The following is a 218,249-nucleotide window of genomic DNA, read 5'->3' on the forward strand; positions in this document are numbered from 1 at the left end:
ACCAGTGATGGCCAACCTATGACACGCGTGTCAGCACTGACACGCCTAGCCATTTTTGCTGACACGCTGCCGCATGCAGATTGATTGGATGACTAATGTCTTTTGTGGCCAAATTTGGTGTGATTTGGTCCAGTGGTTTTGTTGTTTACTCCATGGGAATTATGCACATCACATGTGGTAGAGTCTCACTTATCCAACGTTCTGGATTATCCAACGCATTTTTGGAGTCAATGTTTTCAATACATCATGATATTTTGGTGCTAAATTTGTACATACAGTAATTACTACATAGCATTACTGCGTATTGAACTACTTTTTCTGTCAAATTTGTTGTGTAACATGATGTTTTGGTGCTTAATTTGTAAAATCATAACCTAATTTGATGTTTAATAGGCTTTTCCTTAATGCCTCCTTATTATCCAGCATATTCGCTTATCCAACATTCTGCCAGCCCGTTTATGTTGGATAAGTGAGACTCTACTGTACCATAGATTGTTGTACATGGAAATAATGGTAGTAAATAGTTTTTGATTTATTAAATACAGTTATATATTACAACTAGCTGTGCCTGGCCACGCGTTGCTGTGGCGAAGTATGATGGTATGGGAAATAAAGTATTGAGGAATTGGTGGTAGTTAAAGTAAAGGGTCCCCTGGGCTGAGTGGGTTGCTAGGAGACCAAGTGGGCGGAGGTTAGCCTTCTAACTGGCAGCAATTGGATAAAAACAATTTTTCCTCTCCCTCTAATTAGGACTTTATTTTTCTTTTCTTTTTGTTGTATCAACCTAGAGGCATGGATGAGGGGTTGTGCTGTCAATTTTTGAGGTTGTGGGGCGTTTACTTTTGTTGTTTTGTCCGCTGCCGTGATGCCATCACTCTTTTATATATATAGATTATATATTGTTATTTAAACTATATATATTGTGAAATTATGGGTTTTTTCCCCTCAAAGTGACACACCACCCAAGTCATGCTAGGTTTTTTGGTGAATTTTGACACACCAAGTGCAAAAGGTTGCCCATCATTGATCTAGACACTATACTCCTTTTCGCCCTCTATTTGTGCCTCTTCAAATTCCACAGCACTGCTGGTCACAGCAGACCTTCAGTTAGAGGTTTGTGGACTTATGTATAAAACTACTGAGGGGCTGAAGTGTGTCCTTGCCTGATCTACATGGTGGAGGCGCTTGGCCTGTTCCGCCTGGCAGAGGGCGCCCCGCCATGTTATGGCGCCTCTTGGCCGGGCCTCCTTTCAGGGAGAGGGAAGTAGACGAAGCCTGAGGGATCCCATTCACTGGCGCGCTTTCTTCTAGGCCTCCTCCTCCTCCGAAAGATTTTCGCGCCCTGTGGCTCCGCCTCCTCCTCACAAACAAACAAAAAAAAAGAAGTCTTGTTATGAAACTCCCGAGGAGGCGCGCCTTTCCCGCGCCTTTGAGGGAAACACAAACGCCTGAGAAGGAGAAGGAGGAGGAGGAGGCCGCGGTTGAGGTGAGCAGCACTGACCGGGCTTTCCTTCTGCGGGGGAGCCCCGCCCCGAGGAAGGAGGCCTGGCCTTCGCGCTTTCTTGGGGAGGGGGCTCCCAAGTGGGGAAAAGCCGTAGGAAGGCCTCCCGCCTGCCCCATACATCGTATTGTCTGAGGGGAGGCTTCAGACGTTACCAAGGGCCCTCTCGTGCACGTGAAAACGATAGGGATCCAATTTCCTCACTCTTTGGGGGTTATGTACTTAGAACTTTATTTTGTTTTTGTTCCCTTCAGGCAGTTATGACAGTTGAGAACAGGCACTAGAACAGGCCTGGGCAAACTTGGCCTATACAGGTGTTTTGGACTTCAACTCCCACCATTCCTAACAGCCTCAGGCCCCTTCCTTTTCCCCCTCAGCCGCTTAAGCGGCTGAGGGGGAAAAGGAAGGGGCCTGAGGCTGTTAGGAATGGTGGGAGTTGAAGTCCAAAACACCTGCATAGGCCAAGTTTGCCCAGGCCTGCACTAGAGAGATCTCACATCCCCACTCTTTGGAGTTTTGTTTTATTTGGGAAATCATCATCACATTGTTATAATTATTACAATTATTTATACAAGTGCTGCCTTTTCTCTCTTAAAGGGCCCTTCCACACAGTCATATAACTCAGATTACCAAGGCAGAAAATCTCACAGTAATAATAATAATAATTCAAAGACTATGGCAGAAACCAGTGTGGGTGGTCCCGGTGGTGATCGGCGCATTGGGTGCCGTGCCAAAAGATCTCAGCCGGCATTTGGAAACAATAGACATTGACAAAATCATGATCTGCCAACTGCAAAAGGCCACCCTACTGGGATCTGCACGCATCATCCGAAAATACATCACACAGTCCTAGACACTTGGGAAGTGTTCGACTTGTGATTTTGTGATACGAAATCCAGCATATCTATCTTGTTTGCTGTGTCATAATAAAATAATAATAATAATAAACAGGGTTTTGGAGCACAATATTCCTGACATCACGATTGTGTTAAAAAACAAAGTATGGATTGTCAGTGTCGCAATCCCAGGTGACAGCAGGATTGAGGAGAAACAACTGGAAAAGTTGATATGAAGATTTAAAGATCGAACTACAAAGACTTTGGCACAAGCCAGTCAAGGTGGTCCCAGGGGTGATCGGCACACTGGGTGCAGTGCCTAAAGGCCTTGGCCTGCACTTAAACACAATCGGTGCTGACAAAATTACCATCTGCCAGCTGCAGAAGGCCACCTTACTGGGATCTGCTTGCATTATTCGCCGATACATCACACAGTCCTAGACACTTGGGAAGTGTCCGAAGTGTGATCCAATTCAACAGCCAGCAGAGTGTCTGCTGTGGACTCATCTTGTTGTGTTTCAAATAATAATAAACTTTATTTTTATTCTGCCCAAAGAGACACAGTCATATAACCCAGAATATCAAGGCAGAAAATCCCACAATATTTGCTTTGAACTGGGTTATCTGAGCCCACACTGCCATATATTCTAGTTCAAAGCAGAAAATGTGGGATTTGATTCAGATGTGTGAAAGGGGCCTCAAAGCGACGAACGGGGCTAAATGAAACCTAGGCCATTTCAAGCCTCAAGACTATTATAAACACTAAAATAGATTTAAACCTGGGGTGATGTAAAAATAAATAGTTCAAACCAATCATGCCTATTTGAAAAGACAAAAACATCACACAACACACACACACTGGCTCTGTCTTAAAAACTTTTTTCTTTGAAAGCCTAATTGTTGGCGAAAGTATAGTGTTCCCTCAAAATGTATCATTCTGAGGGAAAAGAAATTATTGGCAATAATACCTACCTGCATTTGTGTATGTATGTATACATACATACATATGTATACACACACACACGTGCGCACACAATCGAGATTCAGTATCCCATATCCAGAATTCCGAAATCTGAAATACTCCAACATTAATCCACAGCTGAGATATTAACACCTTTGCTCTCTGATGGTTCAATGTACACAAACTTTGTTTTCATGCACAACATTATTAAAAATATTATCTATAAAATTACCCTTAGGCTATGCCTAGAAGGTATAGATCATAGGTTTCCAAACTCTGTGTCGTGACGCATTAGAGTGTAGGTGTGTCACGCAAATGTAACGAGAAACTTCTGAATCTATGTTAAATAAGCAATACATCATATACAGTGTTCCCTCGCTACTTCACGGTTCACTTTTTGCTCCCTCGCTGTTTCGTGGGTTTTCAATTAATATTAATATACACATAGCGGTATTTTTGCTGTTTTGCAGGTTTTTGAAGTGTGCAAAGGGTTTTGGAAGGGGGGGGGAAGGGAAAAATAAAGGGAGGGGGAGGGGAGGGAAGGGTTTTAAATAAAAAGGGTTATTTAGCTTCCATTCTTCTCTGCCTGTGTACTGTATATTGTAACTGCTAAAATAAAATACAGACTGCATTGTAGTAAGTGGTCTGTGGTTTGCTCTCCTCCACACATAGAATAAAAATAGTGTCCCTACTACATAAATTTTCACTTATTGCGGGTGGTCCTGGAATGTAACCCCCACGATAAGTGAGGGAACACTAATTTTAAAATATAAATGAAAGGTTTTCATGAAATATGTTGCATCCCCATACATTTCATAATTACAATTTATGTATTTCATTTAAGGGGTTGGTTTAACCTCTGGTTTGCTAGTAAAACTGAATTACAGTAGAGTCTCACTTATCCAACACTCACTTATCCAACATTCTGGATTATCCAGGCCCGGGCTGTGGCGCAGGCGAGAGAGCAAGCCAGCTGCAATTAACTGCAATGAATCACTCTGACCAGGAGGTCATGAGTTCGAGGCCCCTCGGAGCCTATGTTTGTTTGTCTTTGTTCTATGTTAAAAGGCATTGAATGTTTGCCTATATGTGTAATGTGATCCGCCCTGAGTCCCCTTCGGGGTGAGGAGGGCGGAATATAAATGCTGTAAATAAATAAATAAATAAATTTGTTTTCAATATATTGTGATATTTTGTTGCTAAATTCGTAAATACAGTAATTACTACATAACATTACTGCGTACTGAACTATTTTTTCTGTCAAATTGGTTGTATAACATGATGTTTTGGTGCTGAATTTGTAAAATCATAACCTAATTTGATGTTTAATAGGCTTTTCCTCCTTATTATCCAACATATTTGCTTATCCAACGTTCTGTCGGCCTGTTTATGTTGGATAAGTGAGACTACTGTACTTCCAAGTCACAAAATGATGCGTATCTAAAAAAGTGTACCACCAGTATGATAAGAGCCACAGTGGCACAATGGGCTAAACCCTTGTGCCGGCTGAACTGCTGACCTAAAGGTTGCCGGTTGAAATCCTTGAGATGGAGTGAGTTCCTGTCTGTCAGCTCTAGCTTGCAGGAACATGAGAGAAGCCTCCCAGTAGGATGGTAACACATCTCTGGGCAACATCTCTGTAGACGGCCAATTTGCTCACACCACAAGCGACTAGCAGTATTTTCTCAAGTCACTTCTGATACGATAAAAAACCCCAATATGATATGTTTGGAAAACTTTTGTGTTGATGAGACATAAATGAATTCTGTGTTTAGACTTGAGTCTCATCTCCAAGATATCTCATTATATATAAGCAATATGGAAAAATGTAACATTTCTGTAACATAATTTAACATAAGGGATACTCAACCAGTATGCCCTTAACAAAACTAAAGATTCCAGTAGTAGAGAAGTGTCACAAAATTACAAGATAAACTTTATGGGGGTGGGTGGATTTGCAGCTCTGTGCGTGCACAATGCAAGAAGTGCATTGCTATACAGGGACTATTTGAACACCTGACATAAAACTATAATTTATGAATTTGTAACCCTGATTAATTTATAATTTGAATCATCATAATAATATTTATTTTTCAAGACAAATGTATTTTCTTGGACTTCATATAATAAATATAGCCATTACTCGTATTAAAGGGATCCTAGTTATCAGCTAAGGGTTGGGTCTAGGACTCCCCATGTATACTCAAGCTCCATTATATTCAATGGCATACTAAAGTGGTGTCCTTTATATAAAATGGTTTGCTTTTGGGGGTGGGGGGGGGGTTTGAATAATTTTACAATGGGATGTTTTTACCATAGATGCAAAATCTGTAGATATGGTGGGCCAACATTTTTTCATGAAACACATTTCTCCTTTGTAGGAGTGCAAAGCTATGTCCGAACAAAAAATATATGTGAGACAGGCTTGGGTCAGAGAGGTCTTATAAAGGTCAAATAGGAATTTTCTATTTGATGGCTAATTCTACTTATTATTTATTTAAGACATTTGTATAGTCCGCTGTTCTCACCCCGCAGGCGACTCAGGGCGGAGCACAACATATATATGACAAACATTCATTGCCGGAACATAAATTAGCTAATACACAAACACTAAATTCACATTATCTCCACTTTAAAACTGATTGTTTAAATTGTTTAATTGCTTAATTCTAGGCATGCCACCATTTGGATAAGCTTTTTTGTTTACATATATCAACATTGTTATTTGAGGGTGATACGAATAACTTTATCACTGAAGGTATAATGTCAAAAAGTGGAACACAGAGTTTTTATGTACATTTAAAGTTATACTACTGGTATCTGTGTCTCCCTCCCCTCCAGTAGATAGGTGTACTTTTTGATTTGTCTGAATGCCAAATACAGTCTAATGGGTTGACCCTCTGCAAATGAAAGACCATTAGATATGACTACTTCCCAAAATGTTAATGGATAACTGTATAATGAATAATAACTGCCAAAATGTGTGTCATTCTTGTGTATGCCTCTGGACTCCCTGCAGTGCCTGATGTTATCTAGTCACATGATAAAAAAATTAAAAAAAAATATTTCAGTAACACAGAGACACAATTTGTGGCAACTTATCATAATAGTCTGATATGCAGTGTCATTCACTGCTTATCAGACTATTATGAAATATCTACTATGGCTGTACTGTATTCCTAAATATACTTAGGCTCGTTCTTTGAGTATAAACCTTCATAAATTTGTGCTTTAAATTATTTCTGCCTTGGAAAGGGTTGCTATACTATGGTAATTAGACCACTAATGCCTTTCTTATTAAAATTATTTCTCTCTGTTATGTAAGTAAAATGGCAGTCAGGTAGATATGCTTTGCCTTTTAAAGTATTGTATAAAGGATACCTTTATGCAGATAAATGACAAAGCAGAATACTTCCTATGGTTTGTCTGAAGTCATGTACACACAACTGCCCTAACTAAACTGGATGGCATCTGTTCAGTACTTGAATAAGAGAGTTCTTACAAATCTTCAGTACTGTGGTGGAATGGTAGTACAGTATATATATGTTTTTAAAAGAGAGAGAAAAATATTTTTTAGAATTTCTGGGACACAAGTAATGGTTTTAAAGTGTTATATGGTATATGCAGTAATGATAATTTTGTAAAAGAGCTTCCCATACCCCAATAATCCTTTTCTTCTCGGTTCTTTTTTTGCGACATATCAGATATTTGTAAAGAGGCAACTAGCCAATAATAAATCTACTACCTCAAATTACTTTTTTCCATCTTTTCCCTCCCCCCACTTTTTTTTAGTATGAATTTTATTTTTACTTTATTTGGAAATGTTTAATGAAAAATATTTGGAAAAAATGTGTTATATGTGCCACTTTCCACTTTTAGTGGTACTTTTTAATGCATGTATGTTACCTTGTATTTTAAAATAAAATGTTGAATGTTCAGTGACAGTGATGTTTCCTTTCTCCTTGGTCTCTTTCAGTGTTTGAGCATAATGGCCCCTGGAAAAGATTCAAAAGACAAGAAGCATCTCAGGACATGTGAGAGTACATCAGAAAAAGAGATAAAATCAAATAGGAAAAGAAAACGTGACTGTGGAGATCTAGAAAATGAGCCACAAACAAAAAAACTAAATGTGAGGAAAGCTCCCAAGAGTCTGGACAAAGCTGGTAATCTTGGATTGTCATTATTATTATCATTATCATTATTACATTATTATTTCTACTCCATTTTATCTCTCTAAAAAGACACCCAAAGTGATTCTCATAGTTTTCGCAAAACTAAGGTCCTGTGATGTTAATTTAATTGTATTCTGTTTGTGTTGTTTCATCATGCAAACATTCAGATATATAAAATTTCCAGAAATTGTGAAGCCACAAAAAGGGTTTTTCACTTCAAAATGGAAATTTTCAGAAAAAAAGTATTAACTCCATTTTATAGAATGAAAGTTTTTTGTGACTTTAGGAACACAATACTTATCATTATGCATATGTTTGTGTCACATTAAATTAGTATGTTTATATATTACAAGTATAGTTTGTTCAAAATATAATTACAAATAGAACCTACAAATGAAGTCACAAGATCCTGAACTGTAAGGAGTACCCAAACGATAAGGAATCTGTTGGGTTTTTAAAAATGATTTCAGGACAGCGAATACATTTGGTCAAACATTTTATCAATTCTAAAAGAAAACGTGTTATTATAAATTATTTTTTCAAGGAAAGGGTTTTGGGAAAAATAGAAAACACTTAGATTTTTTTCTTAATATTTTCCATTTTCTTCAGGGCCATCATATTTCTAGCTATCATTGCATTGTACAACACTTTTTCTTCCTTTCTGTTTTAGAACCTTTCCTTGAAAATGTATCTTTGAGTGTTATATTTTATCTGTTTCTTCCTCATGTGGCAATGAGATTATGTGATAAAACTCTCTGCTTTGTGGGTTGTTTAACAATGAGGATAGAGCTAAAGAGATTCTCTGTGTGTTTAGATATAACTAAACACCAAAGGTATTGAAGTAATGCTTAAAATCAACAGATAAACCTCTGTAAGCTGATTTACTCAGCAACATTTTCCTGGACAACAATGTTTTTAGGCTTTTCCATGAAGTGTCAGCAGATTTGTTAGTTGCTGGCTGTTTTTTTCCAACAATGTGCATGTTATATAACTTACAAAATGAACCTGGAATATTCTGCCTCAACAGGAACTTTAGAGAAAGGCAGGGATATATATCCTCATGATTTGGAATTCTCTGGAGGATTTCCTCCTACTCTTAACTTGAATCAGGTTGTGTTTTTTCTGTGAACACAGCACTTCAGGTCTTTACCAAAATAAAATCTAAAACAATCAAAGAACAGGATGGAAAAGCAACAAAGAGAATACAATGGGATTTTAAATTCTACAGTAATGTCATGTACATTGAGCTTACTAGAGCTACTCTATTCATCTATTCTACTTTTGAGTATTGGGGTGGGAACCTGAAATATATGGCCTTTCATTCCGCTTACTTGAACAAACTCAGCTAGTGGGGAAGAAATGGAGAGTTTTATGTCAGATGATCAAACTGAGAACTGATTTTTTGTTACTGTTAAATGCCTTAAAGGCACTTAATAGATCCTGTCTGATATTGGAAGCTAAGCAAGGTTAGTCCAGGTTAGTACTTAGTTAGGAGACTGCCAATGAATACTAGGCACTGTAGGCTCTGTTTCAGAGAAAGGAACTGGTAAAACCATCTGAGTATTCTTTACCTAAAAAAAACTCTGTGAGATTCATGGAGTTGTCATATATTGAGAGGCAACTTGAAGATACATACAAAAAAACACACATGGTATAATGTCTTTTTAAGTATAAGGGCTGACACATTTTGCTCCCCATGACTTGTAAAAAAATGTCTTAATATTATTACAATCTGAATAGCAGATAACATTTCCATTTTCAGAAGGAGAGCTTCTGTGCATATCTGTCCATGTAATCTTTCACACATCTTGGGATACTTTTGTGTTAAAAATGGCCAAACTCAGGGTGCATCTAAAATGTACAAATAATGCTATGGAATCATGGATGCCCCAGTTTGAGGAGGCAACAGCACTCTGGGAGAGAAGACTAAGGACCTTGTAAAGCTGCAGCATTGAGCTGTTGCAGTTAAAGTGGTGTGAAGTTGCATTAATTTTACAGTGCAGATCTTCAGATTCTGTGTACTGTTTCATTTCCTATAACTGGCTTTGTCATCTTGCCCATTAAATCTTTCTCTTCACTGCTTTGTTTGGTTTTGGCATAACATCCATCCTAATAAATAATGTAACGAAGATTGGGGCTGTACCATATATCATAACCATCTCATATCCATATGTAGCAGAAATTGAGAACTTGTGGATCTCCAGATATTGCTAGACTGAAAATTCTCTGAGGCCAAGCCATCATAGCTAGTGGTAAAAGATAACTGAATTGCCGTTAGACACTATCTAGAAGGTGATAGACATCTAGCTCAAACTCAAGCCCCATTAACATCACAGACATGTTTGGTGAGGACACAGGAAATGTGTCTGTGAAGTTAGTGGCTGGTCCCAGGCTGTGAAACTCCCTTCCATGGGAAGTCTGGTTGGTCCTCCTTGCTTTCTGCTGGCAGACAAAAGACTTTATATTTAGACAGATCACATAATTATGTTTCAAATTGTTTTATATTATTTTAATCATGATTTTAAATAATACTGTTACTTAACTGTTTTTTAACTTCTGAAAATATTTTAATATAGTAATCTTGTTTCAAATCTTTTTAAAACTCCCATTTCTGGAGAAAGCTGGGGTAGAAATGTAATAACAAACAAACAAACAAACAAACACAGAAATAATTAGCACAATCTAAACTGAAGTCAGAATTAGATATACTCATAGTGCATAATAATTATAATTCACTTCTTGACTTCATGCTAGCTATAATTCTCTCAACTTTAATGTTCTTTGAATGTACCCTGTTTTCCCAAAAATAAGACAGTGTCTTAAATCAATTTTTGCTCCCAAAGGTGCACTAGGTCTTAATTTCAGGGCATGTCTTAATTTTTCCATGAAGAAGAATTCACAAAGTGACCCACTGGTTGCCTGACTCCGCGATCTCCCACTTATACAGCAGGGACAGTATTGCAGCGTTTTGCTATGAGGGGGAGCTTTGCTAGATCTTACTTTCAGGGGAGGCCTTATATTTAGCAACTTAGCAAAACCTCTACTAGTGTCTTATTTTCAGGAGATGTCTTATTTTCGGGGAAATGGGGTCTTAGTTGTACTTCATCTAATCTCTGTGCAGTGGTGTTGGCCAATCTTGAGAATATTATCTAAGCATCTGATACATAGTAACTTAGGTTTTGTTGTAACATGTAGGATATTTTTCTTCCCCTGAATTTGCATTTTTCTCCTAGCTCCACTTTCTCTTATGATCACTCTTTTGCACATATTGTACAGCCCCAAGAAACTTTAGGATACAGGGGCCGCATTGCATTTTAAAATTGGACAGATGGGCCAAAGCAGGCTTTCCTCGTCCTACAAAAAAGGGATCCTGCCCTAGAAAAAGCCCCCCCCCCAGAAAATAGGGGAACAGGCTTCCCTCAGCCCCTCAAAGTTAGCGAAGCAGGTCTCTCTCTCTCCACAAAAAGGGGAACCCTGCACAAAGGGAGGCCTGCAAAAAGGGGCCTTCCTGTGGTGCGTCCTATGGGGCCTCCCCTCTGCTGTGGTCTTGACCTACAGAGCCTCCCCGCCGGTGGCACAGCCTACAGGGCTTCCCTATTGTCGGCAGCACAGCCTAGAGAGCTTCGCAGCAGGGCTTCACAGGCTGCGTGCTTCCTAGGCAAGGATGAGTGGGGATACCATAGGCCCCTCACAGAGCCTCTGTGCTTCATGGAGCCTTAAGGGCTCCATGGAGCACACCTGAGAACCACTGGAATAGATATACAGTTGACTTCTTCCCATTCTAAGCATGTTGTTGTATGGCAGGAAAATCTTTCAGTTGCTCCATGATCCGAAACAGAGGCGTGTTCTCCCATCAGCTGGAAATGCAGAAAAACATTGTCCATTATATTTATCAGAACATGCTGGGAAGCACTATCAGGGCACAGCTGAAAAAGGTGAGAATTTCTGCTTGTTAACTGTCTGAATAGCTGAGTTCCTACAGTTGCCGTTCATGTCTAATGTCATCATTTTCAAAGCAGTAGCTATGTCAGTTAATTCATGTATGAAAGCAATACATTTGCTTACCAAAAGTCAGTTTTCCTGGGTTTAAAACTCTCTGAGAAGATGTATGTAATGTACTCTTGTGAGCTATGCAAAATGATGGAATGAAAAAATTAATCGGAACCACTGTTTCATAAAATTCTTTAATTTCAAGAACAAGATGTCATATTGCCACAAAAATTGAGCAAAGTAGTTCAGTTCAAGTGATTTATCAGACAGTAACAGTACAACTAAAGTTGCCCCAGTGACCGCTGTTGGAAGTAAATAAACAGACATCTACATGCTAAAATAAATGTGTTAACCATTTCAGTTCATTTCTCCTTAAATTTAAGGTGACTATATAAGAGGTACATGTTATTGTACATATTTAGAGACAAATATTCTGATAAAATAATTTCTTAATATAACTTTGGATTTGTGATTTATTTTTTTCAATCAAATGCAGGCAGACCCCAACTTAGGAACAAGATCAGTTCTATAGGTTTGTTTTTAAGTAGAATTTGTTTGTAAGCCAGAACAGGTACATTTAAAAAGTGTAACACCAGTCTGTGTTTATCGCTGGGGTTAGGTTCCAGGACCACCCGCAATAAGTGAAAATCCGCAAAGTAGAGACACTATATTTATTTTAATATTTATACATTATTTTAGTAGTTATACACTATTTTAAGTCTTTATCAACCAATTGTGTGTTGATAAATCGCCTCCTTCTCCTTCTGTTGCAGCTTGGGTTCCTTTTCTCTCTCTTCGGCTTCCCCTTCCTCCCTTTCTTAGGCTGTAAATTGTAATTTTTTATAATTTATAATAGTCTTTTAGAGTTTATTGAAAAACCACAAAACAGTGAATCCGTGAAAAGTGAATCACGAAGTAGTGAGTGAACATTGTATAGGCTTTATATAGCATAGGGAAGGGTTTACACCTCTGTGGTGTCTGTGCCCCTGTTCAGAAGATTTCACTGCACTTTCTGTCCTTGTGATAATTGTATTTTGAAAATTTGGCTTGTTGTGGAAACAAAGATTGATGATAAAGCTTCAGTGGAGACATCTTTTCCCCATGATAACTCTTTCAGGAGTGAATTTCCCTTCCTAGGAGTAGTTTTCTCTCACTTCCTGTTGTCTCACCCCCATTCTTAACTATGAGTCATTTGTAAGTCGGATGTTTGTAAGTTGGGGACTGCCTATATTTCTATTCAGTAGAGTTTGGTAACATACAGTCAATGTAAGACAAATAAATGTGCAAAATCCAATCACGTTCTAGTTAGGGCACTGAATTTCTTTTCAAAAAATGTTCAACAATTTTGTGGAAGTCTCATATCACTGGATGTGCAAGCTTATTTTACTGAATTTCCAGAATGTCTTAGATATATTAGTTATTAAGTTTTTATTATCCTTGGGCCGACAATTTTTAAAAAATGACAATTAGGATAAAAGAGTCAGGAACATGGGGAAATAAGCAAACTCAGGTGTGTTGTTGAAGGCTTTCATGGCCGGAATCACAGGGTTGTTGTGTGTTTTCTGGTCTCTATGGCCATGCTCCAGAAGTATTCTCTCCTGATGTTTCGTCCACATCTATGGCAGGCATCCTCACAGGTTGTGAGGTATATTATATGGCCATACAGTCTGGGGCCCCTGGTGGCACAGTGTGTTAAAGTGCTGAGCTGCTGAACTTGTGGACCGAAAGGTGCCAGGTTCAAATCCCGGGAGTGGAATGAGCGCCCGCTGTTAGCCCCAGCTCCTGCCAACCTAGCAGTTCGAAAACATGCAAATATGAGTAGATCAATAGGTACCGCTCTGGCGGGAAGGTAACGGTGATCCATGCAGTCATGCCGGCCATATGACCTTGGAGGTGTCTATGGACAACGCCGGCTCTTTGGCTTAGAAATGGAGATGAGCAGGTGTGCTTTCTTAAAAGTTATAGCTCGTGTTATAAGGAGCTGTTTTTAAAACATTTCAGTTAGGCTGATGGAATGACTGCTGCCACCTAGCATATTGTGAAAGCAGAAGGCAGCTTATTTCAAACACCTGTTTATTTTCTGCCCATCTGCTTTGCGGCCTAGTAGAATGGGACACAAACCACAGGGTCTGAATATGTATGGTATTTAGAGGGATATTTGAGCACAGAAAGTGGAACCGATAGAGCACCAAATTTAAACCATCAGCCATGATCTTCATGTGCCAGGTCCATTGTTTATTGCTGGGGAGTTAGTTTCACTGTGTAGTAAGTGTCAGTAAGAGTTATACACTTAAAGTAGAGGAAATTTGAGAAGCAATATTTTAAGAAGTATAAATCAAGAAGTAGTAAATATAAATTAAGAAATAGGGCAATTTACCAAGGTATCAATCTGTCTGGTTTTGCATTGTGCATCAAAGTAGCACGTGCATGTGAATTGCACAACTTAGATTTCAGTCTCTTATTTTTTCCACAGTGCCTTCAGGTGCCGTTTGTACGTTCTCTCCATTCATATTGCCTGTTTCGAACAGCAAGTCCTTTCAATAGAAGAATTACATGTCTGGAATGGCATCCAACACACCCCAGCACAGTTGCTGTGGGCTCCAAAGGTGGAGACATCATCCTGTGGGACTATGAAGTGCTTAATAAAACCTGCTTCATAGAAGGAGTAAGTCATTATGGAGGTCAAGTGTAGGATCAGCCTATACTGAGGCAATGTATGATGCTCATCAGTAGATTAACTGTGTAAACTACTTTAGAATTCAATTGCCAATGCGTTTGTGTTGTAGTTTCCTGATTTTCTATGCAAGTGAAATAATAAGTTAGGCAAGGATGTGCTTAGATGGCTAACTGTTATTTCTGCTTGGAAAACCTGAAAGATGAGTTTACAGGGGCATTTTAGAATTAACTTTTCATGTTAGCTTCATATTTTCTCAAATTAGAAGCATTTTATTGAAAGAGAGAAAGTTCTTTTAATACAAATTATATGTGTTGTTGGCTATGTAATTGTGTTGTATTGACAAACTTTTCTCATATTACATTTGTGTTGCGCTGTGGACAGAGATTCATATTTTTCTAGAACCTGGATTCATATGTAGAAAAAGAGTACCTTTCTCCTGAATTCCTGAACATCTCTGAAAACTGTATTGTGTTGCTGTTTGAATTTTTCTGTCTGTTTGTGTTGACTCAAAGAATATTATGATTTTGGCCTAGACATTTGTGCTTAGAACTCAAAAAGCATGAGGCTAATACATCAGATAGAATAATAAACAGTATAATAAATTTGCATTCCTATGTTATCCAAAAGAATAGAAAAAAGGAGAGGGAGACAGCAACACACAAGATATTTATAGCAGCCATTAATGCAGCCCCTAAACTAGCTCCACAATATTGTGCATATCCTGCATCCTTACTTGTTTCCAGCCTTATCCTTTATCATCATGATCTATTTTTCTTTTTCCATATGCAAAACCAAATGCATATGAATAAATTACAAAGGTCTATTAATATGCACAACTTAATTCTAAGAATCTGTTATCAAAATGGTTGGTATCCTTAGACATATTCATTTGATAGCTATTCAGTTACCAAGTGTTTGACAACTGCTCCCAAGGCAACTCATACCTGTAAGGAAAATGAATAAGTGAATTTCAGCAATCCATAATGATAGCCATCCTGATAAGAATACTATGTGAGGGAAAGTTACATGATCACACTGCACCATAGCATTTAGCAGGAATGATATTGGTTCTGCCTTGGTCAGATCACACCTGGAATACTGTGTCCAATTTTGGGCACCGCAGTTGAAGGGAGATGTTGACAAGCTGGAAAGTGTCCAGAGGAGGGCGACTAAAATGATTAAGGGTCTGGAGAACAAGCCCTATGAGGAGCGGCTTAAAGAGCTGGGCATGTTTAGTCTGCAGAAGAGAAGGCTGAGAGGAGACATGATAGCCATGTACAAATATGTGAGGGGAAGTCATAGGGAGGAGGGGGCAAGCTTGTTTTCTGCTGCCCTGAAGACTAGGACACGGAACAATGGCTTCAAACTACAGGAAAGGAGATTCCACCTGAACATCAGGAAGAACTTCCTCACTGTGAGTGCTGTTCGACAGTGGAACTCTCTCCCCCGGGCTGTGGTGGAGGCTCCTTCTTTGGAGGCTTTTAAGCAGAGGCTGGATGGCCATCTGTCAGGGTATTTTGAATATGATTTTCCTGCTTGGCAGGGGGTTGAACTGGATGGCCCACGAGATGTCTTCCAACTCTATTATTCTATGATTCTATGGTTGCAGGGACCTGGACATTCTCCTTTTCATGATATTTGCTCAGTCTAGCTGAAGTGTCACAATGATCCTGTTTACCTTTTGGGAAGTTTAGTAGCACAAACTGATGAAAGAATAAGAAGGACTGCCCTCCTTTCACATCTCTGAGTGGTATTCTGTTTTATTCATCCCTCCTTCATTGTAGATGGGAGCTGGAGGGGCCATCACAGGAATGAAGTTTAATCCTTTTAATCCTAGTGAGCTGTACACATCATCAGTTGCTGGAACTACTGCCCTCCAGGATTTTAATGGAAATACAGTCCGAATCTTCACCAATACCAACGACTGGGAGTAAGACTGCAATTAATTATTTCCATGTTTACCTCCTTCTGGTAATTAGAAGGTAACACAATTGGTGCAGATTTGGGGCTAGCTTTTTCAGTCCCCCTCTCCTTTATTTCTGCTGTCCCACTCAGTACTTAGATGATTTGCTGTTCCTGAGCCACAAATTCTGTTTTAATATGATACTCCTTTTAGCCCACTTGATACAATAAGCAGCCTTCTTCACCACTGAGAAGAGCATAATTGTTATCAGATTTCAGTGACAACCTCACAATTGAGAGCAAATTCAGTGCTGGCACCATAACTGGGATATATATGTCAAATTTTACTTCCCCCTTCCCTGAGAAATTTCCCATCTTTGTTTTAGCCACAGAAATTAGACTTTAAGACAGATTATGTAGTTTAATAAACAAGGTGGAAAAATAATTTCCAACTTAAACCAAGTTGAGAAACACATTAGCTAGAGATGATCATAAAACAACAGAATGCCTTACATTACAAAAACCTGATTAAGACAAAATTGCCAACAAAATAATTTGCCTACTCCTAAACTCATCAGACAGAACAATTGGCATCTGCAACAAAACATTACAGTGTTCTGTTCAGTTTTCCAGCAGTTACGCATACATTCTTTGAAGTTATGTGGTTCCATTTTCTCTCACCGTTTCCATCTTTTTTCCTCCATGACAGACATCAATCTTTACTCACTCAGTATAGCCACTTTCCATTGGGCTGTGTCTTTTATTCACTTGGTTAGTTGGTTGACTGGCTTACCCCTTTTGGAAACACTTTTTCCTAAATGTTTTTGTAATTCTGCAAAATGTTAGGTTCCCTTATTGTATGTGGATAATGGTAAGTAAAGACTAATAGAGTTTGACAGTGATTCATTTTCCTTTATGCTGTGTCAGACCCAATAACAACTTCTCTCTAAAAATGAATAAACAAACAAACTACATGAGCAATCTCATATGTAATATTGAGGGCCAGTATGGTGAAACAGAGCATAAGATTGTGACTGGAAACTAGGCTTTGAATCCCAGTTCAGTCATCACCCACTGGGTGGCCTTGGACAAGTCATACTCTCCCAGCCTGAGAGGAAAGCAAAAGCACCTTCCTTCCAAACAAATTTTGCCCCAAATCCACTTTAGGTTCACTGTAAGTCAAAAATGGCTTGAAGCACCCAACAAAAATATTGGAAACTACTAGATACTCCTGCATTTGAAGGAAACTTTCTGGGATGATATTTGGAACATTGAGCCTAGAGACTGTAGGCTTCAACATGGAATGCTTATCTCATTCTTATTTTCTTAGGCCTGGAGATAGGCCATTCTATGGTTAAGAGATCACATCCTGCAGTCCAAAAAAGAGGAAGGCAGTACAGCTGAAAAAAAAATCAATAATGTGTAGCAAATAAATTGATTTTATTCTAGAGTACAGTATATTCACATTTTCTATAAATAGTTATGGATATTTACCAGTATCTTGAGGAAAGATGGAAGATGATCTTCAACTCTTTTTAAACCCATGATTATAAACCCTTTTCAACCCATGCTGTCTTTTGAAACATAAAAATTATATTTCCCTTTCAGCCCCAAAGTATCATGACTAGAATCAAATCAAAATATTTGTAAATTCGGGATAAAATGTGGGTGATAGATATATTTTGTATGAGGCAAAAAGCACAAATTATTACCTTATACAACAACTAGTAAATTATACTGTATTCTGATTATAAAAGGCCCAGAAAAGATAATAGGTATATTGCTGTATGGCACAGGACGATTCAATAAAGTACCTACTTAAAAAAGACATAAGATACAATTGTGTCCTTCCCATTTTCCAAATAATAAATTAATGAAAATGCCTCTGTTGAACATCCCACTGTTCAAGAATCTCTGCCATATTTTGTCATCGGACTTTTGGTTCTTTTTTGCTCTTTGTTTTGAAAATTGGCACTGAAATTGTTGGGAAGATGCAGAGGAAGAACAAAAAGTGAATGTAAATGATTCTAAAGGAGAGAACTAGTGAGATGAACTTACCAGTACAAATGTAATCTTATGTTTTTGTTTTAAACAGTGGATAAGTACTTTTTCAAGAGGATATTATATAAATTGACTTTAATTCTGAATAGAATTTATATGCAAACATCTGAAAAAATAAGTAGCTAGAATAGAGCCAGTTTCAGAAGTGTTCAGAGCTAACAAGTTCAGTTGTGACTTATTATGTGAAATCCTGTAGAGCACAATTCCTTAAATGTATGGATTAACACCCATCAGTATCAGTTAGTGATAAAAAATCTTGGGGTGATGTACTTCCTGAGTGTCATGATTCCATTCACACTGCACAGTTATAGCACTATTTTTCTATGTTAATTGCCATGTCCATGTCCTGTGGAATCTTGGGATACCATAGATCTTAGAGATCTCTGGCTATGAATTCCAGGTGCTTTTTCCCAAATTGCAAATCCTAGGATTCCATAGATGGAAACCATGACAGTAGAATATTATGACTATTACTATATAATGTGAAAGGCCCCTCAATTTAGGAAGACTGATCTAGCGTCTCCATGTGTTCAGTGCATCCATGTTAGGTTGTGCTGACTGCCTATTCCCATCCTTTCCCATTAACTTGGGTGTGTTGCTCTCCTGTTCCCATCTGTGTTTCAGAAAGGCCCAGGAGACTCTCTTGGAAGCATGAAATTCAGCCCGTTTGAGTTGGAAAAACTTTATGTGGCATCAGGGGATGGCACCCTTAGACTACATAACCTTGAGGGCCAAACTGCACATGTGATTTCCCGGACCCCAGCCTGTGACCATGAATTTCATGATGTTTGGTGAGAAAGGCGGGCCTATGGGTTAGCTCATAAGTTCCGACTAGAACAGGACATACCTTTGAAATATACTGGTGTTGTTTTCATGGATGTACAGGAGGTATTATGTGTCTATTTGACAATCTAATCTACTTGAGTGATGTGAGGAGGAGAGTGTTAGATTCTTTGAAGGTGCACTTTATATGGTACGACTGATTTGTAGGGAGGCACAACAGTTTCAATAAAATTATAATGTTTTACTGCTGGAAACACATATAGTATGGATAAAAGATAAGCCAGCTTCTGGAATTTTTCCCTGCCTAGTGCCCTGCATTGAATGGAAGTCATTGAATATAAAGGTCAAGTCACACGATTAATAACAGATGTTTTGAAGGTTCAAGAAACGTGGCAGTTTTTGAAAGGGAAATGAATGGACACCCAAGTTGGATCTCATGCTCTGGAGCTATTATTGGCTTGTTACCAATGCTTGTGTTTAGAATTGTTTTTGTTTGTTTCTGTGAATGCTAATCTGGTCTCGTGAGTTCCAGCACTTTAAAATGTGACAGTTTCCTGGGGTCAGTATTCATTTCAAATAGTTATTTTAAAACATGAATGAGTGTAGGGATAAACAGTTGGCCTTTTGATTTCAACTAGGATTTTTGCATATTTACTTTATTATAATACTTGGTAAGCAGATATCCTTGGACTCAGTTTAGTTAGGATTCCATTCCTTCTTTTAATTCTAGGATGGCATTGTTTGCATTTTATAGGGCCTGTGAACACCCTTATATTATTTGTTGCAAAAATGACAGTCCTGAATTTGTACTTATTTCTTTTTTAGTTTCTGGTACTGCAGTGTTGATGTATCTGCAACATGCCGGACTGTGGTGACAGGTGATAACGTGGGCAATGCCATCCTGCTCAGTACTGATGGTGAAAAGGTTTGTTGCCCCATCCTTTTTGTCTGACAGGCTTTTTTTGACAAGACACTTTTAAACTGGCCTAAATTGTTCAGATAGTCAAACCTCAGAGTTTTCTGAAACTGGTTTACAGTCTTAGGGCTCTTCCACATAGCCATATAACTCATAATATCAAGGTAGAAAGTCCCACAATATCTGCTTTGTACTGTGTTATCTGAGTCCACACTGCCATATATTCCAGTTCAAAGCAGAAAATGTGGGATTTTATTCAGCTGTGTGGAAGGGGTCTTAGAAGCAGATTCCAAAGAACTCTCATTCAGTGAATAGTTTGAGAATCCTTTGTTCAAAATGTCTGAAGTTTGATTCTAAACAGAGTATGTACAAGCCACAGACAATGTACCGATGATTTTATATAATGTGATATTATCTATTCATTTTTTGTCCTTTTATGATTTTATATAGTCCCCTGAAAAAAAAACCTTAAAATAACAACCAGGTCAAAATGTGTCAGTCTTTTCCATTTATAAAACAGCCATTTTAAAGCATTTTGAGACTTGTCTTTTTCTTCTGTGTATTTCATTTGATGTTCCCCAGTTTCTGCTTTTTTTCCTACTGTGCTCTTAAAACAGTTTGCATTCACTAACACCATTCATGTGATGTTGCAGCGGTATAGAAACTCTGTCTAGCTGATTTTGTCCCACCATTTTCTGGAAGCTATTAGACCTGGGAAGTCACTCCAATTGTGTGATTATCCTTTATCAAATGTTCTTTCTTTAGCATGAGGTTGGGCCACGGTTAATAAGGTTTTGTCCCAGTACAACTCGCTCAGTTTAACTTTGGTCAAGTTTTTGGTGTTGACTGAGCATGTACTTTTTTATGCCTTCTTTTAAAAGATTGCATTATCTCTCAGAAAAGTCATGTACAATGTCTAATATTATAGACCAGAATTTCTTGCTCTGTTAAAGACCATGTCTTTTATGTTCAGATATGGGATCTGAAACTGCACAAAAAGAAAGTGACTCATGTGGAATTTAATTCTCGCTGTGATTGGCTCCTGGCTACAGCTTCAGTGGATCAGACAGTTAAAATCTGGGATCTAAGAAACATAAAGGACAAATCAAGTTGTCTTCATGTACTTCCACATGACAGAGCAGTCAATGCAGGTAAGACAGAAAAGTAAGCACTCTCTTTTGTTGGCTGTTTACCCTCCTATTCATTCTCAACCCTTAAAGTGCACCTCTAACTTTCAGTTCAATCCCCTTTATTATCTTTTCGTCCATCTACTATGTCAGCTGTTTCTGTAGCTCTCCATTGGTCTAACTAACTCACAGAGTAGTTTGAATAAAATAAATTAAGGAAGTATTACAAGTTGTGTGAAATTTGTATCAACTGAGAAGAAAGTTGGAAGAAAATAAAATAAAGTTCTATGTGTACTATTTTCGTTACTTTTGCACAAAGGAAAAAATAATATTCAAATGAGCTTTCAGGCTTGCCCAGTTTTAAATCTAGGTTTTTATGTCAATGTTCACCCTTCAGAATTAGAAATCTAGAGGAACTAATGTATGGCAATGATGTATGACAATGTATTATGCTTGTTCACAGTGAGATTATTCATAACTGAAATGTCTAGGAAACAATATAATAAATGTAATCAGTACTTTGAAATTTTGCTTGTTTCTTTTTCATTGTGCATACCAATGTGATTCTACATAAATAAATATTATTGTAAGCATTTTTTTTCTCCTGTCCTCAGCGTATTTCAGCCCAACTGATGGTGCTAAGCTACTGACTACTGACCAGCACAGTGAAATCCGGGTTTATTCATCTTCTGATTGGTCCAAACCACAGCATTTGATTTCACATCCCCATCGCCAGTTCCAGCACCTTACACCTATCAAGGTGAAGAAATAGAAATAGAAGTGGTAGTGCCTATGTGATTGTAACAGTGAGTTATTGAGAAAAAGACACAACTCTTGTATGGAAACTTATTGGGAGCCTTATTTTGGGATAAGGACATTTACATGTACAGATTGAATGCCACAATATGAATGGCTTTATTGTCTCATTTTTTTCATGAGTCTACATTAATAAAACTTACATCAGGCTCATATATAAAGAAAATATGTTGTGGACAAAAACTGAAGGCAGGCTTAGGCAAAATGAATCATTCAGTAAGAGGCACTAAATCATAAGAAGAATAAATAAAGCACTAATTGATCTGTTGGTTTGTCTACAAGTATCACATAGGCTATGAAAATTCATTTTCTACCTCTCTGTTTTTAAAAGTCTACCATTTGATCTCATGGAAGGTTTAGAAATTTAACTTGGCTTGGTAGATTATAGCTTCAGAGAGTACCGTACATTCTTGTTGTAGTTCTCTGATATATTTCAACTTCAGCAGTTGTTTTTCTTAATCACTTCTTTTACATTTTAGGCAACATGGCATCCTCGTTATGACCTCATTGTGGCTGGTCGTTACCCAGACCCTCTTTTCCCAGGATACACAGCAGATGAGCTGAGAACTATTGACATATTTGATGGGAACAGTGGAGAGATGGTGTGCCAGCTCCATGATTCAAATGCGTTGGGCATTATCTCAGTAAGTGTAGAAATCTGGATTCCAAGAAGCTGCTATGCTCACGGTTGCTTATGGGGTAGAAAATCAGTCGCTGAGCAAAAAAATAAGTCTGTGACTTGCTGAAATTGTGTGCATAATATTTCTAAGTTCACCCCCATCCCTGCTTTAGAGACAAAATAGCTGCATACCGGCTCCTAAAATAGTTTTTCTTTGGTTTCCTAAGCACCACATGCTGTGCTGTCTGAGGAGGTGCCCTTCTCTGAAGGGATTTTTATTCCCTTTTCTAATATCACTGTATTTGTTTATTATTTGAGTGGTGTCCCTATCCTTCCTCACCAGATCCACATCTGTGTCTCATGATATACAGCCGAGGGAAGGGTTTAGCATTCAAAGCTCTGCTGATTTGTGCAGAGCTTTTCTACATTCAATGCTAGGCCTTTCTCTGTCGCTCCAGAATGTTCTGGTGTCTGATTTGACAAGGGAGCAGCTGACAAGGTTTTAATACATTGTTGTGTTCACGTTTGCAGCTCAACAAGTTTAACCCTATGGGAGACACACTGGCCTCTGGAATGGGTGAGTGACTGATTTGATCATGAAAATTTGATAATAATTGGAATAAAGATAAAAATAAAAAGGTACTACCTAAACAAGAATTAGCTGGAATTGATTGTTCTACTCATAGCACTTGGTAATATTGTGGACCTGACATATCTGTGGTGGTTTAGTTTCAAGACCCTGTGCGGTTATGAAAATACGTGGGTGGTCATTTGACATATTAAATAGCGGCGAAGTGCATGTGCATGCTCCAATGTTTCTGTGTTCACATTGCTGCCATTTAACAATAAAGGATGTAATGATTTGTGGTTGATAGAAGTCATAGATCTGGAGCTCACAGATCCAGAGGACCAATTGTTTTAATATTGGCATATTCTATCTAAAACATAAAATACTTTAACAATTTAAAAACACTTAATCTGACTTTCATCAAAGATGTCAAGGCAACTAACACCAAACAGTTTAGATAATATTTTAATAGCAGTCGCTATGTTTACTTGATCACATTTCCAGGAAGGAAGGATTGGTGGGCAATTCATGCCTTTACTCTCATGGTCTTTTGCTTTAGTTCTTAACCTTTAACTGGGATTTTCTATCCATCTCTTGTGGGGTTTCCTGATAATTATCTACTTTGACACTTGATAGCCTTTTTGTCCGCTTATAAATAGACGTTTTACAATAATCTGTCTGCCAAAGAAAAGAACTACTGCCATCTGTTGGTTTTTTTTTTTTTGCAGTAATACTGAAGAGGGAAGGACAAAAATACAATTTGGTGTTTAACTTGGGGGGTAGGTGGGTTGTTTGTTTTTAGATTTTCAATATAAATTAGTATCCAAGACTATTGACATTTTAGAACCAATACAATAGCCGTTGTGATTATTCCTTATATTTTACTAAAATTACAGCAAAACTAACATGTGTTTGCCAATTTTCACAGATGTGTGTACTTCATAGGTTATAAAGCCCTTTCACTCTTGCAAGAAATTAGCTCCAGGTGTGGTTATATAAAAATACCCTTCATCATCACAGGTATTAAAGTTACATATAAAGGAAATGTCATGTGGTCATACAAAAGCAAAATACTGTATATAATTTAAAAAGTAAAGAAAAAGAAATAAAACATCAAGTATACATGCATTGCCATGCTTGAAGATACCATGCTGCCTATATTGTCATGGGGAAGGTGAATTATTCACATACCCCAACCATTATTTGGACTGGATAAGGGCTAAGAAACTGAAATTAAATCCTGTCAAGACAGAGGTGCTCCTGGTCAGTAGAAAGGCAGAACAGGGTATAGAGTTAGAGCCTATGCTAGATGGAGTCACACTTCCTCTGAAAACACAGGTTCACAGTCTGAGAGTGATCCTGGATTCATTGCTGACCCTAGAACCCCAGGTGTCAGGAGTGCCTTCTCACAGTTAAAACTTGTGTGCCAGCTGCGCCCATACCTTGAGACACCTGACTTAGCCATGGTAGTCCACACCTTGTTCACATCCCATTTAGACAACTGCAACACTCTCTATGTGGGGCTGCCTTTGAAGATAGTTCGGAAGCTACAGCTAACTCAAAGATCGGCAGCCAGGTTAGGTGCTCTGTAAAGGTAGAGAACCACTCCCATGTTGCGGCAGCTCCTCTGGCTGCCAGTCCATTTCAAACTGAATACAAAGTGCTGGTTGTTACCTATAAAGCCCTAAACAGTTCAGGTCCATGCTATCTGTCAAATCGCATCTCCCTATATAGACCATCTCGGGCACTTCGGTCAGTGGAGGAGGCCCTGCCCTCAGTCCCACCCCTGTCACAAGTGCAGTTGGTGAGAACAAGAGAGAGGGGGCCTTCTCCGTGATCACCCCTGCCACTGGAACTCCCTCCCTAAAGAAATAAAAATGGCCCCTACCCTCTTCTTCTTTAAGAAAGAGTTGAGGACACATCTATGTACTTAGCATACGGAGAGGAGGAGGCTTAACATAACTATCACCTTACAGCTGCTATGATCATGATATGGTCAGGGGTCCTCAAACCTTTTAAGCAGAGTGTCGGTCCACAATCCTTCAGACTGTGAGGGGCCAAATTATCATTTGAAAAACAAATTCCTCTGCACACTGCACATGTTTTATTTTTAGTGCAAAAAAACAACAATGAATAACACAGTATTTAAAAATAAAAACAATTTTAACCACCATAAACCTATCAGGATTTCAATGGGAAGTGTGTGCCTGCTTCTGGCCATTGAGATAGTCAAGTTAATTAGGTTTGTTGTTGTTGTGTGCCTTTAAGTCATTTCAGACTTTGGATAAGCCTAAGTCTAAACTGAGGGTGGGGCCAGGTAAATGACCTTGGAGGGCCGCATTCGACCCACGGGCCTTAGTTTGGGAACCCCTAGTCTAAGCTGAATTACAGCAATGCCTGAACGCCTTCTATAGTCTTGTCATTTTAATCTGTCTGGGTATACACTGTGTGCAATAATGTTTATACTGGTTTAAGTGTTATGTTTAAATTCATTGTTCTTTCTAATCTGGAATTTTTATTATGTTATTGTTATTTTTCATTTTTTTGATACTAAGTAATGTAGTTGTGGCATTGAACGTTTGCCGTTTTATACAGTGGGGAAAAAAAGTATTTAGTCAGATACCAATTGTACAAGTTCTCCCACTTAAAATGCTGAGAGAGGCCTGTAATTGACATCAAAGGTAGACCTCAACTATGAGGGACAACATGAGAAAACACATCCAGAAAATCACATCGTCTGATTTTTTCACACATTTATTTGCAAATTATGGTGGAAAATAAGTATTTGGTCAATAACAAAAGGTCATCTCAATACTTGGTTATATATCCTTTATTGGCAATGACAGAGGTCAAACGTTTTCTGTAAGTCCTCATAAGGTTGGCACATATTATTGCTGGTATGTTGGCCCATTCCTCCATGGAGATCTCAAGAGAAGTAATGTTTTGGGGCTGTCGCTGGGCAACATGAACTTTCAACTCCCTCCAAAGGTTTTCTATAGGGTTGAGATCTGGAGACTGGCTAGGCCACTCCAGGACCTTGAAATGCTTCTTACGAAGCCACTTCTTCGTTGCCCCGGTGGTGTGCTTGGGATCATTGTCATGCTGAAAGACCCAGCCACGTTTCATCTTCAGTGCTCTTGCTGATGGAAGGAGGTTTGCACTCAAAATCTCACGACACATGGCCCCATTCAGTCTTTCATGTATACGGATCAGTCGCCCTGGTCCCTTTGCAGAGAAACAGCCCCAAAGCATGATGTTGCCACCCCCATGCTTCACAGTAGGTATGGTGTTCTTTGGATGCAACTCAGCATTCTTTCTTCTCCAAGCATGACGAATTGTGTTTCTGCCAAACAGTTCTACTCTGATTTCATCTGACCATATGACATTATCTCAGTACTCTTCTGGATCATCCAAATGCTCTCTAGAAAACTTCAGTTGGGCCCGGACATGTACTGGCTTAAGCAGTGGGACATGTCTGGCACTGCAGGATCTGAGTCCCTGGCGGCGTAGTGTGTTACTGATGGTAGCCTTTGTGACGTTGGTCTCAGTTCTCTGCAGGTCATTTACTAGGTTCCCCCGTGTGATTCTGGGATTTTTGCTCACCGATCTTGTGATCATTTTGACCCCACGGGGTGAGCTCTTGCATGGAGCGCCAGATCGAGGGAGATTCTCAGTGGTCTTGCATCACTTCCATTTTCTCATTATTGCTCCCACAGTTGATTTCTTCACACCAAACTGCTTGCCTATTGCAGATTCAGTCTTCCCAGTCTGGTGCAGGGCTACAATTTTGTTTCTGGTGTCCTTCGACAGCTCTTTGGTCTTCACCATAGTGGAGTCTGAAGTGTGACTGCTTGAGGTTGTGGACACATGCCTTTTGTACTGATAACAAGTTCAAATAGGGGTCATTACTACAGGTAATGAGTGGAGGACAGAGGAACCTCAAGAAGAAGTTACAGGTCTGTGAGACCCAGAAATCTTGCTTGTTTGTAGGTGACCAAATACTTATTTTCCACCATAATTTGCAAATAAATTTGTGAAAAAAAAATCACACGATGTGATTTTCTGGATGTGTTTTCTCATGTTGTCCCTCATAGTTGAGGTCTACCTTTGATGTCAATTACAGGACTTTCTCAGCATTTTAAGTGGGAGAACTTGTACAATTGGTATCTGACTACTCCCCCGCCCCCACTGTATGTATGTTAACTGCCCTGAGTCCCTCTGGGGAGAGAGGGTGATCTAGAAATAAAGATAATGATTATTATTATTATTATTATTATTATTATTATTGACACATAGACATAGTATGACACAGCAAATGAGATTTATTATTATTATTATTATTTGCTTGTAATTCTTATTCTGAAATGGGTCCTGTAGACTTAGAGCCAATCTTGCATAAACTTTAATATTTGGAAAGTAGGTCTGGCAGATGATGCTTGACTTTTGGCACATGCCTCTTTACCAAACTGTACATTGAGGGTGGTGTACTTGTGATACTTTAAATTTGGAGAGCAGCATGGCAAGTGACTCAGGATTGTGGACACTGAAGTATCTGGAGAGCCACTGGTTCTCCAACTCAGTGCATGTGAAATATTTCTAAAACAGAATTCCCCATACTATTCCTGTTTCCTTACAGGCTTCAATATTCTTATCTGGAGCCGTGAGGAGATGGTGACCAAAAAGCAGGAGCGTCTCATGCAGGCTATGACAGAGCAAGGAATTGGATGCAGAAATGTATCTCGACAAGGAGGAAGAAGACAGAGGCCGTCAAACCCAGGAACAAGCAAACTTAAAACTAAACTACTCAGTCTTGAATTAGAGAGCTCTAAAACTCAGACCAAAGAACGCAAATTACAAGAGAAAAAGAAAAGGAAGAATACAGAGGACTAATCAGGCAAGCTTCTCTGTAGTGTGGGGTTAGAACAAAACATATGCTGGCATGGTGGCTGGAGTGGCTTCAAAGGTGGCAAACTCTTTATTCCCAACCAGCTTTTCCAGATCATGGAATCTGGGTTTCAAAAAATAAGGCATTCTTTATTGAAGACAATGATGAATAAATGTTCACTTGGATTGAAATGGGATGAAAGAAGCACCATATTTGTGCATAGCCACTGTTTTTTAATTGCCTATGGGATGGCACGCACAGAGCAGCGATCTGGAGTACGCTGGCAGTTCAGGTTATTGTTTTTCAGAACATTCAATTTACTTCCAGCAAATTGAGCAGCCTGTTTATTCTCCTTTGCTAGGCCCATATTAAAAAGGAAATGGGTCTTTGTTCCCTCAAGCTCTTCTTCCAGTTGAGCTTTTTTAGGGCAACAGTTAATCTATTCAAATTTGCATGTGTGAGAAAGTTATCCAGTATTTCAAACTTGGTTGGGACCTAGATTTAGATTGTGTGGGACCTTTTTGAAAAGGCTGACTGTAAAGGTTTTTGTTACTATGTTCTTTTGTTCAGCACTTATTCACCATCCAAATGCTTAATAAATATTTTGTATGGGGCAGAGTTGTTGTTCTTCTAGGCATAGAAAATGTAGCTATTTTATGTAAGGGTTTTGTGAACTCTTTAGTCAAGAAAACTGTCAAGTTTTGTGTCTGGAATATACAGTCTGCCCTCATCCTTCATAGGTTGGGATGTAAAAGCCCAGTGAAAGTGGAAAAAATGCAAATATAAATAAAAATTAATAAAACTATTTTTTACCAGAGAGATCACTTCAGCCAGAAATTAACCATAGGATCAAGCTGGAGACGTAGAAATGCTGACAAGTATTTTCTAGGCATTTTTAGGTCTTCCAGCATAATTCTATGAGTGTGTATTTTTTTTGGTTGTGTATAGGGTAACTGAGGAGACAGCAGCAAATAAAGTAATTTGTAGTCGTGTTCATTTGTATAGAATCGTTATCCGTTTCTCTTTCTTTCATTCGTAAGCCCTCCATTTTCATTTTCACATGCCTCCTGAAAACGGCCGCCTTTCCGGATGGGCGTTTTTGTTCTGCATCCGAAAAAATGAAATTTTTTGACCCATTGGCCATTATGGGTGGGATTCCCCGGGCTCCCTTTCCCCTCAGTTTTAGTGCTAGAGGGGTGGAAATCGCCACACATGGAGGGCAAATCTACCACTTTAACCCCACCAAGTTTTATAATGTTACATTTCCCAATTTTTAGGGATTTTCTTTTCTTTCTATAAATTCTCCTTAAAACCTTTCCCCCTTTCCCCGGTTGACCCCGCCCTCTTAGCAGCAGGAGGGAGGCAGGGCAGGACAGGACACCATTTCTTCCTGCAAAATGTCAAAGATGTTCCACACACTACACACACAACCCAGTGCCCAGCCCCACTGTTTCACTTCTTCTTTAACAGAAGGGGGGGGGGGGATTTCCTTCCCCTTCCCATCATTTTTGGCAATGGCATAGTTTGCCTTGGAGGTGCCGCCTTAGGTTGTTGCTTGCTTGCTCCTGCTGCTGCCTGGCTGGACACCTTCCTCTCTTCCTCATCTCTCACACAAGGAGAATGCCTCCAGCCCCCCCTCCTAGGTGCAAAGGTACCAAAGAATAATGCCCATAATAAGAAGGATATACAGAGGCAGGTCTTGCTGGACTTACAGCATAAGTTTAGAGAGACATAGATGTGGGGAGCTGCTTCCACAAGGAATCACTACAGGCCAGGGAATTTATTCTGAAAACTGAAGTAGCTGCAGTGTTAATGATTTTACTTAGGCCATCACCAGTTTGAAGCATGAAACAGTGATAGCTTACGTTTTCGAGGCTAGAGAAGTGTGCAGATATTCTTCAGAGGGACCAGAGGAGGCAGCAACTAATGTTCCTAATCTTGGCTGAGGTGATATGGCTTGCCATTAGATGGCAGTTCTTCTTCAGAGTGCATAGGCAAAGAATAACTGGCAAGAACTGTCTCCTGCTTTGCCTTCTCCAAAATGCTTCCAAACAGAAAGTACCGCAGAGGAGAGGCAACACATCTCCTGCTGTGTCTTCTGCAGCAGTTGCAAAGGGTACAACAGAAGAAGGGGCAACACATCTTCTGGTGGGGGCCCTCTCCAGGAAGCTTGCCATGTGAAGAAAGCAGGCTCCAGTTGTGAAATTTCCACTTTGCCAGGCAGAGGGAACTCCTCCATTGTTTTCCTTTCTTCCTTGCTCCCTTCTAAGCTTGCAAAGAAAACCCCTTCCTTCCAGCAATGCCAAGACTGCAGTTGGTCTCTCCTGCCTCCCCACTATCCCAGTCTGGGTAGGTAAAAGAACACCAACCCAGTCACCTTTTCTTACCATACCAAATATCACATTGGAACTCTGAGTAGCCTCTTTCTTGCTTCAAACTCATTATTCCCTCCTGCCTTGCCATCTCACCTCACCCAAACCAACTATACAGGAATGCTGGGAGAGCTATGTATTCTGGGCGAGACCCTTATTTATTTCCGGAGAAACATTGCAAATTTTAAATATTGGAAATTGGGGCAACACAAATTGAGACTCACCTGTATGTGAGCTTGATACCTCAACTGATGTTTTTCTCAACATACTTCTCTCTTCCACCCCAAGTTCTATCTCCATTAAATATTTAAGCATGATTTTTTTAAAGAATACATTTCAAGATGTTCAGATAGCGTGTTAATTTTCTAAGTCTGTAGAACAGAGTGTTTCATGTTTTAAAGGTCTTTCTATAAATAATTCACTGACATACAACATAGAAAGCCTACAGTGTGGTACACGCAAAACAAGACCTACTTAGCTGAACTCTTCACTAGAGAAAATATTTTCTAACTAACACTCTCATTAACTTTGATACAAAAAAATATGTCTAGTGCAGTAGAATGAAATTTTTCTTGTGGCCGAGCTTTGAAGACTCAGCAGAAGAAGAAGGCGCAGGAATCTGGTTCCATCTTGATTTTAATGCAAAACTGCTAGGAAAGTTACCAGTATAGAAAGATCAATCAGCAATTCAATTACATTGTAGATCTATTTTCTCCCACATGTACCAAACCAGATTGCTTTCTCTCTTGATATATTATCTTGGTTGCAGGATATCAATGTACTGGTAGCTAACCCATTTGTAGCAGATACTCTTCTGGGCTTCCTTTGACTCCAAGCTTGCCTCCTGACCTGCAGGAGTCATGTCATGCAGTTTAGGTGATCAGTAAAGAAAAATATGGCTGAAGATAGCTTCCAAGCCAAGTTGGCCAACATTTTTCGCTGATCTGTACTGCCAGTTGAAGTCTATTGATAAGTCCATGTACAGGGTCTTGGGAAGAAAGTAACGCAGGGAGGATATCTGGTGAAGATGCAGAACCCTCACCCTCAATAAGATCTTGTAGTGCCTATGGCAAGTGTCAGCCATCAATTAATGCAATGATGATTAAGAAGTCTGATTATGTAGTGGGTGATAGGAGCTGTCTTTCTACTGTATTGCACTTGAATTGAAGTCTCAGCTCAAGCAGCACCCATCACAGGAATGTCTGATTTGGTCCAGTCCCAACTTTTCCCTTTAAAACAATGTAATGGGTTAGATAAAATTACTTAACAGCACTAAACAGTGCATGTTTACTTAAAAGGGAATCCCTTGGGTCCATTGGGATTTACTCTAAAAATGTTTAGGATTGCAGTCAGACAGGGTTCTACAAAGGGAGGTAGTGGTTTGATTCCCCTGTTACTGGCTTAGCCAGAGAAGCCAGTTATTGCTGATTTAGCATTAGGTCCCTTTCTCAAATATTATAACTGCTGTACTGTAAGAAGCAGCATGCTTTAGTTGGAAAGTTCACCTTTTCTGGACCAGCAATGGAGACTATAAACAGCACATTGGGTTCAAAGGAAGTAAGATTGTGTCCTTGATAGACCTTGTCACAGACTGACAAATAGCAATCCCAAATTCTACTGAAATTTCACTCCAAGATGCACCAGTTAGTCTTGAGCCTTTGGGCTTAAAAGCAATCAAGGCAAACCAAAAAAGACACTTAGTCACTGAAAGATACCCCTCTTGTTCCTGGGGCAAATGCTGTTCCCTCTTGCTGCCCCATCAGAAGGGGCTGGAGCAATTGTCAAGGCTGTTCCTCTCCTTCATCAGAAATGTGCCGGTAGCCAGGAGGCTGTGACTTTGCACGGAAGATTACTGTCAGGAGCAGGACAATAAGCAGGAAGAGGATGCAGCCACAGACAGCTAAACCCACGATAAATTCTGCAAAGAGCAAGCAAATAAGAACATTAGTTAATACATTCAACTTCTCATAGGTACTTTGGTGTATCCAGCACAGCAGGACCTGCTCACCTATGTCTTTTATGGAGTTTGCTATCTGGCATTCCTGTTTCCAGTTCTGTGGAATAACAGGCTCTGTGAGTTGCAGGAATTTTTGCAGGGAGCAGCGCTGTTCACACCCAGGCAGCTGCAGGGGGTAAGGCTCTTTTCCACTCTCATTCCGAAAAAACATCTCAACAGAAACGTTTCTAGGAACAAAGGAGGAGCACAAAAATAATGATTAATTGTTTGTAATCGGTTTTCTATTATTTCACAACCCTATTCAACTGTTTGGAATTCAGTTTGTAACTAACAAATTATTTAGTTATATGCCCTTCTGTGGGAGCAAAAGAAAAAGAGACTGCTCTTAAACTGGAAGCTACTTGATGATTTAAGGGGAGAGCTTAACCTCATATTTATCAGAAGGATCCTTTCATGTTAATTATATCTAATGCTGATATGTCATTACAACCAGGAGTATCTTGTATTGAGACCAGAAGTAATCAGAAATGCTGAGAAGCAATGCTTTAGTCATGCCTGTTTTAACTCCTGCATCATAGGGGAGAGAATATCTAATTGCTGTTTCAATTCAAGATTTCAACAAGTACTGGAATGTCTCCTGTGGCAATGTGGGTTAGAGTGAAGGTACAGAAGGCTGAGAATCAGTTGCCTGTGTTTATGCTAGTATTTAGATCATCTAAATAAAGTTCTCACCCGTCATCTTCCTGGAATAATTCAAATATATGACATGAAGCATAAGGTGCTTGTTTTCCATTATAAACATCCAATGCCATCTGTAGTGCCACAAGAGTGGTGTCATGCTGAAACAAAGAAGAAAAAAGCAGATCATTCCTCTGCACATATTGGAAGAGATAAAAAAAAAACTACTTTCAAAAGGACAAAAACTGACTGAGGCTCCTAAACTGGTAGAAAGGGGGGAAGCAACTTCCAGAGCCATGGCAGAACAGATAACATCTCATTCCAGCTATGAAAAGAGAAATAAACTAGGAAGAGCACAGAAGGGAATATGACTTGATAACTCTTGCTGAGGAGAGTCCTGTTTCCTGCATGTAATATCTGCAGATGTAGAAACTATGTGCTTTATCCACAGGCTGCAAAAGGAAGTTAATATTTTATTGCATGGAGGTGTGGAGATGCTGATTTGCATATTCTTAGTTTCATAGCATAGGAGAAAGAAACTGCACAGGCATTGCCTAATCAGACAGAGAATGTGCAAACAAGATAGGGAAGGGGAGGGTAAGATCAGAAAGAAGAAGTTAAATACAGATCCCGCATACAAACTTACTGCTGAATACATAAGCATTTTCAAGTGGGAAGGTGCAGAGGCATTTATAGCTAGAGTCAGGTTTTTTCTGATTTGAGACAGAAGGACCCCTGCAGAAAGAGAACAGGCTTTTAGATCTCAGTTTTGTAGATATTCCCCCAATTATATTTGAAGCTACTTCCCCAACCCTTCACTTACCACCTTGCAGACGACTTTTCTCCACCCGCCTGTGAATCCCAAAAAGAAATTCAAAGCTGAAATCCTTCAGTTGCTGCAACTTTGTCATCACCTTAGTAGTAACCCAAGCTGGCAAAGGCATTTTGTGTGCTCTCTGCAAAAATGAAACAAGGGGAAAGTCATTGGCAGCTTGTGCAATGAATAATGTGAATAGAGACATGTATGGTTAAACACATACAGCACTGTGACGGAACAATTTAGTCTAGAATCTGTTACAACCTTTTTACATAGTACAGAGTAAATCTTTACCATGTGAGCTTCCACTTCTTGCCCAGGAGCCTAACTCCATTTGTACAACTGTGCTGTGCTGAACACATCAAAATTGTTAAAGAATGTCAGCAATCAATCAAAATTGATGCTGTAGCCAAGAAACCAGAATATGAACAAGACTTGCAACAGCAGCTATGAAGAAACCAGATGAAGTTCCACAAGAATAAAGATAGATCACTTGATGCCAAAATCAATTTCATCCATGTCACAATATTTTTGATTTCTGTAGATGGATGTGAAAGCTGGAAAGCTGCCCCACAACTGTGGAATGACCTGCTGGAAGAGATCTGACAGCTAAACAAGGTGCCGGAATTTAAAACACAATTGAAGACCCATCATCATAATCATCATCTCTTGGTGGTCTCTCTTTCATTGGATCGAAGATGACTTGAAGACAAAGAAGAACAACAGCAACTTGTATTGCAAATGCACCATACTTCACCCTTTTCCATCTTACTAGACACATCTACCCAATATCTAAAGACCTGTAGCAGTCTTTAAGAATTTTGGCAGGGATCACAATTTTATTGAAAATGGCAACTTCAGGGCTCATGTGCTTTTTAATGTGACATTGAAAACCTTCATACCACTCAGTTTTAACAAATGTACAGATAAGTGTTTCGGTGTTCATAGCTTTTCTGATGAGTGAAATGTCTCTTTTCTTAATCTGTGAACTTATGCACAGAAGATACAGTGGCAGAGGTATTCAGGCTATTCTGCTTATTTTCAGTCACATTCAGTTTTCAGTGTACTTTGGAACTACAGTTACATCGTATGAAAAAGCACTGCTCTGAAATCATGACTCAATTTTGATACAACAATCTGGAAAATCATGCACATTTTCTTGCCAATTAGTAATACACAGGTGGCAAGAAAGCAAAAGCTTGAAACTGTTGGCTGGTTTGAGCTATCGCATAGCTTTGATGATTCAACAGAAAAGTAGTTTATTTAGCAAGAGTTGTTCCTTAGGTCAGCTGATGGAAAATCAAGAGGGAAGTTCAAGAATAAACAAGTTTAAGAATTACTGTGGCTTATGGCAGCTCACAAATGTTTAAGGCTACAATTCTCATCAGCTCCAAACAACACGGTCAATTATGAGAGATGATGGGGGTTATACTGTGGAATATCTGTTGGACAGGGCTACATTATACTTGATTGCCCTGCAAGGCTTGTCTTTAGGCACCCTCTGAATGTTACTGCGCAACATTTTTAAATTCATAGTTTATGAAATTATAATCTGTGGACAAAGAAAGATATACCATGTAATAGTCACACTTCCCTCTTTTTTTGATTGGAAAAAGGGAGTGTAAGTATTACGTGGTAGCAACTAATATGTGGTGAAAAAATGCAGCTACGGGGCTTCCCTTAACTGAGGGAAACCCCATCACTGCAAAGGGGGCAGGCGGGGGAGTGAGGCCTCCCCCACCCTTGTGCCTGTCCCCGAGTTGTATAATTCATTCACCTGGATGTGACTATTATGCGAGGAACAGCAGAATACCAATTCTGCCACCCCCCAAAATGGGGATGCGACTTATATGTGAGGCAACTATTACAAGATGAAATACAGCATACAAAGGATTGTTGGCATCCATGAAAAATACCTTAAAAGGAGAAGCATAGTTTCAAATTCTTGAAATGACTGCAGGAATAAATGCTGTTAAGCATCATTATTTTTCCTAATTTCCATGAGTAATGGATGCTTTTGCAGCCATAGAAAATGTACAAAACGGATAAAGTCGCTCTGATCTGCTCTGACTTTGACGCCATATTAACGGCAGACTCTGAGGATATAGAACGAGCACCTGCTTGTCCAGTTTTGATGGATTCATTTCAATTGGTTGAGCTCGAGGATGTGGACAAGATCCTTGGAGAGGCAAGACCAACCACATGCATCCTAGACTTCTGCCCATCCTGGCTGGTGAGAGAAGCCAGAGGGGGTGTGGCCAAGTGGGTGAAGGTGGTGGTGAATGTCTCCCTCTGGGATGGCAAATTTCCAGCGAGCCTAAAGACGGCTGTGATTAAACCGCTGTTGAAAAAGCCATCACTGGACCCCACTCAATTTGGTAACTTGCGGCCTATTTCCAATCTCCCCTATTTGGGCAAGGTCATGGAACATGTGGTTGCCTCGCAACTCCAGAGATTCTTGGATGACACTGATTTTTCTAGATCTGGCACAGTCTGGTTTTAGGCCGGGGCATGGTACCAAGACAGCCTTGGCCGCCTTAGTTGATGATCTTCGCCGGGAGCTGGATAGGGGGAGTTTGTCCCTGCTGGTTCTGCTGGACCTCACAGTGGCCTTCGATACCCTTGACCATGGTATTTTTCTGAGAGGCCTCGTGGGTATGGGGCTTGGAGGTACTGTTCTGCAGTGGCTCCACTCATTCCTGGAGGGTCAGTCCCAGATGGCGTCATTGGGGGACACCTGCTCGGCCTCACAACCATTGTCTTGTGGGGTCCCACAGGGTTCTGTACTGTCCCCCATGTTGTTTTAACATTTACATGAAGCCGCCGGGAAAGATCATCAGGAGTTTATGAGTGTGGTGTCATCTCTACACAGATGATGTCCAACTCTGTCACTCCTTTCCACCTGTCACTAAGGAGGCTGTTCAGGTACTGAACCGGTGCTTGGCCACTGTGTCGGACTGGATGAGGGCCAACAAATTGAAATTGAATCCAGACAAGACAAAGGTCCTCCTGGTCAGTCGGAAGGCCGAACAAGGTATAGGGTTACAGCCTGTGCTGGATGGGGTCACACTCCCAGTGAAGGCACAGGTTCGCAGTCTGGGAGTGGTCATAAACTCATTGTTGAGCCTGGAGCTCCAGGTCTCGGCAGTGGCTAGGGGAGCCTTCGCACAGTTAAAACTTGTGCGCCAGCTGTGCCCGTACCTTGGGAAACCGGACCTGGCTACGGTGGCCCACGCTCTTGTTACATCCCAATTAGACTACTGCAATGCACTCTATATGGGACTGCCTTTGAAGACTGTTCAGAAGCTTCAGCTAGTCCAATGGGAGGCAGCCAGGTTGATAACCGGAGTGACGTACAGGGAGCGTACCACCGGTGCGGCTGGCGGGGACGAGAGACAGGGCCTTTTCCGTAATGGCCCCCTGCCTATGGAACACCCTCCCAAGTGAAATCAGGCAGGCTCCCTCTCTCCTTTCCTTCCGAAAAAGAGTTAAGACTTGGCTGTGGGACCATGCCTTCAAACAATAATGGCAGCACCATCTGGAACATATGCTCAGGATATAATTGACTGACCCGGTTTGTACTTGAAATGTGGCTAAATGTATATTTATATGTGTTTTATAAATGTTTTAAATGTAAATTAATTTTTAAACTGAATGTGAATGTTACTATGATTGTTATATATGTGTTTTATGCTGTAAGTTGCCCTGAGTCCCCTATTGGGTGAATACTGTAATAAAAAAATAAAACTGAATGCTTTAAAAGGAGTGATAGATACAGAACCAGACGTACAAGGAATATACATAGAGCAGTTCTGCCTCTTACCTTTTAAAAGTGATAGAAAAGACCCACCATGGTGGTGACATTTAGCTAGAGGGAAGATTCCTATTTTACAAAGTCTAGGGAAGAAGACTGCAATGCATCTCTAGTCCAGTGGTTCTCAACCTGTGAATCCCCAGATGTTTTGTCTTTCAACTCCCAGAAATCCTAACAGCTGATAAAGTGGCTGGAATTTCTGGGAGTTATAGGCCAAAACACCTGGGGACCAACAGGTTGAGAACCACTGTTCTAGGCAGATGAGGAGGAGGATGGGGAGGGCAGTTTTTGCGGTTGCATATATATTCGTTCATCCCATAGAAAAGAAAACCATTCACTCATGAGAGAAACTTAGGGGGGGACTAAGGGAAACTATTCAGGAAAAGTAGGAACCTGGCTATCATGGAAAGCCAAGTCTATTCCCACCATATCCCAACTGCTTTATATTATGCTTTGGTTTTTGCTATATGAGAGAATTACATACTTTAAACAGGATGCTTATACGTTTATAGGTATAGATCTTAAGGATCACTTATTTGAACAGTCTTCCCTCATTTCCAGAAAAACTTTCAGTTCACTGGAGGTTCTAATTACTAGGAGGTAAGTTTTGCTCACTACATACGTACTGTTCTGTAAAGTTTCCTAATCCTTTACAGGAGACTCAGGCTCTACACAGAAAAGGGGGGTTAGGAAAAGTCATTCCCCATCTCTGTTTTTACTATGAGTAGAGTTCCACCTGTGGGAACTGAGGACATAGGCCACACATTCAAAATCTTCCTTAGGAGATATTAAATACATTGTTTAAAATAACTAGACACTGTAGAAATTACTTCAGCTCAAGACAAGCCTAGAAAATGCTTCCTATTACTCTTGTAGTACTTATTGCAAGAAGTCCTTTAGAAAAAAGCATGGGCAGTTTCATACATTGAATTGCCTGTATTTTTCTGAAGGTAAGGGTTTTAAACCGTTTGGAGAGCAAATGATGGATGGGCCAAGGTGTCAGGCCACTCACCTCACAGAAAAGTGTGTCATATATACTCCAGACAGTTTCTAGAGTAACATCCTGGATTCCTGTCATGTTTGCTACCATTTCCAAGAATTCCTGCAGAAGAAAGGAATAGAATCATTCCATTTTTCATTGATCCCTGAAGATCATATAGTACAACCTCCATATTCATGGGGATACCATCTGAAACACCCCCACCCCCTTGGATACCAGAAATTATGGATAATAGTGAACCCTATTATTTTCAGTATACCTGGGATGGACTAGTCTATACCTTAGGCTAGTGCTGGAGGACCTGGAAAGGCCCTCAAGCACTTCTGGGATAGGGGAATTCTTTTTTGGAGCATGAATAAGTGAAACAATGGATATCAATCCATGGATAGGGGGTCATACAGTACAAATCTGAAAGCTTAATCATACCATGTTTTCAATGGTCTCATTCACATATTCTGCTGTCTGCCGGGTCTCATTTTGCAATTGTTCATAGCGAGGACAATGAGATAAAGGAAACTTCAGGAGCTGGACAGAGGCAAAATGGAGTTTGAATACAAATCATTCCATACAATCAGTATTAACTGGAGCATCTGCATATTAGAGACTACTTTCTCTAAAGTGTTTTTATCTGAAGGTAGGTTCTTTAGACAGATGTAATGGTCTCCCTGAAATGCATCTTGATCCAAAATAAGGAACTCTTTAGGGAGGAAATGTTTAAAGTGCAATCCTTCAGTTGGAATTCAGACTGTAATTCCCATCCTTCATCACCTTCTTCCCTATGCTGATTAATAGTAGTCACAAACAACAGTATCTGGAGGGCCTCTTCAACCCCCAAATCAGGCTGAAGAAGAAGTATAGTACTGTTCAGTATGGATGTAAAGAAGGCAAGATAAATGTTTCTTGTGTCAAGCAGGCCATTATCTGGTCTAAAAGTAACTTACCCGTTCCAAAGAATCAGGAACTGTGTGGACAGGGATGGGCTGCCAAGAAACATTGGGACGGAAGACCTGCTGGCCTTCTGGAGGGTACAGTCCTGCCAAATTGGCCTCAGCACTCATCAGGGTCCGATCAAAATCTGTGCTGCGTATGAAGATCTGCCAGAGCGGAAAACCAAATGTAAGGAGTTTGTTTCATTAAAGTCATTAATATTTTCAGCTTTGTTTAGCAGGCAGAATAAGAGGATCCGGCTTATTACTTAGACAAGATGAGCACTAAAGAAGCCCACAATAACTTGATTTCAGCCATCATTGTAGAAAGTTGAGAAGTAGAATGGGAATTCCATTATATACAATTCTTTTGCTACAACAGCCCCCCACTGGCTATTGCTGTGTTTCCAACCATATTTTAAAATGCTGGATATAAACAATAAAGCCCAATATGGTATGGGTCTGTTATCTCTCCATATTCTCTGACACGAGCCTGACTGTATTTTGAGAATCTCTAGGGAGGCACTTATCTGCCTTCCACTACCTTCACAGGTACATCTGATGGCAACACGGGAGTACCTTGTGACTGCTCGTTCTCTCAGGATCCTGTGCCCAAGAGGTTTGATAGACACCTCCCTTGATATCCTTTTATTGGCAGATTCTCTTTTTTTTTGTTTTGACAGACCTTTGAGATGGGATTATTCATAAGGAAAGGGTGTTTAATAATGTGCTGTATTATCTACATTTGTGTTTTTTAATTTTATTTCAGTGATGATGCTTTTAAACGATAATGGGGCCAGAGCGAAGAGGGGAAGCTGGGAAGATATCTCCATCTTGTCTTCTGTGCCATCAGCTGGAGGCCCCTCCCCACAATAACATGCAATGCTAATAATATAGTTATATACAGAAGAGTCTCACTTATCCAGCACTCGCTTATCCAATGTTCTGGATTATCAAACGCATTTTTGTAGTCAATGTTTTCAATACATCGTGATATTTTGGTGCTAAATTCGTAAATACAGTAATTACTACATAGCATTACTGCGTATTGAACTACTTTTTCTGTCAAATTTGTTGTATAACATGATGTTTTGGTGCTTAATTTGTAAAATCATAACCTAATTTGATGTTTAATAGGCTTTTCCTTAGTGCCGGCCCGTTTATGTTGGATAAGTGAGACTCTACTGTATATATATTGATATATATATACACACACACACATACATACATATATGTATGTGTGTGTGTGTATATATATATATAATATTGTATATAATATACAATATAATTTACAATAATAAATAATTAATATATTGTATATACATGTAATATTGATAATAATATTATAATGTAATACAATATAATAATAATAATACAATATAATAATATTAATTATATAATATTTATTATATGTAATATTACTGGTAATATTACAGTATAGTGGTGTGAGGCAATATGCTGGTATATAGTGCTAGTGTTGTGCTGTGCTAGTGATATAATACACTGTATGTAAATATTATTTGTAAGCTGTTCGGAGTCCCCTTTGGGGTGAGAAGGGCGGGATATAAATGTAGTAAATAAATAAATAAATTGCTTTGAATCCTACCGATAGTTTAATTGTATTTTAACTTTTCCATAATATGAACTATTATCTATTTCTGGTTGAAAATTTAACATAATCCTGCCCTGGGACATAACGTTGCTTAAGGCTGGAGTATTGCTTGAATGAGCAAGGTAGACAACATGATATGGCTGTAATTAGCTATGGAATTTGAACTATATATAATGGTAAATCATAAAGTAATAGTAGCTGAGTGGGAACATAAAAGCACAAATGGCATGGGAAAACAAATGCAAATCAGCCCCTTCTTCAGTACTGCTGTATGTTATATCCCTTACTCTTCTCATGTCAAAAAGTCTGAATAGTATTCAGATGAATTTCCAAGAATATTAGGGTAAGGTTGATGCATGTATTTTGTGACTATATATGTTGAAGCCGAATACCTGAAAGAGGGAATAGCCACGACTTAGGCTAGGCCTCTCTTGTTATCCTCAAGGGCATAGGCAAATGATAGCTTTCATACTGAGAAGTGCTGTTGCAACAAATACGGAGGTGGAAACACCTTTCCAAACAAAGGCATTATAGACAAAGACAGCTCATTGCAGTCCCATAATTATCTGTGTACAATGCAAACTAGAAGGAAATTAGTACAGTTAGGAGCCCCAAGGATTGGCATAAGCCTTGAAGAGGAATACAATGCTTTAATGTCTCTAGTAAGCAAATCAGTAGGTAATGACATATAACTCTCTCAAGCAGCACAGAACTTTCAAGATAAAATGTAGGAAGGGGAGAATTGTTGACTATTGGTCAACTGGTAGAAGTCCCCCAAATAGTACACATCTATGGACTCAGAATAATAAACATGCGTCCAAAGAGATTTCCTTGTAATTTAACTTGTAATAGTTGCTTACATTTTTTGAAACAGTTAATAAACTGTTAAACAAAAGGAATGTATTTTATGTCTAACAGAGATGCTATTGGTATAAAACAGGCATGGGCAAACTTTGGCCCTCTAGATGTTTTGGACTCCAATTCCCAGGAGGATTTAGGAATTGTGGGAGTTGAAGTCCAAAACACCTGGAGAGCTGAAGTTTGCCCATGCCTGTACTGAACATTCATGTTCCCAATGGGATTAAAATGGCACTAGTGTTCATTTTTCCTTTGTCTTTTTATTTAAGTGTATTAAAATCTAAAATCATCTATTGACTAGTTGTTGTTGTGTACCTTCAAGTTGTATCTGACTTATGGCAACCCTAAAGCGAACTTATCACAGGGTTTTCTGGGGCTGAGAATGTGAACTTGTCCAAGGTCACCCACTGGGTTTTTATGGCTGAGCAGGAAATCGAACCCTGGTCTGCAGAGTGTAGTCTATTGCTCAAACCAATACACAAGAAGTGAATTAAAGAGTTAACGAAAAGCAGGAAGAAGAAAGCTAACAATCCAGTTAGACTGGCTCTTTCTATAATCTTGTGGTAAGGCGACCCTGTCATCATAAATCTGGTTTCCAACTGAAGATTGACACAGTGTTTGAGAAGAGCCTAGCACTCTGTTATCTCTTGCTTAAATCACTTCATTGGACATGGCTTTTATTATCTGTTTTTATTGCTCTGGCAATGGAAAACTACAGGCCAACTGACCTGAGCTCTTGATTTTTTGCTCTTTGGAAGATTAAAGAGACTTGTTTGGACAAGGTACATTTCCTCTTCTCTTTACAACTGTAGAAAATAACCTGATTTATACTTCGTAAAACAATTCTGTTTACCCTCCCATTTGTTTGCTTGTAGCGGTTTCATGTTACCACATGTTACTCAAATTCAGATGTTTTCTTCTTTTGAATCTTATTTATGTCGTTTTCTTGCCCCAGTCAGCAAGTGTTTTATGTTCTCCTATTGTCTGAATTACAACTTGGCAAATAGTTTTTAATCAAATGATGCATCACCCTCTGTAATCTTCCTTGGCACAATATAGTTAGGAAAATAATGAGAACATGCAGATTTGTAAAAGGGGTGGGAGAGAAAAAGAGCATGCTGTGCTTCTACAACACTAGTAATTTAAGATACACTAACCTCTTGTCTATTGTATGAGGCATTCAGAAAGTCATTATAACGTCTTCGAAGTGCTTGGCCCAAGTCCCATTGTTGCCGCATCCCTTCCTACATATGTCAACAGTAACAAAATAACAGCCAAACGGGTTTTATTGCTATCTTGCAAAAGAACACAGGATTTACAGTCAGTAACAATTACAGCTTGAGTGTAAATGACTCAGGAAGCATTTAACAAAAAAATGTCTTTGAAATTGATAGTGGGTTGACCTTGATTACTATATATTGCTTTTAAAATAATATACATATTTTTTGAAAAAATAGCTTTTAAAATGTAATATAGAAATGGGATTTAAACAACATAGCCATTTACTCTGATCTGAAAACACTTTAGGTTCATCTTCATGGGCCAAAGAAGTCAGTTTGGGGGTGAATTGACTCTATGGTGGCGAAACAATGCATGGGGACCATTGTCATAATGTCATCTTCTCCCACATTAAGAAAAGTCACAGGATGCTCTGGAGTTTTTCTATTTTTCGAGTCAGTGTAAACCCTTGTACCGCTTCATATTTGGGAAGTGGCTGCAACTGTTTACATCACCATCCCATTTTCCCAAGTTTTAAGCAGCCTGTGTACAGGGATGACACCTATATTTTCCCCTTGTTCTGGGTTCATGGTGCTCATCAAACATAAAATTGTGCTGATCACTGCTCAGTGCCTGGTGTATCAGTATAGTCATTTGTGGCCTGTGTAGATGGGCCCTTTGGCTTCCTGGGAGCGCAGTGGGAAAAGAAATGCAGTACAAGTTGAGTGTCCTTTAGATGAAAACCTTGGAACCAGAAATGTTGGGTTCTCCCCCCCTCACCCCCCACCCCCCAGATTTTGGGATACCTGTGTTTACTTATACAATTATATGCTATTTTGATAAGTGATGTATTTTATACATGTGGGACATTGAATTTTGCCATTCATTATGTTATAAACCGCTTTGAGTCCATCTAGGGGTGAGAAAAGCAATACAGAAATGCAATAAATTATAAATAATAATAATTATATGTACATAATGAGATATCTTTTAGATCAGGCATGGGCAAACTTCAGCCCTCCATGAATTTTGGACTTCAGCTCCCACAATTCCTAACAGCCGATAGTTTGCCCATGCCTGTTGAAGATGAAACCCAAATCTAAACGCAGGTTTAATTTATGTTTCATACACATGTTATACATATAACATGAGGATAAATTACAACATTTTAAAGAACTCTGTGCATGAAAGGTTTGTGTACAACAAACTATCAGAAAGCATAGGTATTGCTATCTCATCCACAACCTGTACCAACAGTTGCTCCCCTGAAGCCACAAAAAAAGGAATCCTCAGACTGGCACCGCATGGAAAACTGGAAACATACACCTTGTCTGAAACTTTTTGTCAAAGCAATTTTTCTGAACTCTTTATTTTAAAAAGTGTTGATTTGGGGTGCTAAGTTCCCACAGGCAGTCTCTTAATGGGATACTGACCTGAGAGAGTTGTCCAAATCCTTGGGGCCAGGCACTTTCCTGATAGGGATCTCGGGGATATGCCTTCACTGGGGACCGATCTCCATGTCGATATAACTGAAAATCAAAATAATATGCCTAAGTATTCCACATAGCTTTTTTAGGTCATCCTGATACATTTACTCAGTTCCTAAACAATGTCTTGTCAAAGGCTTTCATGGCCGGAATCACTAGTGAGTTTTCTGGGCTGTATGGCCATGTTCCTTCAGAAGCATTCTCTCCTGACGTTTTGCCCACATCTATGGCAGTCTGGCTGTTTCCTGGCTAGGGGAATCCTTTGTTCGGAGGTGTTAGCTGGCCACGATTGTTTCATGTCTGGAATTTCTTTGTTTTCTGAGTGTTGTTCAATATTTACTGTCCTACTTTTAGAGTTTTTAAAATACTGGTGGCCATATTTTGTCCATTTTCATGATTTTCTCCTTTCTGTTGAAATTGTCCACATGCTTGTGGATTTCAATGACTTCTCTGTGTAGCCTGGCATGGTGATTGTTAGAGTGGTCCAGCATTTCTGTCAGGCTAATCAATGCTAATCAAGCTGGCCAATTACAACATTCACACTTGCCTCCAACAGATAAGAGTTCTTTCTCCCACCCTGGATTTCCCACAAATATATAAAACCCACTTGCCTAGTTTCCAACAGACCTCACAACCTCTGGGGATTTTTTTTTCTGTGTCAGGAGCGACTTGAGAAACTGCAAGTCGCTTCTTGTGTGAAAGAATTGGCTATCTGCAAAAACGTTGTCTGGGGACGCCCAGATGTTTTGATGTTTCTACCATCCTTGTGGGAGGCTTCTCTCATCCTTGTGGGAGGCTTCTCTCTGGCAGCTTCAGCATGGAGCTGAAGCTGCCAGAGGGAGCTTGTCCATGCTCTCCCCAAGGATTGGATTAAAACCAGCAGCCTTCAGGTGAGCAACCCAGCCTTCAAATCATCAGATAATATTGCAATATAGTGGTCTAGTACAATATAGTAATATACAAAGCTAATATTGTGCTCTGCTAATAATATAATATATTGTATGTACATATAATATTGATCATAACATTGTAATGCAATATAATACTAATAATAATACAATATAGTAATAGATTAATTATAGATGATATATAACATGTAATATTACTAATAATATTGCAATATAGTGGTATAGTACACTATAGTAATGTATGATACTAATATTGTGCTCTGTTAATAATATATCGTATGTACCTATAACTTGTAAGCCGCTCTGAGTCCCTTTCGGGGTGAGAAGGGTAGGATATAAATGTCGTAAATAAAAAAAATCAGTTCTGCTGGCACAAGGGTTTTTAACCCACTGTGCCACCGAGAGCTCCGAGGATGCCTACCATAGGTGTAGGTTTTTTTTTAAGAGAAGTAGCTTCTGGTGGGAGAGAATTGGTAGTCTACAAGGATATTGCCCAGGGGACGCCCAGATATTTTGATGTTTATACCATCCTTGTGGGAGGCTTCTCTCATGTCCCCAAATGGGGAGCTGGAGCTGGCAGAGGATTCGAACCGGCAACCTTCAGGTCAGCAACCCAATCTTAAAGTCATCAGTCCTGCTGGCACAAGGGGTTAACCCACTGAGGGTAAAACGTCAGGAGGGAATGCTTTTGGGACATGGCCATATAGCCTGGGAAAACTCACAAGCAACCCAGTTCCTAAACGGCTTCCTCCAGAGATCACTGGAGGAGACTGCAATGTTCCTCCACTTGCCCCGAAGGTGTGGAAAGACTGTTAAGATCTGGCCGCCTGTTGTCACACCCAATAAACGGACACAAACTTCCTGTCTGGCATAAACATTACAAGCAAGGTAGAAGCAGTCCTGCTATAATAAACCGTGGAGAATTTAAGATCCTGCCACACTTTTGAAATTTGTTCTTTTGGGCTCACCTTCTGAATTGTGCTATAGCAGGTATGGGCAAAGTTGGGCCCTCCAGGGGTTTTGGACTACAACTCCCACCATTCCTCACAGCCTCAGGCCCTTTCCTTTTCCCCCTCAGCTGCTTAAGCGGCTGAGGGGGAAAAGGAAGGGGCCTGAGGCTGTGAGGAATGGTGGGAGTTGTAGTCCAAAACCCCTGGAGGAATGGTGGGAGTTGTAGTCCAAAACCCCTGGAGGAATGATGGGAGTTGTAGTCCAAAACCCCTGGAGGAATGGTGGAAGTTGTAGTCCAAAACCCCTGGAGGAATGGTGGGAGTTGTAGTCCAAAACCCCTGGAGGGCCCAACTTTGCTCATGCCCAGGGCTATAGTCTTACTTATTGATTGCAATCCTATCCCAAACTGAGACTATTATCATGACCAACCAAACCTTCTCCTATTTTGACAGGAGCTCAATAGGGGAAGAGGTGGAAAAAAATAGATAAATAATAATAAGGGCTTTCCCAAACACACTGAAAAAGAGAGAGTGGATCCAAAAGGGAAGCAGTTGCAAAAATAAAAATAAATGTTGCAATATATATTTATATATTATTTTCGAGCTTTTTGTGCCTGCTCTGCTCCCAACCTCCCTTTTTTGTGTGTATGTGTTTGCAAGCCTGGCATCACGTGACAGCCCCAAAGCAAGCCCTCGCCCCTCCTGGAAGGACCCCCCCCCCCCTTATTTTTGTCCCTTGCTTACCAAAGTCACAAAGCGGAGGGTCCGGGCGTGGGCCAAGGGCAGGGCGAGGGCCAGAGCCAGGAGCCAAGGGAGAAGGACAGCGCTCCTCCGGCCCTTCCTACCGCCGCCCTCCATGGCTCTCCTGCTCTCCCTCTTATCTGTGTTCCTTGGAAAGGCAGGACTGCGCATGCGTTATGTGTCCGAGCATGCGCACTCGCCGCCTCTGAAGCTCTCGCTTGCCCTGCCTTCTGCCACATCTCCTCCTGGGGTTTGGGCAAAGGGCATCAAAGGGCTGTTCTTTGGGTTGGGACACTAAGTGGGCTTTTTCGAGAGAGAAAGGAAGTACAGTAGAGTCTCACTTATCCAACACTCGCTTATCCAACGTTCTGGTTTATCCAACGCATTTTTGTAATAATAATAATAATAATAATTGTAGTCAATGTTTTCAATACATCATGATATTTTGGTGCTACATTCGTAAATACAGTAGTTACTACATAGCATTACTGCGTATTGAACTACTTTTTCTGTCAAATTTGTTGTGTAACATGATGTTTTGGTGCTTAATTTGTAAAATCATAACCTAATTTGATGTTTAATAGGCTTTTCCTTAATCCCTCCTTATTATCCAACATATTCACTTATCCAACGTTCTGCTGGCCCGTTTACATTGGATAAGCGAGACTCTACTGTATGTGGCACAAACAGCTCTGGGGGGAATGCTATTCATTCATTGCCCAGTAGGAGGCTGGCAATTACAGGCATGTGCAAACTTGGGCCCTCCAGGTATTTTGGACTTCAACTCCCACAATCCCTACCTGTGTTGTCGAAGACTTTCATCGCCGAAATCACACATTGGGTTGCTGTAAGTTTTCTTTTGCTGTATGGCCATGTTCCAGAAGCATTCTCTCCTGACGTTTTCACCCACATCTGTGGCAGCCCTCCTCAGAGGTGGTGAGGTCTATTGGAAGCAAGGCAAGTGGGGTTTATAAAGGTAAAGGTTTTCCCCTGACATTAAGTCTCAGGGGGTTGGTGCTCATCTCCATTTCTAAGCCAAAGAGCCGGTGTTGTCCATAAACACCTCCAAGGTCATGTGGCCAGCATGATTGCATGGAGTGCCCTTACCTTCCCGCTGGAGCGGTACCTATTGATCTACTCACATTTGCATGTTTTCGAACTGCTAGGTTGGCAGAAGCTGGGGATAACAGCCAGGACCATAGCCAGAAATTTTTTTGGGCGGAAGTTTGAAACTTATTTTTAGAGAATCTTAATTTAGAAATCAGGCTCCATCGATAAACGTCAGTGGACACTCAAGACAGATAAACTTCAGTGGACACTCAGGGGGATATAGCTAACCAGTTAAAATTCATGAGTAAACCAAGTTTTTTTTTAAACAAACCTGAAAAATCTCGGGGAGGGGGGTTGAACCCCTTACCCCCCCCCCCCCCTTCTTGGCTACAGACCTGTTAACAGCGGGAGCTCACTCCGCTCCCCAGATTCAAGCCGCTGTCTTTTTGGTCAGCAAGTTCAGCAGCTCAGCTGTTCAACCCGCTGTGCCACCGAGGGCTCTGGTTTATATATCTGTGGAATAATATCCAGGGTGGGAGAAAGAACTCTTGTTTGCCTGAGGCAAGTGTGAATGTTGCAATTACCCAGCTTGATTAGCATTGAATAGCCTTGCGGCTTCAAAGCCTGGCTGCTTCCTGCAGAAACCATCACACTTTTTGTTTGTTTGTTTATTTGTTTGGTCACTTCCGACTCTTTGTGACCCCATGGACCAGCCCACACCAGAGTTCCCTGTTGGCCATGGCCACCTCCAGCTCCTTCAAGATCAAGCCAGTCATTTCAAGGATACCATCCATCCACCTTGCACTTGGTCGGCCCCTTTTCCTTTTTCCTTTCATTTTCCTCAGTATCTCCAAGCTTTCCTATCTTCTCATTATGTGGCTGTTAAGAATTGTGTGGACAATTCAGAAAGGAGGAAACCATGAAAATGAACAAAATCTGCCTATCGGTATTTAAAAACTCTAAAGTTAGGACAGTAAATAAAGAACAACATTCAGAAAACAGGGGAATTCCAGACGTGAATCAATTGAGGCCAGCTAACACCTTCCAACAAAGGATTCCCCCAGGCAGGAATCAGCCAGACCTTGAAGCTGAAAGGCTATTCACTGCTAATCAATGTGATTAATTGCAACATTCACACTTGTCTCCAACAGACAAGAGTTCTTTCTCCCACCTTGGCCATTCCACAGATATATGAACCCCACTTGCCTAGTTTCCAACAGACAACCTCTGAGGATGCCTGCCCGATATGTGGGTGAAACGTCAGGAGAGAATGCTTCTGGAACATGGCCATACAGCCTGGTAAACTCATAGCAACCCAGCCAATAGGCTGATAGGAATTGTGGGAACTGAAATCTAAAATACCTGGAGGGCCAAGTTTGCCCATTTCTGTATGTTGTTGTGTGCATTTAAGTCATTTCTGCCTTATGGGACCATATCACAGGGTTGTTGTTCTTGCTATTATTATTATATACTTATATCCTGCTTTCTCTTTCTGAAACAGCTAATATTAAATTTAATTCTAATAAAATGGAATTAAATACAAAAGTATTAAAATACATATTTAAAACTGATAGAACATTTTTTTTAAAACTCAAACTACATAAAACACAGCACCCTCAGGTTGTTTTTTTGTAAGATGATGATGATGATGATTGATGACTTCTTTTCTATCTTGACTGAGACCCAAAGTGGTTCACGACATTAAAAACAATGTAATTTAATACCTGCTACAATATTAATACAAAAGAGAATTAAGCCTACAATTATTTAAACAAGTAAATTAAAACTGCATTAAACAAACTTTTAAAAATTATTAAAGCATAAGAAGGAGTTCCCCTTGATTCCTTCTTAAAAATTGTCTGCTTTAAAAAGCCTACTCAAATAAAAGGACAACAGGGAGCTATCCAGCAGAGATTTGTTCAGAAGGGGTTTGCCATTGCTTTCCTCTGAAGCCGAGAGAGCGAACCTGCCCAAGGTCACCAACTGGTTTTCATGGCAGAGCTGGATTTCAAACTCTAGTCTTCAGAGTCATAATCCAATGCTCAAACCATAGCTGTCCCCCTGTAATTCCTTTAAAAGGTAATAATGATAATCATGTATTTGTTACCTGCCTATTATGAAATATTATTAAAATGCATATACCAGTATTAAGATACACATAACATAGTAAAGGTAAAGATTTTCCCCGGACATTAAGTCTAGTTGTGTCTGACTCTGGGGGTTGGTGCTCATCCATTTCTATGCTGAAGAGCCTGTGTTGTTTGTAGACACCTCCAAGGTCATGTGGCCAGCATGACTGCATGGAGCTCGTTACCTTCCCGCTGAAGCAGTACCTATTGAACTACTCACATTTGCATGTTTTCGAACTGCTAGGTTGGCAGAAGCTGGGGCTAGCAGCGGGAGCTAACCCCGCTCCCTGGATTCGAACCGCTGACCTTTCGGTCCGCAAGTTTAGCAGCTCAGCGGTTTAATCCACTACACCATCAGGGGCTCCTTGGTAACATAAACCAACATAAATAAAGAAAAGTTAAAAACAATGCCGACATGGTAAATGAGAATGAAAGTGAAGTCTTGCCCAAATGAGAAGAAGCTTGCACCAAGAATGAAATCAGAAAGAAAGGGTACTAATATTCATATAGCAACAGAAATCACAATGGTGGTAAATACCGGTATGTCATTATAAGAGGAGAATATTACAAAAATTATAGCCAGGATGGACCTTGTTTACACCAGAAACTAGGGAGGCAATTGGATCATTAGGTGAGGAAGTCAGATATGTAATAAAATAATATGAGGACATTATGGGAAGATTGAATGGTGGCTTCAAGCTTTTCTTCAGTGTAGAAGATCCAGACTAGGAGCCCATGCCTCAATAACAATCTTGGAAATAGAGACTGAGGCAAACAGTAGTGTCAAGAGATGATGCTTGGATGACAAAATCAATATTAACAAATGAATGATATCCTCTTTCACGTTCTTGGATAGCTCTGATAGAAACCAATAGTCTTCTAACAACAATATGCAACTTTCTCTTGAGATTGGTTTCTCTACCACACCTCATAAAATTTTATGGGGAGGGGAAGTGCAGGAAATGGCAGGGCAGCTAGCTTAACACCTTTCTGGATAAATTGGTGAAAACTCTATTAAAAAGAATATTAGCAAGCATCTAGAATAATGTCTAGCATTAAAATAAACATTCTGGCTTACAAAGTTTGTAGACTTTTGAGGGTGTTAGTATGCGGATGGAATGTATGTGTATACATGCTTTCCACTCATCTGTCAAATTATGGTGACATCATGAATTTCATAGGATTTTTTTTGGGCAAGGAATACTCAGGGTTTTCTTTTTTTGTCTGTTTCTCAATTCCCCTAAGGTATGAGATCCTGTTTGATGTTTGAAGCCAAGCAGGGCCATCCCTGGTTAGTACTTGGATGGGAGACCACCAAGGCATACCAGGAGCTGTACATTACCTTTCAGAGGAAGGATGGTATGTGCCCAGTAAACATTATATACTGCATGTTTATTTTTGACAAATCCTCTCACTAAAGGCTTCTGAGTACAAATTCTTATATAGATCTTTAAAACTGCAACCAAGTTGACCACTTTTCCTGTCCACCAAAATTCTTGAGTTGGGAGCATAGTAAGTATAGTACATTCTTGAGTTGGGAGTATAGTAACTGCTTTGGGAGACAGTGATTGGGCATTCGGATAACGTGGCCAGTCCAGTGGAGTTGATGGTGAATTAGCATTGCTTCAATGCTGGTGGTCTTTGCTTTTTCCAGCATGATGATATTTGTCTGCCTGTCTTCCCAAGAGATTTGCAGGATTTTTTGGAGGTAACACTGATGGAATCGTTCCAGGAGTTGAGTGTGATGTCTGTAGACCATCCACATTTCGCAGGCACATAACAGGGCTGGGAGGACAATCTATATATATAAAAATGTAACATGCATTTTTCCCATGGAGTAAACAACAAAACCACTGAACCAAATCACACCAAATTTGGCCACAAAAGACATAGTCATCCAATCTATGTCCTCCAAATTAGAGGAAGAGGAAAAGCTGTTTCCCCCCCTAAATGCCAGTTAGAAGGGTATGCCCTGCCCACTTCGTCTCCTAGCAATCCACTCAGCAACAATGGAGCTCAGATTATTTAAATTGAACTGGATTATATGGCAGTGTAGACTCAAGGCCCTTCCACACACCTATATAACCCAGAATGCCAAGGCAGGATAATCCACAGTATCTGCTTTGAACTGGATTATCTGGAGTCCACACTGCCATATAATCCAGTTCAGTGTGGATTTTATACAGCCGTGTAGAAGGGGCCTCATATAATCCAGTTCTAAGCAGATAATATAAGATTATAAATATAATATATAATAATTACTGTGGTATAATAATACAGAACAATAAAATCTCTAAAATCAGGACAGTAAATAAAGAGCAACACTATGAAAACAGGGAAATTCCAGAAAGGAAACAACCAGGGCCAGCTAACACCTCCCAACAAAGGATTCCCCCAGGCAGGAAGCAGGTAAGCTTTGAAGCTGCAAGACCATTAAATGCTAATCAAGGTGGCTAATTGCAGCATTCATACTTGCTGCAATGAGACTATTCATTACTATTCAACCTGGCCAACCAGGAATTCCACAAGGTAGAAAGCGGCCAGGCTTGCAAGCAGCAAGGCTATTCAGTGCTGTTCAACCTGGCCAACCAAAATTTCCCCTAGATAGAAAACCCTCAGGTTTTGAAGCCACGAGGCTACTCGGTCCCATTCAACCTGCCCAAGGAAGGATGCCCCTATATAGAAAGCGGTCAGGCTTTGAAGCAGCGAGGCTATTCAGTGCAACTCAAATTGCCCAAAAAACCATTCCCCTAGAATACAAGTACCCAGCCTTCCAAGCAGCAAGCCTATTCCATTGTATTCCAGCTCACTAAACAAGGATTCACATAAGAAGAAAACAGCCAGGCTTTGAGGCTGCAAGGCTATTCCACCTGGCCAACAAATGATTCTCATAAGCCACAGCAATGCGTGGCCAGGCACAGCTAGTAGCTTTATAAACAAGCACCTTGGTGTCCCTACAGATGTCCCGATCCTCCAACACTTTCTGCTTCATTCGGAAGAATGTTGTGCTCGCATCTTACCTGATGATAAGAGCTGTTCGGAAATGGAATATATTGCCTCATAACGTGGCGGAGTCCCCTTCTCTGGAGGTTTTTAAGCAGAGGCTTGAGGGCCATCTAGTAGGAGTGTTTTGATTCTATGTTCCTGCAGGGCAAGGGGTTGGACTGGATGGCCCTTATGGTCTCTTCCAAATCTAATATTTTGTGATTCTTTGTCAGGTCTTGTGCCCATCCTGAGCTGAAAACAGATAACAGCTAATGGGAAGTTCTCAGCATGGAAGGATGAAAATAATGTATTTGGGGTACTAAGCAAAAGTCATTTGCAAAGTAAATGCGAAATGTGGTTTAGAGTTTGGAAGCGTAAAGTGATTGATAAGGCAAGGGAAAATAATTAAAAGAAAAGTTAAAATATACATTGTTGAAGTCTGAGCTTAGTGCAGTTGCCCAGGAGAGAGAATTTGTGACCACGGATCGTTCAATTCATCAACTTAGTGTGCAGCAGATATGAGAATTCCACATGGGGGAGCTTTAGGAAAAGATCTAATCTTGAGGAAATGGCTCCCACACAGGAATTAGATCAATTTGTGGAGCATAACAGTGTCAATGGTTGCTAGTGATGCCTCTTCTACATGACTGCCAGGACTATTCCTCTGTAGTCCAGCTGCAGGGGACTGCCAAAGCAGGAGGAATCTATTGACCTCATGTTCTATTTCTGGGGTTTTAATTGGCAACAGTGGAAATAGGATGTTGGACTGGTCTATGCCTTTGGTCTGATCCAGCAAGACTTCCTCCCAGCATGACACAGTGATATGTCTCTGGTGACCCAGAAGTGACTGGATGTTACTTCCAGTTTTGATTTCAGATAGGAGTTGTGAGGTAGAATGATTGTAACTGTTATATTTTAGGGACAGTCTGGAAGAGTTTGGAATGATTTTCCATCCCATTCTCCTCCGACTTTTTTTTTTTAATTTAGAAGGTCTTTTAATTTCCAAGGTCTTTGGGATCCACTAGTTTGAAGTTGCATCTATCCTCTAAGGTACAATTTGTTCATCTGGTGTGAAAATGACAGACTTCTACCAGGAAGTAGCAGGAAGGACCACAGAAGGAAATAGGATGTTTCATGTAAAGAAGAAATAAAACGAAGAGTAATGTACAGAGGTGAATGATCACAAAAGCTGGAAAAAACCACCCACCCCTTAACAGTTTTATTAGAGATTTACATGCCACAGTTCAGGGAGCCTTTCCAAACCAATATAATGAGATTGGAGGGTTGGGCATGCTTTGTGTTCTCGCAATAGGAGGTTACTCTGGTAGCATTTCCTATTATTAAAAACATATTTATACCCAATCTTTTCTCCACAAAAAAAGTTAATTATCAAAGCTTACATGGAAACTGGAATCAGGAGGTTTAGCTATTATTATTCATGGCTTTGAGGGATCAAATTGTAGTAAAATGAGAGGGGACAAGATGTGAAAAGACAAGCAGAATCAGAGGAAATAGTAATGTAATAGTATACATGGTATAAGGATAATAAGAATGGCTAGCTCATTGACAGTGGGCCAGGAGAGGTAGGTGTGCAGGTATCTATGCCATTGTACTTAGGACAGGGTTGGGGAAAGTCCAACTGATTGGACACATGTGATCTCGGGCTGTTTTCTTTGTGTCATCTGAAGGTCCCTACTCCAAGAATTATAGAATCAGAGAATAATAGTGTTGGAAGGGACCACATGGATCATCTTCAAGTCCAACCCCCTGCCATGCAGGAAAAGCACTCCCCAAACTCCCAGAACAATTTTCAACCCCACAACGGTAAAATAAAACCACTCAAAGCTGCCCCAAAACACAACTCCTTTGCTTCCCCAGTCAAAAGCCCAACATAGCATCGTTGAGATAGAACAAATGACAAGGGTCATCTAGTCCAATCCCCTGCCATCCAGGAATACACAATTAGAATATGCCTGAGAGATAACCATCCAATCACTGTTTAACAACATCTAATAAAGGGGAGTCTCTCTCTAGCACAGGCATGGGCAGACTTGGGCTCTCCAGGCATTTTGGACTTCAACTCCCACATTCCTAACAGCCTCAGGACCCTTCCTTTTCCCCCTCAGCCACTTAAGCTTTGTTTTATTTGCCCATGCCTGCTCTAGCATCTCCTAAGGCAGTCTATTCCATTGCTAAATTCTTATAATAAATGAGTTATTTCCAACGTTTTAAGTAGAATAGCCTTCCTTGTAATTTGAATCTTCATAAGAGCAGGAAACAAGCTTGCTCCATCTTCTACATGACATCCCTTCAAATATTTAGTGATGGCTATCAAATGACCAAGCTAAAGATATTCAGCTCCTTACGTTGTTCTTCATCACTTGAAAGCAAAACCCAAAGTGGCCTCATTTCACTTTTGGTTTCATTGTGGCATCACAAAATGACCTCTGTTAATGGTGAAATAAACGCTCCCCCCAACACAATGCAGCTGTCCACCTCTTGCTTAGGAGATACTTGCTTTGGTGGAGGAGAATATCATATGCTGCTCTCTTAGTTAAACCTGCTTGAACTGCTACTTTCATTGCTACCTTCACTAATGTGAAATATTTCCCTTCATGTCCCATAATCGCAAGTTATTCAAGTCTGAGGAGAGGCTTCTTCATTCTATAGCAGGCATGGGCAAATTTCACCCCTCCAGGTGTTTTGGGCTTCAACTCCCACAATTCCTAAAAGCCTATCAGCTGTTAGGAATTATGGGAATTGAAGTCCAAAACACCTGGAGGGCCGAAGTTTGCTCATGCCCGTGTTTCCATACCATGGCTTTTTCCAGTTGCAACCACTTTTGGCCTGATAAATTTATATGAGGTATATAAAATAGGTATATAATAGGTATATAAAAAGGATATATATATAGGTATATAAAATAGGTATTTGGCAGCAAATATGGAAAACACAAGAATGGCCATCAGATTGGAAAAAATCTATTTATATCCCCATACCAAAAAAGGGAAACATTAAAGAATGCTCAAACTTTCATACACTGGCACTTATTTCCCAAGCCAGTAAAGTAATGCTCAAGATCCTGCAAGGCAGACTCCAGCAATACATGGAGAGAGAGTTGCCAGATGTACAAGCTGGGTTCAGAAAAGGCAGAGGAACCAGAGACCAAATTGCCAATATCTGCTGGATAATGGAGGAAGGCAGGGAGATTCAGGAAAACATCTATTTGTGTTTTATTGACTATTCTAAAGCCTTTGGCTGTGTGGATCATAATAAATTGTACCAAGTTCTTGGTGGTATGGGGATACCAAGTCACCTTGTCTGTCTCCTGAGGAATCTGCATTAAGACCAAGTAGCCACAGTAAGAACAGACCAAGGAACAACAGACTGGTTCAAGATTCAAGGAGATTCAAGGAGTACGGCAGGGCTGTATACTTTCACCCTACCTATTCAACTTGTATGCAGAACACATTATGCAACGTGCGGGGTTTGATGAATCCAAGGCTGGAGTTCAAATTGCTGGAAGAAACATTAACAACCTTAGATATGCCTTAGATGATACCACTCTGATGGCTGAAAGTGAGGAAGAGCTGAGGAGCCTTATCACCAAGGTGAAAGAAGAAAGTGCAAAAGCTGTGTTGCAGTTAAATATCAAAACAAAGCAAAACATCATAATGGCAACCAGACTGAGAGATAACTGGCAAATAGAGGAAGCAAACATGGAGACTTTGTATTTCTAGGTGCGAAGATTACTGCAGACGCAGACTGCAGCCAAGAAATCAGAAAATGTTTACTTCTTGGGAGAAGACCAATGGCCAACCTTGATAAAATAGTGAAAAGCAGAGACATCACACTGTCAACGAAGGTCTGCATAGTTCAAGCAATGGTATTCCCTGTAGTAACTTATGGTTGAGAGAGCTGGACCATAAGGAAGGCTGAGCGAAGGAAGATAGACGCATTTGAACTTTGGTGCTGGAGGAAAATTCGAAGAGTACCTTGGACCGCTAGAAGATTCAACCAGTTCAACCAGGAAATAATGCCCAACTGCTCACTGGAGGGAAGGATATTAGAGGCAAAGATGAAGTACTTTGGCCACATCATGAGAAGACAGGAAAGCTTGGAGAAGATAATGATGCTGGAGAAAATGGAAGGAAAAAGGAAGAGGGGCCGATCAAGGGCAAGATGGATGGATGGATGGATGGTGTCCTTGAAGTGACTGGCTTGACCTTGAAGGAGCTGGGGGTGGCAACGGCCGACAGGGAGCTCTGGCGTGGGCTGCTCCATGAGGTCACGAAGATTTGGCGGCCCATGGACACAGTGGGCTAAGTGAGGCAAGGGTCCTGGTGCCTCTCCAAACGACAACTCCCAGGATCACACAATATTGAGCCACTACAGTTATCAGTGGTGTCAAACTGCATTGATTCTGCAGTGTGGATGCACCCTGAGCAAAGCAGCAGGTGTCCTGGCAATGGGCCTATCAGGGATGCGGGATGATGCTGCTGCCCCCCTCCCCAAATGACTGCCTGAGGGTGCGCATGCGTAGTTCTTGTTTATGGGTTGTCATGCCGGCCACGCTGCCAGGATGTAGAAATCGGGGAAGGCGAGTGGGGTGGAGTTGGGGAAAGTTCAGGCATGTGACTCCAAGGCTGCTGTTGCTCGCGTTACATCACTGTCACTCACTCGCCTGAGCCATCCCCGCACTTTCTCCTCCTCTCCTCTCCCCTTCCCAAGACCAGAAGTAAACACTGAGCAGGAGCGGTAAGCGCTGCCCTGGATCCCTTTCCCCCCTTCCCGCAGCTTTGCCAAAGAGCCCGCGCCGTCTACACCGAACGAGACGAAGCGGGTTTGCTGCCTGTCGGACCGAATCGCCCCTCCCCTCCCAGCTTTCCGCGGGTAACTACTTTCTGTCCTTTGTTGGAAACGAGCGTCTGCTATCTTCTTGCCTTCAGTGTCTCGCACTGCATCTACACTGTACAATTAATTCAGTTTGATATCGCTTTGACTGCCATGGAATCTTGGGAGTTTGGTTTCGCAAGGTGTTGAGGCTTCACTGTCAAAGAGTGCTGGAACCTCATTAAATTGCAACTCTCCAGATTGCATAGCATTCAGCCATGGCAGTTAAAGTGGGGCCAAACTGCGTTAATTGCACCGTGTAGTGGCAACCCGGGAGAACATCGAGGTAAACCCCACCTGCTGGCACTGAGGGTGATGCACACGTGTGAATGAGGAAGGGGGGAGGAGCCCGTTCGTGGCCCTTGATTGGTGCATCTTCTATATTGAAGAATGAATGGAGTCTGACACCACTTGAACTGCCAAGTCAATGCTATGGAATCCCTGGAAACTGTGGTTTGGTGAGACACCAGACTCCGGTAGACATGACTAAACTACAGCTCCTGGGATTCCATAGCCTTGAGCCATGGCAGTTAAAGGGGTGTCACTTTGCATTAATTCTACAGTGTAAAATGCACTCTGTGCTGATGATGTTCTTTATATGTAACTAGCTTGGGGACCCGGCGATGCCCGGGTTATTTGAAAAAGGCATGATTTGTTTTTGAATGTTATGTATTCTGTTTGGAGTGGGTGGACTACAATTCCCAGAATCCTCCCCAAACCCTGCCAGTATTCAAAGTTGGCCATTTTGGGTCTGTGTACCAAGTGTGGTCCAGATCCGTCGTTGGCTGGGTTCAGTGCTCTTTGGATGTGGGTGAACTACAACTCCCAGAATCAAGGCCCATTCCCACAAATCCCTGCAGTATGTTCAGTTAGTCATGCGGCTTCTCTGTGTGAAGTTTGGTCCCGGTCTATTGTTGGTGTGGGCCAGTGTCTCTGGATGCAGGTGAACTACAACTCCCTTTTCCCCAAACTTGTCCAATATGTTCTATTGGTTATGGGGGCTCTGTGTGCCAAGTTTCGTCCTGTTCCATCATTGGTGGGGTTCGAAGTGCTCATTCATTGCAGGTAAACTATAAATCCCAGTACCTACTACTCCTAAATGTCCAGGCCAATTCCCCTCAAAGCCCACCAGAATTCAAATCTGGGCATATCAGGTATGCATGGCAAGTTTGGTCCAGAGCCATCATTTTTGGGTTCATAGTGTTCTGGGTGTAGGTGAACTCCAACTCCTCTAAATTCCCCAGTAGGAGAATTTGATGCAGGGTGAACTACAACTTCCACCATGTGGAGTCAGTTCCCCAAACTCCTGCTCTGCTGTGTTTGTTCTGCAGACAGATTTGAAAGGGAAGGGCAGTAGGCGAGGTCATGCAAATTTCACACAATGGAGAAACCTGGGATGCCGGCCTGTGGTGGAGAAAAATCCAAAATCTAGGATGAAATGGTCCCCAAATGTAAAGCATGCCTTGGGTGGTGGGCCGTAGTGTTTGGGAAGGACCTTGGCAGGGGTTGGGATACATGTTCATGGAGCTCGCTGTAACTGCAATGTCAGTGGAAAAGTGTGACTTGGTGGCTCCTCAGCACTGGGAACTATAGTCCATTTGTGGGGGCCAGAGTCTGTCTGTGTGAGCAGACACCTGTGCCACACACACACATATGGGTTTTCACTTTTATTATGAATATAGCTATGAATATAGATATAGATATAGATAAGATATATAGATATAGATATATAGATAGATAGATATAGATAGATATAGATAGACATAGATAAGATAGATAAGATATAGATAGACAGATGGATATAGATAGATATAGATAGCAAAATTATGGTTGGAGATATATGAGGGTTATCCAGAAAGTACATTATGTTTTGGAATTAAAAATGAACAAAGTATAGGAGAAAACATTTACCATACGCAGTTGAAAGCCACACCCAAATACCACATCTCATGTAGTCACCATTCAAATCTAGACACTTACTATAGCGATGAAGGAGCTTTGCAACTCCTTCCCCACTAAATTCTGCCGCTTGCTTCCTCAACCACTTGTTTCCAACAACGGGGGCATGGCTGGTAACACAGCGTTTTGGTGATGCTGCGCAGCTGCGGAAAGGGGTGACCGGCTGGTTGAGGACAAGTGGCAGAATTTAGTGGGGAAAATTAGAAACATCCGAGGTAAATTTCAGGCAAAAATGGGCATCATCAAAAACAAAGATGGCAAGGACCTAACAGCCCCCCCCCCCCAAACCAATCACTGAAAAATAAAAGCGTTGGATAAGCGAAAATGTTAGATAATAAGGAGGGATTAAGGAAAAGCCTATTAAACATCAAATTACATTATGATTTTACAAATTAAGCACCAAAACATCATGTTTTACAACAAATCAACAGAAAAAGCAGTTCAATACATGGTAAGTAGGAATTACTATATTTGCGAATTTAGCACCAAACATTGTATTGGCATATAGGGCAGTGTTGACTCAGATAACCCAGTTCAAAGCAGATATTGTGGGTTATTCTGCTTTGATATTCTGGGTTATATGGCTGTGTGGAAGAGCACTGAGGGTCTTTAGGAATCATAGGAATTAAAAGGCCACCGAAGGGGAATCTGTCCCCTGGTATTTAAAAAACCCCAAAATCAGGACAGTAAATAAAGAACAACACTCTGAAAACAGGGGAAATCCAGACAGGAAACAATCAGGGCCAGCTAACACCTCTCAACCAAGAATGCCCCCAGGGAGGAAGCAGCCAGGCTTTGAATCTGCAAGGCCATTAAATGCTAATCAAGCTGGCCAACTGCAACATTCACACTAGCCTCAAACAGACAAGAGCTCTTTCTCCCACCCTGGACTTTCCACAGATATATATAAACCCAACTTACCTAGCTTCCAACAAACCTCACAACCTCTGAGGATGCCTGCCATAGGTGTGGGTTAACCGTCAGGAGAGAAAGCTCCTGGAACATGGCCAGGCAGCCCAGAGACCTGGCCTCGAGGGTGAAGGCCAGAGTGCAGAGGCAGGCCAGGCCAGGCCGCGGAAGGAGAGAAATGTCACACCTGGGCGGAGGGCGCTGTGGCCCAGGCCTTCCTCTCCTTCCGCTGCTTTGTCCCCGCCGCTTCCGCCTATTCCGCCTCCTCCTCCTGCTCCTCTCAGCGGCAATGACTTCTGTGGAGGGGGAGGAGGTCGGAGGGCGCAAAGAAGGGGGAGCCAGGGAGGGGGAGGGAGGCAAGCTGCACCCTTCTGACTCATGGCGCCTTCAGCAACCGTGTAGTTTGCCTAACGGTTGAACCGCCCCTGCCTGGATGTCTTTCAGGAAAATCATCTTCTGCGCTTCATTCTGTGACCAAATCTCTCCCCTGTGATGAAAATATTGGTTAGCTGTTGTCGTTCCGGCCTCGCTGTCATCAACAGCAAGAGTAAAAGTGCACTTAGAATTATGGCAGAAGAAATTAATATTTAAGCCAAGAAGTTTAATATCGAAGTTAGAAAGATAGTAGATATTGCAATAGTGGGGAGTCACTATGAAGATGCTACTAGGGTTTAGTTCTTGTCTCTAAAAGGCTTTGATGGTTTAAAGAGGCATTAGAAAAATCCATGAAATGTCCATATTTACAGGGGTAGCTTGTGGAGCTACCCCTGTAGCATGGAGCCAGGCAAAGGCAACCTGAATGATCCAGTTGTCGGGTTAATGTAACTTCCTTAAAGTAACTGCAAAAGTGTAGGACATGCATAATTTAGCTTGAAGTTTTTACTGACTATAACTTTGGCTCCAGAAAATAATTTCATGGTTTTAATAGGAGGGCCAACAAAACTAAGAAACAATGGTGTCATGGGGAAGAGCTGTGACAATCTGATGAAACCCAGACGGCTTTATGAAGATCCAACATTTGGTCTTGGGGCTTGAACTTCCTCACCAGTGACCTGTGGTCTCATTTGTGGCTATGCTTTTATTCTAATGTAAAAAAACAACAACCCCAAGATAAAAAATTTTGCTGCTTGGAAATGTTTGTTTCCTACCAAAGTCAGTAGGACCCATTTCTCCTGGACTGGACACCCATGTATTCCTTGTATACCGGCTATTTTCAGAATTGATTCTGGTTTTCCCCTTAGATACATGATTCTGGTATTGCCATTAAGGGTCAGAGAACCCCTTGTGGTCTTCCAATTCATCAACATTCATATATCCAGCTTGGCGTTCAATAATCTGAAGGGGAAAATCATTCCCCGCAAAAAGCTACCTCTTTTTCCAGCATCTATACTCACTTATGTTTCTTAAGACTGTGGGTTCTTATTTGGAAACAACGAAGAAGTCAGTGGTTGTCTCTATAGCTCTTCTCGTCCATTCCCATGTGGTAATGTCCAAGGCAAGACAATAAAGCAGACAAAACAGCAATAATAGTCAGTGATTACAACATGAAGGACAGGTCTAAATAGTCAGCTTGACCCAACAAAGACTGAAAGTGACATGGGGTTGACTTCCAATCCACATCTCCTAAGTTCTTCCTTGACTTCTTAAAGGATGAAGATTCTTTGACAATTATCTCTTTAGTCTGCAGGTCACTAGTTTCTCTCTCTAAGGTTTTCTATGTACTGCTGGGTGGGTGTGGGAAATGCATCGTTCCTTTGGTGCTGGGGAAGGGGTTTCTGTGGTTTCTAGTTCTGGATCTATCAGCTTCTGTCCACCAGCTTCAATTTTAGCAACAAAAACTGGGAAAAGTTAATTTTAGACTAAAACCCATACCCTAGCTAGTGGGTTCTTAAGTATAACTTCCCAAATCCTGCAACCAGCACCTCATCCTGCTGTTTGGGGAATTGTGGCAAAAATCGGACAAAAAGTACCTTCGTGAAGTTTTCCTGAGCAGATTTCTCACCACCAGATTTAGACTCTGGCCCTTTCTACAGTACTGTATAATCCAGATTATCAAAGCAGATAATCTGGATTTTATATGGCAGTGTAGAAGGGGCCTCAGTGTCAGGCAGCAGCATGGCAAACTTTTGAATTGTCTACTTGGGGGAAAAAAGCTTGTACTCACCTTGTATTTGGTGATGGCATAACACATTTTAATAACCTTATACCTGGTGATAGCATAACACTCATTCAGTTCTTTTTCGTCTCATGGAGTTAAATATGAGTGAAGATGATCAGCCTTTTATTCTGAACTTTTTCAGAAAACCCGGGTTATTTTATTTGTCCTTGAGGTCCAAATTGACTTCAGTGTTGAGCTGAGGGCTGGGGTTTTGGGTGGGTGGCGCAGGTAGATGGGAAATACCTTGATCCGTCCTGCCATGAAATGCTACTCATTTCTCTTTTGCTGGTATGCAATTGCCGTTATTTTTTAAAGATGAGATTGCGAATAATTACATATCTATATTAGTGCACCAACATTTACTGTAAGTACCGTCTGCATTGCATAATAGAATGGTGAATGCCATATTGAGGCATATGTGTAAAATGTGGACATATGTATACTGTATTTGTATACATGAGGGGGAGAAAAAAGCCTGGAGTGGCTATGGACAGGTGACCGAAAATAATGCAAAGTATAGCACATGTGATCACTTTTAATAGGGATGTGTGCGATGTTAGCAAAGCTACTATAGACAAGAAAATGTGAGTTGAAGCATATTTTTTCCTGTGTAGACAACGTCTTTGCCTCAACTGGTTTGTCCTCTTCCTTTGGCTCTGAGTTTGTGGCCAGGGTTGTGACATCAGTTCAGTGATGGGAAAAGCTACTGTTGACGTTCTTTTAGGCAATGCTTAAAGGTCACATACTTTAGTCAGGTAAGGCAACTCCATTAGGACTTGTAGCTTAAACGGTCAAAGTGGGTGGCTTTATTAAAGGCTTATGCAAACACAGCAGAACTCAGTTCCAGGAGGATAAAATTCAAGGCCCTTGCTCTTCCATAGAAACATTTTTCTTACATTTACTGTAATTATCTAATCAGAAGTAGGAATATGGAGGAAAGGATTTCTAGAGAGTGAAAGAACATTTCATAATTTGTGCAGGTCAGGGTGCTGCAGCTGTGCGTAGCTAGGAAGATAATAAGAAGGAGAGGCCTCTTTCCAAGAAAGGCCAAGGAATGATTGTGTTTGTTTTTCTTGTTTAATTGCACAAATCTATTTTATACTACATTACCTGATACAGCTGATTTCTGGTAGACCCTCGGGATAGTGCTGGTATCCTATACACAGTTATCTGGGAGTAAACACTATTAGGTACGGTGGTTGTTAAACCCAACTAGTATACATTAGTTGAGCCAATTAAACTTTCAAAAATTCTCATTTTTTCAACTTTCAGTGGAAATGTGGTTCAGTGTATTTCTTCTAGTGGGATAAACAGGTGGATTTAGGCCAACAGGATTTACTTCATAGGGAACATGTATATGACTGCACAGAGCACATACCACAAGGCTCCTTTTGTGTGTGTTTCTTAAGCTGCTGTTGCTTATCAAACTTTTGAAAAATTCTAACTAAATTGACACTAAACCCAGGAACTCAGTAAGACCCCCAAACCCCATTGCAACCATTTCCTGGCCCCCAAATGTCATCTACCTGTACTCCAGTCGCTGGCAGAATAGACTTCATTTTCCCCAAACAGCTGATGCCCAGTGAAATAGGTTGGGAAGTGCAGGCAGGGAATTATAATTATGGCAATAATGTTACAATCAACACTAAGCAGCATTCATGAATGTGGAACAGAACAGGTTATTTGGCATAGTTAAGTATACTTCGTAGCTTATAGAGAATACTGGCCTTTGTATAAATCATTTGGCCCATCATGGTTTTGGACTGCAACCCCTAAGATTTTTCACAACAGGCATGTTGGCAAATGGTTGGTGGGACTTGCAATTAACAAACAAAAGCACTGAATGATTTCCATCCAATATTTATTTGATTGACTGGGATTAATTTTCTTAGACAAATAATGGATTATGGAAATGTTCTTTTTGGGTTGTGTTTCCATGTTAAAGAAGTACCTTATTTATTAAGATGGTTTTGGTGCTTCTTTGCTTTCATTATCCTGTTTAACTGAGAGGACATGTCCTTCCACTATCAACATCCCTTTTGAAGCTATCATCCTTAGTCAACTTTGTGTTTGTAGTATGGTGTAGAAACTCCAGTCTAATTCTAGTGCTAAGGATCAAATTGAGAACAAAGATAAACTTTGCATGTAATATTGCAAATGTTACTTTTTGTCAAAGCATTACAGTTCTGTGGTTGTTGGGTTCTAGGTTCTCTTATAGGAATAGCCAAGATTGTGTTTAAGATGTGTTGGATGACCACATTTAGAAAGGCATGGATGTTATAATCAGCACTGGGAGGTTGCTGGTTGAAGCCTGACAAACACAATGAAGCAGGTAGGGCAGGGTTTCGAGCAGTGGTTCTCAACCTGTGAGTCCCCAGGTATTTTGGCCTACAACTCCCAAAAATCCCAGCCAATTTACCAGCTGTTAGGATTTCTGGAAGGCCAAAACATCTGGGGAACCACAGGTTGAGAACCACTGGCTTAAAGAGAACCAAAGGATGCTCTGAGTACTCAAAGCCATCTTGGAGAAATTTGAGCGTCTTTTCTTACTTCTAATGTGCAAGCTCTGATGTCAGCAATGCCACTGGCTAACTGTGAACAAAGGAAAATGATTGACTAAGTTGCAGGGCAATTTTTCCATCAGGGCATTTGTAGTGATGTCAGACGTTGAGGGAAGAGAATGCAACTTGGCAGTTCAAAGTCTGCAGAAAGTTCATTTTTATCTTTGCACTTATGCCAGAGGAATGAGGTTAACACATATTTTCTGGAATGTTACGGTTGCAGAATGTGCAAAAGTTACTTCTTTGGACCATGCCTCCCAGAATCTCTGATCAAAGTAGCAGAGGAGCCTAGGAATTGTAGAGAGAAAATAACTTTTCCAAAGCTGCCCAAACTTTCTTATTGACATCTTTCCCTATCCTTGATACAGGTTTCTGTAATTTTTCTCTTTAGACTATCATAAAAACAAAAACAGGGGTTTAGTGTACAGTATTATTTCAGTTTCTTTATGAACAAGAGTAGGCAGAATGTTTTTTCCCAATGTGCATTTCTTCTGTGTACTGTTATTAGACTAAAATATTGGCCCACATATATTATATTACAATTATTCAGCATAGAAGTAATTCGAATGTAAATAAGAAAGGACAGATCTGATTCCTCCAAGGAAGAGTTAGAGTAAGGTATTTATATCAGTGAATCAAAACCTATCAGCCAATACCAGAAACCTCCAAATTTTACCTGGATAATGGATAATCTGCATGTTGTTGTTGTTGTTGTTGTTGTTGTTGTTAATTCATTTCTATCCCTTTTCTCCTGTGGGTGCGATTCAAAGTGGCGTACAACATATAAAATTCATACAAGTACATCTGTCCACAATACATAATCAGTTAAAAATCATATCCCAATATAGAAACCCAATTAACATATCAAATAAAGCAATTTAAAAACTTACAGCAAGCACCATTAAAAAATATCCACAACCTTCGGCCACTGAAGTTATTTGTCAAATATTATCAAAATATAAACCTCCCTTTGGAGTCCTTTGCATAATTTGTACACCCCAACAAAGAAGGCAGAGTTCACATTGTGTAAAGAGTGCACAGTCTACAGATAACCAGGTTCAAATTGCCTGGAGTCTTATTTTGTGTGGTTAAATATCATCGCCATTATCATTTTTGAGAGCTAGTATGGTGCAGTGGGTTGAGCATTGGAGATTGGGCAAATCACAATCTCTCCGCCTCAAAGGAAGGCAAAGAAAAATCTTCTCCAAACAAGTCTTGCCAAGAAAACCCCATCAGAGGTTTGCTTTCAGGTTGCCATAAGTCAGAAATGGCACATAACAAAAATGAAAAGAGATTACTTGCCTCCCCTGGGGAAAGGTTTCAGACAAAACAGTTTTAAAAACCTATGCTTGTGCCCATGTTCATTCATTTATTTCACATGCAATTACTTTGTGGAACTGGGCTAAATTTTCATTTTGAATATACTGGGTCACAGTGTTGTCCTGTGATAGGTGAAACATACAGTGTGGGACATGCAGTTGTATTAGGCATCGTACAACACTTGCTTCCCGCAATTGAAAGTGGCCTCCAGCCATATGCAATATTGTTTTCTGTCTGATTATATTTCTGTGTATGTGTGTGTGTAGAAAGGAGATGGTGAATCCCACTGACTACAACACCCATGAATCCATAGCATTGAGCCATGGCAGTTAATGTTGTGTCAGATTGCATTCATTCTAATGCATAGATGCATTCTGGCTATGCCACAGTCCTCTCCTTAACAATGCCTGATAGAGATAATTTTTACATTTTATGCAAAATTTCAGCTAAACAGCAACTTCCAGCTTTTCCTCAGAACAGCTTGCTGGGATTTTTCAAGGTTGAAATTGTTTTCAAACTGTTAGCTCCCCATGTCAATCTGTTTACTGAGGATGAGAAGAGATAGGGATACTTCTTGGTCCCTCCCCCATGTGGTTTTCCTTGAAGGGAAGAATGCTAATAGGATTTTTCCTGTTTGAATCCTCTGACAAAGTTAAAGTCATGATTGCATTTCCTGATGACTGACCAAAGGTCAGGGCTGATAGCAACAGTCAGACCCAGCACTGGGTTGCAGCGAGAGCCAAGATCCCAAGGTTACTGCAGTTCAGTTTCTGAAGGTAGACCCTTCTCTCTTTTCTCTCTCTCTCTGTTGTCTGTCTGTCTGAATCTTTCTCTCAGACCTTCAACCCCCACCCCATCTCTTTACTAAAGAAGCAATAAGCAGTCAATCATCCAGATGAGGAAAACTTGTAGATACGTAAGCTATCTCTCTCTCTCTCTCTCTCTCTCTCTCTCTCTCTCTCTCTCTCTCTCTCTCTCTCTCTCTCTCTCTCTCTCTCTTTTTGACTTTGTCTCTTATCCTTTGGGTTTGGGAGCCAAGGAGAGGACTCTATGGGGACTAAGGGTGGGTCATTTTGAAAAAGGGAAACCATCAGCGGAAGATATTTCCTTCTTACATTTTCAGAGATGCAAATGAGGCTACATTTTGTCTGTTTTTAAAAGATTTGCCATATTGGTCTGTTTCGGTATAAAAAAGGAAGGAAAAACAAGTCTTGTGATTCCTTTAAGACTGACTAATTTCTTTCACCCTAAGCTTTCACGGACTCCTGCTTGCATCTGAAGTCCATCTGAAGAAGCAAGCAATAGTCCATCAAAAAGTACGCTAAAATAGGTGCCGCAAGACTGCTTTTCCTTCCCTTATTAATATGAAGAAGTCATTTTAAAACTGAAACAAGGACTTAATTGGTCAGTGGGGTTTTTTTTGGAGGGTTCAGGGGAAAGTAGAAACATCCTTCTTGAAGTATCTTTTGTCAAATATATGAATTTTGCTGCTTTTAAACATTATTATTGCTACAGACTTTTTCTTTTTGCTTCTGTCATTAAAATATTCTTGCTTGCCTTTAATACAAACTTAATGAAGTTAATAAATATATTATTCTGTAAGGTGACACCGGAATCAGTTGTTTTTTGCTTCAGAAGAAGCAAAAACATAAGAGTTGGGGAAGTGGTGATCAGTTTTTAGAAAAATAGATTCATTCCTGTTTGTATTTAAATGAAAAATTTCAGGGTGGGCCCAGCTTTATTCTGAGTTCCATTTAATGTCAACATAATTATAATGTGATATATTTTATTAGTGTTACCATCTCTGTCATCACTATAATAGTTACAGGTTTGGTGTGATGCTTGTTTTTGTTTCTCTTCTTAAAATTTCTTTCATGATGGTTTTCTGTTGAATATACAAGTGTTCTTAATGACATAACATGCAGATTCTTGCTGGAGCAAAAAAAGGTACATCAGTTTCAACATTTTGTTTCCACTATAGTGGAATAATGTATTCTTGATGTATTCTAAACCAGTGGTTCTCAACCTGTGGGTCCCCAGATGTTTTGGCCTTCAATTCCCAGAAATCCTAACAGCTGGTAAATTGGCTGGGATTTCTGAGAGTTGTAGGCCATAACACTGGGGACCCACAAGTTGAGAACCACTGCCCTTAACGCACCAGATCCTGTCTATTCCTGGATGCTGTGGACTTCTTTACACAGGGCAAATTTTGGCGGCAACTCCAGTTCCACAGCAGTTTTGCTACGGAGCTCACTGGCTCCCATCACACACTGGAGAAATACTTTCAGGATGGCTCTGTGGCAAAAATTCTGTGGAACCGGAGTTGCAGCCAAAAAAAACCCACCTGCGGCAACATGGGAGGCTTCCTGTGGGTGCATTTCCCTCAACAGGGCAAGCCAGCCGGCGGACACTTCCCCCCAAGTGATAAAGTAGGGGGGAAGCTGGGACAGTGAGGGGTGTGGGGTGACAGGTTCCCATGCTCCTGGATGTGTACTGCCAGAATCGCCACAATCTGTATCGATTCCGGCGGCATGCCTGAAGAGGTCCTAAGCAGTGTCAGCCCTGGTTAGTACTTCAGACAACAAATACCAGGTGCTGTGGGCTTGATCATAGAGGAAAGACCTGGCAGAAAAACCTCCAAGTTTTCCTTGCTTAAGAAAACTCTGTGAAACTAATGGGGTCACCATAAGTTGGAAGGTGTTTTGAAATCTCATCTACAAAAACTGTGTGATATACTGAAACAAGATGAAACAATCTGTGCTATTCTGCATCAAATAGTCAGAACCATCCCACCAAATGGATAAAAGGTTTTATATGATATATTCTCTTCCTGAAATCTAAATTATACCTATGTTTATATTTCTTCTTATGGGGCCAGGCACTTGTACATGAAAGTTTTGAAATGGATAAGAGATGTATGTAGTTTAGTGGCAAGTACATTCTTTGCATACAGAAGGCTTGAAATCTAGTCCCTGGCAGCTCCAAGTAAAGCAGAGAGCTCTTTGCCTACAATTACTAGTTTTTGTTATCAACAATGCATAGGGCTCCTAATCTACACATCATCCAATTTCCCCATATGACACTAGCTTAAAATGTGTGGAAAAACTTCCCATTAACTTCCATTGGAAGTTCTTTCCAATATATGTAGCAGTCACTGGGGGGCATGAATCCACACAGCAGGTGTGTATTTAATCCTTTGCCTCTTGCTGTGGTCCTCCAGAAGGAGGCATGTCATTGGAAGGAATGAGAGGGGTGCTTTCTGTAATGCAGATTGCAAGCATTGAGGGTCTAATAAGGATTAGAAGTATAACGGGGCAAAGGATCCCAATCTGGATGGATTTCCGTGAGCAGTTTATTTCTCTTTTTTGCTCCCTCTTGCTGCAGATAGTACAAAAAGGGAAGGAAATGTCTCTGAAGTCCAGTTAGAAATCCTCCTAGTGATTCATCTAACCCTTGAGCTACCAAGTTCATCATCCCAGCTTTAGAGAGGAATGTCACTAGTACAGATGACACCGAGTTATATGAGTAAACTTGGTAAAAGGCAGCTATGTTCTGGTGCATTTAATGGAATTCTGGTTCACATAATATGAAACAACTGGATGAGGAAGCCACATCTAAATGCGGACTGTCACCTGTAGAAGGTGTTTTTGTTAATGTGGGCCTTCAAGTTGCTTCTGACATATGGCGACCCTAAAGTGAACTTTACACAAGGTGTTCTGAGGCTAAGTGTATGACTTGCCCAAGTTCACTCATTGGGTTTTCATGGCCAAGTAGGGATTCAAAGCATGTTTTCCAGAATCCTTGTTCAATGCTCAAACCGCAACCCCACACTTTTATCTTGTTTTAAAATACCAAACTGAAAATTCTGCAGAAACATACTTTTCTGTTCTTGGAACATTCAAATCTTGTGCAGTGGCAAAATAAACCAATCTATTCAAGCAGTCTGTTTGGGCCAGGGATGGGGAAAATTCAGCCTAATTACCCCCAAGAGCAGAGAGGGTAATTAGGCCAAATACGTTGGCCCCTGAATGCAAGAAACGGTAGCATTTCCTCAAAGCTGTGAGAAATTCTAGAATCCTTTTTTTTGTCTATCAACCACCCCAAATCTTCCTAAACCACCTTAAAGAGCAACAGCTGCCTCTTCTAATCTGCACCCCAATCTCCCCCAACCAGACAAAGAACAAAAAATGTCTATAACACTGCTAAAATAGCAGACAGAAGTGATATCGTGCCACTTTGGGTGCACAGAAACACATTGCTGCAATCTGCTGAGCGAACACAGGAAGGAAAAATGGTCCCTGCCTTGATTGCAGTTGTCCTCATATCCTAGATCCATTTTTGTGACCCACAATTCACCAGGATTTCTGGGTTACTTCCTTACTTTAAAACAGATTTCTCTTGAGCCTAAGAAAATGACAAAATTGCCCCTCCTACCCCTAGTACCCCTTTTAATTTAGGCCTTGGCAACATTTCCAGTTGCCAAACCTATTCAAGCTTACCCAGAAAATGTGAGCAAAAGGCTTAAAAGCCTGTTGAAGTTGGTGTACATACCGTGTTTCCCCGAAAATAAGACCTCCCCAAAGAATAAGACCTAGCAGGGGTTTGGGGGGATTGCCAAATATAAGGCCTCCCCTGAAAGTAAGACCTAGCAACTAAGGCTACAGCAGAGTTCCATTGGGAAGCATGGCTGCCGGGCAGAACCAGCACTCATACATACACACCGGAGGGAGGGAGGGAGGGAGGGCATATTCTGAAGTCCCAGCATATTCTGTTATTATTATTATATTCCATTTTATATTATCCTATTAATATATTTTATATCTTCTATTCCATTCTATTATTCTATTATATTATCCTATTATTATTATATTATTATGCTATTCTGTTATTATATCCCATTATTATATTATCCTAGTAATACGATATTATTATCATTTTCTGTTATTATTATATCCTATATTATATTATCTCATTAATATATTGTATATAATTATATTATTATTATATTATCATATTATTATTATAGTATATATTATTCATCATTCATGACTACATTGAAACTAGAATAGAGAGAAATCAGCGTGGAAACCTTGTGAAACCTAAATTGCAAGAGGTACCATAGATTGTTGTACATGTAAATAATGGTAGTAACAAGAAATTCTTGATAGGATTCATAGTTTGTCTGGTTATGCTGGTTTGTGATGACAACTACTTTACGGTATATAATAAATGTTCATTTTGTTGTTCAACAATAAATGTGAGCTCTTCTTCATGGAAAAATAAGACATCCCCTGAAAATAAGACCTAGTGCATCTTTGGGAGCAAAAATTAATATAAGACCCTGTCTTATTTTCGGGGAAACAGGGTAGTACAGAAGGGATATTAATAAGAGTGAGGGAAATAGGAGTCTTTTAGGGCAAATAGAAGAAAATGGAAGGGGAATGACATATAGGGTAGACTAGGGCTTCTGCTGGTCCTGGAAGAAGTAAAGAGAAGGAATAAGGAATCTGTCAGTTGACACAGCCAGAAGATGGGGACAGTACCTTTTCCTAAGCTCCAAGCACAGCTGAAGGATGTCAATATTTGCTTTCTAAGGGTCTTGGGCAGATGCCCAGGAGGGAGAAAAGTTCCTTGGCAGGTGCAGCTTTTCCTTCATCTGCAGCACTATGATGAGAAAACAGCTTAAACTATTCTACCTGAACCTATCTTACAAACAGTTTAAACCACTAGAGACTCTTAGGGCCCTTCCACACAGCCCTTTATCCCAGAATATCAAGGTAGAAAATCCCACATTATCTGGGTGTGGACTCAGATAACTCATTTCAAAGCAGATATTGTGGGATTTTCTGCCTTGATATTCTGGGATAAAGGGCTGTGTGGAAGGGCCCTTCGTTAACATTTGAGCTCACAGCCTAGAAGTCACCAAACTGGCTTGAGACAAAACTCTCTTCCAAAGACGTCAGGGAGCCTGTACTGTCAGAGGGGTAGCAACCACAAACAACGCAAATCTTTGAAAAGTTACCTTTTTTTTAACTATGGCTCTGGAGTCCTCCAGTTGGTATAGTCTGGGTCATGGTGGTTGTGAGATATGGGGAGTTCCAGTTCAAAAAAGTAACGTTTCTAAGTTCTGAACGACAGGCTCCTGCTGCCAGCTGTTATACCTGATGCTGCGTTCATACACACCAAGCAGATAAAATCTCCTTCTGCAGCCGTTGCTTTGATTCAAGAAATTGCTGCTTAAACTCACATTAAGAGAGAGAGAGAGAGAGAGAGAGAGAGAGAGAGAGAGAGAGAGAATGAGAATGAACAAATGAACCCAGAAGGATGAACTTGAATAACCTCTCTTTTTGTTCTCCTTCCCAAGGACCAAGTGTAGGCAGGGAGGGGAGGGTGCACTGACCATTCTGGGATCTGACTGTAGCTAGAAGGATGGCCTGACTTTTTTCACTCCTTGGGCTGCTGCTGCCACAAGCTTTCCAAGCCAGTCTGGGTGGTTAGAAGGGAAAAAATGACCACAAGGAAGAGAAGCACTGAAGGGGAAAGGTAGCTAAACAAGAGAAGCAGCAGGTTTTGTTCCCGGATAAGGTAAGAAAAGTTGAACTTGGAATTCTCAATTGCGGATATGGTATTGGGTCCATTTTTCTCCCTCAGAGGCTTGGGATGAGAATTTTCTTTGCTGTGAGCTTCGCGAGAGCTGGGAAGATGTGCTTCCAGACAAAAGGTGCCTTTCAACTCTTTCAGATTTCTTGTTTTTATGTTTAATAGGGAACAAGTAAGGGTTTGTGTTATGTAAAACATCTGCAAGATTAGAAGGATAGGGGGTGCCAGGGCTTGATCTCCACACTCTAGATAGAAGGCATCTATAGAATAATAGGAAAACAAGGAAAGTGAAGCAGAATCAGACCTCAAAGCCCATTTGGTTCAGCATTCTGTTTCCACAGTGGTCAAACAGGTGTATAGGAAGCTTACACAAAGCATGTATGCAATAGCACTCTCTGATCATTGTTCCCAGCAGTTTTTATACTGACTCTCTTACAGGAAGCAATATATAGCCAACATATTAAGCAGTTATTGATGGTCTTATCTTCCACAAAGTTGTCTACTCCTCACTTGAAGGTTATAAAGGTTGGAGGCCATCACTCCATCATGGGGTAGGAAAATCCAAAGCTTACCTACATTTGTACATGGATGCATCTGACTATATAATTGTTTTTTAAAAATATAAAAGGTAAGGTTGCTGCTGTGTGCAGGGTCCATCCCAGTATTTATTTATTTATTTACAGTATTTATATTCCGCCCTTCTCAACTCAAAGGGGACTTAGGGCGGATCACAATGTACACATACAAGGCAAACATTCAATGCCATATGAACATAGAGACAGAGACAGACATCGAGGCCATTTAACCTTCTCCAGCTTCCAGCTTCCTGAAGGTATGCTCGATTCTGGCCACAGGGGGAGCAGCTGCTTCATCATCCACTGTGATGCCGACTTCCTCATTCTAAATGCTGCTGGACAATTTTTATGGTATAATTAAATTAGCCTCCCCACATAGTGGCACCTAAATTTCCTACTTGATAGATGCAACTATCTTTTGGGTTGCTTAGGTCAACAATGAGCAGAGCTATTTTTTATTTTAATGGTTGGGTGCTCACTCCGCCACGGGCTGGCCTCGAACTCATGACCTCTTGGTCATAGTGATTTATTGCAGCTGGCTCCTAACCAGCCTGCGCCACAGCCTGATCCTACACCTGCACATGGCTAATGCTGGCTCAGGAGTTTGTGCTAGGCTTGCATATTTCTGGGCAAACACTTGGACTAACAGGACTGCTACACCATTCCTGTCTCTGGTTTATAAGGTTTGTCTTCTAGGCTACTTGTTCATGTAGATCATCTCAGCATATGATCATTGCTAAGAATGCAGGGTGCCCCCACAGTCTCTGGAGAAAAGGAGAAATGGGGTTCATAATTATTATCATATCCTTCCTTTTCCTGGGAATCATTGTAGCTTCCAAATATTAAAACAGATATTGATTTTTCTAAACCACATGTAGTTTAAAAAGGACCAAAAGTTGTTAATAATAACAAAAACAACAATTGTCAATAATAACTTATATTAACAAACAACCTAATTCAGTTTATTGAATTAATATTTTAAAATATCCATTAACATTAAAATGAAGACAATTTATACAACACAATATTAAAAGTCTTTTCCTTATAAATTATTTATTTATTTACTTCATTTATATCCCACTCTTCTCACCCCACGGGGGACTCAAAGCGGCATACATCATACACATAGGCAAACATTCAGTGCCTCAATTATACACACAGGTAAAATCATAACATAAAATCATTAAAACAGTAAACATAAAATATAATTTAAAACCATTAAACATACAAAACATGATAAATCCAATATGCGAATAACACATTGCACAAGTCCTTAATCATAATTCAGCTGCAGCATTTCTAACTGTGTCATGACAAGATGTTAGTTTGCAATTTCGTCATTCACCGAATGCCTGCTTGAATAGCCAAGTTTTCACTTGTTTCCTAAATGCTAGGAGGGAGGGGGTGGTTGTGAAGGCGGTGGGACTGAGAGCAGGACCTCCCTGGCAGATCTTAATGCTTGTACTGGTTTGTAAAGGGAGATATGTTCAGATAAGTAAGTTGGACTGGAACCATTTAGGGTTTTATAGGCTAATGCCAGCACTTTGAATTGTGCTTGGTAGCAGACTGGCAGGCCAGTGGAGCTGATATAATGGGGGTTGCTCCCTGTATACCGCTCCAGTGAGCAACCTGGCTGGCGCCTGTTGGACTACTTGAAGCTTCCGAGCAGTCTTCAAAGGCAACCCCACATAGAGAGTGTTGCAATAGTCTATTCGAGATGTGACGAGAGCGCAGACCATCATGGCCAACACAGACTTTCCATGGGACTAGAAAATAATCAAGTACTAATGGGAATTCTGACATTTCATCTTTTCTCCAAACAGCCAACAATAACATAAACAGTTCCTTTCTAAAAGCCTGCTAAAATTATGTATGTGTGTGTGTATATATATAATCTGCTGATGGAAAGACAAAACATTGGGATCCAATGCATCTAGTTTTGGAGGTTCTGGTTGAAACAGATCTGGTTGAAACTGTGCATGTAACAGAGACCACTTTGGTCACTTTGGTAGATGATCTGTATGGGATAAGGTCAAAGAAGTGTGATTGTGTTGGTTCTGCTGGACCTCTTGGTGGCTTTTGATATTACCCTTCAGAATTACCTCTCTAGGATGGTACTTGGGGGTGCTGTTGAACAATGCTTCTAATCATTCTTGGCGTGTGTGCTTTGCAAGGTAGTGTTGGACATTTCTGGTTCACAACAAGGCCATTGACCTGCTGCCCCTCAGGTTCACAGACAAGGCAGAGTTCTTTTTTGGTAGGAAATACAGATATAGTGTATGCTGGAAATTATGAACTTTATAATTGGGTGGATTCTTGGGTTTAATCCTGGATCTGGAAGCTCCAATTTGAGGGCACCCACCCGTAGATAATCCTCATGATCCTTTTTTATAGGAGGAAACACTTCACTGGCCTTGGAACCCCAATGTGAGTAATATCTGAATTTTCTATCACCTTTCATGTGTAGCTGCACAGAAAGAGGACAATCATTGGTTTTCTTGCTTGAATATTTCACCTAGCTATAGAAAGAGAGTACAGAGGGTGCCAAAATTGTTTGGAAAGGAAGTTCCAGACTTTGAGGGCAGCCACTGAGAAGACCCTCTTCTGTGTTCTCACTAGATGTGCCTGTGATAGGGACTGAGAGAAAAGCCTGCCTCTGATCACAAAACATGAGCAGGCCGTACAGTTCTTCAAATAACCTGGACCTGAGCTGTATAGGGTTTTAGAGATCGCAATCACCACTTTGAATTGTGTCCAGAAACAGTTGGGGAACAACTGGAGCTGTTGCAACAAGGAAGTTGTATACTCCTTTTAGCCAGAGCACTTCCAACTTGTCTGGATTAAGTTTTAACATGTTTATGCTAATTCATTACATTATGACAGGCATGGGTTCTGGATGGAAATAGCTTTCTTGGATTGTGGTAATTATACCACTTCATCACATGGTCTTTGAGAAGCATCCTAGGGTGCTTCCAGGACCCTTCCTCAACGAAACCCCACTGGATGCCATCACATGACGTAAGGCTACTTCCGTCAGGGCTCCCTAGAGGAAGCATCCTAGCAGTGTATTAGGATGCTCCCTAGAGAACACCGGAGGCTTCCCACGTTCTTATTCAGAAGACCGAGGGGAAGCCAGGCAGCGATGCTTCCTCCCGTGGAATATGGTAAGTTTGCCCTGCTGCCTGCCAGATTCACCACGTTGTGTGGTGAATTTCTCCTGCTGATGCTCAGCTTATTGATCTCAATGTGATGAGGTCCTAGAGTTGGATGGCATCCACGTACTAATATGTATATACATTTCTCCTCTGAACTCTACAGAAACCTGTTTCCTCACTCCCCAAAATTTGGTGAGTTGGAGGTTTTTGTTGTTATCCTCCCACCTCCTGAGGGCCACAGGAAGCAATTTTACTATATTTTGAGTGGCCTCTTGTTTGTCTTCTCTGGTGTGCTTTAGGTCCAAGATAAAATCTTTGGTCAAAGAGGTGAGGGAAGTAATTTCCAGACCAGGGCAAATCCCAGACCAGGGAGGAAAGTAATTTCTAGACCAGGGTGGTGGTGGTAGGGAAATGGCCAGATTGCTCATCGTGGCTTTTAAGGAATATGTGGAGCTTTACAAGCAAAATAACTTTAAAATTGTTTTAAAGGGAAGCAGATATAAGGAGGGAAATTATATGCTGTTATTTCTGTTACACCTGCAGGATATATTTGAAAGCCTGGTGTCTTAAGTCATCACAACAAGCCTGGATTCTTCCGATTTCTGTCTTCTTGTTTACACCAGAATGCTCATACATGTTGCAAAGTTCTTTCTACTTGTAGTTGAAGCTGCAAAACAATCCAGGACTCTTTCATGGTTTGCTTAATATGATGCCTAAAACCATAATGAGTTGCCAGTCTTGTTTGTCTCTTCTCGCCTAAGCCAAACTGAGATTTGCAGATTTATAGCCCCAAAATATAACTTTTCCAAGCTCTGGCTCATAATTCCACAATAAACCACAACATTTTGGCCTGATAGGAGCCAGATATCATGCTAAATAAGCCATAGCCTTTTACTGTTGCAAACTAGAGCAACTGAACAATGTGCACTAATGCATTTCTTGTCAACAATAAGTCTGGCTAATTGTAATATCTGACGATTGCCAATACAGTCTGAATGGCATGTGACTTCTGTAGGGGTTCTAGAGAAGGTTATCCTTTTTCTAATAGGGTAATTGTCTGGTTGATAGTCAGCCTTTCTTTCAGAACTTTAGAAAGTCTATTTGGCAGTTATTAAAAAAGCTCCTCAACTTTTCTAAAATGGTTACGTCAATACTACTATGGATTCATAGTTACTTTGGGTTCAGCAGTCTGTGGTCCATACAGAGGGTGTATTACTATTGAGAGTGATGGCATACCAACACTACGTTTGTTTAGACCCCAAGCACACCACCTTTTGGAGTACACTATATACTTATGTATAAGTCTAGAAATTCAACCCCCTAAAACAGCATTGATTTTTTCCAAAGGTCAATGTGAGTACTGTACCTTAACTTTTCATCATCATAGGTGATAACTCGTGGCCTGGGATGATTGTCTTCCAGAGGCAAAGCTTGTTGACGGTAAATGAATGTGAGGACCTATTCTGGATCCACATGGTCTTTCACATTGAGGACATAGGTTTCCAGATGGAAGACAGTCACAACAAGCGTTTGCTTGACGTACCTTCCTCTTGGCACGTTTCTTTAATTTGCCCTCTGTTTGTGCCTCTTCAATATCCATAGTAACATTGGTAACAGCTGACTCCAGTTAGAATGCTGAAGTGCCAGGTCTTCCTACTTCTCAATGTTTATACCACATTTTTTAAAGATTAGCTTTAAGCCCATATTTAAATCTCTTTTATTGTCTACCAACGTTCTGCTTTCTGTTCTTAAGTTGAGAGTAAAGTAGCTGCTTTGGAAGACTGTGATCAGATATTTGGACAATGTGTTCAGTCCAATGAAGTTGATAGCAGAGAATCAATGCTGGTAGTCTTTGCTTCTTTCAAAAGCTGACATTTGTCCACCTGTCTTCCCAAGAGATTTGCATGATTTTTTTTAAAAAAGGATCTATCCCTTTCTCTGAGCAGTCTGGTGAAAGGCAAGAGCTTAGTCCATCCTAGGAGAACCTAAAAGAAGCACCAACCCCCTCTACTCTCCCTGCTACAGCACTACTTCTGGACGTTTTGAATGTCCAGGCCTGGAAATTGTAGTGGCCAGGGGTGGGTGGCCCCCTAAGGTGTCTTTGAGGCTTTCCTCAACTTTATCCACCAGTCATATCCACTGGTCACATTAAAATCCATAATGTTGATCCCAAAACCTAGTTAATTTATGCATGAGTGGAACTTGCACCTGACTAAAATATACAGACAAGTGAGCTTGTTGTAGGAAATGAACAAAAATATCATTTTCTTAATCATGGATCTAAGTCACAAGAGTAGCACATGGTGATGGGGAAGTAAACTGCTACAGTACATCTAAATAGATAAAAATAGGTGAGCAAGACTATTCATAAAACCTATTGAAAAAAGGAGTACTGGGGAAGTGAAGAGGAACAACTAAGAGAAAGCTCATGAGAACAATTTGCTTCCCTCCAGCAGATCCTTAGAGGAAATGAGGAAGCCTTTTAGGAAGCTTGTGAAAATTTTGCTGGTTGGCACAAAAATAGGAGAAACTGACCTGAGTAAAAGGCCACACTGGCACCAGTCTGTTTTGTGCAGAAAAAATAAGCTTGGATTGTATATTCTTATTTGGCCTTGGCCTCTTATTTTTCTTTGTTGATACTTACAGAGATGTGGAAAATTTCCCTATTACATTTTTTCACAGAAAATTATCTATCTGTCTGTCTGTCTGTCTGTCTGTCTGTCTGTCTGTCTATCTATCTATCTATCTATCTTTATCTATAATTGACTGGATTGTTGTATTGTGATTTGTCATTTGGTGAAATAGAATGTTCAACTTGTTGAACTAGCTATATAACATTTACACCAAAATTTCTAAATCAGATAACATTATTGGAAACACTAGAACATTTTCTTGGAACTTGATTAGGTCAAATTTTCCTGGAAGTTTTCTCTACTTTTTCTTTAAAATTCTACCTAGCTGTGCTTGCCTCAATCAAGAGTGTTTCTTCAACAACTTTAAGGAGACAGGCAATTGTTGATTTAACCTGCAAGTACGATTTTGTGTTACCACATCCCACTCCTGCTGCTGCTGTTACTGCCGCTGTTGTGCTTCTTATTTTGAAACCAAAGTATGTACAAGTACAGCATCTGTTTTCACAATGGTGGAGCTGCGCTTTTTGTGTGTGTGTCTTGTAAAGATAGACTTAAGAGTCCGAACTTGCCAAAGCTGTGCAATTCTGGGAGGTATAGTCAAAGTAGTAACTTCTCCAAGCCTTGGTCTGAATGTACCAAAATTTAGTCTCCTTCCATGTATCCTCCCTTGCTGCTGCCACCATCATTGCTCCTGCTTCTCTGCTGTATTACTGCCCAAATACCATATTAGCTTTGGAGGAAATACTTTCAGATATAGTTACAGGTTCCTCTGTGTGAATTTGTGTGTGTACATGTATGTGTATACATTTACTGCCCCACTTAAGTCTATTCTGCAGGCAAGCGCATATGTTGTCTTGGGTAGAAAAAGAAATTATGTATAAACTGTATAGCTGATAGAGGACATGCATAGATGACAATCATTTAAGTCAAAAACTCAAATATTTTTACTATGCCATTTGTGCCCTTCATTGTGTCCAGCATCTTCTGAACTGTTTCCCTGCTTTCCCCTCCTCACTGATAAACAGCAGCAGTAGTAGCCTTTCCTAGGGCTTGATAACATTGCACAGAACAGCACCTCCTTTCAAAAGGGGGCATATGTGTGCATAAGTCACATTTAGCACATACATGTCACTAGCAAGATTCTATCAGTTGTGCAGACTTCCCAAGAGGACTATTTTTTATTGGAAGCTCATTATTGTTTTATCTGAAAGTTTATGCCCAACAGTGGAGGGATGGTTCTGTTGAACCTTTCTAATTTGTTTTATAGAAGCAGTCATCTGTTTTTAAGATCTTGTGGGTGATCTGGCTGCTTTTAGATCTTGCATGCTCAGAACATTGTTTGAAACCATTATCCTGGTTGGGATTAAGTCATGTATGGTTACCATTGAGTTTCATATTCTTACACAATGCATTTTGAATTGATTGTACCAAGTAGTCCAATATGTTAAAAATGCTTCCTACAGCATAGGCAGGTTTTTTTAAGCAAAAGGAATAGACAAATAGTGATGCAGGATCAGGAAGGTTGCTTATGTATCATATTAATAAAATTATTTTTAACTTGTTGTCAGCTGCCTTTATTCCCTTTGTTGGGAAAGAGACAGAATATAAATGATCAAAATAAAGGTGGTATGAGAGACACTAATCTACCGATTCTTTACTTGAAGAATCCGCAGTAAGCCATGGAAACTCCCTGAGTGATCTTGGGCAAGTCACACCCTTTCAGCTTCAGGAAGGCAATGTCAAACTTCTTCTGTAGAAATATTGCCAACAAAACCCTATAATATGGTTGCCATAAGTCGGGGTTGATTTGAAGGTGTATTGTGACAGCTTTTTAAAAACAGAAAGTGGTGGGAGACTATCATGGAGAGCAAAATACAAGATAGAGGCTACTTATTTGAGTGTTGGACTACAACTCTAAAGGACCCACTGGATGACTTTGTGCAAATCATACTATCACAGCTGTCTCAACCTCAGAGGAAGGCAAAAGCAAACCCCCTCCAAACAAATCTTGCCAAGAAAATCCAAGTCATAGTCTTCCTTGAGGTTGCCATAAATCAGAAAGTACTTGAAGGCATGCAACAACAACCATAGGCAACATTATTGCTTATCCCATTCCCACCTCATTATTTTTTCCTGTGGAGAAAATAAATAGACATATGTATATTTTTACCTGGGTTGGGGGTGCGGGAAGAGGAACAGAGGATGGAGAGATTTTGACAGAACAATTGGCCTGTGATGACCCATGGGCCTTGTAGTCCTGCTCAGGACATTGTAATTCCTGATGAAGATGAAAACTTGGGTTTTTTACCTTCCCAGTCTGAACTGGATTCCTCTCAGCCAGATCTTTCCCAGGCAGATCTGGGAACCTTGCACCTGCAAGAAAGTTGTCTCCCAGAAGTATGTCAAACAAGCCCTGAGCCTACTTCTCCCGTGTTCTTGCGCCGGGAGTTTTGTAAACAACAGAGAAGTTTGGAATCAGCTTCGCGCAGGAGTGCGAGGATTGCAGCTAAGAATGTGGCCAATTAAGACTGCTTCTCGTGAGAATCTTTGGGGAGTCTCACATCTGGTCTCAGAGTTTAGCTTTCGGTTCTGATTCCCAGAGAACTGCTTCGGCGGGAAAGTTAGACTCTATTTAGGTGTTTTACCCGCGTAGTAACTTCGCGGAGTCAATTCGTCAGCCTACGGAGCGAGTTGTGTCTGGACAGCGCGCTCCGATTCAAGCCTCGCTCCTGCTCAAGCCTTGCCTTGCTATCCAGCCTTCGCCTTGCTTCCCAGCCTTTGTTTATCTACGGACTTTGCCTTGTTTCCCAGGATCAATCCTTACCTTGTTCCACGGATTTTATCAAGTTATTCCACGGACCTTGTTCTTGTTCTTAGTTACCTTGTCCCACGTTCAAGCCTTGTTTCAAGTATCAAGTTATTTCCTAGCCTCGCTCAAGTTTCATGGACTAAAGGACCTTGTCATCTCCCCTCACTTTGCTTGGCAAAGTGAGTGTTTCGGTTATTGGATTACAACTTTGGACCTTAATATTTCTTATTGGACATTGCTTTTTTGGACTAATTCTGACCTTTCCTGAAAGGTCTAATTCTGGACTATTTTCTACACTTGTTTTTATTAACTTTATATATTCCTTCAATAAAGATATTAGATAGATTCTGGCCTCTGTGTATGGTTATTGGTGCTCTGCAGCCTGGGTCGTGACAGTTTGACTCCGCCGCCCTAAGCACCAATTAACCTCGGCCAGAATGTCTACCGGAGTCGTACCTGGGCCGAGCGGCCAGCCGATTACCTACACCATCGACAAGGATGAGGTGGACCGAATCCGTGATAAGCTCAATGCACAGGATGGAGAAATAAGGGGTTTGAAGGAACGCGGAATTCGTCTTCCGGCCATGGCGTTGCCAACCAAGTTTACTGGAGAAGCTTCTAAGGTTCATGTCTTCCGTCGCCAATGTCAAGCTTATCTAGAGGCCCGTGCTGCCGAGTTTCCCCAAGAAGACATCAAAGTGGCATGGGTTTACAGTCTTCTAGACGGGCCAGCGGCCAGCTGGGCGACGGCACTGTTCGACCAAACCTCTCCACACCTAAGATCAGCGCAACACTTCTTGGACCACCTCAAGGAGACTTGGGGAATCGAGGACAATTTGGAGGCAGCCGGTCACAAACTCCGTCGCCTTTTCCAAGGAGACAGACCTATGTCTCAGTATATAGCCGAGTTCCGAGTGCTGGCCCACAATACCGGCTGGAACGATGTAGCCCTCAGGGGACAATTCCGGGAGGGTCTCAACATTGAAATGCTGGAAGAAATCTCCAAGGTGGATCCTCCCCAGACCCTCGAGGCACTCATTGATCAATGTTTACGGGCTGAAGTCATGATTGCCAACAGGAAACAGTGGGTTCGAGGCCAGGGCAGTAGAGCCGGGGCAAAACCCCCCGCTCCCGCCAGCGTTCAGCCACGTCCGGTGTGGAGACCCCCACCGCCAACCCCATACCCCAGAGGAGGCGAGGAGGTGCCGATGCAGTTGGGCAATGTGCGTCCCAGACTAGATGCCGCCGAGAAGGCCCGTCGTCAACGCTTAAACCTCTGCTGGTACTGCGGGAACGGGGGCCACTTCGCCAGAGAGTGCCCAGCCAAAGGGAAGCCTGCCGCCCGTCTTGCGGCGGCGTCCTCCACGGAGACGAAGGCGTCTGAGCCGACTGGCACACAGCCGGCGGGGGAAGCCAACGACCGGGTGTAGAGAGGCTCGCCAACCCGGTCAAAAAATCCATCCAAGAGCCGCCAACCGGGGTCCTGTTCCTTCTCGTGGTCACATTATGGTCAGCAAAAAGGGGACCCGTCATGATCCACGCCATGATAGACTCTGGAGCTACCAACAATTTCATCGATAGAGAGTATGCCGACTCTCTGGGATTACAATATCATGATTTCAAGAATGCCCGTGTGGTGCAAGCCATAGACGGCCGCCCCCTCAAGACGGGCCCCGTAAGTCAGTGGTCGGAACCCACCAGGATGTGGATAAGGGAACATATGGAAGAGATTTCCTTCTTTGTTACCGAGGTTCCCCATTTCCCTGTGATTTTGGGAATTCCATGGCTGACTCTCCACGACCCTAACATCTCCTGGTCCAACAGAGAACTGCAGTTTGCTTCACCGTACTGCCAAAACCATTGCCTCGTAGCCAAGGTATGCCATGCCACAGACACCGAGCCCATCATCACCTTGCCAAAGAAGTACTCCGAGTATTGGGATGTATTCAATGAGAAAGAAGCCGAGAAATTACCCCCACATAGACCTTATGACTGTGCCATTGACTTGGTGGAGGGGGCCCCGATCCCGCGAGGGCATCTCTACTCCCTGACTGAACCAGAGCAAGAAGCTCTCAGGGAATTCCTAGAGACAAACCTTCGCAAGGGATTCATCAGACCCTCTCAATCCCCAGCCGCCTCCCCAGTGATGTTTGTGAAGAAGAAGTCAGGGGAACTACGCTTGGTGGTGGACTACAGAGCATTGAACAATATCACCAAGCGGAACAGCTATCCCCTGCCCTTAATCTCGGATCTACTGGATCGGCTTCGAGGAGCCAAGGTTTACACCAAGCTGGATCTTAGGGGGGCTTACAACTTAGTTCGCATCAGGGAAGGGGACGAGTGGAAGACCGCTTTCCAGACCAAATTCGGATTATTCGAGTCCCGAGTTATGAATTTCGGTTTATGCGGAGCCCCCGCAACGTTCCAGCATTTTGTCAATGACATTTTTCAGGACTATCTAGACAGGTTCTTGATAATCTACCTGGACGATTTTTTGGTGTTTTCTAGATCACAATCAGAACATGAGAACCACGTCAAAATGGTGTTACAACGATTGCGGGATCATGGACTTTATGCCAAGCTGGAAAAATGCGCCTTTGATCTACAAGAGGTAGATTTCCTTGGTTACCGCATCTCGCCTCTAGGGCTTTCCATGGATCCAGCCAAGGTTTCAGCAGTATTGGAATGGCGGGCGCCAACTAACAAGAAAGAGGTGCAGCGTTTCTTGGGGTTCGCGAACTATTACCGCAAGTTCATTCCAGATTTTGCCCGCTGGTCCGACCCCATCACTAGCTGCATCCGTGGAAAGCAGCCTTTCCGCTGGACTGATCAAGCAGAGAAAGGGTTCCAGCAACTAAAGAAACTATTCACCTCCCAGCCAATTCTACAGCACCCAAATCCTGGAACCCCTTTTGTGGTGCAAGCGGACGCCTCTGATGTGGCAATTGGGGCTGTACTCTTACAACCGGTGGGAGATCACCTCCATCCCTGTGCCTTTTACTCTCGTCAACTAACCACACCAGAGAGGAATTACACCATTTGGGAAAAAGAACTACTGGCCATAAAGGCAGCCTTTGAAACTTGGAGACATTGGCTAGAAGGGGCCAAATTTCCCATTGAAGTCCACACTGATCATCGTAATCTAGAACATCTAAGAACTGCCCGCAAACTGAATCAGAGGCAGCAACGTTGGGCTTTATTCTTTGAACGTTTCAACTTCCAGATCCATTATGTGACCCCAGCCCAAACCAAGCAAGCAGACGCCCTGTCACGTAAACCGGAATACGCTGCAGGACGCAAGGAGACCTTTGAATCCCAACTGCTACAACCCGAGAACTTTGCCACGCTCACGGTGGGGAACACCAAATCCACTCCCATTGGTTCAACTTCCCCTACTCCAGGACCCATCTGTGCTCAAGAAATCAGGGCTAGTCAGCAAGCAGATGCCTGGGCGCAGGACCAACTTCGCCAAGGTCTGCATTTTCCCTTTTCGCTTAAAGATGGGCTGCTCTGCTATAGAAATCATGTTTATATCCCACCCGGACCGGGCAGGGAAAAAACGCTTCGTCTGTGTCATGACTGCAAACCAGCAGGACACTTCGGACTATTTAAAACTATGCATTTGATCCTAAGGGATTTTTGGTGGCCCAAGATCCGCAAGGATGTGGAAAAATATGTCAACACCTGCCCAGTATGCCAGCGCTCCAAGATACGAAGGGAGAAGCCCTCAGGGCTTTTACACCCCCTTCCTACCCCATCTCGCCCATGGGAAATAATTTCCGCGGATTTCATCACTGACCTACCACCTTCCTGTGGATTCACCACGATCTTAGTGGTGGTGGACCTTTTCACCAAGTTAGCCCATTTCATTCCCTGCGAAGGCCTCCCCACGGCCAAAGAAACTGCGGATCTATTTCTTCAACATGTTTTCAGACTACATGGATTGCCCAAGAGTTTAGTCACAGACCGTGGATCTCAATTCACCTCTCGTTTTTGGAAGGCACTACAAAAACTATTGGGCATAGACTCTCGCTTATCTTCAGCTCATCATCCCCAAACAGATGGGCAAACGGAGCGCACCAATGCCACTTTGGAGCAGTATCTTCGCTGTTATGTAAACTACCAACAGGACAATTGGGCTTCTCTGTTACCACTGTCTGAGTTTGCCTACAACAATGGAGTTCAAGCTTCTACAAAAGAAACGCCGTTCTTTGCAAACTACGGCTTCCATCCACGTTTCTTCCCCCCTGTCATTGAAACTTCAGAAGTTCCCGCAGCAGAGGATTGGCTGCAGGAACTCACAGCGGTGCAACAACTTTTGCTCCAGCAACTGGACCAAGCCAAGGAGGACTATAAACGCCACGCTGACAAACATCGCCAGCCGGGCCTCGAAATCAAGGTAGGAGATCGGGTTTTCCTGTCCACTCGCTTTCTGCCCTCCCACCGCCCTTGCCGGAAGTTAGATGCCCGTTTCATTGGCCCCTATCCAGTGGTGGCGCAATTAAACCCCGTGACTTTCAAACTCCAACTTCCGCGTTCAATGCGCATTCACCCAGTGTTTCACCGTTCCCTGCTCCTTCCGGCGGATGGTGTGCGACCTGATACAGACCAACCGGCCCCCCCTCCTGTTTTGATGAATGGGGAGGAGGAGTTCGAGGTTGAGGACATTTTGGATTCTCGCTTTCACCGCCGCCGCCTACAATATCTCATTGACTGGGTGGGTTTTGGCCCTGAGGAACGCTCTTGGGAAGACGCCTCCACAGTCCATGCTCCTGATCTAACCCGTCGCTTTCATCAGACCTATCCCACCAAACCGCGACCTCGCGCCTCGGGGAGAGGGCCCCAGTTTGGGAGGGGCCTTGAGGAGGGGGATAGTGTGATGACCCATGGGCCTTGTAGTCCTGCTCAGGACATTGTAATTCCTGATGAAGATGAAAACTTGGGTTTTTTACCTTCCCAGTCTGAACTGGATTCCTCTCAGCCAGATCTTTCCCAGGCAGATCTGGGAACCTTGCACCTGCAAGAAAGTTGTCTCCCAGAAGTATGTCAAACAAGCCCTGAGCCTACTTCTCCCGTGTTCTTGCGCCGGGAGTTTTGTAAACAACAGAGAAGTTTGGAATCAGCTTCGCGCAGGAGTGCGAGGATTGCAGCTAAGAATGTGGCCAATTAAGACTGCTTCTCGTGAGAATCTTTGGGGAGTCTCACATCTGGTCTCAGAGTTTAGCTTTCGGTTCTGATTCCCAGAGAACTGCTTCGGCGGGAAAGTTAGACTCTATTTAGGTGTTTTACCCGCGTAGTAACTTCGCGGAGTCAATTCGTCAGCCTACGGAGCGAGTTGTGTCTGGACAGCGCGCTCCGATTCAAGCCTCGCTCCTGCTCAAGCCTTGCCTTGCTATCCAGCCTTCGCCTTGCTTCCCAGCCTTTGTTTATCTACGGACTTTGCCTTGTTTCCCAGGATCAATCCTTACCTTGTTCCACGGATTTTATCAAGTTATTCCACGGACCTTGTTCTTGTTCTTAGTTACCTTGTCCCACGTTCAAGCCTTGTTTCAAGTATCAAGTTATTTCCTAGCCTCGCTCAAGTTTCATGGACTAAAGGACCTTGTCATCTCCCCTCACTTTGCTTGGCAAAGTGAGTGTTTCGGTTATTGGATTACAACTTTGGACCTTAATATTTCTTATTGGACATTGCTTTTTTGGACTAATTCTGACCTTTCCTGAAAGGTCTAATTCTGGACTATTTTCTACACTTGTTTTTATTAACTTTATATATTCCTTCAATAAAGATATTAGATAGATTCTGGCCTCTGTGTATGGTTATTGGTGCTCTGCAGCCTGGGTCGTGACATGGCCTAAAGGAACAAGTTTAAACCCTCACTTGGAAAGACTACCAGTATTTTTGTAGCTGGGGATTCTATGACTTGCAAGGATTTTTTCCCCTGAAGCTCGGGTTTAAGCAATTCCTCCTTTCCCCATCTCACCTTGTACTCTGCTCTAGTTGTTGGGGTCAATTCTTGCATGGCTTCACATTCTTATACAGATGACATATATGGAAGGAATTTTTTAGACATTAATGACTTAACTGTGAGAGAATGAGGACAAAAGCAAAGCTGTTGTTAATGAAAAGAACAGAGATTTTACCATGGAGAAGCATATAGTATGTGGTGGTGGAAGAGAACCATTAGGCTGCTTTGGGTATGAGAAGTTATCCCAAAGTAAATTTATAATAATCTTAATTGGTTTGTTTAGATAATGATGTCTTGCATAATTACATTTGTTTTTGACCATACCTGGAAGACTGTGTCCTGTCCTGGGCATTACAATTCAAGAATACTGACAAGCTGGAACATGTCCAGAAGAAGGCAACTAAAATGGTAAAAGACTTGGAAATTGTGTCCTATAAGTAGCAGCTTAGGGAGCTGAGCATGTTTAGCCTGGAGAAAAGAGGATTAAGAGCTGACATGATAGCGATATTCAAACATTTGAGGGGATGTCATATTGAAGAGAGCCGCACTTATTTTCTACTGCTTCAGAGACAGGGACATGGAGCAATAGATTCAAACTGAAATAAAAAAAGATTCCACCTAAACATCAGGAAGAACATCTTGATGATAAGAGCTGTTTAATAGTGAAATATACTGCCTTGGAGTGTGGCGAAGTCTCCTCTGTATCTTTTTAAGCAAGAAACTGGAGAGTAATCTGTCAGGGGTGCTTTGATTGTGTATCCTGCAGAACAGGAGGCTGGACTGGATGACCTTTGGAGTTGACCTTAGGACCTTTGTTCTCAATGTTGCTCAGCTACTTCTAAGGGTGGGGATAAGGGCTGATGCCAACATCTTGGAAGTACTTGGCGCCTGATAGGAGACACTAGTGTGACCACAAACCAAGGGATAATATGCTTCTCTCAGCCTTTCCCTTACATTTACTTCCCCATGGGTTGTGCTCTTCACTCTAATTGTGCTTTTGAGAGGAAGACTTGCCAAATAGTCTGTCTTTTGGCATCTGGGGCTGGTACTAAGAACAAGAACTGGCAAAGCAGTGCACTCCACAGTTACAGTTTGCAGGTATGTTTAACACAGTATGTTGTTTTAACTGCAGTAAAATGAAAAGATTTGCAGGAACTCTAAAGCCAAACTTGTTCTCTTTGCCACTGGGCTTTTAAATATTTCTAGTAGGCTCTAGTTGCATTATTAGAAGAACCTGGGTCTCCCAGTACATTTAGAGAGGGAAGTATTGGTACACTCAAGCAAGTTGGAATTGGGCTGGGTTTCATTGCAGGAGCAAAAATGAAGGAGGACATACAAATAAACCACTGGAATGACATGATAGAAAAAGGAGCATTTGTACTTTATATTTTCTTGTGACAAGCAGTGACTAAGGTAAGACCAAATTTAAGGCAGGATGAATGGTTGCTTTCATTCCCAAGTAGACTCTTGAATTGGTGATGATTGATATGGTAAGAACCATAGTGGTCTGTGGGTTTTGAAAACCTCAACCCTGATTGTGCTGTTAACAAAAGTGGTTGGTGGACTGCAATAAAAATATAATTAGTTTTTTTCCAGACTTGCTGAGGTAAGTGGTCATATTAAACACAACTTTGTTGTCATTCTAAGTCGCCTTTGACGCATAGCAACTGGATGAATGAGAGACCTCCAAGGCAGCCTGTTATCAACAGTCCTGTTCAGTTCTGCAAAAACAGGACCGTGACTTTGCTGAAAAGTACTATGATTTTTAATTGGGCATTAATCAATTTAATGCTTTATCCAGGTTTTACTAAACATTGTAAACAAACTGAACATTTAATTATTTTTCTTTACAATTATGAACTTTCCTTTTTTTGGGATGGGGAGTGATTTCTGTCAAGATTAGTGTACAAAAGACTTCACGGCCTTAATGGTCTCCTTTCCTATTTTTTACCATCTTGGCTAACAAAGAGTTCTGGAGAACTTAAAGGCTTGTGAATTGTTTTATGAGTTGGCTTTAAAATGCAATGCCCAAATAATAGATTTTAACAAAACTTTAGGCTTGTTTTGTCTTAGTATCTGACCTGTTAACATTGATTTCATACGTCTAGAATGATTATAATTATTTATAATTTTGGCATTTTCTCCCTGTTCTCCAGTAGTGGATATTCAGTATATTGGTTTTTAAAAACTTGTGTGAGAGAGCATAAATACCATAAATACATACCATTATTGTTGCACAGTCCTTACAGTTTTTTTTTTTGGCTGGCAAGAGACCTTTGTATCCTTGGCAACTTTTGGTAATTGGATGGCTGTTGAGAAAATAGCTTTTAATGGATTGGTAATGTATCTATGTGCTTTAATTGGTGCCTTTTAAATTACTTTTAATATAATAATCATTTGATATAGTTTATAGAAATAAACATTTGTATAACTGCATAATTTCCATAACTGATTATATGGATTTTCCTGTATCTCTCTGTAGCTACTTCTAATGTAGCTGTGTGCTGCATTTGGTGCTAATTCTTAGAACAAAGGGAAGGGAACATATATGTATATTTTAAATTCTCTGTTGTTCACAAGTCCTCGCTCTCAGGTTCCCCTTTTTCAGCACTGAAACTAGAATATACCTCCTGTGGAGACACATCATTCTTCCAAGTGGATGCAGCATAGATTGTTGTATAGCTTTTTTTAAAAAAAATATCCCTTGTTTCAGAAAAGCATATTCCTGTTGGACATAATACATATCTTTTCTTTCAGATGCTTCATTTCTCATTTTGGATTTTTTCGTCAAACAACATTAGATAAGAATCAACACGCTGAAGTTGCTTGTGGATCCACTAAGGTAAAATAAGAATTCAGAATTTAGTAAAAAGTCTTCATAAAGTATTTTTCTTAAAAAGCAACAAAATTGTAGCCATTTTAATCTGTAGCAGGAAAAACATGTTCTGGACGGTCCCCATAACTGTTATTGGCTCTAAAGAAGCTAGATCAGTTTTTATTCTTCATTTTGAGTATAAAGGTTTGGGAAGTTACTACTATGATGTCCTTTTGTTCGTATAAGTCTTCAAGGGAATTAAAAGAACATTGTCCCATTACTTCCATCTTGAATTCATTCCCTTGGGAATAATAAGCAAAGAAATGTAGTTCACTACTCATAAGAACTTCATAAGGCATTTGTTGTTTTTCCAGATGTACCGCAGATTGCACAACTGAGGAACTTGCATGCATTCCACTGTGTCCTCATACACTACTATTCCTGCATCCTTTTTGATGCTTTTCTTTGTATTGGTGTTTATCTCTCCTTACTTAGGTTTCTAGTCCTTATTTCAAATACTCATCCCTGAATTGCTTTTATTGGTCCATTCAGACAATAACTACTGTGTATCTATATAGAGTACCAGAATACTGGATTCTGTGGCATAATGTGGCATGCTGATAACCAATCCCCAACTGGCTGAGCAACTATAAACCTTTCCTCAATGCTTTATGTACTATGAGGTCCTCACCCAACAATTTGATTGGTCTCTTCTCTCAAAATCTAGAATGGTACCCTAAAGTTCTAGATTTTTTTTTCTTATTTGTTGGGGCAAAGACGAGACAGATCATAAACTGTGGACAAAAGCTGTTTGTAGCTTGAACATGCAAGAAGCAGGCACCAGTGTTATAATTCTACTATAATTCTGGCTTCTTGTTTCATGCACATGGGATTCACATTTTTGTGAGCAATAATATATACCTTCAACAATTTTCATCCTGATTTAGGAGCAAATGAGAACAAGGAATAGGTAAAGTAAGTAAATTCTGAAATCTGAAATACTCAAAATTGTCCACATGAGTGGGTGAAATAGTGAAACCCCTGCTTTCTGATGATTTGGTGTACACAAACTTTGTTTTGTGAATAAAGTTATTAAAATACCTTCAGATTATGTGTATAGGGTGTATGCAAAGCATAAATGAATTTTGTGTTCAGGCTTGGGTGCTATCTTCAAGATATCTTATTATGTTCATATATGTAAATATAGATATTCCAAAATCTGGAAAAATTCAGATATCCAAAAGGTTCTTGTCCCAAGCATTTTGGATAAGGGATAGTCAAGTGATACTTCTCAATAGTTGTTGATTATTCAGTTGTTGATGAGTACTTTGCCCCTACTAAGTCAAGTCTATTTAAAACTTTAGAAGTTAAAATGACAATTTTTCAGTCTTGTAGATGCCCACACTCCAACTTTCTTTATTAAACAATATTTTATTAAAAACACTTCAGTTATTAAAAGAAATAAGCATATATTGTTGAACACTTTCATGGCCAGAATCACTTGAGTGTTGTGTGGTTTCCAGGCTCTATGGCTGTGTTCTAGCAGTATTTTCTCCTGACGTTTCACCTGCATCTGTGGCTGGCATCTTTACAGATCCTCCACAGATGCAGGTGAGACATCAGGAGAAAATGCTACTAAAACATGGCCATACAGCCTGGAAAGTACACAACACTCTAAGCATATATTATTCACTGCTGTTCTCCTAACTGAGTGTTGCACAGTATTGTAAGTCTTAAGGACATTTCTTAATGCCATCTAGTTACTCTCATGTGCTGAAATTTCTCGTATAAATCATGATTTTTCAGTAGTGTATAGTTCAACAAAATATTGAAATAGCATAGGAAGCCTTAACAAATTGCAAATCTCAGGACTGCAAAGCATTGAGTTATAACAGTTAAAGTTGTGTCAAACTACATTAATCCTGCAGGGTAGATGGACTCAAGGGTTAATATCCATCTGTCACAGAGCCAGCCCTAGGTATTTTTCAAGTGTAGGTGAACAGAATTTTGGCACCCCTCCCAAAAAACAATAACTGAAAAATAAAAGCGTTGGATAAGCGAAAATGATGGATAATAAGGAGGGATTAAGGAAAAGCCTATTAAACATAAAATTACATTAAGATTTTACAAATTAAGCACCAAAACATCATGTTTTACAACAAATCAACAGAAAAAGCAGTCTTGACTGCGCCCCCGTATGTTTGGTGCCCAAAGTGACTGCTTAATTCGTCTCATTGTTGGACCGGCTCTGATCTGTCAACTCTTTCTGTTCTCCTGCTCTGTTTCACACAGCAGTGATCATTGATATCTAGTGGACAGAAGATTGCTTCATGTATGTTCTTTTTTTGGGGGGGGGGGGCTCTTTTTAGTTCAACTGGGAAAGAAAAGAAAGGGAACAAAGTCTTCAATTCCCAGTCCTCTGCTACAATGAGTGACAGCATATAGGGTAGAAATAAAATTGTAACTTTTGCCTGATGGGGGTTTCAGTGGCGGTAAGACAAAAAAAACTAAACCATTCTTCAGCATATTCCCTGACTTGTGCTCTTGTTTGAGTTATCATGGCCCCATTAGGAACTGCTTCCTTACTGCCCCAGTATAAAACTGTGAAATGTATGTATTGAATTTAGGAAGGGTAGCCCTCTGCCCGCTTCTCTCCTCTCACACCGAGTTAATTGAATGCAAACTACTTTTGCACTTTGAACTTAGCTTGGAAATGGACATTTTTGTTGCTACTGTATTGATTAATATCTCTTGAATCTTTTGAGTGACTTCAGCAATCCAGGAACTAATTTTCTGCCCCAGGATCAAATGGATTAAGAGAAATGCTACCCGTCTCTACACATCTGGAAATAGCTGAAAGTGCATTTCTGGGAATGTTTAAGGAGACCAGAAAGGCAAGAGCTTTAAACCCCTGTAATATGTGAACATATTAAGGTTGATTTACCTTCCTGTGCACTAGACAGGAAAAGAAGCTAGATTAGGTGACAGGCAGGGAATGAAACACACCAAGTCATACAAGCCATTTCAAAATGGAAACAGAAATGTTAAAATGGCCAGTATAAACCAGATTAATCCCAGGCAACCAGGGCCTTTTTCCAGAATATTTTCAGCTCTGTGAAAAAAATATTACCTGAGTCTCTAGGGACTTATTATAATTGCTTCATAACAGCCTTCCTTTCAAGCTATCCAAGTGTAAATAATTTCAAGTTTTTGCCCTGTCAAAAACTGCCTCATTAATTAAAATGTCTACGCAGCAGCAAGTTTCACTTTTGCTGTTTGACTTGGCATCTTTGCATGATTGATGACATGTCACTTTTGAAATTCTTCTAGGCATGAATCTGTGTCTTTCTCTGTGGCTCCAGCTGTCTGGCTTGCCTCCCTGTTTTCTGGAACATACTGCCCCAAAGTATTAGTTCACACCAGTGTTACTTAATTTCTAAGTTGAGACCAGCAGACGATTGAATTGCATCACTCAGATTTCTGTTGTGTGTATATAAATTCTTTTGTCATTACAGTATGACTCTCAGATCAGTGGTGAATATGATTTGGACTGTGTGTGAATAATAATAATAATAATAATAATAATAATAATAATAATAATAATAATAATAAAAAATTTGTATTCTGCCTTATCTCACCAAGAGGACTCGGCGGATTCCAACATACAACGGCAAACATTCAATCTCTCCATAAAACAAACAAATACTGACATAAAATTCCAGGAAAACCCTACATATGAAAACAGCAATTAAAACCTAACATCAAATTAAAGCTAAGATCAATTAATTAAACCTAACATCATTAAATTAAACCAACATATACTGTGAATAATACCTAGCTTACCCTGTTGAAATGAAGGACTTCTAGCCCAAGAATGTCATTAAGTTGTGTTGAAAGACCTAAAAATGTCTGGAGAGGAGTATTTAGTCCGATATGAATAAATGAAACTGAGGATACTGGTCCCTTTGATACCGGATTTATATTGTGTTGTTATAATTTTTAGTGCTTTTATGATCTACAAGCTCTTTCTTTAAAATAAAATGTGGTTAAATGTTCTTCTAAAAAATCCCCTACCATAACCAACATCTAAGACACAAACACGTTGTTTCCCGCCTCTGAAATCTCTTCCAGAATGGCCAAAATGTCCAAGATACTTCCATGGATTAAGCTGGGCTAGAAATGTGGGTTTTGTTTATTAGTCTGGATTCAACAAGGTTTATTTTAAATAGCTTGGAAGAAATTGTGTTATTTTGTAAACTTCTTTCTTTCTTTTGACTCCTTTTCTCAATGTGTCAAATGTGTATCTGCCAATAATATTTTCTCACAGACCTCTATCAAAGTGACATTGTCACCAATAGGAGGTCTTCACTTTTGACTTTATGCTGTTAAGACATCTAACTGCACAATGTTTTATCAGTTGCATTGCAATTTATTTCTTCTTTTGCTGGCTTTACTATTTTTACTTTTACTATTTGTATTTTTAAAGTTTATGTATATGAATCTGTTTTAGCTGTCTTTCCACTAGTGGAATGGTTTTAAGTGGAAATGTTGGCTATATGTTATCCTGCAAAGGAATGAAGTTAAGAAGTGTAATGCCTCCCAGGTAAAAAGGAAGAGATGGCAATTATTGGGGAACAAACCAGTAGAAAAGGAGGAAGCCTGGGTTAGTGGAACTTCACAGTGATTTCAGGAGTTGTGTTTTCTTTCCTTGGCTTTCAGCTTTCCTTGAGAGGCATCTCATTTTTCCGAGGATTATTGTAACAATTGATATGTTTCCATTGTGATCGTAACCATGCTATAGAAGCAAGAAGAATGTGAACCTGTCTACAGAAGAACATCATGGGGCCCTCACAGCTTGTGGCACAGAGTCATGGGAAGAAGAGAGGTGTATTTGACATGGAGGAGAAAGGCTTTGCACTTTTCCATAGCTCAGAGATTCCTCTTGAGCATATAGGTAAGTGTTAGAGGGGAAGGATTGTGAAGAATTATTATGGGCATGAAAGACCTGTTAGACCAGTGGTTCTCAACCTGTGGGTCCCCAGGTGTTTTGGCCTACAACTCCCAGAAATCCCACCCAATTTACCAGCTGTTAGGATTTCTGGGAGTTGAAGGCCAAAACATCTGGGGACCCACAGGTTGAGAACCACTGCGTTAGATGATTAGAGCCTTTACTCCAGTCACAGTGGAGGTGCCATCTTAGGATGTTTGAAAGACTCAAATGGCAGGCAGAAAATAAGTTTAGAATCCTCAGCAGGAGGAACATTTAGTAAGTATATACAGTCTTGGATAGCAGTAGCCTAATTCTTTCTAAACTAAAAGAGAAAAGAGAAATTCTCTCTAAACTAAAAGAGTCAAGGAGATACAATGCAGTGTGTCTCCCTTATCCAAAAGCAGAAATTGGAGGGGTTCAGCTAGGCTGGGTTCTTTTTCTTATGCAACATAAGACAGTCACTTAATTAAAGGAACCAGAAAATATTATCTGCCTCAAGCACATGGATGACTGACAGAGAAAGGAAAGGGAGACAATTTTTTTCTGTCTAAACCATCTCATCTATAAGGAACAAGAGAGCACCAAGAACAAATGTAGAAGCTGCTGTTTCTTCCAATATCAGTATGATGTTGGAAGAAGCAGTATATACTGCTTACTATTCTTAGAACAAACTTATAATCAAAGCCACAAATCAAACTCCTTTTCAGCAGTGAAGACCCAACCTATCTCTCATTAGAGTTTTTGGATTTAATGGCTATGTTTATGTTCCTAAAGTTAAAGGAACAAACTGAATTGTAGATGTGAAGAAGGAGTGCTTTTTGACTATGCACAAAACACAAAGGGCTACACAACATGATGCGCTGATTCTTTTTCAGTTGTACCTGGTGACTTGCCTTGATTTGGCTTCTCATTTTCATTGAAATATGCCATGCTGTAAATCTTAATGGTGTCTGAGGCAGGATCCAGGATTCTATAGCTCTTGGTGCTTTGTATCAAAATTGTCAGAAGGAAATAGAAACAACTGCAAGATGTTGTCTAGTCTACCACCCTAGAACTCAGATAGAAAAATACAAAGAGAAGTAATTTTTTAAATCAGTAACATAAAATAAAACATTTTTGGGATATTTACAGCTGACAGAGGGTAAGGTAAAGGTATAGGTTTTCCCCTAACATTAAGTCTAACTGTGTCCGACTCTGTGGGTTGGTGATCATCTCCATTTCTAAACCGAACACCTCCAAGGTCATGTGGCTAGCATGACTGCATGGAGCACCGTTACCTTCCTGCTGGAGAGGTACCTATTGATTGTTTTAAAACTGCTAGGTTGGCAGAAACTGGGGCTAACAGGGGGAGCTCCCCCCGCTCCCCGAAATTGAACTGCTGACCTTTTGTTCAGCAAGTTCAGCAGCTTAGCAGTTTAACCCACTGTGAGCCACCACAGAGGGTACGAGGTGCATATACTGATTTTTTTAAAGGGTGGTTGAAAGGTTGTGTTTGATAGTCAAAGAGTGAAGGGACAAAGCTTGTACAGAACAGCAATTGGAAAGGTTTTGTATTTAGCAATGGTGACAAGACCCAAACATTGCTGTAACTGTTGATTTCCTGAGCAGGCAAATCAATGCACCTGTCCTGTGTTAAATGCTGGAAGAAAATGCCGCAGTTGAAGGGAGATGTTGACAAGCTGGAAAGCGTCCAAAGGAGGGTGACTAAAATGATTAAGGGTCTGGAGAAAAAGCCCTATGAGGATTGACTTAAAGAGCTGGGCATGTTTAGTTTGCAGAAGAGAAGGCAGAGAGGAGACATGATGGCCATGTACAAATATGTGAGTGGAAGTCATAGGGAGGAGGGAGCAAGCTTGTTTTCTGTTGCCCTGGAGACTGGGACGCGGAACAATGGCTTCAAACTACAGAAAAGGAGATTCTACCTGAACATCTGGAAGAACTTCCTTACTGTGAGAGCTGTTCGGCAGTGAAACTCTCTCCCCTGGACTGTGGTGGAGGCTCCTTCTTTGGAGGCTTTTAAGCAGAGGCTGGATGGCCATCTGTCGGGGGTGCTTTGAATGAGATTTTCCTGCTTCTTGCAGGGGGTTAGACTGGATGGCCCATGAGGTCTCTTCCAACTCTACGATTCTATGATTCTATAAGAACTGACAAAACCTGTTTCCTTTTTTTCATTTTGGAAAGCAGGAGGACAGCTGTTCATGATCGGCGTACACATTCCTTGTTTTTCTGCTCTGCATTTTGCATTGTTTCAAAAGCCTTGACTGAAGAGATAGTGAAACAGAAAATAAAAAAGGATAAATGTGTTGATATTACAATTCAGCAAGCAATGCTCTTTTCAGTTCCTTATCAAATATAGTCAGACTCTAGCCAGAGTAAATGAAACAATGCTGCCCTCCACTGGTTAGCCCGCTAAAGATCAATTGCCGTGGTGTGCTTGTGCCCTCCAGTTGCTTGTTGACTTTTAGTGACCTAATGAATTTCATAGGGTTTTCTTAGGCAATGAATGCTCAAAGGTACTTTTGTCAATTTCTTTTTCCAAAGTACAGTATAGCCTACATCACTTGATTTTCATTGACAGTCTCCTGTCCAAGTATTAACAAAGGCCACCCTTCTTAGCTATCAAGGTCAGACAGGACCTGGTGCCTTTAAGTTATTTAGACCTTCCAGAACCAGGTTAGGACAAGAAATATTTTGCTTAGGTATCTTATATATCTATAGATGTATCTGATTATTTGAATGCATATGTGCTAATTTGCAGATTTCTATTGGTCAGAAAGAAGCCAATATTCTGACTCTGAGTCTCTTTCAGGAGAGATAAAGCGGGATATAAATGAACATAATAATAATAATATGCAGGGGGATTTTAATGGAAGAGGAATTTCTTGTTTCCTTTTTTAGGAGGTACAGTTCTCAGAGTCATATTGACTTTTGCTAACCTCTGTATTAACTCAAAACTGTAGAACAGGCATGGACAAACTTCAGCCCTCCAGGTGCTTTGGACTTCAACTCCCAGAAATCCCAGCCATCTAGGAATTTTGGAAGTTGAAGTTCAAAACGCCTGGAGGGCTGAAGTTTGTTTATGGCTGCTATAGAATGACCTGAAGGAAGAGATTTTAAATTATGAATTTTAACTTTACATTTTATTAATACTGTTGTTTTAATCTTTGTCCTTTGTGTTTTAATATATGAATTTTAATAGTATCATGTTTTATTTGTATGTTTTAATTATGTTGTACCTGAAGGAAGAGATTTGACAGTGAAATGAGCTGTGAATTTTTAAGGCAGAATCGAAGACGTATCTTTTCTGGCAGGCTTACACAGTCAATTTTAAATAATGAATTTTAACTTTACATTTTATTAATACTGGTGTTTTAATCTTTGTCCTTTGTGTTTTAATATATGAATTTTAATAGTATTATGTTTTATTTGTGTGTTTTAATTATGTTGTATCTCGCTAAATTGTTGCTGTTATTATTATTGTTGACTCTAAGAATTCTTGGCAGATATATTTTCTACTCTGTATATATCTATAGAAAAAACACCCCTGAAACGGAAGAAGGGCCCAGCTCCCAAGATGCTTGGGAACGAGGTGTGCAGCGTGTGTGGCGACAAGGCCTCCGGCTTCCACTATAATGTTCTGAGCTGTGAGGGATGCAAGGGATTTTTCCGACGCAGCATCATCAAGGGAGCGCACTATGTTTGCAAGAATGGGGGCAGATGTGAGATGGACATGTACATGCGCCGAAAGTGTCAAGAGTGCCGTTTGCGCAAATGCCAGGAGGCCGGCATGCGAGAGCAGTGTAAGTGGCAAGAATGGACATTTGCGAGTAACATGAGTAAGGAGGATGTGGGGAAAAGCAACATATAGGAACAGTGGGGTTATTGGTGCTCTTTACTACATAAAGAGTAGTAAATGTGTGATGGTATTCTAACTGTCCTCAGAAAAAGCGTATGTCTGTCTGTATGAATAATATAATATACTGAATTGGAAAATATTTCAGTTGTAATTTTTGAACTTTCACTTAATACTGAAGTGAATACTGAGATCGGTTGAACTTAAGCACATAGAAGAATCTCAGTTAGTGGCAAGGGGAGAGAACAAGCAGATAATCATGAAGAAACATGAACGAAGATGGATGCATGGACTATATACCTTCTTTTATGTAAAGTTTGCATTCCCCTTAGGGATTAATAACCTTTAGACAACTGTGAATGAACAGTATAATACGTTTCCCCACAGTCATGAGATTTGGAAACTTGATTTCATCATTTAAATAAAAACAAATAAACAAACAAAAAAAATGACAAATGGATTAAGGAACAGAAATTCCCAAGAGGCCAAATTTATATTGTGGGTTATAATGTGACTGAAATAATGAAAACTTTTATTGTGCAGGATCGGTATAAAGAGAAGAAAAATAATTCAGTACCGTATATTTGATGTAGAAGCTAGCCTTGGACGCAGAATTACAATGCAGCTTGATACTCAGAAACAAGAGATGCTGAGACTTCATGTTTCCAGCTCTCTATACTGGGGGAAGTGTCTTTATTTTTTTGGTGACTGTGCAATTTTTTTTGTGGCTGGCTGCCCTCTCACTGTTTCCTATGCTATGTGATATGTCTAGGTGTTCTCTCTGAAGAGCAAATCCAGCTGAAGAAACTTAAGAAGCAGGAAGATGATCAGGCCCGGACAGTGATCGTGCGCCACAATCCACCATCTCCTCCAGGTCCCCCTCCTCAAATGACATCGGAGCAGCTTGACATGATAGAAAAGCTGGTGTCAGCCCAGCAGCAGTGCAACCAACGCTCTTTCTCAGACAGACTCAAAGTGACGGTAAAAGCACATTCTAAAGTAAAAAAGCAACCACCACTTCCCTGCAGTAAAAAGCTATAAGACTTTCCTTTGGCTTGTTGGTCAACACATATACACACAGCCCTTTTCACGGTATAAGTCCTAAGGTGGCTCAGCTAAACCCTGATAACAAAAATTATATCCAATTTAAAAGTCATCCAATTAAAACCTTAGATTTTAAAAAGTACAATATAAAAGCATAAAAACTTAATATTTATTTATTTATTTATTTATTTATTTCCAGCATTTATACCCTGCCCTTCTCACCCGGGGGGACTCAGGGCGGCTTACAACAGTTGGCAACATTTAATGCCAAGAACATAATAATAAAACAAAAACAGTACATATCATCAATTAAAACTATAAAAATACATTAAAATACATTATAACAATTATAACATATGTAAATTAGATCAATTTGTCTAAAAACCTCATGCTTCAGCCTTCAATTGGACCATGTCGACGTTATCATATTACTCATTAAAAGCTTGTGCACACAGCCATGTTTTCACAGCCTTTCTGAAACCCAGAAGAGGTGGGGCTTGTCAGATATTTGTGGGGAGGGTGTTCCACAGCCGGGGAGCCACCACCGAGAAGGCCCTGTCCCTCGTTCCCACCAGCCGCGCCTGCGAGGCAGGTGGGACCGAGAGCAGGGCCTCTCCAGATGATCTTAGGAATCTAGCTGGCTCATATGAAGAGATACATTCAGATAAGTAAATCGGATAAGTAAATATAATACATTATGCTCTTAGCCTCAAGAATACTTTGTGCATAAAAATGGAAGAGTATAGATCATATACTTTCAAGAAAAAATTGGTTATAAAATGCTAGAAATAGCAGAAATTGACCAGCTATCTGTTTGATAAAAGAGAAATCAATAACACTTAATAAAAATGGCTGGGAGCCTTTTATGTCTTATATTTTAAAGAAGGAAAATGTGAAGATACTTGCAGGATTTGAAAGTCATAAAGTATTAATGAAACTGGAGGGTAGAAATTGAGATGTTATATACATTGTGATAGTAGGATGATAACGAATTTTGTATTTAATATGCCTGGGTTGGAAGGTGAGAAAATTTTAAATTTTATTTTTTCTTCACTTTTGTGAGGTGAAGGGGGAATTTTTTAAAATAATATAATTAAAAAATTGAAATATAAAAAAATAAAAATAGAGCACACAAAAGGCTCCCTGGAAGCAATTACTCATTAAAAGCTGCTTGAATAAAAGTGACTCTTTACCTACTGAAAGAGAGTAGAGAGAAAGCCACAGAAGGAAATTCCAAATGATGGGAGCAGCCACTGAAGTGAGGAGGCTCTTTCCAGTATCCTCACCAAATGGGTCTGTGATGATGGTGAGACTGAGATGAAGCCCTCTACAAAGTATTTTAAGACTCTGGCAGGTTCATATAGGGCAGAGGTTCTCAACTTGTGGGTCCTCAGATGTTTTGACCTTCAACTTCCAGAAATCCTAGCAACTGGTAAACTGTCTGGGATTTCTGGGAGTTGTAGGCCAAAACACCTGAGGATCCACAGGTTGAGAACCACTGATATAGAGAGATATGGTCTTTCAGATAGGCTGGACCTAAGCTGTATAGAGCTTTATAGGCCATGACCAGCACTTTGCACCAAAATTGAACCAGTAGCCAATGTCTCCTTTTCAACAAGGGAGTTATATGCTCCCTGTGACTATCCCCAGTCAGCATTCTGGTCAGAGTATTTTGGACTTACTGAATGCTTCTAAACATTTTCCAAAGGCTGTCCCATGCAAAGTGTTTTACAGCTCTCTTTCCACCTCCAAGAGGCTGAGCAGGAGGCATGATCCTCAGTAAGAAGCAGTCAGAAACTTTATTTTGCCAGCTGGGTAGCATGGCACATCACCTGGACTTAGGATGTGGGCACATGACTTTTGGGGTGGGATAACAGTCTAAATACTGAATAGTGGACAATGGAGGGGATATTTGTGTTGGAAGTGTGCAAAAACTGTGACATGAAGGAAGTGGTACATTTCTTATTCATTTCTGTAGGCTTTCAGTTTTTGCTTTGTCCCTTTATTGAACTCTTCCTTCCTTCCTTCCTCTCCACTTGGCTTCCTTGTTGATTTCCAGCCGTGGCCTCAGATTTCAGATCCCCTTCATCGTGAAGCACGACAGCAGCGGTTTGCTCATTTCACGGAGCTTGCAATCCTTTCTGTACAGGAGATTGTGGACTTTGCTAAGCAGTTGCCAGGTTTCCTTGAGCTTACCAGGGAAGATCAGATTGCTCTTCTGAAGACATCTACAATAGAGGTAAGTCCTGCCTGCCTTTTATCAAGACTCTTGCCAGAAGCGACCATTGCAGTCACCAGTGATAGTTCTTCTGTTTTTTCTGCTAAAGGTGATGCTGTTGGAGACATCTCGGCGCTACAGTCCAGAAACAGAAAGTATCACTTTTTTGAAGGATTTGAGCTATAATCGAGATGACTTTGCCAAAGCTGGTGAGTTAAACACTGTCTGAAGTAACAACTATTTTTTCTTCACTATGGCGTTAATTAGCCTTTTCTGAAGTTATAAATAAAAATCAGGTTTTGGTCCTAGAAGTCAGATTTTGGTATTGTAGGTTATGTGTTTGTGTGTCAAGTCATCTGCCAACATATGGCAATCCGATTTATTTCATAGGATTTTTTTAGCCAAGGAACTCTGCCAAGGATAAACCCAACCAATGACACTTCATAAGCTTATTAAGTTTGTAGCTTTTACAGATATCAGACTTACTCTAGATGTCCTAATAATGCATTCTTGTGGTCCTTGAAATGGTATCCCAGGATCCATATGGAAGAAGCCTGAAGACTACAAGAGTACCAAACTTAGTTTTTGCCTCCCTCTTCTTATTGAAAAACCCATACCCTTGTTGAGTTCAATGTCAGAATTCTGATGTCAGAAGTTTAAAATGTGAAGGACCAGGAGCATGATATGGGTGGCTGAGGCACAACTTTGGATCCAAAGCTCTTCAACTCAAAGAAGCACCCAGTTCATGGAAAAAAGTACATTGCCCTTGAGCTTGTGTAAGGAATTGAAAGCAATGAGAGGGAAAACCTTAAGGAAGGACAGTAAATGCTTCTCCTCCCTCACCTTCACCCTTTTGGACCCAACAGACTGTTGAATATGTTAGGTGCTCCAAGATGGAGCAGTCTGATTCTGCAACTCTGAAGAATAGGCTGCGAACCAATGAATTGAACTTTCAAAGAGGTAGATTGTCAGGAAACTTTAGAAGGACCTTGGCAACATTAAGAGTGGTTTAAAAGCAGAAAAGACTTCCTCAGAAGGTGGTAACCTCTCATGGTTAGAGGCTGAATGGGCATACTGCCAATGATACTGCCAAGGATACTTTAGCTGTGGATTTTCTTGTATTGAGAGGAGATTGGACTTTTGATGAGCCACGTGGTCCTTTCCAGATTTGCAATTCTGAGATTCAGGGATGCATTTACTCTGTTAGTGAAGAAATGTAGCCTCTGGGCTTGTAACAGTCATTTAAAGTGTAAATCAATTGTGGTGCAATGTATTCTGCTTGAAGATTGCTAAAGGGGTCCTATGCAGTTTGCTTAATTTGTACTTAATGATTTTTCATGCCTAAACTCCATTAAAATGATTACTATGTGCCCATGTTTCTAGATGTTCAGGTGGATGGACTGACTATCTTCTGTGATCCTCTAAGTGGAACTAATACTGTATATTATGTAGATTTCATTTTGAACCAAGTAGATATAAGTAAAGAAAAACAAAGAAGCCCAAATATGGATAGAGAGTTTATTTCATCCCTAAATAAGTCTCTATTCAATTTATAATAGGCCCCATCAACATTTCTCATTTGGTACCATTTTCCATTTTCAATGTGCAAAATACTTTTCTTTTCTTAACATCCTGTTCTTTGCATTTGCCTTACAGGCCTTCAGTTTGAATTCATTAACCCCATTTTTGGATTTTCAAAGGGAATGAATGATTTGCAGCTTAATGACGCTGAATACGCACTTCTAATTGCTATCAGCATTTTTTCTGCAGGTAAGATTTGTGGGAAAATGTGTAATGACTTGATACTGAATAAAAGATAGGAAAGATATGTTCGTGTTCCCGAGCATGGGATCGTAGACTTTTCTAATCATCAGACATCATGTATATACATCCATATATATTATTCAGCAGGGTCCTATTATTAGTGCTGAATAACAGTTTGTACTGTGCATACTAATCCACATTTTGCAGCATAAGTCTTTGCAATTTGTCATCCATCCAAGGCAACAAACCAAACCTTCCTTTCTAGAAATAGTTCTAAATAAAGAATGTAAGCAGGCAGCTGTAGACTCAGATTTGCATTTCTATGCACATTCCCAGCTGAGTCAGCCTCAGCACATGGGCTCTGCAGATTCAAGTCTACCAAAGCTATTGATTTGTGCTTTTGAATTTTCCCTTTTGAAGCCTGCATGGAAATATTTATGCTGTTTTAGTTTTTGCTTGAGTAGCAAAGAGACAAGATAGACCTTATACTATGCCAGGGAGTCTTGTCTTGTCCACTCACTGGTAAAATGATTTGCTGGATTATTTTTAGGATTTTGATCACAGCTAGTTCAGTAAATGTTTTGGATCACTATAATTTAAAGCAAATGTCTATTTCTGAATTTCCCCCTGTTTTTTGGTTCTTAAAATACATATATGTTGTGTATGGTGCTGTTACTGTCTCTTAGGGATGGACCAAGGTCATCTTGCAATTGTGTCATAGAGCAAATGCATGGCAGGAGGTTGGACTGGATGACCTTGTGGTTTCTTCCAAGTTCACGATCCTATGATTCTTTAATTGAGCTGGAAATGCATGCATGTTAGTTTATCACAACCTCTGACATATATACATTGCATATGTCCCCAGACTTTGAGAGTAGAAATAGAACTTGCTGTGAAAATAGAATGGAAGAACAGTAGTTGCTACTTGGAGCCTCCAGTGGTACAATGGGTTTAACCCTTGTGCCGCCAGGACTGCTGTCTTGAAGGTTGAGTTGCTGACCTGAAGGTTGTTGGTTCAAATCTGGGTAGAGCGCAAATGAGCTCCCTCTGTCAGCTCCAGCTCCCCAATAAAGGAAAATGAGAGAAGCCTCCCACAAGGATGGTAAAACATCAAACATCTGGGCGTTCCCTCAGCAACGTCCTTGCAGACAGCCAGTTCTCTCACACCAGAAGCAACCTGCAGTTTCGCAAGTCGCTCCTGACATGAAAAAAAGTTGCTACTTTAAAATTTAAATGTGTGCAGATGTATTTTTGAAGACCATCATATAATTTCAAATTATAAATGAATAATATATATATTATTATAAATGTTGTAAAATAAATAAATATAAATGTGGTAAATAAATAAATAAATAAATTTATAAATAATAAATAAATTTCAAAAAGATCCTTGCTTCACCACATCCAAACTGCAATCGTACTCCCTGCTATGATGTCACTGAAGACCAATAATAATAATAACAACAACAACAACAACAACTTTATTTTTATACCCCGCCTCCATCTCCCTGCAGGGTTTCGGGGCGGCTAACATGGGGTCAAGCCCAAATTTTGACAATAAACAAAATAAAAATACATTCACAATAAAGACATCATTAACATTTAACACTACACAGGTCAAACCAACACTTTACAGCAATATAATGTTGAGTAAAACCGCCAAATAAAAACAAGATAATAAAAAGGCTGGGCAGTAGTGCAAAGTGTATGATTAAAATCTAATGAGGTAGATAAGGTAATGTAAAATACGTTGGTTTCATGAAAACATTAGAACATTGAGATACATCTCCATGGAAGTCTCTAATATAAAAACAGGGACCATAGACCATGATAAATCCAATTGCTGAGAATAGTAGCTGGAAGCAGCTGTGCATGTCGCCTGAACACTCCTTCTACTAGCAGATTGGCTGTTTAATGCTACAGTGTCTGAATGAAGGATTCTCTCCCACTCTTTAAATTTTCCACATCATTATGTTACAACCTGGAACTGAAATGGATTTAATTTGCATTGTTATCACTTTAGTTCAAGCATTGCTTCAGTTCACAGAGCCTCTACAATTCCCTGGTGCTTACATCCACATAAGAAACATTAAAGATCAGGAGAAGTGAGCATCCAAATCAACTCACGTAATTACAAAACATCACCACTACAGTGTCTCCAGAGCTCAGTAAAACCAAGTATAATGAGCCATATACTCTCTAGCAGAGGTTGTTGAACAAGTTTACAGTGGAAATAACTGAGCAAGGAAGTGTATAATTCATTGACAAAAGACTTCTAGTATTTACTAATGCTAAACTCAAATGCAAGACCTTTTTTAATGGCCTTCATGACTATAAGGTTTTAGTTTGCATCCCATATGGGAGGGAAGTGAGACCTTGTTATTGTTTGCCTTCAAGTCATTTCTGACATGACAACTCTAAGGTGAACGTATCAGAGGATTTTCTTGGCAAAATTTGTTCAGAGGGAAGTTGTTCTTGCTTTCCTTTGAAGATGAGAGAGTGTGACTTATTCAAGACACCCAGTTGGGTTTCTGTGGCTGAGAGGGAATTTGAAATTTAGTCTCTCGGATGGATGGATAAACAAATAAATTGCACTCTCCCTTTTGACTTTCCATATTTTGTTGTATTACAACTTGAAATTCAAATGGATTTAATTTAATTGCTAGACACTGGATACTCCACACTGTGAAGATACAAAGCATTTTTATTGTGGCAAAAAAGTAAAGTAACCCAAAGGATGGTTTTATAGAGGACTGGTGAGAAGAAAGCCATTTCTGGAACAAATCTGTATCAAAATGCATGTGGGAGGGCACAGCAAACATGGGGAAAGGTTCCCTTGTCTGATGAGATCATAACTGATCTTTTTGGCCTTGCTGTAAAATTTGGTGTAAATCCAACAGTACACAAGTCACTCAACATTTGTTAAAGGCATAGGATCCCAGCAAGATAAAAATAAAAATAGCAAATGTGGGTGGACACCCTCAAGGCCAGGGGTCCTCAAACTTTTTAAGCCAAGGGTCGATTCACAGTCCCTCAGACTGTTGGGGGACCAGACTAAAGCACAAAATCTAATACTCTAACAAGCCATGAAAGGAATTAATCCAATACTCTAATCCAGGGGTCCTCAGACTTTTTAAACAGAGGGCCAGTTCAGGGGTGGGGATGGGGGTGGTGTCAGACTATAGTTTGAAAAAACCTGAACAAATTCCTATCTTATGCTCATATCTTATCTGTAGTGCAAAAAGACATGAAAGAACAATGCAATATTTAAAATGAAGAACAAACTCATCTACCAGTATTTCAGTGGGAAGTGTGGGCCTGCTTTTGGCTGATGAGGTTGTTGGTTGTGTGCCTTCAAGTAGTTTCAGTTTAGGGCAGGGACCATGTAAATTACCTTGGAGACCGCATCCAGCCTGCAGGATTTAGTTTGGAGACCCTTGACCTAGGCATTTGTAGATTACCCAGCACAATTCTGATGGAAGTTGACCATAGAATCATGCTGGAGAATCTACAAATGCCTAAGAAGGAGATATTTTTCTGGTTGCGAGTAGGGGAACATTGGAGGCAGTAGTAAATATGGTAAATAATTAAATCAGTGAATTCTTAATCTGAAAGTGTGGGGAGATATCTGTACTATTTGCCCTGAGAATACCATCCCCGTGGTGAGGCATGTTAGAATCAACTTCATGGTGCAGAGGTACCTTCTCTCAGCAGAGCTCAGAAACTGATCAGTATTAAGGGAAAGATGGATGGATTTAAAGTTAGGGTAGTTTTAGGGGGAAACTCCTTTTAATCTGAAAGGGACACGGGACTGGAGTGCAGTTTTCACTTTTCAACAGGACAGTGACTGTAAATACAAAACCAAAGTAATTCTGGAGTGATTGCAGCCAATTACCCAAATCTCTTAGAATGATTCCGTCAAAATCCAGAGCTAAATCCAATTGATAATTTGTGGCTGACTCAAAATTGGCTGATCACCAGTGGTACTGATTCAGTATGATAAAAGTGGAACATTTTTGCTCAAACAAATGGAGAAAATTCACAATACAGATGTACAAAGCCAATATAGACTTATCAGAGAAGAGTTGCAGCTGTAATTTATTTCAAATCTGCCTTTTGTATGGATATGTGTGTGTGAATGGTTATGCAATCAAGAGGTTTGTTTTTGTTTACCTTTACCTTCTGTGCAACAGTAAAAATGTGTATTTGTATCATTACAGTGTTGAGTATCTTGTGTGCAGCAATCGTACACAATCCATTTAAGTTCCAGGTTGGAATACAATAATATGTGGAAGAAGTCAAAGGGGGAATGAATATCTCTGCAAAGCACTGCATGACTGAATTTGATTCTTTGCTTGGATTTTTTTTTCCTGACAAGCCAGAATCTTTAGCCAAGTACAAACCAAGACTTATCATTTTGGCTTGATAACAAGTGACAAAATATGATTCAAATGTAATAGTAAACAAACCATAGATAGAGATTTTTCTGGTTTGTTTAGTCAGATCTGCTGTCTGGAAGCAGGAGAGAGTAAATATTATGCACCAACATACTTGCTTGTTCATGGTAATGCAGAGGTATCAGTAAAATTTTCAGTATAAGGTTGAATATATTTATCCCTATATTGCTGGGTGCGGTGTGTGCACTGATGCTGAGAGGGAGAAGCTTGTATAAAGCTATCTATCTTAGAGGTGGGATTTGAATAGTGACATGCTGGTTCATACCTTAAGCCTCTTAGCTACTTGGATCCTTTTATACTTAGCTTTTGCTTATTTCTTCTGTTGAAACTGATGGGTCTTAAAGGTACTTGTCTTTGGCTGAGTCACACACATTCTTTGTTATTGAAACATTTTTCAACTTGTTTAAGCTACAGGTGATGGGAGTCTTGCCATAGGAGTTCATCTCTGTGTGTTTCTAGGCTGTATGATGCATCAGGAATTGTGGTCCGGACTTGCAAAGTGGTATAACATTGTGGTCTGGGGCTTGAAATGCACCTTTTTGGCCTCTCAGAAACAACTAGAGAGTGCAGATTCTGTAAGTGGTAGTAAACCTCGGAGCTCTGGACACTAATGTAGACAGAATCCTTGGAGATGAGAAAGTCATCATGTGCATACTAGAGCTTATACCCTTCCTGGCCCTCACAAGCAACTAAAGGGGGACTGACCAAGTTTGTAAGTGGAATAGTGAATGTGATAAGGCAGGTTTCCACCTTGCCCAAAAGCAGCTATGGCGAGGCAGTCATTACTAGTCTTTCTTGGATATCCCTTTCTAGACTATGTCATCACACCGGCCAATTTGTCCATCGTATGCTGCTTCCCTTCCATTTTCAGCACAGAGCCCTTCACATGACGCACAGGCACTTCCGGTCAAGTTCAGTGCCGAAAAGGGAGAGGAAGTGGTGCACGCTGCCGCCATGGCAACACGGGAGCCTTTTGTGTTGCTTTTTCAGCAACGGGGGGAATCTGGGAGACGACGCGTTACCCTATGACAGTGGTTCTCAATCTGGGGCCCCCAGATGTTTTTGGCCTTCAACTCCCAGAAATCCTAACAGCTGGTAAACTGGCTGGGATTCCAGCTCCAGGTTTCCTGGATAAGACTGATTATCTAGATGGATTTCAACCTTGCTTAATTCCTGGATATAGAATGGAGACAACATGGGGCTGATTTCTCAGTAACTAGATGGAGGGAGGGATTGTTGCTTTTGTTGAACCTCTCAGTAGATTTTGATACACTAACCAGGATATCATTGTTGTTGCCTCTCTTGGATGGGGCTTGGGAGTATTGCTTACCTTTTCTTGAAAGATTGAACTCAAAAGGAGGTGTTGTGGGTTATGTGTCCTGTTCTGTTTGATTGCAAGGCCGTTGGCTTGTGGGGTCCCTAAGAGCCTATGCTATTTAACATATGACCTCAATTTTTCCAAGCTTAAGGTTTAATCATGGAGGATCAAATCTAACCACCCTGCTTATTTACAGATAGACCAAATGTTCAAAACCAGCTCCTGGTGGAACGACTGCAACATACCTACGTAGAAGCCCTTCATTCTTATATCTGTATCCACAGACCAAACGTAAGTGTCTCAGCTAAACTCTGACAAAGTTTGCATTGCCATGTGTCTGAGAAATAATATTTATAAAAATATTATTCCCTTTAAGACATCTGAATGGGTTCAATTGGCTACATGACCAACATCATTAAACAAATGCTTGTGTTTATGTATGAAGTTGTTTTATACTGGGTCAGACCATTGGTCCATTTAATCCAGGACTGCACTGCCTGGCAAAGATTTTTTTTCCAGCCCTTTTGCTGAAAATTCTGCTAGCTGAAGATAAAATGCTAAGTGTTGGAGAGAGGACATTCTGCATGCAGCGCTGCTGAGTAGGAATTAAAAATCTATTGTTATGGATTATAACTCCCATTATCGTACAAGCAGCAAGAATGTGATGGAAGATTGTCAGCCGGAAGCAAGCAAGGAAGCCCAAAATATGTCTCCCAGTTCTGTTACTGATCTGTTATCCCCTTTCTTTTTTGTGGCATTTAGCCAAAGCTATGAATGAAAGGAAGGAAGAGAAAGGACACGGGTTCTTATTTATAGATCTAATAAATGCCTACTCAGGGACTGCCTGGAGCTATCCGGCTGTTTGATGCTGAATGCTGATTATAGCCTTTGAACCAAAGTCCTTGTAGTTCAGGATGACAAGTAACAGCAGGAAGGCAAACAATACTGTTAAATTTGCTAATTCAATGGACATGTATTTTTTTGTCCTCAACACGATCAAATTCTCTGTCTTTCTCAGGTTTCCTATTTCCTAACAGAATGGCTCCTAACTCCTTATTCTTAACTATGTACCACAGTGGGTAGGCTGGGATTTCGGGGAGTTGTAGGCCAAAACACCTGGGGACTCACAGGTTGAGAACCACTGACCTATTTGCTTATTTGCTTTCTTTGCCTAGTTCTTAAAAGTACATTTTTTTAAAAAAAAGAAACCCTCAGATGCTGATATTTGAATTCATTATGCAAAGTTTCCCAAAGAGTTTATGCAAATAACTAGAATTTCTATAATTTGTTCTGAGTAGATAGCAAAAATCATTGCCAGTTGCTGGTGCTACTGCAGCTGTGATGAATTAAATCATTTGACTGGGATAGTCATAGATTTAATAGTATTTATCACTTTTGCTGTGTAAAATGCATTGCTATCTTATGACCCTTAGGGGAAAATATTATTCATCCATCTTTGCAGGTAACAAGCTGAGACTGATTACTTTTGTGATATTAATACCCTTTTGCGTGCAACTTTACAGGATCATCTAATGTTCCCACGGATGTTAATGAAACTGGTCAGTCTTCGGACTTTAAGTAGCGTTCATTCTGAACAAGTGTTTGCTCTTCGGCTACAGGACAAGAAGCTTCCACCACTTCTTTCAGAGATCTGGGATGTGAATGAATGACCACATTGTCTCAGGGCTGTGACCTTCTGCAGTAGCCCTGCCATTTATCTATTGCTAACAAGAACCTGTCATCTCTTCTCTAAAATATGGAAGTGGTGTGGAAGGCTGTGGTCCTGTGGTTTCTTTGCTCTGAAGAGACAATGTAGAAGGCAAACGAAGTGGACCCACTGATGCTTTAGTCTTTAAGTAATGTGACAACAACTGAAAAACCTCAACCTAGCAGAAATGAAGAATTCACCCTACTAATGTTTCCATTGCCTTTCTCCTTTCATATAGTTTCTCTGTGTTTAACTTCAAGGACACACCATCCACACACACACAGAAGCTTTCCTGGACTATCAAAAACAAGCCTCGCTTTGTATCCATGTTTTGTATCTTCATAGGAGTTTCTCCGGGATGACTAACACACTTTAACCTTCCAAATAATAGTTTACATTTGTGGTATTTTGTGCTATTTTCTTTATTTCTTTTCTTTCTGCAAGCTAGAGCCATATGTGCCATTTTATTACCTTTTTTGGAATGGCCCTGTGTTGTATAAATCTATTACAATTTTTCCGAATTCTACTATTTTTTGCGCTAAGCTATAAATCCCAGTGGTATTTTGATACATTTTGATGCATTACAGAAGCAAATCCAGTCACCATTTGTTGCCTTACCACTGCTTTTCTAGCTCTCCTCCTAAACTACTTTCCCTTTGGGATGTTGCAGACATGTGTTTGCAAGTTTACTATACATCTGGAACTCATATATATACAAAGAAATGTAGCTGATGAAACTTTTTTTGGGAAAAGTTAAACATCTTCTTTCTTCCCCACTCAAAAAAATACTTTCACTGCCAAAAATATCTGTTGAGGATTTGCTATATAGGCTCACATGTTGAGCATTGCCCTTAATATCTTCTAATAATAATAGAATCCAATTGATGTGTGACCTCAAAGAATGTCAATGTTTTTTAAGAATATAAGGGGGCTCTAATCTGTTCTGAAATGTACCGCCGGTATGTTTATTACCTCTCTGTTCCTACCTTAAATTTGTCAAGTTGTTTATTGGTGGTCTTGTGGAATTTTCTACCCATAGTAAATGTAAAGGTTTTCCCCTGACATTAAGTCTAGTTGTGTCCGACTCTGGGGGGTGGTGCTCATCTCCATTTCCAAGCTGTAGAGCTGGCGTTGTCTGTAGACACCTCCTAGCTCACGTGGCCGGCATGACTGCATGGAGTGCCGTTACCTTCCTGCCAGAGAGATACCTATTGATCTCCACACATTTGCATGTTTTCAAACTGCTAGGTTGGCAGAAGCTGGGGCTAGCAGCCAGAGCTCATTCTGATCCACTGATTCAAACTGCTGACCTTTTGGTCAGTAAGTTCAGCAGTTCAGCAGCTTAACCCACTGCATCATTGGGGGTTCCCATAAAGAGTTTAATAGTTACAGCCTGAGGCTGTGGAGAGTTAACCATAGTTTGGATACAGATTAGTCTGAATCAGACTGTAGGAGCAGAAGTGGGCACACGTGAGGCTTGTGGAATTGCCTCCTCCCCTCCTTTTATACTAGAAACCAGAGAATCATCAATTGAAATTTGGTGCAAAAACTCTAACACTTAACAGCTAAAACAATCTGAGCGTGTAATTTTTTTACCTTCTGGAAACAAAACAGGGCTCACATCCCTACTATGTAAAATTTTATTCCTTGTTGCTCTTGGCTTCCTTCATTTCAGTAGTATGATTTAGAACAGAGGGCAGATTTGTTTCTGCTATCATCAAAAAGCTGAAAGTCAGAAGTCCTTGCCAATCGATTGCAAATCATTTGGAGATCTGCCAGTAGATTTAGATACGTCTTCTCTCTTGTCTTCTTCTGTCTAAATTCCACCTTACTTAATGCCAGGAATTAACTCTTAGATTCCTTGGTGTTTTAGGAATATATGTTCCTTTCTTTGTTAGAATTTAAGTTTTGCAAGCCTTCTGAGAGCGTGGGCCCATGAACCAATATGATTGTTGATTCTACAGCAAGTGCCATACCAATGGTGTGGGCCTTGTGTCTATTTTGTACTTGAAGTTGTTCTCTTTTTGCTGGCCTTTATTCTATAAAGCACTTGTAACAATTTGTAAAATCTTTTTTATAACCCCTTGCAATTGCAGACTTTTAATTCTGTGTTTTCATTGTTTGCAAAGTGTTAATGCTCATGCAAAAGAATAAAGGCTAATACTGAATGTGACTGTCTCAGAAAAAAAAATTCTAGGATTGTGCTTCAGAGTTAATTTTTTTTAAAAAAAGAAGTTAATATGAAAACGAATTATTGCGTAGATCCTTATCATTGTGATCTAAAAAGGACGAAGAAAAGGAAAAAAAAAGAAATAGCACCTTTAAGATTGGTTTTTATTTTTTGCATAAACTCACTTCTTTGGATGAATTCCAGAGTGGCAGTAAATGTTCAGTTATAAAATTGACATATGTGGGAATGGGATGAAATGTAATATGAATCTGAAAGATTCAAATCATGATCCCTGACCTAAGTAAAGGTCTGAATATAGATTTTTCAGATCTTTGCAATGGTCAGTTTGTGTTGATATGTGAAAGTAATAAATCTGCTTACCAAAATTAAGTTCCCCATGGGTTTAAAACAAAAGATTTCTTTTGTTATATGTGCAATAGCCAGGACTCTTGTCTTAATACATAAAGTGAAATGAAACCATTGTTTTTGTCCATATCTTTGATAATAGATTGGAATGTGTGAATATAATTTGACACTTTCTCTCTGTATGATTTCCTTTGTCTTTTGGTGTACATTTGCTATGATTAATTATTCCATACCATGATAATGCACAGGGTGGGCCAAAAGTCCCAAAGGTATCTGATGTTTTAATAACTATTTGAAAAAAAATGTTGAACATATTTTACACATAATGTTGCATAATTTTATTTCCTATATATACTGCATATGATGCTAAAACAAAATATGGAGTTATTAGCTACTGAACCCCCTTTGTGGCTTTGGGCACACCCTGTATATGTTGATATGATATCATCACTTTTCTGCAGTGAAATACTAATAAGACATATTTTAATAGTAATTCTATTAAAATATGTCTTATTAATATTGCACTGTAGAAAATACTAATAATTCTAATAATAATAATAATACTAGTAATAATAATAGTAATTCTGTTAGAGCCCCCGGTGGCACAGTGGGTTAAACCCTTGTGCCGGTAGGACTGATATGACTTGAAGACTGGGCTGTTGCCGGTTTGAATCCAACCTAGGATTTGAACCGGCAATGTTCAGGTCAGCAGTCCTCCCTCTATCAGCCCCAGCTCCATGCGGGGACATGAGAGAAGCCTCCCATAAGAATGGTAAAAACATAAAAAAATCTGGGTGTCCCTGGACAAGGTCCTTGCAGACGGCCAATTCTCTCACACCAGAAGTGACTTGCAGTTTCTCAAGTCGCTCCTGACATGAAAAAAAGTAATTCTCAAGCAACTAGAAACTAAATTTATCAATGCAATAGTAATAATAATAATGCACTATAGAAAAGTGACTAACTCCTGATTTTGCAGCAGCAGACTACACATAGCATAGAAACCCTATTTTTTCAGTTTACCTGGATTAGTAGTTGCCTGATAAATGCAGCTTCTGGTTGCTTGAGAGTTACTATTAAAATATGTCTTATTATAACCTATTTTAATAATTCTTGAGCAACCAGAAATGTATCCGGCATCTACCAATCCCAGTTAACTGAGGGTCTACTGTAATAGGATTTCTATGTTATGTGTATGTTGCTGTAAAATCAAGACTCGCTCACAGTTAGACCTCTTCCACACATCTGTATAAAATCCACATTGAACTGGATTATCCGGCAGCATGGACTCAGATAACCCAGTTCAAAGCAGATATTGTGGATATTATTTATTTATGGTGAGGATAATGTATACAAAACCACAAACAAAGTTAAAAACTTGGCATTATACTAAATTCCCTTTAACTAGAAGCTGGCCACTTTGAGTGCCTCTGGTGTGGCTGTAGGGAGGTCTTCCACTGTGTGTGTAGAAGGGCTCAGACCACATTGTAGTAGGTGGTCTGTGGTTTGCTCTTCTTCACATTCATATATCGTGGACTCCACTTTGTAGCCCCATTTCTTAAGGTTGGCTCTGCATCTCGTAGTGCCAGAGCACAGTATGTTCAACGCCTTCCAGGTCGCCCAGTCTTCTATGTGCCCAGGAGGGAGTTTCTCATCTGGTCTTGTCCACTGATTGAGGTTCTGGGTTTTAGCCTGTCACTTTTGGATTCTTGCTTGCTGAGGTGTTCCTGCAAGTGTATCTGTAGATCTTCGGAAGCTGTTTCTTGATTTAAGACGTTGGCATGCTGGCTGGTATCTGAACAGAGGATGGGCTGGAGATGTCAATGCCTTGGTTGCTGGCTGCTGGTTGCTTGGTTGCTGGTTGCTTGGTTGCTGGCATGAGCGACTGCTGTTAGCTCCAGCTCCTGCCAACCTAGCAGTTCGAAAACATGCCAATGTGAGTAGATCAATAGGTACCGCTCCAGCGGGAAGGTAACGGCGCTCCATGCAGTCATGCCAGCCACATGACCTTGGAGGTGTCTACGGACGACGCCGGCTCTTCGGCTTAGAAATGGAGATGAGCACCAACCCCCAGAGTCAAACATGACTGGACTTAATGTCAGGGGAAACCTTTACCTTTACCTTAGACACTGAGAACTGGGAAGCCCTGGCCCTTGAGCGCTATAACTGGAGGTCAGCTGTGACCAGCAGTGCTGTGGAATTTGAAGAAGCTCAAATGGAGGGCAAAAGGGAGAAACGCGTCAAGAGGAAGGCACGTCAAGCCAACCCTGACCCGGACCACCTTCCGCCTGGAGCTGTGATAATGCGACATTGAGAGAGAGATCCACTGTTTTAAGGTGGTGGAAATAGGCATGGCTATTCAGCGGCAGTGTGGATTATGTGCCTTGATATTCTGGCTTATATGTCTGTGTGGAAAGGCCCTGAGTTGTAGGTACAGAAGCAGAAATCAGTGGAGAATGAAGTTTGGGTTCTCTGCTTGGGTTTCCCCACAGTCCCTTCGCCTGTGTCCGTCCCTGTGCGCGAGGGATGCGCTGGCCTTGGTGCTCAAGGCTCCTCCTCAGCTCAGCGCCCGCACAGCCCTCCTCCCCCTCCCCCCGGGCCAGGCGCTGAATGGTTCGTTCCGCCTCCCCCTCCCCTTCCCTCCCCGTCGCGTTGGTTCGCTCCTCCTCCCTGGGCTGTTGATGCGGAACTGGCTGGGCGGCTTTTGGCTGGGGAGCGCGAGCTGCGTGCGCGAGGAGGAGGAGGAGGAGGGTGGCGAAGGCGGCGGGGCCTCCACTGACAGGTGAGTCGGCCAGGCCTCTCTCCAGCCCTCTGTGACATACGGCGGAAAGGCAGGTTTGTGCGGAGGGGAGGGCTGAGGAGGCGCCGAGGGGCCCGCTGAGGTGTGTGAGGGGAAGCAGGCCAGCCTCATGGAGAACCTCGCCTCGCATCGCGGGAAGAAAGAGGTGAGGGGGATGCTGCTTGGGCCACAAGGCATGACTCTTCAAGCCGAGCCCTCTCTGACCTTCTCGCAGGGTTTCCCTCCTGTCAAGGTTTGCTCACAGGGTGAGGCTGAGAGAGTGCGACTCGCTTTAGGTCACCCAGTGGGTTGTCATAGCCAAGCAGGAAGGGGTTCAAACACTGGGCTCCACAGCCATAGGGCCCTTTCAGGCAGGCCCTATGTCCCGGGTTTTCTGTTTATCCCAGATTATCTGGCAGTGGGGACTCATATAATCCAGTATAAAGCAGAAAACCCAGGATCAGATCCTGGGATATAGGGCCTGTCAAGTAGGGCCCATAGTCTCACGCTCAAACCACGACTCAATGCTGGCTCTCTTCAGTCATAGACCAGGATTAGAGAAGATAGCTTATAGCAACAATAACAATACCAACAACAACAATAATAGAGCCCCTAGTGGCTTTTTTTAAATAGGCATTTTTATTTGGAAAAAAGCTAACACAAAATCAACAAACAGACATAAAAATTCAAGGATACGAGCCATCCAACAAAATACAAAAACAATTTAAAAAGGAGTAGAAATCCATTTCCTAATATAAAAACTACATGCAAAGGTGAAACACCTAATCTAAGGGCTTTCCCTTCTCTGTCTAATGATTTTATTCCCTTAATTTTCCACGTCCATTAAAAGAAAAAAAAAAGTCAGTTTCCTTTATAATAACGCGCTTCTAGTTCAAAAAGTGGCGCAGTGGATTAAACCCTTGTGCTGGCAGGATTGCTGACCCAACAGGTCGGTGGTTCAAATCTAGGGGGAGCGGGTGAGTTCCCTCTGTCAGCTCCAGCTCCCCATGTGGGGACATGAGAGAAGACTCTCACAGGATGGTAAAGCATCAAACATCATCATCATCATCATCATCATCATCATTGAATTACTTATTAATTGCCCTCCATCCACGATGCTCTAGGCGATTTACAAGATAAAATTGTAAAGGATAAAAATACATACATACAAATATTGATAAAAATTAAAATAGATTAAAAGCTCTAGTAAAGAGCCATGTCTTGAGTGCTAGGGTAAAAGGCCCCAACTCACGCATGGCTCTCATATAGGGCGGCAAGGCATTCCATAAGGCAGGGGCAGAAACAGAAAAGGTCTGGTCCTCTCCAGGGTGTCCCCTGGGTAACGTCCTTGCAGACGGCCAATTCTCTCACACCAGAAGCAACTTTCAGTTTCTCAAGTTGCTCCTGACACGAATATAATAATAATAATAATTTTATTCATATCCCGCCCCATCTCCGTAAAGCAGTGGTTCTCAACCTTTTTTTGACCAGGGTCCATTTGACCTTGGACCTCATTAACCAGGGACCACTCTCCAACATTAGTACCAAAAGGGTTATGAATCTGTTTTTAGTCAACTTTAGATTCAGTTTGGTTTTTTGTGGTGTTGATTCAGAAAATTGTATTGGATAGACGACATCAGCTCTAGTTTCTGATACAGAACATATACCAACCAGTAGTCGCCATCTGCTTGCCCACAGAAAACCATATTTAATGAGCTTTGGCACTAGAAGATGGTTTTGTGAAACCAATCTCTCTCATTGCAATGGTGTAGTAACGGCAAAGCCATGGACTATATTTTAGTTCTTGCGGACCACTGGTGGTCCATGGACCACAGGTTGGGAACCACTGCCCTAAAGGGACTCGGGGCGGCTTACAAGGCATCAATAGTGCAACACAGAACATATAAAATACAACACAAATTTAGCCAGAATCAAAAAACAGCACCAATATAATGATAATGATAATAATAAGACTTTATTTGTATTCTGCCCTATCTCCCTAAAGGGACTGTATGTAACATAAAATAACAACATATAAAAATTAACATAAAACACATTAATCAAAATGAGATGACCAATAATGAATTGGTCAAAAATGAATTCTAATTAAAAGCGAGCTATAGAAACCAAATAATAATAATAATAATGATGTACCATAAGATACATTATTGTTATGAGGAAGCCTTTTCTCCAGATTCCTATTCTAACATTCAAACCACTACTCCATTCTGTCTCTCTTTAATCATAGACCAGCATTAAAGTCATTTTAACCATAAGGTATATTATTAATTTATTTACATTTATGTCAGAAGCAAATTGAGAATACAGTTATAATGTATAAAAAAACACATAAGTTTTAAAAACGGCATTATACTAGATTTTCTTTGACCAGAAGCTGACCAGTTTGAGTGCCTCAGGTGTTGCTGTAAGAAGGTCCTCCATTGTGCATGTGGCAGGGCTCAGACTACATTGTAGTAAGACATTATTAATATGACGAGCTCATTTCCTCCAGAGTCGTAGTCTGACACTGAAACCGATACTAGCTCTCTTTAATCATAGATCAGCATGAAAGAAGTCAGTTTTGTACCATAAGGTACATTATTATAAGAATTCACTGATTGTCAGGCCGGATGTTCATTTCAATACTACCAACAGAAAAAAGTGTGTGTGTGTGTGTGTGTGTGTGTGTATATATATATATATATATATATATATATATATATATATATAAAAGAAACATCGATAATTCTCAGATGTACCCTGATTATCATTACTACAATAAAGTACATTATTATTGTAATGAATCCTTTTCTCCAGAGTCATAGTCCAACACTCAAACCCTCTACTTCATCCTGGGTCGCTTCAGTTATAGACCAGCCTAAAGGAAGACTTTTTTTTAACCATTAGGTACATTATTATTTTGATGAAACCTTTTCTCCAGAGGCTTTCATTCAAACCATTGCTCCATGCTGTCTCTCTTCAGCATGAAAGAAGACAGATTTTTATACCATAAGGTACATGACTATTATGATTAACCCTTTCGTAACCCAACACTCCAACTGCTACAACTCGCTGCTCGTCTTAAGTAATAAACTTAATTTACCATAAGGTAAATTATTACTATTTTTCTTCACTTCTAAGACACCGTTGATTGTTAAAATGCACACTAATTTCAGTACCACTAGCAGAATATGAATATCCATCTATATCTATATATAGATATAGATATATGGCACCTTCAATTCTAAGATGCATCCTTTTTTTAGAAATGTTTATATACGAAAAAATATATCTTAGAATTGAAGAAATATATTATCATCAGTGTTTATATAGTGCCATCAAATATACATGGTGCTTTAAAATAAAACAACTGCAGCACAAGGTTGCCAAAAAGAGAGTGAACATATAAAATTGATATTTAATCATCGTCATGGCATCTGAAAGAACATTGCAGCACTTTAGCCAAGCCCACAGTTTGTACTTAATCCCCAGACCCATGTCTCTGACTTGGCTACCTGAATGCTTCTGAAAGGACAGTTTGTTGTCATTATCTACTCCTGACTTATCATCTGTCACAATAGCAGTTGCACCAAATTTAATGAGTTATAAAGCATGGGCATTTAAGAGGAAGGCAGATATGAGTCCAGGATCAGAAGTGGAAAACTGGGTGTGGGGGCTGACACAGAGTTGTGTGGGGCAGAGAAATGTGGAGATGGGAGAAGGGTTGGGGCAAGAAGGAATAAAGCTCAGAGCATTAGACATTTGCTGCAGCAGCAGATGCTGGTGCAATATGTGTATATGTATGTGTATGTGTATGTGTGAGAAAGAGGTTGGTCTGGAGTATGCATAGCTCTTAATTGTTGTCCCATCTATGGAGTGAGTATGTGCGTGATGGTGCCCCTCCTGACCTTCCTTAGATCCCTGTTTCTCTCCTTTGAGGCTACTTCCCTACTTTCTGCAGGTCACGGAGGAGACACATTCATACACTATTGTTTAGGGTTGATCATACACTAGTTTAGGGTTGTTCAGTGCAGCTGGACACAGTTGTACTTGTTTTTCCTAAACTCCCTTCCCAGGGTTATTGACAAAAGGAAGAATCTAACACACAGCTTCAGAATCTTAACTTCTGCTGTGGTCAACAGCTAGTCCTTTATGCCTTTTGTGGGGTAACCTCAGACATTCCAGAGACCCCCTGGGTCTTCCCACTGCGCATATGGAAACAGTGAGGGGATGTATGTAAAAACAACAGTGTATGAATGTGTCTCCTCCGTGACCTGCAGAAAGTAGGGAAGATGGTTTTTTTCTTGCATTTCTGAGCTTCACTGTGTCTGGCTGGAAAATTACAAAATACGCACTCAAGTATGGTGTAAGCTGCTACTCTGTTAGGGCTAGAACATTCAGAAAGAGGAGGAAGTATGACTTAAAGGAAGATAGCATCAACAGTTCTTTGGACAATTTAGAGAACAGCATATCTATTGTGGGTATGACAGGTATTCTTCTAAAATGTATTACCTATATCTTTTATCAGCAGGGAATAACTGTTGTCCAATATCTTATATTTAACTGATAGAAGGATTTACTTATAAGCAAGTCATAAATATTAACTTTTAACAGGAAAACAACAGCCCATGGGTTTTCTTGGATAATACGTTTTTTTTTTTTTTGCATTTCTGAAAATATTTAGGGCATAAATTTTAGACTATAGTGTGTTGAATTTAGAGTCAACATGATGTAGTGTTTGAGCATTAGAGTAGACAACAACTTTGGTGGCCAAGATTTCAATCCCTGACTGGCTATGGCGATCTTGAACAAATCACATTCTCTCTCGAAGACAGACCAATCCTCTCTGAACATTAAGATTCACGTTAGGCTCCAACATACAATGTTGAAGTTTAACAACTTCATGGTAGTCCACGTCTTAGTCATATCCTGTTTGGACTACTACAATCCTCTCTACGTGGGGCTATCTATGAAGACAGTTCGGAAGCTTCAATTGGTACAAAGGTCGGCAGCCTCATTACTAACCAGAGCTCTGTACAGGGAGAGATCAACTCCCACGTTACAGCAGTTCCATTGGCTGCTGGTCTGCTTCCGGGCTAGATAGAAAGTGCTGGTTATTATCTTTAAAGCCCTTACGGGTTCGGGTCCAGGCTATTTGAAAAACTGCATTTCCCTCTATAGACCAACTCTGACACTGGGATCAGCGGAGGAGGCCCTTCTCTTGGTCCCAGCCCCTCTCAGATATGGCTGGTGGGAACGAGAGAGAGGACCTTCTCCGTGATTGCCCCCACCTCTGGAACGCCCTTCCGAAAGAGATAAAAACGGCCCCTTCCCTCCTCTCTTTCAAACAACAATTAAAAACACACTTGTGCTTGCTAGCATATAGAGAGGAGGAGGATTAGAGAAAGACAAACTGCTAATACACCTCTGACCAGATAGTATCATTGCACTCTGGCTCTAGCGAGTTGGCTAGAGCTGTGGACATTATTGCAATTTAGTTAATTTTAAATATTTTAGTGAACCACTGGGAACTTTGTTAAGTGAGGTTCATGTTTTTTTGGTTAGATATTATTTTACTGTATCTATATAAAGTATATGAGAGGATGCTATTAAATCGATTAGGACCTGTTATCGAACAAAGGTTATTGCACAACAAACAGGTTTCAGACCAGGGAAAAACTGTACAGGTCAAATTCTTCATCTGACTGAGCATATTGAGGAAGGCTATGAGAAAAGCTGCATTACGGGAACAATTTTTGTGGACCTTATGGCAGCCTATGACACGGTCCAACATAGAAAAATGCTTCGTAAAGCCTACCATATTACCCAGGACTTTGACTTTACAAAAACTGTCCAGACCCTCCTGGAAACTGCAACTTCTATGTGGAATTTCAGGGTAGGAAAAATAGATGGAGGAGGCAAAGTAATGGTTTACCCCAAAGCAGTGTTCTTGCACCGACCTTGTTTAACATCTTCACAACATTTTCACAAATGATCAGCCACAACCATCACTCACAAAGAACTTTATATATGCTGATGAGCTTGGCCTAACAACATAAGCAAAATATATTGAAACTGTTGAAAACCAACTCACTAATGCCTTGAAAGATCTCTCCAGATACAGTAGAGTCTCACTTATCCAAGCCTCGCTTATCCCAGCTTCTGGATTATCCAAGCCATTTTTGTAGTCAATGTTTTCAATATATCATGATATTTTGGTGCTAAATTCGTAAATACAGTAATTACAACATAACATTACTGCGTATTGAACTACTTTTTTGTCAAATTTGTTGTATAACATGATGTTTTGGTGCTTAATTTGTAAAATCATAACCTAATTTGATGTTTAATAGGCTTTTCCTTAATCCCTCCTTATTATCCAAGATATTCGCTTATCCAAGGTTCTGCCGGCCCTTTTAGCTTGGATTAGTGAGACTCTACTGTACTACAAAGATTACCACCTGAAACCTAACCCTGCCAAAACACAAGTGTGTGCTTTCCACCTATGTAACCGTGAAGCCAACAGGAAACTGAAAGTTACTTGGGAAGGCCAAGAGCTCGAACACGGTTTCCATCTTAAATATCTTGGTGTCACCTTAGATCAAACATTAACATATAGGAAACACTGCATGAACACCAAGCACAAAGTAGCTGCACTCAACAACATCCTGCAGAAACTTACCGGCAGTGCATGGGGTGCTGACCCACAATTAATAAGAACATCAGCCCTGGCCTTGTCTTACTCAACTGCTGAGTACGACTGTCCTGTCTGGCACAAGTGTGCCCATGCGAAGCAGGTGGACTTAGCACTGAATGAAACATTCAGAATAATCACAGGATGCCTTAAACCTACACCTGTTGATAAACTCTATAGAGGGAACTGGCTCTTCTGAGAGTCACCCTTTTGAGGTACTTGGAGGACCTGAAAATGGTGGTTCCTGAGGAACTAAGCTCTGTATTTCCCCCTGTTTGCTTGAAATTCAGCTCCTTGAAATGCAATTTGTGAAGGCCCCATGTGTCTCTTGTTTCCTTGGAGATTGCTTCATTGCTCTATACTCTGGCTGCTGCACATGCCCCTCAAATGAAAAGCAAGGAGAGCAGGAAGATGCCAACAGAGCCACCTCCTGAATGAATACTCCTAGAGGTGATGAGTCATTTGGCTTTGCATGACACCCATATTTTGGTTTGTGGAGCTGCCAGGAAATACTGCTTAATTTTGGCTTCAAAGCAGTAGGAAATTTTCAGGAACCAATGGGAAAAGCAAGGGGTAAGAAAAGATGATTTATTAAAAAGCTACCATCAAGGCTCTCTTGACACTTTGAAAAGCGTCAAGGGAGGTTCCCCCTTTCCAAAGGGTAAGCGATGGAATGAATGGAAAAGGTTTAGTATATGTGGGGATGAAGTATGAATAGTGTTTGGATATATGCGTGTGTGAGAGAGAAAGCATGGATTATATAAATATGGACAAACTATGGTACACTGCTGTCATACTACCCTTCTCCCTGACTAGGCCAAAAATGATCCCTGTTGGTTAATGGAAAATATCACAGGTAGAATTTTTTTACATTCTCTATCTCTAATACAAAACATAACATTGCCTAGAATATATGGTACTGTATTATAATTAGCCATCCATATTCATGGATCCTGCACTCATGGATTTAATTAACCACAGCTCAAAAATATTCAGGAAAAAAATCCAAAAAGCAAACCTTGATTTTGCTGCATGCTGGGCACTATGCTGATGTCTAGGCATACACTGCTGTAGCCTCCCACTATTTGACAGATCACAAACAAATGCTCTCTCCACCATTTGTTTGAATCGTTTGCTGTTTTATATAAGGGATGCTATATTACTAGCTCATTATATATATCATGGGACTTGAGCATCCATGAATTTTGGTATCCAAGGGGGTGCTGGAACCAAACCTCAGCAAATACCAAGAGTTCACTGTACTGTCTTTCTGTTAAGTATTTACATATGTGTGTAGAGTGGTGCACAGAAAGTTCCCATCCTGTGTAAAACATTTTCATTGACAAAGTGATGGCATACACTATACAAAATGTGTCATTAATGGGCTGTTTATTTTTCCCCCTAGTTAAGAAAAAGATGATTAAATCCATATCACATCTTGTATGGGGAAGTCAGAGGAAGGTTTTAAGTAGCTTAGGAATGGCTTTTCATAGCTTGTCTGCATCATCTGTACTAGTGCAAATACACATTGTACTGCTAGTTCACAGGACTTGGCCTACATTCACATCTGACTGACTACACATTTACTTGAAGTCAACTAAGAAATTCACTCTTCATTTGTTCAGCAGTGGCCCATTCTGTTATCATGACCTTCAACTTGGCCTTAGCTACATCTGATATCTCCAGATGGTTTTGTGTTTGGCTGAGACTTTGAGACATTTGCATTGTAGTTCAACCTATATAAGCAGCTTCAGATTGTACTACTCATCCTAATCTTTGTCTGTTACCATAGCAGTTACTACATTTGCTGCTAGTTAAAAAGTGGGGGAAATTACTTCCATATACTGTATTCACCTTCTTGATAAAGATTTGATGAGAAACACAGGTATAATTCACTGTGCATAGGATTTTGCTCTTCTGTTTCTATTACTTGAATCTGTTGATTCTAAATACTTTGAGGAGAAAGGCTGTCTTTTTTATTTGAATACTAGCTTGGGGACCCAGCGATGCCCGGGTTATTTGAAAAAGGCATGATTTGTCTTTGAATGTTATGTATTCTCTTTGGAGTGGGTGAACTACAATTCCCAGAATCGTGGGTCAATCCTCCCCAAACCCTGCCAGTATTCAAAGTTGACCATTTTGAGTCTGTGTACCAAGTGTGGTGCAGATCCGTCGTTGGCTGGGTTTAGTGCTCTTTGGATGCGGGTGAGCTACAACTCCCAGAATCAAGGCCCATTCCCACAAACCCCTGCAGTATGTTCAGTTGGTCATGCGGCTTCTCTGTGCAAAGTTTGGTCCTGGTCCATTGTCGGTGGGGATCACTGTTTCTCTGGATGCAGGTGAACTATAACTCCCTTTCCCCTAAACTTGTCCAATATGTTCTATTGGTTATGGGGGCTCTGTGTGCCGAGTTTGGTACTGTTTCATCATAAGTGGGGTTCAAAGTGCTCATTCATTGCAGGTAAACTATAAATCCCAGTATCTACTACTCCCAAATGTCCAGGCCAGTTCCCCTCAAAACCCACCAGTATTCAAATCTGGGCATATCAGGTATGCATGGCAAGTTTGGTCCATAGCCATCATTGTTTGGGTTCATAGTGTTCTGGGTGTAGATGAACTACAACTCCTCTATATTCCCCAGTAGGAGTCACAGTGCTCTGACTTAATGCAGGGTGAACTACAACTTCCACCATGTGGAGTCAATCCTCCAAACTCCTGCTCTGCTGTGTTTGTTCTGCAGAGAGATTTGAAAGGGAAGGGCAGTAGGTGGGGTCATGCAAATTTCACAGAATGGAGAAACCTGGGATGCCTGCCTGTGGTGGAGGAAAATGCAAAATTTAGGATGAAATGGTCCCCAAATGAAAGCATGCTTTGGGTGGTGGGCCATAGTGTTTGGAAAGGACATTGGCAGGGGTTGGGATACATCTTATAGGGTGAAATCTAAAGATCTGGCAGCAGAACCAGGTGCTGCAGCTTTTGTTCGATGGAAGGAACGGGCAAAACCACCTAATTGCCTGAAAAAATGATGAAATTCATGAGGTCACCACAAGTCACAAGCAACTTGAAGGCACATGAACACATATAAGAACTGTGGACAGAAGAATGCAACATAATTTAGAGAAGGTAATTCCACCTTTTCTTTATGTAGCCCCTAATAGTCTCTGGAAAGTTGAGAAATCCTCATGGGTCAGATTTGAAAGGCTGTATTAGAGAGGGGGAAATGTTCTGCTGCCAGATCTTTAGATTTCACCCTATAAGATTATAGAATTTCATCAGAGAACTTAATATGAAATGTTCACACAATATTTGCATATTTGATTATAGAATGCTTTTTCTGTTCAAGCTGGTACCAATTTTTATTATTTTTGATGTGTCCAGATGTTTCTCTTATTTTTGTATTTAATGACCTGACCTTAGTAGCATTTTTGAAGATCATTTCTATATTGGATGATGTGATCTTTTCATAGAATCATAGAGTTGAAAGAGACCACATGGGTCATCTAGTCCAACTCCTTGCAATGAGGATTGGACACATTTAAATTGATAGTGTTTAAATTTGAAACCATTTGAACTTGAAATAAATATGTGATCGTATACATATTGTATTTTGTTGTACATTGCTTTAAGACTTGATATTCAAGAACTACATACATGATTATATAAACAAATTTTATAGCACCAAATAGATGAATCATTACAGTTCTGTTACATAAAATTCCATGCTATGATAGCTACTTCGTGAGAAAAATAGTGACACTGTTATAACAACTTGACCTTGACTTTGTCTTCTAAAAATTTTCTTTGTTTATTTGTCATAGTTTGTGGGAACAAAATAACTGATAACAAGGAAACCAGAGGAAAATAAATTGCATTCAGTCTCTTTAACATCGTTAATCATTCTTTAAAGCTAGCAAAAAATTCATACTCATGAAATATTCAGATGATCTAAATGGGGAAAACAGGGAGAAGCTGAATGTCCTGGAAATGTAAGGAGTTTTAATTTGGACAATGAAACTAATGCCTCAGATGTACCATGTGAGTATTTAGAGACAAAATAAAGGTTCAATGGGTAGATAGCAAATTAAAATTGGATTTGTTATATTTATTATGCTATCACATTGCATTAAAATTCTATATACAGTACCCCCACGTATTATGGAAGCAATCTATTCAAGGACCTATAGTGTAATACAATTTTTGCATATAATCTGGAACCCTAGTTTTAAAAAATCTGAAATAAATAATGTTTTGGAATTCTGACTGAAGCCTACCATAGAATTATGCTGGAGAGCAAGTGATACCTGGAGAAGTTTTCTCTAGTCCTCCAGCTTGTGGTGCAACTTATTCTACCACATTAGTGAGCTATGCCTATAGGTGCAGTTGCTGGATGCATTTGTGATTGTCACATAGGTAAAGGTAAAGGTTTCCCCCTGACATTAAGTCTAGTCATGTACGACTATGGGGGTTGGTGTTCATCTCCATTTCTAAGCTGTAGAGCCAGCATTGTCCGTAGACACCTCTATGTGGCTGGCATGACTGCATGGGGCACTGTAACCTTCCCACCGGAGTGGTACCTTTTGATCTACTCACACTTGCATGTTTTCGAACTGCTAGGTTGGCAGAAACTGGGACTAACAGTGAGAACTCACTCCGCTCCCTGGATTCGAACCGCCGACCTTTCAGTCAACAAGTTCAGCAGCTCAGCAGTTTAACTTGCTGCACCATTAGGGGCATACCACTGTTTAAAAAGAAAGTGTTTCTCATGAAGGAAAATAGGTACTGTTTAACTGACCCTCACTACAATATCACAAGATGAGACTTGACTATACAAAAATATTTCTATCTGGCTGCGTAGGGATGGTAAATTCCTAACTAAACAGGTAACACTTATGTTACACCAATCGGTCACTTCCAGTTATAGTAATCATTTCTCACAGTCATTTTTCTTTTCCATTAAGGAGTATAGTATTTCTTATTGTTGGAAAGAAAGTGTTTGTGGAATATTCTTTCTTCTTGCATAATATTTGCTGCAAAACAAGGAAATGTTAGGAGGAGGATGGATAGTAAAGGGAATAATTGAAAATAACATTTTATATTATTGTGTATAGTTAGGCCTAAATCCAGTTTTTAGTTCCAATTAGAACAGACCCTTTGAATCAATTGAATGAATGAAAAGAGTAACTCAACACTTTTGTAATGTTCATTGATTAAATAGATCTACTTACTGTAATTGGAACTAGCAATTGGATTTAGGCCTTGATTTATTATTAGAAATTCATATTCATCCTAGTTTTTATGAGTATGGACAGATTGGGTCTGCCAGGACTGCCCAAAATACTGGGTGGGGGAGCCAGAATTCCCTTTTTTTGTTTTGAGAAACATATTTTTTAATATTGAAAGTACAGAGAAGCACAACAGTCTTTTAAAGAAGTGTATCACAGCTCTGCAGGGCAAAGGTTCATCTTTTTTGCCCTCAAACAACCTTGGGAGTCCATTTGCTGCTCCAGGACTGAACTTTCCCAAACCATCTCCTAAAGTTATATGTGAAATTAATTTAGAAAAATTAATTTAGAATGAAATAATAAATTATGCTTTCACAGGAAGGAGGAACTCTTTTCTTGTCAGCATCCCTTTTGGCCTTCGTTAAAACTTCGCAAGGTCCACAGTTCAGCAGTTCAAAAGCCCAGATACAAAAATAGGTAGAGTTACACCTGTAACTCTTAATGTTTGTTCAGTGTGCAATGTGAAAAAATGCATCCAGATATTTTATTTTCCCAACTTGCAGAAGGTTCTCTCCATCATCTGGGAAGGAAGTAGCAAATAATATCAGTAAGGCAGAGTGGGGCTGATATGAGTTTGCGGTCTAGGAAGATATCTGGATTAAGAAGCCTTGAATCCACATTTGGCCTATTAGCTTGGTGCCCTCATCTTTGTACTAGAGTAAAATAGTCTTGAAGCGGTAATCTTCCTCTCCTGTGCTATTAGTTATTTCTTAATTTATTGGCTAGGTGGCAAAATAGCACTGCTTTGGCAGTGAATAGTTCTTCTGGCAGGTGCTTTACGCCATTGATTCTAGGTCAGCTCTAATCCTCCTGCATTATCAGGAGCTTTTGCCAGATAAGTCTCTGATCTCAGCTCCCGGCTTTACTGTCTGCTACTGTTTATGTGTGCAAGTTTACATGGTTGCACAGGAGAGTTTGTTCAATTACAGAATGATCATTCTGTAGTTGAACAAACTCTCTGTGCAACCATGTAAACAGAGAAGTTGATGCCATTATAGTAGAGTCTCACTTATCCAAGCTCCGCTTATCCAAGGTTCGGTATTATCCAACACAGTTTGCCTTTTAGTAGTCAATGTTTTTGTAGTCAATTTTTCAATAAATTGCGAAATGTTGGTGCTAAATTCATAAACGCAGTAATTATTACATAATGTTATCATGTACTGAACTACTTTTTCTATCCATTTGTTGTAAAGCATGATGTTTTGGTGCTTAATTTGTAAAATCATAACATTATTTGATGTTTAATAGGCTTTTCTTTCAAAGACATTTAAGGAACTTATCAATATGTGTTAAAGAAAATTATTATAAATTGGTTTGGAAATGGTATTTAACACCAGTAAAGATAGCAAACATCAATAAAAATGCCACAAAAAATTATTGGAGAGGTTGCCAGGAGGTGGGTACATATATACATATGTGGTGGCAATGTAAACATGTAAATGAATTTTGGGGAAAGGTATTTAGTGAAATAGAAGCCATAATGGATATGAAGATGGGAAAAAGTGCAAGTATTGCATTGTTGTCATTATTTAATGTCAAGAAATAAAAAAAATCAGAGAAGGATGCCATAAACAACATGTTAACGGTAGCAAGGTTGTTGATAGCAAAAAACTGGAAAGGTAAAATAAACATGCAAATTGAAGAATGGTATAAAGAACTATGGAAATTAGCAATAAATGATAAGTTGACATGTAGGTTAAGAGGAAAGGGGTATGGAAGGAAAATGACTTTGATGAAGTTTGGGGAAAATTTATTGAGTAGGGTTTAAAAGAAGTAGAAGGGAAATTACCTCCACAAGAAGAAATGGTATTTTGGAAAGAGAATGTAAATTGAAGTGGCTCAGGGGTGGGGGGTGGGGGGGGCACAGAGGTGAATAAAACAACATACAAGATATATATACATACACAGTTGATGCAATGAAATAAGTGTGAAATATAAGAGTGTTGATGGTACTGATGTATTGATGTATCTTAAGAAAACCAATAAAAAATAAAAAAAGCTTTTCCTTAATCCTTCCTTATTATCCAACATTTTCGCTTATCCAATGTTCTGCCGGCCCGTTTGTGTTGGATAAGTGAGACTCTGCTGTACTTATAGCATGTCCTCTAAACATATTCTTGGATTTTTGTGTATTTATTAGACATGAATAATTTAAACTGTCACTATCAGTTTGGGAAACAAAATTTAGATTAGCAGTAATCCTTCCGTGCTGGTAAAGCAGGGTTAGGCATGCATTATACACTTTTTCTGGAATCTCGAAAACCATAACTCAAAACCATCAAAATGCATGGGGCAACACACACACAGAATTTGCAGAAAGAGTTTACCCTAATGTCTTGAGGTTCTTTTTTTTAAATTAGGCATTTCATTTCCTTTTCACTTACATTGTTTTTCACAGCAGGACATTATAGATGATGGAATTAGTAATTTGGCACCTATAATTTCTCATCCTATCCATAAACGTACTCAGCTTTTCTGCAAATACATGTTCTTGTTATATGCAAGGATGTGTGCTAGTATTGTATGTGGTAGAATGTAACAGTATAGGAACATATTGTACTTGAATGTGTGCTGGCACTTAAACTACATGTTTAACAGTGTCACTGAGCACTAATACGTAAAAAACAGCTGTTTTAGTGACTGGTTATTTCAGGTGTTCTCTTTATCTTTTTTTTTCTTTTGAAAGACTAAATCCTTCTGAAGTTAAGATACATTGCTGTCTGTCTTTGCCTGTTAGACACTGTTTGTTCTACTTAGTACATTCTTACAGTAGAGAAGAATTGGCTTGTTAATATATTCCATTATATACAACCTTTTATCCTTTCTGCTTCTTCAGTATAATCATGTTACAGTGCATCGTGGCAGCTGGTGTCTAGTGGACTGGTGGTACCAATGAGTTACTTTGCCTTTAACTGACCTCCAATTCTAAGGACAGTTAAGAAATGTGTTACATTTGTTTGAAAAGTATATATAGCATGGGTGGGAAATGCTGTTCTTTTAGGTGTTCTTTGCCTACATCTGCCATGAGCTGGTATGGTATAATGCACACAGGATGCCACAAAGAGCTCCTTTAAAGTTCAGATTAAAACACAAAATAGATTTGTTGCCCAGTTGACATGGAAGCCACCAGCCACCACTCTTGTTTCTCACCACTTTTTCTGTCTATTTTTCTTTAGCCAACCCTATTGTGATCGGCTCCCACAATGTGAACCTGAACACATATTTGTCTCTGATTTTACAAGCTAAGCAGATTTAACATTGTTTATTACTTGAACAGGATACCTCTGGAGCTGCCACTGTTGGCTCATATTCAACTTGTAGTCCACTAAGACTCCAATATGTCTTTCACTGTTGTTGAGCCAAGTGTCACTCATCCTGTGTTTGTGAATTTCATTTTTTCTGCCTAAGTGTAGTATCTTATATTTCTTTTTGTTTAAATACATTTTGTTAATTTTAACCCAGCTTTCTAATCTGTTAAGGTTGTTTTGAATTCTGTTCCTGTTTTCTAGCTGTCCCTCCCAATCTGTTGTCATCAGCAAACTTGATAAGCATGCTCTCTGAACTTTTATCCAAGTGTTGAACAGCACTTGGCCTAGGACAGAACCCTGTGGCACTCCACTAGCCACTTCTTTCCAGGATGAAGAGGAACCATTGGTGAGCACTCTTTGGGTTCAGTTGCTCATCTAATTAGAAATCAATCTAACAGTAGGTTTGTCTAGCCCACATTTTATTAGTTTGTTTGCAAGAAGATCATGAGGGACCTTGTTAAAGGCCTTACTGAAATCAAGATATCCACAGAGTTCCCTGCATCTACCAAGCTTGTAACTCTATTGAAAAAAGATATTAGTTTGGCATGACTTGTTTTTGAGAAATCTGTGTTGACTTTTAGTGATCACAGCATTTTTTTCTAAGAGATTACAGACTGCCTCCTTAATTATCAGCTCCAGAATCTTTTCTGGTATTGATGTCAGGCTGACTGGAAGGTAATTGTTAGGTTCTCTTTTCCTGCCTTCTTGAAGATAGGGACAACATTCGCTCTCCTCCAGTCTGCTGGAACATCTCCTGTTCTCCAAGAATTCTCAAAGATTATTGCCAGTGGTTCTGAAATGACTTCTGTTAGCTTCTTTAGTACTCTTGGATGTAGTTCATCTGGCCCTGGAAGCTTCAATTCATTTAGAGCAGCCAAGTATTCCTTGACTACTTCTTTGCCCTTTTTTTGGTTGTATTTCCCCTATTGCCCTGTCATCCCCGTTGAATTTCGTTTGTGGCTAGTATAGAAACCACGTTGGTACAAAATGGAATGATACCATTATGATATTATCTGATTAGTGAAATAAGATTTTTTTTAAAAGAAAGTGTGCATGCTTTTATCCTCCTAGGAGGTTTATAAATTTTATGAAGCTATTTACAAGATAAGTAAAATACTAATTTTAGCATGCGTAAAGACTGAAATTATATTATATCATATATATCTGTATCCTTCCTAGTATCCCTTGGAATGGGCCTCTACTCAGGGGTCATCTCTGGTGTTAAAAGCCTAGATGCCAAGCCCTGTGAGAAGCAGCTTAGAGAACTGGTTATGTTTAGCTTGGAGACAAGAAGGTAAAGAGAGGACATGACGGCCATGCTTAAATATTTCAAAAGATATTGTGGAGGGGGGAAAGCTTGTTTTCTGCTTCTTTAGACTAGGACACAAAGTAATGGAATGAAACTGTAGGAAAAGAGATTCCACCTAAACATTAAGAAGAATTTCCTGATAGTAAGCTGTTCTGCAGTGGAATATGCTGCTGCCTGGGAGTCCAGTGGAATCTCCTTCTCTGGAGGTTTTTAAGGAGAGGCTGGATAGCCGTCTGTCTGGAGTGCTTTGATTGTGTATTCCTGCAAGACAGGGGATTGGACTGGAGGGCCCTTCTGGTCTCTTCCAACTCTATGATTCTGTGAAGTACTTTAAAGTAAAAAGTGGGCACACAAACACATACACACTGACTCCCTCGTGTATGCTATACTGGAAACTTGTTAGTGTAACTCCACCTTTATTTATTTACTTACCTATCTGTCTTTTCAATTATATTCCACCTTTCTCCATGCAAAAGCAAAAGCAAAAGTAAGTTGCCAAAAGCCTGTCTTCAGAAGGTCTTTGCCTCCTGGGAGTAGGAGAACAGGGAAGGACACAGCTTTTTAAAGCAGAGAGTTCAGAGGCTCTGTAACTGATGTCTCTTGGGCAAGTGGGGAGGAGGGGAGGGACTGATGTATTGTGTAAGAGCTGTGTTAGTCATGTGGAGCTTTCCAACTGCATCAAGACCCTTTCAACCAGCTCCTGTTTATGTCCTTTGGACATGTCATCTTGGTCTTTGTAAAAAAAACCCCAGTGGAAACAATAAAGGTTTATTTCTCTTCTGTTGAGTATTTGCATGTACACATATTAAGAATGCATATGCTCAGACTTGTAAATTAATTTGCTGTGTCTTTGCATATTCCCTTCTATGCTTTGGAGGATAGAAAGCAATTTTGCTGGGAGTTGAGGAATAACCCTGTGTGTGACAAGAAAGCAATAGATTGTTCAGTAGCCTCTGTGTTTGATGGTATAGCTCAAAGTCGGAGTGAAATCTGTGTCATTTTCACTACATGGGCAGGAAAAAAGCCCTTATGACCAAAGTTGTAATACGTGGTGCAAATGTCATGCTGCCACAGAGGTTTCTGGGCATTATGAAAGTGGTGTTTCATTGTTGGTTCAGGGCAGCCATTGAGCCCAGGTGAATCTTGTTTGTAGTGTGGGTGGTGCTGAAAGATTTGTGTGTGTATCGTGGAGGAGGAGACTGCAGTTGTTCTATAAATAGTTCTGTTGGGCTCTGATCCAGGGACAAGAGACTGAGTTGCTATGGAGACTGATCTGAATCAGATTACCTGTGGCTCCTGTTATCCAGCCTCTATGCATGGAGGCTGTATGGTCAGGACAGATTGATGACAAAAGTCCTATTATCATATGTTCTTCTGTAAGATTAAACTATATGAAAGCAGATACCATACTGCTAGTATAGGCTGGCAGTATAAACTAAATTAATAATGAAAAGAATGGTCTGCTTCTGCATATGACACAAATAGTTTATATGTGTTAAATTGTTTATAGGTTATCTGTATATATGTGGACACTCGTGCTGAGGAGCAACACAAGAATGGAATATCTCCTGTAGAAAAGGCAGTGGTTTGGATTAGAGCAGGGATCTCTAAACTAAGGCCCGTGGGCTGGATGCGGCCCTCCAAGATAATTTAACTGGTCCCTGCCTAAATCTGATTTTGGGTCGCCCTAAATCTGAATCAGCTTGAAGACAAACAACAGCAACAATCCTAGTTAACTTGATTATCTCATTTGCCAAAAAGCAGGTTCACACTACCCATTGAAATACTGGTATGTTTATGTTGTTAAAATTGTTCTTAATTTTAAATACTGCTTTGTTCTTTCATTTTTTTTGCACTTCAAATAAGATATGTGCAGTGTGCATAGGAATTTTTTTTTCAAACTATAGTCTGCACCCCCCCCCCCCCCCCAGGACCATGAACTAGCCTAAAAAGGGTATTGGATACAGTCCTACAGCCCTTTCATGGCTTGGATTACTGTATTAGATTTAGTACTATTCATGCAATTTTCAAGGAAGTGTTGAATTGAAAAATGTTTGTGTTCTAAATAAGCTGACATCTATTTTGTATGTTTATTTGACTTGTATTCACTAAATAAACCTTTCAAATATCACAATGATAGTGGTGGGAAGCATAGTGTCTCTTTCTACTCTATTCCTGATGATTAGGCATAACTATCATTACTTTAAAAATAACTCAAATACTGAAAAGATCACATGCAAACACACTTCCAGCTTCCCAGACTCAAGGGAAGAAATGAGACACTGCTCCATGTGTTTGGTGAAAAAATAAGCACTGAATAAGTGCTCTGATGATAACTCTTGTACATGGGTGGTGTATAAACATGAGCCAAGAGGAGGTGTAGATTGTTATTGATATATATGATGAAGATTTTGATGCTTTTGTTATGTGTCTTCAAGTTTGTTTGGATTTAAGGTAATCTAAGGCACACCTATCATTAGATTTTCATTGTGAGATTTGTCATGGGGTGTGTTCCATTGCCTTCCTCTGAAACTGAGGCCCCTTCTACACTGCCATATAATCGAGATCATCAAATCAGATAATCCACGTTATCATCTTTGAACTGGATTATATGACTCTACACTGCCATAAAATCCAGTTCAAAGCAGATAATCTGGATGTTATAATAAGTGAAGAAGTAGTCGGAGACTCATCTAAAGCTGCACAAGGGTTTTCATGACTGAGCAGGGATTTAAGCTCTGGTCCACCAGAATCCTAATTTAAACTACAATACCACAGCTGATTAAGCATTTGTAAAAGATAAGGTAATTTCCTATACTTTGGTCTTGCTAGTTAAATTTTAATGCTTCATCTCTTAGATCTCTTAATGCATTCACTCAATGGATATAATAAGTCACTGTTAGCATTAACCATGGTTTGTTACCAAAACTTAAGTAGTAGTTGATCATTTGATGCATGGTTTGTCTAGCACATTTGTAGATAGTTTCCAGTTGCTTTCTTTCCAGTTGTTTCAACTCTGCTGATATTTTCGAGGCCCTTGCTCCACTTTACTGCTTCACTATATCAGGAACTAGTCACCCAGTGCATCTCATTGTAGGTGGGATGTGGAAAATGCCTTCCCTGTCTTAACCAGTATCTGTGGTGGCAGGAAAGAAAGCTTAACATAGATTTCCTCTTTCCTGGGTGCTGTGAAAGCAGCTGTTCCTTTTATAGAACATAAGACCTTGTCATGTAGCCTTACTCAAAGAGGTTTTGCAGTACTACAGTATGTTTATAGAGTCCATCAGTCCATTATGTGGAGTCCTCTCCAATTTAATTTATTACATGATAACCTGAAAAGGAGAGCTACAGTTGCCAGAAGTACTTTGCCAGAACCATCCCCTTCATTCTAGGTTTCTGAGTAAGGAACCTATTATTTTGTGATTTTTTTCAAGCTAAAATATAAATGTCGCACCAGCTCTTCTTTTCATCAGTTCTTGCATTCCTTGTGACTTCATTGATCCTACGTTATCATCTTCCAAGCAAGATTAGTGCCAATTTTCTTACAATTTCTACATCACAATATGCATCTTCTTGCCCTACTCATTATCCTTTTTTCCAGCATCAGTTCATCATCTCCACTACACATAATGAAAGTAACATATCAGGTACTAATTAAAGCAACAAACTTTATTGATAATGAAACAGAGCACTGCAGTGGGGTATGAAAGGAAACATAGACATGACAGAAGAATATGAAAAAGCATGCTGTTAAGATGTAGGATTCAGTAGTCATAATTGGGATGCAACAATGTTACAGCGGTTTTTTAAATGTTCTGCCACTGGAAAATTTCAAGAACCTCTCTTTTCATTCAACACTGCCTGGAGTATCTGTAGAAGTATTTAAGTACTTGTGATTTTGAAACTGGCATTCAGAAGAGAAGATCTGGATCTAGCATGAATTCGGTGCTCCCATGGCTTTTCAGAATCCTGACTCTTAAGAAATTATTGTGAACTCTGCATCTTTATCATGTCAGCTTGTTCAGGATTTGACCTTTGGAAAATTATGCATGCTGCGTTTTCAGAGTTCTGATGTGATATTGAAAAGAGGTAATTTAGGCCAAAGTTACATATGATGAACTGTCACTGCTAATCTTTTCTTCACTGTCGCATCATGTCATATCAAAGTGACATGTATTCCCTTTCCTACTCCAAAGTTAAACATGATCCTAGTGCATGAAGCCTTGGCAACAGATAGCCACGATCTTGAATTATTTTTTCTTAGGTGCCTCATTAATGACATTTACTTATGTAACATGGAAGGGGAGGAATGTGAACATTGTGTGGTTTTAAATTGGTAGTATACTTTTTGGCCTATATTTTTAGTGAGTGATATAGTCAGTTCACTATATGTTAGTGAATTGACTTTAAAGGTATGCTTATTGTGTCCAGATTGGCAGCTTCTTTTCATAATAATCACAGCCAGTGTCCCATGTCTGCACCTTTTTTTCAAAAGGAAGGCCATCCAGTGAACTGGCAAGACACTCCAATAATTTATTATGCTACATCCCTCCCACATAGAAAAGTCTTTGCTGCTGAATTTTGAAGATTTATTGTGAGTTAATTTAGTGTCTCTATGGACCCTTCTACACTGCCTTATAATCCAGATTATTAAATCAGATAATCGACATTATCTGCTTTGAACTACACTGCCATATAATCCAGTTGCTCTACTTCTGATAATCTGGCTTTTATCTGGCAGTGTAGAAGGGGGCCTCTGTCTCCCAAAGGGCTTCAGTCCCTGCTTCATTCATTGGTTCAAGTCAGCTGCAGTTTACCTCAAGAACCATCAACAGTGAAGGCAAGGGGGAAGAGAATAGTTCTTATCAGGCAGAGTTCAGCAGTAGAGTAACTGCCAACAAGCACACATAAGAAGAAAGTATCAAGCTGTTTAATTTTATGACTCCTTTTTCCTGGAAGGTCTTTCCCCTGGAGTCGGGCTAGACAAAACAAATGGAAGAAAAACCTATGGACAAGTTACAGCCATATGTTTGCATGATACGACTAGTCATGAATTAAACAAGCTACCATGATAAACCAGAGACAAATCATGAATTCCAAACTTGGTTTAAGACTGATTTATAAATCATGATTTGCTTTACTAGTGGCATTCACACTGCAAGACCATTTTCAACAAACCACACTATGGCTTACTGTGTTGTGCCAATGCCTAGTCTAACCTATAGTGATTGTTGTGTATTTTTGATGAGTCTCAATATTTTTTCTAAAGTGAATGCATGTGTTGTTGAAATGTTTTCCATGCAAATGAACAAAAATATTTATGGCCTGTTTATGGCCTAGTTCATCCCCCATGGCCTTTTTCCCAGAGTGGTATCACAGCAGACTTCATGGAATTTTGCTTACCTCAAAGCCCTGAGTAGATGACTCTACGTGCCATTCAGCCTGGCAGTAGGAGAAGATCTGTCTGTTCCTCATATGCTTCAAATCACACATTTCCCACACACTTTGTTGGAATTGGCAAATGCTGTTACCAGTTAAATCAGCTGGGCAGAGGAAGTGGAGTGAGGAATTAAAGTATGATCTCAATACACAGAAGAGGGAGATTTAAACTTTCGGATTCTATGTACTGAGATGGGATATTGTGTGCCTGTTGTGGAGGGGCAGAAATTAGTGTGAAATAAAGAGGAGAAAGAGGAATGCATCCCTGGGCCAAACTACAGCAGTCAGGATAATATTGTTACTGTCAGTTATACAGATCATCAGCAAAAAGACTACTCAGTGCTCATGTATACAATGCTAATGTGACTGTACTGTTGCACACATTCCTCTTTTAGGCTGTGGAATCTTAGTTGCTCTATATTATTGTATTTTTTTGAATCTGAGATGCACCCCTCCTCTCCATATAAACTCTAAAAACGGGGTCTTTCTCTAGCTTTTTTCTGTTGGTGGTACTGAAATCAGTGTGCTTCTTACAATCAATGGCATTTTAGAATCTAAGAAATATGGAATTTTCTTTTATTTCTTCACTCAGAAAATTCAAGGAAATGAGTTTTGAGAGGCACATGTTCTTGACAATTATGTGTTAAGCTTTATTCCTTCACAAAATAAGTTTTAATATCCACTGATTCCGGGATTAGTGCCATTATTTGCAGAAGAAGCCCAATGGATTATGAGACCAATGATAATCTTGTTTGTTGTTTCAGCCTCCCACTGTATGCACTGCATATTTGAATGAAGCAAAGCTGTGCTCGGCTTATCATTCAGCAACTAGTGAGCATATAAGATAGTTGTTAAAATAGCACCACTGTTTTATACTAGAATATGTGTTGTCCAAATCTGCTGGATCATGCAAAGCTCCATCTAATCCAGCATTCTGTTTCCAACAGAGGTTTCACATATATAGTTCAAAAAACTTACAAGCAGAACAAGGCATGGATGACTACAGTGTTTTATTTCCAGTATCCAGTTCTGAACACGGAGTTTTCATCCAGCTATCTTTGCTACTAACAAAGGATATTCTTATTGCCAGTTTGTTTAAGCCTCTTTCTAGAGCAATCTGAATTAACAACCATAGCCCCATCTAGAGTAAGAGACTATTTGTTGTTGTTATTTGTCATTGGATTGACTTAGGGTGATCCTATACATAAGAGACCTCCCAAAGCCCCCGGTTATCAACTGCCCTGCTCAGGTCTTGCAAACTCAAGATTGAGATCTAATTAATCTATCTGTACTGCAACCTTCCTCTTCTCTGAAAAATCACATATCAGCTAACTACTGTGTGATGGCTATTGTCTGGTCCAGATTTGTTTTGAAGTGTCATTTGTATAATCCAGGACATATAATGTATGTGCAGTTGATGTAACTGCTCTGATTTTTGGCAGTCACTAAATATTAATGTGGGGCTACGGTGGCGCAGCAGGTTAAACCTCTAAGCTGCAGAACTAACTGGAAAGTTGGTGGTTTGAATCTGCAGGGCGGGGTGAGCTCCCATTGTTAGCCACAGCTTTTGCCAACCTAGCAGTTTGAAAACATGCAAATGTGAATAGATCAATAGGTACTGCTTTGGCGGGAAGGTAACAGTGCTCCATGCAGTTATACCGGCCACATGACCTAGGAGGTATCTATGGACAATGCCAGCTCTTTGGCTTAGAAATGGAGATGAGCACACACCCCTCCCCCAGAGCTGGACTTGACTAGACTTAATGTCAAGGGGAAACCTTTACCTAGTAATAAATGGGGCATCTGTGTGTGCACCATTCACATGTTGCTTCCACAATGCACACAACTCTCTTTTCCTTCTCTCACACTTTTTCTCGCATGATCTTGCACCCATCCCCACCTCCATGCATGCACACATGGTCCAGCTGTGAATAATAATAATAATAATAATAATAATTTTATTTGTAACCCACACTATTTCAGTAACACCATAGTCATCAATTATAATTTCACAATGGCTGACTTGTGTGAATCATGTCACTCTTTGATTCATTTTCTCTGTTGTGTCTTTCCTTTGCCCATTAAATCTAGATAGTGAAAGTGTGATGGATTTTACTTGTAACAGGCTATTTTGTGACAAAACTGAAGCTTATACTCAGAGTGCTAACGCTAAAATTGCTTATGATTAAAACACTACTATTAGTCATTGCTATTGCAGTGAATATGAATATGACCTTGAATTTAATTTTTCTAAACTGTAGATTGATGACACAATTTCCACGAGCTTTCTCTTCACCAATGGCATTATCAGAAGTTTGCTGGACTAATGAATGAAAAGTTCACTGAGATGACATAGTGAAGGAAGCAAGACCATGGTGCAGCGGAAGAGGAGCTGCCCTCGCCTACTTGATTACCTTGTGATTATTGGAGCCAGGTATAATAGCAACATTACAGATGTGAATTGTATATGAACATATACGGGATTAGGATGGAATGAAAAGCAGTACATCTCTGTTGCTACTGTTCAGCAGCTGAGAAGGAGGAAAGCCTATTACTGTATATACTCGAGTATAAGCCTAGTTTTTCAGCCCTTTTTTAAAGACTGAAAAAGCCCCCCTTGGCTTATACTTGGGTGAGGGTCCTGGTTGGCTTATATTTGGGTCAGCTTATACTCAAGAATATATGGTGCATTTATTATTTTTCTATATTATTATTGGTATTATTACATTAATTATTTTTCTCTATTATTGTTGCTAATATTACATTTATTTTACTCTATTATTATTATTATTATTAATAATAATATATGTATTATTTCACTCTGATATTATTATTATTGCATTTATTATTTTACTCTATTTATTATTACATTCATTATTTTCCTGTATTTATTGTTATTATTATTATTACATGTATTATTTTACTCTTATTATTATTAAAAGGATACATAAGCACATATACATTGAAGAAGATGAGAATAATGATTTGATCAGAGTTGGATAGTCTTACCTTAAATTTGAGCTTTATGTAAATATTCAAAAACCTTTAAACTACCGATGCCTCAATTAATGTAATTTTATTGGTATCTATTTTTATTTCTGAAATTTACCACCCTTGGCTTATACTGGAGTCAATGTTTTCCCAGTTTTTTGGTGGTAATATTAGGTGCCTCAGCTTATATTCGGGTTAGCTTATACTCGAGTATATACAGTAACTAAATCTAACTGTTAATTCCAACTAGGGTAGATCTGTTGAATTATTGGGAACTTAGTAAATAGACACCTGTGTAAATCTCATTGATTCAGCGGGTCTGTTGCAACTGTTACTAACAATTTTATCCCTGTATTGGTGAACAGCTGTTGGTGGCATCGGTGGTAATAAGCAATTTACTGCTGGTGAATGTGACATTGTGCCTAATGAAGATAGCTCCTGTCTCCTTTTACTCTTGATTGCTGTAGTGTGACTAGGGATATTTAATGATTTCTATCTAAACTCATTGACTGTTACTCCCTTTGGATGTTGCTTGAAACCATATGTTCAAAAGCAAGATTAAAGCACATAGTTAATGCTTAGATATTTAAAATGCAGGCATACCCCAGTTAATTAAGTTAATGTATTTTGGGCATTTTCTCTTTTGCAGAAAATTGGACACCAGGGGTATAGATGTACCTTGTAAATGATTGTATAATTGAATTGTGTCTATACTGAGACTAGTGCTGTTAGTTTGAACTTTTAATTGGTTTCATCTAGCAGTCTGTACACCAGTTATATACTTTCTCTTTCCACTTCTATCCATTTTGGATCAGGATGATGTGATAGATGAGTATCCTGACCCCACTTCAAGTCTGACCGACAAATTCATTTTGAAGTTTTCATGATGAGGAACTTGTGACTCATCTCCCTTAGTAAGCTTCCACAGTCACAATATCAACAATTCTAGAAGGGCTTAAAATATTTGCATTTTACAAATGTAATATTAGCATTGTTCTTCTGCATAAAAGTAATTTGTCATTTGCATTCTTTGCAGGCAACCAAGCAGTGATAGTGTGGCACAGACACCCGAACTACTGCGTCGTTATCCTTTAGAGGATCACACTGATTTCCCACTTCCTCCAGATGTAGTCTTCTTCTGTCAGCCTGAGGGATGTTTAAGTGTTCGCCAGAAGCGTATGAGTTTGCGAGATGACACTTCCTTTGTTTTTGCACTCACAGATAAAGATACAGGAGTCACTCGCTATGGAATATGTGTCAATTTCTATCGCTCCTTTCAGAAGCGTTTGCCCAAGGAGAAGGGGGACGGCAGTGGTGGACATCGTGTCCGAGATGGGCAGAAAGCACCCAAATCTGGGGATGCTTCCACTGCTCAAGAAGAGAAAGGGAATGAGAGTTCAGAAAGTGGTGGTTCTCTGCAGCCACCAAGCACAGAGTCTGCCTCTGATGGGAATCGATCACCTCGGAGTAAACGTTCATCCAAAGGCACTCACCGCTCCCGTAACAGCACCCTGACCTCACTCTGCATCATTAGCCACTATCCATTTTTCTCTACATTTCGTGAATGTCTGTATACTCTGAAGAGACTGGTGGACTGCTGCAGTGAAAGACTGTTAGGAAAGAAGTTGTCGATCCCACGAGGAGTGCAAAGGTATATAAGGGGATGACATGATTTCCTCTGATGCCATATTTACTTACTTAAAATTAATTTTTCCCGTTCTCATTTCACTTTTCAAAAAAAATTCATTGATTTTATATTGTGATATCATCCTTGATCGCCCCCACCAGTGATAATTTAAATTAGCCATAATACAAAAATAAAAATATCAAAAGTATTTCCTTAAGCAGTCAGCAAAAAAACAAAAACACCCCCAAAAACCAAAACTTGAAAGTCTTAGAAAAGCAAAACCTCTCATTCCTCTTATATTCAACAAAACAATTCCAAATTACTGTAAAACGTGTTTCTCTTTCTTTGATCATTTAAAGTTTGCTATTATGTTTTTCATTCAAAGCCAGCTGCCATACTTTATTATACCAGGCTGTCATTATAGGAGAAATTCTCTTTAGATGTTTCCAAAATCCAGTAATTTCCAATCTGACAGCTATTAATAGATACCCAATTAAAAGTTCATGAGCTGCTTATCATTGCCTCCTGGAAAGAAACCCAGGAGGAACAGTTCTGAAGACTTTGTAAAATTCTGGTTAATGATATTATATATATATATCTATATATCAGAAAATATTGCTTTCCCAAATTTGATGTTTGACTTCAGTGCCACCATAAATGTTGACAGGGGCCTTTAATTTTACAACCTCACTAGCAGTGAAGGGAAAGAAAGGGGTCTATGGATGACCATTGTACCAGAGCCAAAAATCATTTATGCAAACCATTTAATTAAATTACTTCTTATTGAAGTAGAGACACTTTTGAAAGGGAATTTGTACAACATATTATCCATTTTTTATCTAGGCAAATATCCAAGTTCCCCATGTTTTTTGGAGACTATCTGATGGGCCCATATCAAAATTATTATATATATGGGAGACAAATCCCTATCCATCGTATCTAGCATGATTTCAAATGGAGTAAGCTCCAGAAAAGTTTAAATTTGAAGCTTTGCAAGTTCTCTTAATGCTTTGCTTCATGTGCCATGGCTAACTGCTGATGTTATCAACCTGATACGTTGTAAGCCAATTGAAAGTCAAACACTTAAGTTGATTCTTCTACAGATCTCATGAAAGTGGTTGGACATCCGTATACAATTCTTGTAATTATTTAACACTCTCCTATCAAAATGTTTTACATTAAGTTGTATTTCTTCTGTAAGAAATTCTAAATGACAATATAATGGGTTTAACGATGAAATATTGCATCAGAACCTCTTCCCTGTCTCCATATTAAAAATGAAATATTTTAAAATATATTTAAATTTGGGGCTAAATTTATCAAATTTGCAACAGAATTAATAGGAATTACCCATCAACGCTGTCAAAAACTTTAAAATCAAATGATAGAAGAGCCAATAAGGATGCCTTGTACCAATTTTACCAAACAGGCTGTGTATTGAATAGCACTTTATGAGTTATAAATCCAAACTGATTAGGATTCAGCCATCCATGACTTTAAAAATGTTAAACATTTTTTTCCAAAAGGCAAACCTTGATTTTGCCATTATATATAGGGGACACAATTATATTTAATGAGACTTGACCACAAATTTTCATATCCCTGAGGGGTCGTGGAGCCAAACCCTAGTGGATACTACCATAACCAGAGACTGGGAACGAATGGCTTGTATTGTTCATTCATGAATCTCCACTTTGAATTGCACACCTTTGTGGACCTGGTTTTTAGTTAGGGAGCGGGTAAAAACAAGCTGTTTAACTTAAAGTAACGTCTGTAGTCTGTATTTTAGCTATTTTTCTTAATTTTCTCACATTGTGGTTTTAAAAATGATATTGTGTTTCCTATGATGTAGCTCTTATTTCGCTTCATTGGATCATTTTCATCAGGCTGTGCAAGTTCTCTTAATGCTTTGCTTCATGTGCTAAGTACATTTATAATGACAGCAGAATGGTTTTGTTTTGTTGATTCTTTTTAAATGTTCTGTGTAACTATTTCAGTATAAAACTGACAATTCAATATCATTATAAAATTAATTAAATCTTCAAAAAGAACTTTTAAGAATGAGGCAGTTCAAATTTAAACATAAAATGAATTTTATCATAAACCTAACTAAACTATAAAAGTAGCAGAATCAACAACAATATCTTTCTATTTACAGAAGACGAAAGTATTCTTAAAAAGAGTAGACATAATTATATAAAGTCGGGATCACATTTAAGAAATCTTCCATCCAGTGCCTCCTAATCTGAATAATTTAATGTAGATCAGCAAATGTGGGAGTTTTTAATACTTAACTCATAGCTGGAGTGAAAATGCCTTAAATTCACTCGAATACCTCCAAAATAATTTCAAATAATACAGTAGAGCCTCACTTATCCAAGACTTGCTTATCCAAGGTTCTGGATTATCCAATGCATTTTTGTAGTCAATGTTTTTAATATATCGTGATATTTTGGTGCTAAATTCGTAAATACAGTAATTACAACATAACATTACTGCGTATTGAACTACTTTTTCTGTCAAATTTGTTGTATAACATGATGTTTTGGTGCTTAATTTGTAAAATCATAACCTAATTTGATGTTTAATAGGCTTTTCCTTAATCCCTCCTTATTATCCAAGATATTCGCTTATCCAAGGTTCTGCCGGCCCGTTTAGCTTGGATAAGTGAGACTCTACTGTACTGTAATATTTCGTAACAAAAATTTATCAGAGGAATTTACATTGGATGAGACATTTTATAAGCATGATTGAATAATTTTTATTTATGGCCAATGCTGGTCCATAAATAAAGCCACTTTAGGGTCCCTAAATAATACATCTAGGGTGTGGATTAAAGTAAAGGATCAAGGTGGGCGGTAGTTGCCAAGGGCTAGATTATGTGTGAGTAATCTGGTAGGTCTGATCTATAATAATGGCTTAATCATTTCTTAAAATCTTTCAGGTGCCATAAAACTTCTTCTTGTTTCTATTGAAGGATTCCTCTAGTCTGATAATTTCAGCTGAATAGTCAGGAGATCAACATAATATTTTTATATTGCTTTTATGTAGGGATACAATGTGGCGAATATTCACAGGCTCCCTTCTCGTGGAAGAGAAATCCAGTGCATTGCTACATGATTTGCGTGAAATTGAAGCCTGGATCTATCGACTGCTCCGTTCCCCTGTGCCTGTTGCTGGCCAGAAGCATGTGGATGTGGAAGTCTTGCCACATGAATTGCAGCCAGCCTTGACGTTTGCTCTCCCTGACCCATCCCGGTTCTCTCTGGTGGATTTCCCTTTGCATCTGCCCTTGGAGCTGTTAGGCGTGGATGCCTGTTTGCAGGTGTTGTCTTGTATTCTCCTAGAACACAAGGTAAGAGGAAAATTTATCAATATAAATGTAGGCATTTCAGGAGAGGAGGGTTCCTTTCACAGCATTATAATAATAATAATAATAAAACTTTATTTATACCCCGCCACCATCTCCCCAACGGGGACTCGGGGCGGCTTACATGGGGCCATGCCCAAGACAATACAATAAACCATAACATAATACAATTAAATAATACATTACATAAAATAAACAGTACAACATAAGATCAAAACAGCAATATAACACGAGCGGGCCGCATGAATACTACATTTAAAAACTAGATTAAAAATTAAAACTCTGGGTGAGAAAGGGATCAGAATAAAACCTCGAGGGACGGGACAACAGATAGTGAACCAGTCTAGAGGATAAATATCGGGGGGGGAGTAGCATAGAACATTTACTCTCCGAAAGCACACCGGAAGAGCCATGTTTTTAAATCTTTCCTGAAGGCTAAAAGGGTGGGGGCTTGCCTGATTTCAATGGGCAGCGAGTTCCACAAGCGAGGGGCCACCGCAGAGAAGGCCCTCTCCCTTGTTCCTACAAGGCGAGCCTGAGATATAGGTAGTGGCGACAGGAGGGCCTCCCCCGATGATCGGAGAGGTCGGGCAGGTTTATGATAGGAGATACGGTCACGAAGGTAGGCGGGTCCCAAACCGTTTAGGGCTTTATAAATGATGGTCTGCACCTTGAATTGGGACCGGAAGATGAACGGCAGCCAGTGGAGCTCCTTAAACAGGGGAGTAGATCTCTCCCTGTAACTCGCCCCCGTTATTAGTCTGGCGGCCGAACGTTGGACCAGCTGTAACTTCCGGGCCGTCTTCAAGGGAAGCCCCACGTAGAGCGCATTACAGTAGTCCAGTCTAGAGGTAACTAATGCATGCACCACCGTGGTCAAGTCAGACTTCACGAGGTATGGTCGCAGTTGGCGCACAAGTTTGAGTTGTGCAAAAGCCCTCCCGGCCACCGCCGACACCTGCGCTTCAAGCGTCAGCGCTGAATCCAGGAGGACCCCCAAACTGCGGACCTGTGATTTCAGGGGGAGTGCAACCCCGTCCAGCACAGGTTGCCACCCAATACCCCGATCCGACGAGCGACTGACCAGGAGGGCCTCTGTCTTGTCAGGATTGATCCTCAGCTTGTTCCTCCTCATCCAGTCTGCCACAGCGGCCAGGCACTGGTTCAGCACCCGAGGGGCTTCCTTGGAGTCAGGTGGGAACGAGTAGTGGATTTGTGTGTCATCTGCGTAGAGATGGCAACACCCTCCAAAACTCCGGATGACCTCTCCCAGCGGTTTCATGTAGATGTTAAAAAGCATGGGGGATAAAATAGACCCTTGCGGGACCCCACAGGTCAAAGGCCAGGGGTCCGAGCAGGTGTCCCCCAGCTTCACCATCTGGGAACGGCCCTCCAGGAAGGACTGGAGCCACTGCAAAACAGTGCCACCGAGTCCCATCCCGGAGAGCCTCCCCAGAAGGATACCATGGTCGATGGTATCGAAAGCCGCAGAGATGTCCAGGAGAACCAGCAGGGTCACACTCCCCCTGTCCAGTTCCCTGCGGAGGTCATCCACCAAGGCGACCAAAGCCGTCTCAGTGCTGTGCCCAGGCCTGAAGCCAGACTGCGAGCGGTCCAGAAAATCAGTGTCATCGAGGAACTCCTGGAGCTGCGTGGCCACCACCCGCTCCAGAACCTTGCCCAAAAACGGGAGGTTGGAAATTGGTCTGTAGTTGTTACATACAGATGGGTCTAGCGAGGTCTTTTTTAGTAACGGTTTTACCACCGCTTGCTTAAAACAAGATGGAAATGACCCCTGACCCAGGGAGGCATTTATTATAGCCACAAACCAATCCAACAACCCCTCTTTGGCCTGCTTAACCAGCCAAGAGGGACAAGGATCCAGAGCACAAGTGGTCGCCCTCACAGACCCAAGAATCCCCTCCACGTCATCCGGAAGAACAAGCCGGAAAGAATCCCACAAAATCGGACAGACAGGTGCCTCGGTTAAATTACAATTACAATTAGAAATGTAAAAATGATTACCTGGAATCTTTTTGAGACACTGTGCCCCTATGAAAATCATTGTACAAGTGACATAAATTGCGCCACCAAAAAAATAGTTGCTCAGATAACTGAACCTTACCAGAGATTGTGTAAGTGTGCTCCTTAGTGGAGCTAGTCATCCTTAAGAGTGCTGTGTGTGCACGCACATACAGATTTTTCTGTCTTTTTGATGGGTGAACGCATAACATGTATAATCAGCTGTAAAGCTGTGGGATCCAGCATGGCCATGCCAATGTATATTTGCACCATTCTGAAAGTGCATATGATATTGGCTTATATAAGGACACTAGTGAGTGTGTCACAGTGAAGAATTTTCTTGTTGGTATAACAAGGAGTCTTCAGGGTTATTCATAAAGTTTTCTTTCATTATGAAATATTATTGGATTAATGGGAATTGTGGTAGCATTAGAATGTAGTAAATACAGAAGTGGTATATGTATTTTACCATATCAGGAGGGAATAGATATGTAATTGTTTTAATATGACTTTTCCTGGTTGTAGGTAGTGCTGCAATCCCGGGACTATAATGCCCTCTCCATGTCTGTGATGGCATTTGTGGCTATGATATACCCGCTGGAGTACATGTTCCCTGTGATTCCACTCCTTCCTACTTGCATGGCTTCTGCAGAACAGGTATGATAATTCTTCAGTGAAGGGAGAGCATTGATGACTCCACTAAAGCCTTTTGTAGACAATCACTTTGCCTACATCCTTTGTCCAAGGGCCCCTTCACACTATACTGTACAATTATAGCTTTAACTGCCATCTTGAGGAATCCTCTTCCAAAGAGATCTGCTGCCTCACCACTCTACAAACTCCAGGATTCCATAGGATTCACTCATAGCAATGATAATGGAATGATTATGCTATAATTGTATATGGTCCTAACTTGGGTTTGGAGGTGTGCCCTTCAGTCCTGGATGGGGTTACATTCCTCCTGAAAGGCTTTTTGCAGCTTGGCAGTGTTTCTTCCAAATGACAGCTCATATAGATGCAACTATCAGGAGTGTTTATTTTTCGCAGCTGTTACACTAGCTACCTGTACTCCTTTTGACAGTTGGAGCACCTAAGGATGGTAGTGCATGCACTGGTAACCTCAAGGCTGGACATCTGCAATGCATTGTACATTGAGCTATCTCTGTACTAAGTTTGAAAACTTTGGTTAGTTCAGAACATGGTAGCTAGGTTTATTACTGGTACACCTAGGAGTGACCATATTATATTAATATTAAAATCACTCCATTGTTTCTGGGCAAAGTACAAAGTGTTGATTATTATCTTTTTTTGGGACTGTGTTATCAGCAAGATCACCTTTTCCTGTATAATGTACTCCATACACCCAGGACCTCTGTGAAGCATCTACTTTAGTAGGTCAAAACTAGGTTGATTGTTCTCTAGATGGCATTTTCTTTGGCCATCCCCAGGCTGTGGAGTGACCTTTCAGAAGAGATTCATCTGCTTGAGATGCTGTTTGGATTTAAATCAGCAGTAAAAACCAGTTTCTTTCGATAGGCCAATCCCAATTATTTTAAATTATGGTTTTAAATGTATTCATTTATGGATTTTAATAGGTAAAAGTTTTGCACAGTGTTCCCTCACTACTTCGCGGTTCACTTTTCACAGATTCACTGTTTCGCGGTTTTTCAATAAACTCTAAAATAATATTATAAATCATAAAAAATTATAATTTACAGCCTCAGGAAGGGAGGAAGGAGAAGCCAAAGGGAAAAAAAAGGAGCCCAAGCAGCAATGGGAGGAGAAGGAGGTGATTTATCAACACATGATTGGTTGATAAAGACTTAAAATAGCGTATAACTACTAAAATAATGTATACATATTAAAATAAATATAGTGTCCCTACTTTGCGGATTTTCACTTATTGCGGGTGGTCCTGGAACCTAACCCCAGCAATAAGTGAGGGAACACTGTATATTATTTTTGCTGATGTTTTGTGTTGTCCTAGTCATTGTTGTTACCTGCTTTGATCCACAATGAGATGTGGAAAAGAAATAACAGGAACAACAACAACAACAACATAAAAGAGCCCTAGCTCTGTATATTGCACTCTTCTTATTTCATCTTCTCTGCAATCATTTAATTGTAATGATTGTATTTTTGTCAGAAAAGCTAAAAAGGGGGAAAATTTACCTCTTATTAATGTTTTCTGCCCGTTACAGCTACTTCTGGCCCCAACGCCCTATATAATTGGAGTTCCAGCCAGCTTCTTCCTTTACAAACTAGATTTTAAAATGCCAGATGATGTATGGCTAGTTGATCTGGACACCAATAAGGTATGTTACTCTTTTCTCACCTTAGTTTATTTCCATGCATTCCATTCCTAAAGTTTTTGTAACTGAAATTAAATTTTGAAAATTTAATTCCAGGTTATTGTTCCTACAAACGCTGAGTTACTGCCTGTTTTGCCAGAACCTGAAGCTTTGGAATTGAAAAAACACCTGAAACAGGTATGGGACCAAACAAAATCTATAATTTTGAGTTTTATCTATGAGTTTCAGGGCTAATAATTTGGGTAGGCTAGCCACAGTTCTTTCTAGTAATGCTAAATGACTGTTTAACATTATATCTTAACTAGCTGTTCTGAGTCGTGTCTTGAGGTACCCTTTGCAGCTGGACGTATTCACATTAACATTTTGATGTGGAAATTAAACTTTGAAATTATCACGAATTACTATGTTTGTATAGTTATCCATTACATTATCATTTGTGCTTCACACTGTGTTAAGTTGTGGTTAACCACATCCTTACTCAATCCAATATTTCAAACATTTTTGACCATAAGCTGCAACACAGCTATATCAGATAATTTAGAGAGTTGGAAACATTGGACACAGAATAAAATGCCTTTACTACCTTGTTACTAAAGAATGATTTAAAATGTTAATATCTTTACAGAGCTCATTTTTTATCCCGACCTATTGGAATCTCTGGATTTTTCCTAGAATAGTTTGCCTATTGATCATATTTTATCCATTTTCAATTCATATTGTTGCTGAAGAAGCCCACATCTCCACCTTCCCTCCCTCATCTTCCTGGTTTTAAGGTGTTACTTATTGTTTGAGGTCAAGTAGGTTCATTCTGACAGAATAGATTTTATGTCTTTATTTCTATTCTCTACTTCTGTCTCTCCTTCCCCTTCCTTGCATGCTGCATGCAGTATTTAAAGGTAAAGTGTTATAGTAATAATATAAGAGCTGCTGTTTCTGTCTCCCATAGAACAGCAGAACTATATATTTAACAGTCTATGATTCCCTGAGTAAATTGCTGTAATGCACAGCTATTGACCCTCCAGTAAAATCAACAGAATCTGTTTGCTTTTCTCTCTCCACAGTTTAAGGGGCTTTCAGCAAAATACCCACACATCTGAGTGATGTAAACAGAACTGACCGAATTGTATTACTGTTTGCACCCATCAAATGAAAGAAACATTTTTCTTCACAGAACAGGAAGAAAACTGGCAAGATAAAGAAAGTGCCTGTCATTTGACAAAGCAGGAATGATCATGAGAAATCCTGGCAGCGGCATTAAGCATGAATGCATATTAGATTTATGGCTATTTTCTTATCTGTTCAGAGTAGAAACACCTCAGTTGTTTTTTTTAAAGAACACATAAACAGATGTGTGGAAGTAAAGCTGTCTGGCCACCCTAATGAACTGTGCTTAGATATGATCCCTTTTTTATTTCCTTTTTTCATCTGTGGTATTAGTAGTAATAGTTTTTTCTCCATCTGTCTCCCTGTGGTCATGTGTTCGTCTTGGCTCTGATTGTCCTCTGGTGTTGTCATGTGATCTTCCATCTTGCCTCCAGTGTCTGGTTAGCATGACTGCAATCACTCAGCAACAGCTGCTCACGCCTGACAAAAAGGTGTCTTTATTTTACTCTTTTCTCCCTCAAATTTCCATTGGATTATTTTTAACTTGTCTTGATTTATTGGCTTTGGGAAATTAATGGGAAATTTAGTGAAGCACATCAGTGGGAGATCCTAATGCATATGTGTCAAACGCAAGGCCTGTGGTCTGAATCTGGCCCGCTACATTATTTATGTAGCCTGCGAGGCTTTCAGGGCAACATAGTTATATTTATACAGTCTTACAATTATAACCAGCTCTTTGAAGGCAATCATAAGGCTGATGTGGCCCTCGGTGAAAATGGGTTTGCCACCCCTGCCCTAAAGCAATAAAGATAGAAAGCAAGATTTGTGGAATGTCTATAACCTTTATAAAATTAAGGATGACAAAAGATTAGTTTTTTGAGAGTAATTCAAATCCATAGAACTAAAATCTGAACTTTCAAATGCCTTTCTGGCCAGTATATACATAAATGTTGAAAACAGTGCACTGTACTAAGAATCTAGGCTTATCTGACTAGCTGCAGTGATAAAGAATGTATTAACCTGTATCTTTATTGGGTAATTAGCAAAGCTGAGGATCTTATGGTGAATGGTAATCATACCAGTAACATTTATGGATGTATTTTTATTTTTGTTCAAGATGTTTATATATTGACTAAACTTTATCTTAGATTTCTCTGCAATGCAGGTTAAGATCCAGGGTGTTACTAATAAAATTATAGGCTGTGTCATTAAAATCATTAATTAGCAGAGTGGAAAACATGTAGAACTACAAATGTTGAAGAGATTAAAATTATTAAAATGCCTGAGAGAATTAAGAACTTTTGACCTAAAATATAATAAAGTTAATCTGGTGTACTTCTATGGGAAGGATGACTGGAAAACTGCATAATTTGGGGAGTGAAAGTACAGGGTGAGAACACTCTAGTAAGACCTTAACTGGAAATATTTAGCATTCTGACATGTATATATGGGAGTAGATAAGATATTATGGTCTCAAGCTGTGAAAGTATTAAAAGCTAAAATGAGCATCTTGGGATTCAGAGAGAACTAGTAGTTACTCCCATCCAATATGCAACTTGTGCCCAAATGCTTAAAGTTGTGAGTCTCTTATTATTGTCCTGCTAATACCAAAGAAGTAGTCCTCAGTTATGTTCTCAAAATTGCTGATGTGGCATAGGATTGAGTTTCTACATTTTGAATGTATTACAATATGTTTAACATATTTTACTAATCCTCTGTTTATACAGTTTAACTACTGAAAGGCCACAGTTACCTTCATCTTGTTAGTTAATTATATCTTTAGGAGCATACTAAATTGTTATAGATTAACAATTTTCTCTCCCACCCCTATATTACTTACCTGGAGCATTTTCGAAATTTCTTGTACAACAGATTGAGCCCTATTAACACTCTGTCTTTTGTTTGTAAAATGGTAGTAGGGTCCTTTTGTCTTTTTTGCTGTGACTGCTCCAAAAGGCTAGTTGAATAATGCTAAAGATTTCGGATCTGCATTGAATCAATCTTGTTAACATTCTTTTGGATGCACCTGTTTATGTTTATATACCACATTCCTTGGCCACTTAATTGTTATGAGAAATGGTGGGAAACCTTGTCAAAGAAAAAGTAGACAGCACATTCAGTTTTTGTTCTTCACAAATAAGAACTGAAATAGTTACCTGTCGATTACAGTCAACCAGAACACTGGGCTTGGCTTAGGATTGCTCATGGAGTCAGGCAGTATTGGGAATGCCACTTTTGTTTTTTATACTTGTGCACTATTGCTCTTTAGGCTTTGGCCAGCATGAGTTTGAATACCCAGCCCATCCTTAACCTAGAAAAGTTTCATGAAAGTCAAGAGATCCCACTACTTTCGGGAAAACCTCAGAATGACCTTCAGTCCACACCTTCTACAGAATTCAACCCCCTGATCTATGGCAATGATGTAGATTCAGTGGATGTGGCCACAAGGTATGTCTAGGCAATATTCTGTTGCTACATTTACCAACACATGGGAATGTTGTTGCTCTGTCACATAGTAAATGTTAGAAGATATACTTTCCATTCAGAATATCCTGAGTTTAATCCCTGAGGCCTCCAGGCAATGTTAGGGAAAAAACCTTAACTGAAACCCTGGAGAGCCATTGCCAGTCCATGTAGCAGTATCAGGCTAGATGCACCAGTAGTTTGGGGCACATATTCCCATGTTACCTTCAAATAAAAATAAGAAAAAATTTCATGAACTTGCATGGACAAGTCACCAGCTTTATGGTTTGCCATAAGCCTTTCACACTATTTCTGCAGTCAGTGTTCCACAGCATTGCAAAGTGAAATGTAAACACGTGTAGGGGTTGTTTCTGTACAGTCTCTTGCTTTGATATATGTACATCAATCCTATGAACCTAGCTATTGTCAGTAATCGTGGGTGGCTAGTGTGAAATAGATACATTCAAAGGTGGGCTGAGATCAGAATCATCTTTATGTTCTAGGCTCTGGATTTTTTTTTGTATACTAGTCCTCCTGTGTTGTTTAGATTTCCATGGGATTGTTAGCATAATTACCAATCTTTCATTTTTTAGGGTTGCCATGGTAAGATTCTTCAATTCGCCAAATGTTCTACAAGGATTCCAGATGCATACACGTACACTTCGCCTCTTTCCTCGACCAGTGGTGGCATTTCAGGCCAATTCCTTCTTGGCCTCACGGCCAAAGCAGACAGCCTTTGCAGAAAAATTGTCCAAGACTCAGGCAGTGGAATACTTTGGGGAATGGTCACTCAATCCCACTAATTATGCTTTCCAAAGAATTCATAACAGTAAGTCTTATCCTTCTTTTTCTGGCCCTCTTTCTCTTGGGCTAATTGATGATGATGATGATGATGATGATGATGATAGTAACAATAATTTGGACTCAAGGCGATTTGCAAAGGAAAATGGTTACAATATACAGTAGAGTCTCACTTATTCAACATAAACGGGCCGGCAGAACGTTGGATAAGTGAAAATGTTGGATAATAAGTAGGGATTAAGGAAAAAGCCTATTAAACATCAAATTATGTTATGATTTTACAAATTAGGCACCAAAACATCATGTTTTACAACAAATCGACAGAAAAAGCAGTTCAATACACGGTAAAGTTATGTAATAATTACTGTGTTTAAGAATTTAGCATCAAAACATCACAGTGTATTGAAAACATTGACTATAAAGACATTGTCTACTAAAAGGCAGATTGCGTTGGATACTACAGAACATTGGATGAGTGAAGGTTGGATAAGCGAGACTAATGTATAGAACAGCATTGTCTCATAGCCCTTTTCTCAAAAGCGGTCATTTTTAAAAGCCTGTTTGACTCAAAAGATCCCCATCTGCCAATGGAAGAGAGCAAGGAGGAGGACATTTTAATCTTCCCAGAAAGGGAATTCCAAAGTTTAGTAATAGCCACTGAGAAGATCCTGCCTTGTGTTCGTACTAGTCTTCCCTGTGAGGGTGGTGGACTGGAAGAAAGACTTCCTCTGAATCTCAGGGTCCAAGCAGGTGCATTGTAGGAGATAACAGTTTTTCAGATAGCCTGAACCTTAGCTGTATATGAGTTTATAGGTCATTGCTAGCAATTTGAATTGTGCTAGGAAACAGACTGGCAGCCAGTGGAACTGTTGAAGCATTGTAGTTATGTCCCCCCCATAATCAGACTGCACGCCTTCTATTAGCTGAAGTTTTTAAACACTTCAGAGACAGCCCCATGTACAGAACATTGCAGTAATCTAAATGGGGCGTAACCAAGGCATATGTGGCCACATTAGGCATATCCAGAAATCTCTATTAGCACACTAGCTTTAAGTATACAAAGATACTCCTGATCATCACAGAAATCTGGGCCTTCAGTTCAAGGCTAAGTTCAGGGATATACCCAAATGGTAAATCTGAAAGCTGAAACAAAAATATATTTCTGAAGAGTGTGAATTAATTTCCCTTTTGTGTTTTGCCTTTTAAAAGGCAAATCTTTACCATATGATACTCTTTTTTTAAAATCATTTTGATTTTTGGAATTGTGTTACTTAAATAACTTACATCCAGTCTTCTCATTTTTAATCTACAGATATGTTTGACCCAGCTCTGATTGGTGATAAGCCAAAGTGGTATGCTCATCAACTGCAGCCAATTCATTACCGTGTCTATGATAGCAATTCTCAGCTGGCTGAAGCACTTAGTGTCCCAGTAGAGAGAGAAACAGATTCTGATCCTACTGATGATAGGTCAGTGAGAACTTTAATTTTGTGCCACTGGTCCTCAGTGGTTCTTGGTATTATGGGAAATATATTCAGGGAATAGCCATGATGACCACACAGCAAAATAAAACAAAATCCACAAAAGATGATATGGCATATTGGCTAACCAAAATGCATGAAGCCGTTCATGCAAGCTTCCAAAGCTCCAGTAGCTTCTTCATCAGGCAAAATATGTTAAAAATCACACAGGAGAGAAAAGGACAGTGATAGTATTGTGGTCACAGTCCTACATTGCTCTACTTACTACTGATAGAGTTTAAATTTTACTGCCCTTTTTCTCAGACTCTAGATAGCTAAAAGGAGAAACCTCTGATTGTATTAAGATTCCTCTAGACCAGTGTTTCTCAAACTGTATTCCTCCAGGTGTTTTGGACTTCAGCTCCCAGAAATCCCAGCCAGCCTTCTAACTGTTAGGAATTGTGGGAGCTGAAGTCCAAAACCTCTGGGGGACTGCAGTTTGAGAAACTCTGCTGTAGACCAACTGAACAACAACAAAAACAATATATCATACAAAATGCATGATGAATAAACCAGTGGAGCTTCAAAAACTTGCATGGTGTTTTATGCATTTTGGTGATTACTGATCCTTATTCTCCCTCTTCTAGTATATGTATGTGTGGAGGTGTGTGCATACACATTCATATATTCTCACATAGACACACACTGAATTTTTCTAACATTTTCAATTCTCCCTTTCCTTTCTTGCAATAGCGGCAGTGACAGTGTGGACTACGATGACTCCAGCTCTTCCTATTCATCCCTTGGTGACTTTGTTAGTGAAATGATGAAATGTGACATCAATGGTGACACTCCAAGTGAGTAACTCTGTGATAATTATTTTACCCATCAGTAGATGGAAAACGGATGCAGAGTGGTGTGGCATTTAAACTTGAAACTAGGCTTTTGGATGACTTTCATCTTAAATAGAACTAGAGATAGAAAAATACCAGACATAATTGTTTCCTAACTTTGCCTTTGACAATCTATATATATAAAAGGATAAAAAAAAATTGGCCTAGGACAAAACAACAAAACTACACATCCCAGAAACACTAAACTTGGCAACACAAACCCTCATCCAAATTTGACAGAAAAAGTAGTTCAGTGCTCAATAATGCTATGTTGTAATTACTGTATTTACAAATTTAGCACCAAAATATCACAATGAATTTAGAACATTGACTACAAAAACATTGACTACTAAAAGGCAGACTGCGTTGGATAATCCAGAACACTGGATAAGCGAATGTTGGATAAGTGAGATTCTACTGTAATATGAAATAACTACTGTGGTAATCCAGTCCAACCCAATTCTGCCATGGGAGACACAATCCAAGCACGCCCAACAGATGGCCACCCAGCCTCTCAATAATAATAATAATAATAATAATAATAATAATAATAATAATAATAATAATAATATCATACAATCATAAGGTTAGGAGACACCCCTAAGGATCATCCAGTTCAACTTCCTTCTACCATGCAGGATGACACAAACCAAGCACTCCTGACAGATGGCCATCCAAGGTCTACACAGTAATAATACAAATCGAATCATAGAATCAGACAGTTAGGAGAGACCCCTAAAGGCCATCCAGTCCAACCCAACTCTGCCATTGGATGATACAATCCAAGCACTCCCGACAGATGGCCAGCCAGCCTCTCAATAATAATAATAAGAAGAATAAGAATAAAAATATCATACAATCCTAAGGTTAGCAGATACCCCTAAGGATCATCCAGGTCAACTTCCTTATATCATGCAGGAGGACACAATCCAAGCACTCCTGACAGGTGGCCATCCAGCCTCTACATAATGATGATGATGATGATGATGATGAAGATGAAGATGATAATAATAATAATAATAACAACAATAATAATAATAGAAGCATAGAATCCAAGAGTTTGGAGAGACCCCTAAGGGCCAATCCTTTCTACTATGCAGCAGGACACAATCCAAGCATTCACAACACATGGACAACGTATAAATACTATACAATACTACACATAAACCCCCTCTACCCTCACCACCTTCACAGTACACAAACAACCAAATGCATACTAAACATAAAGACAACCATACAACAGACATTCAATACCGCCACTATCTCAACAAGTTCTGACCAACACCACCAAATAATGCCACAGCAACGCATGGCCAGGCACAGCTAGTCTATATATATAAAAAGGTAATGGCCTGGGCGCCTAGAAGTAAGCAACAAAACTATATGCCCCAGAACCTTGAAACTTGGCAACAGAACCCAGCGGCCTTGCCGCTAGGTTCGTACAACAAAACCCAACATCTGGAACCCACCGGGACCCAAACAAGCCAAAAAACAGAAAAAATTGATCTGCGCATGCGTCAAACACGAACCGGCACGCACCCAGCAAACCCCCCCCCAACCGTTGCTCCTGCACGAGCCTCTTAACGCCGCTGCATCAATCTTTACCACCATTCCCGGCGTCAGATTCGTCAGCCTCTCCTCTCCTCTGGGCCAGCTTCTCGAAGTAGGCCGTGAGGAAAGGCACTGGCTTGTCCGGCCTAGCTTTGACCACTTTCAGAAAGGACGCGCGGACCATGTCCGTGACGCCGACTACGAGGAGGAAGCAGGCCGCGCAGTGCCCGCCGGGGACTCCATTGCCAACCACCACCGCCCGGCTTGGGGCGTCTCCCGCCACAGCCAGAGACAGACACTGCTTCTCAATGCCCGCAATTTTGTCAAGGACCACCACTGCCATCTTGGATCCGTGTCCTTCTGCCTCCATCTTGGGTGAGTCCCCCGTCGGGCAAATACAGAACCCTGGCGGCACCATTTTTCTTCAGGGCAACCAATCAGGAACCCGGCAAATGGGATATTGATTTCTATCAATCTATGGAATGACATCCACGACGGGACAACTCTTATCTCTCTGAGGCGACTGTGAATGTTGCACTTGGCCACATTGATTACCATTGAATGGCCTTGCTCCTTCAGGACCTGGCTGCTTCCTGCATGGGAGGGGGAATCCTTTGTTGGGAACTGTAACATGGTCCTCTTTACATCATGGCTGGAATTTCCTGATATCTGAGTGGTGTTCTTTATTTAACTGTCCTGATTTCACACACTTTTTTTAATGCAGGGAACCATATTTTGTTCATATCGGGCAGGCAGGAAACATCCAGCCTTGGAAGCTACAAGGCTATTCAATCCCAATGACAACATACACACTTGCTAAAACCAGATAACAGTTCTTTCTTCCACCATGGTCATTCCACAGATATATATACCTCACTTGCTTAGGTACAAAAACATCTCACAACCTCAACCTCTGAGAATACCTGCCATACAGGCAGGCGAAACATCAGAACATAATACTTTTCCAACATCACCACGCACCCCAGAAAACAGAACAACCCAATACAAAGACAAACCACCCCCCCCCCCCAAATAAATCAGTTAAAATAATAAAACACAATAATACAAAAAACCACAATAAAAGAAAAAATAATAACATAATCAAATAAAAAATACAATATAATACATACAATTAAAAATACAATAATAAAATAATAAAATAATAATGAAACAATAATAAAATAAAATACAATAAAACCAAATTATAAAAAATTAAAAACAACCCAAATAATAAAATAAACTAGAAACATAAAATACTGTAATACAATAAAATAACTTTAAAAACCCATAAATTAAAATAAGAAAATACACAATTCCCATGAGCCACAGCAACGCGTGGCTGGGCAAAGCTAGTGACTTATAAAGTAGGTTCAGGTTCATCATAACATTGAGTCCTCTGAACTTAACCCTAGATAGCCAATTCAGAATAATATTGTGAGCAATAGTATTGAAAGCCTCTGCGATACCAAGGAGGACTAACTTCACAGCATTCTACCCACCAGCAGAAACAACACAATTTCTGCCCCAAATCAGGCCTGAAGCTGTTTTGAAGTAGTCATATTTGTAGACAAACTGCTTTTAGAAACTACTGAAGAAAAAGGCTTTGCATTTTAGTCTAGAACTGGTAAAAGCTGACTAGCTTTTGTTCAGTGAAATATGGATTTTCTTGCCCAAATGTGTACTTTCAGTTGTGAATATGAAGGTTGCAGACACTGTTGTTGGAGAGAATCTAATTCATTATCCTTAGTTTTACTGGGGTATGTAGATCTTGTAATATTATGTCATCAAATGAGTTCGATTCCAGGAATTGTGGTGGCTCTGTGAATTTTAGCAGTGTTTATCTTCTAATATCTATTTACAGATGTGGATCCACTAACTCATGCTGCTTTGGGGGATGCAAGTGAAGTGGAATTTGATGATTTCCAGGAGTACTCGGGTGATATAGATGAACAGGCCCCAGATAGTGAGAACTCTCAAGACAATAACCAGCCTCGATCAAGTTCAAGCACTACTGCCAGTAGTAGCCCCAGCACTGTCATCCATGGGGTGAACCATGTGTGTAATGGGGATGTTGTACACAGAAGTTCAAAGACAGGGATTTTAGAGGAACAAAGGGGGGAAATAGACCTTTGGGTAGAGGATAATGGGATTTGTGCTAGTTTTGGTTTACACTCTAAACTAGACTTGCTTGGAATATGGTATGTTTATTATTTGTTCAACTACTGTCTCTCATCAGCCTGTTATTAGCTGGAGTTCTAAACCTACAAACATGGTATCCTCAGAATTTTAAGGTAAAATGACTTAGTAGTTGCTTTGGGCTGTCATTTTGAAGAAAAAGAAAAGTGAATATAAAATTTAAAAAACCCTCAATGAAAATGAAAAAATAAGAAAGCCTGCTATATGTTTTTCATATAATAGAAAGTAGATGATACTAATGGTTATTTCTTTTGCAGCTACATATCTGTTACCAAGCTAAAGTTACATGCCATAATTATTTGAGGCTGTTTGGATTTAATTATTTAACTAGATGTGGAGATTCTGGTCTGTATCCAGTGCCTGATGTCTCCTTAGCAGAGCATTTCAGGATGAGGGGAGCTGGCTCGCCTTTCCCCAGTGTGACTCCTGAGCATTTAAAAATATTAGATTTGGAGATGTTGCACAGAATCAAACTTCAGTAGTGAATCCATTTCCCAGGAGTGAACTCAGTGTAGTAGAAACAGTGCTGATCACTATGAATGCAGTTTATGTTCCAAACATTGTAGCTCCCTTGAGGCCAGTAGAATCAGATGTTATAGGAATATGGTATCATCAAGCAAACTTAATTTCTTTTTTTTTTAAAGGAATCTGCTGATTCCGCAGAGATGGAGGAGAAGTTAATAGCTGGATTTTCAAACCACCTTCCCAGTTTGCCTTTGCAATCAAACTTTCCCAAGATGGCCATTGATCGTCGTGATGGTGAGAGTACTACAAACATGGAAGGAATAGTGAAGAAACGGGAGTATGATAATCCATACTTTGAACCACAGTATGGGTTCCCAACAGAGGAGGATGATGATGAACAGGAGGAAAGCTATACACCAAGGTTCAATCAGAACCTCAATGGCAGTAGGTGAGATATTCTGTAGCCAGAACTCTCCAGTTGGTGATTTTTGCTTCGCATTATCCACTTCCTCTGAAATCTTGTGCAGTTCAACTATAGTAGGTCTCATTTGTGTATATTCCTAGTGGCAGGGAACCTTATTTCTTGTAGTGCAGTTTTCTGCAACTTAGAGGGCCACATGAAGTAAACAACTATGTGTGAGTCTTGCACATGTGACAGCCATTTGGAAGAGACATACCTGCACAGCTCTGGAAACCAGAACTTGGAAACTTTGTTTAAAAATGAATGTAAAATGAATGTGAAATGGTTAGATCATTCTCTGATCCCACAATACCCCTGCCTGGTTATGTGAAAGGGAATTCTATTTAAATTATTGGAGAAGAGGACCAGAATGACTATCTTAAAAGTGCTCTAGGTGACCATCTTCTGAGTTACTGCTGATATTCGGGGTCTATGGAAAATCATGGTATTGTGTGTTTGTTTTCATCTTAGCTGTGTAATCTACAATAAAAACTTTTTTCTACCATGACTCCTTTCAGACCTGTAGTAGAGCTAAAATTGAGACGTTTGTTGAACTGATGTGAGATTACTCAGAAGTTATCAAAATGATGCAGAATATAGAATAATGTCAATATCATATCTTTTTTTATTTTAAAGGCCCCTGAAGCCTCTGCGTCCCAGCAGTTTGAAGCTAGGCAATGATTCTGATGCAGAATCAGATTCTCATGCCAGTTCCCCGAATTCTACGATCTCTAACAACAGCAGTGAAGGTTTTGGGGGAATTATGTCTTTTGCCAGTATGTATAATTGTTCATTTTATCATGGGTTATATTGTAATTGGAGAAGACGTTTACAGGCAAAAGAACACTAAGTCAGATAAACTGATGAGATACTTGTATAAGATGTGGCATTCACCATCATTGACTCCAGTTACAAATTTTGCAGCAAGGAAGGAGAGGAGAAATGGTGCCTTCACTTAATAGACAAAAGTAGTCACTGGATTTGGTTAATAATCAGTATTGGGGGTTGATCATGAAAATGCAATTTGGAGGCCAGGCCAGACAGTTCATAGAGCATAATTGAGTTTAAAGCCTTAACATTAGTTTGGATTAAGATGTCCCAGAGAGTGTCATCATGCGTTTACTTTGACATTGAGATTTTCTGATCGGGCTTGTTACATATGTGTGTGTGTGTGTGTTTTCCGTGTTGAAATTTTTATGCAAAAGGACCCGAGCATTTAGAGTGATGTTACCTCTGCTTTGAAATACTCTTCTCTACAGTGTTGTGTTGTAACTTCCTTATTACATTTTTGAACACAGACTTTTATTATGTAAGGCTCTTTAGGAAAACTTTAATTAGGAATTAAATGTTTAATATTTGTATTTTTCTTACTAAAATATCTTTTTGTATGGGTATTATGATTATTTGTAACATTTGCACCCATTCAAAGGAAAGGTAGGATGCAACCATATTTAGTACACAAACTTCTGGGAGCTACATAAATTACATTTCTGAAGCGAACAAAGAATGAGATTGCAGACTTATGGAACATAATGAGTTGTCTTATACGTACTAATTTTATAAATAAGTTATTTGGAACTACGGTAATTTTTTCTGTATTTAAATTGTAAATTAAGCCAGGAATCTAAAAATGGAAACACTAAGGAGACCTTAAGGATAATATTACTGTATGTCTGTAACATTGGTATCTTTTTTGTGACAAATGTGGCCAAACATTTTAAGCAATTCCTTTCCTTCTTTGCTAAGAGCCATTTGGACATGACATTTTACTGGGAAACAGGAAGTACTCTGACTTGCAATTTGACATGATTTTAACTGCAATGAAATTTTATGTTCAGAAATGACCTAGGTGTATCTGTACTATAGAATTAATGCAGTTGGATACTACTTTAGCCTCCAAGGTCCAATGGTATGGAATCATGGGAACTGTAGATCTCTTCCAAAGAGTGATGGTGCCCCACCAAACTATAAATCCCAGGATTCCATAGTATTTACCAATGGCATTTAAAGTAGTTTCGAACTGCATTAATTCTATAGTGTAGATGCCACTTAGACCATTTCTAAACATAAAATGTCTTCTTCCAGAGCCATTCTTTGGTAGATCAGCTTATATTTTAAGAATCATTGTTGTGTTGCATGATCTACTTTTGGTTCCTCTTCAGCTCTTGGAAATGTGATGTTTTAGGATTTTTCTGATACATTGCGGAATTCATATGTGGGTTAATGACAGCAAACTAACCAGGTTCTTTGGCAGAAAATACGATGGAAACAATCTCATTCCCACATCTATTTTGGATGGTAGAGTTATCCCCCTCTTCAAACTCAGTGGCTCTCTTTTGCCAAGAATAACATTTTTCACTGAGACTAAAACATTCCACCGCTGACTTGTCTGTCTAAATAAAATTTCTCTAGAACTCTTGAGAATCATCTACTCTGTCTTTAATAATCTTCAGATAGGAAGCAGTGGTGTTTTTAGAGTGGAGCAATAACATCCATGAATATCATTCTTGTTCAGTTTTTTTTCTCCTGATTATGCAGTCATGAATGCTCTTATGAGCCAAGGTGGGAGTGCCCCACAGATCACTGGATATTGCTCTATGCTTCTATGTATCTTCTTGGATGATGTGTAATTTTGTTCTTGGAGAGATTTTAGTAGAAAGAAATGAGTAGAGTGACTGTGGAGTTGAATAAATAATAATAAATAAACTTTATTTTTATATCCCGCTCCATCTCCCCGAAGGGACTCGGGGCGGCTCACAACAGGGACAAGCCCGAAACAACAACAACATATTTGACATAAACTTAAAACATTCCAACAATACACAAAATAAAATAATGGACAAATACATTAAAATCCAAGCAGATAAAATCAGAGTAATTAAAAGCAAACCAGTGGGGACAGGTTTCATAAAGTGCTGTATCATGGAAATAAGTAACAGTGATAAAGTGCCATATGCTTTTAAAACAGAAAGAAGTATTCTAATGACAGGCCTGTTCATTTAAATGCGCTCTGGAACAACCATGTTTTCAATTCCCGGCAGAAAATGGTCAGAGAAGGAGCTAACCTGATCTCCTTAGGGAGAGAGTTCCAGAGCCGGGGGGCCACTGCCGAGAAGGCCCTCTCCCTTCTCCCTTGAAGCTTTGCAGCCTCTATTTTCTATTTGTAGCTCATCTTCTGATTGGATTGATGGAACCCCAGATCCTTAGAAATGGCTTTGTGACCTTTTGGAGATCTATAGACAACAATAGCTGCTTTTCTGAGATCGCTAGAAATGTCTTTTGAACACAGTATAGCATGTTTACACATAATCATATGGCAAAGACTAAACTCACAAAGTTTCTGATTCTTCTGTAGAGTGGGATCATCAAATACCCACCTAATTATTCAAGCACCTGATTTTAATTCTTCCCTTTGATTTAGTTGATATAACAAGGGGTTTACTTGTTTTTGCACCTACCTGACTCTCACACAGTATATTGTTTGCCTTGACTAACTCTAGATCTTGACAGTTCAGGCCATTTAAAAATGGATTTCATCTGCTGAGTTATTCTGTTAGTTTAATATAGCATGTTTTAAGTACTCTGATCCTTATTGGTCACAGGCATCTTGACCATGAAATGGAAAGGTGCCACTTGAACATTATAAGTAAAATTAATGTATGTTTATTGTATAAAACAGGTTGAGAAATGCAGAATGCTGTCATATAATCCATCCTTCCTTTTATCATGGCCAAAATATCTCAGCAGATGTTTCCAGAAATCAGGAAGTGAAGTCTTATCTTGCTTCTAGGTGGGGGAGGGTTAGAAAGCATGCTATTGAAAGTCAAAACTATTCCTGTTGTGAAGTACATTTTTGTATTTAATGACATTTAAAAGATTGAAACAACATCAGTTTGCATGGTCTGGATGCTGATAATTCCTGGAGATACTTGTAGGATTGGAATGGGAGTTTAACGTCGTCTTTATGCCACCTTTCTCCCAAAGTTGGCAGATCTTTATGTGGAACTTATTTGTTGGTGTTTTCCACTCTCCTAGTTGATGATTTCAGTTTCTCATAGTCTGCACATTACATGTAATGATACGATTTGTCCTTATTCAGATGTAAGCAGCAGCATAAATTACTGAATGAGGTAAGAGAACGATTAGATCTCTTGATTTATTTTCTTTCTGTTTTAGGTAGTCTATACAAGAACCACAGTACAAGCTTTAGTCTGTCCAATTTAGCACTTCCAACCAAAGCTGGGAGGGACAAAAACACTCCATTTCCCAGTCTGAAAGGTAATAATTTTTGCTTGCTTGTTACTGCCTTTCAGAATCCCTTTGTCAAGTAGTCACAGAGAAATGCACCGTTTTGGGAAACAGGATATTCTAATAATATGAATTTCATGTTGCTGATTATTTGAAATGCTTTGATAGAAATTCTCTTGTTAATATTGGTGGCTTATTTTGAAGGAAACATAATATTTTCCTATTTTTAATGCATTAGCTGGAGGAAATGAACTATTAGTGGAAAGAGATCTTACATGTTTAGATTAGATGAATTCTTAATCTTTTGGTCTAATTAAAAATTTACAACCCTCATATAGAGGTTTCTGCCATTGCTGTATATAATAAGGACAATATTAAAAAATACGTTTAATGTATTTTTTGGTCCATTGCATGCAGTTGTGCATTACTGTTTTTACATACAAATACTGTTTGCATTTTGACAGACTTCCTGGTAGGAAGCTCTGTAACATTATGCAAGTCATGTAGAACATTGCTGTGAGAGAGATTTTTCAAGTCTTCACAGGGCCATAATAATTTAACCTGTATATACAATATATTTGCTAGATGGAAAAATAACATGAGAAGAAAAAATATTGATAGCCTTTCACTCAGGGCCATAAAAGTTAGCTGATTTAGACTATTTCCTTTTACCTTGAAGAATGTAGAATAAAGACTACCAAATTACTGTTACATCGGTTAATTATAGTACAGTTGGCTTTTGTGAATGCTGTGGATGAAGGAAAGAAAGCTGAAGCTTACCATTGTTTTTGCATTGGAACTTTTCAGTTGCATAGCTGGAGGTATACTTTGGTTGCTTTTTCAGCTCATATATATAATTATAGAATTACTATTTTTCTTTTTTAACAAGTTGATTTTATTTATTTCTTCCCCTCTCCATTTTCATCGGTAAAGATTACTTTAATCTGGAAGTGGGAAGGGATGTGGATGAAGGTTGGTATGATGTCCTGCTGACCTTTGACCTTTTAGTAATAAAGGCCAAAAGTTAGTGTTGTGTTGCTGCCTTGGACTTTGCTTTGGATAGATTTTTTTTTCCTCTTGGGTGTGTGTGTGTTTGTGTAAAGAACAACAGAAAAGGAATGTGAGTAGTTCAATGAAGTCTCTGCATGATCTCTCTGGGAATATCTTTATTTGGTCATATTCTAGTATTTATGCAGAGATCTTCTGTTAGTTAAACCTATTATTGATAACGCACATTGGAAGAAAACAGTGATGGGTTTTTCCAGTTCTTTCTCATGCTTTGTGTCTCATCTTCTACAGTTTATTCTCATTTCTTGATACATATTGTTAATTGTGGCTTCTACAAGTTTCTCAATTAAGAACATAATTTTACTTTGTCAGTATTTCTGTCTTACCTATATAAGCAAAGGTTTATGGAGGAACTGACATAAACTTCTTTTAAGTATTGGGATAGTTGCTGCTATTTTATGCTATTTATTGATACTTTTCATCTTTTAATTCTTTGTGATGTAATATGGGTACAGAATAGCTTCTTGCTTGACTACATTTCTCTTGGCTTCATTACCTTTCCTGCGTCTTTCTTAAAGTTTGGTTTCATTTACTGTTTATCATGCCTTTTTTCTTTTTCTTTGTTTCATCTTTTTCAGTGCCTGCTCAATGATAACATTATAAATTCCTATAAGGAACACTTTTTGAATAGGATTCAGAGTAGTCTTTGAGGCCTGAAATATCCTTAAAAACTATTTTAGATCACATCTTTGCTGGAAATGGGAGCTGGCTTTTCCAAAATGTTAATGGTCTTATATTTCCCAAGTATTTTTTATTCTGGAAGGGAACTGAAAAATTCATAAATTTCCTGAAGATTCATACCATATAAAAAGGTTATATGTGGGCCAACCGATTTTGTTCCAATTGTGCATTTTTGAAAATATCCAACAACCTGATTCAACACATAGTTATATGCTGATTACTTTGCTAATCAGTGATGATGTAAGGAATAGTTCAAGAACAAGTGGTATCAGTGTAGCTCGGCTGATGAAAAACAGGAACTGTAGTGCAACACCATCCTCCCTTCCTTCTGTTGTCTCTTTTTAGAGCAGGGATGGGAGATACACTGTCCTGTAGATGTTGTTTAATAACAACTCCCAGCATTCTTCATCATTTATTATATTGAGTAGAGCTGTTGGGAAACAGTTTAACAACATTTGGGGGCACTGTGTGATATCCATCTCTAATTTAGAGTTACTCTTTCCTTCCCCTTCCGGATTGTTCTTACCATACTTAATCAGCCACCCACAGGAGAAGCTGTTATTGGAACTACATATATTTGTTCTTCAATTTTTATTTTAAATTGTTTTGGAATGGGAGGGGATTAATCAAATAACTTAATTAAATATACACATGGTGGTGATTTTGCAATACACTACTAATTGTTTATTTTGTGTCCCAGTATTTGGGCTAAATACTATAATGGAGATTATTACTGAAGCTGGGCCAGTAAGCAATGAAGGTGGGTTCCTTGCATCATGAGCTGTGCATGACATACCAACTCCTAGCAAGCATCCACATGCCTGCCTCTTGGGCAAGCTTTCCACCGGTAACCAGAACCATATGATTTCTATTGGTTACACCTCCATTACACATTATGCTTTTCCATACAATGTCTAATCAGAAGATGGTTCTTGTGGCAGAAATGCATGCAGAGCAGTCAAGCTTTTTCTGCTTCTCACCTTCTGCTCTTGTTACCATCTTCTTTTCTGTCTCTTCCTCATTCCCATTACTGTTTTCTGCCGATGTATGATACAGTAATACAAAATATGCTGCTGCTTTTCAAGTTATTTTTGTGTCCTTCTAATTAAAGTGTTAGCTAACTATCGTGTGTAACATTGATGCTATTTTTGTACTTGGGTGTCCTTTATAATAAGCATTCTCTTGCTCTGCCTTTCCTCTTATGTAGGAAACCGGCGAGCACTTGTTGATCAGAAATCTTCTGTCATAAAGCACAGCCCTACAGTAAAAAGAGAATCTCCTTCACCTCAGGGACGAACTGGAAATTCCAGGTACAAATGTGTAAAGCATTTTCTTTTCTTAGAAGAGAAATGTATGCTTAACTGTTCGTGGGCTCTAAAGCAGTAGTTCTTAACCTGTGCATCCTCAGGTGTTTTAGCCTACAACTCCCAGAAATCCCAGACAGTTTACCAGCTGTTAGGATTTCTGGGAGTTGAAGGCCAAAACATCCAGGGACCCACAGGTAGAGAAACTGCTCTAGGGTTACATGTTGGTTGTAGCAGGCAAAAGTAAAATTTGTTTCATGTCCTTATGTCCTGAATCTAAGAATTTCAAGAGATACATTTCACACTGAACAGTTTAAGATTATATATGTGTGTGCGTATATGTATATATCCACTCATAGCAATTAACTGGAATACAACCTGTGAAAATATTCTCTATAATTATGTTCCCTCTTTCTTGTGTACTTCTATTGTATAGTGAAAACCAGCAGTTCTTGAAAGAGATGGTGCACAATGTCCTAGATGGACAAGGAATTGGCTGGTTTCATATGAAGAGAGTCCGTCGTCTTCTGGAAAGTGAGCAGCTCCGTGTGTTTGTATTAAGCAAACTTAATCGCACCATTCAGTCAGAGGAAGATGCACGACAGGACGTGGTCCAGGATGTGGTCAGTTAGTTTCTTTCTTCCATTGTTTTTTTTCTTTGTTTTTTGTTATGCCTTTTTGTATTCAGCATGCAGTGTTTTTCACTGTGGCCATCTATTGGAGTGTTTTGATTGTGTGTTGCTACATGGCAGGGGGTTAGACTGAATGGCCTTTGTGGTCTCCTCGATGATTTTATGATTCACAATAAAATAAGCCAATGTTAAAATGGTAAAAAATCAGCAACTTTGGGAATAATTTAAGAGAACATATTTCAGAAGAAAATTATCTTATTACCTGCTGAATGATAAATTTGGCATCGCACCCACTCTTTTGAGCCCATGTATTGGTCTTTGTTGCAAAGGGAACGTGAAAAAGACATCTGAGTCCTAGAGCAGGTTTATATCGTTAAATTATCTCACTACTATAGTATTTAAGGTTTTAAAAATCAGGAGTCTAGAAAAATTAGTCAAAAATGGACCACAGAAAACCTGGACCAACTTATTGCGTGTCAGTGTAAGTAGTGTACCACAGCACTCATCAGTTAAGGAACCATCTCTAACTAGAGTAGAAAAAAAGATGAGAGCTAAATACATTCTGGGAGAACATAGAAGAAGCATCAACCCACCTCCCCTCTACTCTCCTTTGAGATGCCAGTTCTGGCATTTTTGAATCCCTGGGGGAAATTGTAGTAGCAGTGGCCAGAAGCGGCTGGGTCCTATAGTGTGTTGGCATTTGCCTCTGTCTGCAAAATAGCCCTTGACTTATCCATGGGTCATATCAAAATCCATAATTTTGGCCCCCACACCTACCCTCGACTTATACACAAGGTTGACTTAGGGGTATATGTGTACTGGATAGAGTATGTTCATAGAAGGAATTTTATAAAGATATATTCTTAAGTAGGTACTTAAGATGTTTCAGAGTGCGTGCTTTGCATGCAGTGGGCCCTAGGCTCAATCTGTGCTAGCTTTAATAAAGCTGGGAAAATCTTTGTGTTTGACACCCTGAAAAAATGTTACTCTTTAGAGAATACGGTGCCAAATGGGACCAGTGTTATGGCTTGCTGTAAAACAGATCCTTTTTTAACTTTAGTTTCAAAAAGCATAATTAACTTACTACAAATTAATTCGAATGCAGGTGAATTTTGACTTGAGTGGGAAAATAAATTGGAACAGGGTCCTGATTATGAAATGCGCTTACTCCTGAGAACCTTGTATTTGTAGGAGATCAGCCGCAAGGTTTATAAAGGGATGCTGGATTTGCTGAAGTGTACCGTGTCAAGTCTTGAACTATCATATACAAATGCAGGACTTGGGGGCATGGCGAGTGTCTTTAACCTTCTGGAAATAGCTCATACTCACTACTATAACAAAGGTAAGAGAATATGAAAAACATATAAATTAGAGAAAATAAGTCAATGAATGTGTAATCTGTGAACTCTCAGAAATTATCAAGCTAAAACATAAGGTTTTCATTCTGCAGAATGATTACGTTATATCAACTGACATCAGGTTTAATCACCTTACAGATTACTATGTGTGACAAGCTTTATCTGATATTACATATGGGGCTGCAGTGAAATTAGTGTCAGCTTCCTACTTTAAAGTGTTTTAAACATTTATTTGGGTACTTATGTAAAAGAAAGAACTTTTAAAGGTATACAATTACAAATGTGAAACATGTGTAGTTGTGTTGAAAACATGATGCATGCTTTTTCACTTAGGGCAGTTTGCACAGAATGCAATTTGTACTACTTCTCTTCAGACGTAGGTTAGGATTACACATACCCAGATCTCTAGAGATAATAAACTCACTTGACTTAGTCTTATATTAAAATTAGGGACAGATAGCTTCCTGGGATCAAAGGAGCTACACCTGTTCCAGTTTCCACCAACCCCAGACACTCATGGGCAGCATTCACAGACTCATGGAAAGTGGTTTGAGGGTTTTTAAAATTTTGTATCAAAAGCATTGCATAATTAGTATAAAACTGATAAAAATAGAAGGAGCACAAGCAGTTAAATATCTTTTGACCAAAAACGGGCTACAGTGACTCAATGTCTGTAGCCTCAAACAATTCTTCCTCTGTACAGAAGGACATTGCGGACAAGCATACTGGTGCGGAGTTGTCTGTTCTGCTCCACAGCCGCACAAGGTGGAGGATTCTTTTAGGTAGTTCCATTTTGCCAGGTTGTCTTTTGATCTGCCCACTCCACTTCTGAATCTGTTCAGGGATTTCCAAGTTGCCCATTCTTGGTTTGCCCCTGGAGCAGACCCTTGTGGGGCTGGTTTAGCTGCCCAGAGGGATACTCTTGTTGTTGCCAGGGGAACGTTAAGATGAGTGGTGGTTCTCATGCAGTGGATGGCTTTCTCAGTGTTCAACCTTATTTCTCTCACAGTTAAGAACAACTTCCCGTCCTACGTCAGAGAGGGCAATGCCAGCTAGCTGGAGTTGTAGAGTTTATCAACAGGTGTAGGTTTGAGACTCAACAGTTGAGTAAGACAAGGCCAGGGCTGATGTTTCTACAGGGTATTATTGTGTGCAGCTACTTTGTTCTTGGTGTTCGTGTCGTGTTTCCTATATGTTAATGTTCGATCAAAGGTGACACCAAGTTATTGAGGATGGAAACAATGTTCAAGCTCTTGGCCTTCCCAGATAACTTTCAATTTCCTATTGGCTTCACGGTTCCACAGGTGGAAAGCACACACCTGTGTCTTGGCAGGGTTAGGCTTCAGGTGGTAATCTTTGTAGTAGCTGGAGAGATCTTTTAAGGCATTAGTAAATTGGATTTCAACTGTTTCAAAGTCTTTTGTTTGTGTTGTTAGACCAAGGTCATCAGCATATATAAAGCTCTTTGTGAGTGGTGGTTGTAGCTGATCGTTAGTAAAGATGTTAAACAAGGTTTGTGCAAGAACGCTGCCTTGGGGTAAACCATTCTTTTGTCTCTTCCATCTAGGGGTCAAACAAAGGGGTTTGTTTGTTGAGGGGGATCAAACAAAGTATAGGAGGTGTTTATCTAGCTTTACCTGAGAATCATACCTTCCCTTCAGTTTTCCAGAAGAGTGATTTTTAAATGTTATGATCTTTAGTGTTTTAAGGGCCTGCAGGAAAGGCTCCAGAATTCATACTATTGAATAGCAGAATCACATAAAATATTTAGTTGGAATTTTTCTCCCTGTATGGTGCCTCATTATTTTCTGTTATTTTTGTTATTTGAAACCATGTCACTATTTTCTCTCTCTCTACTCTTCTTCCATTTCTTCCTCCTTTTCTTCAAACTGGCTGTTGTTGGTATCCTCTATTCTTTTTTTGTGGCTACTATCTGTCTCTCCTCCTTTCTTTTTAAGAACCAGAGAAAAGAAAAAGAAGCCCAACAGATGGAGCAATCACTCCAGTTGGCAAGGAGCATATTTTAGCCACGAGGGTGGAATCGAAACCCAAGGTGCATCTGCCGGTACCCCAGCTTATGCCACGGGCACCAAGTCCCGCAGGGAAAGGGCCAAGCGAGTTTGACACAAGGAGTCTAAAGGAGGAGAATTTTGTAGCTTCTATTGGTATGTATTTATCTTATATGGAATGCAGGAAAGTGGTTATGCCTTGACACTGGTATTTACTTGCATCTTTACCATTTAACATTTCTCTCTTCATTGCTATAGTAATGCGCTTGCCTGTCATTCAGATTGCACAAACTAGTCAAATATGCTCATTTCATAATTTGGAGAAATATTAGCTAAAATATTTCTGATGTGCTAGTATGCTTTTTAGGGCTATATGGTCAGGCTAAGTCAGGCTGCCGTATGATAAAATTCAATTATTTTCAGATTGGATAGGCATTGTTGCTGTTATGTGCCTTCAAGTTACTTCCAACTTACAGTGGTGACCCTATCACAAGGTTTTCTTGGCAAGATTAATTTGGAGGGGTTCGCTATTGCCTTCATCTGAGGCTTAAGAGGGTGTGACTTGTCCAAGGTTACCCAGTGAGTTTCCATGGCACAGTAGGGATTTTAACTCTGACCTTGTAGCATCGAATCTTCAAATCACTACGCCACACTGGCTCGGATAGGAATTATGATTAACAAAATTATTACAGAGAATACTTCTTTATATAGCTTCTCTTTATGTTTATTGAGAAGGAAATCACATTTGCTTCTTGGGGTATATTATAGACTAAATATTTATGATGCAGAATGGCAACTGTGTTTCCTTTCTTGAATATTATCCCAGGCGCATGGTTTGAAAAATACTCTTAGATCACATGTGATCTCTTTTCTCTTCACAACAGAACACACAGGAATGAATATTATAAGTTTAACAGCTGAATTCACTTGTACAATATAAATCCCTAAGAAATAAATAATTGTGATTAAATATTTATATTACAGAAACAATGTTATACCTTGTTAGAACCTATTTTTACTAGATGTAAAGTTACTGCATGAACAAGATAGAAAACCATTTTAGGAAGTTTGCTAGATAATGTTTTCTTAGTATTTCTCTATGTACCAGTTTTACTAAATTAAAGAATTAGAGTGTAGTATTCTGTTCACGCAAGGGATAGAAGGAAACAGCTTTAAATGTTTATATTCCACAAACATCAGCCAATTGCAATCCAAATGTGGGAGAAAATTTGGACATTGTCAAGGGTCAGAAGAGCATACAGTGATGAAAACAGTATTGAGGTGTACTTGTCAGATTTGTTTCAATAACACAGCTCCCTAAGCTAAGTGCTGATCACAGTTTGTTGTATGTATCCTTTTACATTTCAAAAAACAGAAGCCAGCGTCACCATGTTAGTTCATTGTGTAATATTACGGGAGGACAGCCAAGAAATACTCATTTCTGCATTGCTACTGCAGATAAACAACTAATTCTGCAAGCAGAATTATGATGAGTGGGGTAAGAAGCACAGACACATTTAATATTCACTATTAATTAAATCCCCTTTGTGGGGATTTCACTTGTGGATTTGAGCATGGTTTTCACTACAGAGGAAACATTTCAAAACTAGTGTTGCTGCTATTAGCATTAGTGAATTCAGAAACCAAAACAGTTAGCAAACTTTTTTCCCTATAACTTGCCCAACAGTTTTAGTCTTTGCATCAAATACAGTATGGGGAAAGTATTGGGCTTGCCAGATATGTTGTAATTTTCTAACTTTATATCATATCATTGCAGAAAACCCAATCCCTTATCCCTCCAGCAAGTTCTAAATCAGTTTCCTGTCCCATTTCTATCTATACCTTTCCATGCTCTGCTTCCACTGCAGTATAGTCAAAAATAAGTCTCCACACTACTGCTCCTTCCTTGTAAGAGCTGAGTTTCTTTCTTGCCTTCTCACACCTCCCAGCTTCTGCCTTCCTAAATGAGGAGGAGGACTGAATGGCACAGTTCATATTGGGATTTTTGAGAAGCCTATTTGGGATTCTGCCACTGGGCCACTGGGCCAGCACCTGGAAGGACATGGAGTTTACTGAAACAAGAATGAAAACATCTTAGAAATTTGATGAACTTTATGGGTTTGCTGAGAGGATTACCTTTTCAATGACCTGTGCAAATGTTTGTTTCTGAACAAACACTGCACTTTTTGTAAGAGAATCAATCAGTGGAGTAGAATTAACTGACCAGGTTTTTGTGAGCATCATTTTAAGAGAATGGTGTATCTTTCCACAACATTTTTGTGTTCTTTTTGTCCTGCATAAGATTTAAATATTGAACACAGAGAAAGTTAAAAGAATAGTAGGTAAAGCCCAGTGATTAAGATAGGCCTAGGCGGCGTAAAACTAAAATATATAAGTTTATATATTCTTTTTGTTGCCGGTAGAAATACAGTTTATGTTATGCAGCATTATATTTTGAATTGAGAATATTGTGGTAATGGTGAGTGAGGCAGGGACACAGTGCATTTTTATGAAAAATGTCTTGTTAAGAAACATTGGATGTATATAGAACCTTAAGGTATCTTTTTAATTCATTTTTATGAAGTGAGATGAGATCAGGTAGGTGAATGTAACTTGGGATGTTTTTCTCAGCCAGTTAATTTCATATAGTTATTATTTTATAACTCCTGTAAATGAGGTTGCAAGTCTGTAATTTTGATCTGCTGAAGAAGTGAATAATTGTTCACATGCCAGTTTTCTTTAATCTTGCTTATGGCAGTGAAGGTTTGGGTGGTGTTTTTTTGTTTTTGTTTTCCATTATCACCTCTGACTTGCATCTGACACTTTTTCTGTCTTTCTCTCCTGCTTACATTGCATCTTGATTAGAATTGTGGAACACGCATCAGGAAGTGACAAAGCAAAAAGCTTTGGAAAAACTGAGTAAGGATATTACGAAAGGACAGAAACCTAACACTTTCCCCCAGCCTCCCCATAACTGCCAACTCCCTAAGCCTTTATTGAATTCCTGTGCTACACGAGCCATAGTCCAGACCAAGGAGGTCACTATTTTAAAAGAAATGTAGTGATGAGTTATACCCAAAAACTATACTTTCTCCTCCAGTCATGCTTCAACCAGTTCCTTACCTCTGAATTTAAAATGTATTTTGAACAGTTTTCTGCAATAAATATTAATCTGTTTTCAATTCTTATTAGAAAGGTTCACAATTATGGTTTAATAGCAGTGATCAAATACATTTGATGAGATTGGAAATAAATCTGGGGAATTTTATGAAAAAGGTATGATCAAGATGTACTGGAAGAAAAGTTTGGTGTTCAAGTTGTTCCTTGGTTATGATGATTAGGAAATACGTTGCGTGCTGGCTACACAATGCCTATAACAGAGACTATAAAAGTAGTCGTTGGATAATAGTGCACACATAATTAGAGACATCTGATTTCCGTTACCACCTGATTATAGGTAAAGGGCAATATTAGATACCTGTCTATAGATAGAGGGAATTTCAGGATAAAATGGACTGGTATAGAAGATTTAAGCATACCTTTCTGTTCATCCTTGTACTTCACTTTACAGTTTTCTTTCTGAACCGCACCAGGGTACAATCTTTGCATGAGGCCATGTTCAAAAGAGCTGAAAGGTTTTAGGGGCAAGCTTGAACCATAGTACCCATACTTCTAGGTGTGATTTTTGCATTCCCACTCAAAGTGTGAGGAGTATTATTTGATCTTTTTCTTATTGTGAGGAGTTTGTTCTGTTTGCATAGCAAGAACAGGGGGCAATTTGATCAATTGCTAAGATTTCATGAAACAAGTGAAACCATTCATTCCAACTTCTAGTTGTCTTGAGGAGAGTCCTATAGGCTTCAGTCTTGGCAGCCAATAACTTTACAACCATCTTCCTTAGCAAACTGTTTTAGGCTGACCTCGCTGCAGTGATCATGTACAATAATAATCTTCCACATTTCTTTTCTAATTGGTCATCCAGCATCCCAAACAAAAATGGTTTTGGTTTCATTATAAATTTAACCTTTACAATACCTTTTAACATGTATATTTGAGTCCAATACTTCTGGGTCTTTAAAAAGACAATCACATATGGTAGACTTTAATGGCAGCTGAGTGGTCCCATCTTTCCATATCTTCATATGGAAGGTGCAGGCTGTCTCCTCTTCAGTGAGGTTATCCACTTATTCCACCTATACTTGGTCAGCTGCTGTATGTACTGTATATTGCACAGAACATCAAGTATCTTTGGTTCTTCAAATGGTTATGCGTGAATTCACAGAAATGACCCACCATCCATGTGGAAGTGTGTTTTTTTTTTTTTTGCTCAGTTGAGTATTCACCTGCTGCAATGGTCTGGGGAACTAAGTGTGAAAGTTGGAGCTATACCCAAGACCATGCAGATTAGAATGGGTTAAAGCTTATTGCCAAGAGCTTTTTGTACAAAAATGTTCTAAACACTGTGTAGAGCAAGCATAGAACTTCAATGTGCAGATGGCTATTTGAAGAATCGTAGTTCTAAGTAAATAACAGTATTCATTGTGGAGTATTCCACAAGTCAAATGAAATGTCACCACGGAGTGTCATTTGTCTGCATTCATGCCTGCTTAGATTAATATGTATTTAGTAATTTCATGATTAAATAAAGTAATACATGGATTTTATAATTACCATAGAAAACAAGAGAGTGTCATTACTGAAAAGTGTGAATACAGCCCTTGTTAAATTGAACTCAAGCTATTTTTAGTACGAACTGGGACAAACTCATTAAATTAGCAGTAAATTGTCAAGTCAGCACATATGCAATTTAGTTAGGACTAAATTGTATTTAGGTTAGTGGGTCAACTTTAGCTGGGGCAAGGAGTCGCATTTCAACTATTCACATAAGTTCAACAAAGATGCCTATTTTATTCATTAAGTAAAAAAATGACGCTTTTGAGGATGTTTAGGTAGTGTAGAATCTAATCTTATGAATTGAAGATTGTGCTAGATTACGAGCTGGAAACCGGTGAACTTTCATTTTTTGAAATAAAGCTTGCATACTAATGTAAATTGTTATATAAGGAACACACAAGGCATTTTCTTCATCCTCAGAATGTAATATTTTAAAAACTGGATTCTGTAGAAGTGGCCCTTATTCTGCAAAACTTGCATATGCATTGGTCAAGTGAGTGCAAAGGAAGCAACTTGTTTCAACAATGTGCATGCTTTGCAGAGAAGTCCTAAGTATGTCTACTTAGGAGTAAGACCCACTAAATTGAAGAGGGTTTACTCCCAGGTATGTGGGATTGCAGCCTGTGTTCTGATCTGCATGCATTTTTCTGCTCTGTATGGGCTTTTGTTACATAGGCTGATTGAGAATGTAAAAGCATTTAGTGGCCTCCCTCTGTTACTGGTTGGGAGGAATGATTAAACTGAATTGCAAGTGACATTTAAACAGGTATGATGGAGGTACATTTTACTTCTCTTGTGTCTGGAAGGAACTCTTTTTCCTATGCATATAGTGGTGTTTCTGGCAATACCATGAACGCCAAACAGCCATCCAAACTTTGTAATGTATATAACTGTAAATCACATTCAGATATATTCTTACTGTACCATTAAAATCCACATTTTAATTCTATGGTAATATAGTAGTTGGAATAAATCCACATTTTAATTCTATAATAATATGGTAGTTGGAATAATTTCAGAATACACATACACACACACACACACACACACACACACACAAGAAAGAGCTTTTCTTTAACATTAACTGTGCTTCCAGTACCATTAGTTTTATTCCTCATTATCTATTTTCTCTATAGCAACTTTAACATCATAGTTGAAAACATCCAGGTGTGACCATGTTTGGAAATACATGATAACACATCTGAATTAAGGTTATAAAATTACTTCTTGATGAATACACTGTAGACTAATACTCTTTAAAATGCATTCCATTAAAACACTTCTCTGTGAAATGACAGTCAGTACATACCAGTGCATAGGACTTTTGGAATAAACTGTACATCTTTTAAAACAGCGTTTCTATTTATGAATAATAAGCTCATCCAAAAACTGCATTAACAAGCCTCTATTCATTCGCAATTTGTATATTTTTCTTTCTCTACCCTGCACTTATTTCATTTTTTCTGGTGTTATTGGAAGCAGACATAACATATTGCTTCATTGGTACTCCTAACTCACCATATTTCGTGGTGTGTAAGGTATTGCTGTATTTTCTACACGGAGTTGCCAAATGAAAGTACCCGTAGAAGTTTCAGACCTTGATCCTTTTAAAAAAATCCTCCAACTGCTGGTCATGTGTCCCTGTTATGGAACAGTTGGCAGATATGGCTATGGCAGAAGTGTTGTGCTCAGTCTCTTCTCCCTTCTGAGCGCTTAATGGTAACCTGTGTAGTCTGTAGCGTATCCTTCTCCTGTCTCCTTACTCCCATTGCACAGTGCTTTCCAAACCCTTCCTAATTCTGTCTCTCCTCTCATCAGTTTTCTTTCTGTCTATCATCTCATCAGAAGAGGGTATAAAAATACAGAACTGCATGAATGTAGAAGAGATCCCTTCAGAGAAGAGGAATGAATGCATGTTTCTGCAGCAGCTGAAACTTACACTCACTGCTTCACCTATGTTATTGCAAACTCTGGAGAGCCATTCAGTACATCCCTACAGTTGCTGTAATACTGCTCTTTTGCTCCCATTGCCAAAATGACACACCGAAATCTCCTATTTGTGGCACACAAATTCTTACTGTTGGCTTTAGCTGCTCTTGTCATGCGTCCCTGAGTAAATGGGGTAGGGGAAATCAGTTGCTGGTTGCAATTTATTAGAGTAGTCAAGGAATAAGAATTAACTGCCTCCCCAAGAAAACAGCAACAATCCCACCCACCCCCTCATATCTGATAGCTAAAGATGTGGCTTTCCAGAGTCATGTGGTGACTGTTCAGCATGCCTTGTATTAACCAGAATATGTCTAATGCCTGTATTGTCCTTCCCCATTCCCCCATCCCCATAATGAATTACCTTTTAAAGTAGCCAATCTGCTTCTCAGATGCATCATTGTATTAAACAATATGATGGGTGTGGTCAGCTGGGCCATATTGTTTTGTGTTAGGGAGAAAACCAAACAAAAGAAGGTATTCTGGTTTCTGCCTTGGTTTCACACAAACACTAGAGCAGTAACCTGCCTTCTGATCCCTTCATTTCTCTTTTAATACTAAGATAAATCTCTTTCCTTCTGCTTAGGATCAGAAGGTACAAAGCACATCTTTGATGTGGGAGAGACAGATGAGAAAAAATCGCAGATCAGTGCAGACAGTGGTGTGAGCTTAACCTCCAGCTCCCAGGTGAGTGTAATTGATTATTTCCAAGTGGTAAAAGAGTTGTGACAATTCTTTATCTGCTTTTAGTTGTAGTCATGATATACTGAATATGAAGAACCTATGCCAGCAACACACAATTGGTACTGGTGGTGCACACTGCACATGACATAGGCAGATCACAGTATGTAGATATGCATATAAATCAGAATTTATGGGAAGGGATCTGCATTATAAATACAGATGTAAAACCTGGAAAAAGCAGGGAAATATGAAGAAAACTTTTTTCCCCCCCAAAGCTTTTTTTCCTCGGGAAAAATTGAAACAGACACTGGAAGAGTTTTTAATGAAACAACAAACCATTGATTGCATGTTTGTGTCTTGACAGATTGCCTTGTTCAAAAACAAGGGGTTAGATTTGGGGTACCATACTTGAGAATATAGCATAGCACCCATGAGAAATGATTTTCCAGCTTCCTACATTTCTAGAAAGAAATAATAGCAATTAAAAATGCCTTAGCTAGTAAATGAGTTGCTCTTTTTGAGGATAATTGTAGAGGGAACACTGTTCCTAGTAAAGGTAAAGGTCTTCCCCTGACATTAAGTCCAGTCGTGTCCAACTCTGAGGGTTGGTGCTCATCTCCATTTCTAAGCTGAAGAGTCGGCGTTGTCTGTAGACACCTCCGAGGTCATGTGGCTAGCATGACTGCATGGAGCGCCGTTACCTTCCTGCCAGAGCTGTACCTATTGATCTACTCACATTTGCATGTTTTCAAACTGCTAGGTTGGCAGAAGCTGGGGCTAACAGCAGGTGCTCACTCTGCTCCCCGAATTTGAACCTGTGGCCTTTCGGTCCACAAGTCCAGCAGCTCAGCACTTTAACATGCTGCGCCATCAGAGGCTCCATCACTGTTCCTACTCCTATTTTTAAAAATGTAGCTTCTGCCACACACATTCCTTAATTATTGATTCTGGGCAGTGTACTAGCTTTTCATTTCCATAACAGAGTTGTGCCAAATTAAGTGCCTTGAACAAAACTCCAAAAAGAAATACAAATGCCTAATGTGAATTATATTTCTACCTGACCATTTGTGATTTCAGAAAAGTGATCTGGATTCTGCCACAAGTGTTGGACCTGTTGTTATGATCCGAAGCACCAGCCAAGATTCTGAAGTTAGCACAGTGGTAGGGCATGACCAAAGTGGAATGTCTGGGTTTGGCTTTAGTTGTGTTTTTTGGGCTTGTTTGGACCTCCTTTCTAGTTGTGTGTGTTATAGGTGCTCCAGGTGTGTCTCTAGTGTATGCTCCCTTCTTAGATCACCACATTTATTTTTAAGTTTTCTACTATATCATTTTCTATAGTATTGTTATATGTTTATATTTTCCTTTTAACAGCAGCAACAACAATAATTTCTTACCCACTTCTCCCCATGCCCATGACTGATTTGTTATCAAAAAACTGTACTGTTGAGCTTAAGAGTGAACCTTTTTGTGTTTTTCCTTGAGAATTTTGTAAACGTGACCTCTTCCTATGACCACTTACTGAAAATGTGAGGAACCAATCCTTTATTTCCAGTTATTGTAATGCCTGAAGAGGTACCAATAAGACATTTCAAAAAGACTAGAGTTTGTTCATACAGTAGGATTTGGTGGTGTGGGTCCCTTTGCAAAATGGCTCAGGATAGACACTGCTCTCCCATATTACTTTGGTTGGAATGATGGTATTGAGATTATTAAGTGGTGTTCTAAAACATCTTTGCTTTCAACATTGTAATGAGGGATAAATAAACACAGGAAAATATTTGTTTTCCTTTTCAGGTGAGCAACAGTTCTGGAGAGACACTAGGAGCAGACAGTGATTTGAGCAGCAATGCGGGTGATGGCCTTGGTGGAGAGAGTAGTGGAAACCTAACAGGATCACGAGGCACTGTATCAGATAGTGAAATTGAGACTAATTCTGCCACTAGCTCTATCTTTGTAAGTACCCGTCTTATACATCCATGAACTTATAAAGTGAAATATTTGTAGGAAAGGGTAATTATTTTATGAAGAAATGCTAGGATTGTGTGACCAATTTTAGCTATCAAATATATCTATGTACTAGCTGTGCCCGGCCATGCGTTGCTGTGGCGTTGTCTGGTGGTGTTGATGAGAACTTGTTGAGGTAGTGGTGGTATTGAATGTCTGTTGTATGGTTGTCTTTATGTTTAGTATGCATTTGGTTGTTTGTGTATTGTGAAAGTGGTGAGTGGTGAGGGTCTATGTCCGTGTGTAGTATTGTATAGTACAGTAGAGTCTCACTTATCCAAGCTAAACGGGCCAGCAGAAGTTTGGATAAGCGAATATCTTGGATAATAAAGAGGGATTAAGGAAAAGCCTATTAAACATCAAATTAGGTTATGATTTTACAAATCAAGCACCAAAACATCACGTTATACAACAAATTTGACAGAAAAGTAGTTCAATACATAATGTTATGTAGTAATTACTGTATTTACGAATTTAGCACCAAAATATCATGATATATTGAAAACATTGACTACAAAAATGGCTTGGATTATCCAGAAGCTTGGATAAGTGAGACTCTACTGTATTTATACGTTGTCCATGTGTTGTGAATGCTTGGATTGTGTCCTGCTGCATAGATTATAAATGGGTAATATAGCAGTGTGGAAGGGCCTTGAGTCTACACTGCCATATAATCCAGTTAAAAGCAGATAATCTGTATCTTATAGGCAGTATGGAAGAGGCCTGAGGCCTAACTGTGCCTGTCCCCTGTGCTGAGTAGGTTGCTAGGAGACCAAGTGGGCAGAGTTTAGTATTCTAACTGGCAGCAATTGGATAAAAAACAATTATTCCTCTCCCTCTAATTAGGACTTTATTTTTCTTTTCTTTTTGTTGTATGAACGTAGAGGCATGGATGAGGGGTTGTGTTGCTAAGTTTAGTGTTTCTGGGATGTGTAATTTTATTGTTTTGTCCTAGGCCGAATTTTTTTTTATCCTTTTATATATATAGATATAATATCACTAACTGTGTATATGTGAAAATCTGATATTTTATCGTTTTTAACCCTGGAAACGCAATATATACACATTGCGTGCATGGATGTGTATATATATACACACACTGCAAGTATACTCACTTTGTATTAATAAATAATAAATGTATTAATAAATATGTTTGAAGTTGAGAAATGGCTGAAGTTCTTGTTCTGGTCGTTTTTCATGTTGTGAATTCTGCTTGAGAAGGCTACTCTTTCCTTTGCAGAATAATCTTGATTTAATACATTATAAGGAGGAAGACAATGGTCAGAAGCTAAATCGGATGTGTCTAATATGTTGCCCCTTTTTCTTTCAAGGGTAAATCTCATAATTTGAAGCAGACAATAAAAGATAATAAACCCAGCAGTCTGGCAAGAGCTGCAGAAGATTCAAGTCAACGTGTTTATCTCTGTGAGGGTCTTCTGGGTAAGAATTAATCTTTATTTTATTTGTAATATGATTTTTTAAATAATAGATATTTCATTGAATTTGCAGCACTCACATTTCAGTTTTCTTTTAAAAATACAACAAACAAAAAGAGAATAATGGAATGAATTAGAACTATTCCAACTGTGCATGTACAGCACTTTTATACCACCCTAACTGGCATGATTGTGTCCTGTGGGACTTAAATTGTTTTGCAGGCTGTCCAGCTAGCCAAGCTACTTGTCACTTTTATTTTCAAGGAATATTGTTAAAAAGTAAAGATGATAGGTAGCTGGAAGCCAGTGTTTTTCTTGTGTCTGCTGGGTAGTGGTATGAAATACATATTTTATTTTTATTTGCTGGTGTGGAAGAAGAAAGACTGGGATGATTTGTTTGTGGTCTTGAAGAAGGGATGAGAAACTTGCTTTGAGTAGGGTGTTTAGAGGTGATTTTGAATGAGAGATGGGAGACAGTGAGCCAATTTGTCTTCAGAATTTTGAATTGCCCTCTAGCTCAAATTGCTCTTGCAGCCCAGTTATAATTGCCCCTCAGACTCATTATAGTATTTGTTTGCAAATGTTAGAACCATCAAATAAAGTTACTTCATACATTTTAAAAACTACCTCCTAGACCTGATCACTAAACTTGTTTATTTAATTCAAATCAAGCTACCTAGAAGTCTGAAGTGTTTTGTAATTTCCACTATTTTATGTAGTCAGCATACCTAAGAACATGCTGTTAAATATTGAGTGTGGTAATAGTCAGCATATCTTGATGTGTTCAGATAGCTTTGGCACTCTGTTGACAGTATCTTGGAACATGTAGCTTTTTCTCACAAGCTTATTAATGTGGATAAATGTTCAGTCTCATCATTTTTTTCTCTCCTTTGCTGCCTTGTTGCTGCTTGCTTGAAACTTAAAAGGGAGGGATAAAGGATCTGTCTGGGACCAGTTAGAGGATGCTGCCATGGAAACCTTCTCTATGAGTAACAATTTCTCCTTTCTGCTATTCTGTGTGTTTGAAAATTATTTCGTATGTATTTCTGTACTCAGACCTGTTTTGCTCTTGTTCTTACATTTTCCATTTTTATGCATTTGGATCTATTCATAGGTGCAATCACTCAGGATAAAAGGAGACTGGTGCATTTCCATAGGACAGCTAGTTGTAGTTTGTGAGATGGGATGAAATGTGTTGGTGACACATTCAATACTTGAAGATAGGGAAATATCTTGCTCTCCTGTTTATTTTCATCTTCCCAGTGTCTTATCACAACTGTGGTTTTTGGCTGTTGGTTTATTTGATTTTCTATATGTGATAATTTGTGTTTTCAGTTTAGTGTGGAAAGAGTTTGTCATGTGTTGTATAAAAAATGGGCTCTGGATTAATATATTCAATGATGTCTAGGTAAAGAACGCTCCACACTGTGGGACCAGATGCAGTTCTGGGAAGATGCTTTTCTGGATGCTGTGATGTTAGAGAGAGAAGGAATGGGAATGGACCAAGGACCTCAAGAAATGATTGACAGGTATGGGACAGATTTTCCCACATTTTATCTTCAGTGTTGTTTCAACTGGACTGGAGTAGTTTCTGGGAATTTGTAAGTGATTTTATTCTGAGTAATTTTGTTACAGGTAAGCCTCTAAATGTAATTCTTCATATGGGGTACAGAGTTTGCCTTTTGATATGAATTGTTTTTCCTCTACTGGATTTGCTTGTCTTGTACTTCAGGGTTTGTAGAATGAAACTCTTTTTAAAAAAGAAATGTAGGCATACATTAAATTAAACTAGTGCTGGATCTATGGAGAGATTTATTACACAGGAGAAACGTAATATGTGAAGCTTTTTGCTTCCGTTCTTTGCAGAGTATGTGGTTGAAAGTTCAGTGTTGGCTCAATTTTATGAATATTTTCTCCCCATAGGTATTATTCTTTAGGAGATCATGACCGAAAGCGTTTAGAAAATGATGAAGATCGTCTGTTGGCTACACTACTTCACAATATGATAGCTTACATGCTTATGATGAAGGTGCCATTTAAGTTTTTAAATAGTAATTCAGCACATTTTTATGAGACTTCTGGTGTTACAATAGTGATATTTGCATCTTCATGTTTTCAAAGCATACTTCATGTTTACATTGCCTTTCAGCAAAATTCAATCAAGGAATGGAAAAGCAATTGAAAACAGGAAATTAGAGTACAAATTTGGCATTAGAACAATAATGATGCAGTGATCAAAAGCAGATCAAAATATTTGACAGAATTTGCAAAGTATCTGTCTAGTGCACTGGATGAACCTCCTCATTCCCTCCATGCACAATTTTGCTTCAGTTATAACAAAGCATTTAAAATAGAGTACCTGTATGCCTGGGAGAGGTGTCCCTTTTATGCTACTTGAAACTGGGATTGATGGGAAACTTCTGGGAAAGGAAAGATTGAGTGAATTTAATTCAATCATGCCATTGTCTTTCCTACAGCAGTTTAAAGATGTGATGAGGAGAGGGATAGAGAGAAAGATAGCAGGGGCTACAGTCTCTATATGAATCACAAGCATCTAACCCCCGATTCCCTTCGGGGAGATGAAGGCGGGATATAAAAATAAAGTATTATTATTATTATTATTATTATTATTATTATTTCAAAACAGTACCATACTAACTGCTCAAAATGTCATATATTCATGCATGATTTTAAGTCTTTATATGTATTAAGCTTATGTAATACTTCTGGGGGAATGCAGCTATTAATAGAAATCAGTATTCATATAAATGTATGCAAGTGCTTTAACCTATAGCTACAACGATGACAATAACAAAATGCTGCATTTTGCTTTGTAGGTACAAAAGGGTGATATTAGGAAGAAGGTACGCCGTTTGATGGGGAAATCTCACATTGGCCTCGTGCATAGTCAAGAAATAAATGAAGCACTTGACAAAATTTCTAACATGGTAAGTTCACATTTACTACTACTACTAATAATAATCATCATCATCATCTTTATTTTTATCCCGCCGTATCTCCCCGAGGACTCAGGGCGGCTTACAACAGAAACTTGGTAAACATTCAGTGCCGGTATAACAAACCATAAACAATAGAATAAACATCAAGTGTAGAGCAAATCAAAAATAACAAAATTTTAATATATAAATCACACATTTAGGACATGTTTCCTAAAAGATCTAATAATAGTAAACAGTGAAAGCATTAAATGTAACAAGACAGTTTGCGACAAACCAACAGGGCTGAGGTAGTGTCTGTGTCAGAGTGTTTAAGGTGCTGGCCAAATTAGAATTATTATATTGCACAATTCTACAAGTTAAAAGGGATCTATATGGGTCTAGTTATCATCCCCCTCCCCCACCCGTCTCCCAATTCCCTCCCCTACCTGTGTATCTCTGTTTTTTTATGGCCATTGAGAAACAGAGTAGAGTAGAGTCTCACTTATCCAAGCCTCGCTTATCCAAGTTTCTGGATTATCCAAGCCATTTTTGTAGTTAATGTTTTCAATATATTGTGATATTTTGGTGCTAAATTTGTAAATACAGTAATTGCAACATAACATTACTGCGTATTGAACTGCTTTTTCTGTCAAATTTGTTGTAAATCAAGATGTTTTGGTGCTTAATTTGTAAAATCATATCCTAATTTGATGTTTAATAGGCTTTTCCTTAATCCCTCCTTATTATCCAAGATATTCGCTTATCCAAGCTTCTGCCGGCCCGTTTAGCTTGGATAAGTGAGATTCTACTGTATTTGTACTCCACTACAATTGGCATTATTCATTGTCCATAAGTTGAAATTGGATGCAGGTTAAAAATGAACAATTTTTATACAGTGTATTTAAAACAAGATAAATATATTGCAAATAGACTGGTGAACAATAACCACTCTGTGAAAAAACTCATCCTTAGAAGCCACTTTCTGTGGAAATGAGTGTAGTGCTGTTGGGAGACTAAATAAGTAGCTGAACTGATTACTCCTGACTTGACCAATGACTTTCTCTGGCTTGATAGGAAGACTTTGTACCTCAGATGTTGGGCTGCTTAATAACCCAGACCTTTCTCCATATTCCAGGAGTTCATGTGCTCATTACTTTGATAATAGGTTGCATTCCAAAACTTACAATAGTTGTTATGTCTGCTGTTTTCCACAATGAATAGGTATATTTGCATCTTTAAAAGGCCCGTTACTTTGCTTTTGACATTTCAGTAATACACATAGTCAAAAAAGGTCCTTTCTTGCACATATATGTATAAATAGTGTGCATATATTTATATACATACACACATTTATGTGTACATATGTGGGTTGTGTGTGTGTGTATTAAAATACAGGAATTGCTACAGTATGGGTAGCTTGTTCTGGAAGTATTCTTCAATGCTTCTGTTAAAAATAATAATAAAAATAATTAGGGTCCTATTTTTTAACAAATTCTGCTCCCTTGCACATGATTGTGAAAATATAGCTATTGCTTTTGCATGTTATATTTTTGAGATCTATGAATATTTATTGCTAGTAGACTTTAAAAACATAACCAAGTACAATCAGTGTGAGCATTCTCATGTCTCGCAGATTATAATGTGAGGGGGGATTAAGCATTGTGTAAAGGAGCTCTGCTTGTTTAATACTTACACAGATAGCTAATAGAAGGAAGGAAAACAGCTCTGACCCTCAAAATTAAGAGCTATATTATACCATTGCAGCAGAATTTCCTATTTCGGTTTTAATCAATGTTCTTTAGTGGTGTCATCACATCTTATAGACCTTTTTGCGCTGGTTATAGATACAGTATATCACTTGGTAAAGATGCAGTTAAGCTGATTGCTCTGATTTGGATTTCCCCTCGCCTTTTTAGAATGGCAGAGAGCTTGCAATTCGACCCAGCGGTAGTAGATACATCAAGAAGCAAACATTTGTTGTACATGCTGGAACAGATACAACGGGAGACATCTTTTTCATGGAGGTAGTGACCGAATTTAATGATAACAAAGCTACTGCTGTTATTTGAGTTGTATAATGAATGTTGTCTAAGAATATTTATTTTCCCAGGTATGTGATGATTGTATTGTGCTGAGGAGCAACATTGGTACTGTGTACGAGCGCTGGTGGTATGAAAAGCTCATTAATATGACATACTGTCCCAAAACAAAAGTACTTTGTCTGTGGAGAAGGAATGGCCAAGAGACGCAACTGAACAAGTTCTACACCAAAAAGGTACAGCTTCTATAATATTCTGTCACAATAGAAAGATTTTTTGGCATTTAATGTGAGACTGTTGTTCGATAGGGTGTGCAGGAGATATCCTGGAATGGGTTTGTCCTCCCTTCAAAAGTCAAGCTCTTCAAATAGACATATTGCTGTTTCCTGATGCTTAGCTATCTTTCTGTCCAGGCTTTGACATTGAGCCAACTAGCAACTATCTGACAATTTGAGAAATTGTAAAAATGTTAAATATCAGAATTGTTTTAAGGAGTCAAACTGTGTAAATTCTTTACCTATTATGGCAATTTTAAACTTCTGAAGGGAAACATGTGCCACATTGCTACTATAATGTGAGTTTACAATAGGATAGATGCAGCTGAAAACATTCTGAAATGTTTGCCACCTAAAAGTATTTTCCTGTAATTTGTGGCTGCTGTAACACATTATTTAATAAAATGGCAAACAGACATCTGTAGCTTTACTTACAGAGGTAAACCATAAGACCATGTAATAGAGTCTCTGTGCAACTGAATGCCTGCTTACATATCCTGTAAAAAATAAACATTAATGCCTTGAAGTACTATTTGTCTTTTTTTTTTGCTTGTTAGTAGTTTGTGTGTTAGTGATCTTCATTTCCAGCTACTGCATAAGCTCTTTGTGTGTGAATTTCTTTTGTATATCTGCAGAAACACATTACCACTTGTATGTATTTTGCTGTCTTCTGTTGCAGTGCCGGGAATTATATTATTGTGTAAAAGATAGCATGGAGCGCGCAGCTGCAAGACAACAAAGCATAAAACCAGGTAAAATCCTTAAAAGGAATACATAAAACCTTTCCAGAGTTCTTTTAGAGTTTTGAATTGCATGAAGTATGCCATACTTTTGTCATTACATGCTTCTTATTTGCACTGGGGGTGTTGATGCTCAAAATTAATGATTTGATTATTGTATCCTCTGTGTCCTTTGAGCAAAAAAAGTACAACCTTGTTCATTGTTTAAGTTGTTCCTGAAATTCTATAGTTTTCATTTTTAAATTAATAGCAAATATGTATAAACAACTATTGGTTTGGGGTCTTCTTGGTTTGAATGCAATTTCCTGCTTCTTGGCAGGGGGTTGGACTGGATGGCCCATGAGGTCTCTTCCAACTCTACTATTCTATGATTCTGTGATTCTTTTTCTGTACTAATTCAGTCAGCATTTCCAGAAACAAAGGAGAGCTAAAGGTGCCCAAAGCTGCAAGATCATGTTTAGATACTAACAAATGCTTCAACTGTAGATACTACCATATTTAACCCTCAGCCTATCTAATCAGACAAATTTACCATCTTACCAAGTCATAAACCCCATCCCACCCATTCCATTAAAAGGGCTTCCAAGTATGGATATTGTCCTATAAATCTAATTGAGCATGGATATTATTCAATTTGTGGAGATGTTACACACTAAAATTCTTTAAATTCAAGATGTGTAGAGAGAGAAAGATTTTTCTGACATGTTTACATTGTAAAGTTACATCCACTTAGGAGAGGAGTCAGTCAGGAAGACTACAAAACACCCCAAGATGGAGAATTCAGCAAAGAAAAAAGATCCCAGTGTTGCTGTCAGTCAACAAGTAGACATAATGACTTTAACTGAGATAGGGAAATCCAGTTTGCCTTTACCTGAATGAAAATTGCATCCTCTTCAAGGAAATCCAAGACAGGGAGGAGCCCCACATAAATTTCTTAAACAAAACGTGCATTTTTAAAAGAGTTCTGCAAAGATCATAAAATTTCTGAGACATAGTATTCACTTGGATTATATTGACATTGCTGTAAAGGTCAAATTTAAATGTGCTTGTCTGTCTAAATTCTGTGATCAGTCCATTCAAATTTAGCATATTATATGGGAAATGTTCTTGGTAATTAATATTCCAAGATAAATATTAATATGGCACATTGCCACACTAATATATTGGCTCCACCCAGATTTCGACAGATTACTCAAATAACCAGACAAATCTCTTAAAGCATTAATCATGCTTAGTATTCAAAAATAAACAGTAAAAGACAATCTACCTTATGAATAATTTTGAAGAATCACGTGTACAGTGACTTGTTACATCATGGTGCTGCTTTTACTTATCAATTGTACAGAAAATGGAAATGAGCTTCAGCTTTATTATGTGGAAATAATTTTGTGCTGAGATTTTAATATAGTGTGATAGATTTTAGGTGTCTGTAATTCATGTTTAATTGAAGTGCATTTTTCTCCTCCTTTATACTCCTTTTGCGCTGCAGGCCCTGAATTGGGCGGGGAGTTCCCAGTGCAAGATATGAAGACTGGTGAAGGAGGGCTTCTTCAAGTCACACTTGAAGGAATTAACCTGAAATTCATGCACAGTCAGGTAGGAATTAACATCACAGCAATAGTATTTGTGCATGAAGCTTTTTGAAGCACATCAGCAAATGTGTTTCCTCTTCCCAGTACTGACAAACAGAAGAAACATGCAAACATATGAAGAATCATGCTGGGTCAGACCAAGGACCTATCAAGTCCAGCGGTCCATCTATCTGCTAAATCCTTTAGTGTCACCATAAGTCAGAAACGACTTGAGGTAACACAACAATAACAAGCATTTACATCGACTTTAATTGATTTTAATTGGCTATTTTAATGCCAATTTCCCCAGATTATATAAATCCTTCTGGACTCCTTTATATTCCGCTTAAAAAAAAACCTTTTTGCAATCGGAATATTTTGGTTTTAGACAGATACATTGTATTTACCAACTCTGTGCTACCAAGATAAACAAAAGGATTTTTTTAAAAATCTATAATTTATCTGCTATTGGTATACAATGGGGTTGTTCATTCAAGATTTGCTCTATAGTCTATAGACAAGAATGCCTTTTGAACTGGAAAAAGTACAGTTCAGATTATGATGCAAGTATGACTATGTTTGATTTTCCAAAACACTTGCAGCAATACTTTATAGTCTTGGAATGCTCTATACAGAGTGGATGAATATTGCAAAAACACATTAACCAATCCCATGGAGCAGTTTACTCACCACCTAATTGTGCTGTATTCTTGCCCACTCATATTATATCGAGGAGTGGAGTAGATATTGCAGTTGCAATTTTTTTTCCAAAAAATATCTGTTTCTGCATTTTTATGGTTCTTCTGTTCAAATGTAGAAATTAGTCAGTACACAACTCTGTTTTCCCCCATTCAGCTAAAACACATTAAATATTTGCTTTCTTTTTACATATAGCATTTTCTCTGGGTATAGAGGACACAAATAGAACTGTGTTCCTTTGTTCCCTTTTCTGGATGTGCTTTCTGCTTCTCTTGATCATTGTTTTTCTTTTGCTTTGTGTTCATGTTTGTTTTGCATATGTTGCAGAATTAGGACTGTGTGTATGTATGTCTGCGAGCGTGTGAGAGAGAAAGATTGAGAGAGAGAATGAAAGAGTATGTAAAGAAGAAAGAGATAGTTACATTGTCAGTCAGTCTTTTGTGCAGTGTTCTGTTTTTCTTGTAAGCTCGCCTTCTACTGTTGCGAGTTGTGGCTGAGTTTTAGTGAAGCTGCATATATATAAATGGGAGAAATGTGCATGCAGGTGGAAGCTTTTTTAAAGTTTACACTGAAGCCACATGCACTGTTGAAGAGTCAAATCTCTTTTCAGTTTAAAATTAATAATCTTATGAGATTGCCCGATGACAACCCCCCCCCCCCGATCTTTTCAAGAGTTGTAGCTATGAAATGCAGAGAGTCAGCAGTCAAATTTCATTTTATAATCTCAATTTGAATTATATGTTGCTTGAGCAAATGTGTGTTCCCAAACGTGTGTATGGTAATCCTAATGTGGGAACTGCAGCACTAATGGTGAAAAAATTAGGAGATGAAATAACCCTACTGCTACCCATTGATTCGTTTTTTGTAAAGGCCTATCCACTTGCCCTCAAGTTCATCTCATTTCTTATTTTGGAGGTTACCAGGTGGTGTGGAGCAAAATAGATTAAAACAACATTCAGAGAAGTCATTTAGAGTAGACAAAAAAGCTCAAGCACTGCTGATCTACATTTGCTCTTGTAAATCTCCTCACCATCCTATTTAAGCCTTCCAATACAAACTGAGGTGAATCTCCAAATTTGCCTCACAGCTTTCCCTTCCATTGCTAGATTTATAGAAATCAACTGTATGTGAGTTTTCAAATTATAAATTATTCAAATCTAGTTAGGGAGGGAACCTCAATTTAAGCCTTAGTCCTATTAGTTCCTGTTAGGGTAATTTTATTAAATTAGTGAAATTTACATAAATATTGACTGATCAAGTTACATCGATTCAGTGGATCTGTGGTAATGGAGACCAAGAATAAAATATAAGCCTCAGACACAGCAGTAAATACTGAAACTGGTCGTTTTACTATGTTTTACTATGTTATTTTTCTTCTGCTTCTTCTCACATATGGTTTTGTTTCAGTGTTTCCTGAAAGCTCAGGGTAGCAGACATTTCAAAAAGTAATTGTGAATGTACAGTGTAAGAAATGCAAAATACAACAATAGCTAAGGACAGTCCATTTTAAATACTCCCAACATACATACATCTGCACTTGGAACACTGGATTCCTCATAGTCTTGGGGATATAACTATTTAAGCAAGAAGAATTTTAAATACTTGTATATTCTAAGATTTTGATTTGCCAGTTTCCCAAGAGGAGGATATCCTTCCAAGATGAAGCAACCATCCTGAAGCTTGTATGAAATTTGGCTACATATATAAGGAGCTGCCCTAGGTGTGTAGAAGATATACTTTGAGACTTTGGGAGTCAAAGCCCACGCTAAATTGTGCCTAGAAATAGTAGGGCAAAGTTAGAAAACAGGTGAGAGCACAAGTATCTGCAGCGTCTGTTTCAATTTGTCTCATGAATGCAGTTGCCTTTCCCCCCAACATTATAATTTGCAGCACATCCCAGAACTCAAGGATTTCGTCTTTGTTTTCCTTAGGGATTTAAATTAAGACTTCTACTTATATTGGGATTGGGTTGTACCAGTAAAGATCTGTGCAAAAGTTGTCTCTGGCTGCTTTAGAGGGACTGAGCTAGAGCCTAGAGGGGCTTGTCACTTGGGCAGGAGCAAAGTGACAAGAAATTGTTGAAAAAGAAATCTATCAAGATGTGGTTTGCAAGATGATACACACTGAAAGAAATAGTTTAGGGATTTATGTTACTCTGACCTATAGCCAGCCATATGTGTAGAATTGCTTGAGGTAAGAGACTTTGTTGACTAATATTAAAAGCTATATTTTTCAGTATTAGTCTTGTATGATGGAATTTCCCCTTTTTAATACCTTTAAGCTCTAAACAAGAAGTTACATGGAGGACTGGTTTTATCTTAGTCTTTCATTCATGGATTATTTGTTACTTTATAATATATCCTTTATTAATTATTTCATACCATCAGAAATGGCTGAGTAAATTAATTGAGTAGTTAAAATGCAAAGTAAGAATTATAACTATAAGATACGAGTGAAAAGTGAATTAACATTGTTTGATAGTTAGCAGACTATAGGACAGTGATTAATTATTAAGGGCTGGGCAGGGATACTGATATTCTAGTGCCATATTTGAAATATTTATTGCTATAAGTTTGTTTTATTGAGCAACGAGATAATAACAACTTACAGTAGAACAGGGGAGATAATGGATTAAAAACATTGTAAGGGGCAGGATTAAATCAATAAATCAAAAGATAAATCCTAAAATGTATCACAATACATTTATAACAGGGATTTAGTTATGTGGGGCTTCAGAGGTACTAACAGAAGAAAATCTCATACTTTCAATAAAACACTGTTCAGTGTCATAATTTATATGTCATATTACATCCAGCTCACTTGATCATAGTAGATACTGAGAAAGAGTGCAGAATGTACTCAAAATGTATTTCATACATCAAGTGCTCCTAGAAATATCCTATATTTCTTCAGTTTTATGACACATGGTTTTTCCATATAAAATCTCTAAAAACAAGGTGTGTCTTAGAATCACGGGTGTGTGTAAATATATATATCATAGGTTATCACTCGTGGCTGAGTATGATTGTCTTCTAGGAGTAGAATCTTGGTGGTGGATCCATAAGTGACTGTAGAACTGCATGGTCTTTCGCAGTGAGTACATACATTAAGATTAGCTTTAAAACAGATGAGGCTGCCAGCAGTAGAATTTAGATGTCATTTATTCAGAATTAGAGCCACTAATATGCTTGCTAAGTATGGAATCATAGTAGGAACTATTATAAGGCTGGAGAGATAGAAATCTAGGAATGTACATTATAGGCAGTCCTTGAGTTACAAAAATCCGACTTACAAACAACTCAGAATTAAGAATGGTGGTGAAACAACAGGGTTGCTGTGAGATTTTTGGGCTGTATGGTCATGTTGCTTCTATGGTTGGCATCTTCAGAGGTTCTGTTGGCAGTGAAGCAAGTGAAGTGTATCTGTGGAATGTTCAGGGTGGGAGAAAGAACCCTTGTCTATCTTGTTTGTAACTTGGGGGCTGTCTGTACGCACACACACACACACACACACACACAAAGCAGACTGATTTCCATTTTTTTGTGAATAATTGAAGCATTTGGTGCATGTTATTGCTAACAAATTCGTGTAAATTCCTAAAACAGCCACTAGGTGGCAAAGTACAAAAAATTTTCAGGTAGGGGATCCCAGACAGGGTTGCAACCCACAGATTAAGTCACATTGATCTATTAAACCAGTGTTAGGGTAGTAGATACATAGCTGTTGTTATCCTTGTTTTGAATATATATGTATGTATTTTTAAGTAAAGGCATTCACATGAAGAGGAAAGAGTTATGCTTGTTTGGATATGAAACCTATCATTTCCGTTCTGAACCAAAGTGCTAAATTAATGAGTGGAGAATTGTCATATATGAGTTTTGGTATTTGTTTTTCAAAAATTCATTCACATATATATATATATATATATATATATATATATATATATGATCTGAATTTTTGAAAAACGAATACCAAAACTCATCTACGAGTATATACACACACACACACACACACACACACACAAATATATACATATACACACACACACCTACATTTTTCTAGATGCTTTCTCTTCTGCATGACAAAATGGAAATATAATGGTTGATTTGATGCCATTTAAATCTAGGAATTCAAGAGTTTACATAATAGTTTCTCCCTTTTCAATCTTCTTCTATATTTATGTTTTCTAAATCATTGTAGGTCAAAATAACACCTTATCCAATATTGAAATCAAAGTAGCCTCAAACAGTGTCCTTATTTCTGCTGACTGTATTACATCAGGTATCCATGACAGAATGTGGTGTCTGGATTAATTCAATTTATAAGATGGAAATGTGAGATTCAATTTTCCAGAGAATTTGAGATATATTTTGTAGTTGAACTGGAGACTCATAACAGTTGTTTATAGCTTATATATTAGCTGGACAGCAGCCAAACAGAAGAGTTATGAGGAAAAAGAATGGATGATATATTTGAAGTGACACATAGAGTGTATTTACTTTTCATATGTATGAGAAATTACTGACTTAGTAGTAGCTCCAGAAGTGTGTATACCATTTTGAGTGTATTGAATGTAAGACAGGTTTAAGAGTAAAAGTCAGTTAAAATACATCAATGTTTTAAGCACTATTTTAAAGTCTGCTAGACAATGTAAACAGTTAGGAAACAAATTTGCAAGATAAGCTCAAAATCTAATATCTTTGAGTGTTTTTAATGCCTTTTCGCACATACTCATTAACATTATTATTAAGGTTAAGATACTGTTAGAGGAGGGATTTTCTTTCTTCTGCTGTTTATCATATGCACACACTCAAGTGAACTGCATGTCCTTGTTGAGGTAGGAAAGGGGGGCCGAGCTGTCCAAGTGACAACCCTCTAGAGCTTTTCATACTTGGGTGAAGGAATACCTCCAATAACCTTTTCAGTTAATATAAGGTCTAGTTTGAAACAATTGCAGTAGCCGTTTATTCAGTTGTGAGACATATTTCTAAAGGAAACATTTTTGTTTCAGGGCTATTCCATCTTTCCCCAACACTCCATACAAATATTTTGCCACTGCAAAATGCAGTCGACCTGTTTATATTTTAGTATGAAATTCCTCAATACACACACCTGCAAGTACTTTTTAGGTAGGACCCATGAGATTGCTCAGTTTGAGTGGCATAGATTTTCCCCATTTTTGACATTGTAGAAATGTATGGTATTTGTTTTTTGTTTTTTTAAATAGCACTTTTGTTTTGTTTATTAGAGGCTAGGTGTTTTCATTTGTAGACTCATACACAAGGAAAGCTTTAAAAATATAGTTGACTATCAACCTTTCTGTGAACTTTTTTTCTTTCTTAAAAAAATAATTTCATAGCCAAGTACTCTCCCTCTCTGGTACCAAATGTTGTATTGCAACTTTTGAAGGGACAAAACATGCTATTTTTTCTACCTATTTTATGTGCCTCACTTAACTCCCTAATCTGACCACAGTAACATTTCCTTTCATTTTTTGGGAGAGGGCATATTTTACTGTTGTCACCTTATGTGTGTAACATTATGTAGGAAAAAGTGATTGGGATTTTTTTTTGTTTTGAAAGATGCAATAACTGAAATATAGATACTCTCGATTCACCTTGCTGCACTCCTTCCTCATAAAATTATAAATGCCTCTACTTTGCTGAAGTTATATTTGTCAAGATAGGAGTAGAATGAGCGAGAAGACACCTTGGGCCCTGAATGGATAGTTTGTTTATTTCCCTCTGCTTGGTTTGTGGGTCAAAGGAAAGAAAATCTGTAACTTCATTTTTCTCAATTTCATTTTATTTTAGCTTCTAGTATCAAGTTGCAGTCACTAAATCCTGAATGATGATGATGTTAGTCATGGAAATATAGCAAACCTCTGGTTTGGGTGGGATGCATGGCACCTCTTGCCTGCCCTCTGTGCTGGAGGAGGATGCATGGAGAGGCATACATTTAGTGGGATGGGACAAGATCAGAAATGACAGACCAACATTTGGGAGTAGTCTGTGTCCCTCCTTCCGTTGCATTTCAAAGTGTGTGGTTTTTTGTTTTTGTTGAGTGCCTGAAAAGGGTAGCAATGTTGGATATGTCAGAGTTACTAACTCCTTCATTTCTCTTCCATGCTTTCTCCTCCTGCAAGGAGCGGAAGGTACTCCATCTTCTGCTGTCTTTGCTTCTTAGCCTGTTAAGTTTGTTGATTTCTAGCACTGTGGCAATTTTTCAGTATTTATTTTTGAATTTCCCTTTCTTTTGATTTAAATAGTAAATAGTTGTTGAATCGGTAGTGCTACAATATTCCAGGTTATAACTGCTGTAGTGTGTTCTTTGGATTTTGTTTTATTTTAAACTGGGCTCCTCCTTTATACTAATCATATGGTTTTTCTCCTGTTTTCTTTCAGGTTTTCATAGAGCTGAATCACATTAAAAAGTGCAATACAGTGCGAGGAGTCTTTGTCCTGGAAGAATTTGGTAATTACATTATTTTGATACTGGGTTTGTACTGACATGGCAGTAACTCAAATTTCCAGTTGCCTCCATGAGGCAGAACTGTATCTTTTTGCTTATAGGCTTTATTTTTGTTGGAATGGGACAGTGACTTAGGATCAAAGAAACAGCATATAAAGCAGCTTGTGCCATATAAATCTTAGATAATAAGAAGTATTCATTGTGAAAAATATAGCATTTTTATCTTAGGTGCTGTAGAAGCAGGGAAATGCAAAAAAAGTAAACTATTAGATGTGACATGAGATAAAACGTTAGAACATTGAATGATATTCTATTTTGAGGAATTGAGTTGTAAACCTGGAAAATCTATGCTGCAAAAATCATTTTTCATTGAATTCATAGAATGTGGTTCTTGTATATTTCACAACAGACTAACTCAGCTACAGTTCTTGAATGTGTATTAGATCCAAGGAGAGTTGAGGCTAAGCATGAGACCTTTTAAGTGACATCTATTTTGACATATAGTAATGTGCTGTAATTTTGTTCAAAAGAACATACACTTAAAATAACTGTTTCTTACAATAATCTATAAGCTGGAAACAAGGATTTTTGCTCCCGTAAGAACAAATTAAAACAATGCTATTCAAATGATCGAGCAAGATAATTTTAATATTATGACATCTTTCTGAGGTCGTACAGAATGAATTACCTTGCATGTCTGAATGAAAAATAATAAATTCATATGAGTAGTAGCATTTTTCATACCCGAGAGACTCTTTTGTAATGTAGCAAAATATATCTTCCAAAACAAAACAAAAACAGTCTATGTGGATGCAAAATGAACAATTATTAATTCATCTGTCCTGCTTAATTTGATGCATATATTGGTTTAATGATTCATCTAGTCACTTGTGGTAAATATGTATTTTCCTTTTTGGATTTAAATAACATCTCACTCTTTAGGACCAGGTGGAAGATGAAGAACCTAATTTATAACCCCTGTTGCATTGTGATACTATGCACAGAGTTGCCTTCTTTAATCTTAAAACCTAAACGTTCCTAAGATGGAAAGAAGAGGCCACAATATATGTAGTCAAAATGTAAGATATATACAAGGAAATCACCCAGTAGATGAGAGCCATCGTTACATAAGTTACCCTTAATACTTCTAGCTTTGTTTTTTAAATTCTTATCAAGCAAAAGTGTTTCTGCATGCTAGTCTTAGAATATTTGTTTTCTGACTTGAATTGAGAAGCCTTGCGGGAAAGGGAATACTGTAATTCCATAGTTGTAGAGTGACTATTATTCTTGATAAGAGCAATGCCTGGATTTTCTGGTTTGAGGAAAAAGCTTCCCCAGACATTCTTTACAAGGTCTTTGAGACTAAATGTTTTAATAATGGGCACTTAAGTGACTCCAAAAAGGAAAGGCGGTCAGGTAAAGAAAGAACAATTATTTCTTTCTTAAGAAGAGAGAAAACAGTAGCAGTAAAAAAGACCTTCTGATCAAATCTAAGAAGGCTTTGAATTGTGTAGTAAATTGAAAGGGACTTCAGAGTAGTACACGGATTTTTTCCACCTTCTAATGTGAAGAAAAGTCCAAATAAAGTATGAAACAGGTTCTGGATGAAGACAGTGCCAGTCAAATATAAGGTTTGTCATTCTGAATTGGTTTGGCAAGACCTCCCATTTATTAGGAGCAAATAAGATATTCAAGCACTGATAACTCTCTTGAAAACATTGAGATGTTTCCTTGACAGTAGGAGGGAGGAGATTAGGGAAATTCCAGTTTATACTTTTAAAATTAGGCTTGTCTTCTTCCAAAATGACCAAGGATCCAGGAGATAATTTCCTGTTGATTTCTTGTCATTAATATGAGAGGAGTCATCTCTGCCCAGAAGCCTGCTTTTTCAAACATAGCACATAACATCCAAGATAGGGGTCCCCAAAATAAGATCTGTGGGCTGGATCTGCCCCCTCCCCCAAGGTTGTTTACATGGCTCCCACTCTAAACTTTAGACTACAGTGGCCATTCGCGGCCTTCAGCTACTGCTTCTTGCTCCTCAGCTCTCCTTTCTGTTCCTTCCCTTTCCTTATTCTGTCTCACTCCAAAATGGAGGGATCCTCTCCACCCCACTCTTGCTTCTCATACCTCATTTACATCTCTCTCTCTATCTCCCTCCAAAATGGAGAAAAATTTCTCCACCCTCTTCTGCCTCTTGAGTCTCTTTTCCTTTCTCTAGCTCCCTCTAAAATGGAGGGAATCTCCTCCACCCCCCTTACTTCTTACATTTCCTCTCCTCTCCCTATTCTCCCCCAAAATGTAGGGAATCTTTTCCACCTTATTCTTGTTCCCTCTAAAATGGAGGGAGGGAGGAGGGGAGAAAATAAGAAAGAAAAGTAGGTAGGAAAAAAGAGAGAAGGAATTCATGAAGCATGGTGTAGTGGTTTGAACCCCAGACTGTGGTTCTGAACTCACTGGGTGACTTTAGACAAGTCACACACTCTCAGCCTCAGATGAAGACAAAGGCAAATTTCCTTTGCAACATTATTGACAAGATAGGGATGTTTTAGGATTGCTCTAAGTCTGAAACAACTTGAAGGCACACAACAACAACAACAACAACAAACTATAGTATGTTATCCCAACAATCTTTGGTACCATGAACTGGCCCTCTACCCATTTGAGGACCCCTGATTCAAGGTGTACTGTAGAATCTGTTATCCATTATGTGCATGGTCAATTAACTCAAATTGTCAGAAAATATAGTTGAATATAAGATATAATGTACTGTAGTCTCATATTTCTCACAAATCATGGGAATGTCTCCAGGAAACATAATGTTAAATTTATTTTTGTTGATGGGCATATATAAGGAAACATGAAAGAAAAAGAAAAACTGTTTGTTCTTTTATGTTCTGTTGTTTCTATTACGTTTTTATCTTTTGAAAATAGATTTATGCAAAAGGATCCTTGGTACATGTATTTTCATCTTGAGTAATTTCAGAATCAAAATATGAGAATGACTACATAAATATTGCAACAATGACAAAACGGTTTTAGCTTCCTTATACCAGGAAGATATTTTAGTTCTGAATGACAAAATGATATGGCCAATGAATTAACTTTACCTTGCAATGTCATCATTTGTTTGGTTTTTCTCTGAGGAGAATGTAAATGGAAGTGTAATCATAGGGTGATTGTTTGGGTTGTGGTGCTTTTTTGGGAGGAATTTTTTTACACCAGATGCGGCAGGTTTCTTGCTCTGAAATTTGAGTTACTGCTATGTATTTGTGCTTTACTTTTTGTGGCCCCCTTCACTGTTGCTGCTATGAAAACCTTCATTCTCCAGCAGGTAAAGTTATGCCCCAGTCCCATTTCTTTATTAGTACTTTGTATTCTCATTCACAGGACAAGAGGCTACAGGATGGAACTTGTGTACTTATTCCCCTTGTTTACTTATTCTTTAACAACATCAGTCATCAAATCTTATTACTTTGGTCGGGGAGTGGGAGAGATAATTTATAATAAAATACTTATTTCTGAACAATATTATTTTAAATTTGTTTCTCAAACCTATTCTTTCCTGTTGAAGAGGTTACAGCACAGCCCTTGAGTTGGGGAAGCAGATAGATTTAGTGAACACTGATCATCCCATTTCTAAAGCTGTACTTCTCAGTCAGGGACTTTGCAGGTCCCACTTTGCCTTGTCTTTCCCTTTCGATTCTGTTTTCCTCTGGCTAATTTCTTGTCTGTCAAGTTATTGTATTAGCTCTGGTGTGGCTTCTTTTCATGCTTTATTTTTTAACTCTTCTATGGTAATACAGAATTGTAATTTTGTTGGAATAATTTGATACAAGTGAATTAAGTAGTTTAGAAACTAAATTAAGGATCTTATGCTTTCTATGACTCAGTCCCCTAGTGCATGAATAGTGCCCTATGGGCATGTATGTCATGTTTTATATAAATAGTATTTTCTCAGACCTTTTCTAACATGTTGACATTGTGTTGCAGTTAATGCCACATACTTTTTAAATGTCAGTATTACTCTGTTTGCATCATTGAATCTTTAGTGCATTGTATTAGCCCATTCCTTGGTAGCCTTTTGTCACTAACTTATGAAAAAATTGCATAAATTCCAGGTCCTATCCCTTTTCACCCCACCATATAAGTATTTCTATTAAGTTTACGTGTTCATAGATTGTCTTTTTTCTCTTATTAGGTGATGTTATGTTTGATAAGACATTTACTCTTCTTATCCTTCTTTATCAATCATAGATGACCAATAGGTATTTGTCTTTTCAAAAATTCTTTCAGACGTTTTGTGATACTCTGCAAGTAAAGGATTCAAAATTGCTTTGCACGTAAAGGATTCAAAAGGATTCAAAATTCTTTCTTATAGTTTTATTTTGAGTACAATTGTCTTTTGAGTCTTCATCTATGGAAGTCGGGAACCGTAGTAATGTATATAAGCTTTTGACTCAGGGCACATGCAGCAGCTGTTTGTACATTTCCCTTACCTTCAACTTTGGGAACAATATACTGTTGCTTTTATTTTTTCATCTCTTTTTTTGAACTCTTTATTTTGTCTCTTGCCCGTCCGGTTTTAGTTCCTGAAACTAAAGAAGTGGTGAGCCACAAGTACAAGACACCAATGGTGAGTCATCTATTATGTTGTCTGGTTAGTTTATTCTCCTGTCCAGCACTGTGGGATATTGACATTCAGCTATCTATTTTGTTAACTTTGAAAAAAGATGTAAACACTGGTGGACTTTTTATTTTTGTGTTGGTCCCTAGAAAGAAAATGGGCTTAAATGAGAGCAGTTTGTACATAAGAAAATATGTGATAGGTTATGTTTAGTTGAACTATTTTGTATCAAGATCCGTTAATTCTTTAAAAAAATGCTAGAAAATTGAGCTCTTAATTTCATTATGACAGCAGCGCAGCTGCTATTGATGAAACCTTTTCAAAGATTAGAAATTACTATTTTTCCATTCTGTTTTTCAGAAATTTGAAACGCCTAGCTTTTAAGCTAATAAAATAAGTGAGAATCTTTAATCCCATTACTTAAGTCTTCTCTTTTATAAACCTAAACATATTTGCACTGGTATGAGAACATAGGATCTTAGAGTTGGAAGGGACTACACGGGCCATCCAGCCCAACCCAACTCCCTGCCATGCAGGAAAAGCAGAATGAAAGCACCTCCAACAGATGGCCATCCATGCTGTGTTCAAAAGACTCCAGGTATTGAGGAACCTCCACTACACTATGAGGCAGAGTTCACTGTTGAACAGCTCTTACAGTCAGGACTATAACCACTTTAATCATTCCCACTTCATTATGCTATATTATTTTATTTATTTAATGGAAGTATTTATATCATACTCTGCAACATAGGATATCAGTACAGTTTCAAATAAAATCATTTTAACCAATAAAAACACAATAAGTTAAAACTTATTAATAAGACAATTACGATAAGTTTTTGTGTGTGTCAGGAGTGACTTGAGAAACTGCAAGTCATTTCTGGTATGAGAGAATTGGCCGTCTGCCCTGGGGATGCCCTGATATTTTGATGTTTTACCATCCTTGTGGGAGGCTTCTCTCATGTCCCCACAGGGGCAGCTGGAGCTGACAGAGGGAACCCACCCACTCTCCCCAGATTCGAACCATCAACCTGTCAGTTAGCAGTCCTGCCAGCAAAAGGGTTTAGCCCATTGCGTCATCGGGGGCTCTGTACAATAAGTAACTCCGTACAATAAGTTAAAACAGCAAGAGTGAATTAAGCTTAAAATAAGAATAGAATTCTAAAGCATGGTATATTAAAGCAAATTATTTATTAGCTTATATATTTTTTAAAGTTATGTGTAAAAGTAGATTTGAATACATAACAAAGAATAACAGATTAACTTGTTTTGATCACTATCAAGAACAGGAAAGGTACGTCCTTCTGCTATTTTGATTCTTTGCATAATAACGATTTAAGATTAAATTTAGGTAATATGTACTTTAAATAGTGAATATTTACATCTAATGCTGAACTACTTAATCATATAGGCATATTTAGATTCATTGCTTATAAAAACATTTCTAGATTAACTGCATTCAGTCCTGTTCTTGATTTGATCTTCAGGTATTGTATGTTTCCTATCATTATGAGTGGTGGAGATTGGGGCGTTATCCTTACAAAGCATTACATCTCATCCACCAGAGCTTTCTATGATCCATTTAGAGATAAAGGATCTTTAAGATGTACAATAAATGTAGCCCCGACCTTGCCAACCATAAAAGGAGATTACCAGTGTCTCACTGTCTCACTTTCTGATGTCTTTTAGGCTCATGAGATCTGCTACTCCGTGTTGTGTCTTTTCTCTTACGTGGCTGCAGTTCGTGGGAAGGAAGCAGAAAGCAAAAGCAAACCTCCTCGTCCAGTGTCCAGCTGATCCAGGGTCACTGATAGGAAATGTGTTAGCGTGTAATACTCCCAATTTCTGTTGTTCTTACAGGAATTCATATAACCATCTCCAATGCAAATGTTTTTTTGTTTAGTTGACCTGCAACTTCCCTTGCAAAAATCAGACATCACTATTCAGTCCTGTGCTGAAACTGTTTTCTCTAGCATTTCTGAGTATTGGCTTCCCTTATACAATGTTATGATCTGTTCTTGCCAGCCTTGGAATTAACTTTCCTAGGCAATTAGCTCACAATGAGGTTCAGTTGCTTTTATTTTCAGTGGTAGCATTCTTATTTGTAATCTATTTATAGACTCAAGCCTCTGTGTTCAGGTTTACTATTTTGCCCACAGTGGGTATCCGCTCAGACTTGCCTGGGTCACCTATTGTTGCTGCTGTTGAAGTGCTATGCTCTTCATTATTTTGTTCTTTACTTATGCTTGTCAACATGGAATTTCTGCCACATGACCTTTCTGTGTTCTTGAGCACCTCCAACCATTCTACAGAAAGGCATGTTTTTTTTCTGAGAATGGAAACAAAACTACACATTAATTATTGTGTCTTTAGAGAAATAGTTAGAAATCATGATGGCAGAAGGGAATAGGCAAGCCTCTCAAGACTGATATGCATGTACTGTACATAGTCTTTTAATTGGAAGACTACCAGCCTGGTAACATTCCAGTAGTTTATCTTATATGTGCTCATAGTGATAGATGCAATTCTTCATGATAACTGTACAGAATTGAGAAAAGGGAAAAAAAAGTCATAAACATGAAGAATAAAATGAAAGAAAGGGAAAACTAATCAAAACAGAGAAAGTCCTCTTGGTTGAAAAATGACATTGTTATCCAAAGCACAATCAGTTCTGTTTTATGGTGTTGGAAACTCATCTGGTTATGAAAATAATTTTGAGGAATACAAGTTTATCAATAGCACTCTTCCAAGGCTCTTTGTAGTCACTGTTTCTGTCTAAACTGTACTTCAGGGAGGAGAATCATGCAGCCTTCCAGATCAGAGGTTCTCAACCTGGGGTCCCCAGATGCTTTTGGCCTTCAACTCCCAGAAATCCTAACAGCTGGTAAACTGGCTAGGATTTCTGGGAGTTGTTGGCCAAAAACTGGGGACCCCAGGTTGAGAGCCACTGCTCCAGATGATGTTGGATTGCAACTCCCAGCATTCCTCATCGTTGATTATTGCCAGTGCTTCTGGAAGTTGCTGTTCACTGTCACCTGGAAGGCCACATGAGTGGCCCTTGCTGTATATGTATATCAAATAATTTTGCAAAAACCGTGCTACTGTGCAATGAAGCCTCCCTCCCAGATAAAGTATCCAGGTGACACTTTATTTCTTAGTATGTTGAAAAATGAATGTCTGAGATGTCTTTTCTTTTTAGTGGACTCTAATGCAAAAAATGCACCAGGGTGCTTGGAAGAGAGGATCTACAGTATGTAATGAACTCTAGAACATATGACTCTCTAACTTTTGTTGGAGTGCTAAAAAGAAGTAACAAAATCAAGTAAATGAGTTTACTCCATACCGTTTGGCCTGTGAATGGATTGCATTATGAAATAGTTGAATGGAAAGATGTAAATATTTCCGTACCACATCTATTTATAGAAAAGTGTACAGTTGTGTGGATGTGAAAAATAAACTACCCTTAAACTACTACTGACTGTTTTGATTTGTACCCTATTAGTTTTACTTAAAATATAGATGACTATTTCAAACAGTTACAAAATATGTGATAACCAAGATACTTGTAATATAAAATTATTTTCTTATTCAAAGTATAGTTCAAGCCTACAGATATTCTATACATGCACAAAATGCATACTAAGCATTAGAAATAATCCTGTGTTTTGATTGATTGAAAGAAAACCTTTGAGACTTGTGGAGCAAGAAGGTAGAGTGGTCTTTTGAAATTCTGTCCCTTTGACCAGGTACCCTATCCTCCAGTTTTCTTGGCTCACATGCGTTTGTATGATGGTAGCCAGCTGTGTCTGATTAGAGATTCTGCTGATGGTATTGTCCACATTGCTATTCAGTATCCAGAGTTAACCAGTGTGACCCCAGTATTGGACAGTCCTTGGCTTTTGGTGCTTGGAAAGATCCACACTGAGACTGCCCTGTTCAAAGTGGCTCAGGGTTTTATATTTGCCACGATAACCATTGGTCTGTCCAAGTGACATCTGCCCCATTCATGCTGCTAGGAATGCTCTGCATCTCATTTTCTGTATTGGGTGAAGTTATGGTGATCTTTGTATGAGGGAACAGTGTGTATTTTCTGTTGTCATGGAGAAATGACTATCTGGAGGGGTTTAGATTTGCTGGGACTCGAATCTCTTTAGGGGATTGACAAGGATTGTCCAACCCAGGACATGGATGGTTTTCTGATAACTCTTGAGGAATTACCTGCTGCCTCAGCAGGCAGTTCTGGTTTCAAGCAAGGCTATAGGACAAAGGCAACTTTGCCCACTGTCCATTAAGGGTGAGTAGGAAACAGATTTGCTATGGCCTTTGGCTTCCAGAAGTCCGTTCCCCCCCTCACCACAGTTCATTGTTTGGTGGAGGCGGAGGGAATCATATCCTGGACTTAAAACTGCTGTGGGAGAGGAGTGTAGTACATTTCCCCCTTGTTTTCCAGAGGGGATGTGAGAGGACCTGGGATGCAACATTTGAAGACCTGGAGATAGGTGTGCAGATTTTAGACCTCAGGTCCTCCTCTGCCCCCATTTCTTTTAACTGCTTTGGGCTCAATACATATTGCTTTTTCCATTTGACATAATTTTATATTGAAGCTTCATATCTTCTTTTTTCCCATTGTCATCACCTTTTTTAACATAGGTATCAAGCGTTCTGTTTCTCATATCAGCCAACAGATAAGCATTTGTGGCTATCATCTGTTATACAGGGCACAGTGAAGGAAATCTAATCTAAGGTTGTCATTGTCTGTAGTGTGTATTAACAATTTATTTCTTAGGTCAGTAAAATGTTTTTGAATGGGAAAGGTGTCATTGAGAGAGTTAGGTAGTAGTATTTTTTTTCCTTTTTAAGGATCCACAACCCAAGTTTCAGATTTTTTGAACTGAGATTAGGTCTACATAAACTTTAAGCATCTTTTGCAGATGTATTTAGTCCCAGATTTTCTTTTCCTCTTACAGCTAGGAACAGCAACTGCATTGTAGCTCTTGACACTGCAGTAAATTATATTCACCAATAGGATGTGTTTTCGAGTATAAGAATCTTTAATTTGGTTTAATTGTGGCTCCTTCTATTGACGAGATTATATTTTAGCAAAAACTAAAGCTACCAAATCCTGCATAATAATTTGTCTCTTCCCTCTTTGATTATTGTTGTAGTCTCTTTGAAGCAGGCTATCCAAGAGAGTACAAAACAATGATAGTGTAAGTGTATGCACTAGAGATAATTATAAAGATCAGGATGCCTTTGATCACAGTATAAAAAGGAAAGTTACCTTTAAACCCAGTTCAGTTGTCAAAAGTTTTTGATCTTTTAAAAATAAATGTTAAATGTTATGTCTTAAACACTAGTTGTCTCTGTTTCCCTTTTTGTCTCAGTGAAGTGCATTAGCTGTAGCTAAGGCTTGGCTATTTTTTGGTTTGTTATCTCAAGTGATGGCTTATTTTTAGATGTCATTGTCATTCTCTTAGTTTAATGCCAGAGATGTGGTGGTACACCACTCATGGCTGGGGATAACAGATGGAATGCGCAATAATCCTTTTAAAACTTATCACTACCCATTTTAGGCTGTGGTGCTTCTATCCGACTTTAGTCTTCACAGGTCAGGGCTCCTTACTGGACTGCTTTGTTGTCTCAAAATAGATATCTATCCTTTGAATTGCACTACAGGGATACTAGTGTAAAATGAATATGTTTTCTCCACTTAATATTAGCTAGACTGTAATCGTGAAATCATGTTGCTGTTTCACAGCAAAAATCACTGAACACGTGCAGTGATTATTAGGAGTAATTTATAGAATCATAGAATCATAAAATAGTAGAGTTGGAAGAGACCACATGGGCCATCTAGTCCAACCCCCTGCTAAGAAGCAGGAAATCGCATTCAAAGCACCCCCGACAGATGGCCATCCAGCCTCTGCTTAAAAGCCTCCAAGGAAGGAGCCTCCACCACAGCCCCGGGGAGAGAGTTCCACTGTCGAACAGCTCTCACAGTGAGGAAGTTCTTCCTGATGTTCAGGTGGAATCTCCTTTCCTGTAGTTTGAAGCCATTGTTCCGTGTCCTAGTCTGCAGGGCAGCAGAAAACAAGCTTGCTCCCTCTTCCCTATGACTTCCCTTCACATATTTGTACATGGCTATCATGTCTCCTCTCAGCCTTCTCTTCTGCAGGCTAAACATGCCCAGCTCTTTAAGCCGCTCCTCATAGGGGTTGTTCTCCAGACCCTTAATCATTTTAGTCGCCCTCCTCTGGACGCTTTCCAGCTTGTCAACATCTCCCTTCAACTGTGGTGCCCAAAATTGGACACAGTATTCCAGGTGTGGTCTGACCAAGGCAGAATAGAGGGGGAGCATAACTTCCCTGGATCTAGACGCTATTCCCCTATTGATGCAGGCCAGAATCCCATTGGCTTTTTTAGCAGCCGCATCACATTGTTGGCTCATGTTTAACTTGTTGTCCACGAGGACTCCAAGGTCTTTTTCGCACACACTGCTGTCAAGCCAGGCGTCCCCCATTCTGTATCTTTGATTTCCATTTTTTCTGCCGAAGTGAAGTATCTTGCATTTGTCCCTGTTGAACTTCATTTTGTTAGTTTTGGCCCATCTCTCTAGTCTGTCAAGATCGTTTTGAATTCTGCTCCTGTCTTCTGGAGTGTTAGCTATCCCTCCCAGTTTTGTGTCGTCTGCAAACTTGATGATCGTGCCTTCTAACCCTTCGTCTAAGTCGTTAATAAAGATGTTGAACAGAACCGGGCCCAGGACGGAGCCCTGCGGCACTCCACTTGTCACTTCTTTCCATGATGAAGACGACGCATTGGTGAGCACCCTTTGGGTTCGTTCGCTTAGCCAATTACAGATCCACCTAACCGTAGTTTTGTCTAGCCCACATTTTACTAGTTTGTTTGCCAGAAGGTCGTGGGGGACTTTGTCGAAGGCCTTACTGAAATCCAGGTACGCTACATCCACAGCATTCCCTGTATCGACCCAACTCGTAACTCTATCGAAAAAAGAGATCAGATTAGTCTGGCATGACTTGTTTTTGGTAAATCCGTGTTGACTATTAGCAATGACCGCATTTGTTTCTAAGTGTTCGCAGACCACTTCCTTAATGATCTTTTCCAGAATTTTGCCTGGTATTGATGTGAGGCTGACCGGACGGTAATTGTTTGGGTCGTTCTTTTTTCCCTTCTTGAAGATAGGGACCACATTCGCCCTCCTCCAATCTGCTGGGACTTCTCCCGTTCTCCAAGAACTCTCGAAGATAATTGCCAGTGGTTCTGAAATAACTTCCGCTAGTTCCTTCAGTACTCTTGGGTGTAGCTGATCTGGCCCTGGGGACTTGAATTCGTTTAGAGAGGCCAAGTGTTCCTGGACAACTTGTTTCCCTATTTGGGGTTGGATTTCCCCCAATCCTTCGTCCATTCCATGTTGCTGAGGTTGAAGATGGCTTTCTTTTTCTGAGAAGACCGAGGCAAAGAAGGCATTAAGTAGTTCTGCCATTTCCCTGTCCCCTGTCGCCATCACCCCATCTTCTCCTTGCAGAGGCCCTATCGCCTCCTTTTTCTTCCTTTTTCTACCAACGTAAGCAAAAAAGCCTTTTTTGTTGTTTTTTATGTCCCTGGCAAGCCTGAGCTCATTTTGCGCTTTAGCCTTGCGAACCTTTTCCCTACAGGTGTTGGCTATACGTTTGAATTCTTCTTTGGTGATTTCTCCCCTTTTCCACTTCTTGTGCATGTCACTTTTGAGCTTTAGCTCAGTTAGAAGTTCTTTGGACATCCATTCTGGCTTCTTTGCACTTGTCTTATTTTTCTTCTTTGTTGGCACTGTTTGCATTTGCGCCTTGAGTATTTCACTTTTGAAAAACTCCCATCCATCCTTAACTCCCTTGTTTTTTAATATCGGCGTCCATGGAATGCCGCTCAGTAATTCCTTCATTTTTTGGAAGTCAGCTCTCTTAAAGTCCAGAATGCGTGTTTGACTTGTCTTAGTTTCAGCATTCCTTTGTATTGCAAACTGCAGGAGCACATGGTCACTTGCCCCTAAGGATCCAACCACTTCAACTGTATTGATCAGGTCTTCCACATTTGTTAAGATTAGATCAAGAGTTGCTGATCCCCTTGTTGCCTCTTCTACCTTCTGGACCATAAAATTATCTGCAAGGCAAGTGAGGAATTTGTTGGACTTTGTACTCTTGGCTGAGTTTGTTTTCCAGCAGATATCGGGATAATTGAAATCGCCCATGACTACTATATCTCTTCTTTGTGCCTGTTTGGTCAGCTGTTGACAGAAGGCTTCATCAAGTCCTTCATCCTGACTCGGAGGTCTGTAGTAGACACCCACGACAAGATCTTTTTGAGTCCCGGTTCCCTTGATTCTTATCCAGATGCTTTCAAGCTGGTTTCCCGGATTACAGTCTTGCATTTCTTCTGCAACGTAACTGTTTTTGACATATAAAGCTACTCCCCCTCCTCTCCCCTTTGTTCTATTTCTGTGAAAGAGGTTATAGCCCTCAATGGTTAAATTCCAGTGATGGGAGTCATATGTTCCAAATTATATATATGTTAGTGTTGGAACAAACTCATCTTCGGGTTGTAATGTCAGGAGAAGTTAAAGGGAACAAAGGAAGGAGTATAGATGCTTCGGTGCCTGGGAATGATCATAGTTTTAGCTTTTATGTGAAGGCACTTTTCTTTTTATTCTTAAGATAAGAGGAGAAGATTTTGGAAGATCTTTAGCAATGTTTGTGAGCATATGTGCCTTCAAGTTGTCTGTTGATTTATGGTGATCCGATGAAATTAACTGGGTTTTCTTAGGCAAGGAATATTCAGTTCCTTCATCTGAAATGTAGTCTATAGCACCTTATATTTGTTGTCAGTCTCCCATCCAATTACTAACCAGGGTGACCCAGCATAGCTTCCAAGATCAGACAGGGATGTTTACACAGGCATAAATCCTCATGATTAAAAAGTCATCAGCTTGAATTTCAATTTGTTAAAAATGCCACAGAGGCCAAGCTGTAATGGTGAGTGTATGTTCTTCAAAAACATAAAAATAATTGAATTTGAGGTCTAAAATTCCCTAGAAAGGTACCCCAAAAAACTATTCAACAGACTTTCCATTAATACGTTGTCTACTGCCCTTTGTTTTTCTTGGCACTATATGAATGTAATCATTTGAAAGCAACAAACCTCTTGACCTAGCAACATTATACATATCAGATATACACATAAAATGTTAGAAGGTTCAAAGCAGAACACTTACGCTGTTTATTCATTGCTATTTTCTTTTCCAGTTGTGCTGTGGGAAAGGAGCACCCAGGTTGAAAACTTATTCCAAACATCAAGACTATGCATCAGTTTTGGTATATGAGGTGGTGGATTGTCCTCTCCAGTCCTTTTGTCCCTGATTAGTTTTTTTAGTATTGGACAGAATTGTGTAGTCTAAACTCAGTCAGGCTTTCAGCCAAAGAAGAATAAGTATCATTTCTCTTTATGTGTTCCTCCCTGCATTTTCTTTTCTTTTTTGGTGGTGGAGAGAATAGTAGATTCTTCCTGTTCCCCTAAATTTCCCTTCTTTCCTTCTACAGTCAGTGAGGTTTTAGTTGTTATTGAATATGGGGACATCATTGATTTATACTGGATATAAGAACATCAATTGTCTTATTGTCAATTGGTACTTCTTAATGGAGAATCACTGTGGTGTAACAGCTTGAAAGTTTAACTATGGCTTTGGATACTAGGGTTTTAATCTTCACTTGGCCATGGAAACCTCCTGGGTGACCTTAGGACACACACACTCAGACTCAAGAGAGAGGCAAAATAAACCACCTTCTGAATAAGGGGCCGGGCTGTGGCGCAGCTGGCTAGTAACCAGCTGTTATAAATCACTACTGACCGAGAGGTCATGAGTTCGAAGCCCGGGTCGGGTTAAGCCTCCGACCATTAATAGCCCCGGCTTACTGTTGACCTATGCAGCCCCGAAAGACAGTTGCACCTGTCAATTAGGGAAATTTAGGGACGCTTTATGCGGGAGGCTACTTTACAACACCATAAAACTGCCAGCAAAACACGAGGAAAGGAATGTGGAAGTACAGCCACTACTGGACGGTGAAGCAACAGCTCCCCCTGTGGCCGGAATTGTGAAGCTGGAAAAATGTTAAAAATTCCTCTGAGTCTGTCTAATGTATGTTGTTTGTCTGTTGGCATTGAATGTTTACCATATATGTGTTCATTGTAATCCGCCCTGAGTCCCCTTCGGGGTGAGAAGGGCGGAATATAAATACTGTAAATAAATAAATAAATAAATAAATAAATCTTGCCAAGAAAACTCTGAAATAATTAAGTTTATCATACATTGGAAACAACTTTTTCATTTTAAATTTTTTTAAAAAAAATATTCCTTAGCATAGTTAGAAAAAGGAATATGTTGCACAGATTAGGTACTAGTTTAATAATTGATGAAAAACCTCATAATGAAATCTGGAACTGTTTTTTTTTCCTGTTTCAGAAGTGCAAAAGGTTTGAATACAACGATGAGTTAAGCTTATCTAGATTCATCAACAGTTATTTTTCTTCTGTCTTGAATCTTCACCTTAGAAAAATTGAGTGCAACATGCTTACATACTGTATTTTATTTTTTCAAATATACATAGATGGATTACTTTAATCATATAAATGATTTATAAAATCTTTAGGCACATTTTAATAAAGGAGCCCAGTCCCTTGAAGGGTTTTCAATTCCACATAGCTGTGTAGTAAGTATTTTACTATAAGTGAGTTGAAATCAAAGGGATTATTTCACTTATTGGCTCCAGAAATCTAAAAATCAAGTGCTGGTAATTATCTGAAAAATGGGTTTGTACCTTTTTGGGTGTAGAACACCCCCCTACAAAACTAACAGCATGTTTAAGCAAGCAAATGATTTACATGGGGGGAAAGCACAGAGGAAGGTGAAATGTCTCATCTTTCATTGTTACTCAATTTAGATCACTTTGCAACTGTTTAAAAGTGAAAATGGCAGGATATCTAGGAGTGAATCCTATTACTGTGTTTCTCCGAAAATATGACAGTGTCTTATATTAATTTTTGCTCCCAAAGATGCGCTAGGTCTTATTTTCAGGGGATGTCTTATTTTTCCATGAAGAAGAATTCACATTTATTGTTGAACAAAAAAAATTAACATTTATTATATACTGTACAGTAGTTGTCATCACAAACCAGCATAATCAGACAAACTGTAAATCCTATCAAGAATTTCTTGTTACTACTGTACCATTATTTCCGTGTACAACACTCTATGGTACGTATATTTACTGATCCTGCATACTCTGGTGTTCTGTTCGGCGGACATGCTTCCAAACAAGAACTTTGTTAGGTCTTACTTTTGGGGGAGGCCTTATATTTAGTAATTCAGTAAAAATCTACTAGGTCTTATTTTCTGGGGATGTCTTATTTTAGGGGAAACAGGGTAGTATGATCTCACATCAATTGCTGAATTTTGTAAATTAATACTTGCACGAATCCCATTAATTCAACCATCACTGATGGTTTTGCTCAGAGTGGTAGCTACTCTTGGAAGACATGAGCTACGTATTTCATGCTTATCACATCAAACGCCATGATCAAGGGAACTTCTGGATTAGTCACTTCCTGTGAGCATTTGCTGGGGGATACGTTCACCACTGATATTTCTGACCAAACAGTAATTGGATTGATAAAATGGTCTTCTAGGATTAGTGGGGGCTAGGGGATAACCCATTAAGGTCTGCTGCCCCTTTCTGGTGAACAAATCAATTTTGTGATGAAATATTATGGGTGGAAAGGAGAGAGTGAGGCTATAAAAAGGGCCTGCCTGAAAAAGGCTACATAAAATGCAAGAACCACGTTTCTTAACTAAATGGAATATAAAATAATAGACTATGATTAAGAGGCTATGCCTAAGAGAGTAACACATCTCATAAGTGTAATCCTTCATGCAAACAGGAGACATGAATAAATTAACTCTGGAATGTTTCGAAAGAGCTTTTGATAAACAGTTAAGTATTTGGGGTTTCTTTAACAAATAGAATTGAAGAATAAAGACATCTAAATCTTTTATAAAAGCAACTAAGTTTTAAGTAATATGAGAACATGATCTGTTTACTTTTGAATCACAATAAGATCAAGAACAGGCAATTTTAGCTAGAGTTCCCATATTGACAAAAATAAAAGAAAATGTAACTTTTGGATTACATAAGATAATTCATCAAATAATAGGCTGGTCCAGGAGGTCACAAAGAGTTGGAAGCAACTGAATGAATAAACAACAATAATAGGAGGAAAATTAAGCAATTTGGGGTGAAATATTTAAAAATCATTTCAAGAGGATTTAAATCACTTTTGAGAGAACTCCTGAGAAAAACTGAAGTTTGTACAACCAGAGAGACTATAATCAGGATGCCAAAGAGTGCAATTTTTCTACCCCCCCCCCCCCCCCCATTGAGGGAAATGGAGAAATTCAAGCTGGAAAGAAAAATACAGAAGAAAACAGACTTCTGTAATTTCAGAGAAAATGAAAAATGTTTTGAACAGGAGGAACTTGCTATGAGCAAGGACTTTTATAGCAGAGAACAGATGGTGACTGTGACAAATTTTCTCATTCTGTTTTGTTGTGAGAATGATGGATTATGGCTGCAATTTGAATGCAATCTGCTTGCCTATTTGCTTATAGTGTTTGAACTGA

At 39.3% G+C, this 218,249-nt stretch overlaps 4 protein-coding genes across 47 annotated transcripts; 3 read left to right on the top strand and 1 right to left on the bottom strand.

Moving 5' to 3' along the window:
- Positions 1 to 1,254: 1,254 nt before the first annotated feature.
- ddb2 (damage specific DNA binding protein 2) lies at positions 1,255 to 28,821 on the top strand. 2 transcript variants are annotated; one of them, XM_008105003.3, is made up of 11 exons: positions 1,255 to 1,486; positions 7,275 to 7,461; positions 11,275 to 11,405; positions 13,934 to 14,125; positions 18,725 to 18,891; positions 19,709 to 19,808; positions 20,773 to 20,950; positions 21,541 to 21,686; positions 22,222 to 22,386; positions 22,893 to 22,938; positions 27,566 to 28,821. In XM_008105003.3, the coding sequence occupies exons 1-11, from the start codon at positions 1,394 to 1,396 to the stop codon at positions 27,817 to 27,819; spliced, it is 1,659 nt and encodes a 552-aa protein (XP_008103210.1). In that variant the 5' UTR covers positions 1,255 to 1,393; the 3' UTR covers positions 27,820 to 28,821. The 2 variants fall into 2 exon arrangements, with proteins under 2 accessions (XP_008103210.1, XP_003214666.2); XM_003214618.3 differs by lacking the exon at positions 18,725 to 18,891 and adding an exon at positions 15,922 to 16,067 and having other exon boundaries at positions 1,260 to 1,486.
- A 1,983-nt stretch (positions 28,822 to 30,804) lies between these two features.
- Positions 30,805 to 47,338, bottom strand: acp2 (acid phosphatase 2, lysosomal). The gene is made up of 11 exons (XM_003214619.4): positions 47,156 to 47,338; positions 44,500 to 44,595; positions 43,006 to 43,092; positions 39,394 to 39,546; positions 38,879 to 38,977; positions 38,465 to 38,554; positions 33,645 to 33,777; positions 33,468 to 33,556; positions 32,876 to 32,982; positions 32,195 to 32,370; positions 30,805 to 32,104 (listed from the first exon to the last, which is right to left on the bottom strand). The coding sequence occupies exons 1-11, from the start codon at positions 47,321 to 47,323 to the stop codon at positions 31,968 to 31,970; spliced, it is 1,335 nt and encodes a 444-aa protein (XP_003214667.2). The 5' UTR covers positions 47,324 to 47,338; the 3' UTR covers positions 30,805 to 31,967.
- Positions 47,339 to 57,924: 10,586 nt separating this feature from the next.
- On the top strand, positions 57,925 to 115,189 carry nr1h3 (nuclear receptor subfamily 1 group H member 3). 8 transcript variants are annotated; one of them, XM_008105037.3, is made up of 10 exons: positions 57,925 to 58,074; positions 91,612 to 91,696; positions 96,389 to 96,623; positions 100,193 to 100,459; positions 101,285 to 101,493; positions 103,616 to 103,795; positions 103,884 to 103,983; positions 105,431 to 105,544; positions 111,510 to 111,604; positions 112,837 to 115,189. In XM_008105037.3, exons 3-10 carry the CDS (start codon positions 96,509 to 96,511, stop codon positions 112,981 to 112,983), a joined length of 1,227 nt encoding a protein of 408 aa, XP_008103244.1. In that variant the 5' UTR covers positions 57,925 to 58,074; positions 91,612 to 91,696; positions 96,389 to 96,508; the 3' UTR covers positions 112,984 to 115,189. The 8 variants fall into 8 exon arrangements, with proteins under 8 accessions (XP_008103244.1, XP_062824057.1, XP_008103251.1 ...); XM_062967987.1 differs by having other exon boundaries at positions 57,964 to 58,209; XM_008105044.3 differs by lacking the exon at positions 57,925 to 58,074 and adding an exon at positions 67,771 to 67,892.
- Positions 115,190 to 118,178: 2,989 nt separating this feature from the next.
- madd (MAP kinase activating death domain) lies at positions 118,179 to 208,997 on the top strand. Of its 36 annotated transcripts, none has more exons than XM_062967961.1 (37): positions 118,179 to 118,336; positions 142,627 to 142,799; positions 144,393 to 145,007; positions 148,035 to 148,338; positions 150,901 to 151,032; positions 152,577 to 152,690; positions 152,784 to 152,864; positions 154,226 to 154,282; positions 156,061 to 156,239; positions 156,848 to 157,083; positions 158,368 to 158,524; positions 159,269 to 159,372; positions 162,821 to 163,014; positions 163,800 to 164,068; positions 164,717 to 164,856; positions 168,257 to 168,358; positions 169,262 to 169,300; positions 171,285 to 171,387; positions 171,818 to 172,004; positions 173,205 to 173,355; positions 175,330 to 175,536; positions 178,246 to 178,299; positions 182,627 to 182,727; positions 183,802 to 183,885; positions 184,519 to 184,677; positions 186,060 to 186,168; positions 187,091 to 187,153; positions 187,573 to 187,693; positions 188,088 to 188,193; positions 189,002 to 189,112; positions 191,020 to 191,127; positions 191,214 to 191,378; positions 192,097 to 192,169; positions 193,647 to 193,753; positions 200,832 to 200,901; positions 205,488 to 205,534; positions 207,215 to 208,997. In XM_062967961.1, exons 2-37 carry the CDS (start codon positions 142,738 to 142,740, stop codon positions 207,320 to 207,322), a joined length of 5,019 nt encoding a protein of 1,672 aa, XP_062824031.1. In that variant the 5' UTR covers positions 118,179 to 118,336; positions 142,627 to 142,737; the 3' UTR covers positions 207,323 to 208,997. The 36 variants fall into 36 exon arrangements, with proteins under 36 accessions (XP_062824031.1, XP_008103266.2, XP_062824030.1 ...); XM_008105059.3 differs by lacking the exon at positions 169,262 to 169,300 and adding an exon at positions 170,778 to 170,837; XM_062967960.1 differs by lacking the exon at positions 169,262 to 169,300 and adding an exon at positions 170,778 to 170,837 and having other exon boundaries at positions 183,802 to 183,873.
- The last annotated feature ends 9,252 nt before the right edge of the window (positions 208,998 to 218,249 follow it).

This window comes from Anolis carolinensis, chromosome 1 (assembly GCF_035594765.1).
Source record: "Anolis carolinensis isolate JA03-04 chromosome 1, rAnoCar3.1.pri, whole genome shotgun sequence".
NCBI lineage: Eukaryota > Metazoa > Chordata > Lepidosauria > Squamata > Dactyloidae > Anolis > Anolis carolinensis.

Bases quoted from the DNA above. Each gene is read 5' to 3' on its own strand.
- nr1h3 (XM_008105037.3), top strand. From the start codon at position 96,509: ATGGGGCCCTCACAGCTTGTGGCACAGAGTCATGGGAAGAAGAGAGGT. The intron at 96,624-100,192 runs GTAAGTGTTAGA...ATATATCTATAG, and splicing joins GATTCCTCTTGAGCATATAG to AAAAAACACCCCTGAAACGG. The intron at 100,460-101,284 runs GTAAGTGGCAAG...TGATATGTCTAG, and splicing joins GGCCGGCATGCGAGAGCAGT to GTGTTCTCTCTGAAGAGCAA.
- ddb2 (XM_008105003.3), top strand. From the start codon at position 1,394: ATGAAACTCCCGAGGAGGCGCGCCTTTCCCGCGCCTTTGAGGGAAACA. The intron at 1,487-7,274 runs GTGAGCAGCACT...GGTCTCTTTCAG, and splicing joins AGGAGGAGGCCGCGGTTGAG to TGTTTGAGCATAATGGCCCC. The intron at 18,892-19,708 runs GTGAGAAAGGCG...TTTCTTTTTTAG, and splicing joins CATGAATTTCATGATGTTTG to TTTCTGGTACTGCAGTGTTG.
- acp2 (XM_003214619.4), bottom strand. From the start codon at position 47,323: ATGCGCAGTCCTGCCTTTCCAAGGAACACAGATAAGAGGGAGAGCAGG. The intron at 39,547-43,005 runs GTTAGTGTATCT...CCGCTCTGGCAG, and splicing joins CCTCATACAATAGACAAGAG to ATCTTCATACGCAGCACAGA. The intron at 32,983-33,467 runs GTAAGTTTGTAT...TCTTTGTTTCAG, and splicing joins AAATGCTTATGTATTCAGCA to CATGACACCACTCTTGTGGC.
- madd (XM_008105059.3), top strand. From the start codon at position 142,738: ATGGTGCAGCGGAAGAGGAGCTGCCCTCGCCTACTTGATTACCTTGTG. The intron at 145,008-148,034 runs GTATATAAGGGG...GCTTTTATGTAG, and splicing joins ATCCCACGAGGAGTGCAAAG to GGATACAATGTGGCGAATAT. The intron at 156,240-156,847 runs GTATGTCTAGGC...TTCATTTTTTAG, and splicing joins TCAGTGGATGTGGCCACAAG to GGTTGCCATGGTAAGATTCT.